This window comes from Chelonoidis abingdonii, chromosome 2 (genome assembly GCF_003597395.2).
Source record: "Chelonoidis abingdonii isolate Lonesome George chromosome 2, CheloAbing_2.0, whole genome shotgun sequence".
NCBI classification, from domain to species: Eukaryota; Metazoa; Chordata; order Testudines; family Testudinidae; genus Chelonoidis; species Chelonoidis abingdonii.
Genome location: NC_133770.1, coordinates 115,998,963 through 116,279,549, shown reverse-complemented (window position 1 = coordinate 116,279,549; position 280,587 = coordinate 115,998,963). Strand labels below are relative to the sequence as shown.

The following is a 280,587-nucleotide window of genomic DNA, read 5'->3' as shown; positions in this document are numbered from 1 at the left end:
AGGGGGTTGGACGAGATGACCTCCTGAGGTCCCTTCCAACCCTGATATTCTATGATTCTGTGAAAGAGAGAAGAAGTGGGAGCAAGTGTTCTTGTGTGGGCTATGCGTAAAGGGTCCTAGATGCCATTTGACCCTCTTGTCCCTAGCATTTAAAGACAGAGTTGATTAGACCAATTGACAGTGCTTGTTTCTGTTCTGTGAATATTAGAGCTGACTCACTGATGAAGAGGTTCAGGGACTATACTGGATGGTGGGTGGGGGGACAGTGTTGCAGTGAAAGATCAATGCAGAGGTTGCACTAGTAGTGAGGTTCCCTGCTATCTAATGAAACCATTAAGACCTGACCTAAGCAGTAGAAACTCAGATTGTAGCATTGCAAAAGTGGCAGTGAGCAGCAAGCAGCAGCAGTGGTGATGCGTCAGAGGTGGCAGGTCGTGGCAGGGATAGCAGCAGAGAAAATAGTGGCAGCAGTGGCATACTAGCAGCAGCAGTGAGCCAGCTGCAGAGGTGCACTGTAGACATATTGCTCCAGGGGTGGGAGGTGAACCCATGTGGCTGCACCTCTGTACTCTGGGTCTTTGCTGACCAAGGACAACCAGCTGTGAGTAGGGTGCAGTGGAGGTAGAGGGGAGTGATGTGCTAAAGCAACATTCATTCATTATATTTTTGCACCGTAAGGTGAGAAACTGAGGCAAAGGACATTGTCCAACATACTCTAGGATGGGTGTTTGCTCGTGGTCCTATGCTTTCGAATTGTGGTTGTGTTTTTTTCCCAGATTAATGCAGGGATCCCTTTCCCTGTTAATAAAAATTTTCTTTAGTTATACAGACTCTGTGCTTGCGAGAGGGGAAATATTGCCTCTTAGAAACACCCAGGGCTAGTGTTTAGCTTTCCCAGATTACTGGGTGGGTACTTAAACTGGTTCACTTTTGTACTGTTAAGAGGAACCCCTAGATCAGGGGTCGGCAACCTTTCAGAAATGGTGTGCTGAGTCTGCATTTCACTCTATTTTAAGGTTTTGCACGCCAGTAATACATTTTAATGTTTTTAGAAGGTCTCTTTCTATAAGTCTATAATATATAATTAAACTATTGTTGTATGTAAAGTAAATGAGGTTTTAAAAATGTTTAAGAAGCTTTATTTAAAATTAAATTAAAATGCAGAGCACCCCAGACCGGCTAAGACCCCGGCAGTGTGAGTGCCACTGAAAATCAGCTCGTGTGCCGCCTTCGGCACATGTGCCATAGGTTGCCTACTCCTGCCCTAGATATTGAATGCAGCCCTTGTTGCCGCCAACTCCACCTGGCAGAAGGATTATATATAGAGAGAAATTTCGTTTTTGTTTAAATAAAATCCCTGTTCCATAACTGTCCTTGCAAATTGGCATGTTTCAGTCTGAGTCAAGTTTTTACCATATCAGAAACCGAGACCTATGGCCTAAAGGCAATGCTGTCTACCTCTGAAACAACTCTCATGGGCTATTAGTGAGTATTGATTGCCTGAAAAGTCAAAATATAGAAAACTTTGGCCTTTTTCATAAGAAGAAGAATCAAGCTAAAAAGTCAGTTGTCATAGTCTAGGCTGACCTCTGTTAGACCAGAACTTTAAGGCCTTGATTTAGCATAGCACTTAAGAAGGTGCTTATGGGCCATCGACATAAATTCAGCAAATGCTTAAAGTTAAGCACCTGCTTAAGTGCTTGGCTGAATCATAGGGTAATACTGTTGCCACTTAAACAAAATGGTTAGACTATCCTTTCTAACTTGGTTCTCTCCCAGACACTAAAGTAACATAGAAATGGATTTTTACCTAGGAATTAATCTTGCTTCCCATAATCGTCTCTTCTCCCCAGAAAGTTACTGATGGCTAAGACTTTTTTAGACTGCTTTAATCTTTCTTTGTACCAGAAGCTATAATTAAACATTAGTGAGGTTGGGAAGTAGCCTATCTATATCTTCAGTTGAAATGTTAGTAGAACAGTTTATCTTAAGTTAAAATTTGAACAGTGGAATGAATGAAATTACTGAAACCAAAGATAACTTTTAATGAAATACAATAATTCCCTGCAAGAAATACTTTTAGTATTCTTTTTTTAAAACAATTTTTCAAAACGAAAAACAAATTACATCCAGTATCATTATCTCTTTTTAACGTGGTTGCATAGGAAGAGGTTTCTAATTTAGACAAAGATCTTTATGTTAATGTTCCTGATTAAAGGAGTTTTTCATTAATGTTGCCTCCTAGTTATATTCCAATATATCATTTTGTGGAAAACAACATCCTTCATGTGGAATTTAAATTCTCATTCACTGAACTTTGACTCTCAGTCCAGATACTTGTATAAGTCCTTCCTTTCCAGCAGAGAGAGTAGCACAACAAAATATTTCAGTGAAATTATTCCAAACTATATTGGGAGCTTGCCAACTCACCTAATTCACTTGAACCTTCCGAAGCAGCAGTGGTAATACTTCCTATACATGATAGCTAAGGAATAACTTGTTCCAGGATATATTTGGAAGTATTAAATCTGTGGTATTAAAGTATTAAATCCAAAGCCCTCAAATATCAGTTGGACTCCACAGCATATCTTCTTGAGAGAGAGGATAGTTTTGTGGTTAAGTCATTAAATTAGGATTCCATAGATCTGGACTAAATTCCTGCCTCTGACATGGAATTGCCTATTTGGCCTGGGGTAAGTCAATTAATGTCTCTGCCATTTTCCCCCATCTGTAAAATGGGCATGATATACTTTCTGTCTTGTCTCTTCTGATTGTAAGTTCTTCAGAACAGGGTTTGTGTCTCACCAGGTATATATATACAGCACTTAGCACAATGGGGCCCTGATTTCAGTTGGGGGCTTGTGGTGACTATTATAATACAAATAATTATTAATAACAGCAATAATGAGTCTTGAATTCTGGAATGCTGAACATTCAGAATTTTAATTATGTACTTGACAGGATAATCTACAAGAGAAGGAGATGAGACTATCATACAAAACCTTGAGGAAAGAATTATCAGGTAGGAAATTTTTCCAGATAAGATTTTTTTTATTGCTATGTGCACTGATTCCAGAGAGAGCCCATGACAGAAGTACCCACCCTGGCTGAACATCTATGAATATCACCAAAATATATGAACCTGGAGGTAATCCAGCCCACCTGCTACAATCACAGAGGTATACACTAATCAGAAGAAACTATCCAAAAGGTAATACCTACAGTATCTTATAGTCTCTAATTGACCGTTAGCATTACTGCCAGGTGTGTGTGTATATATGAATATATACCCACACACATATACACACACACACAAAGGAAAGAAAGAAAAATAGAAACCTAAGATTGAGAAGGTGAAGTAAAAGTCGTGAGGAATCAGTGCAGTCCTAAGTGTGCTGTGGACACTCTCTCTCTCTCTCTCTCTCTCTCTCTCTCTTCTCATTTATCTGCACTGTACTTCAAGCATCTGACAATGTGGCAAGTTATGCGGATGGTTCAGTTGCAGCACATACAGTTATGTAAATATGGAACACAGGTGTCTGCTGGCTAAATAGAAAATATAGAGAGACAGATTTGAGGGGGCTGACTCACCCATCATTTCAGACAGAGATGAACTTAGTCAGTTCTGCCCTCTGTGGTCAGTTTCATCCTCTAATGTGTAAATTCAACCAGGTGGATATGAAATTCCAAAAGTTTAAAGATCGGTATAGTAAACAGGAGCTGGCATGAGCAAATGGAAACTTTTATTTAATAAAACATACTGGACACAGATTTGTTTTCTTTGCTGAATATCATTGTCTCACCTGCCTTGAAATGAGAATTGCAAGCACTTTGAGATACGGATCAAAACATTTTCTAATTTCACTGTATCTTACCTAAGTAAAATATCTTTTCTTAATTGTTAACTGCTTGATTTATTTCCTATCACTAGAAAGTTGCGCACTTTGTTGCTTCTGGAGGCTAAGCTATATTCCCAGTGACAGAAAGCAGTATAGCAGGTCACTGTCTATGATATATGTAGCAGGGGGCATCAGAGATTCAGAATGAAACTATAAAGTCATGATGATTTGTTTTGACTTTTTTCCCTTTGAAAATTTCATCAACGTGGACATGTTTTCACCAAGTCTTTCAATTTTTGAGGAAACTGCATTTCTGGTGGAAAACGGTTTTGTTGGTTGTTTTTTTTTTTTTTTTTAACTAGCTCTATTTCTGAGTGTTCCACTTGACACTTTTTATTGTTTAATTAGATTTTGAAATGGTTCATGAAAAGAAGTATTGAAAAAGTTGTTCCACTTCTTACAGAATGCAGCCATGCAACCTTAACTCTGCCCAGTGGGGAGGATAACAGTGCTGCGAATATGACAGCACTTTACCTCCTCACTCACAATGAAACCTGCCATTTTCTCTATGCCCACCAGAACTCCAGATCAACAGTCCTAATCTTACAGTCTAACAGATCTTTCTTTGTGCTCTGTGCAGCAACATTCATCTGGGGAGTGCTGACTGCTGGCACACTTCACCAATATGCCGAGGAAGGTGTAAAGTACTATACTTTCTCTGAGGGATTCCTTAGAACAGAATTCAAAGATGACAGTGTTAAGGTTGTGTGGCTGCATTGTGTAAGAAATGTTGCCTTAACTCTGCATCTCCTGATTCCATCCCCCTACCCACCTCGCCCCCATGTTTTATGTAATGAGGCACCATTAACTCTGCATTTCTATGTTTTGTGAGTTTGGGGGTGTCCTTTCTGGCATAATTTTCACTTATGATTGGGCGCCTTAAAGCTTCACATATTGGAATGTCATGGGGAACAGAAGGCCCTGTTCAGTGTTAGCAACCTTTGTCCCTTAAAGTCTGGTGTAAGTAAATGTCAACCTGGTGATGTCTGGGCCATTTTTCCAATTGCCCTATCTAGGGTAACCAGACAGCAAGTGTGAAAAATTGGGACAGGGGGTGGGGGTAACAAGAGTCTATCTAAGAAAAAGACCCAAAAATCGGGACTGTCTGTATAAAATCGGGAGATCTAGTCACCCTAGCCCTATCTGAAAGTTGATTAAAAACATGTTCTCATCAGGCTGGAAAGAGCACTCTGCTAGCTTAGATTGGCATAGCAACTGTCTCAGAACAGAACACACAGGCCTCAAGTTAACATATCAAACATAGCTTCAAAGTTGCTAATTTTCTTTCATTTCTCTGGAATGTAAAGGGCAGGATTATAGCCCAGCACATACCATAGGCAGCTGCAAGTCCCTGTGCCATACAGAATGTTTACTCTCAAAGTCATTTTAGTTTGCGAAAGTATTGATGGACAAGAAGATCTTTAAAGGCACAAATACCAGTTAGGCACCTAACTCCTTCTGAATTACTTAGTGCTTCAGTGGTATTTATACCTTGGAAAATCTCCTCTGGAGTCTGTTTCTTACACATGAGTAACAAAAATAGTAAAAACAGAACAAGTCCTGCCTTTAACACAACACAGTATGTAACCAGAATAGCTTGAAATGAATGCAAGAATCTTGGTTACCATGGTTCTCTAGTGCTTTGGAAACCACCCTTTTACTACAACACTTTCTGTACTTTGGTTTCGTTTTAAGCATTGAATGTTATTTGAATCCACTGATTTTTCTATTATTTGTTTGTAGATATCTTGCTGAGTCTCAGATAGCTAGAAACCTCCTTCTCTAAATGGCTGACCATGCTTTGTGCTACTCTGAGTTTGTGTTATGATGAGCTGGGTGAAAACTTCTTATGGGCTGAGTTAAAACTGCCTTGAGATTGGTAGGCATGAACTCACCCTTCTATTTACAGAATAGTAAGCATAAGCCCCACTTAGGCTGCAAGGTGTGTGTGAAGCTGCCTAGGAGCTTTTGGCAGAGTATTGTTTTAGGGGGCGGGAGGAGAAGAGATTTCAAGGAAACTGAGGTCAGCAAGAACAGAGGGAGTGAGAGAGAGAGCCTGAAGGAGCAGCTGAAAATGTGTGGCTAATCCTGCAAGAAACTGGGGGTGGGGGAAGTTTTTGAGTCAGGGGTTCAGGCTGAAAGGAGTGCTTTTGGTGATGTTGAGCAAAAGAAGTTGTTACCTGCTATCTGATTCCTTCTGTGTTCATATGCAGGACTTTGAACATTCTTTGTAACTAAATGAAATTGCATCAAAGAAATACATAACTACCACCTATTTCTATCCCTACTAGCAGGGCCGTCCTTAGGATTTATGGTGCCCTAGGCAGGATTATTAAACTGGTGCCCCTGTGCCTGTGTTGCTCTTAACAACACAAACATAAGCTGACGCTATTGGAAAACTTGTCACATGCATGTTATTAAAACCAGTTTAACGTAGTTAAGCACACTGTAATGCTGATGGACTAGCACTAAAGAAGTAGCACTGTAGAAAAAATTCTGATTTGACAGAATGATGCAAATAATATAATTTTTTTAATTTGTCAATATAGTATTGGAAATTTCTCTGAAGAGCTATTGAAACAAGGATTAGCTTTTAATTAAAAGCAATCTTTCTGGCTTTTTTGGCCAGTAAGAATGTCATCATATGACAAAGACAAAGTGATGTCTTGTTTGATTGCAAGAATAGCAAGACCAGTCAAGTGTTCCTGACTCCTTGTAGAGCGAAGATAGTTTTAATGAGCTTTAGTTTTGAGAAACTCCATTCTCCTGATGCTACTGTTACAGGAATTGTCAGTAGAATACGAGGGGTAATGTACACATTAGGATATACGTCAACAAGTTTGCTGGTATGAGTAAACTGTACAATGTCCATCATCGATTTTTCATGTGGCAACATTGATGACAGTGTACTCAATTCTTCGTACAGTTCAAGTTCATTTAAATCAAAACGATCGCCGTGCTTCAGGAGGCTCTCTAGGTCAGGGGTCCCCAACGCGGTGCCTGCGGGTGCCATGGCACCCACAGGGGCCTCTCAGTGCATCTGCGTACTGGCCCACCAGACGAAAAAGGTTGGGATCACTGCTCTAGGTTCTTGCACTTTGTCATTAGTTGCTCTTGTTTTCCTATTTCGTTGAATTTAGTCCCGATCAGCCCACTACCAGCTGAGTGAATGGAACCCCAGGCTGACAGCAGGTTGAGTGGCTCAGCCAGGGTATCAGCTGCCGACCTGCTCAGCACACTGCCAGCCTGGGGTTCCTTGGGGGTCTACAGGCCAGCAGTGGGTGCTAAGTGGGGCAGGCAGCCAGGACCCTAGGTAGCAATGGGGCAGCAGCCGGAACCCCAGAGAAGCAGCGAGCTGAGCCGCTCAGCCCGCCGCTGTGTGCCATCAAAAATCAGCTCGCGTGCCACCTTTGGCACATGTGCCATAGGTTGCCAACCCCTCCTCTATACACTAGTAAGAAGATGAGCATATTATAGTTGTTGGAGGACTCTATTTAGCAGTAACAGGGCTATAGGAAAGTCATTCAACATTTTTTGTTTCTCTGATGAAAACTGGCTCACTCCCTTCCCCATACCAAACTTGTGACAAATAATTGTCAACAACTTAATTTTCTGTTTTTGGCTAAGATATTGATTTTTTTTTTAAAAAAAATATTGAAATTGAATTCAGGATTGTTAGCAAGCATTTTTGGCGAACAAATTTGTTAAATGACAATCTAAATGGCAATACAGTACTGCTTTCATGCTTGGGTCACCCCTTAGCCTGTTGGGCCAACAGCTGCAGTAGAGAAGGAGATGAGTGGAAAGCTGCAGGACCCCAAAATCCACCTCTTGGGGTGCAGAGTGGCAACAGCAGCAGCAAACCCTCAGGTCCAATCATACGCCAGTGGGCACTGCTGCCAGCCCAGTGGACCATGGTGAAGTTAGCACAGCATCTGATCTCAGGAACCGGGTACACATGGAGCCACAGCAGCTCATCCTGCCCTGTTCAGCTCCATCCGGGGGAGAGACGCGCTCCCCAGCTAGGGTGACCAGATCCAGATGTCCTGATTTTATAAGGCCAGTCCCGATATTTGGGGCTTTGTCTTACATGGGCACCAATTACCCCCACCTAGGGTGACCAGACAGCAAGTGTGAAAAATCAGGACTGGGGCTGAGGGGGGGAATAGGAGCCTATATAAGAAAAAGACCCCAAAATTGGGACTGTCCCTATAAAAGTGGGACATCTGCTCACCCTACCCCAACCCCCTGTCCTGATTTTTCACACATGCTATCTGGTTATCCCCAGCCCAGACTTGTGTGACCATTCCAATCCTGGTTGCCTATCAGGAGCGGCTCCAGGCCCCAGCACGACAAGCGCGTGCTAGGGGCGGCAAGCCAGTGGGGGCGCTCTGCCGGTCGCCCCAAGGGTGGCAGGGAGGTTGCCTTCGGCAGCTTGCCTGTGGAGCGTCCGCTGCTTCCACAGCTTCGGTGGACCTCCTGCAGGCATGCCTGCGGAGGGCCCACTGATCCCGTGGCATCGAATCTCCAGCAGGCACGCCGCCGAAGGCAACCTGCCTCCCGTGGTTGGGGCGGCAAAATCCCTAGAGCTGCCCCTGTTGCCCATGGAGGAAGTGAGTTACTTTCACTTTCATTCCTCAGCAGGCAGCCAGCCTCCCCTCTTCCCCTAGCACCTCACCCAAACCAGCTCTGACAGAGGAGGGGAGGGAGAAAGGGGTGCTCCGTGGGGGGAAGGGATGAGGGGGAGTGCTCCGTGGGGCAGCGGGGAGAAGAATAGATGTTATGGGGGACAACAAAGGATACTGCCAGAGCCACCAAGCCTGCCTCACCTCAGGCCGGGGGAAAGAGTTACACTAACAGTGAGTTCCTTCTCCCACCCCTTCCCAGAGACCCCAGCAGCCAATCCCCTCCCTCAGACTGTGCTGCATTCGGCTCTCTAGGACTCAGCAGCCCTGCTCTTACATTCTCCACTGCTTCCCGCCTGTTCGGGCTCCCGGCAGAGTGGTGTCCCCAGACCTAGTGGTGCCCTAGGTGGCTGCCTGTTCTGCCTATGGCTAAGGATGGCCCTGCCTACTAGATCACAGACAGGGTCCCAAATTGCCTAGTTACTTAGGTCAAAAGGAGGCAACAGTAGGCAACTTTGCTCGAAGTAAGAATATTTCATGTAGGGACAAATCCTATAATCTTTGGTCAGTTAAAATTCCCATTGAATTCCTGCGGGATTTAGCCTTTAGGTTAAAAGCGGATTCAGTAACATTATTTTACCTGGACAGAGCTAGTCCCAGCTTCTCTTGTGCAAAAGCTGTTAAATATAGAATGAGTACAATTCCTGTTTGCTTAGTTCTGAGAACATGTATTTAATTCACACTGTATATTTTGGTTGCGTGCCGCCTCTCAGTGGCCTACCACTGTTACTACCACAGTTCAAGGTCTTTTCCTGGAATTGCTTAAACTTTGTTAACCATTAACAATTGTGCACGAAACGTTCCCAATAAAGGCCTGGATCACTGCCTCTTGCAGAAATTCTCACATGTGAAGTTTTGAGTGTGGGAAGAAGAGGAAGCCCAGCGGATCCCCTGACTAGTGCTGGATTTTTTTCAGTTTGCTGAAAAATGTTTTTGTTTCAGATCAATCCAAAATGTTTTCTCAGTGAAACAAAATACTGGAAGAAACCCACCCTATATCTTCAGATTGAACAAAATGTTTCATTTTGATTGTAGGCATTAACTGCTTTTTTTTTTTCTTTTTGTTAAAAGCAAACACATTTTGGAAATGCCATTCACAAAACTCCCATTCTCCACCCACCTTAAAACCTATAGCTGGATAGTGGCTAGAACACTCATCTGGTACGTGGGAGGCACTGGTTCAAATCTCCACTCTGTCTGACTCAGAGTAGGGACTTGTACTTGGCTTGCCCACGTTGCAGATGAGTTCTCTAACAACTAGGCTGTAGCGTACTCAGAGGTGGGGGGGTTTCAATCTCTCCTGCTAAAGCTGTTCCCATTTTGCAAAATAACTTTAATATGCATTGTGTCAGATTCAGACACTTTATAGCCTAGCGATTAGCAGACCTGCCAAGGACACCTGGGTTCCCATCCAGCTCCAATGAATTAGTCTGGACTCCAGTCCTGCTCCAGTGACTGAGTTATTCATAAAGCTATGTTTTAGTCACAGGTATTTTTAGTAAAAGTCATGGACAGGTCACAGTAGGTAAACAAAAATTCACGGCCCATGACATGTCCATGATTTTTACTATATACCCCTAACTAAAACTTGGGCCAGAGGGGCACGGGAGATCTGGGGGAGAGCAGTCCAGGGGTGCTGGGGGGGTGGCTCAGGAGCTCCACTGGTGCAAGGGGAGAGGCGGGTAGTGGTGCATGACCTGCGACCACCACTGGCACCTGTGGGGTGGGGGCAGCGGTGCATGGCCCAGGACCCATGCTGGGGTGGGGAGCCAGATGGCAGTGTGCGACCCAGGACCCCTACTGGTGATGGGGTGGAGGGGCGGATGGCAGCGCACAGCCCAGGGCCCCTGCTGGTTGGGCAGGAACCACAGCCAATGCAAACTGCAGGGGCAGTACCTGCGGCCAAGGGCAGCATTCAGGGTCCCCTGGCCCTTTCACCTAGGAGCTGCAGGGACATGCTGGTGGGAGCCAGGGTACCTCCCCTGCCCCAAGGTAAGCACCACCCTACATCCCAATCCACAGCCCTGAGCCCCCTCCCACATACCCACACTGCTGCTGCAGCCCCTGAGCCAGCACCAGCCACTGCAGAAGTCACAGAGGTCATGGAAAGTCACAGAATCTGTGACCTCTGTGACAGACACGCAGCCTTAGTGATTCACCCATGATGTTCCTGACAGTGCCACACTATCAAAGCTTTCATTGGCCACCGCTGCCCCAGCATCCCCTTTGAGGTCAGTTTCCCAAGTACTGTGGGAACCATGAAAATGTTAATGCAGCCCTAGGCTAACCCTGGCCCGATGAGCTGGCCCCGAGTTACTGTCTAATCTCCTTTTTTGTTTCATGAAAAAGACACAGTTGCCGCACACTAAAAGTAATTCACATGTGTAATACTCTGTTTCAAACATCCATCACACAGCAATGTAGTAAAACATATCTTTTAAAATGTTCGGCTAATTTATTATCACTTACACTGTTGTTAAATACACAGAACCACAGTACGTCCCCTCTGACTCACATAAAGGGGTCTTCTAGACATGGATCATCTCTGGTTCCCGCAGTCTCCAGTGCCTCCACAGCATTAGCCCTGCTTTTTCTTGCAGAGCCTTTCCCCATGGGCCTATATCTGTGCAGGAGTGAAAGAGGGTCACCAAGAGGAAGTATGGGCAGGCCAGAGACTTCACATAAACTACATCCCCCAATGCCCCCAGGGCAGTAATCCCGGGGGCACCACATAGGGAGAACAGAGGGGCACCTGCCTCCCCCCTGCCCCAAGTTTCATACCACACAATTTTACAAACAGGAGTGAGACTGGGGGTGTCTTGCAGGGGCTATAGCCATCTCCAAATTTGCCTTTGTCCCCCTGTAGCCACCCCTTTGAGGGGTGGGCACTGGGCCAGCAACCTCCACTCTCTAGCCATCCAGCTCCCTCCGCCTTCATGGCAGTCTCCTCTTCTTCAGGAAGCTGACCCATGGCTGGCAGGATGCTGAGGGAGGTCACCCAATGCTAGATATGACCATGCCCAAGTGGGTCTCCACTGAGCTGGGGTAGGAGGACAGGGAGCCTGTCTGTGCTGGTGCCTCTGCTACTATACTGAACAAGCATTCAGGCTGCTGAGTGCTTGGCTTAAAGTTACAGTGTGCAGACGAACTCGGAACACACACACTGTCCCCCCAACACACCCTCTCTCTTTCATGCACACACGTGTATTGTTGTTGTTATTACTTCTTGGTACTTCCTATTGAAATTTGCAATGCACATATATTGTCTGTAATTTTATCTTACAAAGTTCGTTAAGGATTAGAGTCAGGGGCGGCTCTAGGCATTTTGCCACCCCAAGCACGGCAGGCAGGCTGCCTTCAGAGGCTTGTCCGCTGGTCCCATGGCTTCGGCGAACCTCCCGCAGGTCCTCCGAAGCCATGGGACCAGTGGACTCTCCGCAGGCACACCTGCGGGAGGTCCACCAAAGCCGCGGGACCAGTGGACCCTCCGCAGGCAAGCTGCTGAAAGCACCCTGCTTGCCGCCTTCATGGCGCCAGCAGAGTGCCCCCCGCAGTTTGCCACCCAAAGCATGCGCTTGGCATGCTGGGCCCTGGAGCCGCCCCTGATTAAAGTGCTGTTATTTTAGGTTTTTTGACTGGTCTGTGCATTTCATAATTTTATTTCTCTCTTATCCTTAGGACTTGGCTACACTGGCGCTTTACAGTGCTTCAACTTTCTCTCTCAGAGGTGTGAAAAAACACCCCCCTGAGCGCAGCAAGTTACATCGCTGTAAAGCACCAGTGTGAACAGTGCCCCAGCACTGGGAGCGCGGCTCCCAGTGCTGTAAGCTAATCCCCACGGGGAGGTGGAGTACCTGCAGCACTGGCGCCGCGACCACACTCGCACTTCAAAGTGCTGCCGCAGGAGTGCTCCCGCGGCAGTGCTTTGGAGTTTCGAGTGTAGCCAAGCCCTTAGATTTAATTCTTTGAGTAGTGCATACTAAAATGCCTAACCTGTCCTGGCTGGAGTAATTCTCATTATTATTTTTATTACCATATTGTGCTTTTGTCATTCATTATTTAAAGTTGTATAGTATCCTTCTAGAATGTAAATTTAGCTTGTACTCACCTTAGCAGTGCCAGTTTAAAAAAAATAAACACACAACATTAGAAGCTGTGCAGATGAAGGGTTCTTATTTTCAAATTGTATTTTAGTTATATGTAAAAATAACTTAACTATGGAATTAAATGTGGCTCCAAGTCTGATACCAATAGTAACGATGGAGTCAAATATTAGTGAGTCACGTACATTATTGTGATGGGTAAAGATAAATAATTAGAAAAATAAATTCACATTCTTCATAAAAGAGAAGAAAAAACCTTAATCATGTATGTTAACATTAAGAACTACATTTTTAGTGAAGTGAAAAACAATTAACTAAAATAGAGTAGATAATGGCAGTAATACAAAGAATGTCTGTTAGAGAAAGTAAGCAGATTTTATTTATCTTTACTTTTCTCTATTAAAGATAGTTTACAAAGTATCAAACTTGTGTTTCTAATACTGTGTTAAGGCTCCAGAACTGGTACCTCAAGTCTTGGGACTGGGAATATCTTGCTGTATTATCTCCTTATTGTTCTAAATTTACATATAAACTTAAAATATGGCTTTAATTGGAGTTTGTATATATTTTTTCTTTATATAGGAATTAGATACAGTGCTTATATCTGCTAATTTCTAAATTATCTGCAAAAAACCTAGAGTTTCCAGGTGCCTAAGTAGCCCCTGGAATCACAGATAAAGAGTCCCACCCCCCAAATCTGAAATCACACCCCTGGTTAAACACCAAATTGTATATAGACACAGCCTGAATTAATTTGTAGTTTGGCTCCACATGGCTAAGGACACCCTAGCAGTGTAGAACCGTTGGAATTCTGTTGGTGTGGAGCCAGCAGGGCGCTGAAGGCTATGTCTGACCCAAAGGTTCAGAGTTTCTGTTTAGATAGCCCTGGTCTCCCATGGATCCCCGGTGTGACAGGGTGGGTCACAGAAACCCCCTTGAGACTGCCACCTAATGTGCTGAGACTACCTGAACTTGTTTTCCCTGGCAGCTTGGGACTTCAGAACCCTGCCTTGTTAAGCCAGACACACTAGTCTGCTCCAACACAGACCTGGGGTCTGAACCACATCCCCAAAAGCTGCAGACTTAACTGAAAACAGCTTAGAAAGTGCTCCTGTCTCTAGCACCTAGGTACCCAGTTCCCAATGGGATCCAAACCCCAAATAAATCCATTTTACTCTGTATAAAGCTTATACAGGGTAAACTCACAAATTGTCTGCCCTTTACAACACTGATAGCGAGATATGCACAGCTGTTTGCTCCCTCAGGAATTAATTACTTACCCTGGGTCAATTAATAAGTAAAAGTTATGTTATGAAATATAAAAAGTAGGATTTAAGTGGTTCCAAGTAATAACAGAACGAAGTAAGTTACCAAGCAAAATATAACAAAAATGTATGAGTCTAAGCTTAATACAGTAGGAAACTGAATACAGATACAATCTCATCCTCAGAGATGTTCCAATAAGCTTCTTTCACAGACTGGACTCCTTCCTAGTCTGGGCCCAATCACAGAATATCAGGGCTGGAAGGGACCTCAGGAGATCATCTAGTCCAACCCCCAGGCAGATTTTTGCCCCAGATCCCTACATGACTCCCTTAAGGATTGAATTCACAACCTGCAGTTTTGTAGGCTGATGCTCAAACCACTCAGCTATCCCTGCCCTTCTCCCCAGTATGCTTCTTGTTAGCTCAGGTGATTGTTAGGGGATTTATGATGACTGCCACCCCCTTTGTTCTGTTCCATCCCCTTTTATAGCTTTGGTACAAGGGGGAATCTTTTGTCTCTCTGGGTCCCAACCCTCCTTCGAAATGGAAAAGTACCAGGTGACATGTCACATGTCCTATGAGACCTCAGGCCTTCATTCTTCCCAGCCTGACTCACAGGTAGGCTTTGAAGTAAACAGAGCCATCTACAGTCAATTCTCCTGGTTAATGGGAGCCATCAAGATTCCAAACCACCATTAATGGCTTACATTTTGCATAATTACAATAGGACCTCAGAGTTATATTTCATATTTTTAGTTTCAGATACAAGAATGTTACATTTATACAAATAGGATGACCACACGCAGTAGATTGTAATGGTACCTTACAAGAGACCTTTTGCATGAAGCATATTCCAGTTATATTATAGTCACACTCATTAGCATATTTTCATAAAATCATATGGAGTGCAACATCATACCCAGGATGTGGGAATAGCTTTTCTGTGGGAGGCAAACCTCACCCTTCTGATGAGACATGTTGGAGTAATCTCAGTGAGGAATCCCTTGCTGAGATTTCCAAGTAAAATGTTCCCTCCTATAGCTTTTAACCTAGAAACGGACAATCTGATCCAGTGTTCCTGCCAGGTTTGGGGCAGTACATTGGCTAGGATGTGCACAAAATAATTTTACTGCAGAGAAGTGCAAGTTAGGTGGAATTTATTTTTTGTAAGAGCATCAACCCTTTGTCTCTCTCTTCCCCTCTTCCTGCCTCCCCACCCCTTTTTTAATTGCCGCCTTGTTTTAGTCTCACTTAGACCTGGTGTTTTTAATGAAAGCCTCTCACCTTATATGTGAAATTGTGGAAGCGCCATCGTTATTCTTTTTTAGAGAAAAATTCTTTTAAAAATAGTATTTACAAGGTATCAAATGATATTGTCACACATGGAATTAATTGAATTCCGCCAGCTTCATTTAAATTCTCTAAACTATTCCTACATCAATCAGCTCTTTACTAATAAAGGCTGAATTTTCAGATCTCCTAGCCATTCTTGCACAGTAATTACACATTTTAATACTCTCTGTTATGGATTCTGATAAAAGGTTCTTATGTTTTGGCTTCTTATTAGAATAACACTATCTAAATAGCCTCTTTGTGACAAGGACGTTGTAAAAATGCAAAATGCTTGGCTTTGAAATGTATTAGTGAGCATTGAACTACCATCTGGAAGATCTGACTTTAGGGGTAGAGTCAGACCTTCCAGCATTTCATTTCATGCTGAGGTGGCTGAAAAACACATGGCTGGCCATGGTTAGCTTACTCAGGCATGCAGAGCTCAGACTCAGGGGCTGAAAAAATATTCAAGCTCAGGCTAGAGCCCAAACTCTTGGACCCTGAAAGGATGGAGGGTCCTACAGCATTTCCTCCAGCCCAAGCCTGAATGTCTACACAGCAATTTTTAGCCCGGCAGCCCAAGTCAGGTGACCTGGCCCAGCTGCAGCTGTGCTGCAAGTCTTTTAGCCCTGTGGTCATTGTACCCATACAAGTAAAAGTGCAATCCTTGAAGAACAGAAACAAGTTGCCTGATGCAGGATGGCATGAAAAAACTGCACAGTTTTAATGCAGTTAGGGCAGATTCTATAGTGCTTACATGAACAAAACTCCCACTGATTTCAATGACTGAGTAAAGACTACCAGTTTAAGTCTTTAGAATACTGTGTGTATATACACCACTTTATTTTAGATTTCTTTAAGTTGTACTAACTTTTCCTATAGGGGGTTAATATTAATAGGCAGAGTCCTACTCTACACAATGTTAGACACATGGGTAACAGTGGAGAGGAGAGATGTTACTCCTTACAAAAATTAACAAAGGATTGCCTGTTTTTACTAAAGTTCATATTTGCATAACTTACACTGGAGCATGAGTGGATTTTTCCTTTTCAATGCTTTAGTAAAAGGCCCAAAATACAGACATATACAACAAACTCCTTAAAGCTCTTGAGAGAGACAAGGAAGATGAGGTAATATCTTTTATTAGACCAATTTCTATTGCTGGAAGGAACAAGCTTTCAAGCTACACTGAGCTCTTCTTCAGGTCTGAGGAAGGTAAACTGTTTTGAGTTAAATCCAAGTTGGGACTGATTGTTAAGTGTAAGAGGTTCACACATGTGATAGGTGACCATTTAAAATGAAGTAGGGAATTAAGGGTTAGCAGGCAGTGGGTTGGTTGTATTAGTGTCTCACAGCACTATGAATTAAAGCTCCCAGGCTTGCCTTTTGAAGGTATTGTGCAGAGGTTTATTTTGAGCACAAGGTCAAAGATGGAGTAATGGCTTTGTGAAAAGTATTTGCCCACAGGTGATATGGTGGTTTTTGTCTTTTGTTTTTTGTGTGAGTTCATTTGAGATCATAAGGATTGTCTGGTTTCACCCACATAGTAGTTGTTGGATGAGGTACATGACATGTTGTGATAGGAATGTGTAGGACCCATGGATCTTGACAGGTGTGTTTTTGGGGTATTGATCAGTGTAGCAATGGAGATATGCCTGCAGGTTTTGCATCTGTTCTGGCAGGGTCTGATGTGTCCTGGTCCATGGGGAGCTTGCTTCTGATGATAAGCTTGTCCATGGCCACTGGCAGGGGTTTTTTGCCGCCCCAAGCATGGCAGTCAGGCGGCCTTTGGTGGCTTGCCTGCTGGCGGTCTGCTGGTCATGCAGATTTGGCTGCATTTCTGTGGCTGATCTGCCAGTCCTGCACCTTTGGCATACCCGCTGCTGAATTGCTGCCAAAGCCGCGGGACCGACAGACCTCCCCCAGGCATGCCGCCCTGACAGCGACCAGCAGGCCACCACCTGTGCCTTGCTGCCCCAGGCACACTGTTGCTGCGCTGGTGCCTGGAGCTGCCCCTGTCCACTGGGGTCTCCAATAAGGCCTCATCCAGCTGTTGAGAACATTTCAGAAAAACACCAGTAAGCACCCATTTGAGATCTGTGCAGCCACCATCAATGCCTACACACACACACACATACACACACTCACTCCCCTCCCCCTCCAGCTTCCTCGATATTTTATACTCTCTCTCTCTGACTCTGCTCTATGGCTCAAATTGTTCCAGGGGAGACTCTCCAGCCTCAGGGTGAGAAAACAGGCAGGTATCACACTCCTCGGGAAGCATTGTGACTGCTCACATCTCCCGGTCGGGTTCTGGAGTCTCCAGCAGTGGCTGAGCCAGGAGGCTTCCTTCAACCTTCCCCTCCTCAGAACTGTCATTGAGGTACCACTTTCTCTGCAGGTACTCATGCACTGTTGGAGCTAAAATAAATGCCATCATTCTCACAGGGATGGTGAAGGAGTCTATGTTTGCTCTCTGGATTTCCACACTTTCTGATAATGGGCTCTTTAAACAGGTGTCCTCTTTCATACTTTGAGGGCTTAAGGGTTTCTGGGGCTGTGCTACCAAACAGCTAATGGCTAAGGGCTAGAGGCCAGATTTCTGGCCTTGATACCCTCTCCGGTTGGCCTGGTGCTCGGAGGTTCCACTGCCCGCAAGGACCCACTGATTGGCTCACATATCCACTGGGGCCTACAAGGAGGCTGCAGCAGGGCCCCCTTTGTCTCCTGCCTCTCCTAAGTCCACAAAGTCACTCTGAGACCCAAGGGTTAGTACCCATTGGTGCAGTTTATTCACAGACTTGTTCCCACCATCATGTCACCATATACAGTTGGCCCTTCACCATCTGCAAGCCACATGTCTTCACACCATTCACAGCCCCCTGGGTGTTCCCCTGTTTTCTCCCCCTTCCTTTCTGTCAGGGGCTTGTGGTTGGTCCCAGCCCTCTCCTGGACACTCAGGGCTCCCTGGTCCCCAAGCTCACTCAATGGGGCCTGGGTCTCTTCCTCTGCTGGGCCTTGCTCTCCAGTCGAGGGCCCTGCAGTGGACATCTCACCCATCACTTCCCTCTCCCTTCTCAGGCTCTGTTGTCTAGGGATTTTATGCTCAGGGTGTCTATCTCATCCTCCAGGAACCTCCCCTTTTTCTTATCTTGGGTTTTCTCCCTCTGCCTACCTTCCCGCCTGAGAAGAGGTCCCACTCCATACCCACTACCACTGGATAAGGCAGGCCCTTTACTACCCTGACCCGTAGCCACTTAAACCTGCCCCAAACCTTGAGCACCACCTGGGCCACAGGGTATTGCCTGTGATGCCATGGATGCATTCTTGTGATCCGGTTGTCCGCACTTCCAGTAGACAACCGGCCTGGACCCTGTGGGAGTCCCTTGGGTGTCCTCCCATTTGTTCTCTAGGCCCTTCCCAGGTGGAGGTTTTCAGGGACTTATCCTGGTCTCCACTTCCTTGCATGGGTGTCCCTCCTTCCTGGGGAAGTCCACCTCCAAGTACTCATCTGTAAGCTTTACAGATGCCTTGACTGTATTCAGTTGGTGCCTCCTCGCCTACACCTTTATGTTCTCGGGGATGCCCTGTAAAAACTGGTCTAAGACGAGCGCATCCATGATCTCCCTCACTGTAGGTATCTGGTCTCAGCCAGTGGGTGACCCATTCCATTAACTTTTGGGCACCTTGCTGACTGGAACTTCTGGTGGTATTTCTTTGAGAGCAGCCCCACCTGATCCAGGATGGCTGCCTTTCCCCTTCATAATTCCTGGCCTGCTCTTCACTTAGGGCCATGTAGCTGCTTGGGCTTCGCCAGCCAGGTAGGGAGCCATTTGCAAGGCAAGGTTGCCCAATCTCATCCAGCTCCTGTAGCTGCCCACTCAAATGTGCCTAGGAAGGCCTCGGGGTCATCTGCCAGCCCATTTTACACAGTCCTATCCTTGGCATCCAAACACCATCCCCTCTCATGGGAATCATCACTTTCTGCAGGAGCTGCTGTTGATTGCCAGCCTGCTTCTAAATGAAGTCCTACAGGCTCTTCTGCTGTTCTGCCTGCCAGGTGAGCAAGGCCTGTATCTCCAGCTGGTGGGCTTGCTTAAAACTCTGCATTGCCTTCTGCACCTCCTCCTGCTACTTGACCAGCCTTGGCAGGGTCTCTTCCATCTCCAGGCTCTCAAACACTTGCTCTGGCATGGGATCCCAGACAGGCCCCTATATGTAGCAGGGCATGGCAGGGCCCCCTTTGGTTCCTGACTCTGCTAAGTCCACAAAGTCACTCTGAGACCCTGGGATTAGTATCCACTGGTGCAGTTTATTCACAGACATGTTCCCACCACCATTTCACCATATACAGTTGGTCCTTAACCGTCTGCAGGGAGGAGCTCACTTGCTCACTCACTTTCAGTGCTGACCGGTCAAGAGGAGGGGAGCTGCTACTACTAGAATTCCCAGCTGTGTCCCACAGTTCATGCTCAGGGGGCAGGATCTATGCCACACCCCTTAGTGCTGATTTGCCAGGAGGCAGCACTACGAGGGTTATAACCAGTGGTTTGCCAGGTGAAGGGGCTTGGGGGGATATTTTGGGGGAATGGGGCTCCAAGTGGCCCATCCCTAAATGTTTGTTTAAATCACTTGGTGGTGGCAGCAATACTGTCCAAGGACAAGGGAAGTAATTTGTGCCTTGGGGAAGTTTTTAACCTAAGCTGGTGGAATATAAGCTTAGGGAGGGTGTCTCATGCAGGTCCCCACATCTGTAACCCAGAGTTCAGAGTGGGGAGGGAACTCTGACACTCCTAAAAAAAAAAAAAAAAAAAAAGTTTGCCCTGGAGCTGGCACTAGCCAATGGTGATTGTTGGGATACACTCCAGGAGCACTGAAGGTATTAGGTGAGCCTATGCCAAATATGAGAGGCAGTAGTTGGGCTTGCTTGGAGAAGGTGTGTTTGTGATATGAGGACTTGTCAATTGCTTTGAGGTTTGTGACACAGCTGTGATTATGATATGAAGAGAGCTATGCTTTGCACCCTCCGATGTTTGTGAGGAATTGGAAGAGCTGCATGTGTACTTTCAGGATTTGGGATTCATCATTTCAGCGCAGAGTTGTGTACGTTATATAATTAGCAAGACCCAGGAGTTTTATTACAAAGAGTATTGTCAGTAGCAAGCTGGGAGATGAGACAGTCTAAGCATTTATTATCTGCAAACATGCCAGTGTCAGGTGTAGCTATACTGAATGGTGGAGGCAGTAGTTACCTCTGCTGGGTAGAGATTGTTTATGCGATCTGTGGATTACTTTGAGGTATGAGAGAGAGCTGTATTTGATGAGATCTGTTTTCCACTCACTCACATGTGTAAAGAAAGGGAAGAGGTGCACGTGTACCTTCAGGATGTCATATGCATCACTTCTATGCAGAATAGCATAGGTTATGTCTGTAGCAGGGCATAGGGTCCTTTTTTTTTTATAAAGGATATTGTCAGCAGTGAAGTGGAATATGAGAGGATTCTAATGCTTTAATGGTGGCTAAATGAAAATGAGATGTTATCCTGTGAGTAAGCGTACGGGAATTGTAAAAGGCTGTCAAATGGTTCTTAAATTGCACATGTATGCTAATCTTTCTAAGGAGTTGGCTAAGGCCTACTCTACACTACAAAGTTAGGTTGATGTATGTCGCCTTGCATCGACCTAGCCTTGCTTGTGTCTACACACAAACTTGTGTCTCGCTGATGTAAGTGCCTTGTTACAGTGGCGCAATAACACCATCACCCCCAAGTGGCACCGTGCCATGGCAGATGTACTGTGGTCGACACAGGGTGAATATAAACACCGCGTAACTCAAGTTGACCCTAACAGTTCTCCAGCAGCTGTCCAACAGTGCCCGACAGTGACCAGTCTGGTCACACTTGTGAACTCCATTGCCCAGAAGTAACAGAGTCCGGAAGCCACACACCCATCCTTCCCTCCACCCCCATTAAAATCCCTATGTATGTTTTTGAAATACCTTTTCCTCATTGCCCAGCTTGGTGGGCACACATAGCAGCTCTCCTTTGTTGTGTGCAACTGCCCAAATGACCATGCTGGTAAAATAACACTTCCTTATTTACTTTCTCTATACCAGTCATGATTTTATAGACTTCAATCATATCTCCCCTTATCTGTCTCTTTTCCAAGCTGAAAAGTCCCAGGCTTATTAACCTCTCCTCATACCAAAGCCGTTTCATACCCCTCATCATTTTTGTTGCCCTTTTTTGAACCTTTTCCAATTACAATATATCTTTTTTGAGATGGGGCGACCACATCTGCATACAGTATTCAAGATGTGGGCATACCATGGATTTATATAGAGGCAATATGATATTTTCTGTCCTATTATCTATCCCTTTCTTAATTATTCCGAGCATTCTGTTCGCTTTTTTGACTGCCGGTGCACATTGAGTGGATGTTTTCAGAGAATTATCCACAATGACTCCAAGATTTCTTTCTTGAGTAATAAGACATAATTTAGACCCCATCATTTTATATATATAGTTGGGATTATGTTTTCCAATGTGCATTACTTTGCATTTATCAACATTAAATTTCATCTGCCATTTTGTTGCCCAGTCACCCAGTTTTGAGAGATCCTTTTGTAGCTCTTCACAGTCTGCCTGGGTCTTAACTATCTTTAGTAATTTTGTATCATCTGCAAATGTTGCCACCTCACTGTTTACCCCCTTTTCCAGATCATTTATGAATATGTTGAATAGGACTGGTCCCAGTACATACCCCTGGGGGGCACTACTATTTACCCCTCTCCAGTCTGAAAACTGACCATTTATACCTACTCTTTGTTTCCTATATTTTAATCAGTTACCAATCCATGAGAGCACCTTCCCTATGAAACTACTTATGCTAAGTAATCTGTTCCACATTGTATTTAGCTATGACACTCTGATTAATGACTTTTCTACACTTACAGCGCTGCAGCAGTGAAGCTGCACTTATGTTGCACCACTGCAGTACTTAGTGAAGCTGCTTCCTGTGCCGACAGAAGAACTTCTCCCATTGGCACAGATACTGAACATTCCAGTGGGGCGATACCTGTGTTGATGGGAGAAGCCCTCCCGTCGACATAGTGCTGTCTACACCAGGAGTTAGGATGGTGTCACTACTTCGCTCAGGGAGAGATGTAGTTATACCAATGCAAGTTGGTAGTGTAGACCAAGCCTAAGTTTCCCAGACCTGAAGAAGAGCTTTCTCTAAACTTGAAAGCTTGTTCTCTCAGCAGCAGAAGTTGATCCAATAAAAGATATTCTCACCTACCTTGTCACTCTAACATCCTGGGACCAAGCCGGCTACAACAACATTGCATACACTGACTGTGTCCTGGTCTACACTACAGAATTAGGTCAAAGCAAGGCAGCTTACATTGATCTAACTACATAAGCGTCTACACTAAAATTTCACCCCCAACAATATAACTGTCCTGCTACACCGACTTAATAACTCCACCTCCACAAGAAGTGTAGAGTCTATGTACTTAGGTCGACACAATGTCAGTGTAGACGCTGTGTTGCTTATATTGACCATTACTGGCTTTCAGAAGTTGCCCCACAATGCCTCATACAATCAGTACAACCACTCCTGATGAGGACACACACTGCTGACACAAGCAGCAAAGTGTAGACATGCACAAGTGATGTGATTACTGTGACGGCTTATGGTAATGTAAATTAGGTTGACTTAATTTTATAATGTAGACATGCCGTATAGAACTTTCTATTTTGATTGTAAACTCATTATAGGCTTGTCGGAGGGGGTGTTTAAACCAGATTAAGTTGAGTTAATCCGTTTTGCAAATGCGTGTGTACACACAACATGATTAATTGTAGCACACTAACTCTGCATTTATCATGAACTCTGGAGGCCTCTTTCAAAGTGAACTTAAAGTTTGATGCAAATTGAGTTAGTTTGGTTTATTGTTCATGTGCACAAAAAGGTGCTGTGCACTACTTCAGCAGTCCTCCAACTGCTATCTGAGACTGCTTTGGAGATGGCTGTTACTGACCTGTCTGTTTACCTGTGTGCACTCCATTGTTCTAGTGACAAGTTGACCAGATGTCCCCTCCCCCATTTAAAAACTAGCCTGGGGACGGAATTTGCCTATTTGGTCCTGGATTTGAGTATCTATGTTGCTGCAGAAGCCCTACAACACTCCTCAAGCAGCTGTTTGGAGCCATGTTGAGATCTCATTGGCATCTGGGAAGAAACATCAGTGCAGGAAGCTCTTGTGGCCAGCCACCATAATAAAGATTTTTTCATGGACATTGCTAAGGAGATGTCAGCGATGCTGGCACAAGAAGGATGCCGACAGTGCAAGATAAAGAGCAAGTAACTCAGGAGAATGTACATTAAAACAAAGGATGCCAGGCAAAGGTCGAGCAATGGAAATGTGACCTATCCATTTTTTTGAGGAACTGGACAGGATTTTGATGAGTTACACCATTACTGAACCCAAGAAGGTTGTGGACCCTGTTGTCTGCTATGTTGTGCGTCCCTCCCTCCAAGGACAAGCATCAAAAGTCATCAGAAGATGAACATAAGGAGGCCAGTGAAGAGCTGTTTTCAGAAAGCCAGGACTCAGCACCCTGATGATAGCCAGTAGAAGCCAGCCAGCCTGATTCCTGTAGTGCAGGAAGAAGCCCAGTTCCCAGACCCCAGTACTGAGGAGACATATTGTTATTGTGCTATACGGCCATGCTAGCTTTGGTTCTGGGTGGTACACAGCTGCAGGCATTTTTGGAGGATATGAGCTAGGAGCTTTTCTGAGTCACCATCCCCCACCTTCCTCTTTGCCTACTGTGGTCCCTGCTGTCCTTTCGATTCCCTTCCTGTCCCTCCATACTAGGATTACCACCTGTCTTGGATTTACCAGTTGTCAGTAAAATAATTTAATCTGCTTAGGGGGGATGGGGGAAGTGCATGGGTCTAAAGATTTACATTATTACCACAATGCACTGGCGTAGCTTAATATTAAAAGTCTGTGTCCTGCTAAAGATGCTGCGATGTTCCTACTTCTGCAGTTTTAAGCGATAACAGATCAAAAATGTTGAAAATACAGCAGCCGTCTGCCCACCAACACACAAGCACACCATGCGTGCGTGTGTGTGTGTGAGAAGGTCTGAGTCACGCAACAGTGAGGAGACATGCAATGTTATCAATCATACATAAAATATGTGTTATAGTATCTAGAGAGATAAGTAACTGTTGAAGGGGATGAGTTGCCTTGTGGTTGGGGGTTTCAGTTGCAGTGGGTGAGGGAGTTGCCTTTTTTTTTTTTTTTTTTTTTTTTGCATTTTAAAGGTGGTAACCCTACCCCATATACATTTCAAAATGTTGGCTGCTCTGTCCAGACAACCAACCTCTGCTTCATGCTAAACACATAAGAACATACTGGGTCAGACTACTGGTCTATCTAGCCTAGTACCCTGTCTTCTGACAGTGGCCAGTACCAGATACTTCAGAGGAAATGAACAGAACAGGGCAATCATTGAGTAATCCATCCCCTATTGTCCAATCCCAGCATCTGGAAATCAGAGGCTTAGGGACATCCATAGCATGGGATTGCATCCCTGACCATCTTGGCTAATAGCCATTGATGGATATGTCCTCCATGAACTTATATCATTCTTTTTTGAATCCACTTACATTTTTGGCTTTCACAATATCCCCTGGCAATGAGTTCCACAGGTTGACTGTGAATTGTAGAAAGAAGTACCTCCTTATTTTTGTTTTAAACCTACAGCCTATTAATTTCATTTGGTGACACCTTGTTCTTGTGTTATGTGAAGGGGTAAATAACACTTCCTTAGTCACTTTCTCCATACCATTCATGATTTTATAGACCTCTGTCATAGCCGCCCTGTGATGTTGTCTCATTAAACTATAACCATGCAAATCATTGTTGCTACCACTGCTAAATAATTGCAGCAAGTCTTATACAAAGTGTAACACATGGCTAGAAAGGGTTAAACAGCTTGCAAGCTAACTAACCCAAAGTGACCTTTAAAGACATGTTAGAAAGATATGTGAGTGGTAATTAGGGCCAATCGAGCTAAGTAAACTAGAACTTTGAAATGCAAACATATATTGTTAGAAGTTACAAGTGATACTAATTGTGTGTACCTTTAATGCTAGCATGTAAACAGACAGTTCCTGTCTGTCACTATAACTATTAATTCAGAGATCAAAAGAGAATATTAACATTTAGATGTATCTTGGGTAAAATAATGTCATTGTCTATATGTGTCTTTGAAGTTTGTGACAGACTGCCTAACGGATAAATTGCTTTATTTTAATTTGTGTAGCTAATTACTGGTGGTGTTTAGAAAGCAAAAAGTTACATTAAAAGCCTATTGTTTAACCAGGACTGTGTGGTCAAATGAATGCTAGAACACTGTATAAAAGACTCTTGGATCCTGATTCTATCATCTCAGATCTGCTTGAGGCTTCATACAGGGGAAGCTTAAGCATAAAAACTGAGCTCCCAGTCCTAAGCTGGAACGCCCTGAAATGATATTGAACATTGGACCATAACCTATGAACTAAATTCTAAAGGAACTCTTTGCAGTTATGAAGCTCACCATCTCTGCAGTGAGTCTGAACCTCAAGAATTAAACTCATGTCTGTATGCATATTGATCTTTTAACCATACTCTCTCTTCTGTTTTTTTTTAATTTAGTTTAGTTGTTAAGAATTGGCTGTAGCGTGTATTTGGGTAAGATCTGGAATATTCAATAACCTGGCAGGTACTGTGTCCAATCCTCTGGGATTGGTAGAACCTTTGCTTTTATATGATGAAATGAGATTTTCGGAAATCATCATATTTGACGAAGATACCTGGATGGAGGCCTGAGGCTGGATCACTCTAAGGGGACTGTGTTGTTGGGACTTCTGAGTAACCAGTAAGGTAATAAAGAAGCTGTTTTATGCTGGCTTGGTAAAGTACTGGAATATCCATCATCTTTATGGGGATTGTCTGCTCCATTCTTTGCAGCTCACCCTAATTGACTGACCACAGCTGGCCCCCACTGGGACCCGGGTCACACTCCCTTAGTCATCTCTTTTCCAAGCTGAACAGTCCCAGTCTTTTCAATTTCTCCTCCTATGGAATCCGTTCCATATCCCTAATCATTTTAGTTGCTCTTCTCTGTACCTTTTTCAATTCTAGCATAACTTTTTTGAGATGGGTAGACTCAAACTGCATGCGTTTTTTTCAATGTGTGGGCCTACCATAGATTTATAGGGTAGCATTGTGATATTTACTGTTTTATTGTTTATCCCTTTCCTAATGGTTCCTACCACTTTGTTGGCTTTTTGACTGCTGCTACATATTAAACAGATAGTTTCAGAAAACTATCCACGATGACTCCAAGATCTCTTTCTTGAGTGGTAATAACTGATGTAGACCCCATCATTTTATATGTATAGTTGGGCTAATGTTTTCCAACATGCACTTCTTTGCATTTCTCAGCATTCAATTTTATCTGCCATTTTGTTGTGCAGTCACTCAGTCTTGTAATATCCCTTTTTGTAACTCTTTGCAGTCTGCTTTGGATTTACCTATCTTGAGTAATTTTGTATCATCTGCAAACTTTGCCATCTCACTGTTTACCCCCTTTTCTATTGACTGTTTTTGAAATTCATGCCACAGAGGGCACATGTCCATCTCCCCACCTGGTGAATGCCTTAACCTGCTATCCAGGAATACAACACATGTGTAAGATACTAGTATATAGCCAATATTCATAACTTCAGATACAAAGAGGATACATGCAGATAAACAGAATAATCAGACTTAGCAAATCATAACTCTTCCATTGACACCTTACATGATATACCTTGTACAAGATTTGTTGCAATTGTATAACAGTGATAATATCAATGATATAAATGGTCATATTCAGTAAAAAACACCATTGAATGAGTCACTGTCTAACCTGATATTAGAACCCAAGGCTCCTAATTCCACATGCTCTAACCACGCAATCACATTGCATCTCATATGCAGCCCTTTTTGTGGCATTGGCAACCAAGCAGTATACGAAACTATTGGGCAAAGAATATCAGGGAAAGCCTTTACTACTAGGAAAGATGGCAGGTAGGGTGACCAGATGTCCCAATTTTATAGGGACATTCACGATTTTTGGGTCTTTTTCTTATATGGGCTCCTATTACCCCCCCTAGCCCCGTCCCGATTTTTCACATTTGCCATATGGTCACCCTAATGGCAGGGCATGTTTAATGCCTGCACAGGAGGGAGGAACTCAGACTGGATCCTCAGCTACTGTAAATCAGCATAACTCCACTGAAGTTAAGGACAGTGTATTGACTCTAGGTGTCATCGTGGATTCCATATCAATACCTGTAATAAATAATAAAGATCCTAAAATGTCTATAACTGTACAGCATAATCCAGTATTTACTGTGCAGCATCCTCCCCGTCAAAGTGCTTTAAGGCCTTTTTGTATGCAGGGAAACAGATTATACAGCTCACAGCTGTTCCATTGCTAAGTAAATGCTTCAACAGCAGTTGATGAGCTATATTTAAGGGGGAAATCTTCATCAGACTTAATTTTTTTGTCAAAAAAGAATAAGATGTAGTATTTGTTACCTTCCTGTTATCCTGCTCTACTAGTTTCTCTCTAGCAATACCAAGTTTGGTAGCAACAAGTGGCTCACTCAATATTTGATGTTTTAGCCTGATGTTGCTCCCCTATAGCTTTCTGTAGGTTACTGGGAGTGTGGTGCATTTATATCAGGCCTGAAATACTGTTGCACTTTTTTCTTTACTTTTTTTCTAAAAATTTCTAGCTTCTCCGCTCAGCTAAGATATTGCCATGTACTGACTTCTGCTTCTGTGCACCACTGTCCTCTACTGGATACTCAAAGGTTTATTCTGAACTCCATAGTTAAGGAGCATAGATTATGTGGTAACTAAAGCAGAGGATAAATAACTGGAAGCAAGAGTGGCCCACAGAAAAGCATTTTAAAAATCAATATTAATAGACAAAAAATTTAAAGGTTTTTACTTTTAAATCAGTCTATGTACTGATATGGGCCTCTATAGTATCTAGGGCCTGGTTTACTTAGTTTCTTTTAAAACTATTTTTAGCATCAGATAATGTAAATAAGCATGGCAATATTAAAATTTTAAAATTAATGAAGACACTAGAAACGCATATAAAGGAGGCAAAAGGCTCAGGCCCTGCAATTAACATTAGCGTATAGGAATCACAATTCAGGAAGCTCTAAAACGCATGCTTAACTTTAAGAAGGTACTTAAGTCCCACAGTGGATCAGTTGGTGAATACCACCAAAGGGCTATACCATTGCCTGGAAGTATACTCAATACTTTTGTTGCATGGGAGCGAAGTCATTAGTCAGAACGTCTGTGGTGCCTTATTTATTCATGTGGGGGGGAGCTTATAAATGTGGGTTAATTTACATCACCATCCTCTGCCGATCCGTTTACTGGGTTTTCCCTCAGTGCTCAGTAAGAATCTGCTTGTTTCAGTTTATTTGCCTTGGGAAATTATCTCTACCCCATTCTCTCACACCAGGGCAAAGTGATGATGACATCTGTGGACAAGCCAAGCCATAGGGTCCTACGCATTTTCAGTGGAGCTCACTTTTCAGCGGAGGGTCCCCCTCGTTTGCCTCTTTCCCCCAGCACCACGTGAGTCATTTCAGTGCACCACTGAGTAACCGCGGTGATTTATTTGGGAGTAGGAAGCGGATTAGAGGGAAATGTCTCCTTCTCATCCTAAACAGTTCCCTTCACTCTAAACCTTTCATTACTTCGGAGCAGAGGCCGTTTGCCCTGCCTCCGGTCTGCATTCTCACATGTGAACGGAGAGCCCATCCTGCCCCCTGGGAAGCCGGTGGGGTCGGTCCCCTCGTCTCAGATTTTCGGATTGGGTCCTACACTGGGGGGCGCTTCAGCTCAGCCCCTCCTTTCTCATCAACCACTCGCTGCCATGGGGGCTCTGTGCACGGGTCACTGGGAGAGGGAGGCCTGGGAGCCCTCCCATTCCAGCTCGGGGGCGCACAGCCCCTAGGAGCCCGCTGCCCCTCCCCTCGCAGGTCGCCGCGAGCAGCCGGAGGCGGAGGGGGGCGCTGCTGCCAGCCTAGTTCTGCACCTCTCCCGGCTGCGGAGCCGCCATGTCTCCGCTGCGCTGGGGCGCTTGGCTGCTGCTGCTCGCCGGCCCCACAGCCTCCACCGCCAGCCCGGCAGACGAGAGCGGCGGGGCGCGGGGCGGGGGCCGCGGGGACGGGGAACGTGGGGCCAGGGACGAGCCGCAGCGGCAGCACCACGACTCCTCGTACGGTACCTTCGCCAGCGAGTTCTACGACCTGCGCTACCTCTCCGAGGAGGGTGAGGAGAGCGCGGGGTGGGGAGCCTCCTGCTGGGGCAGGAGGAGGAAGCTGCAACCCCCGGCCCCGTGAGATGCTCCGGGGCCCGGGATGGGCGGGGGATGAAGCATGCAGCGAGGGGAGGGAGAGGAGCTTGATGCACTGGGGTGTGTGTGTGAAACATACAGGAGTGAAGGGGAGAGTGGAGCTGAAATGCCCGGGGGAGAGGGAGAGCATGCACCAAAGGGAGCGGGAGAATGGAGCTGGATGCACGAGGAGAAGGAGGGGTGAAGCATATACAGGAGGGAGGGGAATAATGAAGTTAAATGCACTGGGACATGGGCGTGGGGATGGAGCATGCACCCGAGGGGAAGGAGAGAAGGAGCTGGATGCACGGGGGAGAATGAAACATGCAGGAATGAGGGGGAGAGTGGAGCTGAAATGCACTGAGACGGTGGGGGTGGGAAGGGAGAATGGAGCTGGATGCATTAGGACACTGGTGTGTGGGGGGGAATGGAGGGAGCTGGATGCATCGGGAGCGGGAAGCTGCACCAAGGCCGGTGGAGGGTCCATGGTGGGGAGATGGGCTGCTCCCTTCTCGCCCCGCTCCTGTCCGGGTCTGCGCCCCCGTCTCCCCGCTGTGTCTGTGCGATGCGGTTCCACGGCACAGACCGCGTCATTTCAGCACGTTGGCTAGTAACTCGGCGGTGCTGGTTCCCTGCTATGGCCAGGCGGGGGCCTCCGACCTGCTGCTGTGGGGTGGCACTTTCTGGGGCACGTTTGGAGCCAGCCCCACGCCCGGCGGCTCTAGTTCTGCAGGGCCCTGTGGCTCCCACCGCAGGCTCAGTCGGGGTGGAGTGTGGGAGGCCTGGTGCAAGGGTTGCAGTAGATTGAGGCTCCTGGGAAAGGAAGAGGGTGAGAGAGATCTGCCCTGCTGTTGGTCGAAGCTGTGTTTTGGGTGTCAGACATGTTTTCTATTGACAATCAAATGGTCTTCATCATGGGAAAGAGGACGGGCAAAATGAGCATATTTCCCCCTCCTTGCCCTGGCTCGGGCATCCCTCCTAGCTGCCCTTCCTTTTGGCTGGGGTGCTGAGAGGTCTGCCTTGTGTCTCTGTTTACAGAAACCATTACTGGTGTCCCCCGGCTTTGGAGCAAGAACTTGGAATCAGGCACTGCGACAGTGCTGGGGTCACAGGGATGCCTAATGCTGCACTCTGCTCTTTTGCAGGGAATACAACCTTGTCTCTCCTAGAGCACGCTCAAGTGTTATCCTCTTGGCACATTTAGCCTGAAAGGCTGTGTATCCAAGTCTCTGTTACCACCACTTGCAGTTTGAAATCAGGGCTCACACGTACTTCCGTTGGGCAGGAGACCTGCTACACTGGATCTCATGCAGAGATTGGAAGACCCAGTTAGGTTTCACATTTCTCTTAGCAGAATATCTGCCCATTTTATCCATGGTTCAGAGGTGCAGTCCACCTTCCGTCCTCAACCATCTGTGCTATGGCAGCCAAGCATTCTCTTTTCACAGGTTACCTTGGTATAAAGATGACCTGTGACAGATGAAGCATATAGGATAGAGACTAATGTTCTTGACAAAAATCACACAGTCACATTGATTGCAATATTGTTTTAAATGATGATGGTGAAGACAGATTTTTTCCCTATCTGTGAAATCCATTTGTCAGAGCATCTTCAAGAGTTTGATGGGTTGATCATGCCTGGTTGCCTCCACTCAGATACAAGAGTCAGTTCTTTCTCACCATGAGAAGTTTTCTAGTTGCTGTGCTGACAAGATTGGTGTGATTTAGATTAAAAAATGGCTGCTGTTGTGGTTGTGGTTATCTTCTCTGACACAGTCCTGGACAGTTTCAGTCACAGAATTTCTAGCTACAGCCTTTGAGTTGGAGCCTTTACTTAATTTAACTAGCCAAGAAAGGTATTACAGCCATTATCTGTTGATACTGCTAGTGACTCCTTAAAGGAAGGTTGCTTGCCAGCATCCCTTACATAAACAGTTGTTAGGGTTTTGTTTAAGAAGCCATCATCTTACCATAGCAATCTTACCAGTAATTGCCCTGTTCCTAATCTTACCTTTGGGGGAAAGATTATTGATAGAAATTGTGGCAAGACAATTTGGAATCCGCAGACACTTCTCATTTCTCTCATCCCATTCTTTCAGTCTGGCATTAGGCCTGGATTTGGTATGAAAGCTGTACTAGTCACACTGATCTTTTAGCAATGGAAAGTATTCTCACTGATTATTAGATCAGTCAGAAGCCCTCCATTCATTTGTGACAAGATTTTCGCTGACCTTTTTGCAGACTATAGCTATTTTAGACAGTGTTGCACTTGAGTAGTTCTTTTTTCCCTCTCTGAGAAATCCCAATAGGTGATTTGAGGCAATTGCCTGTTTTGCCCGGAGGGCTTCCTCTTCCAGGATTCCACAGGTTCCATATATTAGTTGAGATCAGCCAATGAGGTGGAGCTATTGACAATCCCTAAGATTTAAACCCATGGAGGTTGGGGAAGGACATTCTATTGAAGGACTATCAGTTTAGGAATTCACCCTTTGCTGGTTGGGTAGAATATGAGTAGCTGATCTTTGGTCCACAGTGAAAGGCCCATCTTGTTTTCTCAGGCTTTTGCCTGAGTGGCTGTGCTGGTGTATAATTTCATAAGGGGTGAAGAAGTCTCTGATTATTTTTTAACTTTTAAAAAGCATGTGTTCTGTCAAATATATATGTGCCTAGATATGTATTGAGTATATTTTATACATTTTAAAATAAATGGGGCTGAACTTCAAAGTTTCAAACTTAATGTGTGGCTGAACGTCGTATAGCTGCTTGAAAATGTAGAGGAAGGGAAGGAGTTAAATAACTAGGTTTTAGGCAGTGAAAACTTTCCTTTGCTTGCGTAAAGTTAAAGCTTTTAGTTACATTGCTGCCTGAAGCACTATTGAGTGGTGCAATAGAGCACAGCCCCAATAGTATTATAGTGATGGTTGTGTTTCTGTTGAGTGGTGCAGCTTAAAACTCCTGAGGAAGTGAAAATGCAGCTGCAAAACTTCTTAGTACCACAGCTAGTTCTTTCTTTTTATGTCAGTTGAAGAAAAGAATATCAAATTCAAATACCAACAAAAAGGTTGAAAACCTGAATCCAGAAAGATCAGGAAATTCAAAATGTAAGGTTTCAAAAACAATGTTCACTCCGCCTCATTCCACAAAGTGTACTGGTACCAAGTGGACAAGTGAACATTGGTTTTGGAGCCCTGACTTTTTCATTATCTGGTTGTTTTGTGTTCAGATTTATGTAGTGTATTTTATCTTTAAACCGTATTTTACCTTTTGATTTAATATAAAATTCATTTTAATTCTTAATGCAGAATTAATCAAAAAGGCCCTGTACATATCTGAGTTGGTGAACTGAAACTATATTGGTTTAACAGCGCTAGACTTTTAACATTCATATATGGACAGAGACTCAGGAAACCTGGGCTCACTGCGTAGTTCTGCCACAGACTGCCTAAGATCACACAGGAAATCACTTATTCTCTCTTAGTGGGATTTTGAAAAGTGCCTAAGAGAGTTAGGCGATCAATGCCCATTGAAAGCTCATAGTTTTGAAAATCCAGTCCTCTGTGACCAGGGTCCCTGGGGCAGGGGGCCACACTGAGATTGCTTAAATCAGGGCAAACTGCAAAGAATGGGGCAGACAATCCTCAAAGCTGGTGGATATTACAATATTTAGATTCTTCATCTTCTAGAATGACCTTACTGGTTACACGGAAGCCAAAACATAGCAATTCAGCCTTTGAGTTCCCCCCCCAGATAGCCAAGTCAAATATGAAAGTTCTACCAATCCCAAATGATTGGACACATTACCTCCCAAGCTAATGAATATTGCAGATCTTATCCAAATATAGGCTTACAGCCAATTCTTATGAGTACAGTTCGGAGATCATTTCATAGTAGAGATGGTGAGCTTTCTAGTTGCAAAGAATTCTTAGAATTAGTCCATAATTTCAGTCCAATGTTTCATACCCCGGGTGATCCAGATGTGACTGGAAATCTCAGTCTTATGACTCAAACTTCCCTCAAAATAAAGCTCAAGCAGATCTGAGATGAAAGGATCAGACCCCAAGAATACTTTATACAATTCCTGGGCAACACATTGTTCTTGAATGAACAATAGGCATTTGATATAACCTTTTGTTTCCCAAACATTACTGGTGATTAACTATACAGATTAACATAAGGTAACTTATCCATTAAGCAGTTCATCACAGACTTTAAAGAGACACATAGACAATAATATTATCACACTCACATTTCATCTAAATGAGGGTTCTCAAATTTCTGGCCCGTGGGCCATCTGCGGCCTGAGAACTTCCCCAGTGTGGCCCACAGGGCTTCAGCAATTTTGGGGCCAGGTCTCTCGCTTGGCCTCGCCGGCCCCCCCCCCCGGGTGCTTGACCTCACGTGTCCTCTGGGCAATTTGCAGTGGCCCAGGGCCACCACTGGCAGAGCAGTGGAGCTGCGCAGCTTCTGCCTGCTCGCTCCAAGTGTCTGCCGGCCCCTCCCTACAGCCCCAGGGCGGGGCCTTCACATGCTGACCCCTGCGGCCAATGGGAAGCTGTGGAGGTGGTGCCTGGGGGCAGCAGCATGTGGAGGACCCCCGGCCCACCCCACCTTGGAGCCCCAGGTAAGCACTGCACCCTCTGACCCCCCTCCCAGAGCCTGCACCTCCTCCCCTCCCACTCCCAGCCCCCAAACTTGGTCCCAGAGCCTGTGCCCCTTCCCCTTCCCACACATGCCTTCCTGCCCCCCAAGTCCCTCCCAGAGCCTGCGCCCCATCCCCACCAGCCCCCAAACTCCCTCCCAGAGCCTGCACCCCCTCCCCATACACCTCCTCCCAGAGCCTGCATCCCAGACCCCCTCCCCACCCAAACTCCCTCCCAGAGCCCAACCTCTCACCCCTTCTGCACTCAAAGTCCCTCTCAGAGCCTGCACCCCAGTTCCCTACCCAGACCTCCTCCCCAATCCAGGCTCCCTCCCAGAGTCTTAGGCAGATGTGGGGCGGAGTTTGGGGGGGGGCGTGTTCTGCGCAGCATGAGTGACATTATTAGCCTTCTTGGAAGATTTGAGGACTGGCACTGGCCCTAAGCTAAGTTGAGTTTGAGACCCCTGATCTAAATGTTAATAGTCCCTTTTGATTTCTGAATCAATGTCAATAGTAATAGACAGGAACTGTCTGTTTACATGGTTAACATCTAACAAGATATAAGTAAACACATACAATTATTATTACTTCTAATTCTCTAACAATACAGGTGTACATTTCAAAGTTCTTGCCTATGTAACATGGAATTGCCCAAATTACCATGTACACATTTTTCTAACATGTCTTTTAAGCAGGGGTGGCCAACCTGAGCCTGAGAAGGAGCCTGAATTTACCAATGTACATTGCCAAAGAGCCACAGTAATATGTCCGCAGCCCCCCATCAGCTTCCTCACCCTGCTCCCAGTGCATCCCATCCACTGGCAGCCCTGCCAATCATCACTTCCCCATCCCTCCCTGCAGCTCCTGATCACCTGTTTCATGGCGTGCAGGAGGCTCCAGGGGGGAGGGGGAAGAGGAGAGTATGGCAGGCTCAGGGGAGGGGGTGGGAAAGGGTGGAGTGGGAGCAGGGCCTGTGACAGAGCGAGGGGTTGAGCAGTGAGCACCCCCTGGCACATTGGAAAGTTGGCACCTGTAGTTCCAGCCCTGGAGTCGGTGCCTATACAAGGAGCCACATATTAACTTCTGAAGAGCCGCATGTGGCTCTGGAGCCACAGGTTGGCCACCCCTGCTCTAAAGGTTGAATCTGTGTCATTTAGCCTGCGAGCTGCTTAAGCCTTTCTGGCCATGTGTCACAGCCTCAGTGCCCCATCTTTAAAATGGAAGTAATGGACTCAGTCCTCCACTGGATACAAAGCTCAAGGGCAGTGGAGGAGGGACTAGGAAGGAGCTGATTGCAGATCCCTGATTCCTAACTGACTTGTGGAAAGACCTTCTGCCAGCAGAGAATAAGGTGTAGTGGCCTCTGGCTCCACTACACCCCCATCCCTCAAAATGCATTTAGCAAACAAGATAATCCAGCCCAATAATACTTTCTCTTATCTACTCTTTGCATGTTTTGTCTAGTTAAACTGGAGCTCGTCAGGGCAGGGACTCTCTCTCTTACTAAATTTATGTACAGTGCTTAGTACAATGAAGGCCTAATCTTGGTTGGGGCCTCTTAGATACTAGTCTAATATAGATAAATAATAACAATGGCAATATTTGGATGTATTTCTCTGCATTCATTATTTAATGGCGGTTTATTCTGACTTTACAGGTTACCCTTTCCCTACTGCTCCTCCTGTGGATCCATTTGCAAAAATTAAAGTGGATGATTGTGGAAAAACCAAGGGATGCTTTAGGTTGGTGTAGAATAAAAATGTAGACATCTTTCAGTTTATAAACGTTACTTGACTTCACTAGGGACACTAGTAAATGTCCTACATTCATTTTACTAAATGTTTATTGTCTGCAGATATTCAACATGATCAGCGATTACGTTGTTCAACACTTGATGAGCATTTACGTAAATAGTCCCAATGAGATCAATGGATCGCATCTCTGAATAAGTGTTCACCATAATGAGCCAACATTACCCTGGCTTACCATAAAGCAATAATTATTGTTAACACTGTAATTTATAATATTGTCTATAAAATACAATATAGTATAGAAATGATATGTTCTACCAATATCTGAAAATTTTATTTATGCAATCACCACCATTAACAACAAATCATGCTGTCTTTAAGTTTTTGATGTAGAAACACAGTTAAGCTATAACAAAAAAAGCTGTTCATATTCTGAATGGTAGAAAAAGGTACATGTTCTGTTTTCCTATTTCATTCAGGTATGGTAAACCTGGATGTAATGCTGAGACTTGTGACTACTTTCTCAGTTATCGTAGAATAGGAGCTGATGTCGAGTTCGAGTTGAGTGCTGACACTGATGGCTGGGTGGCAGTAGGATTTTCTTCAGACAAGAAAATGGTAAGATCAACAACATTTAATGTTTCATGTTAACAAGTATACAAGCTTTTATGTATTAGAATAGGCACAGTTTATATGGGATTTGAAAAATATGTAGATGTAGAGAAAGATACACTTTAATGCTTGCATAGTGCTTTTCATCTCTAGTTCACAAGGCTCTTTACAAAGGAGGGGTGAGTATTATTTACCCCAGTTTTACAGATTGGGAAGCAGAGCTGTAAAGAGAGGAAATGAAAATCAGACAGCAGCTGAGGAAATAGAACCCAGGCCTGCTGATGCCTGGTCAAGTTCCCTAGCCACTGGACTGTCCCGCCTCCCTTCAGAATGAAAGACTACAGTGACCTTTGGCTTCTGCTGTTGAATGCAAGACTGTTAATGATAACTGTTAGATAAATGTCTATCAGGGATGGTCTAGACAGTATTTGGTCCTGCCATGAGGGCAGGGGACTGGACTCGATGACCTCTCGAGGTCCCTTCCAGTCCTAGAATCAATAATCTATGAATAATGACTTTGCACCATTTAATTCTAAAAAAACATTCAAGAATAATAGGTTTGTTTTCTATATCTTCTGTACCAGTGTTTAATGGAGCAAAGTATACATCAGAAATTAGCGAAGGGTAAAGTTTTCTTAAATAAGTCAATTATTTTCCCATTGTATAAATCTTGGACTTAACCATTAAACTCTCAAGGAGATGCCCACTGCCTCTTTCCTCCACCAATACCACACATTTCCAGAAAAGCCAGGTGAATTTAGAGAGAAAACTATTATTGCCAATTTAAATATATATGCTATCTAAAGCAAGCTTATTTCAATTTGTTCTTTTGCTTTTTTAAAAAGTTTTTAAACAGAGTTGCCTCATATTATACTTGTTTCTGTGATTTTTATATTTCAGAGGATTGTTTTTATTGGGGTTTTATGAGAAAGACAAGAATTGAGGAATATAATTCTGTTCTACAAATAGTGATTCTCGTTAACGTATTTAAGCTTAGATCACAGTTTATATTGCTATCTATAATTGATTGCATATTGAAACATACCCCCCATCTGCCACTAAAAATAGTGTTTATGTAATACATCCCAAGTCCGAGGGCAAGTGTAATTATAAAGTTGCATGTGGATTCTGTACACTGGAAAATGAGAGAGTGTTTAATGGTCCTTAATCAGAGCCCACTGAAGCAGTAGAAAGACTCCCACTGATATCAGCCACTGACTTTGGACCAGGCCCAAAATGAGGAGCACAAAAAAAATGTGAGGGGAGATGCATTACCATCCTTCCCATGTATACGGTATTATGTTGGAAATAAAAGATATTAATCAGTCTGCCTCCAGTATGCGTCATGGATTCTTAAGAAGTAGTTGTAGGGACACATTTTAAAAGGTATTTAAGAGCCTCAAGATCCAGATAGGCACTTAGTGGGATTTTCAAAAGTACATAGGCACTTAACTCTCCCAGGCAGGACCTTTAAAAATCTGTCCCTAGTCTGTATCAGGTTAACAGTGGTTACATGCAGCCTTATCATATATCCAGTAGATGGCACCCCCGCACAATCATAATTTTAAAGTGAATGCTTTGGTTTTCAAACCTGCTATGTATGAGATGCTGTATATCACTTAATCAGGCTACAATGCCATTTGTCATTTCAGTCTTTATTACTTATTGTATCTGTTAATTTCATCTATTTTTCCCAGTAATTTCCTGGCCAAACGAGTGTCCTAGAATATGTAGGGTTTGTTGTAAATGACTTTGAGCTTTGTGGCAACAGGGCTGCAGCACTCATTCCTCATCAACAAAATTCTGCCTTAGTGGAATCAAGTCCCTGTTTCTGGCCTGAGCAGCCAGACAGAGTTCAGGGAAGAAAACAATCTTGATTCTTTGATGGATTATTTCTTCATTGCCCCATGCAGCTCTTTCTTTGTCTTGAATAGCATAAAGCTCATTCCACTTTTGTACTCTCTCTTGTTAAGATTTTGTACTCCTTTTCTATTAACTTAGGTTCAGATTTTATTATTTTTATTTGTTGACTCAGAACCATATTCTGATACACTTGCTCATGCTGAATAGTACATTACTCCACTATTTGTCCAGTTGAAGTGGATAGGACTACTCATGGAATGTGTTGCCACCCTTTGTGAGCAAATGTGTCAGAGTCTGGCCCTTATTTATTCAGTCCCAACAATGTGCTTGTCACTGTAGTATGCTTAGAAATAAGGACAATCCATGTCTTGAAGCACTTACAGTCTAAAAGACATAGAAGTTGGACCCAGAGAGAACTCCAGAGGTAGGAGTAATTAGTAGGGCTTTGTTTGTTTGTTTCACTCATAACTATTATGAATTAACTTTTTGTGGGCATAATGCAAGAAATCAGTACTTAGGAGGGATTTCAATGAGGAGAAAGTAGTTGTTCATGGTGAACTGAGGTTGAGAGGTCATTCCATACAAAGGAGGCACTGTAGAAAAAATGTACAGAGATGGGTGGAGAAGAAGGAACTGAATAGGGCATCATGTTTGGCATCACTGGCAGAGTTATGGGGTGGGGGAACCTGATAGGAAAAAAAACCCTAAGATATGGGGCAGGGTGAAGTTCTGCAGAACCTTACCAGGAAAGATCTAGCAAGCATGTAAAGGAGAACCAGTAGAAAGATTCCAAATGAGGATGATATGGCAAGAACAACTAGGCAAGGAAAATAATTAAATATCCATGGTTTTTTTTAAATTGATTGGGTTGATGTGTTAGGGAGCTGCACTGCAATTTTGACTACAGCATAGTTCAAAACAACATTTTAACTTGGTTTTGTGTTTGTTTTTTTTAATGTGGAAGGTGCTATTTTTTAAAAAAGACTCTCCTTGTCCTTAGAGGTGAAGAATTTTTGCTCGAACTTATAAAAAAAAATATATATATATATATCAAACCTTGAAAGTTTTTGAAAACTGTGACTGAAACAAGTTAGAATGGAAGCCCTTATATAACCTCAACTGTAGCAGTCACCACCTCTCCCACAATAATACCGAGCACCTGGAGCTTTTCAAGTTCATGTCTTACCTAGTTCTTCCATTTTTCAGCAGTTTTATAAGAATCTACACACACTGCAGTTAAATTAATGTGCCACCCCTTACTTTGTCCATATCCATTTTGTTCCCCCAAATCAGTTTGTGCTACCAGGATTAGGTGAGCAAAGACAATTATGAATCTTTTGCAACATGCATAAAAGAACAGACTTACTTAAGGATAAAGTCAGCAGACATTATTGCCTCCTTCCCTGTGACACACTGATGACATTAGTACTATGGCTGTGGGGTATGTTGTTAGCCAGTACTAACATCTACAACACTGGCAATAACCCAATCTTTACTTGCCAACAACCTACAAAACTTTTAAGATTTATTCCTGATACTAATGCTTCTGGAGGGCTATACTTTTGGAAGTAATATTGTGCCCTGAATGGTTCAGTGTCTTTTCTGCGTCAACAGTGGTTTTTGAATAATTATTTTAGGAATACAGTACTTCCGTGAAAAGCCTGCACGGGTAATTGTCATAACACTTTTTTTTTTCATCCACTTGTTTGTTTCTTAGATTGTGTTTCTTGTCACTGCCTACAATATATGCAGAAGTAAATTTGCCATTTAACTGAATTCCTACTTTGCACTTAGGTGATGCATAATAAGGGAAGGAATTACGAAAAAACTATTGAATTAAAGTGGATTCTTTGCAGTTATGCAATTATCCCTTCAGATATTTTAGATTTGTTTCCTGCTGTTGATTAGATTATATAACATTTAATGTAATGGAACTTTGCACCCCAAAAGTTCTGTTCTTCCTCTGTTTTTGTTGTGGTACAATATCTGGGAAGTTTGTCTAATATGAACAATAAAAAAAGTTACTTTTTCTTTCTTGTTACTTAAATTATGTCAGAGAGTTGCCATCCTACTAGGATTTAGTATACGTCTTGGGGAAAATCAAAAAGTGGCTTGCATACCCATAAACAGATAGAAAAAGTAAATATTACCATTGACTTTTTGCTGCACAATCTGCAGGAGGAAGTATCCAGGGGTTTGTACAAAGAGAGGGGGAACTAGAGCCTTTATTATGGTCAGCTTTCATAGTGAAAATTAAGTAATGTGAATATTTTTATGGATATGAAAAAAATTATTGCATGTTGTTGAGTTTTCTTTCTAAAAGAATTCTGAGTCGTTTCTTTCTTACCATGTAGGGTGGAGATGACGTCATGGCTTGTGTTCATGATGATAATGGAAGGGTCCGAATACAGCACTTTTATAATGTTGGTCAGTGGGCTAAAGAGATCCAGCGAAATCCAGCTAGAGATGAAGAAGGGATTTTTGAAAACAACCGTGTGACTTGTCGATTTAAACGTCCTGTGTATGTTCCCAGAGATGAAACTATTGTAGATCTTCACTTGAGCTGGTACTATTTGTTTGCTTGGGGTCCAGCAATTCAGGGTAAGTTGATGGTATGCAGCCACAACTGCGTTCTTCAATCTATTCCATCATTGTAAAAGGAATTAAAATAGTTTGCAAAAGATGTTCAGATTCCTGTTTACAACAGCAGTGTGTGTATATATGTAAATTCAGGGGGCAGTGTCAAGTCATATTATAATTCCTTACCTACTTTTTTTGATTATCTCTACTCCCAAAAGCTAAAATTGATTGCTTCAAAAATTACCAGTCCATAATTCTTCTGAAGGATATAGTTCATAGTCCAGGTTTCGTATGATTTATTCAGAGTTTTACCTTCTGACACTATGTTAACTGTTGATGTAATGCTGTGTTTTTGTGAAGATTTCCTGTTTGGCTAGAAACACCATTTTAAACTTATGAAAATTCTTCTTTTTGTATAGTAACGAGCAATAAGAGGAGGTGAGGTTATCTAGCAGAAAAGAACTAGAAATCAGAAGTAGTTTAATTCACATGTTATGCTCATCTCTTTTTCTATCCTTTGTCTATTAAAGGTTCTATAACTCGGCATGACATAGACTCACCGCCTGTATCAGAGCGTGTTGTCAGTATTTACAAGTATGAAGACATTTTTATGCCATCAGCTGCCTATCAAACCTTTTCTTCTCCATTCTGCTTGCTTCTTATTGTTGCACTGACCTTTTATTTATTGATGGGAACCCCATGATCACAGCTGGATATGTATGGAAGATTGTGAGAATTTGTTAGTGAGAGTTCCTCAGGATGAATGCATTTTCTCTTGGAATTCATATCACATCGTCTAGCTGCTTTGTTGACAATTTCATCTTCTCAGCAAGGAAATAACCCCTCCTTTGAGCAGTAAAGGTGTGCCAAATAATTAATAATAATCAAGGAGCAAGTAACAAACCATTTCCAGTGTAATTACTAGTTGTTTAATGAAAAATACTTTTGTAAAATGTGTGTGTGTATGTTGGGGGGAATTTAGTAATGGACATGTAGAATCAAATTATTTAATACACAATTTTCTTCAAGAAATAAAAGTTGGGGAAATATTGTCTGTTAAATACTTGTGGTGCAGATAGCACACCTGTTTCTGAACTCAAAGTCAGGGTAATGTCACTGCACTGATGTTTAATAAGGATTGCATTGTGATAATGGGCTTTCATCTCCCAACATACTCTGAATTTGACAAAAGCAACTCACAGTCCTAAATGGTTCTGGTGCTTTCCAAAATCAGAAAATGCTTCACATTCCCAGTACAAACAAAATTAAACTTTCCATTGCAGAATTCTAAGAATTGTCTGTACTGTGAAAATAATTCTTAGACACAGCCATACTTAAGAAGCTTTTTATTAATGAGAGATGATGGTAAATAAACAAGGAAAAAGAAAATTAATGCTGGTATAAATTCTTCATGATACAGAAAAATTCCTAAACGTATAGAAGCCACCGCAAGCTGTAAGACATCTTCTAATAGGCAAAGTTATGTTTCTTTTTTTATGAAAAAATGTTACTTAGATGTAAATGTCTTTTAAACAGCTGTTTGGCAGTAACCCTAAGGTGTCTGTTCTCGCCTTGCTATGTGCCCTAAATCCCGTTCATGTTAAAGATGAGAAGCAGCAGCAGCTCATTGTTCCCAGAGCAATGTAAACATGATCTATGGTCCTAATACGGGAATAAATAAAAAGAGGCTTAATTTCAGTTCCATCAGAACCATAGGTAAAGTCATATTTATCCAGTGAGGAAAAAGACAATTCAAGCATGACAATAGATTTGAATTTTTTATCCTTAAAAGAAGTATTAAAAAATGGAAAGAAAATAGTTAAGTGTTATTGGAAATGGGAGTTGCAGAAATGTATCAAATGATAAATAGATCACAACTCATTCTAAAATGTTTTGGGTTATTGCTGTACATTTTCACTGTCTACATGATAGGGAATTTAAGATTACCTTAAACTGGGAAGCAGCTGTCTCTTTATAAATACCTGATCTTGCAGATAACACGCACAAATCTTCCATCCACTCAAGTGGGACTTCTGCATGCTTAAGGGGTTGCAGGTTCAGTCCCTAATTTATACTACGGTATTAGGCTGTTTTACCAAGAGTACACAGGGCTTAGCATGTTTGAGAACTCTTTAGCTCTGTGTTCTTGTAGAGCAAGGGTTCTTAAACTGGGGATCACAAGGTTATTACATGGGGGGTCGTGAGCTGTCAACCTCCATTCCAAACCCTGCTTTGCCTCCAGCATTTAGGATGGTGTTAAATATCTAAAAAGTGTTTTTTATTTATAAGGGATGTCGCACTCAGAGGTTTGCTATGTGAAAGGGGTCACCAGTAAAAAAGTTTGAGAGCCACTCTTGTAGAGCGTCTTAGAGATGATGTTTTCCTCTTAGTTACTGCATGGTGAGGCAATAAGAAAAAAAATAATTGGCGTTTTGTAATTTTATGCATCATTACTCAATGTAAAATTTAAAGTTTGATTTTTTTAAGACTTCGCATTCCTCAAAACTATGTGCTTAAAGTATGTACATTTTTGGTTTAAATGATTATTTGCCTCCCTAGCAAGCTTTTCTTTTATATTTAAAATTGCAACATTTGTTTAAAAAAAGGAGTATTAGAAAAGAAGTTTAAAGTGTAAAGTGCTTCATAAATAGTGACTTTATCTTAGTGCATTTCAGTAAGTGATCCTTTTATACCTGATTAACCAACTAATTAAATACGTGATAAAGTATAGTTGTAGTGGTTCAGATCCTTGTCCCTGATAAGGTCTGCTTTGTGGAACTCTGGGAGCAAATCATAGCCTTAATGTGTCCTAAGCAGACAGCTTAGATTCCTCTGGTATAGCAGAATCCTTTGATGGCATAGATCTGGGTAGCTGGCTATATGCCATAGTCCAGGAGTAGGCAACCTATGGCACGTGTGCCAAAGGTGGCATGCAAACTGATTTTCAGTGGCACTCACACTGCCTGGGTCCTGGCCACTAGTCTGGGAGGCTTTTGCATTTTAATTTAATTTTAAATGAAGCTTCTTAAAACATTTTAAAAAAACCTTATTTACTTTACATACAACAATAGTTTAGTTTATATATTATAGACTTATAGAAAGAGACCTTCTAAAAAACATTAAAATTATCACTGGCACGCGAAACCTTAAATTAGAGCAAATAAATGAAGACTCGGCACACCACTTCTGAAAGGTTGCCGACCCCTGCCATAGTCTCTAACACTGGAGAGAAGAATGTGGTCAGAGCTTGCTGTGTGTCCCATGTGCTGCTTAAATTATAGCAAGGAGCCTGTTCAGCTCCCAGTCCAGGGCCAGTTTTACTACCAGCATAAGTTAAAGCAGTCTCAGGCCTGCTCTAATTTAAAGGCACTTGCAGTAACCCGCAAGGGGCTGTTCCAGCAGCTGTAGATTACTGGAGCATAACACAAACGTACCTTTCGCTCTCCTGCCTCCACTTGACTCCAGGCAGGCCCTCAAAATTGAGGTCAGTATATACAAAGACAGTAAAAATAACACTAAAGTACAAAGAGGGATTTAATCAACCTTACAAAAGTAAACAGATTCAGAGCTGAGGCTAAACCTTAGCACTTATTGTATTCCTTTGTGTCATGCTAGCAGAGAATATACACTATTTCAGATTACAGAGCTTTCAGGGCTGCTGGCTGAGACTATGCTGTACATTAAGGCAGAAGTTTGCCTTCACTTTTGGATTCTGTTTTTGTGAGTTAAATGTTTACCCTTTACCTGACATTAATGCATTTTTTTTCTGTTGTACTGTCCTTTTGTCCAGATATTAGTAGCAGATTGCACTTTTATAGTACCTTCCATCCAAGGATCTCAAAGTGATTAGCTGGCCCTATTTAGCCTTCCTTAATAATAGAGGTAAATACAGCAAGTCTACAAAAAAAAAAGTGAGAGAGAGAGAAACGATACTATTTTTTAGCTTTTCAATTGATGTTTGAGTTTGTAATTATTAATTATTCTAGTATACCATAATTTTACATACTTTACTGACATTAAAAAGGCATAATCCCTGCCCCAAAGAATTTAAAATTAAAGGGGAAATGGAAGAGGGTTTAAGGAGAGTAGAAGGCAGCAAACAGCCATTGAGGATTAGAGATTTCAGAGTGGATAATAGTGGAAAAGTAGAACTGCTTGACCAAGAACAGAGCAGAAGGAAGAAAGAACAAGCTTACAGGGAAGAAAGTTGGCAAGATCATGGGATTTCTTCCACGAGCATCTCTACACAGCAGGAACAGAGATAATAAAGGTGAGGAGAGAAAGAAGGCTAGGAACTTAATATTTATTCTGTACTGGAAAGATATTATCTACAGTGAAGTACCCTTTTCACTACAGCATTACTGCAATCTTGCTTCCTAAACAAATTAGACATTTTATATTGTTTAGAAGGTGTCTCCTACTACCTAGAACAAGGATCAGCAACCTTTGGCACGCAGCTCCCCAGGGTAAGCACCCTGGCGGGCCGGGCCAGTTTGTTTACCAGCCACGTCCACAAGTTCAGCCGATCATGGCTCCCACTGGCCACGGTTCGTCGCTCCAGGCCAATGGGTGTTGCGTGAAACGGTGCAGGCCAAGGGATGTGCTGGCCACCACTTCCTGACGCCCCATTGGCGAACTGCTGCCAGTGGGAGCTGCGATTGGCCGAACCTGCGGATGCGGCAGGTAAACAAACTGGCCTGGCCCGCCAGGGTGCTTACCCTGGTGAGCCGTGTGCCAAAGGTTGCCGATCCCTGACTTCAAATAACAGCGTCTTCTGGCAATACCTATCACCCCTTCTCCCCCAAGTGGAAATTGGGTAAGTGGTAGTTGGTAGCACTAGGTTGGAAATGAGACATCAGAAGCAACTCAGTTTCAGAATTTTCACCAAGGAAGGTAAAGTTGCTTGGGCTGCTAATATTTGGAGAGGACAGGAAGAGGGTGAAACTGCAGCAACTCTATAATTCGGTTTGGAAGGATTAGATTTTTGTCAGTAAATGTAAATAAACATTGATTTCAACACACACCCAAACCAACAAAAAATATTTTCACTGATGATAAGTGAAATTTACAGATAGGCAAAATTCAGCTCGAACACGTACTAGAGTTTGATTTAAGGATATGTACTTTGTATATTTTGTAGTGGTGATATTGACAATTTGTGTTAATGGTTCTAAAGCTTTAACACTTTGAATTTCCAATTCTTCTGCCATTAAATAATTGTCTGCTCCCTATAATTTCCCCAAACTGTGAAAATTTATATCAAATAAAAATGGGAAAAATGCTTTTTCTATAATTTTGCACAACTGAAAATTGAAATAGACAAATTGAAGAAAATACTTCAAAATAAACACTGATATTATCGGTCAGTTATAATAAAAAATTTAATTCTGTCAAGCCTAACTATAACAGCGAGGAAGGGTCTGGACTTTAGTGAAATTTGACTCTTGAAATAATACCTTTTTAGTAGTAACCAAGCATGGCCCATATTATATGTTGTTTTTTTAAATACTAAAAAGGAGTATTTAGTCCCCGATATGATGAAGGACTGTAAACTTGCTTTATATTTTTTATTGCTTGTGGAGGGTGCCCTGGAAACTAAAGCCCTCTTTACCCACAGAGGCTGTATGCAGCAATGCATGCTTCTTCATACCTCCCTAACTAATATGTATCAACCCTGACTGGAAGAGGGTAGTTCAGTCTCCATACCAAATCATTTCTTAGCCTACTTACTGAGATTACTAATGAATTGGCTATTAAAGAACAGTTTCAAAAGGCTTCAATTTTGTGTACAATGTGAATTAATTGTACATAGATACCTGGCACACATGTACAAATGCAGGCACAGGAATGTGCATGGAAATTTTACATGTACACAATCAGGAGGCCTTTGGAAATATAGCCCCGATTGGTCTTTTCCAACATTATCTGTATAACCAACAAAAGGCATTAGTTACCACCAGGAGCCATGTATCTGTAAAAAAGTAAAAATAGCTGTGAGTTCTGCTTATTATGTTAATCATAGTGTTATCTTGTGCTCCCTTTGTCTGTCTTCACTGGTTGCCTCTCATTTTGTACATAGATTGTAAGCTCCTTGGAGCAAGAATTGCTCCAAGGGAGGGATTGCAACTGCTTTGGAGGACAGGGTCAAAATTCAAAATGATCTGGACAAACTGGTCTGAGGTAAACCGGATGAAGTTCAATAAAGACAAACGCAAAGTGCTCCACTTAGGAAGGAACAATCAGTTTCACACATACAGACTGGGAAGAGACTGTCTAGGAAGGAGTATGGCAGAAAGAGATCTAGGGGTCATAGTGGACCACAAGCTAAATATGAGTCAACAGTGTGATACTGTTGCAAAAAAAGCAAACGTGATTCTGGGATGCATTAACAGGTGTGTTGTAAACAAGACACGAGAAGTCATTCTTCCGCTCTACTCTGCGCTGGTTAGGCCTCAACTGGAGTATTGTGTCCAGTTCTGGGCACCGCATTTCAAGAAAGATGTGGAGAAATTGGAGAGGGTCCAGAGAAGAGCAACAAGAATGATTAAAGGTCTTGAGAACATGACCTATGAAGGAAGGCTGAAAGAATTGGGTTTATTTAGTTTGGAAAAGAGAAGACTGAGAGGGGACATGATAGCAGTTTTCAGGTATCTAAAAGGGTGTCATCAGGAGGAGGGAGAAAACTTGTTCACCTTAGCCTCTAATGATAGAACAAGAAGCAATGGGCTTAAACTGCAGCAAGGGAGATTTAGGTTGGACATTAGGAAAAAGTTCTTAAGTGTCAGGGTAGTTAAACACTGGAATAAATTGCCTAGGGAGGTTGTGGAATCTTCATCTCTGGAGATATTTAAGAGTAGGTTAGATAAATGTCTATCAGGGATGGGCTAGACAGTATTTGGCCCTGCCATGAGGGCAGGGGACTGGACTCGACCTTTCGAGGTCCCTTCCAGTCCTAGAGTCTCTGAATCTATGAATAAGAATCAGATTTTTGTTATATGTGAACAGTGCCTGGTGCAATGGGACCCTGATCCTCCACTGGAGCCTCTAAATGCTACCACGAGACAAATAATAAATATAATAATAATTTGGCCTGTTTTTCCCACAAAGAAAGAATGAGATAGGAAAGAGAGAGAGAAAAAGAAGTTGGAAGGGAAATACAGCTGAAGACTCCCTTTACTTTCATAAAGACAAATAACATGCAGTTTGTTTATAGTAGAAAAGCTCATAAAACCTAAATGACAACATTTCATGCTAAACAGTATAACTGATTTTATGAAGTATTTAAATAAAGGGTAATTCAGTTACCCCCCATTTTCATACTCGAAAGAAACTGTTGGGGAAAACTCTCTGCCCCCGCCCCATACTTGCTTTGCTGCACTCCAGTGGTATAAAGGGAGAAAAGACATTTTTAACTCCCTGGCTGTGGTTATCCCTATCTTTAGGGTGTCCCCAACTGATGTAAATGTAGCAGAGCTGTCTCTTATGTCATGTCATCCTCTGCACAGTCATCACCATTAGTGGGGGGTGGGAGGGAGGGGAGTGGATGGAGCAGGATGTGCTAGCACCTAATCTCTTTTAGATCATTGCAAACTGATACAGGTTAAAGCAGCACCCAGACTACTCTAACCTGGGGCTGAGACTGAGCAAAGAATCAGGATCTGCAACCACATTTCTACAGCACCCAGAATAATTTGGATGCAGCAGATAATATAGCTGTTATGTGATAAATCCAATGCAAATTTAACACAGACTTAGCTGCTTAATAAAATTACAATGCATTTGTTTATGTAAAAGGAGATTGTTGTACCACATCAGACCAATGGTCCCTCTAGGTCAGTATCCTGTCTTTCATCATGGCCATCATCAGATGCTTCCAAGAAAGAAATGCCCAACATGAACAATTATGGCATTAACATATCCATTAGGGAATCTTTTGCTTCATCCTAGGTGTTTAGTGGTTGCCTTGTGTATTGAAGAATGAAGGTTTTTGTATCCCTTAGATATTTTCACCCTCTTTTGCATAACTGTGGATGATAGCTGTATTATTCATATAAATGTCTAGTCTTTTTTCAAAACCTGCTGTGTTTTTTGTTGATATCTTGTTGCAGTGTATTCCACGGCTTCCTTTTATGTTGGCTAAAGGCAAGGTTGTCAGAAGCCCTGACATGACTGTGAAGGAGATGGGGGTGGAGTGGGTGGGTAGCAAAGACCATGTATCTCTCTGCATGGTCACGTTAAGGCTACCCAGATCATGGTTTGAAGTCCTTGCTGGATTCAGCCTTGTGCTTCTTATGCTGCTCCCAGTCATTGTAGGGAAGTGAGTGGAGAGACTGTGGGGAAGTGGGGCAAGCCAAATGTGCCTCCTCTCCCCATTTCCCTCTTTCCTAGCAATGTACCAGACAGCAGAGTTGGCGAGTGCAAGGTAGAATGTAAGCTGGGTCCTTTTCAGAGCTCTCTCATCTCCTCAGATCCCTTCCAGTGATGGTGCAGGTATGCCTCCCTGTATTCAGGACAGAGCTAAAAGATTATAATAAAGCTCTACTTTTTAAAAAATTATGTTGTCTTTTAACCTCATTAGATACCCCCTTATTTTGCCACTATGAAATGGGGTAAACAGGAGTTCCTGCCTGACCATACCATTCATTATTTTATCTCTCTCTCTCATATCCTCTCTTATTTGTCACATCCAGATAATTTGCCAAAATAGAACAAACCTGGTTGTGCCCACAACTGTGTCAGAAGGAACCATGTGCTTTTTCCTTCCCTAGAAGGGCGTTGCAAATAGCATTGTACAATTACAGAAATGCACCATTCATTTTTTTCACAGAGATCCATTGTGGGAGTCCTAATATTATTGAAATGGTTGTGTAATTAGTCTAGAACAGGGGTCCCCAACGCGGTGCATGCAGGGGCATCTAAATGCGCCCACATCCTGGACGGCGGTGGAGCATCCGCTGAAATGCCGCTGAATTTCTGCAGCATTTCAGTGGTGACGCCTCTCGATACCGCTTGCTGCTGACAAGCGGCGTCATCGAGAGGCGTCACCCCGAATTTCTGCGGCATTTCAGCGGCGACACCTCTCAAAGCCGCTTGCTGCTGACAAGCGGAGTCATCAAGAAGCGTCACCCCCGAATTTCTGCGGCATTTTGGCGGCAATGCCTCTTGATGACACTGCTTGCCGCTGACAAGTGACATCATCGAGAGGCGTTGCCGCCAAAATGCCACAGAAATTCGGCGACATTTCAGCGGGTGCTCCACTGCCGTCACGGTTGCCAGATGAAAAGGTTAGGGACCACTGGTCTAGAACCTGGAACAGCTGGAGTAAACAAAGTTAACTAAATAAAACCTAAATATTATAAACTTATACATTCTGCATGGATACAATCAACAACATTCATTTACACCCTTATTTTATAATGTATAGACAAGCAGTCTACTCAAATGCTACATGTTGCGGAATGCAAGCATCAGTAAGTATTTTTAGAATAAAATGGGTAAACTGATTTATTTAGTATGGTGGTGCTCAAACTTTTGCATTAGTGACCCCTTTCACACAGCAAACCTCTGAGTATGACCCCTTATAAATTAAAAAACATTTTTTTTTATGTTTAACACTTATAAATCCTGGAGGCAAAGCATGATTTAGGGGTGGAAGCCACATAATCTCGTGACCCCTGAGGGATCACAACCCCCAGTTTGAGAATAATGATTATACTAAATCAGGCAGATATTGTTTAAACAATGAGGAGGAGGTTAATTATTTCTTATGCTTACTGCTTTCTCTTAAGTGTTTGAGGTGTTTACTTAAGACTGGATTGTGTCACCCTTACTCACATTAATTAAACTACTCAATATGTATGAGGGGCAGAATCTGACCCTAAAGAAAATTCAGCTTTTATGTAGATTCTATCCAGGCTGATGCAGACTAAAAACCACATTCTTCACTAAAATACATATTCACATAAATCCAGAATTTGATCCTAAAGGCTTGAATCTGCTCTTTGAAACATGGAAACACATCACTGGTACAGGATCCTGACAAATCAGCTACTGGCCATGAGAAGCATACTGGTCACTTCACAGGGAACACAGCTCTATGTGCTTGAGTATCAGGATGGAACTCAGCTCTGTATCTGTGCTCAAGAGCTTTCATTGTAGATCATGTATTTACCCTAATTTAATCTCATTGTGTTAGTGGCATTTCTGCTGTGTTGTATCAGAGTTGCATTAGGATCTGATACAATACTAAAATATGCCCAGCTTCTGTGTGGATACTTCTGAATAGTCCTGGAAGCTTTAAAATACTGTCAGATTTCCAGTGTAGAAGGCAGTCAAGGGAAATAAAGATTATATATTTGTGTATTATGTGCCAGATTTTTAAAACCTGCCCTCTTGTTTCTGCATTCACAGTTATTTGTGTAATTTAAGATGTCGTAAGTATCTGATTTTGCACACAGATATGATATAGATAACCCTAATTCTTCTGAACCGATTTTCTCTAGATCTCTGTGTTATTGGTAATATATCTAAACACACATTAAATAAATCAAAAGCAAAAATTTAGTTTTTACATAGATTAGTTTTTGGATATCTTCTAAGACCTTTGTAAAATCAGCTATAATTGTACTTGTGTCTAATGGATCTAAACTGAGCCACTGCTAAAGTGCCAGTCACATAACAGACCAGAGTACCAATGTAAGATGAGTGGATCATAGATGTGAAGAAGCTGTATGAAAATGTAGTAACACTACTTTCTTTTGAAGTCCAAAATGAGTTACAAATATCAACCAAATCAGCACAATAAAGAGTATGAAATGTTTTTATTTTGGGTTCATGTTACGTTCCTTCAGAAATATAGTTCCTTCCCTTATTTTACTAGAGTAAGGGAACAGGAGTATTCTTCTAATTTGGTGTTCAGTATGTATTCAACATGACCTTACAACGGCTTTAAAAGTGGCACTGCTGGGTTTTTAAGGATAAATTTGGTTTAGCTTAAAACTTCTACTAGCTGGCTAGGAATGTCTTTGATTTTAGGATTCTAAATCTATTTACCTGATGTTGAGACTATTTTAAGAATGATCTACAGCAGCAGTTAGCTATTAACAGTAGCCAATTTTTTAAAATTTGACATCTAAAATTACCCCCCAAATCCATATTTACACTCCTAAATTAGTGAGATTTTTCAAAAGCACTGAGAAGCTGCAACTCCCATTTGACTTCAGTGGCTACTCAGAATAAAAACTATGCACAGTAATCACTGTGTGTAGGGGTGAATCCTAAGGCAGTTTCATAGACTCTTTACTCTTTAGATCATTCAGGTTCAATAATGCAAGTTATTTCAGATTCTGAAAATGGAAACATTAAATGAATAGATAAAGAAGTCTTTGATTCTGTGGGAAGGAATACAACTATTCTTGCATCTTTTCATTGTAATGCTCTTCTATCCAAAAGTTAGAAAAATAAAAAATGAAAGCAACTTCCCTATCAAAATGAATATTTAAATAAAGTAATTTTGCTTTAGGCTTTTTGGTTTTGCAGAAATCAGAGAATCCAGTAAGATGGTTTTAGAATGAAAAGTAACTGGGAGCATGCTCTGGAGAGTACAGTAAAACAAAAGACTTTGCAGCACAGGTTCTTTATCTTTTTTATCTTATTTTCAAAGGTTTTTTTCCCCCATTGTGAAGGAAAAAATCAGTTTGGGGATAAGAGAATATTGATGTGTATAAAAGTAGTAGAACTGGAGGTGAAATGTAGATGCCACATTAAAATCTAGGAATATCAAAGTTTATATTATCAGCAATGAATTTCTTTAAGCAACTATATCGGCAACTACACCCTGGCAATACTAGAGTGAGTGGTATTATGTACAGCAGTGATTCTTTTTTTCTGATTTCACCTCTGATGATAAAGTAGTAATAAAAAATACAGCTACCATTGATTTTTTTTCAAAGCTGAAAATAGTACCATGTTTACTGAAAGAAAATGAAGGGCAAAATTCATATTGATTTCAGTAGGGCCAGGATTACACCCTAAAGATGTTTCCAGCCTTGACTAAAGATGGAAATTTTTGTTCCCGTATATTAAGTATCATCAGTTCTGTTTAGATTAGGACAAATGTCTGGTTGTACTCAGTATTTCTGGTTAGTGCATTCTGAGGTCTGGTTAGCTTCAACCTTTTTGTGTGATTAAGACTGTAAAAAGTATGCTAGCCCTTGCCAGTTTGTTCAGTATTATATGAACAGTAAAGAATGTATCTTATGTCAGCATTACGTTTTAATTTTGTACAATGTTTGTGGTAAAAATGATATTTTAGTCTAAATAATTGATATTCACATGAAACATGTAACTACAGTATTTAATATTAAGCATGCTCTTCATTCTCTATCTTGAGCCCAGTCCTCCACTCCTTTCCAGCTCCCGTTTGAAGTCACTGAGTACTTTGTTTGGTGAGAGTGGAGGAATAGGCTCATTGACGTTTGGTTGTCAAATACATGGACAGAAGTTCTTAAAAATAAACTTTTATGTTAATGCATTGGAATTTGCAGAAAGATAAAACTGAACAAATAATGAAATTATTTTCACCAACAGGACTCTTTTATAATCCGTGCATGCCCTAAAACATTGCTTTGTAATATTTGTTTTATACTAATTGCATTGTTGATGTTCTAGTGGACTTGGTTAATTGTCTGATAATAATATATGCAAATATTTATAAACCTGTTATAATAAATGCCTTTTTACTGTAAGAAATTATGTGGTATGGCATTTATAAAAAAAATCATAGACTTTACAGCTAAAATGATAGTAGCTTTCCTTATCACGTGACATCTTTATATTAAGTTAGCACTTTCATTCTAAGGCGGAAGTCCTGCAAACACTTAGTCATGTACTTAACTTTTACTACCATAAGTAGTCATTGAAGTGAAGTGTTAGATTGTACGACTAGATAAGTAATGTGTGAGAATCCCAGATGTCAAAGCCATGATGCTTCTGCTCATATTCCCTGACTCTAGGTGAGACTGCCTTTCTGCTGAAGGGAATAGGTAATTCCTATTCCCGTGCTTCTCCTTCCTGTGTAAGAACAGAGGGAGGTGGGGCTAAGAGAGGATACCCAGCTGTGGCCATTTTGGAAGGAATACAGCTCTAAAGAGGTGAGCTAATTTGATGTGACTTGCAGCTGAGTTGCTCAACATTCTCCACCACCATCTTCGATCACCAGGTGCTAGACAGAGTCTCCTGCGTAACCTGTTCCTGGAGTACCCATGTTGTAGTACTGCTGAACATCAAAGGCCCTGGAAAAGAGGGTAAGTCAGAGCTGGCCACCCAAACAGTGAGGCAGCCAAATATCACACTCATCACCTTGGGCCTTTCAGAAGTGCCCAGAGATGAGTGTGAATGATACTCATTTTTAAGGAGGTGCCATACAAAGCAGTGAGCCTTACTTCAGAGCCAGGCACATCAGATAAAATTATACTTAAGACTAGAATTACAAAATATCTACATGAATTTGTGCTGGGTTGTCCCCCTCACATAGGCTACATAACATCTGGAAAGTGAGGCATACAACAAGATGACAAAATTTATATTCAAAAACACTTTAGACTAGTCAAGACTCTAGAAGACTGAGGAATTACAGAGAAATTTAATAAAGCTAAGTAGCAGATGAAATTCAATATTAAAAATGCAATTAATGCACCTGGGGACAATAATGTAAACTATGCAAAATTTGCTGGGTGTACATCAACTATATTAATAAAGGAAGAAGATCTGGCTGTCAATGTGGAAAACTTAATGAAAGCCTCTATTCAGTGTACAGAAACTATAAAAGTTAGGTTGTATAAAGGTTGGGATAGAAAAGAATACCAAAAATGCAATTATATAAATCAATGATACACCTTTATGTGGTCAAACCTGATCACCTTAGTTGGCCAAACAATATGTTCCTCGGTAAAATGTTCAGAACCGCCAAAGAGACTTACGCACTTAAGTCTCATAGATTTGTATTATTTCAGGGTATACTCTTCCCCTGCCCACCTCCCTTGCTCTCCCTACTGCATGTAACCCCCTAATCCCCTGCCCCCTCTGTGTAGGAGATGGAGAGAAAGGCTGGAGCAGCACAGGGATGGCTGGGGGAAAGGCTATTGCTTTTACAGTTTCTCTTCCACAGGCACCATCTCAGGGATTCTGCTGCTGGTTGTGCTGCTTAGTCACTTCGAGTTTTTGGTTTCCCCATCTCTAATATGGGACCTCTAATATTGACCTTCTCTCCTTTTAGGAAAATGCTTTGACAATACTAATCATTATAATAAGTGCTACATAAATGTATCTTTACCATGTGATTAACAGTATCTGTTCATTTACTTCTCACTGTTCTGATGGCAAGAATTCTGAAGGAACTCAAATGTGAAATTGCAGAACTACTAACTGTGGTATGTAAGCTATCAATTAAATCAGCTTCTGTACCAGGTGACTGGAGGATAGCTAAAGTGACACCAATTTTTAAAAAAGGATCCAGAGACAATCGCAGTAATTACAGGCCAGTAAACCTGACTTCAGTACCAGGCAAATTGGTTGAAACTATCGTAAAGACCAGAATTATCAGACACATAGATAGACACAATTTGTTGGGGAAGTGTCAATATGTTTTTTGTAAAGGGATATCATACCTCACCAATCTACTAGAATTCTTTGAGGGGGTCAACAAACATGTGGACAAGGGTAATTCAGTGGATACAGTACACTCAGATTTTCAGAAAGTCTTTGACAAGGTCCACCACCAAGGCTCTTAAACAAAGTAAGCTGTCGTGGCATAAGAGGGAGGGTCCTCTCATGGATCAGTAACTGGTTAAAATATAAGAAACAAAGGGGTAGGAATAAATGGTCAGTTTTCAGAATGGAGAGAGGTAAATAGTGGTATCCCCCTCAAGGGTCTATACTGGGGCAAATACTATTCAACATATTCATAAATGAGCTGAAAAAAGGTAAAAAGTGAGGTGGCAAATTTGCAGATGATCCAAAACTACTCCAGATAGTTAAATCCAAAGCAGACTGCAAAGAGTTACAAGGGATCTCATAAAACTGAGTGATGGGGCAACAAAATGGCAGATGAAATTCAATGTTGAGAAATGCAAAGTAATGCACATTGGAAAATATTATCCCAATTATACATAACAAATGTTGGGGTCTAAATTAGCTGTCACCATTCAAGAAAGAGATCTTGGAGTCTTTGCGGATAGTTCTTTGAAAACATCCACTCAATGTGCAGCAGCAGACAATTTAACAGAATGTTGGGAATCACTGGGAAAAGGATAGATAACACAGAAAATATATTGCCTCTGTATAAAAACATATCTTGAATACTGCGTGCAGATCTGTTCATCCCATCTCAAAGAAAGATCTATTGGAATTGGAGAGGTACAGAAAAGGGCAACAAAAATGATTAGGGGTATGGAAGAGCTTCCATATGAGGAGAGATGAATAAGAATGGGACTTTTCAGCTTGGAAAAAGGATGACTAAGGGGGGATATGATAGAGGTCTATAAAATCATGACTGGTGTGGAGAAAATAAATAAGGAAGTGTTATTTACTCCTTCTCATAACACAAGAACTAATGGTCACCAAATGAAATTAACAGGCAGCAGGTTTAAAACAAAAGGTAGTATATCTTTGCACAACACACTGTCTACCTGTGGAACTCTTTGCCAGAGGATGTTGTGAAGGCCAAGACTATAATGTGGTTCAACAAAGAACTAGATAAGTTCATGGAGCATAGGTCCATCAGTAGCTGTTAGCCAAGATGGGCAGGGAGACAAAACCACGCTCTGAAGTGTCCCTAGCCTCTGTTTGCCAGAAGCTGGGAATGGGCGGTGGGATGAATCACTTGATGATGATCTGTTCTGTTCATTCCCTCTGGGGCACCTGCATTGGGAACTGTCGGAAGACAGGACACTGGGCTAGATGGACCCAGTATGGTCGTTCTTAGGTTCTGTGTTCTTATGATAGCAAATTAAAAATCATAGTGTTGGAGATTTCTGTTTCAAGGGTAATCAAGGTAAGGATTTGTGCTCTTAGAAGAGCATGAGACAAAGTTTTCCAGTGTATTACATTGCCCTATGGAAGAACCAGTTTCAGAAATGAAGTGGGGATTCTTGTTCCTTAGGGCACGTAGCACAGCTGCAATAATGGCTTCAACAGAGGGCTCTTGCAGGTAGAGATCAGTTGCATGTAATATTGGATAAAAGTAATCTTATTTCCATAGGATCCTTAACATTTATGTTCTCGAACCCCAGAATTATTCTTTCTGGTTTGTAAACCACAATAAAAATGGAATCTATTCAGCTTTTCTGAAGGGTCTTAGTGAAGTAAATAAAAAAAATTGAAGTCTGCTTGTGCTAGTTTCCCTTCTCTTTGTGTTTGAGGCCCAAGATGGGTCCTTTTAAGGGAGGAGCTTATATTGTGATGCAAAAGAACAAAATCATCTAAGACTGGAGAATGTCTGTCTTATTCATTTATTTAAACAAAAAAGTAGCAAGGAACAAATCTGAACAATATTAGCTCAGGGAGAAATACCTATATATATGCACAGACTTCCTCCACTGAACCTCAGACTTTTTATTCACGCATTCACCCTGCTCCTCAGATGTCTGAATCTTCTTTGTCTTCTTCCTATAACTCTCTGCAGCTTTGGATCATGTTCTGACTGGTGCAGCACAATACATAGGAGCTCTCCTAAACCACTGGACCTTTCTTTGTTTAAATCTTGCTTTCAGTCCATGGTCACTTCAGCAGATGACTCGTTCTCTCAAAATGTGTTGCCGTATTGCTTATGACACACTACCCTTTTACCACATTTAATAAAGTACAAAAATATATAAATAAGTCAGCTGCTGCTACTGGTATCTTAGATCTAATAAAACATAGGAACAATACTTGTTTATGCACCAAATATAAGAACCTTGTGACAGAGTGCTAGGCAAAAAAGGGAGTCAGCACTCGTTCACAGCAGCCCCAATCAAGCAAAGCAGAATGAAGCTAATTTGTGGGCAGGGCAGGGCAGGGCAGAAAGGCTAATAAAGCCATTAGCCAGAGTCCACAAATAGGCACAGGAAGGAAGTGGAAAGGGGAAAGCAGGCAGCAGGCAGCTTGTTATACGAGCTGTATAGATGATGAAGGTGGTGGGAATTCATTTGTAAATAAACTGCACAAGGTGTTGGACCAGTACAAGGGTCTCTCAGTAGTTTATAGACCAGCACAGAGGCAGGAGCCAGGAGGCCCTGTTACAGACCTGATGAGTTTTGACTGCATATGCAGAGACCACATATTACAGAGGAAAGATATATGACTGCACCAGTAATACCTCATTTGATAAGTTACAGTAAGAGCAAGAAGATAGCAGTTTTGCTACCTGTAGAAAGGAATGCTGAACCTGACAAGGAGTGGTTGGGGACAGCACATTGTTTTCTCCTGGAGCTGCAGCTAGAGGGCACTTCTGCCTCATGCTGTTTCTCTGTGTTCTTTTCTCTCTCATTCTCTATCAGCCCTCATTTCGCTGTCTGATTTCATCAAGGTCCTTCATTTCAATGTCCATCTTCTCATTCTCTAATCTCTCATTCTTCCCTCTCTCAAATCTGTTGCTCTCTCAAAAGTTGATGTGCCACAAAAATCTATTTTTAGCAATTACAAGATACTGCTAACATTTGTGACATGAAATGTGGTATTGTAAATGGTTTGATAATCTATAGCAAGTCACAGCTAATTATGCCCTTGACACCTCTTGGATGTCTCATCATCAGTTTTCATTAATAGATTCAAATATTTTAAGGCCAGAAGGGACTATTATGATGATCTAGTCTGAACTTCTGCATAATACAGACCACAGAATTTCACCAAATGATTCCTGCTGACAATTTCTGCTTGATCCAGAAAATGTCTTTAAATCAAAATTGGAGGTCTTTATAAAGTGATGGAAACTCCACTCTATCTCTATGTAAACTGTTCCGATGGTTAATTGCTCTCTCTATTAAAATAACCGGTGCCCTAGTTCCACTCTGAATTTGTCCAGTTTCAGCATCCAGCTATTGGATCTTTTAATATGGCCAAAATGGAACTTCTAATCTTTCCTCCACAACCCATTCCATTTCCACTAGTTAGAAGGAGGCAGGAGTCATTTGTTGACGAGGCAGTGTGGGGGATCCAAGTGGCATTTAACTCTTCTGAATAAAATGCACAACATGAATCTCCAGTGACACACTTTTTAACATTTAGCAACTATAAATTCAGTCTTGCAACCACATTTTGTCACTGAGACACCACAACCTCACCCACCTCTGACCCTCTAAAAATGAGGGAGTGGGTCTCAGATCCTTGGCTCCAGCCTGAGCCCCTATGGCTATGCTGCTATTTTAAGTCTCACAGCCTGAGGCCCGTGAACCCGAATAAATCGACCTAGGCTCTGAGACTTGGTGCCGTAGGTTTTTTATTTCAGTATAGATGTACCCTAAGCTGCTAAGGCCAACATTTTCAAGTGTCACTGATTTTGACCAATGCCAGGCCAAGGATGTTATGCGCCTGGTCTGAAGACTCAAATTTGGGCTCTCTCACCCCTATAGCCCTCCACCCTGGCTGCAAAAACAAACAAACAAACAAAACCCACACTCACCAACTAAGTAGTTTTACAAAGGGACCTGTCCTAGTCTTCGCTGAAGCAACCTTATGAATTAGCTCTTCCAGTCTATCCACCTAGCTTCCTAGGTCTCCAGAAATAACTGCTGGAGCATGTAACCTTTCCTGCCCCATGGACATTATTAGGTAGGTCTTGGTTAATCCTAGCATGCTGAAACCCCTTTCATTAGCTTTCATGTTTATAGGAAGATGGCAAAAAATTCATAGTGCTGTTTCTGTGTGTGGGAAACTACCATCTAAAGACCTTTCGTGAATGCAGCTAACAAGATAAATGGGTGTCTGTTTCCAAGTAATCCCTAAAGATTTCTTGCAAAACCTGGCAAAGAGCTCAGTTTCATTCTCTAAACTCTTAGGGTTTAAGTCCTTGAGACGTTTTAAGCATGCATCTTTAGGTCTTTGCTGCCGAGACTTTTCAGTTTCTCACGTATCAAAAAAGCAAAACTTTTTCCGGCCCCATCGTACTTAGACATCCTATTGTCTAACTGTGTTAATATTGTATCTAAGATGGTGCTGAAAACCTTCCACTTAAAAAATTTTTTGGGATCAGATGACCTTTCATCCTTTGCATTTCTTTCCTCTTTCAATATCAGTTCTCTTTGAACTGTGTAGATTTTCCTAATGTTTCAGCCTGTGAAGCAGCAGCTTCTTTACATGCTGTGAACCCAGAAGACTGTAATTCTGATAAAGCATCTAGAAGGCTACCAAGTAAACTGTGAACTGTCTGAATGTCAAGATCTGGACTCTGCAATTTTTTCTCTCAATGTTAAATTTTGATAAGATAGTATACCATATCTTGGCCAAAACAAGAAACAAAAACTCTGAATGTTCATTTGCAATCTATAGCTTCCGACTTACATTCTGACATAAGATCATGTGAAGACTTGATCTCATCTAATGTGTCAAAAACACCCTTGTCATAAACAGATAGTTAAGGGTTAATGCCTCTTTTACCTGTAAAGGGTTAAGAAGTTCACCTAGCCTAGCTGACACCTGACCAGAGGAACCAATGGGAAGTACAGTAAGAGCAAGAGATAGCAGTTTTGCTACCTGTAAGAAGGAATGTCTGCACATCGACAGAGAGTTGCGTGGGGCAGCACATTGTTTCTCTTCTGAGCTTCAGCTAGACGGGACTTCTGCCCTCATGCTGTTTTCTCTGTGCTTTTCTTCTCATTCTTCTATCACGCCTCATTCTGCTTTTATTCTCGAAGTCCTTCCATTTCAATGTCCATCCTTCATTCTCTAAATCTCTCATTCTTCCCGTCTCTGGCAAGTACTGTTTGCTCTCTCAAAGTGTGATTGTGCCACAAAATCTATTTTTAGCAATTACAAGATACTGCTAACATTTGTGACATGAAATGTGAGTATGTGTAAATGTGTGATAATCTATAGCAAGTACAGCTAATATGCCCTGACACCTCTGGATGTCTCAAACCATAGTTTTCATTAATAATTCAAATATTTTAAGGCCAGAAGGCTATTATGATGATCTACGTCTGAGACTTCTGCAAATTACAGTACGCACAGAATTTCTACAAATGATTCCTGCTTGACATTTCTGCTGATCCAGATAAATGTCTTAAGTCAAATTGGAGGTCTGGTATAAAGTGATGGCAAGACTCCACTCTAATCTCTATGTAACTGTTCCGAGGTTAATTGCTCGCTTCTTATTAATACCGGTCGCTAGTTCCACTCTGAAATTGTCCAGTTTCAGCATCCAGCTATTGGATCTTTTAATAAGGCCAAAATGACTTCTAATCTTTCTCCACGAAACCCATTCCATTTCCATAGTTATGAAGAGGCGAGGAGTGCATTTGTTGACGAAGCATGAATGTGGGCGAGCTCCAATGCATTTAACTCTGTCTGATAAAAGTCACAAGGAATCCCTGACCATCGTTGTTAACATTTAGCAACTATATAATTCAGTCTTGCAACTCACAATTTTGTCACTGCAGACATCCCACAACCCACCCACTCTGACCCTCTAAAAATGAGGGCCGTGGTCTCAATCCTTGGCTCCAGCCCTGAGCCCATAGCTAGCTGGCTATTTTAAGTCTCAAGCCTGAGCTCCGTGAACCCGAAAAATCACTTAGGCTCTGAGACTTGTGCCGTAGGTTTTATATTCCAATATAGTATGTACCTAGCTGCTAGAGGCCAACATTTCAGGTCACTGATTTTGACCTAATGCCAGCCAAGGATGTTATGCGACCTGGTCTTGAGAGACTCAATTGAGGCTCTCTTCACCCTATTAGCCCTCCACCCCTGGCTGCAAAACAAACAAACAACACCCACACCACCAACTAAGTAGTTTACAAAGGACCTAGTCCTAGTCTTCGCTTGAAAAGGCAACCTATGAATTAGCTCTTCAGTTCTATCCACCTAGCTTCCTAGGTCTCCAAAATAACTGCTGGAGCATGTAACTTTTCACTGCCATGGAATTATAGGTAGTCTGTATCTAGATGCCTGCAACCTTTCATTAGCTTTCATCGTTTATAGAAGATTGGCAAAAAATTTCATAGTGCGTTTCTGGTTGTGGGAATACGATCTAAACCTTTCGTGAATGCGCTAACAAGACGAAATGGGTTTGTCTGTTCCAAGTAATCCCTAAAGATTTCTTGCAAAACCTGCAAAGACTAGTTCATTCTCTAAACTCTTAGGGTTTTAAGTCCTGTGGACGTTTAGCATGCATCTTTAGTCGTTTTAGCGCCGAGATTTTCAGTTTCACGTATCAAAAAAAGCAATAACTTTTTCCGGCCCCATCGACTTCAGAGCATCCTATGTCTAACTGTGTTAATATTGGTATTCTAAATGGTCTAAAACTTCCATTAAAAATTTTGGACAGATACCTTTCTCTCTTTGCCATTTCTTTCTCTTTCATATATCAGTCGTTCTCTGACTGTGTAGATTTTCCTAAGTTTCAGCTCTGTGAACAGCAGCTTTCTTAACATGGCTGTGAACCAGAAGACTGTATTCTGAATAACATCTGAAGTGCTACCAAGTAAACTGTGAACTGTTCGAATGTCAAGATCTGGACTCGCCATTTTTTCTCTCACTGTTAATTTGATAAAGATATTATACCATAATCTTGCAAAACAGAAAAAACTCGTGAATGGTTCATATGCAACTATACTCCGACCTTACATTTGACCTAGATCATTGTGAAGACTGTCTCATCTAATTGTCAAACACCTTGTCAAAAACGATAGTTAAAGGGTTAATGGCTCTTTTTACTTTAAAGGGTAAGAAGTTCACCTAGCCTAGCTGACACTGACAGAGGAACCCAATGGAGAAAAAGATTTTTCAAAAAGGAGGAGGGAAGTTCTCCTTTGTTGAGAAGTTTCAGTTTCAGCTCGAGTGAAAGATCAAGGAACCAGCCTCTTATCAGAGTGAGTAATTTTAGAAAGGGATAATAGGTTTTAGTTAATTTTCTTTGCAACTTGTCTTGGTACCATTAAGGATTTATCAAATTTGGGTTTTCTTGTGCGTGGTTAAGATTTTGCCAGGGGAATTCTCTGTGTTTTGAATCTGTTGTCTGTGAGAGTAGCTGGTATGCTAATCTCCCGAGGGCTTTCTTTACCTTTCTTTTCTTAATTAAAACCTTCCTTTTTTAAAAAGCTGATTGATTTTTCCTTGTTTTAGATCCAAGGGGTTGGACTGGAGTCCACCAGCAGTTGGTGAGAGAAAGGAGGGGGGATGGTAATCTCCTGTTGTTAAGATCCAAGTGTTTGGATCGTTGTTCACCAGGAAATTTGGTGAATCTCTTCTAGACTACCACGGGAAGAAAGTATGATTGGGGGTGGTGGCAGCGATACAGATCTTAAGCTGGTAATTAAGCTTGAAGTGTCCATGCAGGTCCACATCTGTATCTAAAGTTCAGAGTGGAAGGAACTTGACAACCTCAACCTGATTTCATAGTGGATGGATTTCTCTCCCTTGCTGCGCATCTTTTTGTGCTTTGGCATTTTAATGTAATGCCGAATTTGCTCTTTCAGTGCATTCCAACAACTAGTAGAAGCAGAAAACAGGCATAAAATCTTGACAATGAAAAAAAAATAGATCACTTGGGGAGCAATTGTTGCAAGCAGTTTCTCCAACAAGATTCAGTGAGTGAGCTGCACATGGACAAAGATGTGTATGATTGACTGTGTTACTTCATTTGAACACCTCTGTATGCTGCAGCTGTGATTAGTTTCATATCTTAGCGTTGTCCCTTGCAAACTGTCTATCCTTTTTAGTCTGTATCAGTAAAAACAATGAGAAGACCCTTGTGGCACTTAGGAACAGGGTCTCAACACTTGGGAGTATTTTCCTGTGGCCTACCGAGCCAAGCTCCCCTCATCCCCTCACTTCCCTTCCCCCCACCTAGCATGCCAATGTCCAGCTCCTCCAATACCTCCAGCGCTTTCCGCAACAAACGAGTGTTGGCAAGCACTTAGGACTTTCAGAGGAGGGTGAGGATGTGCCTCCTCAGGGGAGAAGCAGAAAAGAGTGGGGTCAGGCGGGATTTGGGGAAAGGGTTGGAATAGGGTGAGGAGGGCCGGAGTTGAGGCAGGGACTTTGGGAGGAGGCGGGAAACGGGCGGTGCCTTATGGACTAGGACAGAGTCTGAGAGGTATGAAGTTCAGCATGTATGATTCTTTGTGTGAGTAGTTGGAAGAATGTTTGTTAAAAGTGGCAATGTATTTTGTATGAAATTACATTTTAAAAAAGTTCCTGCATTACAGCTTGTTGATAGACTGTTAGTGTAGACATGATCAGTGTTACTGACCTCATAAGGAATAAGTACAAGTGTTTATAATTTATTAAATCCCTCTTCGCATTACAGTTTTAAAAGTTAATACATTGACTTTTAACGCATACTATATGTACTCTTCATTTTTTCATTTTTACTATACTTTTGTATCGTATGAAAGTTTCAGATGTGGCCTCGAGCAACGTACTAGTGCCTATGTGGCCCTCATGGTGATTTGAGTGTGAGATCCCTGCCTTAGACACTAGCAATTTATTTGGGCATAAGCTTCCTGGGATGAAGTGGTTTATATCCATGATGCCTATGCCCAATAAATTTGTTAGTCTCTAAGATGCCACAAGGATTCGTGTTTGTTTTATCTTTTTTCAGCTTCCCTAAAATAACTCCAGATTACTTCCCTGTTGTGGTGTGGATTCAATGAAATTACAAGCTCTCTATAACTTACTCTGTATTCAAAAGCTGAATATACTTACATCTGAGACACTTTGTTCCATCAGAAGCAGATCTGGAGTGCAAATCAACATAACAGAAAGTATTTAGCTTTCCTAACCATGTTGTAAACAGTCGCATACTTTCTTGCAATGCTACGGAAAATTCATTTGAATTTGATTTGATAAATATGTCACTTTGCAGTGCCAATCTTACTAGCTTCCACATGATCCACAACACTTCAGTACTTTGCAGGCAATTCAAGTAACCCAAAAAACCATCAAGGACTGTCTAATTTCTCATCTGAACCTCTCAAAGGTGAACACCTCTCACCTAAGTACAGCAAAATATCCAAGAGGAGCACGTCTGTACTGATACAGGTTTCATATCTTGGAACAATTGTGTGACGTTCCAATCATTCTGCCGTTACATCCAGTGAGCATCGCCTCCAGGCATTCCTTTGAATATTTGTGTTTGGCATACTCATACGCTGAAGTGGAAAAAGTTGTGAACCAGTTTTACAGTTATTAAAGGACGATGAAGGATTGGTTTGGAAAGCAAACCAGTGAAACAGAACAAAGGGCAGAGTCATATGGTACGTCAACCAGGATGCTGCATAACTCCCGCATTTGACAAAGACAAAGACCACAATTTTAATGCTTGCCTTCCTTTATTTTGCAAGCAAAAAAGTCTTGTTCTAAATTAACAATGGGCCACTTTTCTTACCAAAAACCAGTGCACAGAATCGTCACTTGTGGCCAAGTAACTGAATCTCTCTGGTCAAGGTCAAAGTAAATTCTGCCCCAGGCTTTCAATAATCAAACTGCTTTCAGTGTCCGCATCCATAACAATTGTACACAATCAACAGGAATTTCTTACTGGAATCAGACTCAGGACCCAATAAGCCCAACACCAAATCAACCTCCTCGTGAGCTAGGAAGGCGCTCGATAACAGAAGCATCTGCAGATTGTTCACCGGATATGGCAAACTTTGCAGACGTTTCAGAAACTTATGTGGCCACTGACACAATTTTTGATCGTTTTCAAGAAGCATCTGTAGCTTCACTTTTGAGCACCACTCATTTAGTTATTATGGCAGAAATCACGGTTTGACTGTTAAAATTCTACCAACAGGCCTTCAGAATTAATAGTTGCTACTTTGGATAACTGTGGTAGTGAGTGAAAGACGTAATATCTTGATACTCTGAGAGAAATCAGGTAAAAATATTATGTAGCTCAGAGGTATATCCTGTGCTTAGTGGGGGCGGGTAGAGTGTGGGAAGTGGAGGCTTCACCTGACCGGAGACCAATCAAGGGACAGGAACTCATCCTACGGAGGAAGTTTCTGTGTTGCTGTTAGTTTTGGTTGTTGTTCCTTGGGGGCTAGAGGGCCCAGACAGACCAGGTTTTCTCCAATCCCGATACAGGCTCTTAAGGTCAAAATAGTTGTAGTACTATAGATAAAGTTGAGTAGGCTTATGTTTGTTTCTTTATTTGCAAATTGCTTTGGCTGGAGAGTTCAATTTGTTATTTTGCTGAAAGGATTTTATATTGTATTTGAATACTTAGGCTGGGAGGTTTCACCAGTGCCTTAGCTTAAAAACCCTGTACCCTATTCCATTTTAAATGTATCATAAGATAATTTTACTGTTTTCTCTTTATTTAATTAAAAAGTTCTCTGTTTATAACTGATTGTTGTTTTTTATTCGTGAGACCCAGGGGACTGGTCTGATTCCCAGGAATTGGTGGGAGAAAGGAGGGGGGGGGAGAGAGATAATTTCTCGTGCAGGATTACTTTCTGTTCCGGGGAAGTCTGGGGAGGGGAAAGAGAAGAGGGAAGGTGAATTTTCTCCTGTTAAGATTCAGAGAGTGTTGAATCACACCTGATCTTCCAGGGTAACCGGGAGGGAGCCTGGGAGAGGCAACAAGTGGGAAGGTTTCTTTCTTGTGTTGAATCCGAGGTCTGGCGTCTTAGGGGTCCCCGGCAAGGTTTGGGGGGACAGAGTGTCAGCACTGGAGACGTGGGTGGCAGCGCTACAGGTCGTAGCGGTGTGAGTTAAGCTGAGAGAAGGTCATTGGGTACCCATCTGTGAGCGCTAAGGACAGAGTGAGGGAAGTAAACCATGACAAGACCGTTCCCAATGGTAGGCAATCGTCCTGTTGCGTAAAACAGCTATCCAGATACTCACGCACAATCACGTCAAGGAAGTGCCCCAAGTAGTCCGTTGTCGATGCACGGCAGCCAAACCAGGGCCATCACGTAAGGAGCGTAGCTACGTGCGTTAGTGAACTTCGGCTGAGTATCGAGCCCAGGTGGCTTCCTAGCCACTGGAGATCACCACACGGTAGTTAAGCCAGGCAGCCGGGAGGAGGGGTAAGCGTGCTGGAGTCACCAGGGTGTGAAACCACGATAATGGCACAAAATGGAAAGGCACACACACAAGCAACTTCTCAGGAAAACGTAGGCATCTACGTGCGGAGGGGAGGGAGGTGTCCCGGTTCCAGTGCACAGTAATCCTAGTACCCCCGCTGCCAAAGACGGTAGATGCAACACAGCACCAGGGCAGCGGCGACAGCGGATGGGGCGACGGGGCGGTGACGGGAGAAAGCAGGAAAGGGCAGGGACGGGACCGAGGGGAAAGGAGCAGGGGGGGGCAGGACACGACATGGGCAGGGCAACAAAACGGGTCAAAGGGAGCGAGACCCAGGAGGCAAGCGCGCGCGGGGCGCGCCGCGGGGGGGGGGGAGAGAGAGGGACGTCAGGAGGGAAGGCGAGGAGAAGGGGAGAGGGGGGGAAACGGGGCAGCAGGGAGGGCGCCAGGAACCGCAGCCGAGAGGGCACAGAGGCGCAGGACGGCAGGGAAGAGAGAGGAGACAGCGAGACGGGCAGCACACAGCAGAGGGGCAGCTGAACTGGGAGGGGTGGCAGCACCGAAGCGGGGCAAGCAGGAAGGAGGGAAGAGAGGTAGGGCACAGGAAGGGAGAACAAGCCGCGGAATACACAGCAGGAGAGGCGAAAGGGGCCGGGGAGGAAGGGAGGGGGGTGGGAGGGCAGTGGGGCAGGGAGGGACAACGGGAGCACAGGCAAGGGACACGAAGGCAACGAGCGGGCCGGGAGCTGAACCGACGTGGGGAGCGCAAGTGGCGGGAGGCACAGGGGGAGACGAGCACGAGGGAAAGAGTAGCGGCAGAAGACAAAGCGGAGGGACCGAGGGGGCCGCAGGGCAGAGAACAGGAGAGGGGGGACGGCAGGGGGGGGGAGAGGAAGGACGCGGGTGAGCGGGACACAGGAGAGGGGCACGGAAGGGAGGAGGAGAAGGGGCAGGGAGAGAAGGCCCCACGCGGGACCGGAGCGGCCAAAGAGGGAGAAGATCCGCGGAAGTCCGCGACGCGGCAGCACAGAAAAACGGAACGAACCACACAAAGTTATTTTTTGTTTTTTTTTTATTTTTTCAATTTTTTTTTCTTTTTTTTTTATAAAAATAAAAAAATTATAAAAATAAAAAAAAAAAAATTAAAAAATATGATATATCAAAAAATAAAAAAAAAAAAAAAAAAAAGAAAATAAAAAAAAATACAAAATAAATTTTATAAAAAATTACTAATATTAAAAATTTTAAAAAAAAAATTTTTACCTATTTTGGTTGCTTTTAGCGTGCCACATCAGGATCCAGTGCTGGTACAAACGCTTGGTCCCCAAACCTTGCCCGGGGACCCAGACCCAGACCCGTCGTGGATCATCAACACAAGGAAAGAAACCTTTTCCCCCATTGTTGCCTCTCCCAGGCTCCCCTCCCTGGGTTAGCCCTGAAGCAATCAGGGTGTATTCAAACTCCTTGAATGGCTTAAACAGAGAGAAAATTCCTTCCTCCCTCCTTCTCTTTACCCTCCCAGACTCTCCCTGAGACAGAAGAATCCTGGCACAAGAAGAAATTAGTCTCTCTCTCCCCCCTCCGTGCCTTTCCCCACCGATTCCCTGTGAATCCAGACCCAGTCCCTGGGAGTCACCAGAATAAAAAAAACAAACAAATCAGGTTCTTAAACAGAAATTTTAATTAAGAGAGAAAAACAGTAAAAATTAATCTTGTAAATTTAAAATGGAATAGGTACAGGGTTTTTAGCTATAGGCAACTGCGGAATACCCCCCAGCCTAAGTATTCAAATACAAATTAAAATCTTCAGCAAAATACAAATTTGAACTCCTTCCGCCAAATTGCACTTTGCAAATAAAGAAAAAGCAAACAGTAGCCGTAACTTCACTTTATCTATTATACTCCTATTTTGAACATATAAAGCCAATGTATCCAGGGAGATTGGAGAGAAACCTGGTGTGCATGTCTGGCCCTCTGAGCCCCCAGAGTGCAACAACAACAAACTAACGCACACACAGAAACTTCCTCCGTTCGGATTTTGAAAAGTATCCTGTCTCCTGATTGCGTTCTCCGTCCAGGTGACAAGCCCTCTCACTTCCACACTCTGCCCACACTAAAGCACAGGCATATACCTCTCTAGCTCTAAATCTGATTTTTTACCTATTTCTTCAGAGTATCGAGTATTAGCTCTTTCCACTCACTACCACAGTTATTCCAAAGTAGCAAATTAATTCTGAAAGCCTGTTGGTGAGTAATTTTACAGTCAACCGTGAATTTCGGCCATTGAAATAATCTAAATGAGTGGTGCTTCAAAAGTGCAAGCTACAGATGGCTCTTGAAACGATACAGAAAAAATTGTGAGTGGACTACACGTTTCTTGAAACGCTGGCAAAGTTTGACATATCCTTGGGAACAATATGCAGATGGTCTGTTACTCGTACGTCTAGCCTTCCTTAGCTAGCAGGAGGATTTGAATTGGGTTATATTGGGCTTAGTGGGTCCTTGGTCTGATTCCAGGTAAAGTTTCCTTGTTTGATGCTGTACAATTGTTAATGGATGCGGACACGAAAGGGGGAAAGCAGTTGATTAGTGTGAAAGAGACCTGGCGGCGGCAGAAAACAATTATTGACTATTGACTTGGACCGCCAGAATGAGCAAATTACAGTTATTGGATTACACACAAGTGACAGATTATATGTTCACGGTATTTTGGTAGAAAAACCTAGATCCCATTGTTAAAGATTTAGAACAGACTTTATTTAGCCTTGAAATATAAAAGGAAGGCAAGCATTAAAGTTGTGGGGTCTTTGTCATATTTCAATGGGGGAGTTATCCAGCAATCCTGGCTTGACAGATACACTATGACTCTTGCCCCTTTGTTCTGTTTCACTCTGTTGGCTTCAACCAAATTCCTCCTCTTCTTTATGAACTGTAAAACTGGGTGCACTAACTTTTCCACTCAGCGGGATGAGTAGCCAACACCAAATATTCAAAGGAATGCCTGGAGCGATTGCTCACTGTCCACATGGTCAACGTAGGACAAGAATAGATATTGGCACGTGTTCACCCATATCTTGTCAAATCATCCATGAAGAACCTTACATCACATCAAGCGTAAAGGTCTGATCGTCCCAATACGTTCGATCTGAATGATATTTGGTGCCCTGGATTAGAGGTAGAGAAGTGATTTACGCCTTTGAGAGGTCAGATGAGAAATTAAGAACAGTCCTTGCTAAATGAGTAATTTTTTGAAGGTACTAATTGCAACTTGCCGATTCAAGTACGATAGTGATGTTGTTAAAACCGTATCAGTGGAAGCTAGTTTAAGATTAATTCGGCACTACAAAGGTACATGACTTATAATATCAATAATGCCAAATTTCCCAAAATGAATTTCTTCCGTAGCACTTAGCAAGGAAAAGGGGGGAGTGGGACAGACATGTCTTTCAACAATGTTAGGAAAGCTAAAAATACTTTCTGTTATGTTTGATTGCACTCCAGATCTCTTCTGATGGAACAAATGTCAATAGATGTAAGGTTATTCAGGTTTCGAACTCATGGATTGCGAGGTTATTAGAGCCTTTGTATATTCACTGATAAGCATTCACACCACAACAAGTGATTGGGGGTGGTGGCAGCGATACCAGATCTAAGCTGGTAATTAAGCTTAGAAGTGTCCATGCAGGTCCCCACATCTGTATCCTAAAGTTCAGAGTGGGGAAGGAACTTGACAACCCTCAACCTGATTTCATAGTGGATGGATTTCCTCTACCCTTGCTGACCATCTTGTTGTGCTTTGGCATTTTAATGTAATGCCAATTTGCTCTTTCAGTGCATTCCAACAACTAGTAGAAGCAGAAAACAGGGCATAAAATCTTTGAACAATGAAAAAAAAAATAGATCAACTTGGGGAGCAATTGTTGCAGCAGTTTCTCCAACAAGATTCAGTGAGTGAGCTGCACATGGGACAAAAGATGTGTATTGATTGACCTGCTGAATTCAATTTTGAACACCTCTGTATGCTGCAGCTGTGTTAGTTTCATTATCTTAGCGTTGTCCCTTGCAAACTGTCTATCCTTTTTAGTCTGTATCAGTAAAAACAATGAGAAGCCCTTGTGGCACCTTAGAACAGAGGTCTCAAACACTTGGGGAGTTATTTCCTGTGGCCACTACCGGCAGCCAAGCTCCCCTCATCCCCTCAACCTCCCCCTTCCCCCCCCTAGCATGCCATGTCCCAGCTCCTCCAACTACCTCCCAGCGCTTTCCGCCAACAAACAGGTGTTTGGCAGCACTTAGGACTTTCCAAGAGGGAGGAGTGAGGATGTGGCCTCCTCAGGGGAGAAGGCAGAAAAGATGGTGGGGTCAGGGCGGGGATTTGGGGAAAGGGTTGGAATAGGGTGAGGGAGGGGCCGGAGTTGAGGCAGGGACTTTGGGGAAGGAGGCGGGAAAGGGGCGGTGCCTTATGGACTAGACAAGCAGTCTGAGGTATGAAGTTCAGCATGTATGATTCTTTGCTGTGAGTAGTTGGGAAGAATGTTTGTTAAAAGTGGCAATGTATTTTGTATGAATAATTACTTTAAAAAGTTCCTGCCATTACAGCTATGTTGATAGACTGTTAGTGTAGAACATGATCAGTGTTACTGACCTCATAAGGAATAATTACAAGTGTTTATATTTATTTAAAATCCCTCTTCGCATTACAGTTTTTAAAAAGTTAATACATTGACTTTTAACAGCATACTATATTACTCTTCATTTTTTTCATTTTTAACTATACTTTTGTATCGTATGAAAAAGTTTCAGTGATGTGGGCCTCGAGCCAACGTACTAGTCCTCATGTGGCCCTCATGGTGATTTGAGTGTGAGATCCCTGCCTTAGACACTAGCAAATTTATTTGGGCATAAGCTTTCCTGGGATGAAGTGGTTTATATCCCATGAAAGCCTATGCCCAAATAAATTTGTTAGTCTCTAAGATGCCACAAGGATTCGTTGTTGTTTTATCTTTTTTCAGCTTCCCTAAAATAACCTCCAGAATACCTTCCCCTGTTGTGGTGTGGATATCAATGAAATATACAAAGCTCTCAATAACCTTCACTCCATAGTTCAAAACCTGAATATACCTTACATCTGAGACATTTGTTCCATCAGAAGAGATCTGGAGTGCAATCAAACATAACAGAAAAGTATTTAGCTTTCCTAACCATGTTGAAAACAGTCTGCCATACTCTTCTTGCAATGCTACGGAAAAATTCATTTTGAATTTGATTTGATAAATATGTCACCTTTGCAGTGCCAATCTTACTAGCTTCCACATGATCACACAACACACTATCGTACTTTGCAGGCAATTCAAGTAGACCCAAAAAATTACCATTACAAGGACTGTCTAATTTCTCATCTGAACCTCTCAAAGGTAAACACCTCTCACCTAAGTACAGCAAAATATCCAAGAGAGAGCACGTCTGTACCTGATACCAGGTTTCCATATCTTTGACAATTGTGTGACCCTGTTCCAATCATTCTGCACGTTACATCCAGTGAGCAATCGCCTCCAGGCATTCCTTTGAATATTTGTGTTGGCATACTCATACGCTGAAGTGGAAAAAGTTAGTGAACCCAGTTTTACAGTTCATAAAGGAAGATGAGGAATTTGGTTGGAAAAGCAAACAAGTGAAACAGAACAAAGGGGCAAGAGTCATAGTGTACGTCAACCAGGATTGCTGGCATAACTCCCCATTGACAAAGACAAAGACCCACAATTTTAATGCTTGCCTTCCTTTATATTTGCAAGGCAAAAAGTCTTGTTCTAAATTAACAATGGGACCATTTTTCTACCAAAAACCAGTGAACAGAATCTGTCACTTGTGGCCAAGTAACTGAATCTCTCTGGTCAAGGTCAAAGTCAAAATTCTGCCCCAGGCTTTCAATAATCAAACTGCTTTCAGTGTCCGCATCCATAACAATTGTACCAGCAATCAACAGGAAACTTTCTTACCTGGAATCAGACTCCAGGACCCAATAAGCCCAATAAACCCAAATCAACCTCCCTGCTAGCTAAGGAAGGCTGAGACGTACGAGTAACAGAACCATCTGCAGATTGTTCACCAGGAATATGGTCAAACTTTGCACGTTTCAAGAAACTTTGTAGGCCACTCACAATTTTCTGATCGTTTTCAAGAGCCATCTGTAGCTTGCACTTTTGAGCACCACTCATTTAGTTATTCATGGCAGAAATCACGGTTGACTGTAAAAATTCACCCAACAGGCTCTTCAGAATTAATTGCTAGCTTTGGAATAACTGTGGTAGTGAGTGAAAGAGCTAATATCTCTGATACTCTGAGAGAAATCAGGTAAAAAATCATATTAGAGCTCAGAGGTATATCCTGTGCTTAGTGGGGGGCAGAGGTGTGGGAAGTGAGAGGGCTATGCTCTCTCACTTTTTAACAAAAGAAAGCACCATGGGGTGGGCGAGGCCAGGGAGGGCTGGGCTTGCTCTGCTCCACAGAGGTGTCATGCCATCAGCAGTGCCAGCCCCTGCTCACATGGGGTCGCCCCATTTTCTACCTGTATCTTGTGGGCAGGCTCCATGTGTGGCTGCAGTTCCCAGCCTGGTTCTGCAGGCAACAGGTAAGTCCAGTTCCCGGCAGAGGGAGCTTGGCTGGAGGTGGGTGGGGCAATCTGCTGCAGTATTGGGAGAAGGGAAGGGGAGTCCACGGGCACAGTTTGAGGGGCAGTAGGGGGCAACAGAGGCAAGGCATGGTGTGTGTGGGGTGCATGCAGAGTCACTGCCACTAACCCACCCCCCTATTGATGTGAGCTGCTCTGCCTGTGCAGGGGGCTTCTGTTCTGTGCCTCTTCTCCCACCTCCACAGGTTTCTGCCTTGCTCAGTCCCTCACCTGGCATCCAGGTTGCTGCCTCTTGCAGGAGTGGAGGGGAAGAGGCAGTGGAGAAGAGGGAAGGGATAGGGTGTGGTGGAGGGAAAAGAAGAGGATGAGGGAATGGGATGGGAGATGAAGGGAGCTGTGTGTGTGTGTGAAAGGATTGAAGCAGGGAGCAACTCAAAACTATCAGGGGAAACCTTCCTGGCAGTGCGATCTCTGCCTTAGGCTGTGGAATAGTCTTCCAAGAGAAGGGCTAGAAGAAACCTCAAGTCTTGGGATTTTTAAAAGGAGACTGGACAAAACATGCTGTAAGGATCAGCCCTGCATTGGCAGGGAGATAAACTTAGCTGGGATGATCACAGAAGGCTTTTCTCTTTTAACTTCTATCATTCTATCTTACTATTCTGGGAGTACAAATTCTGGAATTAAGGCCTGGTGCCTAGATCCCATTGCACTGGGATTGTGAATTAATGCCCTGATGTGCTACCCCTAGTGGGCCAATAGTGCAGATCCCACTGTTAATACAGCTGTTTGCAAGTGTCCTGGTGTTTAGCTGAACCCTGACACTAAGGATTGAGTGCATCCCCTCTATAGTAAGAGTGTGCATTCTGACACTGCTATCCTACTGTGTGGATCCCAGTGTGCTTGCACTGTGAATTTTTGGCATGCACATGCGGCTATATCTATTTCATTGTGCTGGCAGTGCTAGTTCTCTTGTGTAATGATGACATTATGCTAGGAATATGAATCCTGAAAATAGTGCCATGGTGTGATGGTCACTCTGGGCTGTCAATGTGAACCCTCCGCTTTTGTATGCAGTGGTGTTGTAGCCCTGTTGGTCCCAGGATATTAGAGAGAGAAGACGGGTGAGGTAATATCTTTTATTGGACTAACTTCTGTTGGTGAGAGAGACTTTCGAGCCACACAAGAGTTCTTCTTAACTTCTGTTGGTGAGAGAGAGAAGCTTCTGAGCTTACGGAGATCTCTTCTTCAGGTCTGTAAGTCTGAATGCTTGTCTCTCTCACCAACAGAAGCTGTTCCAATAAAAAATATTACATCACCCATCTTGTTTTTCTAATGTGAATCCTGTCATTATGTCCCTGTTGGGTGCCATATACTGAGAGCATGAAGCTTGCCACTAGAGGACGAGTGTAAATCTTAATGGTAATAGCCTGCTGTTTAGATCTTACTCTACTCTGAGCCTGGGAGTTTTAATTTTAGCATGTGTATCCTCATGCCAATCCATGAAGGCAGTGGAGTTTGGAAATAAGGTGACCACAGGGCCAGCCTTACAGGTGGATGCCATGGTCAGGTGGGCACTGTGGTCAAGAGGCAAGGAGTGGGATGGGCCTGTGATGTGAGGCCACGGAAGGGAGCTCGGGGCAATAGGTGGGAGTCAGTGGGGCCCAGAGGCAGTGGGGGGATTTCTTTGCCACTTGGGTCTTGGTCTCCCCACTTTTATAAAGGTTCTAGCACCCTTGGTCAGTGGGCTGCTGTTCCAATTGCATGGGCAAGAGGGAGCATACTTTTTTTTACTTCTTGCTCATTTCATCCATCATGGGGCTCTAGCCTTCTCCATTCAGTGCCCCAGACAGTGCATTCAGGACAAAGTTTAGTGACTGAAATGGAATTCAGGATGCCATTTAGTGCTCTCAATGGTGGATTCAGGACCTCGCTTAGTGCCCTGAACAGTGCGTTCAGGGCCCCATTTAATGCTGTGTAAATGTAATTGATACCCACACCAAAACAGGGGAGGTCTTTCTAGGGATGGGAGCGTAGTGAGATTCAGTGGGATGTGGAATCAAATGGATTGGAGGATCTCTCTGGAACTCAGAGTGGAGTAACAGTGGTTATGGGGCAGTGTCTCTGTATCCCTGGGACTTGTACCACAGCTGCTGCCTCTGCCCTCCTGAGTCCATTGCTCCCCATCCCTCCCTGCTGGCCTGACTGGAAGCCTGTCCCTACAAGGTGCTAGGTGGCTGGTGGGGGAGAGTCCATTTATCCTGCAGTTTCTCCCAGCCCCTGCACCTAGTTTTCTCCCACCCGCTCCAGAGCTGCTACCACTGCCTCTCCCCAGGCTGCTGCAGCTCTCATGATGGATGAAATGAGTCGGAAGTAAAAAGTATGCTCCTTCATCCCTCCCAACCCGCCCCCCCAAACAAACAAAAAACAGGGTCTTTAAGGGCTCCTGGTGGGTGCAGGCAGGTTTCCAGAGGAACCGTTTGAATGATGCTTTGCACAATCCTTGGACACCTTGATACTTCTTGGCCTTTCAGAAGTGCTGATCACCACTGATGTCTATGAGAGTTGTGTGGGTACTTGGCATCTCTGAAAACAAGCCCAGGGAGTTTCAAGTTAGAATCCAAATTAATTGGTTCTGCAATCCAACCACAGACAGAAACTGTAACCTGACCTCTAACATTCATTCACTCTACCCGGGGGCTGCGGCAGCAGGGTTCCACCGGTGATTTAAAGGGAATGGGGCTCCCCGCAATGGCTGGAACCTAGAGCTCTTTAAATCACCGCCGGAGCCCTGCCGACCCTACCCCGATATAATGGGGTTTCAGCTATAACGCTGTAGGGATTTTTGGCTCCCCATGACCGTGTTATAGTGAGGTAGAGGTGTATGTACAGTAGAACCCCTATTTTATTAATTGGGGATTGAATAGTTCATAAAATTGAACTTTTCAAAATTACAGTAGGGTAGGATGTATAAATTATGGTATGGTGCATTGCGACACTTTCTGTGTGTCCTTTAAACCACTGCAAAGTGATCTCCAAGGCATTGAATTCACTGGAATGTAAAGGGATGTTGATTTGTTCTTTATAAATATCACTTTCATTATGTGATTTTTTTTTCCATTAAGAAAAATGGTTCCTAGGACCGGTCCTTCATTAGAAAGATATTTGTAAAACTGAGGTTCTAGTGTCTGCGGACCAGATAGTGGAGGAAGATGGATAGTCACACTGTAAGTGCAGGTTATATGCACATTAATAGCAGGCAGGAAACAACTGCCTGAAAGTTGGTTGTGGTTGTGGCAGGAAGGCTTAGTAGCAGAGAGTCTGATAGCTGGGTCTGAGAGATGAGCAGGGAAACAAACTGTTACTGGCAGAGGCCCAGCTGTAGCATGCAAGGAGGTTTGGGGCAAATGCATGTACGCAGCTGGATGATGGTGTAGAGGGGACCGCAACTATACTCTATTATCTTTATGCAGGACTTGGGTAATTGTATCTGTTACACAGAGCACCTAGCAGACATCTGGAGGGCATGGGTATATCACAGCACTCATAGGCTACACTTCTGCTTGTGAGCTAGGAGTGTGATTCCCAGCTTGCGTAGATGTACTTGCACTAGCTTTCATTGATCTAGTCTGCTAAAAATAGTAGCATAGCTGCAATAGCATGGGCAGTGGCAAATGGCAGCATGGGTTAGCTGTGTAGACTATATACCCACAGGATTAAAGTTTGTTTATACTTGGCATGGCTAGCCTGTGCTGCTGCTTGCGGCTGCCTGTGCTAACCTGGCTACACTAGTGAGCTAGCATGATATCTCTATGCGACCTAGGATCACACCTAGGGGATCACACCGTTAGCTCCACATACTCAGACCTTGCAGTGAGGTCAGTCCTGTTATTAACTAATTTAAATGTAAATTCTCACATTTAAGCTTTACTCACACATGCTGTAATTTTGGGGAAGACATATACTTCATTCAAATCAAAGAATATCTCTGTTTTAAATACAAATTTCAACAGTCTTACCTATGGAGCTTTGAAAGTGCTATCACTACTCAACATTGTTGTAGCCGTGTTGGTCACAGGATATTAGAGAGACAGCGTGGGTGAGATAATCTTTTATTGGACCAACTTCTGCTGGTGAAAGAGACAAGGTTTTGAGCTTACACAGAGCTCTTCTTCAGATCTCTGTGCTTGAAAGCTTGTCTTTCTCACCAACAGAGATTGGTCTTGTCAAGGTTCCTTCCCCACGCTGAACTTTAGGATACAGATGTGGGGACCTGCATGGACACTTCTAAGCTTAATTACCAGCTTAGATCTGGTATCGCTGCCACCATCCCCCAAGCACTACTTTTTAGAATTTTCAGTGTCTGGATCGCTCCCTTTCCCCCAGAAAACTTCCCCTCCCTGGGTAGCCTTGAGAGACTCCTTCACCAATTCCCTGGTGAGTCCATATCCAATCCCTTGGATCTTAAAACAAGGACAAATTGACCATCCTCCCTCCTTTCTCCCACCAGTCCCTGGTGAGTCCAGATCCAATCCCCTTGGATCTAAAAACAAGGAAAAAGCAATCAGGTATTAAGAAAAAGCCTTTTAATTAAAGAAGAGAAAGGTAAAAGAAAACCCTCTGGGAGAGATTAGCATACCAGCTACTCTCACAGACAACAGATTCAAAACACAGAGGATGTTCCCCTGGGCACAAATTTAGTTACACAAAAAAATACCCAAATACCCAATTTGATTCTACCTCTAATTGCATAAGACAGGTTACAAAGAAATAAACATAAACCTACTTATTCCTTTCTAAAACTTACTACTCTGATAAGAGGCTGGTTCCTTGATCTTTTTTACTCCAGCTGAAACTGAAACTCTAAACAAAGGAAAAACTTCCCTCTTTCCTTTTGAAACATCTTGTTCCCCCATTGGTTCCTCTGGTCAGCTGTTAGCTAGGCTAGGTGAACTTTTTAACCCTTTACAGCTAAAAGAGGGATTAACCCTGTCTCACCAACAGAGATTGGTCTAATAAAAGATATTACCTCACCCATCTTCTTTAACCAGTATTCAACACATGTAACTTTTATGGCTGTAGTACTTATGGCTTTGGCACCTGATGGGGCTGAAGCACTGTGGGATTTTGCTGGGACAAACTGAATTAGTGCAGGTGCACCACATAGGAATCAAATGGTTTGAATAGAAGTGGTGTGGACAGCAGCCTTATAAGACTCACTCAGCGCTAGTGTTCTTGCAAAGATACTGTACTTGGAACACTTGTGAAACATTACAAGTGGTTTTGTGTATAGACATGGAGGGCTGGGCTACACCAAGGATATTAAACCAGTTACAGTATCTAGACCCTTTGTAGAATACTTTTTGTCCTCACACAATTAACACTCCAAATTGTTTGCAAATGCTATAATAACCAAGTAGAACAAACTGCTTTTTATCAGGCTAAATACACAGCGAATACTTAATTTGTTCACTCCAAACTAGTGTAGTGCCAGAGTGGATGCAGACAAGAAGAAATGCAGGCTAGTCCTCCTTACAGTCTCCCAGTGTTTGAGTGGCTACATGAAATTCCCAAAAAGGGACAGCTTCTGGAAACGTACCCAGGAATTGTGGGAATGCAACCCATATATGTTAGAACTGTGCTACTAGGGTAGATGTGGAACAAAACTTAAATCACATCAGTTACTGTGGATACACTGAACTGTTTCTGCTTCAACCAATGTAATTACAGATGATTCAGGACCTGAAAATTGTAGTTGAGTCTTCCTGAATAAACAGGACCTGTGCCTTTTATATGTGTATACAGAAATAAAAGAATCTTAACGCCTCACTTCACTTTTCCAGCCGCATTTAATAATAAAGGAACAAAAATTTCACCCCTGCGGGCTATGCCGAGTTGCTTACCTTTTAGATCCGTGTGAGAGAACCGATGCGCTGGGCAGTAAATGCACCAGAAACTACATCTCCCGCCATCCCCTGCTTCACCAATCACCGCTATTAAGAAAGCACTACCGTCAGGCTCCCTCGCCCCGCCCCGCCCCGAGCGAGTGCATTACCCGGCATCCTCTGCGCTCCCTCGTCTGACGAACCTACTCTCTCAGCCTCACAATCGCCTGGGGAAGATGGAGGAAGAGAGACTACGTTTCCCAGAATCCTCTTCGATCTAGTATTCCGTTGGGAGGCAAGGCAAGACAGACTACATTTCCCAGCATGCCTGGCGGCTCATGTAGCGTGTCTGTGCCGCTCTTCCCTGGCGACAGCTGCGGTTAACGGCGTGAAGCCGGAGCGATGGCTGACGGCGGAGACTCCGTGGCGAGTCCCCGCGTCCCGTCTCCTCCTGGCTCCCCGCTGCAGGGACGAAGGCGGCCGGGCTCCTGCTCGGCTCCCGGTGCGGGCAGCGGCAGCAGCCAGTCTCCGGAGGCGCATCGCTGCGGTTCCCACCGGGCGGCGGGGGCGCGGCGCCGCGGCTGCTGCTGCTGCCGCCGGCGGCGGTGTCGTCGCTGCCGCGGCTGGAGAAGCCCATCAAGCAGGCCTTCTACAACACCGGGGCGCTGCTCTTCGCCGGGCTGTGCTGCGGCGCCGCTGTGCTGGTCTACTTCATCCTGGAGGCCTTCCTGCGGCCGCTGCTCTGGGCCGTGCTCTGCGGCACCTTCCTGCACCCCTTCAAGAGCTCGCTCACCGCGCTGGGCCGCCGCTGGCTCGGCCGCCTGCACCGCTCCCGCACCCCGGTGCTGCTGGCCGCCCTGCTGCTGCCCATCTGCTTCGCCAACTACGGCGCCGAGGCGCTGGGCGAGCAGGTGCTGCGCAGGCGGCGCCTCCTGCTGCTGCTGGGCGCTGGCGGCCCCCTGCTCTACGGGCTCTATTGCCTCGGCAGCTCCCTGGGAGTCCAGGTGCTCCTGGCCCAGACCGGACTCCTGATCTGCCGGGGGCTCGACTTCTTCAGCAGCCTGTGGGTGAGTCTGGGGGCTGGGCTGGGCTCGGCCTCGCCTCTGTCACCGTGGGGATCGCATAGATGTGTGCGGAGAGGCGCGGTCTGCCCCGAGCATCACTCAGGTGGCTCAACCGCTCTCCGCTGCCCCGCCCCCTCGCCCCCATGGATCGGTTTTAGAGGGCTTGGTGCCAGTCTCCTCCTTAGCATCCCTGTGCAGGGAGAGGCTTAGCCTGGTGCCCTGTAACACAGGGGCTCTCAAACTGGGGGTTGGGGACTCCTCTACTCCAAACCCTGCTTTGCCTCCAGCATTTATAATGGTGTTAAATATACAAAAAAAGTGTTTTTGATTTATAAGGGGGGGGAAGGTTGCACTCAGAGGCTTGTTATGTGGGGTGGGGGTCACCAATACAAAAGTTTGAGAACTGCTGGTGTACCACTTTTCAGCAGACTTGATGAGAAGGCTGGGATTCACAACAGTGAAATCAGTGGGAGTTAGGTATGGAAGTCCCTTGGTAGAATGTCCAGTAGGAGTCTGGTGCCTAAATATATACCATTGATTTTTATCGGGGATTTAGGAGTCTAAACACTTGTGGATTCCCAGCCTTAAAGCTCAACCTCTAATAATTGAAAGAGGACCAGAACCAGCCTCAGTATGAAATCACTGTTGGTATTGCTTGGAAAGACATGGGGAAGGCTAGCATCGCTTTCACTTCACCTGTATCTGCGCTAGAAACTTTTTCTGATCAATATACTCTAGTGGTGTAGTTTTGTGTTTGCAATATCTTTGTACTGGCAAAAATTCTAATCTAGATACATTTATAACAACATAAATGTGCTTTTGCTGGTTTATTCTACCCACTGAATTGGTAGTATAAGCTATAGCGAGGGTCCTACTAAATTCACAGTCCATTTTGGTCAATTTCATCATAGTCATAGGACTTTAAATGTTGTAAATGTCATGATTTCAGCTATTTAAATCTGAAATTTCACGGTGTTGTAATTGTAGGGTTGCTAACACAAAAAGGAGTTGGGGGAAGGTGTCACAAGGTTATTGTAGGAGGGTTGTAGTACTGCTACCCTTCCCTCTGTGTTGCTGCTGACGGCGGTGCTGCCTTCAGAGCTGGACAGCTGGAGAGTGGCGGCTGCTGGCTTGTAGCCCAGCTCTCAAGGCAGAGTCAGCAGCAGCGCAGAAGTAATGATGGCATGGTATGGTATTGTCACTGTAAAGGTTTTTTTTCCCACTTTGAACTTTAGAGTTCAAGTGGGGACCTGCATGATCACTTTTAAGCTTAATTACTAGCTTAAATCTGGTACGCTGCCACCAGCCAGCAGTTAGTGTCTGGCACACTTTCTGTTCCCCCAAAACCTTCCCTGGGGAACCCAGACCCAAACCCCTTGGTCTTAAACAAAGAGGATGAACCATCCCCTACCGTGCCCCCCACCAATAACCTGTGACGTCAAACTCAATCCCTTGGATTTAAAACAGGAAAATCATCAGTCTTAAAGACGAGCTTATCAATCTAATAAAAGTACTACAACGGTAATCCAATTACTGTCTGAAATCTCGACATGGCCAAAGCTGACTTACCGATCGATTCATATAGTGAGGACCCCCCTCCATCCTTAGTCAAAGTTACAGCACAGGTAGAAAATCCTTCCAGCCAAAGAGACACATTACAAATTGAGAAACAACAAATAAGCAATCCGCTGCCCCTGGTTACACTAAGTATACTATTATATACTGATCGATTCAGAAAGATGGAAGCCGGTGATGGTCTTGTCCGTTCGTCCCAGAGCGACGAGAACCAACAAAAGCACAACAAGACTTCCCTCACAGATTGAAGATATCGTTGTCCCCCGTGTTGGTCTCTGTCAGGTGCAGCCAGGAGCTAAACATCGTCAACGCCTGATAGCGGGTAGAGAGTAGACAGTTAAAACCGGCGAGCGCGTGAGAGAATCCCCAGCCAGACGTAGACAAAGCGGGGGTGTGGACCAGGAGAGGGGTATGTGGGCTCCTAGAACTTCAGAACACAATGCCAGAATTCCATCAACGGACATGGTACATAACAAATTGGCAAGTACTGACACACAACACTTTACACCGACTGATGGAAGGGGATTGAGAGCTTGACGGGGAAACTATAGGGGAGAGAGGCACCCACACGTTGGTCAAGACAGCTCCTGGAATGTGAAAATCAAAATCAAAAATCTTGGAGAGGCTAAACCCACGAAGCAGGTGGTTGCTTTGTACCTTGCAGTAGAAGCCACTTAAGCGCAGCAATGGCGGTGCGTAGCAGAAAACGTCCCCAAAACGTAGGGCGTACTTCAGGCAACACAATGGGTGTAGCATTCTTTTTCACTGATTGACCAGTGGCTTTCCCTCTTAGACAGTTTCTTGCTGAGAAACACGACAGGATGGAAGTTTTGATCTGGTCCTTCCTGCATTAAAACTGCTCCCACACCATGCTCAGATGCATCTGTGGTTACTAGGAATAGTTTGTCTGGGTCCCTTAGCACAGGGTCAGACATGAGTGTCGCCTTAAGTTGGGTTAAGGCCTTCTGACACTCATTAGTCCACTTAACTGCATTCGACTGGGTCTTTTTGGTCAGGTCTGTTAGTAGGGCAGCGATTTGGCTGTAGTGTGGTACAAATCGCCTGTAATACCCGGCCAAGCCTAAGAAGGATTGGACCTGTTTCTTTGGAAAGGCCACTTTTGGATAGCATCCACCTCGACCTGTAGGGGGTTTATTGTTCCTTGACCCACCTGGTGTCCAAGGTAAGTTACTCTGTTTTGGCCTATTTGACACTTTTTAGCCTTAACAGTTAGTCCTGCCTGCCTGATGCGCGGAAAGACTTTTTCCAGGTGTTCTAGGTGTTTTGCCTTTACTTCTGGACTGCTCCTGGCAGGGTACTGCCTTCAGAGCTGGGTGCCCAGCCAACAACTACCTCTCTCTGGCCACCCAGCTCTGAAGGTAGAGCAGAAGTAAGGATGGCAATACTGCCACCCCCTAAAATAACTGTGTGACCTCCCTACATTTCCCTTTTGCATCAGGACCCCCAATTTGAGAAATCCTTGTCTCCCCCATGAAATCTGTATAGTATAGGGTAAAAGCACACAAGACAAGATTTCACAATCCGTGACACATTTTTCATGGCCGTGAATTTGGTATGGCCCTAGCTAAGTGGCATCTACATTGGGATGGTTTGTTGATGGAGACTAACCTTAAGCATCCCAGGAATACCATATTGTGCAGTCACTGCTAACCACACTTCTAGCTACCTGGATGCTAGATAGGAATTGTGGTAAGGAGTAGTGGGATGCTCAAGGGACAGCGTGGTGCTTTTATTAAAAATCATATTGCCCTAGAAAAAATATTCTTTATTGACAGAAATCTTTAATTTATGTGATGGTTTTCATGTTAGAGAATCTGCAAGCCTTTCCCAAAAGATCTTCCCAATATGTGTGCACAGCATTTATTCTAGGATGTTGCAGAGTATGCTTTTCAACACTGGCAGGAAAAGAAAATTTTAGGGACACTGAAGTAAACTTTACTGCTACACAGAATGCTATGGAAGTTCTTGTGCTCACCTAGAGCGGACGTGACTTTGAAAGTCTCATTCAGAGCTAATACATTACATGTCTTTAAATGTTTGACTTGAGGTTCAGGAGTGTGATATTTAACAGTTTATATAAGATTGAATCTCAGCATTTGTTGCATAGGTGCTGGAACTGGGCGTGTGGGCTTGAAGTGGCTTCCATCATATACAGCGTTTACAGTTTGGTTCAATGGCTCTCAGTATCCCCACTGTACAAATTGTCCAGCACCCCTGATTTGTTGCAATAGCACATGTGCTATATCCCAGTATTTTAGCCATATACCAATTTCAATTATTACTTTCTGCTTAGTTATTCTTCCAATTCTAAACTGTTGCACAAAGATGCTCTGTAATCTTAAATAGCTGCTCTGTTCTACCCCAGTCTATTTTTACCACTGAGACAAACTGGGTGAGGTAATATCTTTTAATGGTGAAAGAGACAAAACGGTTTTGCTCTACAGAGAGCCCTCATTTTCAAGTTTGGTATTTTTACCAGACTTGATTGGGAGAGGTGATCCTTCCGTCTCTGTTTTTTGTAATTTATATCAAAGATGCATAGAATGTTAATAGGCACCCTTTTTACTATTTTAAATATAAATTCATATAGATGTCTCAATCCTGCAAACACTTAAGCATGTATGTAACTTTACTCACATGAATGAAGTTACATGCGTCCTTATGATCTGTCAGTCTGTAAAGTGCTTTAGGATGAAAGGCACTGTAAATATAAAGTGGTATTAGTTATTAGAGACTATTTTGTACTGTCAATTCAGAGAGTTAGGAAGTAGGCCATTTCTTTTGTGCATTCACATTTTGAGGGAAATCTAGACCCTTGTCCTGTGATGGCATCTGTGTGCGTGTTGCCCGTTACAGTCAATGGAGTTCTGAGAAGGCATCATTACAAACCAGGCCCATACAGCTGAATTTTGTTTTAGGGAGTTGAGTGTATGAATACCTTCATTTCCGCCCCCTCCCCCTTTTTGTGGGGAATGTTGTAGATACAGAAAAAATATAGAGTAATGATCTCTTCTCTTGCCTTTAAGGAACTTTTTTGTTAGTGAATATAATCCATGAGTTTGTTACAAATATATAGGCCTCTGTAATAGGAACCTAGAATTTGCCATACTAAGAAAAACCAGTGATTCATCAGTCCAGTATTCTGCATCTTTCACAGGCTAAAACACGAAGCTTCAGAGGAATATGACACCCATAGATCTCTTCTCTTCCACCTGCCTTTCTCCATTCCCACCTACCCAAATATTTATTGTTTCATATAGATAGATAGATATTCTTCCTAACCTCAGTCTGATCAGGGCATAAACTTAAGTAGCACTTGTAACCATGTTTGCGAAAATGTTTTAACAAGTATTAGTGGGAGTGGGAAGATCAGAAATCTTAAGATGCTTTTCCCTGAAATTTTCTAGGTTTGGCCTCTGGTCATGGGTGAATTATTGTTTTTTAACAAAAACAGTTAGTTATTGAATGAAAGGAGTTCAAATACTTTTTGCTGTAATTAAAGTCTTGTTTTAAACAGCTGAAGCATCTTAGAAATGTGAAGTAGAAAGCTGAAATTTGGGACAGTGTCTCTAAGTTCAGTATTTTACGGTCAGAGTCCTAGTGAAAATAGGTTGTGATTTCGCTAAATTACAGTTAGAGTACTCGTGTATAATTACATTATACAACCATGGAAATTACTATGCACTTCAGAAACTAATCTTTCATTTTAAAGCTGAAGTTTGGATGAAAAATGCTTCACGCTGTCAGCAAGTTTGAATGAAATTATTTTACCTATATACACTTTAGGCACTTTTTTGAGCTTTCATGCACATTAACTTCTGTGTTTTAAATGTAAAATAAGCATTTGCAGTAAACCAAGGGAAAGACCCTACTTAATTCAGTGAGGAATCTCAAGGTGCATGCAAGCCCCATTTCATTTTTGATCAACTTAAGTTACTCAGAATAAGAACACTGAGGTTGTAAATATGGTGCTGTGAAAACTCAGGAAAAAGCAAAGTTACGTTGGTAAACTTCTTAACTTGCCAACATTTCTTTTTAGCCAATCTTCTTTTTTCCCTTTTATCTCAGTTCCTTGAGCTGGGGTATCTGTTTATAATGTCTTGATTTCCTTTCCCTTCAGTTTGGTCTCCATCCTCTTCATTCCATTGAAATTTCTCTTGTAAAGTCTGAATATTAATCATGATATTAAGTCTTTTTTTTTCAGTCTGCTGTCTGGACAGCATACTGTCCATATCTTGAGACCAAGGTTTAAACTTCTATCATGTTTTACTTTGTACTTCCATTTTGCAGCCCTTCTCCCATTCAGTTCTGGCTCAGTGCTGTTACCCCGCTAGCTCCTGAGCCTGCAACCCAGTCTGTTTCCCCCCACTAGCACTTCTGAACTCCAGCCTTTGACCCCTCTCTCCTCCCAAGCAGCCCTGTGTGCCCCACTTTGTCTGTCTTAATCTAGCTCTGCAGGCACAGTGCTGTGATGAACATAGCTGGCTGCTGACTGTCCTGATGCTAGAGTGGCCTTTGGTGGGTGACAAGCAGAATTGCAGCGCTTGTCAGGCAAAATGTATTTTCTGGAGGGGGGGAAATAATTCTGCGCTGGACATGAATTCTGCATATGCGCAGTGGTGGTAAAATTCCCCCAGGAGTAAATATAAAAACAACTGAAAGCAAAAATTTGAAGTCACAGCTTTTTGCTGACATTGCCTTCAGTCAGCAATTTGCAGAGATCATTAAGCACCTTGTGCTGAATACGCTTCCTCTGTCAAATTTAAACTTTGTTTCACTACTAGATGGTGCAGCTAGCAGAATTTGCACTGACATAAATGCAAAACACTTTAATTACTCATCTCATGTTTCACCAATTATCAGTGGAAGGTGGGGGGAAATGGATTTTTCTATTTCTTCCAAGAAAAATACAGCACATTGTGATCAAGTTGCTGAAAGTGTTGTCGAAGAATGCAGAGAGAAGTATGGAAAAAGAGGTCTTTGTCATTTGTTCAGACAATGAAGATAAATGGGGTGTCATGGGTTGGGCCCCCCTTTTGGGGTGCCACTGGATGTGCTAGGGTCCCACTGAGCCTGCTGTCATACCAGCCTGGGTTTCACTTACTATTCCGTGCTGCTGTGACAGGCTCTCAAGCCTCTTTCCAGCACACACATAGGCAGGGACACACCCAGCTGCAGAATCTCAGAGTCTATGATTAGCTCTCTGTGGGATGGCTCAGCTAGGGGAATGCCCAGCTCTTCTTTGCACACACCCTCTGGAGTGTAAACCCGAAATAAGATTGTCTTGCACTGTATAGAGATCTAGATAGTGTAAGCCCCCACCCTCTATGTGGAGGGAGATATGCATGGCCCCCGCCCCCACTTACGAATTGCACAAACTGGGTTTTGGTATAAACAAGAAGTAAGTTTAACTACAAAAGGTAAATTTTAAGTGATTTATAAGGGATAACAGAGAGAGCAAAGCAGATTACTGAGCAAAACACACAAACTAAGCTTACTATACTAAAGAAACAGATTACCAATAGTAATTTCTCATGCTGAATGTTGTTTTAGGCAGGCTGCAGAGTTTCTGAAGCTCAGAGTTCCAGTTATCCCTTTATAGGCTCGACCCCTGTCTCAGCCTGGACTCAGCCCTTGCTTTTCCCTAGTTTAGTTCCTTTTCCTCTTCAAGTGCTTTCAGCAGTCTTCCTTCTTGGGTAGGAAGGCCATGGAGAAGAGCCCTGATTGACTCACTTCCCAGCCTTAAATAAGATTTACGTAAGGTGGGAATCCTTTGTTTCCAGTGGAAAAATACCAGCAGTGTCCAAGGTGGTACTCCATACTAGGTGACATCATATGACCTTGCAGTGTTAAAGCCTCCATGAGACAAGGCTTATTTGTAATGTCCACAGGAAGTCTAGGAAGATGAGAGATCAGCTTCTTCAAAGACCTATTCTATTGTTTATCTTAATGACCCATTCAGACTGATTGCCTACTCTCTGGTGAACATTCCCCAGGTACATACACAATTGTAATTGTTACAATGTCAATATTCCTAACTTCAAATACAGAATTGACACATGCATACAAATTTGATAATCCCATTCAGCAAATCATAATCTTTCCAGTGATACCTCACATGTCCCATCTCCCATAAAACATCTTAGTTATGCCATATTCATATTACAGCTATATTTTTATGAAGAATATGGGGTGCAGTGTCACATGGAGGAAGAAAGAAAACTTGTCTGTTGGAATCATCCTAAAATTCTGACAGAGAAGCATTCAGCTCACTATTTAAACCTCACTGAGAGAGAAGTAACACATGACATCCTAAAGGAGGATGGAAGTTTAGTCATCTGCAGTTACCATCAAGTTGGTTGATAGCAAAAAAGAGGCTTGAGGATTCATCTTCCCAATGAATGAAACCGAGTGGAAAAACTTGAGAAAATTGTCTCTGTTACATGCAACTACCACAGTAATTTATAGTGAGTATGAGTAGATCAAAATATAGCATGGGTTTCACACACAAGATTCTACATAAGACACCAACCTTTTTTTTTTTTTTTAAATGAAATAGGATTTCAGAGGGACTGCTGCTGCAGTCTAAATGAAAACTGGTTTGATATAATTAACAAAGGAAATGCCAAAGAACCAAACCAAAAACAATTTAGAGAATCTATTGATCTTATCCTTTATTTAACCACGTGACTGATTCCAGATACGAAGGTAATAAATGGAGCCCAGGAGTAAAATATTTAAAAAGGCTTTAGTCCAATTTGCAGAAGAGATGTAGGCACTTGGGAACCTGAAGTCTCATTGAAGGGATTTGGGCTTCAAAGTCATTTAGATGCTTTTTAATTCCAGAGACTGAAACTTGGCTGCTGGTATGTAATTGTGACTGATGCTTCTTGTCCAGTATTTAAAACTATAGATACAGATTTCTTCTCAAAATCTGTCTGAAGCAAATTGTCAGAGGGGGTTGCATCAAAATGGTAGAGAGATAATTATGGAAGACGGGGCAGTTTAAATTTTACAAACTGACGGTTCCTAGGACTTGCCCTCCTGTCCAGTCAACACAGCATCAGTTGTCTGCTACTTTAACAGACTGAGACTTGCTTGGCCAAAATTTCCTTGAGTAAGTACTCAAGTTTATTAAAGGAAAAAAAGCAAGCTCAAGTTATAAGCAAATTGGTGTCAATGGTGACAGAGTGTAGTAGACTTTGCTAGCTGGTAGACTGGGGCTTTGATTATTGTATTTTTATCTTTTCTTTATTTACAGAATTGAAAACTTTTCATTTTGAACAATAAATATACTTGATTATGTCTGAACAATAAATGTGCTCATGAAGTGAGGCCCCTGGCATGTATTCCATTTAATAAAACCTGTTTTAAGGGCATGTTAGGGATGAGAACTTTATTCTCCTTTCTTTGCCCAAGGAAATACTTTAGCTGTTTTCCCTCAACCTGGTACAGTCTTGTTAATTAGTGTATGCATGTGTGCCCCAGGATCTGAAATGTACACGTATATAGATTGACCCAGTTATATCTACACACCTTTGTCAATCAGGCCCATGATATTAATAGACATTAAAATCTAGGCTAATTTGTTTAAAGTGGGTTTCAGAAGTCCACTTGAGGGATGTGAATAGTGTGGAATTTGTGTCTATGTTAGGATTGGAATAGTAATCGTCGTTGGAACTGGAATTTTCACAAAAGCAGATATTGATTATCTTCCTCTTCCAAGTATGTCCCTTATTGCCCTCCCACCAAACTATAGTTTCCAAACCGTTCAGTGGAGATGCACACCAGTAATCTGTATGATCAATAACTAATGTGCAGCAGTCACTAACATTCTCACTGAAATCCATGGAAAGCCATTCAATAATATAGTGTGTATATTTTATAAATGTAGGAAATTATTTTCAAGTTATGATTTGATTCTTATCATCCAGAACCAGTCCATATTAAGTTTCAAGTAATTTGTTTAGTCAGCAGAATTTTCAGCAATATTAACAACTTCTAAAGTGGGTCACTCAAATTTAAAAAAAAATGTTCTGCATCATATTTTAAACGTTGCAAATGTACTGCTCATTAGCAAACACCAATACCTAAATTAGCATAGAGTCAGTTAATCCATAATTTCACTTGAATTGAATCCCTCACACCTCTGGAGTCAACTGACTGCTGGTTTCCATGGCCTTGTGGAATGGTATGTTTTTATTTGGTTTCTGAAAGAAGATTGCTGGCACCTGTTAAAACAGGAATTTCAATCTGATTGGATAGCACACAAATATGAAATGCATTCATTTTAATGAACAATTTATTATAACCAATTATAACAGTTAAACTTTTGGAAATGAGGATTGAACTATGCTAAATATTTAGATAAATATCATTTTTGTTTTGTTTGAAATTATTTGAAAACTTGAAGTGTTATGATTTGCGAGCAGTATGTACTACTTGAACAGTGGAGCATATTTTATTTTAATATCTCTGATATCCAAGTCTATGCCTAAGGCTATGTTTTAGTCACAGTGGGTATTTTTAGTAAAAGTCATGGACAGATCATGGGCCATAAACAAAAATTCACGGGCCATGATCTGTCCATGACTTTTACTAAAAATACCCACCATGACTAAAACTTGGGTGGGTGGCATGGGTTCTCGCGGGCAGGGGGCGGGTACGGGGGTGCTGCAGGTGCTGGAGCAGGTAACCTGGGACCCTTACTGGGAGAGGGAGGGTTGGTGGGGCTCCCTACTTGGATCTATGTCTCGGCAGCTCCTACGCAACGGGGGCATGGGCCAGGGCAGGGGCTGCTCCTGCCACAAGTGCCAGCTGCTGCAGCTCCCATTGGCTGTACTTCCTGGCCATTGGGAGCTGTGGGGGCAGGGCCTGCAGGTGTGGGCAACGCACAGTGCGGAGATCCCCTCCGCTGCCTAGGAGCTGCGGGGGGGGCCCTGCTTCAGGTAAGCACCCGCCCCAAGCCTCTTCTCCTAGCTGTGAGCCCCCTCCCACACACTGAACTGCTGCAGCTGGCCCAGGGGCTGCCCAGCTCAGGCAGCCCTGGGCCAGCACCAGTTGCTGCAGAAGTCATGCAAGCTGTGACCTCTGTGACAGACTTGCAGCCTTACTTATGCCTGCTAACAATTTGCTGCTGACAAAACAAGGGCAAGAAATATTTTAATGAGAAGTTAGACCTGTATTTGAAACACTCTGCTCTTATTAACAAAGTGGAATTTTTTTGTAAATGAACACAAAAAATCTAAAGATCTCATCAGTTTTACAAGCTGAAGAGCAAAATTGACTAGATACTGTACTAATCAGCATCTGATACGTGGTTAAAGTCAAGGGCTAGATTGATGCCTTTACTCATGGTGAGCAGCACCTTACTTCACAAACCACTCCACTGAACTTCATTGGGGCTGCCTGTAGTGTTAGGTAATATTTAACATTAATAAAGATAATCAGTTTGGCCCTACAGATGTTACACTGTCAGGTAGTTTATCTCCAAATTTTAAGGGTGTGCGTGTGTTTGTGGGGTGTGTTCTGTTTAAACATAGGAAACTTAATGTTAACAGAAATTTCTATGATTATTTTCTCATTTAAAAATGGGTCTTGGACTTAAACATTCATTAATGCATGAGAATGAAAAAGCGAAGCTGATTACAAAGAAATTGTTGTCAAATCTGAGTAAAATACAAAAAGCAAAAATAGTGAAAAGCCAAGTAGTTTTTTAGTTTTAATAATCTGATACGTATTAACATTGATAAAGAAAATTTTTAAATCCTGGTCTGTCCGAAGTTAATGGGAATTTTTCGATTGAAATCCTAGCTCTACTGAAGTCAACCATAGTATTTAAACAGGTTTCAGGGTAGCAGCTGTGTTAGTCTATATCTGCAAAAAGAACAGGAGTACTTGTGGCACCTTAGAGACTAACAAATTTATTTGAGCATAAGCTTTTGTGGGCTACAGCTCACTTCATTGGATGCACAGAATGGAAGATATAGTGAGGAGATGTATATACACATAAAGAGAACATGAAAAAGTGGGAGGAATTAGCTTCTTAGAGTTGGTAGGGGAACTCCCACCTTTCCATGTTCTCTGAATGTGTCTATATATCTCCTCACTTTATCTTCCATTCTGTGCATCCAATGAAGTGGGCTGTAGCCCACGAAAGCTTATGCTCAAATAGATTTGTTAGTCTCTAAGGTGCCACAAGTATTCCTGTTCATTTTGTGTATTTAAACACTTTGTTTCCCCAGGACCCTGCTTTGTTCAGGGTTAGATCAGTAGCTCCCATACTTTTTAGAAGGATGACCAACTATGGTTTCTCTTTCTGTGCAACCCACTGACCACCTGAAGCAGCACCATCCACCCAGCACCACAATCCTAATCCCACTCAGTTGGGGGCGGGGAGGGAGGGGAAAGGGGTTGTTAGAGAATGAGCCCACCCACCCTGACCCTGTAGCCATATCTCCTGTCCCGTGATGCTGTGTCTGGCTCCCCATTCAAGGCACTGTGGTCTTGCTAAACTTGAGTGGTGCTGTGATCTTGTGCACCAGGCCACAACACCTGGAGCAGGAAGCTGGCCCTGGCTTCATGGGTCAGGATCCAAAGCTGTGGGGTGAATGCAAGGCAGGCTTGGTCTCCGTCACCCTCAGGCCTCCGCTCCAGGCCAGGCCTGCAACCCATTTGGGAAACGCTGTATTAGATAATGGTAATGAATAGACAGCTAAGCTTTTATTATTATTCTCTCCTCAGTGACTTGACCCCTGCCTTGCTCACAACATGCTGTCCATCTTGTCCTTTGAGACCCTGATTAAATATGAAGCTTTTAAGCAAATGCTTTAATCCGAATGTTTTCAGTGGAATTTAAAAACACAATTAAAGTTAAGAACATGTTTAAGTGCTTTCATAAATAGGGATGCTTTCTGGAATCTGGGCCTGAGATCAAATCTGCTCTTAACATATACATTTGAAGAGGTTTTTTTGTTGTTTTTGTATTTTTCTTTTTTCTATTTCTTCCCTTCCTCTCCTGTGACTTTTTTCCTTCTCAGATTTCTTCCTTTTCTGATCCAGGTGGCTTTTAATCTCCCTTTCTTGCTCCTGCTCATATCTTCTTCTTTCCTTCTGTCCAGTGGTTCAGTTAAAGCAGTAGAGCTTAAGTTTGTTGGTTATTTTCTGTTTCAGTTATCCAAGAAGTAGAGCTGCAAGAGACAAAATTAAGCAGACAAAAAGAATCCTGTGTGATAGTTCTGGCCTACTACAACCTGTTAGTGCAATAGAATTGAAAGAGCTTGCAAAAAAGGCTCATATTTGCTCAGTGCATTCCTGTTGCATTTTAAATGGGTAACGAAGTGGTACATTGACTCATAGACTTTAAGGTCAGAATGGACCATTATGATCGTCTAGTCTGACCTCTTGCACAATGCAGGCCACAGAATCTCACCCACCCACGCTTGTAACAAACCCCTGACCTATGTCTGAGCTATTGAAGTCCTCAGATCATGGCTTAAAGACTTCAAGCTGTAGAGAATCCTCCAGCAAGTGACCCGTGACCCATGCTACACAGGAAGGCGAAAACCCCCATTGCCTCTGCCAATCTGTCCTGGAGGAAGATTCCTTCCCGACCTCAAATATGGCTATCAACTAAACCCTGAGCACGTGGGCGAGACTCACCAGCCAGACACCCAGGAAAGAATTCTCTGTAGTAACTCAGATCCCGCCCCATCTAACATCCCATCACAGGCATTGGACATATTTACTGCTAATAGTCAAATACATGAACCATTCTCTTTTAAAGGCTTACATTTAAGTTTTAATTGGATGATAAAACTTAACTTTTTACTTTCCCTGTCAATTTTGACCATCTCCATTTTGGGAAGAAACTTCATAGTGTGCATAAAGCAGAAATGGATGGGACTACTAACTCTTTAACTGTGCATCAACATTAAAGCTGATTTTTACCAGGAAAATATGCAAATCTTAGTTAACAGAAGATCACAGTTTTGTCTTGTTACACAAGTGGTAGGTAGTTCTGATTATTTTGACAAAGGGAGTGGAGAATATGAATAATGATGGTGTAGACTGATTGGTGGGGAGCCAGACCACCTTGCTGCATTGGTCAAGTGTGTTGGGGAATTAGCATGGTCCTGCAGCAAACAGTCAATATTAGCAGGCTCAGGTCTTGGGTCAGGGCGGGGCAACAAATGGTCACTAGTAGGCCCAAGCATCCAAAGGCCTGGGAGAGGGGGAGACTGCCACCCATAAGTTGGGTGGCAGGAGGGACGCAGGCCCACCCGCTCCACTGCGTCCCAGCCCAGGGCCCTTGCAGTGGCAGAAGACCCGCTGCTGCATCAGTGAGAATCCTGGCTGCAACACACTGACATGGGCTCTGGCAGTGCTGCAGCCAGACTAGAGTCGGTTGCCCCTGGGCTACTTCCTTCCTTCCCTCCCCCTCTAGAGGTTCCTGAGTCACAGTGGTGTCCTCCAGGGGGGTCTAGCATCATGGGCTCCTCAGGATAGCTGGTGAGTGGTAGGCTTGGCAGCTACCCTGGGTTTGGGCTAGCTTCTGGTGGTGTCTGGTCTGTGCAGTCCCCAGGTCGGCTGCCGATCACTGTGGTCTCTCCACCAGGAGCTATGCCGCAAACATCTGGTCGCTCCAGTGACTGAGAGCCAAGTGAGCTCTGGGGGCAGGCTTTTATACTTCCTGTCCTGCACCCTGACCACTGAGGGGCGGGTGCATGATTTGCTGGCTCCTCCCACTTTGGTGTCCAGAGAGGCTCATCCCTCTCTGGGGTGGCGGGGAGCCACACCGCCTCACTACAGATGTGAATAGTTATTTAGAACTAGAGAGCTTCCCCTTCAAAATAAAACAAATTTAAACCATATCAGAGTTTAGACCTAAAATTTAGAAAAACTTGAAATAGGTATATAGTGGGCAACCTAATATTTATTGGTATAGAAAGAAGAAATTTTAATAGTTGCAAATATTCTGATTTAAAGTTTGATCCAGTTTTTTCCCAAGTGCGGCTTAATACGGTAAACCAGTGGTTCTCAAACTTTTTTTTCCATGGACCACTTGAAAATTGCTGAGGCTCTCAGAGGACCACTTAATGATCTTTCCAAATGTTGTTTGTACTGTTAGCTAACTATTGTAAATTGGTTTGGTTAAAAGTGCTTTATTAAAAAAATCTTAATAATAAACTTCTTCTGTTCTACAAATAAAAGCACACAACTCATTTTAAGATCAGTAGTCTTACCTTTCTAATGGGATGGATGTGCCCTCTCTCCCCTGCCACGGCAGCCCCCAAGTTGGGGCTGTGAAGAAGGGGGAGTCTCTCCCTCTCTTCTCCACCGCAGCAGCCCCCAAGCTGGGGCTGGAAAGGGGTGGTGTCTCTCCCCCGCCACAGCAGCCACAGAGTTGAGGCTGGGAGGGAGGGTCTCCCTGGCGGCCGCAGCCCTGGAGCTTGGGAAAGTCACCTCTTTCTCTGGCCACTGCAGCCCTGCACATCCAACCCCCCCCCCCCCGCCCCTTCTCACTGCCCAGTCCCCTCCCACCTATCCTCTATTTCCCCCCAAGGCCACCACCTCACCTTACATGTGCATCTTCTCCTGAGTCCAGGCACCTAATTAATGGAGCCATGCCTGCGTAGCTCCACTAATTAGGTGGATGGCCCTTCATTCTCTTGTGTGTAGCCGCTCAGGCATGCAACTTAGAGGGAACTATCCACAGACCACCTGAATGGAGCTCGCGGACCATTGGTGGTCCATGGACCACAGTTTGAGAAACTGCGATAGACAACTCTCAAAGGTGCAGGAATTCATATAAAAAACCCTAGCTGTTGATTAATATGGATCTGTATATATTGATGTATGTGTAGTACATATGTATGCCCATAAGTTTCTTCTTCTTTTAAAGATATGGACCTTAGTTGTTGGTTATCTGTTGACTGTTTCATTCAAGTGGAATGCAAGCACTGAACGTTATTTAAGAGCAATCTCCATTCCTGTCTGGATAATACTGCTCTTCCACTTAGGTGGGTAACACATCATTGTGTTTATGTATAAAATGTAATTCGGAAGCCTAACAAAGAACAACCTTGGGCTAAATTGTCAACAGAGATCCAGCCCCTTTGCCTTCCTCAGGTGGCGCAAAAGATCCAGGTTCTTACTGCAAATAGCCAGCAGAGAATTTCTCTTTGTGCAGAAGAACTCGTCGCTGGTGTAAAGTTTGCACGAAGTAGCTTTTGTGCTGCCATCCCCCTGGAGTAGTCAACAGGGAGGGGATATGGAGGAACTCTGTGGCACTGCCTGCCTTTTTTTCACTGGTGTAAGTTAGAGCGGCTGCTCTAAATGCTGATGGGGACCAGGTGTGATTGGCTCTTAGAATCAAGGATCAGAACCAGTTCCTTGACACCACTTTTTTTTTCCTGCAGAGCTTAGCCACAGGAGAGAATTTGGCCTCATCTGTAACTTTTTACTACTTTTTTTTTTTTAAGAGAGAATCTCAGTAACAAAGATTAAAGACAAATGGCAGAATTAACATGAAAATAAACTCTTCCTCCTACAGTCAGTCTGAGCATATTGATAACAAGGATGTTTAATTTTTTTTTGTTTTTACTAAGATTGTGTTCTATTTCTGCCTTTCTAATAGCATAACTGTATGGAGTCACTATCCATTATAGTAGTTAATTAATACAATTAACAATAAGCTAATATTCTTGAAAGAGCTCATAGCTCACTCCTTCATGTCTTACTGAGGTAGCAGCTCTTCTGCACTGTTGCACAAATGTGCTCATACGTACGCTGTTTTGTGGTTTAAGATCTCTTGTAGTGGCTTTGTGGGTTAGTTTTCAGCCAGACAAATACTGGTCTTCAAATCCTGAAGCATTGGACCGCCCCCCCCCCCACCAAAAAAAAGCAAGCAAGAAAACTCGTCTCATTCTATACAGAAGTTCTACTAAAAAGAAGTTGTTTCTTTAGTTATTCTGATATGTAAGTTATTTAAAAAAAAATTAAATTATATATCCAATATAATGTAATACTACTTGAATAAAGAGAGTGCTGACCAATAGGTATTAGAATGAGTATTGAGAAATGTAAATGTCCCATAAGAATGGAAAGAAATGCATATAATGTCTAAATATTTTGTAGATGTAGAAAAATTTCTCACACTTCTGTGACATTAGGCACTGATATCTATCTATAATTGCTAGGTTCCAGTTGTGGCTGCTCTCTTCAGAATGGCTGCGTTACACTAACATTTTTTGATTAAATTCTGAAAAACTTAGCTGAAAAATCTTCTTTTTTTTTTTTTTTTTCCCTTCCAGCTTCTGTGGCTGGATCCTGGAGGATTCCAGTATTTCTGGTTATAGTTTTTCTGATGACAGTGGGCATGATGCATGAGCAATGGAGCGGAAAGGAGTCTTCTGGTAAGAAATAAGTCACTTTTCTTCTGCTGTCAACCAAGGTAAACTTATGGAAAATGGAGGACTTGAAATCATAAAACTGCTTGGGTTACTCATGAGTTTATTTTAATATCATATGACTTGTGTATGTGTACTATCTATTACAGAGAAAGTAGGAGTTTTTGCTAATTAAAAATATGGATTATGCTTCCTAAAACTGAAGTCTGATTGGTTCTATCTAATAAAACGTTTTGCAGTATACTAATGTTAGGTTTCTGTAGGGATTCTATAGAATCCAGATTGTTATTCTAAACTGCAGTTCCTGTTCCACTTCTAACTTCTCATTAGTGTGACCAATATGCCTGCAGACTGAGTTGCTTATACAAAGACATTAGGAGAATACTTTCTCAGAACCAGGGCCATACAGGTTTAAAGATGCTTGTTTCTTACTAATTCAAATACTACAGTTTAATGTTTTCTCAGCACAAATGTTCATTTTCGGAGCTCCAGTCATGGGATAAAGGTGTTTTGTCAGTGTGTAGATTTAAATCCTAGGAGATTGTCTAGGGAAGTATTATTGAGGAGTCTTAGGTCTGGCCTAGACTAGGTGGTGGTGGGGAAATCTATCTAAGTTACGCAACTTCAGCTATGTGAATAATGTAGCTGAAGTCAGCGTACTTAGATCTACTTACAACTGCGGTAGGTTGACTGCTGATACTCCCCCGTCGACTCCACCTATGCTTCTTGCTCTGGTGGAGTACCGGAGTCGACGGAACAGTGTTTGGTGATCGGTTTATCGCGTCTTCACTAGCTGCGATAAATAGACCCCCGCTCGATTGATCGCTCCGGAGGTAAGTGTAGACATGCCCTTATACTTACACTGAGGCCAGAGAGTGTGGGATGGGATCAGGCTGAACAGACCAGTTTCATTACACTAGGCAGTGTCATACATGTTAGTGCCTGTGCTCTGATTCCAGACGACTAAAAATCTTCCAGGATCAAAGATAAAGGAAGGGCACTGAAGATGAGAACTTAAGCTTACAGAGGAAAGGTGGAAAGGAGAGAAGAATTCCCTGAGTTGTGAAGTGGAGGAGAACCTGAAGGAAAGAGAATCTTGATAAATAAAGAAAACGCTTCCCTTTTCCACTCATCTTAATGCACTCTGACCCCCATGGAGGAAATTGCAGAAAAGAATCCGTGCCCTTAAATTGGTTGTTCCTGGGAAGTATGTATTATGTCCCAGACAGTAAAGAACTCATTCTGCACTCCCATCATGTCCTGTTGCTCTTCAGCAGGGTGCTCTAGGGCAGGGGTTCTCAACCTTCTTCTTTCTGAGGCCTACCCCAACATGCTATAAGAACTCCATGGTCCATCTGTGGCACAACAACTGGTTTTCTGCATAGAAAAGCCAGGTTCTGTGTTAGGGGATAGCAAGCAGGGCAATTGCCTGGGGCCCAATGCCACAGGGGCCCCTATGAAGCTAAATTGCTCAGCCTTGGGTGATGGGGCTCAAGGCCTCTGGCTTCAGCTTTCTGACTGGGCCCCAGCAAGTCTAAAGCTAGCCCTGCTTGGCAGACCCCCTGAAAGCTACTATTTGAGAACCACTGCTGTAGGGAATAAAGAAAATCATAGCAGGGTGTTCATAATTCAAATAATTTTAAGAACCTAAGAAAATTCCAAAATTTTATTAAACTGAAGTTGAGCTACATATTGGTAAATTAAGATTAAAACATTTCAGTACTTGTGTAGTTAGTCTGAGGTATGCAAGAAGCATTGGAAACCCAGGAAATTCACAGTTAAGATTAAATTTAAAAGAAACACACTTAAAGGTATGGAATACACGGTTAAAGTATGTCAACAATTTTAACTGCACATGTAATCATGTTGGAGGTGGGCAGTGGGGAGACTAGGGCTTCTCTGCTGAGGGTTTGAATCTACAGCACACCAGGTTACTGTAATGTTATGTGCCGTCTGGATGAAGCTACAGCACAGTGGAAGTCCCTGTGTGGCTTTAAGTAGTAGCATGCCAAGCTGCACTCCAGAACTTCTTATACTGTGCCGTAGCAGTGCCCGCATAGGATGTTGCTGTGTGGCAAACTGCTGTACTATAGAGTCATGCTCTGTGTTAGAATCATAGACTATTAGGGTTGGGAGAGACCTCAGGAGGTCATCTCATCCAATCCCCTGCTCAAAGCAGGACCAACACCAACTAAATCATCCCAGCCAGGGCTTTGTCAAGCCAGGCCTTAGAAACCTCTAAGGATGGAGATTCCACCACCTCCCTAGGTAACCCATTCCAGTGCTACACTACCCGCGTAGTGAAATAAGTGTTGCTGTGCAGTAACTTACTGAGACTATTTTACCAATCCTTAAGTTTCTCATTAGTAACCACAAATGCTTAGAATTCTTCCACTCAACATTTTCCATTAGTGTAGATGTCAGTTGAGATTAAACTGTTTTCTTCTAGTTTTCTAGGAACTGAGAGCTCCTCATGTTGGCTTCAATGATTAATCATTGAGGATACAGTACATGGTCCAATTTACATTTGGCTGGTGGTCAGTATCAAGCAATCCTAAAAACACTTAGAATATGGATTTATTGTACACTCTGACTCAGTTTTCCCTGAAACTGTTCTTCTTGGTCACTAAACTTTATTACTAACCATAGAGGTTTCAGGTTAATCAGATTGCCTGCCACTTGGAACAGTTTTAGTGAGCCGGAATTCACAGATGATATGGCTGACAAGAAGAGAGATCTCTTCCTAGGTAGTCTTGGGAAGACTATATCAAAAAACTAAATTCTGCACACAATATTATAAAATTCTGCATATTTTATTTGTTAAAATAGTGCAGTATAATCAACAGTTTCAATTATTTTGGTAATTTATTTCAGAATACCTGTCAGCAAGTATGTCTGTAAGAATACAGATGACAAAAAAGATTCATAAAATGTTTTTTAGCAAACAGATTTACAAGTAACTTAAACTATTGTACAGAAGCGTATTTCCTGCACCCCTCAGAAGCAGTGCAAAGGGGGGGAAGGTGCGAATCAGCGATAATGGGGGAGCTGAAGGAGAGGGAAGTAATTGCTGGGAAGGAGGCAGGGAGTGAACCTGGAGGGTTTTTAGATGTGGATGGGAGAAGTATGGTACAGGTTTTTTAGGGGGAGGGGGATGGAGGGATTGTTGGAACTCCTCCCCCATGCAGACTCCAGCTGACCCCTATCCTCTGTCTGGCACATCTGTCCCTGTCTCCATGTGTCCCTGCACCCCTCTCCCTTGTCCACATTTGGCCCTTCACCCTCATTCAGCCACCCTGGTACCCCCACTTCCATTCAGCCCTTACCCCAGTCTGTCCCCCACACTAGCCCTTCTGAACCCTAGTCTGTGATCTCCCCAGCAGCCCTATGTGCCCCATGCTGTCTGTCTGTCTCTCTCTCTCTTTCCCCCCTCTTCCCCCTCCCCCCCAATATTCTGTGCCTCCTTATCTGGACATATGGGCAGGGCACTTGTAGGAATGCAGTGTCTTCTGCTCCCTCTCCACTTGCTGTGGCTGTCTGCTCCAAAGTGGGAGCAGTTGCCCTCTGTTCTGGTGCCACAGAAGCCCTTAGTGGGTGAAAGGTGTAATTCTAGCACCTTTCAAGCAGACTATTTTATGTGGAGGGGAAAAAAAATCTGCAGGGAACATGAATTTTTCAGTGGCACAGAATTCCCCCATGAGAATCCTAGACCACAGCCATGGCATAAAATGCATAAGTTTTCTTGAGACACTAAATTTTGAAAAGTTCTCAGTGATAGATGTGTGACGGATTGGACCCCTTAAGGTGCCACCTGATGTGTTAGGATATCGCTGAGCCTCCCTGTTCTGCCAACCAGGGCACCCTTTTTACCTGTCTTGCTGAGCCAAGCTATCAAGTCTCCACCAGCGCACGCACACACAGGCAGGGCCCCACCCAACTGCAGAATGACACAGATACTGAGATCAGCTTTGGGAAACCTCAGGTTAAGGGACTTGCCCCAGGATTCAGATGTCCACCTCTCTTGGAGTGCAGATTCAAAGATATTTTATGAAAGCCACGTTCTCCTTCAATGTGGAGGAAGGTTTGCACAGCCTCTTAAACCCCACCCATTATGAAATGCACAAATGGGCATATATTATAAACAAGAAATAAACTTATTAAGTACAAAAGGTGAATTATAAGTGGTTAAAGAGCTAGTAATCTGCTTTGTTCTGTTTGCTAAGCAAATAAAACAAAACAAACATACTAAACTTGTTTCACTAAAGACATTGGTTACAAATAGTAATTTCTCACCCTAAATATTGTCACAGGTAGATTACAGAAATTCTTGAAATGCAGCTTCACTGGTCTCCACCTTGAGACCTCAGGTGGTATTACTCACAAGCTAGATGCCCTTCCAGCTTGGGCTCAACCCTTCTCCCCCCAGTTCAGTTCTTGTTTCCAGGTGTTTTTCAGTGTCTCTTTGGATGAGGAGGCAGAGAAGAACTACAATGATGTCATTCCCCTGCCTTGTATAGCTCTTGTGTGTGGCAAGAACCTTTTGTCTCCCAGTGGAAGAACACTGGCATTCCAAGGGGCGAGTCCAGGACCAGGTGACTCAGACCCATGTCTTTGCAGGCCTGTGGCAGCCATTACTCGTAAGCTGTCTGGAGCGTCCACAGGAAGACTGAGCTCTTTCACAGTCCATTGTCTTTGCTAATGGGCCATTAGCCCTGTATTGCTTTTCCATTGTTGTATCTGAAGGTCTAGTTGGGGGTGACACTCAAAATAACCCTTATGAAATACAGATACAGAAATGAAACAAAGAATATTAACTATGTATCTGAAGTTGGCATACAAATTGAATAATCACATTTAGTAAATCATATCATTGGAAGGGTTATCTTACATGAGCCATCTTGCTTAAAGTATAGCTCAGTTATGTCATATTCCTATCAAAAGCGTATTTTCATAAAGAGTATGGAGTGAAACATCACAAGATGATCATACTGGGTCTACATAATATATGTAACTATTAAAGTTAATATCCACTTCAGTTTCACTGAAGTACAATTTCAGTGGATGTTGAGCAACAAAAATAAATAGTATTGTGATAAGAGTTGTGAAGAGGTTGATTCTTTACTTACTTCTGTATTTATTTTTATAGGGACAGAACTTCCTGGTCAAATGATTTCCATTGCTGCTTCTACAATTGCCATGGCAATATCTGTCACAGGATATGATTCAAGTAATGAGCAACATTCACCCCAACCCTCAGGTGACTACAGCAGTATTAACATGTAAATGACTATTTTAAATATAATTTTTATGACCTAGTCATTTAAACTGTTACCTGCAGATGCAGAAGTAGTGGTTGGGAGAAGTTTTCTTTCATAATTAATGTTCTGTGAAAAGAGCTTTTTCTAAGTGTATTTCCTGCTGTACTTATTTCTTTCCCTTGATATCTTCATGGTAGCAAGAAAAAGTTAGGCTTCATGCATGAGTGGAGGCAGCCTTGAACATGCTTTGTAACACAAAACTTTGTGGACAGTACTGTGGAGGCAAAAAGCTTCCTTTTGATCTGCTCAACCATGGCACAAGACTAAACATTTTTTCTTGCAGTTAGTTTAATTCAGCATGCTGTTTCAAAGACATCTAGCTTCTGTTGCAGGTAATCTGTAAACAGCAATTTGCGAAGATGAAGGTTCAATACGTATATTTGAGGTGGAAAGCCTCTTTGGTCATGGGCAAAAGATCACTATAAAGACTAAATAGGCCTTTGATGGAATGTTTTGCTGACAAAATAATAGTCCTCCAGAACTCTCTGGAAACTAAAATATTCCATCAACATCTGAGGATGAACTGTCAAAACAGGCCCAGTGACCTGACAGGACTAGAGTGCCTCAGTCTCAAACTTGAAGTTGAACATCCTAAATAAAAATAAAATTCAAGCTACTGCAAAAATAAGTGAATTTAAAAGACATGATCTTGGTTTCAACACACAAATAGTGCTCCATGTGATGGGACATAAAGATCAGTGTAAGGTTATTTCAAGCACATGGCATTAATAAAATTTCTTTTAGCTAAAAATTGGCTTCATTGAAGTTAAAAAGCTACTTCCACTGCCAGGTAGTAACTGATGTGCAGTAGTCTAACTATATCTTACTCTGGGACAGATGGATGCGCAAGTATATTCACATACACGTTTACTAATTTAAGTGTTCCAATGCAAATAGTACTCAAACAAAATTTAGGTTTGAAACATTTAGCAACACACTCATTTTTAAAATAAAGGCAGTCTTTCTGCTCTCATAGTGTTTCATGCTATTCCAAGTGAAACTAACCTCTTCACTCAGACTAGCATGCTAAAATTTCAAAGATAAGCACTTCTTCACAGGAATAAATTGAAAAAAATGTCGAAAGAGTTTTCTTGAAATTTCAGGTTGGAGCAGTTGTTTCCCTCAAGTGTGGGGTGGGGTGTCTTTTGCTTTGCTCATCCCTTTGTGGTTCTCCCCCCAGCACCAAAATAAAAAAAGAAAAGAAAAGAAAAAAGAGATGTATGAAGCCTGGAAGTATGAGAGAAGTGATTTAGCTAGACTTTGGGTGGCTTGCTGGTCGTGTGACAGACAATTGCCAATAAATGCAGTACATTCTTCCATTCCAATCTGATATTTCTTCTTGGAAGCTGGATTGAAAATATGTTTTCTTTAAGGCAGATTGTTTTTATTCTCAAAGCTTTAGCTATGCCTCTCACTGGAGATTATATATCTGTGAATAATATACATGCACGTGCTGCAGGTATACATTCTATAAATGTGCTTTGAGTAACTTTTTTGGGACTATAACCCCATTTTTCAGTGTCGATTTTGTAGTCAATTTTCCTTTATAGTCAGAAAGCAAAGAAAATTGGACTCCCTGTCTTCTTTTGATAGAAGCAATTTTCCAGACTGATCTAGCAGTCTCCTTTGGGAACACTGATCAACTGAATGTTTTCAGATTTCCACTTGGTTTTGATCCACCATGTTCATGGTTGTTGAGGCTCAGACTTCTGGAACTTCAGATCTTAAACATTTCTTAACTTTATTTTGTTGCTCCAGAGTGACTTGGTGTTTTCATCCTACTTTGGAACTCTGTTTTTCATGAGAGGTTTAAGATTCTACAGAAGTTCTCAGTCATTTTTCAAGCTTAACCACCATGTATACATCAGTTTTCAGAATGAAGACTCTTGTGTGCCTACTCTGCAAATAAATTACTGATGCTAAGTAATGTTCATTAGTTGCAGAAAAATTGATTATTTCTGAATTTTGATACTGTTTTTTTTATTAGCTGGTCAAAGAACAATGCTTCAAGCTTTCTGCTAGTGTTTGTACTTACCCACAATGTTAATTTAAAAAAAAATTGTTACAATACTATAAGGCACTTTGATTATAGAGACCTTTATTTGTGCTTCCCTTGTTTTGTGGTTGACTATTGTGGAAATTCTATTCCATCAACGATAGTATTGGGTCCTTCCCAATGGTATGAAGTGTTTCTAAAATTTCTGATAAGTGATAACTACCAATTAGAGAAAGCAAATGCTGCCATATTGTTTGGGCCAAATATGGATAGGCTGAGTAGCCATGTGGCAGGATTTATAGGAGCTATCATGTCAAGTCTCTTGCCTTTGTTTTCCCATTTGCTTTAGCACTTTCTTCCCACTGACACATGTTTGGAATTTTGCCCACTGCTATAAAATTGCTTAGATTTACCATATTGTGTTTGGGAATGAAAGTAAGAGGAAAAGGAGTTATGTACATGCAGTAATCTATAAAATAATATAGTTCCTATAACTTTTTTGGATGCTAAACTCCTGATGGTGGTAAATATGACCTAACAGAATATCCAGCAGAGGAGTTACATTCTTTGCCTGAGTGATGCATTATGTAACAAATTCGGAAACTGTCTTTTACTATTCAACATGGTACGGCTTTTCAGATGAACTAGGGCGGGGTAGGCAACCTATGGCACACATGCCGAAGGCAGCATGTGAGCTGATTTTCAGTGGCGCATGCTGCCCGGGTCCTGACCACCGGTCTGGGGGTTTCTGCATTTTAATTTAATTTTAAATGAAGCTTCTTAAACATTTTAAAAACCTTCTTTACTTTACATACAACAATAGTTTAGTTATATGTTATAAACTTATAGAAAGAGACCTTCTAAAAATGTTAAAATGTATTACCGGTACGCAAAACCTTAAATTAGAGTGAATAAATGAAGACTCGGCACACCACTTCTGAAAGGTTACCGACCCCTGAACTAGAGCCTGGTCTTCCTGTATGATCGTTAAGTGTTCAAGTAATATGTGCAAAATCAGGTTTGAAGATAACCAAGAACCCTACTGGTATTTTTTTTTTCATCAACTAAAACCAGGCACCTCATGCTAGTAAAGCTTAATAAAATTGGTTCCCAGTACCTCTGAGGCTAGGTTCTGCTGAACACTGAGTTAGGGGTTGAAAACAGAACCATGTAATGGGTAGATTAGTGTAGGATGCAGTTTTGTTACCTGACTCTTATGCAGATGTCTACAACTAGAAAAGCCACCTGCAAATTTCACTGACAGTAGTGTCTGTCTATATAAAGTAGCGATACAGATTTGTCATAGCATTTTTATCAAAAATCACAGAGCATTTTTATTTACCTTAGTAAAAGTCACAGATTTTATGGGGGTTTTTTATTTTAAAAAAATAAACACTGACACAAAGGAGGAGGAGGAAGACTGCTGGAGAGCAAGCCCACCCCATGCTCTTCCTGAGGCTTGGCCCAGCTCCCCATCCTGGCCTTTGCAACCTGGTGCAGGGGGTTGCAGTGCCCAGCCACCATTTCATTGATAGCACTGAGACCTCCTGCACCAGGTCTCAACAACCAGAGTTGGGAGGTGGGCCCAGCCTTGTGGGACAGAAACCGCTACTGTGGAGTGAGTTTAATAAAATTATGGACACACAGACAAATGGGAAAATCACAGTATCCATGACCTTTTTCCAACTATGACAAACCTGCAGTCCTAATACCAAGATTCCAGATTTGTCCCTCTGAAGATTAGAATGTCTTTTGTGTCCTTATGAAGTGGTGGATACTGTTGCTGTTATGGTTGAGAGCTTTTTTTTGTTCAGAATATTACCAGGTTCAATCAACACTGGGATTCACTGTCTGTTACCATCTGACTTTTAAGTTCTCAGCCATTTTGGGTTTACAGCTCACACCTGTGCAAAAGCTGTTAGTTTATCTCTAAAAGTCAAAGAACAAAAACAAGCCACACAAATGCTTTTGTAGAATATTAGTACATCTCTTTACAGTAAGCCTCTTTGGGGTGGGGGAATGGAATGCATTATAATTTTCTGTAAACTGGAATTTTGATTAGAACAAAATATTATACACTGGTTAAGTAGTCAGCACTTAAATTTAATTTTTAATGTGTTCATCTTTAACTTTTAAACTAGTGAAGATGAAGCTTAATTAAACATTTAGTGTCATCTTAGTCATACGACATATTAGTTATCTACTAATTTTTAAAGTTGTTTTTTTGTTTTTTCTTTATGGTATTGTTTCCAAGGATGTTAAAGTATGACATGGAAGGTAATATCATTGAGATCACAGCATAAATATTGTATAATTATAGTGGGATCATAACTGAAAAGAACACTATACGTTATACTTAAATGATTTGTAAGATGGAAGTGTTCACTTAAAAGTATAGCGTGTGTGCTTTGAAGTGTAGGGTTTTGATTTAAAAATAGCCTGGAGCATGCATTTGGATTTTATTGAACTCATAGACAAAATACATTACGTTATTCATCTTTGCCATAAGGATAATACAATAAATTCTTCTTCTCATTTTATGGCTAACAGTATAGTATACATCTTAGATTTTGTTTTCCTCTGGAAAACTTAACACATTCTCTATATTTTTGTTGGGTTATTTGGTGAAGTAGGATTGCACTTGCTATGCATTTAGCTGTTAAGGCCCTAGGGTAAATGTTAGTGATCTACTAGGTAACCTCTTTCAGTTCAGCAGTAGAAATTCATGCGAGAACTACTTCTTCTTTTTTCTAGAAACAGCAGAAAGTGGACAACCCTCTCAAGACTCGTCCTCTTCTTTTTCCTCCTCTTCATCCACTACCGGTGGCAGACACAGGCCTGAGATTGGAGCTTTTCTTAGAAAGAAGAAAACCAGTGATATCTACTTTGTTACACTTGTATGGGCCATTGTTGTAGTCCAAATCTGGCTGAATCTCTGGATTGTGCAGTTATTGCCAGTTCCTGTTGCAGGTCATTGTCTAGTTCTTAGTAATGCCAGTTAAAATATTACAACACTGTTGGATTTTTAGAATTTCTTACTTATCTTGCACTTAAATGTGGATGCTTCATTTGCCTGTCTTCAGACTATTGTGAAAATACTATGTGTGGTTGTAGCACAGATTCACTTAATTTATAATTAGAAGCAGTTACAGAATGTCTGTAGTAGTAGCTGGCTGACTTGATAAATCTTAAAATGAAAGTAATAATTAGAAGAGAGAACATGCTTCTCTGCTGCCTTCATCTCTTAATCAGACAATTCAATTAAGAATTCAGTCAGTTGGCAAAGTATGAGCAAAGAGGTGCCTGTTCCAACTCTTTCTTAAAATGGTAGGTTTGTGTTTTCAGCATATTTTTGTGGATAGCCACTTTCAGAAACGTGGCCTTCCACCAAGAATGATCTTCCTTCAGCACTAAAATGTTTCACCCATGATTGGAGAAGAAAAGTGGCTTATAGTTTCCTGTCTGAGAAATATCCAAAACCAGATATCTTCCAGAGCATTAAGAAACTCCTTAGTGAACAGTTATGGAATAACTTGCCCATGAAGGAATTTTTTTCCTAACCCTTGTAAGTTAAGGCTAGCTTTTGAAGTATGAACGTTATTCCTTTTAGAAATGGGTAGATCACATCCAGTGTAATTGTAAATGTTCTTATTTTTGACCCTATGCTATTTAAGATTTTTAACAAAAATGAAAACAAAATAAAGATCAGGGGAATGATAAGTAATGACCGATAGGTCACTGATACAGGGTATTGTTCTTGTTTTATAACATTCGTATTTCCAATCAGTATAAAGTTATTCTATTTATTTTTTTAAAACCCCTTCTTTGACAGCCCAGTGGTTCTAGTTTACCCTATACAACTTAATGATTCCCTGTTCAAGATTTTGTGCAGTTTATAATTACGCCGTCCCTTTATGACTTAGTTGATAAATCTAATAGATAAGGCTAGAAGGGACCATTGTGAGAGGAAAAAAATGTTCTTGCATTATAGGAAAAGATATTTGTATAGAGAGGGCTTGATCTTTCCCAAAATAGAGAGGGCTGTGACTGAATGCTACTCCATGTTTCCAAAATGTCTTGGTACTGTAAACACTTCCCATTCAGTTCACTTACGCTTCAAAAGAATGATGTTCTCTTAGATTTACTTTGTTCAGGGTGGTGGGAATTTTTTCCATAAAACATAGAGGGGCAAGAAGAATTTTAGTTTAAAATTTAAACAGAAGACCAGTCGCGAAACATCTGAAACTTTTATTAAGTGCAGCATGTGTGTGAAAATAGGCTGACTCCTCTATTAATTTGTTCTCTTGTTCTTTTTTTTTCCATTTCTATTCTATCCCATTTGCAGCTCATGTTCACGTCCTTTATACTATTTTAACTTCCTTGCTATACCTTGTGGGTAGCTATTTTTTCCTCTTTTCCTAATTAGGATTCTTGTGCTTACACGGGATTTACTTCTCTTTTCTATGTTAACAAGATATGACTTCTTGGTAGTCCATCGATCCGATGATGACACATCTGAGCAAATCATCTATTGTTGGTCTCATGGTGTGCCCTCTGATGGCTACACAAGCCAATTCTAGAGGTGCACGTTTTGCTGTAGATGGTGCATGGGAAGTTCGCAGTCAGTGGGTTGTGCACTGCTGGTGCTCTATGATGTTGTTCGTGTGCCTCTTGTAGATGCCGACAGCGGTCTTCCTCAAAGGCGATGCAGGTCTTTCTGACTGTTGCACGCCACTGTGTTCTGTTGCTGGCGGCATCCTCAAGGTCCCTGGGTTTGATACTGCTATACTGCAGATTGTCTTTAATGGTGTCCTTGTAACATTTTCGTGGATGACCTATATGCTGGATGCCCTGGGAGAGCTCACCATAGAGAAGCTGGCGGGGGATTCTGTTGGTATCCATGCGGCTAACATGACTGGTCCAACGTAGCTGTGACTTCATGATCATCATTTCGATGCTTGTCATCTGGGCTCTCTCGAGGACCTCAAGATTGGGCACTTTGTCTTGCCAGCGGATCTTCATGATGTTGCGAAGGCAACGCATGTGGAATGCTTCGAGCTGCTTGATGTGACGCCTATATAGTGTCCATCTTTCACACCCGTACAAAAGAGATGAATGAACAGCAGCTTTGTACACAAGCAGTTTTGTTGACATCCGGATGTTGTTGTGGTTTAAAACTTTTATACGCAGATAGCCAAGTGCCTGGCTTGCTTTGGATATTTGTGCATTGATCTCATTATCCAGTGATCCATCACTGGATATGACACTACCCAGGCATTTAAAGTTCTCCACTACTTTAAGCTGAGTGCCATCAATGGAGATACTTGGGACAGAAGCATTTGATCAAGGTACAGGTTGATGGAGAACTTCTGTCTTTCCAAGGCTGATAGTTAGCCCGAAGAGTTGCGAGGTCTCGGCAAACTTGTTGACAATGTGCTGAAGATCATTTTCAGTTAGAGCCATGAGGGCACAGTCGTCGGCAAAGACTGCCTCAAGAAGGAGTTTCTGCACTGTCTTAGACTTTGCATTCAGGCGACGGCTGTCAAAAAGTGAACCATCGTGCCGGTATTTCAAATATATACTTCAATCCAGATCTTTCATTGCATGGTTAAGGACGCATGCAAAGAACAGGTTAAAGAAGACAAGAGCGAGAACACATCCTTGTTTCACGCCATTGGTGAAGTTGAAGAGGGCAGATGTAGCTCCATCAGACAATACTTCGCCTGTCATGTTGTCATGAGAAAGGCGTATAATCTGGACACATTTTCTTGGGCAACTAAGTCGTGTTAGAATAGTCCAAAGGGCTTCCCTGTTGATGGTATCAAATGCCTTTGTCAGATCTATGAAGACAGCATACAGGTGCATGTTCTGTTCAATGCACTTCTCTTGTATTTGTCTGACAGCAAACACCATGTTGACTGTGCTCCGGCCAGGTCGAAAACCACATTGACTTTCAGGTAGATTTGCCTCGGAAATACTGGCTATTAGGCGGTTGAAGATGATGCAGGCGATGATTTTCCCTCCAACAGAGAGGAGGGATATGCCTCTATAATTTCCACATTGTGCTTTGCAGGTGGTGACTGACACAGCAGTAACATCTCTTGGACCAAAGAAAAGAACACATCAGGATTGGTTTGATGAGAACCAAGAAGAAATATGCTCAGCTCTGGAAGTAAAGGAAAAGCCTTCATCGAATGGCAGAATGATCCCTCCTCAGTCTCCAAACGGGACCATTTCAAGTACCTTCAGAGCAAAACACAGAAGGACCTCCGTCAGATACAAGACAACTGGTGTGAGAGCAAAGCCAAAGAAATTGAGTACTATGCTGAGACCCACAACTCAAAGATGTTCTTCAGTGCTATTAAGAATCTCTGTGGATCTTCTAAACTAAGGACCACCCCACTGCTCTCATCAGACAACACAATGCTGATTAAAGATAAAGAAGGCATCAACGAAAGATGGTGAGAACACTTTAGCAACCTTCTCAATAGACCATCAACCGTGAATAATAACATCCTCACTGAAATTCCACAACAACCTGCTCTGACAGATCTTGACTCTCCTCCCACTATAGATGAGATTAAGAAAGCTGTTAGCCAGATGAGTTCAGGAAAAGCTCCTAGAAAAGATGGGATACCAGCAGAGAGATACAAAGCAGCAGGTCCAGCAGCACTAGCAGGATTCCACAGTGTTATCAGCATCTGGGAGGATGAAAACATACCACAGGACCTCTGCTACGCTACTATTGTGTCTCTCTTCAAGATATGACTACTATACCACACATATGCATGGAGCCTCCTGAGATGATTTTGTCTGTTGTTTTAGGAACTAATGCTTGAGAATTTTTGGTAAAATTTAGCATTTTGGAACGTGTGGAGTATAGTCTTTAGTTTTGGACATTTATTGGTACTTAAGTCTAGCAAGATACTTAATTGTTAATGCAGTACACAAGTTTGCCACATGGTGGAGCCAATAGTAAGTAAAAGCAAAGCTTGGAAAAATTGTAAAAGTAAATTACTCTATTTGTGAGCAAGAGCATAAGCTTTCAGCAAAGGTTTACGGATAGATCTTTTGTTGAACTTTGATAAACTCCCTGTAGACATTAAAATTGGACCTTTAGTGTATCTAGATATTTCCAAAAGAAGATGTTGAAGGTTTTATTTTTTTGTAGTGTTTGTCAATAGATACTGCATCTAATTTGGAGGAGTTTTTGAATGAACATTATAAGAGTTTTATTAAATATTAACATGATTTGTTAGACTATTAACAAATTTCTATACTGTTGCAGTGAATACGTTTTTAATGTTGTTGCATAGGGGCCTGTGTTGCTTTAGGATACTGATTTCAACACAACCATTGTTTACCTCAGAAAGGATTTCGGTTTGATGCATTAAGTGAACAAATTTAAATAAATCTTAGCATTCACTTTTAATTGATCCATTTATGACATTCAGCTTTGCTGAATCTACAATAAGAAATAGTCCACAGGTGATGGTTCTGTTCATGATTTGATTTAAAAAACAAAAAAAAATTGTACTTCAATTTTTTTTAAATTAATGTTTCCTGAATATCAGTCTCAGCAATGAGTTGGGTTTTTAAATGGAGTGTGTTAAACGCAAAAAACTGTTTAATGCAATGTTGAGGCTGCAAAGTAAATTAATCAGGAAATGCAAAAGTTTTAAGATTCACATATCAATGTTAACTCACATAGTATAATTTTTAAAAGTATTTAATATAAGCAGAGACTAAGTTCAAATCACTTTATCTACAATGTGAATTAACATTCTGTGGGAATGTGAATTTGATTTGCATTATTTTAAATTGCTAAATTAAAATTGTACTTGCATGAATTTTTGATTCTTCTTCGAGTCATATACTTATATGTGCTCCACTGTAGGTGCTGCCTAGGATTGGAAATTATCATCAGTGCCTGTCAGACTGCACGTGTACCTCCCCAATCTCACACCATGAGCTGTGTGTATGTAGATAGATATATAAAATATAAAAAACATAGTACTGTCGTCCCCAGTTCCTTCTCTACTGCCCTTGGTCTGGGACGGAATCCACAACAGAGCTCACTTCTCCTTTTGCCCAGTTAGGTAGTGCCTTACCTTTTACTTTTTAGTGTAGTTTAGTAGTTATTTTCTCCCTTTTCATCCTTTCCTTTTTTTTAAATTGCTTTTGTGCCTTCCTACCCTCTCTGTTTGTAGCTTAGCTTTTTGGTTCCCACTTCCTGACAAGAAAGTTTTTTCCCTTCACTCTTATGCCTGTATCCCCCGGGTTTAAGAGGTGCGTTTCCTGCTGGTTTGCCTTCCTGGTAATGGATGGTCATCCATAGGGCATTTGCTGCCTGAGAGAGGGATGTGTCCTGCAAAAGCATGCTCACTGCCTGTAGCGAGGCAGTGGGATACCCCACAGCCCTGCTGAGGGACGAACCTCCCCTAACACCAACATAGGCGGAGCCACTGGGTCCTGCGCCCGCCCCTCAGAGGTCACGGTGCAGACCCAGAAGTATAAAAGCTCACCTGCAGAGCTCAGTGGAGAACCAGCCGCCGCAGAGACCAGACATTCGCGACCGAGCTCCCTCTTAGGAGACAGCAGCCGGCCTGAGCTCACACCTGGCCAGCCGAGCCTGCCCCGTGCCAGCTACCCTGAGGAGGACTGGCCGAGCCTGCCCCGTGCCAGCTACCCCGAGGAACCGATGCTGTTTGAGACAGCCAAGGACGCTAGCAAGACCCAGGTACCCTACGAAGGGAAGTGTGGAAGTAGCCCGGGGGGAGCCGACCCCAGTCCGGTTGCAGCACTGCCTGAACCTATGTCAGTGTGTTGCGGCCAGGATCCCCACTGACAGCGGTGAGTCTTTGCCGCTGCTAGGGCCCCGGGCTGGGACACAGTGGAGTGGGAGGGCCTGCGTCCCCCCTGCCACCCACTCCTTGGGTGGCAGACTCCCCCTTCTCCCTGGCCTGGAGAGTCTAGGACTTCCTGCTATTGAGCTATTGACTCAGCCCCTGCTTAAGGGCCTGAATCCCTGACGGTGTGATTGCTGCCTCACCCTGACCTAGGGCCTGGGCTGCGCTTTGCCTGCTGACTCAGTCCCTGCTTAAAGGCCTGAGTCTTTGACTGTTTGCTGGCTACCCCATCCTGACATAGGGCCTGGGCTGCCATTTGGCTATTGAGTCAGCTCCCGCTTGAAGGGCCTGAGCCCCTAACCGAGTGTGTGTTATTCCCCATGGCCGCAGAGTCGATGGCCAGTGAACTAGAGTGAGGTGGTGGGATACTACACAGCCCCGCTGAGGCACGAACTGTGGCAAAGCCGCACTACACGGCCACAACCTCACTGTCAGGATCAGAAAAGACTGGGACATTCAGTTGCAACTTCTCATGGAGAAATCTTGGCTTCCTGCGTCTAACGCTGACCTGGACACTTTCCCTGCATGGCTCTCACACTCCACTAGATTGTCCATCGATCCTCATTTGCCATGCCTTTCTAAAAGAAAATCTTATCTCTTTTGCTCTGAAGAGAAATAAATGAGCTCCCTCATCACCCTCTGAGACATTGCCTGCCAGAACACCATTTCCTGCAAGGTCAGTTGCCTTAACACCTTTGGAGAGGGGACATAGCTCCAGGGCCCATCCAAGTACCTCAGGTACCGGAGCTAAGCAAAGGTCTAAAGACCCTAACTGGGCAGACGTGCAGCCCTTGGCACTGTCTCTCGGTGCTGGGGACAGAGACACAAGATGTTCAAGAAAAGTGCCAACCATCCCGACCAAACCAACTGTGAGTATTGCGGCATCAACAGCCCTACTGCCACAATGTCCATTTCAGCACCGAGCAAGTCCTATTCACCAAGCAAGCCTTCCACACTATCTACTGACTGCTCAGGAGAATGCACCTCTCCCTCAGCACTGATTACATGCTGGTACCAACGATGCTCCTTCCTCCTCCGCAAGAGTTCAGATATGCCAAGGACCTACCTATCTCTGGTGTGCCTGAGTCACCACTGCTCAGGCACGATCTTCCTCCACTTCAGTCCCTCTCTCTGGACTCTCAGCATTCTTCCCTTTCTCCTCCGAGGACTGCACCCCCCCTTTCCGAGTAATGCAAAAGAGGATGAGGAGTATTCCATCCCACGCTCATACTTGAGATAGGCACAAAAGACTTCCTCTACACATCCTCACTATTGACAAGCAGACCAGGGCTCTAGTATTGTCCATTGTGGATGCAACCCCATGTGCTGCTCCCTCAACACTGGCCATACTGGAATCCTTGGGGCATGTACAGAGCATAGTTTGGGAAACCTCCTGTGGAGCAAAGCTGGAGGCCTACATCTTTGCCTTCTCTGTCGGTCCCTCGACCACCAGAGGTTGACCCTCTCTCTGTAGCAGCTAAGGAGGAAGTACAGGAGGAGGAAATTCCACCACCATTCCACTACTTCTTTCCCCAATGAGGCTATCGTCTCCATCTCCTACTGCTGCTGACTTCAAACATTTCCAAGAGTTGTTTTATAGGATTGCAGAATCCCTCCATATTCCTTTGGAGCAGGTGAAAGATCAAAACACAAGCTGCTTGGCATCCTGCACACATCTTCCTCCTCTTAAATAGCCCTCCCTGTCAATGAGGCCCTCCTCAATCCTGCCAAAGTGCTCTGGCAGACCCCAGCATCCATCCCACCAACATGCAAGTGGGTGGACAAAAATATTATGTTCCCACAAAAGTCTTGGAATTTTTTTTCTCAGCTCACCCAAAATTCCTAATTTGTCAATACCATACAAGAAAAAGGACACCAATACCAACCTCAACTCACCTGTCATGGCAGAGACTGGAAGTGGCCTTCTTTGTGGCTTTTTATGTGGCCTTCAGTTCTGAATATCCAATTACGAGGCTCTCATGGCTAAGTACAATTACCTCAAATACTCTAAATTACAGGAACTCTGCCAAGACCTTCCTGATAATAAAAAAAAAAACAACAACTCCAGGCTCTCGTATCCGAAGGACACGTCTTGGCCCATACAGCTGTACAAGTGTCTTTGGATTCTGCGCACATTGCTGCCTGTTCCATTGTAACTTCTGTAGTCATGAGATTGGCATTATGGCTGCACCTCTCCGACCTTCCTGAAGGAGTACAAACCACTGTCAAAGACCTAGGCTTTGAGGGCCCCAAATTACTTGTGGAGCATACAGATGAATCCCTACACTCCCTTAAGGACTTGTGGTGGGTACGATTGCAGGGGAAGTTGATGTTTCCCTGGATGTCTCTTCGGCACTAGAGTGTAAATGCCGAGAGAGCGATAGGTTGCTCACAATACACTCCCGATTGGCACTACAATACTCAGTGCTGTCACCAGAAGTCCTCTACCAAGCACAGACATAAGACTCCTCAAGGGACTACATCTCGCACATCTTCAACCAAACAATTTTGAAGGTGATCCCAAGGCCCTGAGAAGCCTCCCCCTGTTCTGGTGACATCAACCATCTCCAACATCCCACCAGTTTGGCGATCACTTAAACCCTTTCTTTCCATCATGGGGGCTAATTACCTTGGATAAGTAGATTTCTAGAGATCAAGGAAGGATATTCCATCCCTCTTCAGTGACCCTTCTCATGAACCCATTCTTAAAACGCTTGGGATTATGCATGAGCTCCATTTGTGTCTGTTTGTCAGCCATCATGACCTTCACTACCAGATAGACAGACACTCCTCCTTCACCCACCTGCTCGTGAAACATTTCCTAAAGGACTTGCAAAATCTTTACCCTCACATATAGGATCTAATCCCGGCTTGGGACCCTGGCCTCATCCTATACTCTATAGACCTCCATTTTGAACCAATGGCAACATGCTCCTATGTTCATTTATCTATGTAAACAGCATTTCTTGTTGCTAGCACCTCAGCTTGATGGGTTGGAGAAATTGGAGCTCTTATGGTATACCCCCTGTTCACAGTTTTTCATAAAGACATGGTTACGCAACATCCTCATCCCAAATTTTTACTCAAGGTACCATCCTCTTTCCATCTAAATTTCTTTCCAAAGCCGTACAGCTACCAAGCGGAGGCAACGTTGCTTCTTCATCATCATCGGTGATCTCTTGATTCAAGGATGATCTCTGCCACAAATTTACATATGGGTCCTGAGATGACTCAAGAGTCCGATCCTGGAACCACAGGTCTGCCTGCAGTATGTACAAACATTTCCTAGGGAGTCAGCTGCTTGCTGGGGGAGAGTTTTGTTGTTTTTTTTTTTTTCCCCCCCTTCCTTTTTCTTCTCTCTTTTTTCAACGAACCATTGCCTGATGGAGGATATGGCGCCATTAAGGTTGGTTGGTAATTTGCTCGTCCCAGCTTGTGATGTACACGTCAGCTTTCTTGAGATGCACTTTGTGTCTCCGTAGTGTTTCCTCTGACTATCGCAGGATCTCTGACCATGGGTGAGCTGAGAGTAGAGCACTTGTTTTGGAGGTGAGAGTCTGGCATCCTCACCCAGTGTCCAGCCCAGCAGAGTTGGTGTATGAGGATCATTGCTTCAATGTTGGTGACATTGGTTTCAGTGAGAATGCTGGTGTTAGTGCAGTGATCTTACCACTTGATGCAAAAGATCTTCTGGAGGAATCGTTGGTGGTACCTTTCCAGACTCTTGAGGTTCTGTTAAGTCACCCAGGTTTAGCATCCATAAGAGTGTAGGAATAACAATTGTCTTATAGACTTGGATCTTGGTGTCCTGCGCTAGTCACAGTTCGTGAAAACACGTCGGAGCAATTTCCTAAAGGAAGCACTTGCACACTGGATCCTGTGCTGGAGTTCACTGTTTTTTGCATTTTTGAAGAAGTTAGCTACAAAGGTAGAAGTAGTACTCTATTGTTTCCAGTCTGTCCCTTAATAGTGATGTGTGGTGGGTCACGTGCAAGGCCTGAAGCAGGCTCATGGAAAACATCAGTCCTCTCAGTATTGAGAGAGAGTCCTAGGCTTCAGTAAGCTTGTGCAAAATTATCCAGTGTGGACTGAAGGTTATTTTCAGTGTATGCAAGGGTAACACAGTCATCAGCATACTGAAGGTCAGTAACGGATGCCCTGAGGACTTCAGACTTCAAGCAGAGACATCGAAGATTTAAAAATCCACCCATCCATTCCGTATTGAATGTCAACTCCATTGGGAAGGAGGTCTTTAACGAGGACCAAAATGACTGCTAAATTGATGGAGAGCAGGGTTGGGGCAATAACGCATCCTTGCTTAATCTCAGTTTTGATGACGAAATTGTCTGTCTCTAGGCCATTACAGAGAATGGTGACAGTCATCTGATCATGAAGAAGCCTTACCGCCTTAATAAATTTTGGAGGTCAGCCAAATCTGGCCAGCACCTTCCAGAAGGCTTTGAAATTGAATGAGTCAAAGGCCTTTGTCAAATCGACGAAGGCCACGTATGGGTTTTGATTTTACTCCTGAGACTTTTTCCTGGATTTGGTAGGAAACAAAGATTGTCATTTTGTCCCATGGGATGGTCTAAAATTGCAGGGTTTCTGGCAATATTTCCTCAGCAAAGCAAAGTCATCGGTTTAAGGATACGGGCGAGAATTTTCCCTGTTGTAGATAGCAAGGCAAGTCAGAATTTGGAAATTGATGCATTATCATCTTTCTTAAAGATTGAGCGTGTTGGTATTTCTCAAGTCTTCTGGAATCTTCTCATTATACCAGATATGAAGAAGTTGTTTCTGGAGCTTCCTCACCAGTTCTTCACCTACAAACTTGTAGACTTCAAGTGTTATCCCATTTGGCACTGCTGCTTTGTTTTTCTTGGTTTCATAATGGCTTGTGTTACTTTTTTGAGGGCAGCTGGGTCAGCAAGAGATTCTTTTATGTTGTTGAGGTATAGATTCAGTAGTGGCATCAGAGACAGTTGACTCATGGCTCAGGAGTGACTCAAAATGCTCCTTCTACTTGGCTTTGATTGCTTCGCTGTCCTTAAAATAAGTCAACCCATCTTTGACTCAGAGTGGTGTGGGATCGTGGGAGCTTTGACCATAAATGGCTGTTATTGCCTAAAAATAGATCCTCCTGTCATGGTTTTTATCAGCTGAAGCTCCTTGGTCTTTTCTTACCACTGCTTGTTTTTGATGTTGCAGGTTTTCCTTTGGGCTTTAGCCTTGGTTGCTTGTATGACTCTTTCTTCTCCAGGCGTAATATGTCTTTTTGCCATGTGAGATGAGCTTTTCTTTTCCTGTTAAGCAAGCCTTGAATCTTAGCATCATTCTCATCAAACCAGTCTTGGTGATCGCAGGTGACATAGCTGATGGTCTCAGCACATGCTGAGAGAATGGCAGCCTTTAATCCCTTCCAGAAATTTTCATTATAGTCATCAGCTGTTGAAATAGTGGCAAACCTCTCTTGGAGTCACTGCTGAAGATTTTTGTCCTGACTCACTATGTCCTGAAGGGACTTGACATTGAATTTCTTTCATACTGATTTTGCTTGTTTAAGATGCCTTGAAGCAATCTGGAAATTCATGATAGATCTAACAAGGCCATGGTCTGTCCAACAGTCATTGGTTCCATGCATCTCCCTTGTGATGCAGACACCCTCCCGATCTTGAGCTCTGACAATAACATAATCAAGAAGGTTCCAATGTCTGGACCGAGAGTGTCTCCAAGTGGTCTTATACTTCTCACTTTCTCTAAAGATGGTGTTTGTGATGACCAGGCGATGTTCTATGCATTTGCTCAGGAGGATTTGCTCTTGGATTTGCCTTTCCTACTCCTCCTTTTCTGATAGTGCCATTCCAGAGATCTGACTCATACCCGACTCTAGCATTAAAATCAAGGAGAATGATCTTGTTCTCCTTAGGAATGTTGGTCAAGATCCGTATAGAATTGTTCCTTGATATACTTGTCAGTATTGAGTGTTGAAGCTTACCTGCTGATGACAACAGACTCATTGTTGCTGAGCTTAAGATGAAGATTCATAAGAGGTTCGTTGAGTCCTACAGGAAGTTCTGTAAGCTGACTGACAAACTTATTCTTAATTGCAGAACCGACCCCATGAGTGCCCCTGTCCTCTGGAGATTTCTCTTTCCAGAAAAAGGTGTAGCCTTCACCTCCTTCTCTCAGTTGATCTTCATACATGCACCTTGTCTCACTCAGGGCAGTGACATCAGTGTTATAGCTCACAAGTTCCCTGGTGACAGTAGCAGGTCTTCTTTCTGGTCATATATTATCTTTATCTATCAGTGTGCAAACATTACATGTAGTGAAAGTCACTGTCTTTTTATAGTTCTGGCGGCAGGCAGAGTGATCCCACTGGATGTGGTGAGACAGCCTAGGTTTAGGGCTCCCTTTCTAGTCCTCTCCCCAAAGTGGATCCTAAAGAGGACTGCTCAGTCGCGATAACCACTGCCAAATTACAGATGTCTCAGTCCAGGTGGCAGACGACCATCCAGCTACCACCACCTACATAAAGATTAGTGGTGAGGGACTGCCCAATTCACTATTACAGTCCCCCTCACCACTAGTCTATCACTGCAGAGTGTGGAAGGTTGGAAAGATATTTTTCTTGTGATGCATGTGATTTCTTTTAATGTTGGGAAGCTGGTGCACCTACAGCGACCACACAGTCACAACAAGCTGGAGGTCTGGGGCCTAGTGGCAGGGAAAGTCTGAGTTGACTAGAGATCACCAACTTCAGTCTTCATCTGCTTTCACAACCATTGAGATCCAAAGACCCTCTTCCACCTGATCCACTGCTGAGGACTTGGTGGACTGGAGAGTGCTTTGTCTGGGACCTCACTTCAGACCTGCTCGCCTTTGGAGACCCTACCAGGAACATGGTGCCTCTGACCAACGTAGCTCTGAGGATTATTGGAACACTCAAGCCTCTTCACCACAACAAGGTGGCGGTCCCTGAACAGGCAACATTGCACACCCTGAATGTCAGACGAGCACTAGCTTTCTGTAAAGAACAAAATCTTTCCATAAATCACCATGCTTATTCTTCTCAACAGCTGAAAGATAAAGGTGTGACCATCTCTAAGCAACCCCTTTCCAAGTTGATCTCGCAGTATATACACCTGTCCTACCAACTACACAATCGACAACCTCCTCCTGGAACTAGAGCATATTCCATCCACTCACTCGTCACCTTGATTGCCTTTCTCAGTAAGGTTGACATTTGCAAAGTGGCCACATGGGCATCAGTGGATGCTTTTAGCTATCACCATGTCATTACTCAGGACATTGCAGCAGATACTCTACTAGGACACACTGTCCTATCATCTGCAGTATATGCCACTCTGAAGCTCCAGCGTTACAATCGGAGGTCTTGCTTTCTAATCATCTACAATGGAGCCCCTTTAGGGACATCACTTGAAGAAGAGGAAGCTTATTCACCCTGTGCAGTAACTGAGGTTCTTCAAGATATGTGTGCTCCACTACCCGTTTTCCTCCCCTCTGCTTTGGAGCCGAAACATAAGCTCTGCAGCAGAGAAGGAACTAGGCGGGTGGTCGGACGCACAGTGAGGTGTGTGCATGTGTGTGTGTCCTGCTCATGGCATAAGATGCAGGAGGTATGCATGTGCGGTCCAACAAGCACTGCTGGTGAAGATCTCCGATCTGAGGTGCAGGGGATTTGCCACACTTATGGTGAAGCACCCATAGGGGGACACATCTTGAAAAACTGCAGTTACTGCACAAGGTGAGTAACTTTTTCTTTTTCAATCTTCTTATTTTAGAAGAGAAACACAGGGTGTTGCAGATAATACACGATGTAATTGAGTAAAAGAAATATTGAAGATTTGCTTAGTTATAAACTCTTTTTGGAGTTGTCAAATTCTATGTGTGTTTTTCTTTTTCACCTGCCACTCTTAGTTTTAAAATGAATTTTGTTAAAAACAAAAACAAAAACAAAAAAAATGGCACCATGGAGTTCCAGAACTCTGTAGTACAAGTCATAATTAATTAAAATCCTAACCAAAATCTTTTTATTGCATCTGAACTGATCATTTTTTTGCTGAACTGTAACTTTACATTTTTTTTCTAATTCACCTAGCAGTCTTGAGACATATTTGATGTTTCAAATCAGCTGTGTGCAGGACTGGTGCCAGGGTTTCTCGCGCCCTAGGCGCATGGCCATTTCGCCGCCCCCTGTGCTGATCCCGCGGCTCTGGTGGAGCTGCCGCAGGCATTCCTGCGGAGGGTCCGTGGCTCCGGTGGAGCTGCTGCAGGCGTGCCTGCGGGAGATCCATTGGAGCCGCGGGAGCAGCCAACCGTCCGCAGGCATGACTGTGGCAGCTCCACCGGAGCCGCGGACCAACGGACCCTCCGCAGGCATGCCTGCAGCAGGTCAACCGGAGCTGCCTGCCGCCCCCCAGCAAAATGCCACCCCCTCAATAATCCTGGCGCCGTAGGCGATTGCCTAGGCTGCCTAAATGGTAGCACCGGCCCTAGCTGTGTGCACAGTATGTTCTTACTGATTTAGTATTTTTCCATAAACAAAGTATTCCTTGTATTTGCCTAATTCAAGCTGTGTATGGATTTTACTGAAAGTTCCCATAATCATCTTAGAGTTGAGATGCAGTTTCAGTTCCAAAGGAGAACTTCTTTTTTAAAAGTTTAAGAGCAAATGAAATCAGGATCATTATAATGAGTTTGGTTGCAAGCTTACATATAGCTGTTCCTATTGTGAACATTATATTTATAAATAGATGTACACTGTTATTTTGCCTAAGAAGAAAGAGATGTAATATTATGGAAGGCTTAAAGTTTTAGGAATTCTAAGGGAGAAAAGTTTGCGTCTTGTCTAAGACTTTATTCTATTTGTCAATGTTATGTGTAGCTACACAATTTCGTGCCATACATACAGTCTGTGGAATTGCACCTATTTACATCAGGCCTTGATATGAACTGTAACCTCCATAATGGTGCTATATGGAGGTGCTGTCCATCTGCACTTAAAACTTCAGATGGCTGAACATGTTTTTTTGCAAGTAAATGGCCACCTGGTTTTTAAAAAGATGGTGTTTAGTACTGTTTGTGGTGAGAAGTTTAATTAAAACAATATGATTTTTCTAATAATGTCTCACAGTGGAGTGAAAAATCCTAACATGGTGCACTTCTTAAATCCCTAATCCTTTTTCCCTCTTTTTTTTTTTTTTAATTACAGTTTGGGTTGTTAAAAAACTTGTGGTCCACTTTGGAGTTGTAAACTTCATGGCGAAACGTTGTAATAGTTGGTGGCATGTTCTGGAAAACTTTGTGAAGGAGCGGCAGGAGGCTCTCGCTCCATGGCCAATCAGAGGGCTTGGAAGGGTCATGCTAAAACTTGACAGTAAGGTATTTCAATTTATTTTCTTAAGCCATAATTCTGAATAAAATTTTCTTTGTTCTTTTGTAAACTGTGCTCTAGAAAGCTATAACTCTAAAATAAGTGTCTGCCACTCATAAGCACATTGTTTTTTATGTAAAAGTGTATCTTAGGCCTTGACTATGCTTGCTCTCTTGAAGGCTATAGCACATTTTTAAACAGTGTTATAACAACGTTTAGCTCCCTTGACACTAAGATGATGTCTACATACTAAAAAAAAGTAGCTCTTTAAAGTTGTTAGCTTAACATGATTGTCTACTTGGATGTTAATGGGGATTTCCTATTTTACAATTCTTTTAACTGATAGTAAAGATGATAAACTGAAGGTACATAGGTGTTTTGGGAGGGGAATCCTGATCACGTTAAGCTAACTGTTTTTTAAAAAGTAATTTTTTTCATTGTGTAGATAGGACCTAAGCTACTTCAGCTACATTTGTCGTTAAATTCTGCAAAAGCACGGTGGTTAAAAACAACTGTTTGATAGTGTAGAACAGACCAATGTATTCACTGGGAAACAAAACTGTAGGGTGAGGGTGGGTATTCTTGGGAAGCTACTGAATACAGCACTACCTATTTTCTTTTGGTTTTCTAAATCAGTGGGGGCCACATTTCAGGAATGATGTGCATAAATTGGAGAAACTCCAGAGGAGGGCAACAAAATGATTAAAGGTCAAGAAAAGATTTGAAAAAGTTGGTTTGTTTAGTCTTGAGAAGACTGAGGAGGGACATAACAGTTTTCAAGTACATAAAAAGCTTGTTACAAGAAGGAGGGAGAATAATGTTTCTCCTTAAGCTCTGAGGTTAGAAGAAGAAAGAATAGGCTTAAAATGGCAGTTTAGTTTGGACATTAGGAAAAACTTCCTAACTGTCAGGGTGGTTAAGCATTGGAATAAATTGTTTAGAGAGGTTGTGGAATCTGTCACTGGAGATTTTTTTTAAGAGCAGGTTAGACAAACACCTGTCAGGTATGGTCTAGATAATATTTACGCCTGCTAAGAATGCAGGGGATTAGACTAGATGACCTCTCAACATGTCCTCCAGTCTCATGATTCTGTTGAAACAGTTGATTCTATGGTGGTAGATAGGAATAAATGTTGCAAAAAATGAAAGCATGTGATGCAAGTTAGTCTATTTCTAACACTTTTGATAGTGTGGTACTGTAATAAGACCAAAGAATAGCAAACTCTCATTTTCTTTAAAAGTAAAAGCAAGGTGATTAACCATTTTAAATCTGTTAGCAGTATGTTTAATTTTAATCTTAGAGTTTGAAGGCCTGCTTTTCCTGAAAGCCATACTCACTACTATCTGTTAGCAAGAAGAGGGGGCTGAGCTTCAGCACCAAGAAGCAGCAGAGACTCTTATGTGAAGAAAACAGGCAGCTGCGGCTGTTTTTTTAATATAAACAGCTGTCTAAAATGTATAGTGGTGATGCTTGCTTCTGACAGTCTGGCTCGTAGTGGGGCCAAGAAGTCATCCCACTACGAAGAGCAAGAGATGCATCAAGCAGAAAGGTGTCCCATTCCACCCAAGAGAATCTGTAAGGCTAGGCAGGGGTCTTGGAAAGAATGTTTTATTTCCCTTCGTAAGTTAAACTAATAATAAACTGAGAGAGGGTGCAGGAGAGGGCTGCTAGTGAGCTCAGAATGTCTTCAGCATTCCTTTGATCTAACAAGGGGGAGCTGTGAGAAAGTAGTCTGTTCAGCTTTCCCCCTACTTCAGGCCCTCTTTTTCTCCTACAAGGAAGAGGGGGCATACCCCAGCCTGAGAGAAGTCCTACATTGCTGCTTATTCTCTGTGCCTAGCACAAGAAGTCTTGATCCATTACTTAGGCTCCTAGGCACTATGATAATACAAATAATAAACCAGGGAGAACTGGGAGGCTCCAGAGGCAGCAATGAAACCTACTTGTGCGTTTCATATAGGTCCTAATTTGATTAGGAAAATGAGATGTTTTTAGCAAAGTTGGCTTTACTGTCCCCTAGTTCTGCTCCTTCTGGCACTGTCCCTGCTGCTGCTAGCATCTCAGAAGAAGTTGGGTACTTCTGGGGGGAAAGAGGATCCCAAGTGTTCTCCTCTCCCTGCCCCTACAGTATTTATAGAAATGTGTATATTTTACTCTCACATTTGTAATTAGTCCAGAATCAGTGGTTTGCTTCACCCTAACACACACTTTAACTGAAACCAATGAATTTTTTTTAATGTTTAAAATGGTGATTGTATAGTTTTGTGTTTTTTGTTGGGGTTAATAAGGATAGCTCTTTAATGGCGCCAGATGGTGGTGTTTCCTGTCCACTGAATGATTCCACACATCATTCCAGGCATCTATAAATCAGGATTGTACTGATGTTTCCCTTTCCTAGTGAGTATTTTTATTAACTGCAGCCAAGATTGTTTTTATTGTATTCAAATACACATAGTCATTTAACTATTCTTGACAGAGTGTAGGAGAACTTAATGTGAATGATACAAACAAGCTGGACAGCCCTTTTACCATACAGAGTCAAGTGTTAGTGTACATCAGGCAACATACTAGTCTTACAGTTCAAACACATCTTAGCAGAAACATCTACCAGATTATATTCATGCTGACATGGCTATATGTATTTCCATAAAGAGCTTCCTAAAAAAGTAGTGAGAAAGTAAATGCAGTTTTATTAAATTTTACTTCCTCAAATATTTGGGTTAAACCAAAAAGGGCCATATTTTTTTAAAACTAACTTGATCACAGGAGTAGAGGCAACAACATTTCGGGGTACGTTTGTCACTATTACAATGGGGAATACGGCATGTGGTATATAATGTCCTCTACTCTGAGTTTTAGTGTAGGACATATACTTAATGCTATTGACATTTTCCTCCCTATCAGTGCTGAAAACTGGAAGTCCCGTTTCCAGGCTCTTCTATCTATCATTTGTTGTTTTACTTTTAGAATGGAGAAGAGAAAAAAGAGAGAATCTGAATGAGGAAGGTTATGCTAGTATCATGTTCATTTCCCAGGCTATAACTAGGACAATAATTTTCCCTTTGTCATATTATTATAACCATTTGGGGGGGAAAGTAGCTGATCAGAATATCCTATTTACACTGCTTGCTACTTAGTGATGCAGGGATTCTTATACTCATATGGGAATTTTCTACCCAGTTTCTAGGCAAGTAAGATAAGGCAAGATTTTTTTGTTAAATCTGTAAAACCCCTTACCTTATTTTTCACTTATACAATATCCCATTTCCTGGGAAGAATGAGTGGAAACAATCAGAAGCTGAAGGCTGAGGCTTTTGAAGCTCTTTTGTACCTTCCCATTTCCATGCCTTGTTTCCATAGGAACAGGTGTACCTAAGCCATACAAGTATATGGGATAACTGCATACCTTCTGTTGTCTATTGTTTGTTTGCAATCTTTGAATGTCTATGTTAAATTGTAAACCTGTTGCTTGCTTAATCATGCTTTAATTTACGTTCTGAAATTTTGGTTTTATTTGAAACATTATCTCTTAGTTCTTGTTTACATGAGGAATTTGTCCCAATTTCATTTATGGGTGGCCACCCACTGGTGCAAACCCCAGCTGTAGACAAGAAAAAACACAATTTGTTCTGATGGGTTGTTGGAATTATTAATATGGGAATCACTATTCCTTTATTAAATCCAAAGGCCAAATGGTATTTATACAGTTGCTGTAAACATGCCTCAAAACCCTGACCAATAAGTAGTATACTACATCCAAACAGTAACAAAACATTAATAAGCATTTGATCAAGATATTTATAAATGGATTAAACCCAGCGTTGCTTAGACTCCTATTGGTAGGCTCCAGCTTGGTCAGGCAGTTATTAGCAATGGACCCTTTAAGAGTTTACTTTTATAAACAAGTGATATCATTGCAAATTACTAGCTTCAGTTAAAAACCAAGTTGAGACAATTCACTCTTATTTCCAGTCTTAATCCAGTTAAGAGTTACAACCACCTTTCTTCCAGAGGCATTTCCTCCCCTCCTTCCTGCTGTCCAACAGTTTTCCCATTGCACCTGGGTTCATGTAGGTTTTAACACTGGTTGTGGGTTGGGGAAAGGCTGTGCTGGCTCATTTTAAGACAGATATCCTCTCTACTTTATTCCTTCTGGCTGAATGGCTTATTATTTTCAAGGCCTTCCTTCTAAAGAGTCAGGACCTTTCTTTACAACACACATATTTTCTTAACCAAATTTAAGCTAATTTTAATTCTTTAATTTTATACTTATCCTACATGGAGCTTATCCTGGTTTCAAGCTTCACTGGTACAAGCTGCCGCTTTTATCATCCACTCTTGGGGTTTGCATTGGTGTATTTGCGACTTCTCACCAATGGCTGGAATTGAAGAACAATCTTATTGAAGAGTAGGCCTTAGAATGAGTCTCTCTCTCTGAGTAGTTTGGGTGAGAATTAGAGAGTAATATTTCTCTAAGTACAAAAGTAGATGGTTGCTTGTCAGAGAAGGGCTTACCACCTGAACTTATTATATGATCTGACTGCAGACAAGCACGTGTAAATAAGTGTTGGTTCCATGACCCCTTGGTCTGTACATCATGCATATAAATATATGCATGTATTTTATATTCCTTTTCATACTGATTCTCATTGGATATGAATGCAGTAATACTAATAAGATAATAAAATTCATGTGTATCACAATAGCTAACATAAAATATACTTTGCATATATTTGAAACTATATCTTTGGCCAAAGTTGGAACCTCATTGCAATAAACTAGTGGATGAGATGCTGATTCTTGATATCACAATAATATCATACTGTTCTGAGAAAAGAACTTTCACAAGTGTTGCACTGATTTGTAAAATTTTGACTTGCTACTGTTAATCTGTAATTATTCAGGGCATAGTGATGCTGGCTTATTAGTGTTAAGTTTTAAGTGTTAAGTTTTGCTAGAAAAATATAGTAAAGTTTTATATTCATTCATCGTACTCCTCTTTCTAAATATTACACATATTTAGGCTTAAAAGGATTAGATTATCGGAAAATGTCAGTAAATATTGATTTCACCATATATAAGCCAACAGAAAAATGTTTCCATAGATAATGGTCAAAATTTACTCTTAGGCAAAGTAAGAAAAATGTTGCTTGAACTTATTAGTTTTTGATTTAAGATATTTGCTTTGTATATTGTGACATGTAATGTTGAGTTTGCGTTTTAATGGTTATAAAGCTTTCGCTTTTTGAATCCGTGTCTGCTGTCATTAAATAATTACTGTTTTTACCTCCCCATAGTTTCCCACAACTATGAAATTGTAAAAAGATAAAAATAGGAAAAGATCTTTAAAATACTGATATCTGTTGAAAATTTTATATAGTACATAAAATTGAATTTTGCCACGCCTGTGTATTTTCCTGGTAAATCCTAGATTATTGTATTACAGATTTCACTATTTCCTACTGTAGTTTACCTTTGGGTCTGGAATTATTTACTTTTCATTCTGTGGATGACTGTCTGCCTTCATTTCTATTCATACTATTACTGCATTCTTCAATAATCTTCCACTGTCGTCTTGTCTTTTTTTTTTTTTTTTTTCTCTCCTCTGTCTCCCTTCCCTCTCCTCTCCCACAAGCTGTGGCACTGGCTTAATAAGAAGGTAAATAAAGAGATTGTGATTCCAACTAAAGGATTGTGTCCTTTTTGCAGCATGAATGCTTTTAACATGTCTTGCTCTTTAGTTCTTTCTCCCAATTGTTGTCTTCCCCCTACCCTACCCCATCTAAGCTACTGGAGGTCATATAACACCATCTGATCTATATATATATTTTTTTTAATAAAATGAATGAGTTTAGTTAAATATCTTGTCTTGTACAGCAGGATAGTGCATTAGCCTTTCTCCTTTGTGGACTTGGGTTCAAATAATTTTAAGATTTAAGAAAAATTTGATCTCTTACTAATCCCCATCTCTACGCATCACAAAGCCAATATATAATTTGACTTGGTAGGTCTTTTCTGTTCAGAGGAACTTAAGGGTATTGAAGGTCAGGACTAGGGTAAGTTTACAAAGATGTGAATGGAAAAGTCCATAACTCTTTGATTATGAGTGGCTTTAGCCAGTGCTACTAGGCTTTTGCCTTCAAAAACTTCCCTTTCTTAAGGGAAATATAAAACGCCAAATGACTCCATATTGAATCATTACTAAAGGAGATGAGGAGCATCCAAAGCAGCAACAAGTGGAAGGGAGGAACGTCCAAAACTGCTACTGTAGTTTAAAAGCAAATAATTCCGCTCTATGAAGTTCATAAAAAAAAAAAATAGCCATGTAATCCATGTGACACACAATTTCATCCTTAACTCACCCTGTATTGCTGAGGCACTTCAACTCATTTACTTCAGTTCTAAACAGGATTAAGCTACTAAGCTCCTACAAATTGCAGTGTTCATTGTCTATACTAGGAATTTACATTAGTGCATCCACAGTGGCTGGAATCTGGGAGAATCCCCATTTTAGACAAAGTCTTGCACTCTGTTAGAGCATACCAACTCCACAAGAGCAGTAAGAGATGGAGAAGGCTGACAGGGGAACTTGTATGAAAATCAGGGTGGGAGATCTTGCATCAAAAGTATTAAAATACAAATCTCAAACATAAAATTCCCCAACAGAAAAGCATTAAGATAGACTAAGGGTTGTAAATACATATTGATTTAAATGATTAAATGTTCAAACACAGTGTATGAAGGGCAGTAAGTTAAAAGGTTGTATGTTAAAAAAAAAAAAATAAAACCATAATAACTGGAAATCAGCTAAACTTCTAGCACCAACTTCTATCCTCACTTATCTCCATATTGGTGAGAGAATCCAACTAGCTATCACTGCATAGAAACTCGTGTTTACTGTTGCCTGTACAAAGTGTAGTAATATAGTCTCTTTGATCAGTCACATAACCTACAGCTGCCCTTGTAGACTGTAGTAGGTAGCTGGAATATGATGGCTCTGGCCCGTGGTGGGTGTGTGTGTGTGTGTTTGTGAGAGAGAGAGAGAGAGAGAGTTGTATACCCAATCCAAAGTGGAGCCATAGATGGAGGAGGAGATATAACGGTATTTTTTTAACAATTTGGGTAACAAACAGTAAAATTGAGATTATAGTTGAGGTCGTCTGTGGGAAAATATGTGGAGAATGATGAATGCATGAGATGTGGTCATTTTAGCCTGAAACATGAGAACTATAGAGTTTCATCTCCAGCACCCAATTAGTGGAGGAATTACCTATGCAGAGGTTTCTCTGTGTGTATGTGTTGGGGGGGCGGGGGCAGGGAAGGTTTGTGTGGCTTGTTATTGAAAGATGGATGGGGAAGAGCACTTAGAGTAAAAGGATAATTTGACCATCTTCTGACTTTTTGACATTTAGACTTTTTTAATTTCATCCTCCATTTCCTGATGTTGAAAGTATTGTGTCTGTACTGCAATATGCAAATGTTTTTAAATTATAAATATGTATGTGCAACCATAAATTGTCTTAAAGAAGAATTTTTGTTTGGGAATGATGTTACATCTCTGCAATATACCCACACAATGCACTGAGGTACCAATGGAATTTTGGTCTTAACTGTACATTTTCTTGATTCTGTGGTTTTAGACTCTTAATGTTTGAACATAGATTTATGTGAGTAGGTTTACCCTAATTTTGCCACTAACGTGGCTATTAAACTTTTAAAAGATAACAATAAAATATAATTTTAAAAAAAAGTAGACCCATCATGTGCAGACTATAACTTTTAAAAAATTGAGGTTTTTTTATTTACTTGAAAAAAGTACTTGAAACTACTCACCTTTCATTTTACACCTAAATAGATATTTTGAACATGTATATCAAAATATTTTTATTTTGTGTATGCTGAGCAAATCATACATTTGTATAACTTAAATATAAAATCCAAAACCAGACTAAATTCTGACAGGCTCTTAATTTTATCAAATCTACAATTCATAAAATGCTAAGAAAGGGGGAAGATTGAAGCACAAAAGATTGGACTGCAGTTGTAAAGGCTTCCTTCCTTTTTATAACTTTTACCTTTTTCTTCTTCATCTCAAGGAAAGTACTTAAGAGAATACTAAAATAGGCTTCTTTCTGCGCAGTGTGAAACTAAAAATATGACCCATGGAGGCCCGGCAGGGTTTGAAATGGTTATTGGTAACTCTGGTTATTAGGACGGGAGGATAAGAGCAAAGCTCTTTTACATACGAGCTTTCTGCAAGGGACTGTTTTTAAACTGGGATTTAGTGAGTAAGAATCACACAACTTATTACTTGCTGAGCCCAAGGCACAGAAGAGATTCCAGTGGGTTAGCAAGACTTGCTCTGTATGGTATTATTTGCAGCGTGAATCTTAAAAAAATACCTTTCATTTTTGCTAAAACCAGTATCTCTGCGCCAGTGATAGCAACCTTGGGAACCTACCTAATGTAGACAGCTCCCCAGCTTGTTTGACCCAGCTGCTCATCTGCACTTTTTCACTGTGAACCTGACATATCTGAGTAACTGACTTCACTGGAGCTAAATGATCACTTTTTAAAGTCTTAAAATAATTGAAAATTAAATCTTTACCAGAAAATATATCCGAGTTGATTTATTACTTTATTTTAGGAGGGGGTGGAATTAAAATAGACACTGAAACATCTGTGACTGCATAAAAGTAGTAAGACACTCATACTGGTTGTATTTTACCACAGATAGATAGATATATATTCAGAGATTTGTCAATATATACACTTTGCATGTATATTATATAGTTTAGTATGTAAAAATATACTAGAAAATGAGCACTGAGATACATGTAGGTATTCTTTTAAGATGAGTTGACTTGATTTAAGTGTTTATTTGTGAATAAAGTACAGTGCGGTATAAAATATAGAAGGCATAATCGCTCTCCCAATTCCAGTAAATCTAGATATGTCAGTCTTTTCAAAGCTAGTTCCTAGTACGAACCGTAGATTTAAAAAGCCACTATCAATTAAAATGTTCATCCCAATTACTACTTCCAAATAAATCTCTCCCAGTGAACTCATGAATATATGTATTTTGACCCTGCTTTTAGTTTTGAGGCATAATTTCAATTGTTTGTAATTTGCCTTTTTTTGAAATGTAAAGATAAGTTTATACCCTTTCCTTCAAAACCCTGACATTTTAAGATAGTTTTCATTGACTGCATATCAGAAATCCATATTTAAAAAAATTTTTTAATGCGTGAATGACCTTCTGTAGCTTAGGAGCCTGGTTTCTTTCTACTACTTGGCTGTCTTAGATGTCATGGCAACTTTTGTTTGTAGCTGTTGACTAACAATTAAATTAGAAGCTAAAACTTTAAAATACCGGAATAGCTGCTGACTAGTGTTTAGAAAGTAAGTGTGTGTGTATGTATGTATGTATGTTTTCTGTGCATACATGTATTTTGGGGTAGGGCATAGAAAGGAAAGTCTATCAGAATGACCAAGAGAAATATGGACCAGATTCAGTGGTAAGTTTCAACTGGTGTAATTGATACTTATTTTTTCCTATTGCCTCAGCATGAAAATTGAACCAACAGTGAGACTGAGGTTTTTGTTTTGTTTTTAAATAGGAGATTATAGTCAAGCATGTATAGGAGCTGCTGGGTGCTCAGCCTTTTTGAAAAACAGGCCACTTTTATTAGGTGAATAAATATGTATTTAGCAGCCATGTTTTCCACCCAGGTTTTGAAAGTCTTTACGACTCTCTTAATCTCTCACTTATTTACGGTGATGTAACCAACAGCCCCTTTTTCATTCTTTGAATTTGGCCTACTGGCAATAAACTAGTCTAAGCTAATGTTGAGCAGCCAGATGAAGGGGGTACAGCAAGAGTTAAGAAGAGGCTGTAAGTGAATTTATTAATATGGAGAGTATGCTTTCAATTATACCTTCTGTTCTTCCCTTTTCAGCTTTCCCTGATGGTCTAACTGCAAGTAGCATAATATTAGACTCTTAAAACTTGTCTACAGTAAGGACACTGATGGTACTATCAGTTCAAGGGCTCCAGTGGGAGACCTACCTTCTACTACTCTAGAGGCTTCCAGATCAAACCAACAGTTTACACAGTGGTAAAACAACAAAAGCCTCTAGATTTGTCTATGCTGAGACGCTTGTTACTATCAGTGGTGCTGTTGGATCAGAACTGGCATTGGTGGAAATCTCTCTCATACAGTTCCCTAATGGTAGATATGGCCATGAATTCAGTAGCCAGTGGGTCAAATTCAAAGGTGATTATGTAAGCTTGTGTGTTAAGTGGATGTATATTTTTCACAAACTGAATCTAAGTTAAGCATACTAGTGGAGAATACTTGAAATAAGAGAAATTAATTTTGACTTTCTTAGATTCACTTAGACTTGTCTCTGAATTTGGACCACAGCTTTTTTTAAATTGAGAAAGAAATAGCAAGGAAAGTTACGTAAGATAAAGTGAACATTTAACTTATTTGTAACACAGTATTTTTAAGGTACTGTATCCTTTTTATTCTTCTTAGAGTGCTTCCTCATGTCCATTCCATATTAGGTGTGTGTGCTCACCACATGCACTGGTGCCAGAAGCTTTTCCCTCAGCAGTATCCGTAAGGGACCAGCTCTGGTGCCTTCTGGAGCAGCGTGCACATAACGCGGTATAAGGGGTGCCGCCAGCTCTCCTCACCCTCAGTTCCTTTTTGCCACCAGTGATGGTGCTTGAATGTCTGCTGCTTCAGCTAGTGTTGTCCGAACTCTGTAGAACTTGTAGTATCGCTGTAAATGGCCTATGCCCATCAGCGATCCACATACCAGCTGCCTTAGGTGCTTAGGCGTAGGGCACATAAGTGATAAGTGTTGTATCTGCAAGTCCTTCAATCCTAGGACAAAGAAGGAGCGTGATATCCTTCTAAGAGCTCCTAAAGCCAGCACCAGTCTCCCTCCATGGCTGTGCTCAAGAAGCTGAAAAACACTGAGGGGAAGATCTCCTACCTCTGGGAAGGGAAAGGAGAGGGCTGAGAGCGAGCCAAGACCTGTGCTGGGCAGCTCAGCACCCCTTTGGGAAGTTGGACTCCAGCTCAAGTCGAGCGATGCAACCCATCCCATACTTTGCCTATGACTGCAGATAGTGGTGCAGGCCTTAGCCAGCTTCAGGTGCCATCTTTGAGCGGCTCGAGATCCTGACACTCCCAGTGCTGCCCACACTGGCTCCTGCAGTACCCTGGACTTGAGGAAAACACGCATTGGGACCTATGCATGTATCCCCACCTCAATGGCACCATTCCCCATTGAGAGAGGAGTCCCGCCATCATTTGCCCACCTGAAGCCGTCACACCTTAGGACTAGAGAGGCTGGCTCAGTGGAGCCCTCTTTGGTCCCTGCACCAGGGGCAAAGATCAATGGACTGGAGGCATACCTTGCTGGTAGATTGGCGCAGCCTCTGAGGCATGTGCCACCCCACAAGATCTCTGGGACTGGCCCTGATTGTCTGCAAAGGCCCAGTTCTGATCACGGGACCGATCGGTGATCCAAGACCACCAGGCCCTTATCGCCCATCTCCAAGAAGGAAGTTGCTGTATTCAGGAAGATCCTCCTAGCAACCGGCCAGTAGTAGCAAGCTGTCCCATTCGATGGACCGGTTGAGTAGCGTGAGGCATGGATTGCCATGTGTCCGATAAAGATCCACCGAATGCTGTCGGTCCCTGAGACCCCAGATAAGATGACCCGGCTTGCTCGGACATATCGGCTTCGGGACGCAGCACCTGGCACTGGTCAGACAAGAGCCACTGCTCTGTCCAATCCTGGTTGCCAGGTACTGACCGCTCTGCTTATAGTTCTGGCACGGAGCAAGGTTCCCTGACACTGGGACAAGCCCCGGTACTTGCACATCAGCACTGAAACCTGTCACGTGGCCCTAAGTGCAGTGACTAGTTCCATGGTACCTGTGGGGGTTCTCCCAACCTTCCCAGGCTGCTCAGTCGGTGTCGGAGAGGGCAGCGGCTTCAGTATCCCATCCCCCTCTGGTGCTCGAGGCTTCCGAGGGTAAGACCCCACAGTCCAGGAGGACCCAGGGGAGCAAGATGCTGGACCACCAGTGAACGTGGAGGTTACCACACAGCACCAGCATCGTCCTTGTCATCGCCAGAAGAGGCTATCATGGGGCCCCTCACCCAGTTCCTTAGGGTAACGCCAAAGTGCACCAGGAACTTTTGAGGAGGGTCGCTTCCAGCCTGGGGTTTCAGGCAGAGGAATTGGAAGAGCCCTCGGACTCTGTCTGATGTCCTCTGCTGCTCAGCCCCTGCAAGGTGGCCCTTCCCCTTCATGAAGGGGTTTCCAAAATCACTAATGCCCGGTGGCAGATCACCTCTTCCCTGGCCCCTGTCTCTAAGAGGGTTGAATGCAAGTACTTTGTGCCAAAGGGCATGAGTACTTATACTCCCACCCAGCCCCCAGTTCCCTTGTGGTCAAGGCGGTTAACCACAGGGAGAGGCAAGGACAACCCAGGGCCAACCCCAATAATAAACACTGGAGGAGGCTGTATCTCTTTGGACATAAGGTTTATTTGTCCTTCAGCTGAGAGTGGCCAACCACCAAGACCTCCTTGGCTGATATGACTTAGTATGTGGCAAGCCGTGGCCAAGTTCAAAGCGTTGCTCCCCGAGGCCTCCAAGGAGTTCTGAGCAATCCTCAATGAGAGAATGACTGCGGCCAGGGCGGCCATCCAGACTACATCAGACGTTGCGGATGTAGCTGCCCACATCATGGTTTCTGCTATCTCCATGCTTGGACAGCTATAACTTCTAACTCCTGGGTCCACACAGTGAAGCAGGGTTATACCCTCCAGTTCCTTTCTACCCCCACTTCCCACCCTCCTTCCACATCCCTCTTCAGGGACCCATCTCATGAGTCTCCTTGCAGAGGAGGTAAAGGGGTTACTACAGCTGGGTGTGGTGGAAGAAGTTCCTCTCAAATACAGGAACAAAGGGATTCTGTTCCCGGTACTTTTTAATCCGAAAGGCAGTCTATGGCTCATCCTGGACCTGTGACACCTCAACAAGTACCTGAAGAAGCTAAAGTTCTGCATGGTCTCCTTGGCTTCTATCATCCCCTCCCTGGATCCGGGAGAGTGGTATGCCACCCTCGACTTGAAGGATGCATACTTCCAAAATAGCACTTTTTCAAGGACACAGACACTTCCTCTGGTTTATGGTGAGGCCCCATCACTGCCAGTTTTCAGTCCTCCTGTTTGGCCTCGCGACAGCACTGAGAGTGTTTACCAAGTGCATGTCAGTGGTAGCGGTTTACCTCAGGTGCCGGGGTATCCAGATCTAACCGTACCTCAATGACTGGCTGTTCAAGGGCAGTTCTAGGACTCAAATCCAAAGGTATTTTGCAATACTTCAAGCCACGGAGTGCTCCCTGGGCCTCCTGGTAAATGCAGAGTCAACATTAGTGCCAGTGCAAAGGATAGAGTTAATCAGAGCAGTCCTCGACTCAACCTGCGCAAGAGCGTTCCTGACACTAGAAGGGTTTCGGGCCTTGACAGACCTCATCACTGAGGTATCCCCGTTCCCCCATACTACAGCCAGGGTCTGCCTGTGCCTGCTGGGCCACATGACATCCTGCACATACATTATCCACTATGCCAGGCTCCGGGTGTGGTCCCTGCAGGAATGGCTGATGGCCTACTCCCAGTCAGGGATCACCTGGAAAACATTGTGAGCATCCCCCAAGCAGTACTCACCTCGTTGTGATGGTGGACCAATTGCGAGAAGGTCCTAGAGGGAATTACATTCAACATAACCCACCTCACTCCATCGAGTTGGTGTCGGACGGCTTGGCTGGGGTGCGCACCTCCCAGATCTCCAGACCCAGGATATGTGGTCCCCAGAGGAGGAGATGCTCCACATAAATGTCAAAGAACTCAGTGGTCCAATTAGTGTGTGGCGTCTTCCTACCTCACCTGTCAGGCAACACAGCCTCAATGTTGAACACCAACAGGCAAGAGGGAGTGCGCTTGTCAGCTCTCTGCCAAGAGGCACTCCGTATCTGGAACTTCTGCATTGAGCACGAGATCCACCTAGAAGCTTGTTGCCTTCCTGGCTTCAAGAACACGCTAGCGAATCATCTCAGTAGGGCTTTCTCCTCTCACTAAGAGTGGTTGCTCCACTGGGACATAGCCTACATGGTCTTCCAGAGGTGGGGAACTCCCCAAGTGGAACTGTTTGTTACCAAGCAAAACAGAAAATGTCATCGGTTTTGCTCTCGGCAAGGTCTCCCTCTCCGATGCCTTCTTCCTGTCATGGTCAGAGGGCCTGATGTACACGTTTCCCTTGATCCCGCTCTGCCAAGAGCCTGGCAAAGATAGAGAGAGAGAGAGAGCGAGCGCGGGTTATTGTGATTGCCTCAGATATCCTTGCCAGCACTGGTTCGGTACACTCATGAACCTGTCAGCAGCCCCTCCCTGGCCCCTGCCCAACTGACTGGACGTACTGTCACAGGACCAGGGTTGGCTCTGAATCTCCAACCTCACATCCCTCTACCTCTCAGTGTGGATGCTGTATGGCTGAACCCTGAGGAGCAAACCTGTTTGGAGGAGGTCCAACAGCTCCTTCTGGGTAGTAGGAAGTCCTCAACTAGACTGACTTACCTGGCCAAGTGGACAAGGTTTTCCTGCTGGGCATCCGAGGGTGGCATTTTTCCTCGTGCTCTTCCATACAGGCTGTCCCAGACTGTCTGCTTCATTTGAGGAACCAGGGCCTGACACAGGGCATGACATGATAGTCAGATTCTTGAGGGCTCAAGAGACTCTTCCTGTAGGTACAGACTCCTGTCCCGCAATGGGATCTTAACTTGGTCCTCTCTAGGCTTACAGGCCCCTTTTGAGCTGGTGTGTTCCTGCTTCCTTTCCCACCTGTCATGGAATGTCATGTTCCTGGTGGCAATGATGTTGGTGAGACGAGTCTCTGAAATTAAAGCCTTCACCTCAGAACTGCTGTACATGGTCTTCTACAAGGACAAGCTTCAGCTGCAGGCCCACCTGGCTGTCCACCTTCCATATGAGCCAGGACATCTTCCTCCTGGTGTTCTGTCCCAAACCGCACAAAACCAGTGAAGAGAGGTGTCTTCACATGGTGGACGTCCGAAGAGCTTTGGCTTTTTACTTAGCACATACCAAGCCTTTCCATAAATAAATTCAGCTCTTCATTGCTGCAGTGGTTAGGATGAAGGGCTGCCAGTGTCCTCAGAGAGGATTTCCAAATGGATTATTTCCATGCATAAAGACCTGTTACGACCTGGCAGGTGTTCCGCTGCCGCCAGCTGTTAGAGCCCACTCGACTAGGGCTCAGGTGTCTTTGGCCTTTCTGGCACACAGCCCTGTCCAGCATATCTGTAGAGCTGCAACATGGTCCTCTGTCCACACGTTCACTGCTCATTATGCCATCACTTAGCAGGCTAGAAATGACGCTGGGTTCAGTAGAGCTGTGTTGCAATCTACACATTTTGAACTCCTACCCATCTCCAGGGATACTGCTTTGGAGTCACCTAGTATGGAATGGACCTGAGCAAGCACTTGAAGAAGAAAAGACAGTTAGCTTTTTCATAACTGGTGTTTTTCAAGATGTGTTGCTCATGTCTGTTCCATGACCTGCCCTCCTTCCCCATTGTCAGAGTTTCCTGCAAGAAGGAATTGAGAGTGAGGGAGGAGCTGGCAGTGCCCCTTATACCATGATATGTGCGTGCCTCTTCAGGGGTAACAGAGCCAGTCCCCTGCAGATACTGCTGAGGTAAAAACTTCCGGCATCAGTGCAAGTGTGTGAGTACACACCCCTAATATGGAGTGGATATGAGCAACACATCTCAAAGAAGGTAACTGTTACGGAGAAGGTAACTGTTGGGTTTTTTTCTGTCGCTGTGTCATCAAAATCCCTAAATATATGAGAACATTGAAAGGGCAAAACTGAACAGGATTTTCTGTAGTTTCCTAGATAGTAAATAGTTGGGAGTTCAAGCTAGTTAGAATGTTTCAGATAACTGCCCTGCTGGCAGTTGACTTCACCACTATTACCGATGAGAGAACTTGAATGATTGCTGAAGTGTTTCAGGGTATGGTGGCAAACACTGAAAATTTCCATGTTCTCTCTGAGATTTTTGCTGGGTACTGCAGGTTCTTTGAGATTCCTTTTTGCAGAACATAGTACACCTCTACCCTGATATAACACAAATTATATATACCCTGATATAACGTGGTAAAGCAGTGCTCCGGGGGGGGGGGAGGGCGTGCACTCCTGTGGATCAAAGCAAGTTAGATATAACACAGTTTCACTTATAACGCGGTAAGATTTTTTTGGTTCCCGAGGACAGCGTTATATCGGGGTAAAGGTGTTTAATGCAGGAACTTGCAGAACTCAACAGTTACTTCTCTAAAGTGAGGTCACACTGTATTCTGAATGGTTGCTTTGAAATGCCAACTATCTGCCTTGTGTCTGTGTGTTAAACAAGATATCAATTGTAGCAGAACCTGAGGATAAAATCATTCGTGTATATTAGGTGTTCAGATGCCCCGGTGATGTTCCAGATATAATTAGAGATCTAAAAACATAACATTCAGTAATGGATCAATAAAACAAGTTCATATGCAGGGATAGGTATCAGTAATAGAGAAAGAGCTCCTATTACTTTAACTTTTGACATTACATGACACCGAAGAAAAGAACAGTAACTAAAATTATCAGCACATCCACTGAACATATAGCCATTTCTCATTTGAAAATATTGACCCTTCTGCATATTGCCTTTGAATTCAGTTCTGTTTTAAAGTAAAATTTTACAGCACAGCTAGATTCCCCTGCTAGTTTTTTTTTAACTCGAGTGCTTTTTCTGACTTTTTAGCTACAAAAGCTGGAAAAGATAGATTTGCCCAAAATAAGGTTGAGATATCTTTATTTAATCAGGCCCCTTTAATATTAGATTAAGTGCAGTTTACTCTTTTCTAGAGTGCTCTCCACATAGCCATGTAGTTAACATTTTTCCCTCCTGAATGACACCAACAAAACTTCATGAACCTGAACTGGTGTGATTACTGGTTAGTTGTGGTGTTCAGGCCATCTGCACAGAGTTCAGGTAAGGCTTGAGGTCTGCTTAGCAGCGTTAAAAATATCTAGATATCTCATTAGAGATTTAGGTGATTAACTTCAGCCATCCAAGTTTGCAAATCATGGTTGTATAATCCACTCTGGTAACTTCCCAAATTTTGTGCAGATGATAGTAACCATAGGTTTCTCTGTTGCTTGAAGACAAGAAATTAATCCAGAATGTACATTCAGAATTAAAATGAGTGCTAGCTTCTCTGGGTCTGATAACAAAATTAATGTTAAATTATTGATTGCTTTGCTGAGAGCTTGCTATGTAATTCACAGTAATGTTTAAATTTAATTTGCAAAATCACTTGCATTGTAACATTTTCCTTAATTGTCATGTTAAACATTGCTTGTTAATTGCTCGTATCTAAGCTTGGGCGTAAATAGTACTTGCTTAGGGTCTGATTTTGCAGTCTTTTTGTAAAGAAAACTCCTGTTGAAATCCAGAATTGTTAGACTGGGCCAGTATCACTTGAATAAAAAACTGATTTTTTTTTTTTATGTCATGATTTGTTTTTCTTTTTTCTGCACAGATGATCGTGTGGTTGGAGAAAATGCTTGATAAAATAATTAGCATTTTCATAATATTTTTGCTAGTGATAGGAACCCTTCTGCTAGCCCTGCTCCTTACGGCAAAGGTACAGTGCACCAAGAATTGTAATCAAAGTTGTTCTTTTAATCCCTTTTTTAAATGAAAATGTTACTCATGTCTGTGCTCCACTATAGAGTAGAAATGCTTTTGAAAAATATTTAGTAATCAAATACTCTTCAATCTATCCTGTTAATACTATGTATAGATGAAGAAAAAATGTGTATATGCAAAGTGTGTTACCCTAGTAAACTGTGAAGTAGGAGAATTGTGAGACGTATGATGATTTTACAGTACTAGTACGATAATTATTTTGCAACCTATTATAGCTGCTCGGTTTCAGTGAGTAAAGGAGAACACCTCAGATTCCTTAGCATCAGTGTTACTCTGGTGTAAATTATTGCAGTAGAATATTAATATTGTGAAACTATATTTACCAGTTGTTTTATCAGAAGAATGATATTCAAATGCACTGAAGCTCATTTTCAGCATAAATCTGTGGAAGTAAGGGAAAAGCATACATTTCTTTATAAGAATGTCTGCAACTCAATCTTATAAATATTTGTGAGGTGTGTAGGTATACATGCCTGTATGTAACTCAGTTTTGATCTCATGACACCACATTCTCAAGATCAGATTTTCTCAAACTGATTTTCACTATGCAGCTACTTTTTCTTCCCAATAGAGGTCACTCATTTAATGTGAACTTGTTTTTTTAACTCCTGGGGAATTCTGAGCCACTGCACATGGGCAGAATTCATGTGCCCTGCAGAATTTTTTGCTCCGCAGAAAATATTCTGCCTGCCAGAGAGGCACTGCAGTTACACACTTTGCCCACCAGGAGCTGCTGTGATGCCAGAATTGAGGGCAGCTGCTCTCAGTCAGGAATAGCCAGCCACAAAGAGGGGAGAGGGAGGAGAAGAGGCTGAGTTCCTCACAGTGCCCTGCTCATGGGGCCAGGTGAGGAGGCATGGGATGTGTGGGGGACAGACAGTATGGGGTGCATGGGACTGCTGCTGTGGGGGGTCACAGAGGGGTTCAGAAGGGCTACTGTCCCTGGGGGACAAACTGGTGCGAGGGCTGAATGGGGGTGCAGGGCCACATGGGGATGGAGGAGTAAGGGTGCAGGGAAATGAGGGACAGGGGCTGGCTGATTGGGGGTGCAGCGACACATGGGGATAGGGGAAGATGTGCCTGACTGAATGAGAGAGTCTAGGGATCAGCCAGGGAAGGCTCCCTAACTCTGTAACAATCCCTCCCTTCTTCCCCGCCCCCCAACCCCGTTTCATACTACTCCCACCCGCACCCAACAGCCCTCCAGGTTCACTCCCATGATCCTTCCCAGCAATTACTTTCCTCTCCCTCAGCTTCTCCATTACCCGACTCCCCCCTAGCCTTGGCACTGCTTTTGAGTGGTGCGATAAATGCGTTCTGTATTCATATGTCTAATAAGGAAACTATTTGTCAAACATTTCCTGAATCTTTTTTGTTGTCTATTGTTAGATATACTTGTTGACAAGTATTTTGAAATTACCAAAATAATTGAAACTAGTGTGATTATATTGTGTTACTTTGACAAATTCAAATTCTGCAAAATTCTGCATATCTTATTTTTTGGCACAGAATTCCTCCAGATGTATTTTTTGCTGTTTTGTGTTCATACTAAATACTTACTTGATCATCTTTGCTTATACTCTTGAAAATTATGATTTAAATATCTTGTTCTGTTAATTTAGGGTGGGTGCTAGTTTGTATTACATAACCCTTCATATTCCTTCTTTTGTCTATATTTAACTCAGGTACATCAAGAGAGCGTTCACTTGATTCAAGTCACAAGCAGCTTGATCAATGAGACTGTAGCCAATCACCCAGAGTGGGCAAAGTAAGAATGCTGAAATTAAGAGACTAGAGTAGATAAACAAGTTTCAAGGTGCTCTTATCTACAGTTTTTATATTTTAAAAAAAGACTCCTGTGTGGTAAGAAATGAAGGTGACTATTTCAGGCACATGCATGAATTCTGCTGCTTCCCTTCCCACAAATCTGGTGCTAAGCTGCGTTCCAGGCCATCCCTTGGAGTAGTGATCTCTCCTGGAGCTGAGCCTAGTGGTTTAGTTGTGGACCAGTCATGGCAGAGAGTTGTGTAACTTCCTTCCTGGTAGCTGTTTTGAAGGAGCTTGTCTCCCCAGACTGTAATGTAGGAGGGCAAAGGGGCAGTAGCCACATAGTCTGGACCAGAAAATTAACTGGAAAGCCCCTTTACATGATTGAGGGAATGATGGCAGAGCTTGCCCCTTTAAGGATAAGGTGTTGGCTGGGAAACTCTCTTGAGGGAATAGTAAGATTGAGGAAACTCTTTTGCCATGGATTAGCAAAGAAAGGAATTGGTCTGGAAAACTCCTTTTTGGGGGGAATTACAAGTGAGAATAAGTGGAAGGGGAAGGAGCATGTATCTACATGTAAATGAAAAGTATGCAAGTGTGAGAGAGGTAGTGGGAAGATTGGAAGGAATAGTATGTGTGATGAGAACAAATTGGAAGGGAAATGAAAGGAAAATTAGTGGAGAGAGAGAGAGATGAAAAGGGGTAGTTAAGGGGAAAGGAATTGATCAGTGTGCGAAGGGAGTGCTCACAGTGGATTGTGTGAATAGCGGAGGTAGAAAAGATCAATCTGAGGAGTGGTTTTCAGGTGGTACAGTTACAGAGGTATTTTTCACCTTTGCTTTTTATGCTGATTTAAACAAGTGAATGTTGGTTACACTTTTCTTAATCTCCAATTTGTGTAGACCAGTGATATTCAGAAAATTGTCTCTTTAAATGTGTCTCATGGCTCTTTGCAGCACATAATACTAAAACATCGTAATTTCAATTATTAACCAATCAGAATTGTTTTACTATGTTATTAACCAGTTATAGTTGATGAAATAATACTTAATCATTTTGCTGTGAGAATGTATATAAAACTAAATTTCCCCATCATACTGTTTAAATATGAATATATAGTACTATAGTAAATGAAACTAATGTATTCACAATATTCAAAAGAGCCACAGTAATGTTAATTGCTAATTTGGCTCCTGAACCACTGATCTCTAAGTATCACTGGTGCAGACCCTGCTGTCATGCACCAAAGGTTCCCTAGTGTGCTTTAATGTAGTACTATTTAACGTGGTGTGTTAAAGTGTACCAGCAGGGTCTACATAGACCAATTAATTTTCAACATGTAGCTGTATTTAGAAATCACACCCCGGTATAGCACATTACCCCATTTAGACAAACAAGCCCCTTGTTGGCAGCTATTGTGTGATTCAGCCCTTGCATTTGTAGAGAAGGTAGAAATTAGAGCTTTCATGCGGTTAAAAAAATTAATCATGATTAATCACACGATTAAAAAATAATAGAATACCATTTATTTAAATATTTTTGATGTTGTCTACATTTTCAAATATATTGATTTCAATTACAACACAGAATACAAAGTGTACAGTGCTCACTTTATATTTTTTTATTACAAGTGTTTGCATTATACAAACACAAAAGAAATAGTATTTTTCAGTTCACCTAATACAAGTACTGTAGTGCAATCTCTTTATCATGACAATTGAACTTAAAATGTAGAATTATGTACAAAAAACCTGCATTCAAAAATAAAACAATGTAAAATTTTAGTGCCTGCAAGTCCACTCAGTCCTACTTCTTGTTCAGCCAATCGCTCAGACAAGCAAGGTTGTTTACATTTGCAGGAGATAATGTCACCTGAAAGTGAGAACAGATGTTCTCATGGTGCTGTTGTAGCCAGTGTCGCAAGATATTTACGTGCCAGATATGCTGAAGATTTGTATGTCCTTTCATGCTTCAACTCCCGTTCCAGAGGACATGCGTCCATGCTGATGACAGGTTCTGCTCGATAACAATCCAAAGCAGTGCAGACCGACACATGTTCATTTTCATCATCTGAGTTAGATGCCACCAGCAGAAGGTTGATTTTCTTTTTTGGTAGTTCAGGTTCTATAGTTACCACATCGGAGTGTTGCTCTTTTAAGACTTCTGAAAGCATGCTCCACACCTTGTCCCTCTCAGATTTTTGGAAGGTACTTTACATTCTTAAACCTTGGGTCAAGTGCTGTAGCTATCTGTAGAAATCTCACATTGGTACCTTCTTTGTGTTTTGTCAGATCTGCAGAGAAAGTGTTCTTAAAAGGAACATGCTCTGGGTCATCATCTGAGACTCATATAAGATGAAATATATGGCAGAATGCAGGCAAAACAGAGTACAGGACATACTATTCTCCCCCAAGGAGTTGAGTAAAAATTTAATTAACGCATTATTTTTTTTAACGAGCATCATCAGCATGAAATGCATGAAAGCATTTCCTCTGGAATGGTGGCCAAAGCATGAAGGGGCATACAAATGTTTAGTATATCTGGCAAGTAAATATCTTGCAGTGCCAGCTACAAAAGTGCCATGTGAACGCCTATTCTCACTTTCTGGTGACATTGTAAATAAGAAGAGGGCAGCATTATCTCCCTGCAAATGTAAACAAACTTGTTTCTCTTAGCGATTGGCTGAACAAGAAGTGGGACTGAGTGGACTTAAAAACAAAACAATGTAAAACTTTAGAGCCTATAAGTGCAGTTATGTAACAAGAAAATCTAATATTTTTAAGTTGTACTTTCACTACAAAGATTGCACTGCAGTACTTGTATGAGGTGAATTGAAAAATATTTTTCTTTTATCATTTTTACAGTGCAAATATTTGTAATAAAAATTATATACTCTTTGTATTGTATGCTGTATTTAAATTTATATATATGAAAATGTTGGAAAACATCCAAAGTATTTAATAAATTTCATTTGGCATTCTGTTTAACAGTGTGATTAAAACTGCGTATTAATTTTTGAGTTAATTGTGTGAGTTACTGCCATTAATCAACATCCCTAATAGAAATGTGACAAAAATAAGACTAATAAAAACTGGCAGTTGTTGTGACCAAATAGATTACTCAAGGAGTAAAAATGTTCAAAAAATAGTAGAATTGCTAGATATCAGAGTTTCAGTTGGAGTACTTGTTTATCAGGATTTTTTCTTGAGTAAAAGATCACATTTTACTTGATTTCAAAGTTTAATAGAGATACATTGAAGCCTTGTCAAATTATCCAGCAGGCTCTTACCAAAAGATTTACCCTACTTGCTTTCAGAGCTTGAAGCGTACATACATTTCAAATTGGGCAAGAGAGAGACAGTTAAAATTTCTTGGAAGCTTCAGATATATAGGATTTTTGAGGGGTCAAACTCTGCTTGACAGAAACATCACAGTTAATAGCTCATTGAGATGAATGGAGGCAATTCACACCTCTTTTTGGCCCAAACACTTCTCCTCCCAGCATCTATGCAGAACTGTGTGGTTCTCTTCTGCAAGATTTGCGAAGCTGATTTAGGAGATACATATCCCTGGTACACTGAGGCTTGACTACTGGCCACAGGGTGTATGTCTACACTGGAATAAAAGACCCGCCGCATGGCCATGGCTGGCCCTGGTCAGCTGACTAGGGCTTGCAGGGCAAAAACTTGTGTGTAGATTCTTTGGGCTTTGAAGCCTGGACTCCAGCCTGAGCCTCAATGTCTGCACAGCAATTTGACAGCAGACCGAGGTTAGCTGCGGGTGTTCAATTTCTGTATAGATGCCCATAGAGTGGCTCCATTCCTTCAGAGTGACCTGAGAGTGGGAAAGGGAAGATTCTTCCCCAGTACTGGAAAAAGTCCCCAGCACACATCTTGACTGGGAATAAGATTTGAGCATTGGGTGATTTACATTGCTCTGTATTTCTAGGCTGTCTGTAAGTTCAGGAAAACCACACTGTATTTACAGTCCGTTCATATTTGGAAGGTTTGCAACCTTATGAACTTGAAAGGTAAGGTTTCCAAATTATATTTCTAACAAAGGAGCAGCTAAGAACCCCACAAGTGGCTAAACAATTATATTATAGCATACATACAGATGGACAAGATCTCTAAAGGTAAATTTAGTAAGTTTTAGAGTGAAACATAAATATAGTAATCTGTATCCTACACCAAGTTATGCTTCGTATGTTAAAAAGGTCTTCATCCTGTCATTGAAAAAGGAAGTATTCTAGTTTTAACAGGTGTTAGTTGGTACATATTTAAACTATAGGTGCTGTTAGTTGGTTGGAAACCTTTTTTGTTACTTATAGTGTTTCAGGCACTGTAGTGAAATGGTTCAGAAGTATTGGAGATAATTTTATTTATGCTTTCCTTCCTTAAAAATATCAGCTGGCTCCCTGAAGCTCAGGTCATTCAAAAAGCTCTCAATTCGGCTGCTAACAACGTGTATCAGTATGGCCGAGAATGGATTACACACAAGGTAAGAACACCTTATTTGTTTTAGTTTTAATGTTTTGCTTTTTGTTCCTTTCCAAAATCAGGAAAAGGAACAAAATCTATACACTTTTTCCTTCTTGTATTGTCAAATGGTATCTCTTGGGCTGTTTAGTTACCTTTACATGTTTTGCTGAAGATTTATTCATTCCAGTCTACTGTTTAGCAGAGTAAAGCCTATATTTGGGAATGATTTTAATAGTCTTGCTCTTCGTGGCTGCTGGAAACTGCTTGCTTTAAAGTGCTTGAAAATAGAAGTATCTATCCATCTCCCTTGTGACTATCCATGTGAAGACTCTGTAGAAAATGTAATTTGTTTCAGAAACTGCCCTTAGTTAAGCATTTTTCAGATGGTAGAAATGCATTGTCCTGAAAATGACCATTTTTGGCCAACCTATGATCTTCTGAACTTCCAGCCTCTAAAGTACAGAGTACATTGTAGACTGGGAGTTCAGTGTTCCTTGGGAGGGTGGCAGGATCTTGCATTGTCCTCACATAAGCATTTTGACACCTAGCACACCTCTCAAATGTCTTTGGGTGTATTTACTGTACGCAAGGATCTGACAGATCATTGTGCTTAGTGTTTCACTGGGGAGGAGTCTCATCTTTGTTTCCATTTAATGTGGCAAAATTGCTTGTTTCAGGTAAGATGTTATGTGCTGTCAGCCACAGTTTCTGAAATGTATACTGTATACCTGTAGACACTGTTGACTTTTTTGATATTTTTTTGGACCTGAGCCAAGCTTTCAGTGAAAATTTAGTGTAGATGTTATGCCTTTGAGTTCAGCCATAGCTGCTAGCTTCAAGTTGCTTCACATAATAAACACAATTTCTGTATGTTATAGCTCCATAAGATATTAGGAGACAAAGTGAACAACACTGCTGTGATTGAAAAGCAAGTGCTAGAGCTCTGGGACAGACTTTATCACTCTTGGTTTGTGAAGGTGAGTAACTGATACCTATTATACGTATCACTTTTTATTTTTTACTAATTCCTGTTAAATTTTAAAATAATACTTTCTAAGAGAGAGGTTTTTAAAAGCTGGTAATCTTTAGTGAAAGAAATTAATGAAGTGTCAGTTGAGACTTCAATTGCACAAGTCAGGTCACTCTAGAATTAGGTTTCCAGTTCATCCATATTTCTGCCCCTTTGCATATACGTAGTTACATGCATTTTTATACGTGCTATTTGATGTATGCTTAGTGTGTGTGTGTTTTAGTATGTCAGACCTTTGCACTGAATATTTATTCCTTGGAAGTAACATGAAAGCTATTTGTATATATGTTTGGGCAACTTCAGATTTAAATATTCATTTGAACGTGTGAAAATGCAATTTTAGTTTAGTGTATTTTCACTGTTTCTTTAAACAATTCAGATTCAAAGTATGTGTTAGCATTCATATTATGGGAGGCTCTAGAGAGAGAACAAAATTAAGATCAATTTTATTAAGTTAGTGTAATTTTTAAATGTATGCAATTTAAACATACAAAAAATCATAACATCGTCTAATGGATTTTTCTTTCCTTTCCTTATTTTTTTAAGTGAAAACAGTATTGATTGTACATGAAATTAAGTTCAATCTGTGTTCTATGAGACTCCAGTGTGAAGAACCTTTTATTTATAACAAACACTCTTCAAATGTTTGTAACTTAATAAGAAGCTCTCTCTATTTCTGGTAACAATATTATTTTAGAGTAACTATCAAAATGAAAAAGAAAATCAAGGCTACTTTTCTTGACAAGGTGATGTAGTGAGAGGTAATGTGGCTGTGTAATTAGGGTACCAGCAAGTAAGATACTCTGAACATGAGAGAGGGGAGACTTCAGTAAAATGAGAAGGCTTGTCAAAAATGTCCTAAAATCAAAAGTAAAGGAAGTGAAGTCCTTAGAGGTGGAGACAGGTATGGATGCTTGTGACTGTGGTTGCTGGAAGGGCTATTCTGAGAAGGCTCAGTTGAGGAGATTTGCAAAGAATAGGGCAGGCGATCCCCACAAAACTGGTGGTTTATTCTATAATTAGATACCCCTGGGGGAATTCTGCATCACTACACGTACGCAGAATTCATGTACCCTGCAGATTTCTTTGCTTCCCTGCCAAAAAATGACTTTCTGACAGGGAAGCAAAGGGAAGCTGCAAGAGCAGTCACGCACCACTCCCTAGCAGCTCAGGTACATCATTTCAGGCACCCAGAGCAGCCAGTGGAGAGGTAAATCACCATAGGACTGGGGACACCTAGCCAGTGGTTCCTACCCTGAGCCAGGATCAGCTGCTAGTCCCGGCTGGGCTGGAGGCAGGAGAGGATGGGACTTCCTCTTTCCCTGCTAGGAGTGGCTGGGGCTATGTCAGACCCACCCCTAGAAACCTCCCCCAGCTGCAGGAAGCTCAGCATCCTCCCCTGCTTCCTGCCCCCATCACTCCTCGGCTGTGTGGGGAGGGGTCACTGTATGGGAAGCTGCTCCCCCATCCACCCAACCAGTGTGCATCTGGACCTCCCTGCCAAGCCTCACATGGTACATCCAGAGCCCCCCAGCTCTTCATACCCTAACTCCACCCCACTGAACCTCAACCCCTGCATCTGGAGTCCCCCTGCAGCCAGATCCCATGCCTCTGGACCCCCACACCCAGACCATCCCCCCACTGAACTCCCCTGCATTCAAACCCCATTCTGATGCCCCACCTCCTGCACCACCCTGAGCCTCCACATCCAGACCCCCCATGCCACTGACCCCCTACGTAGCTGCATGCAGACCCTCATTCCCTCAGCACCCAGACTCCACTGCTGAGTCCTATTGCCCCTGCACTTGGACCCCCCCACAACGAGCCTCTGTGCATCCAGATTCTCCCCCCCCCCCAATGAGCTGCCCTGTTACCCAGATATCCCACTAAGATCTCCCACGCACACTTAGCCCTCACTGGACTTCCCTGGATCTTGCTGTGAGCTACTTGCCCCACACTGACACACTTTGGATGCAGAGGGCGCAGTCCAGGGTTTTGGGCAGGTCCAGCCTTGTGCTGTGTCAGTGTAGGTGCAGCGCTGACCGCTGTGTCTGCGTCCGGGGTGCAGGGTGTATAGGGTGATCTCCCCACCTTCCTGCAGCCAGTGGCTGTTGATCACCCACTGCTTGACTGTAACCTCGCATGTATTCGATGACAAACAAGTTGCAGGATTTTATTTATTTTCTTTTTTTCGGGCGACTCACACAGTTAGCAGGCTTACAACTTATATGATGTATAAAGTTCGTTACCCATCCCAGGAGATCAGACCACATACCCACACGTCAGTGCAATATTTTAAAATCTTACCCCATAACACTGTACAGCCAATTCTTATTAACTGAATCTAAGATTTATTAATAAAAAAGAAAAGAAAGATGCTATGGTTAAAGATAATTATACATACAGATATTAATAAAGTTCTTAGGTCAGTTTCATGGCAGAGTTGGTGAGGCTGCTGATATGTAAAATACTTCTGGAATTAATTTAAAAGGTTATAGTCCAGGGGTGGGCTAAGATTTTGGCCTGAGGGCCACATCTGGGTATGGCGGGCCGTGAATGCTCACAATGTTGGGGGGTTGGAGTGCGGGAGAGGGTGAGGGCTCTGGGATGAGGCCAGAAATGAGCAGTTCAGGGTGTGGGAGGGGGCTCTGGGCTGGGGCAGGGGGCTTGGGATGTTGGAGGGGGTGAGGGTTTGAGCTGGAGGTATGGGCTCTTGGGTGGAGCAAGGGATAAGGTGTTTGGGGTGCAGGAGGGGTCTGCAGGTGGAGCAGAGGGGGTCAGAGTGTGGGAGGGGGCTCTGGGCTGAGGCAGAGGGTTGGAGTGTGCGAGGGGTTATAGGCTCTGGGCTGGGGGTACAGGTTCCAGGATCTGGCCACAAATGGGAGTTCAGGTTGTGGGAAGGGGTTCCAAGCTGGGACAGGGGGTTGAGGAGCAGGGGGTGGGGGGCTGAGGGGTTAGGGTGCGCAGGAGAGGACTCTAGGCTGGGGCAGGGAGTTGGGGTGGGGGGGCTGAGGGGTTTCATAGAATGTCAGGGTTGGAAGGGACCTCAGGAGGTCATCTAGTCCAACCCCCTGCTCAAAACAGGACAAATCCCCAGACAATTTTTTTTCTTTTTTTTCTTTACCCCAGTTACCTAAATGGCCCCCTCAAGGACTGAAGTCACAACCCTGGGTTTAGCAGGCCAGTGTTCAAACTACTGAGCTATCCCTCCCCCCTGGGTTTGGGGTGCAGGAGGGTGCTGTGGGCTGGGACTGAGGGGTTTGGAGGGTAGGAGGGAGATCAAGGCTGGGGCAGGGAGTTAGGGCATGGGAGGAGGTCAGGGATGCAGGCTCCGGGCGGCTTCTACCTCAAGCAGCTCCTAGAAGGAGGGGCATGTTCCCCCTCCGGCTCCTACGTGAAAGTGCGGTGCCAGCCAGACGCTCTACATGCTGCCCCATCCACAGGTGCCATCCCTGCAGCTCTCATTGACCATGATTCCCGGCCAATGGGAGCTGCAGAGCCATCGCTTGGGGCAGGGGCAACATACAGCATCCTCTGGCCGCTCCTACAGGTAGGAGCCATGGGGGGGACTTGCCACTGCTTCCAGGAGCTGCGCAGACCCACTGCACATGCGGAGTGAGGCAAGCTGCTGACCCCGCTCCCCAGCAGGAGCTCGAGGGCCAGATTAAAAGGTCTGATGGGTCTGATTTGGCTCGTGGGCCATAGTTTGTCCACCCCCGTTATAGTCCAATAGGCAGTCTGTGCAGAGTTCGTTCAAACTCTTCTATGAGAAATTGCAAGGTTAATTCAGAATAGACCTGGAGACCTCAGTCTTACAGGCTTAGACTTTTCCTGTCAAAGTTTAAGCAGATCTGAGATAGCAAGGATCAGGTCCGAAACTTTATTTAAATTATAGCTTAAATTCAGTGGATAAGCCTCTTTGTAGCAAATGATCACCACAGGCATTTCTTGGATGAAGAATAGGTAACACACCCAGCTGAGTTAGATTAATGATGTCCCAGCCACTCATGAGCCAACAATAAAGAGGCTTCAGCCAGTTCCACCCAGCTCCAGCCATATACTCCAGAACTGTATCGTCTTACACTGCTCAAGGCTCCCTTGGGCAGTGCAAGTTCATTAAGTAGTTTGCTACTCCCTCAGTGTGGAATGGACACACTTAGCCTTTGTAAACCAAGATGAGATTTCTCAAGCACTTCAACCCAAACACACTGTTTTAGGTAAAATATAAAACAGATTAACTAGAGAAATTATAAGTGATAAGTGGTAGGCATAAAGGTCACAGAAAGTTACCTTATGAAAATAAAAAGTAAACGTGTTCTAGATCCTAAACTTTTAGTCTAAGCAAGAGTTGAATCAAACAGTGTTTCTCACTCTTACAGATGGTACTAGCAGGTTACAGTTCCTCAGTACACAGGCTGGCACTTAATTCCAGCCTGAGACCAAACTTCTCCAGTTCAAAGTCTTTGTCTTTCACACGTGTTTCCAGAAGTTGAGAAGAGGGGGAAGAGAAGCTAAATGATGAAACCAATGTCTCTCTTTTTTAATACCTTCTTCCAACTGCTAGAAAGATCCTTGCTGTGACATGGGTGGAGGGGGTGTCAGGCAGTCCACATTGGTTGAGCAGTCTCTATTGTGTACGTTGTCTCCTCCGCCTCTGTGATAGTGGGTTGTGTGTTTGAGCCATTAATGACTGGCTATTGATGGCTACTCCTTTGTTGTAACTGAAAGGCTGGTTGTGGATGTTCCCAACCTCACAACATATTTCACTAACATATATACACCTCATAATTTACATACAATCCAACAGGATATTGATCAACAAATCAAGACTTACAAAATGATACCTCACAAGACGTACTTTGTACAAAACATATCAATTATGTGACAGTGGTGAATATGGGGGTATCAGGGTGCTACTTTGAGGTGCAGTGTCACAGTAGGTAAACACAAACAAATCTAATTAGTATCTATTCTTAATTATCTAACAATACAGGCCTACATGTCCAGAATTCTAGTACTTAACATGGCTTTGATAATTATCTACAAGGAATGGCCCCGTTTACCATTTCAATACTCTTCTGATACACCTCTACCTCGATATAACACTGTCCTCGGGAGCCAAAAAATCTTATCGTGTTATAGCGAACTTGCTTTGATCCACCGGAGTGCACAGCGCTCCCCACCCCGACCCCACTGGAGCACTGCTTTACCGCGTTGTATCCGAATTCGTGTTATATCGGGTCACGTTATATTGATGTAGAGGTGTATGTCCTTAAGGGTTGCTTTCAGGTCAACCAGCCTGCTGGTTGCTTAACCCTCACTGGCTCGGCATCATAATGCTACTTTAAAAAAAAAAATCAGTGAGTGACATTCAGAAGATATGCATACTGCTTACTTAGAAAGGGAACCAGGAAGGCAAGAAATAAACCGATATGGGTAAAAGCAATATTCAAGAGATGATTTGAGCCAAACAGTAATCCAGTGAAGCCAATACACAGGGGCATAAATTACAGCAAGTAATATGTGAGAGGGCAGTAAGGGCCAAAGTGGATTTTGAATACCCAAGAGCTAAAGGAGTAAAAATTAAACAAGATATTCTTTAATCAGATCAGAAATAGAAAGCCTGTGGGAGAATCAGTGGGTTGACTGGATCACCAGAGGTTAAAGGGAGCAGTTAGTTCTTCTTCGAGAGATGTCCCTGTGGGTGCTCCACTTCAGGTGTCGGTGCGCCCCTGCGCCTTCGATCGGAGATTTTTTGCAGCAGTACTCCTACCGGCCACGCGTGCTTAGAACCTGTCACTCATTCTGAGAGTGTTACTAGAGAGCATGCGTGGCCGGTACCCTCAGTTCCTTCTCTACCGCCCCCGGCTTGAGATGGAGCTCAGCAGACTCCCACGACTCCTTCAGTATTTTCTTTCTTATCGTATATTCCTGAGTAGCTAAGTTTTCATGTACTCTGATTAGTATAGTGAGCCTACCTTTTTCTACTAGTTAAAAAAAAAAAAAAAAAAAAAAAAAAAAAAATTCTTCGTTCTGTCAGCGCTTCAAATAGCTGGCTCCACAGGTTTAAAGCCACGCCGCTGCTCTTCTTGTAAGGACGCTATCCCTCTTTCGGATGGGCACTCCAAGTGTATAAAATGCTTGGGGGAGACCCATATTCCTCAAAAATGCCCTCACTGCACTAAGTTAAGCTCCAGGGCTAGGAAGGACAGGGAGTTAAAGTTAAAGCTTATTTTACTTCAAAAATCCCTGCAATCTACTTCAGACCCTGGCACAGACTCTTCCTCCAGACCCAGCTCTAACCCTTCAAAAAAACTAAAGAAGTCAGCCAAAAGAGAGCACTTACAAGCAACAGGAAGCTTCACTGGTAAGCCCTCTCCGATCAGCTCGTCAGTTTCATTACCAGCGTTTCCCCGCCTCAGTACATTTGACGAGCCGGGCTCCTCCGGTACCGCGCTCAACCCGCCGTTGCTGTCGGCGGCAGCGCGAGCCTCTGGTGCTGAGGCGACAGGCTTCCAGTTGCCTGTCTCGATTGTAGCACCTGTCGGCACCGCACTGAATGCGGCACCGACGATTCAGGCACCGGCGGCAGCGGCACCACAGCCTGCTATTCATTGCACGGCACCGCCTGCGGCACCGGCTTTGCTACTGCTCCGTGGCACGGAGCCAAGACAAAAAACTCCGGTACCAGCCCAGGCTTCCTCACAGGAGCTCTACATGCCTTCGCCTATGACTTCTCCACCTTTGCAATACACCCATTCAAGTGACCTCCTAGTGTCACCCATGTTGCAGTCACCATTTCTTGGGGATGGCTTCCCTATATCGAATGACTCAGGTTCTGAACGGCCTTCCTTGAGTGAGGAGGAGTCTGAACCACAGGCTGATGTGCCACTGCAGACTGCATTCTACTCCCAGAGCCCTGTCCTCTGCGGACAAAGGAAAACTGTCCCACACCAATCGCAAGATCCCACCTCTTGGTGTGTGAATCCCTGGATGCCACCACCTATGCCTTTTCCTTCACCATGGCAGTGTTGGGCTCCGTGGACATCTTTCCCTCAGCAGCATGCCCACTCCTCTACTCGCTCTAGTCGCACACGTCCAAATCCTATGACGCACTTGGCGGCACCCTCCCACCCTCATGATCAATTAACTCCAGCTTCTGATCCAATACTACCTGACTTCCCAACCGAGTCAACACATGAGGAGGCGTTACTTCCTTCCCCTCCCCTGTCATCTGATGATTTTGCAAAATTCCAAGATCTCTTCAAACAGGTGGCCAATGAGCTCAGAATTAGTTTGGAGGAGGTACCGGACCAACGACATGAGCTAACTGACATTCTGCAACCATCTTCGTCATCCAGGCTAGCATTGCCCCCATTAAACATCAGCCCTTCTGGAAACTGCTAAATCCATCTGGCAGACTCTCCAGCCACAATCCAGCCGACTTGCAAACCAGGCAGACCGGAATACATTCATTTCCCTACTCAAGGGCTCTGAATTCCTTTTTTCACATCCTGCGCCAAACTCTTGGTAGTGGACGCAGCGAATCAGAGGAACAAACAGCAATACTTCCGCCATATCCCAAACCAGCAAAGATGGCAAACGCTTAAACCCCTGCTGGGGTCGTAAGGTATATGCCTCTTCAACAATGCAATTTCGAATTGCCAATTACACCGCAATTCTGGCAAAGTACGACCATAGAAACTATAATAAGTTTATGGATTTTTATGACACATTCAGCTGACAAGAAACAAACAGTTTACAGCTTTAGTTCCAAGGGGCAGATCATATCCCGGACGGCTCTGCAAGCGGCTCTGGATTCAGCCAATGCTGCAGCAAGGTCCCATGCACTACCGCAAGCACGGTCGTATGCAACGAGGTTCCTGGCTTTCCTCTCTCTCTTTCCTCGCGAGGTTCAGAGCACCATAGAGGATCTCCCTTTTGATGGTGATAAACTCTTTGCTGCCACCACTAATGAGTGCTGCACTCCATGAAGGACTTCCACGAGCAACACTGAGATCCTTAGGTATCCCAGACCCCTACAAGCAGAAGGAGACAGTACAGATACCAACCTTACCACCGTCCGCGCTACCCCTCATATACTCAGCATTTCCCGAGAGCTCAGGATCATCAACAACAACGCCCAAGAGTCCAGATACCAGCGGGCGTCGCACCACTTCTTCCTGGGATGCCCAACCTCCTCAAAAAATAAGCAAATTTGAAACTTTGGTCCCAGGGTCTCATGAACGTCGCCCCTGTTTCAGTGCAGGTACTGCCTACAACTATCTTTGGACACCGTCTACAGCCATTCTTACACCAATGGCCAGAATATTACCACCGACAAGTGGGTCCTAGAGGTCATTACAACGGGGTATTCCATCCCTTCCTCTCCTTACCTCCCTCCCCGTCCCTCTTCAGGGACACATCTCACGAGCCACACCTCCTGCAAGAAGTATTGAACACCTTCTTCATCTGGGTGCTATAGATCTTGTACCTCCGAATGCCACAAGGGAAGGGGTTCTACTCCCCATATTTCTTGACACAGAAAAAAACGGGAGGATGGTGACCGATCCTCGACCTCAGGAGACTCAACAATTTCATCAAGAAACAAAAGTTCAAGATGGTTACTCTCACCACCATAATTCCAGCACTGGAACAGGGCGATTGGTTTTCAGCCCTCGACCTACAAGACGCCTATTTTCACGTCACTATCCACCCAGCCCACAGACGTTTTCTCCGTTTATCCTTGGCTCGACGCCATTACCAATACAGAGTTCTGCCATTTGGCCTGTCCACTGCCCCCCACGTTTTCTCCAAACTCCTAGCTGTAGTCACGGCCTACCTCAGAAAACAAGGGTTATAATATTTCCTTACCTGGACGACTGCCTTCTCAAGGCCTCCTCACACGCCGAAGCTCTCTGCTTCACAAAGATCACAATCGAGTGCTTCCAATCCCTGGGCCTGCAAATAAAACGAGAACAAATCCACATTAAGTCATACCCAACGCCTGGACTTCATAGGTGCACACCTCGACTCCACAACCGGACGGGCATCCTTCCACCCAACCGTTTCCATACTATAAAATCCTGGCTACGAGGCTTCGCAGCAGTCCTCGGGTCGCCGCCCGAGACTGCCTCCAACTACTGGGGCACATGGCCTCGTACACTTTCGTGGTCCAGAATGCACGCCTCCACATGAGGTGCTTCCAAGCCTGGTTGGCCACTGTTTACAACCAAACATCCACTCACTACACAAACCATTGACCATCCTTTACCGGGTCAAGGACTCTTTCATATGGTGGACAGCCCCCGACAACCTCTGTTCTGGAGTCCCCTTTCTCCAGACTCCACCCACGGTGATGATGACAACGATGCATCCTCACCGGATGGGGGCCCCATATCTCCCACCATACAGTCCACGGCCTATGGTCTCCTTCCAGACCTCCCTACACATAAACATTCTAGAACTTCGAGCTATCCGGAATGCTTGCCGTCGTTTCCTCCACTAATCAGGAATCAACATGTACGCATAATGACAGACAACATTGCCTGCATGTTCTACGTCAACAGACAAGGGGGGGCTCGTTCCCACTCCCTTGGTTCAGAGGCCATGAAACTCTGGAATTGGTGCCTTGCGAATCACATCCATATATCAGCTGCGTACATTCCCGCGTCCTGAACACCACTGCCGATGAGCTAAGCAGACGCTTTCCCTCAGAGCACGAATGGGAGATAGATGACAAAATCATTCTCCACATATTCCGCACTTGGGGTCACCCAACCATAGATCTCTTCGCGACCCAGACAATACAAAATGCCTCAATTTCTGCTCCAGGGCAGGACTCGGCAAACACTCCCTAGGGGATGCATTCATGATCCCCTGGCACCGACCCTTGCTTTATGCGTTTCCCCCATACCATTGCTCAACAGGGTCCTCACGAAGATACGAATGGATCGTGCCACGATAATCCCTGATCGCACCATCATGGCCCAGACAACCGTGGTTCCCATTCCTCACCAGAATGTCGATTCAACCTCCGATCTCCCTCCTCTCATCCCCAACCTCCTATCACAGCAGCACGGCCGGATTCTTCACCCCAATCTCTCCATGCTTCACCTCAAAGTTTGTACTTGCATGGTTCTCCCAACAAGTACAGAGGGTACTCCTGCACAGCAGAACGCAATCCACCCGCACCACCTACCTCCGAAAGTGGAAAAAATTTACAAAATGGTGCCTCAACCCAGCAGCTGTCTCCGACCTCTGCACCTCTTCCCTGTATACTAGATTATTTATTGGACATGAAGCAATCTGGCCTGTCATCCAGCTCCATCAGGGTCCACTTAGCTGCCATCACGACCTTTCACAGTACAGTTGACAATACCTTGGTTTTATCGCTCATCCCATCACCAAACATTTTCTGAAGGGTCTCCAAACCTGTATCCAGACGTTCAGCCATGGATCTTCACCTGGTATTGTCCTGTTTTACATGCCACCCTTTGAGCCCTAGCCACCTGCTCCTTTTTGCACCTCTCAATGAAAACAGGCTTTTTGGTAGCCATTACCTCCACCAGACGGGCGGCGAAATAAGCAGCTCTTTTATGGCATATCCACCATATACCCTCTTCTTCAAAGACAAAGTTACTCTACGTTTACACCCTAAATTCCTACCGAAAGTGCATGCTCCCTTTCACCTCAATGAACCGATCCATTTACCAACTTTCTTCCAGAAACCGCACTCAAACTCCTTTGAAGCTGCGATGCACACACTTGACGTTCGAAGGGCTTTATCTTTTTATCTGGACAGAACAAAACCCTTCCGAAACTCTCCTAGACTCTTTGTCTCTATTGCGGACCGCTCCAAAGGGCATGCCTATCTCTCTACTCAAGGGGAAGGAGAGAGCATTCTCCTGACTGCATACATCTCTGTTTAATGAAAAAAGATACGTACACATCCGAAGTGATTCAGACACGATGTCCACTAGATCTGTATACTACTCTCTAGCCTTCCTACGCAAGTACCTTTTCAGACATCTGTAGAGCAGCAATCTGGTCCTCCACCACCATACTATCATAAACTCACTTACTGCTCCTTACTTCAAGGCCCCTCCTCTGACACTCAGTAGGCAGGGCAGTGTTTGTCTACGGCATTCCTGCCAGACCGAAGTCCCCTACCTCCTTGAGATACACTGCTTTGAAGTCACTGAAGTGGAGCACCCACAGGGACATCTCTCGAAGAAGAAGAGGAGGTTACTCACCTTGTGCAGTAACTGACGTTCTTCGAGATGAGTGTCTCTGTGGGTGCTCCACTACCCACCCTCCTCCCCTCTACTTGGGAGTTGGGGTGGCCTCCATTGTAGAGAAGGAACTGAGGGTACCGGCCGTGCATTCTCTCTAGTAACAGTCTCAGAATGAGTGACAGGTTCTAAGCATGCGTGGCCGGTAGGAGTACTGCTGCAAAAAATCTCCGATCAAAGGCGCAGGGGCGCACCGACACCTGAAGTGGAGCACCCACAGGGACACTCATCTCGAAGAACGTCAGTTACTACACAAGGTGAGTAACCTCCTCTTTTTAATCAATGTCCTTCTACTCCTAAGTGATTTCTTCGCATCACTCTTCAATACAGGGGATGTTAGGGATACTTGTTCTGTATCTGCTCATCTGGTAAAAAAGATAAGATATTAGTAACTGAAGTGCCATAAGAAGAGATAAAGGAACAAATTCTTGATTCAAAGGGGAGTAAGTCACCAGGCCCTCATGGTATACATTCAAGTATTCTGAAGGAGCTTAAGTATAAAATGGTATACAAAAATATGCAATCTTCCATTAAAAACAGCTAGTGCTCCAGAGGATTGGAGGGTAACAAATGTACATATATTTCTAAAGAGACTCTAGGGATGATTGAGATTGTTAAAGAACAGTAAGGCTTGCATTTATGCCTGGCAGATTGGTTGGAATGAATTACAGAGTACTAATAGCTGGGATCACAATATTACTCGGGGGCTACCCATTTTGTAATGTAGGTTGACTGAGCTTATTGCTTGCAGCAGGGCTCCTTGCATTCTTCTGTTGCACCCCACAAGCTTTCTGTGTGCCATCCTCCTCTGCTTCAGGGACTCCTTGCCAGTGCCCCCAATCTCCCCGTCAGGTTTCTGTGGCCCTCTGTTCTTCCCTTTTCCCTTACCAGGATCCCTCATTCTCCCCAGTGCTGAGGACTCTGTGTGCACCCTATTCTTATCCCTCTACTAGTTGTTCTTTGTTCACCCTCTCCCTTTGTTCACCTTTGTTCACCATTCTCCCTCTGTGGCAGGGATACTGTGTGTTCCTCTATTCGTGTTCTCAATCTCTCTTTCCTCTCCCTCATTAATAGTACTTCTATATCCCCATTGCAGGGGTTCTGTGTGTATCGCATTCCTCCAGTCTCCCCTATGTCAGGAGTTCTGTGTGTCCTTTTACTCCCTCATTCCGTGCCATAGTCTGTGCATGTCTCCATAACCCCCTTTTCACCTCCATTCCACACCCTCCCCCCATTATTTCTCTTCTGTCTGGAAGATAAGTCATTCAGGGCATCAGCATGTTATTTGCTACTGAGAGAATGGGCAGGGATATTGTTATGCTGGAAGGGGTTAAAGGGTGTCATCAACAGATGACAATGGCTTCATGGTATCTGACTAAGCATGTCCATTTCAGAGGATTTAGAAAACTTGACCTTTAAACAGATATTGTGATGCAACCTTAACTATAATGTTGCTACTGCATCACTACACTTCGTGATCTGGAATAGTGTGTGAGCAGGGAGATAGCAACATTTAATTAGTCATGACCAGAGAGGACTCTCAGGAATTTCAGAGACCTAACCAAATTAGGTGAAGGGCAACAAGATGGCGAACTGATGTTTAATAAAAGTTAAATAATGCACATTATTAAAAAAATTAAACTACTCGTACATCTTTGAGGGCTCTAAATTAACTGTGTCAACTCAAGAAAGAGACCCGTGTGTAACTATGAACAGTTCAAGAAGGACCTCTGCTTGGCGTACATCTACGGTCAAAAAGCAAATAAGGTATTAGGAAGCTGAAGCTACTGGATTGAAAACATAACAGAAAATATTATTATACCATTATATGAATCAGTGCTGACGCTTCACTTGGAATACTTGTGGTCACTACTTTTCAAAAAAGGTTGGAGGAAGTTCAGAGAAGGTCAATATAAATGATTGAAAAGCTTGTATGAAAATAGATTGAGAAGATTGGGATTGTTCACCTTAAAATGGAGATAAATAAGAGGTGACATGTTAAACAATAAGTGGTATAGAGAAGGTAGGGGGAAGAGGCTCCCTGTCTGTCTCAAACAACAAGAAAACATTCAGTGAAAGGTGGTAAATTCAAAACCGGTAAAAGAATACTACTTCACACATGTAATTAGACTGAACTCATTGTCACAGAATGTCGCTGAGGCCAAGATGACACTAAGGGTACGTCTACACTACGGGATTATTCCAATTTTACATAAACCGGTTTTGTAAAACAGATTGTATAAAGTCAAGTGCACGCGGCCACACTAAGCACATTAATTCGGTGGCGTGCGTCCATGGTCCGAGGCTAACGTCGATTTCCGGAGCGTTGCACTGTAGGTAGCTATTCTGTAGCTATCCCATAGTTCCTGCAGTCTCCCCTGCCCCTTGGAATTCTGGGTTGAGATCCCAGTGCCTAATGGGGCAAAAATCATTGTCGTGGGTGGTTCTGGGTAAATGTCAGCGCTCATTCCTTCCTCCGGGAAAACAGCAGCAGACAATCATTTCGCGCCCTTTTTCCCTGGATTGCCCTGGCAGACGCCATAGCACGCGGCAACCATGGAGCCCATTCAGCTTTTTTTTTTTTACTGTTCAACGATGGTGCTCACTAGTAAGATGCCGCTACAGACGGCATTATGTCAGCTGACCCTCAACACAGCAGCATTCATTTGCTTTTGCATGATAGCAGAGACGATTATCAGTCATATCTCTGTACCGTCTGATGCCATTGTAAATTGGCAGTAAGTATGACGGTTATCGTCGTTCTGTACTGCTGCTGCTATCATGGGTCCCCCGGCTGAGGTCGCGGGGGACACAAGGCAAAACTGGGAATAGACTCCCTGAGTCGATCCCTCCTTTATGGTTCTAAAAATACATAGTCAGTCTGCTAGAATATAGGGCAAGTGTACTAATGAGAAAACCAGTGTTATCAGAGAGCACAGCGCTCCGTGTCAGATCCCGCAGAAATGATGAGCTACATGCCTTCACCGGGGGTGCCCTGCAACAACCCCAACTCGTTGCTTCCCTCCTACCCCGACCTTCCTGGGCTACCGTGCAGTGTCCCCCCATTTGTGTCATGAAGTCATAAAGAATGCAGGCAATAAGAAACATGACGTTGTAGTGAGATATACAACAGAAGGGGGAGGTGACAGTCCTCCAGGTGCTATGAACAGTATCAGCAGTACAGAATCTTTTTTTTACCAGGAAAAGAAAGGGTCTGACTGGAGCCTGCACGCCCCCAGTTCTATGAAATGAGAGGATGAGTTACACAGAACGCGTTCTGTAACTCAAAACTACTGGACATGACTAACGGGAATCAGAATAAAAGCATTCCTATTTTTATACCCGGCCCTCACGCCAGCCTCACCTTGAGCCAGCCAGGAGCACTCAACGGGGCTCATAGACAAGGATGGCTTAGCAGTCACTCCACAATGCACATCTGCCCAGCCCCAGCGCCAGGGAGAGGAGCAAGGAGACAACCGGGATACTGCTCTGTCACACTGGCCCGCAGCAATCCGACGATCATATCCAGCACAAGACAATTCAGTAGACGTAGGGTGACATTGAAAGAAGTCAGGAAACGATTTCTTTCCCTTTTCTTTCACGGTGGGCGGAGGAGTCAATGTCAAGCTATACCCTGAACCATGCCGGACAGTGATGTTTGACCCACGCACTGGAGTTCAGCCAAGAATGTAAATATTTTTTGGAGACTGCTGTGGACTGTGGATAGCTGGAGTCTCAGTACGCCTCCCTCATGAGCGTCCATTTGATTCTTTGGCTTATACCGTTATGACTATATAGTCAAGAAATAAGCAAGTCACTGTGTAGCCTGGAGTTATTTCTATTTCTCTAAATACGCATACATATCCGCGCACTTCTCGATCATGTCTGTTAAACGTGATAGCTCTAATGAAACTAGAAACCAGATTTCGTCTCCCCATAGCAAGTTGATCAGATCACGTATTTCCCCCGCTAAAGGTCCACCCAGATAATACCCTGCCGAAGCCTCAAGCCAAAACAAGAACTTTACTCCACCAATTTATTGAGATTATAAAGACCAAACCATAAACCAATCACGATATTTGCATTGCCACCTAACTAAACCTAACTAGTGCAGCCTCACGATTGAAGCTCCAGCGAAACAAAACAACAAAACAAAGCTCCACGACTGGCCAACAGGAAAACAAACCAAAAAAATATTGTTTTTATTAGCAGCCCGACACCCTGCCCCACAAGAAAGCATCATACACTAAACACCAACAACCAAAAAAAAGCAACGAAAACAACTCACGAACAACAACACGAAAACACCACTAATGTTGGCAATTTCCCCAAAAACAAAAAAAATACAAATCGACCTTAGTGCCAATTTCCCTTGTTTTTAAACTCGGACACACTACACCGGGTCAGCTCACCACCCACACTCTCAGACCCCAACGCCCAACTGGCATCAAGACGTGTTAGATGCTGGTCAAAAAACACGTACCAACGCTTGCCCCCCGAAGGATTCATGCTCAGTTGCGTACTGGCTGAGCGATGCAACTTGAATTGTGGATCGGCACTACGCACATCCGGAGTGGCCACAATACCGATCGATTTGCCCCCTCCGCCCACCCTGCTACACGGCCAACCACACACAACCTGCACAACGAACCACAATCACCCCCCCCTAATCCTGACACGAGAACCAACAACTATGTCCCCGCCGGCTTAACTCCACCCCAACCCACACCCGTAATATCACTTGACTACTCCCTTCACCCATCCCGACTCATATCCTCATGCTAGCAACGCCTACCCCCACAACAGCCTCCTCGTTGGCCCTCGGGACGAACCGACAATAAACCGCGGCTCACTCCCAACACCCAACACTCCCCAAACCCCTATTTATCAATATCCCTCTCTACAAACACTACTTGCACGCAATCTATCATACCAATTTTACCAACCGAGCCCAGGGCAACAACCGCCACAAGCGCTCACTAACAAACGAACCAACCCACATCTTACAACCGCCACACAAATCAACAAACCTCTCGCGGTCTCAGTGGTGCACTGTGGGATACCACCCGGAGGCCAATACCGTCGATTTGCGGCCACACTAACCCTAATCCGATAGGGTAATACCGATTTTAGCGCTACTCCTCTCGTTGGGGAGGAGTACAGAAACCGATTTAAAGATCCCTTTATATTGATATAAAGGGCCTTATAGTGTGGACGAGTACAGCGTTAAATCGGTTTAACGCTGCTAAAATCGGTTTAAACGTGTAGTGTAGACCAGGCCTTAGTATAGCAGGCTGATTGTCTTACATCTGCCTTATTCAGGGTGCTTGCATCTTCCTCTGAAAGTGCTGGCCACTGTCAGAGACAAGATACTAGATTAGATAGACTTCAAGTGTGACCCAGTAGGGCAATTCATAGGTTCCTAACATTATGCAGTTCCATAACTGGATTAAAATTTCTGTAAGGAGTTCATTTTAGCTACTGCTTACAGAACTTGTTTCCTTTGGTCTTAATACCATAAATATTATGTGTATCAAACTGTATACTCTGGAATTGCTAAATTTGTGCATATAAGTATACAAATTGTATAAATAGCAGCATTTTCAAATATTCACATTCGATTTGGGTGTGCAAAATGCAGTATGCTCTATTTGCAATGTGTACAGTTAATTTTTGTGAAGTGATGGTAATTGAAGATCCAGTTCAGTACCATCAAAAGTCTATGGGAAGCACTCAACTGATTTCAGCAGTCATTGGATCAGTCCCTATGTGCCCTAGGACAGTGATTTTTTTTCAAACTGTGGGTCGTGACCCAGTAATAGGTTGCGGAACGAAAGGGTCATGGCGGCTGTGGTCAGCACCGCCGACTGGGGCATTAAAAGTCTCATCATCTGTGCTGCCCAACTAAGGCAGGCTAGTCCGTACCTGTTCCAACACCGTGCCGCACCCCGGAAGCGGCCAGCAGCAGGTCTGGCTCCTAGGTGGTGGAAGGGGTCGCAAGGGGCTCCACACGCTACCTGAGTGCCAGTTCCGCATTCTCATTGGCCAGTTCCTGGCCAATGGGAGCTGGGGGAGCAGTGCCTGCGGGCAAGAGCCATTTGCGTGCCTCTGCCTAGGAGATGGACCTGCTGCTGGCCACTTCTGGGGCGTGGCATGGTCTGCGGTGCCAGGACAGGTGGGAAGCCTGCCTCTGGACCCCAGCTGCGCCACTGACTGGAAGCCACTGGAGGTAAGCCCACGTCCCAATCCTCTGAGACCCCCTCAAACCTGGAGTCCCTTTCTGCACCCCAAACCCCTCATCCCTGGCCCCATGCCAGAGACTGCACCCCTAGCCCAGATCCCGACCCTCTGCCCCAGCCCTGAGCCCCCCTCAAACCCAGAGCCCCCTCCCACACCCCCAAACTCCTCATCCTCAGCTCTATTGGGGTGCAGGCATCAACAATTTTCTTCTACTGGGTCACCAGGAAAAAAGTTTGAAAACCATTGCCCTAGAATCTATTGCATAACCAAACTAAAGCATGCAAACTTATTGCATGCCCCAACTAAGGTGGGAAGAATGGTCAATTATTTAAGCTTGCACTTGCATTTTCCACCCATGGTTATATTGGAAAAAACAGTATGCTGCTTGCATGAAATTGTGTAGGTATTCATGTGCAAAATAGCAAGCAAGAAAATAGCTAAAATGAATCATACTTAGGCTTTAACAGATAACGTGGTTGAGATAAGTGAGTGTAGTTCACGCTTCTCAAATTATTTGAGGTTGTCCTCTGGAAGATATTACTCTTTTCAGTCAGTAACTTACTTTCTTAGATGAAAGCTTTAGTTTCTGGAGCACAAGAATTGCACTCCAAGGGAAAGGATGGTCTTGCCAAGCTACTGAGAATCAGTCCAATTAAACCCATTTTTCCTATTGGAGGAACTCTGTTCCTCCTAAACTTATGTAACAGATTATTTTAATTTTCATTATTAAAAAGCATTCTGGGTTAGATTTTCAAAGTACATGTTTAACAGCTAATAAGGGGGAACAAATATATAAAAACTTAAATATTTGTGAAAGTGCAGTTGGAAGTGTCTTGTGCAAATGAAAATAGAGCTAAGCCACATAGTGGACGTACACTCTCTAAATCAAGTCTCGGTAGCTTACTTCTCTATGTAAATTGCTAAGATTTAATTTGTATCTTAAATCTGTTGCTTTATTTTTCAGAATGTAACGCATTCTGGAAGACACAAAGGCCACAAGCTGCAAATAAATCGTCAGAACAGCTGGCTGGGTGACATTCTGGACTGGCAGGATATTGCTTCGTTTGTTCATGAGAACATTGAGACATTTCTTTCAGTATGTATCTTTATCAATTAAACTATTCATTAACACTCTCTTTGTAAACTGATCTGAACATCTAATGTGATTTTCACCCTTCAAGATAACACAGTACTCAAGAATGCATGAAAAGTTATAGAGGCAAAAGGAACTATTCCAGTATTATCCGAGGCTCTGTTGTCACACCAGTTGTGAATCTTCCCCATCAGCAAAGTGGCAAACATAATGGATTATGATCAGTAAATACTCTCCTACTCTCAGTATCCATATTAATACAATCTGTTCCACCTTCAGCCTGTCCCCTCCCAATAGATATCATTGTTGCAAGATTACTGTGTGGTCTGCAGGTTAGATTTTAAATGTTTTAGTTTCTGTAAACCTTAATCTTTTCACTCTTTCTTGGCGATAATTAATATGAATCTCTATTTGGCGAGGTGTGATTTTTTTTTTCGGGTCAAATGTTCATTTCTTTCACCTCCTTTTTCAATAAATTCATACTGCTCCATTTCTATGGCACAGTTCCTTTCTTATCTTTTTTTGATCACTACAGTTTTGTTTGAAGTAAATTTTACCATTTGCCTATCACCGAGCAGAAAGCAAGGATGTTGAATTAAAATGGCCTGTATCTTTGTTTCAAGTTCCTAACAAGGAAATAAATCATGTGCATAGTTACAAAACTAAATATTTCTAGCTTAGCTGAAAAATTCTAATGTGGCAAAAACAGACTTAAAAAGTTTTTGATAAGACTAACAATTTAATGTTTGACCCGAAGCAACTATTTTTCTGTTTAAAAATTCAGTCTATTTAGGTCATAGTTGAAGGAAATATCGATCAAGAGGTTGAGAGGCAGGTTCCTTGGTCTCGTTTTTCCATATTTATTATTCATTGTTTTGAAAGCAGTTTATTCTTTCTTTGTGAAAGTTCTGTGAAGAATGAAATTAATATTTTGCACTATGTGGTTCCCTGAATTAATGCACTGGTCTTCTCACCTCCTTGAAGAAAAAAAAATATAGCATTGAAACCAGTCAATACTGAAGCAATTGACTTACGCTCAAATGGTGCATTAGGTCAGGAATGGTTAACGTACAGAATCGCTACTATAGTGCAGACACTTTTTTTAAAGTTTTTGACTTGATCACTATAAAACAACAACAAAAAAATCTTTACATTATTGTTTATCTCCAAAAATACCTTCTCTGCTAACCTTCAGCGTTTCTTGTGGAGGTAATTTAAACTAACACTTCCCCTGAGGCACCTCTTGCCATGGGTTGGTAGGTATGTATTTGTCCCTTATATCTTGTGCTTCTAAAGATGTTACAGTTTTGACTCCATATTCAGGAGTCAAAGTTACTTCAGGAGTCGAGGCAAAGTTACTTCAGTGAACCTTTTTTTTTCACTTTACAAAAATGATTTGTTTAATCCTTTCCTTAAATTGACTTATGCATGCATGAGGCACGTTTATTTGACCTTGCCCTTCATAAATAAAAATGCATGGCACAATTTTTTTTTAAATCCATGTGCAATTTCCCATCTAGCAAGACAAGTGGAGAAGGAAACACACTTGAAGGTGCTACTCATGTTACTTAATGCATTGCTGGACGGTGCTTGGATACCATGGTGAATGGGGGTAACTTGAATAAAATAGAATGATAATGAATTTAATGGAGAAGAGGATAAATATTTTCAAGGGCTGAAACCTAAAACTACTTTTTTAGAAAACAGCCACACAGTTTCCAGATACATCAATTTTCTTTTCTTTTTAGTTTTGGTTTTGCAGTTGGAAAAAAAACAACCTCACAATTGACTTGCTTTCCTGTTTGTAGCCATGGACTCACAATTTATCCTCAGTTATAGGAAACACCTGTCCCTTCTCTCCACACTCATGTCCTTTATGATGTAAATTAGACTGAGCATAGTGTGATGCTGTAAATTTTAAATGCATCCTTTCTGGGCAGCATTCCCTTGCTGGCTCCTGTGTACATGACCCCTTGCATAAATATTATTCAGTCTGATGTTGCAAATTAAAATAGATGAAAACGTGATTGTGTGCCACGAGAGCATTGATACTTGGACATAATAAACATTTTTGTTTCTTAATGCCAGTATTGCTGAGGTGAGGATGTTGATTTAACCTAGTATGCAGTAGTACTTTTGAGATAATAAAGTTTTTGAGGTAGGTTATGAAAGCCTTTTTTTTTGTTATTGTTAGGGTTGGAAGGGACCTCAGAAGATCATCTAGTCCAACCCCCTGCTCAAAGCAGGACCAATCTCCAAATGGCCCCCTCAAGGATTGAACTCACAATCCTGGGTTTAGCAGACCAATGCTCAAACCACTGAGCTATCCTTCCCCCCCCTCCTCCCCAGTCAGGACTGTTTCTGGCTCTACTACTGTGTGTGGCTATGAGTGACTCGTTGCTTTGCCTCAGTTTCCCCAGCTATATAGCATGACTCAGCTCTTCTGCCCTTCGAGCACTTTGAGACCTGGGGCTTGGCCATCCCAGGGCTGCCTCCCAGCCTGCCAGTGACTGTCCCGCGGAGGCTGCTGGGTCATTGTCCTGCTCGCTGCCACCGGGCACTCCCCCACCACGGGGCACACCTCTCCAGGGCATCCTCCCGGCATCAGCTCCCCTGGGCTCAGTCTGGCGCTGATCAGCACCCCAGGTGCCCTGCCCCAGACCCAGCCAGTCTCATATCTGTGGAGGGGTCTCTGGGCACCCAAAGCCCCCTGCCCTGAGCACTAGCAGACTGACGCCCGGGGCCGCTGTGGCATTTAGCTGGTGATTAATTATTCAGTAGCAGAAGAGTTTTGCTAGGGAAGCTAGGAACTCACTAGCAGACTAAATTAATTGCCAAGGAGCAGCAGCCATAGCTTAAACTTTTTCTTCTTGAGATTGTCTCTGCATTTTCAAACTTTTAGGCTGCAGCCCAGCTTTGAAAACTTACGGTAAGCCAGCACTAACCTGAGACTCTTAAGTGTGCAGTAGAGCACTAATGCTAAAAGTAACAGTAAATTCCTAAACAACAAACCCATAATTCTTGTTATAATTCAAACCATTTTAAGAAAAAAAAAATTTCAATGGGTATGTCTACACTGCAGTTAGACACCCACAGCTGACCAGTTGACGCGAGCTCACGGAGCTGTGGCTGTGGGGCCGTTTAAGTACAGTGTAGATGGACTCTCACAGGATACTAGCGCCCAAGCTCCAGCCCGAGCCCCAGTGTCTTCACCACAATTAATCAGCCCTGAGCCCAAGCCCCATAAGCCCAAGTCAGCTGGCATGGGCCAGCCACAGGTTTTTAATTGCAACGTAGACATACCCTAAAAGGTCCCAAAGCTCTGCAGATAAGACTGGACACATCCTAAAGGTGTGAATGTGCAGATGCTATGTTGTCAAACTCTATTTAGTAGTAAGTAAACTTTCTTTCTCACCCACTGGAGTCTTAATGAGTATTCATCCTCTTTGGTAAGAGAAGAGCCGATAGCCCTAAAAGCAGAAAAGACAGTTATAGGATATGTAAATGATTTAGGAGCATTAGTTGTAGTTCATTCTGTTTCTTGCTGAGAAGACTACCATAATAGTCCCCAGAAGATAAAATTCAGAGGAAGAGAGATACTATAATTGGAAGTTGAGTGTGCTTCTTTATTTTTAATGCACGTTGGTATAACATCAACTTGTTAGCTAAATGGCAGTAAAATACTAAATGTAACTCAAAAGGACTAGTATACTTCTTGAAATTTCATATGCTTGGCTTAAAATTTTGACCTTTATAGACGTTTATTACATTTTAAATATAGAATGCTGTTAAATATTGAACAAAGAAGGTTCTTTTCTTAAAGCGAGAACTTGCTACTTTAATCTATATTACCAAAATGTTTAAGATAAAATTTACAAAATGGCCAAAGTCTCATTTTTCAAAATCAGCTTAAGTGCTTTAGAGCCTGAGTTTCCATTGTGTTTCAACCTCGAGCTGTACCGTGTATTCAGGAGTAGAAAGTAGGAGCACAGACCCATTTTCCAGTGATCCATTTGTTGTAAGGTAAGTAAAAATCGCTGTCTGTAGTCCTACCTCTTCCCACCATTGATATGGACAGGAAGAAGGAAGAGGTTCTGATTCCTGCCTCAGGTTCTGTACCTGATTTCTTTAAGACAGTTTGTCAGACACATGGTCCCTGCTTATGAAATATATAGCCAGATGTTTAAGATTCAGCCTCTGAAAAAGGAAAATTCTTGCTTCTTTTTCTGAATTATTCAGAAGGAAGAGATACTGCTGGTTTGTTTCTTTTATTTTATTTTTTAAAAATTCATGCTGGGATCCTTGAGAGTAAAATGGCCCTTCCTAAACCTGTGAATAAACACTTGCAGCTTTCCAGGTGATGTGTGTGATCTGGCTCATATCTCCTTAGATTCGATCCTGTGGCTGCTTTCACAAAGTCATCTATCATTACACTAGCAGTTAATATTTTTGAAGAAGATACTCTGGTCAGGAAGACAGAGGGTGCTCTCTATTAAAACTTTCAGTAAGCCTCACCTATTATGGTTTCTTTAGCTATGTTTTTTGCCATTCAAGGACCTGAGTGATTTATATGTTCCAACCTGAGGTGTCCTTTGGGCAATCAGAATTGGATTGTAGAGCCCAACTCAAGTTGTTAAATATCCTGGTGTCTGTTGCTAAGGAATTCTCCAGTTTTACAGTTTGTCCATGGTGAAGTGACTTTTCTGTGAGTTAATGTTTATCTCTCTTTACGGGATGTCACCTTTTGAGAGGTAAACTAAATACCAGCCCTTCAGCATAACTTTGAAGTTTGAGAATGAGAAAAATAATCCCTCTCCCAGCATAATTATCAAAGGAACTGATGCTGGAAGATTGTGTGTGCTTTTCTCAAAATTTAAATAGAGTAATTGAGATATGAAAGTAATCCAAGTCTCACGGTCAAAACCCTTGGGTTAGCAGTCCAGACCTTGCAGAATAGGGAAGTCTTAATTCTACTGGTGTCAGCTGGCTTTCCTGAAGGAAGAAGTCTTATTTAGTCCTGCAGAATTGAACTATTATCACCCAAGACAAATGGTCACGATAGTAGCATAGGTTTATTTGGTAGACTTACTGTCCTCAACTTTCTCCAGGGCAGTTTTACATTTTCCTTCTACATTTTTCTTTCATTTACAGCATAATATATCTATACCCAATATTTTTTACGAACTCCAACGCCTGGTTTCTACTATAAGCCTCCTTTTGCCATTATTTCTAAATTTAGAGTATGATGAAAAATAGCTTGGGGGAGAGGGTTGAATTCCCATTAAATAACTCTAATTAAATAACTCACTCCAATTTTGGGAGTTTATTAATTGAGTATGAATATACACAGTGGATTCTGACTTGGTGTACTAGTCCCTGCCTGGGGAAGAAATTATTCATGCATCACAATTCTCTTTAAGTTAATGGCATGCATTGTTTAAACTTCTGTATAGGTTTTTATGCCATGGTCATCACTACAGTATATGACGGCCTTCCAGTAGTGCATAAAATGTGACTAATATCTACCACATGTTTGTACTCTCTCTCTTCCCAGGGAGAGAAGTGTGCAGTGGAGTAATTTGTTTTGGAATTTTTTATAGAATATATTTAGCAACCTGTTGCAGTATGTTAGAGAAGGCAAGATCAAAGAAATGTGCTTTGCAGTTAGAGCAGAAGGTGGTGAGGTTTGTGATGGTTCATGTGGGAGTTAATGCCATGATCTTGGGCTGGCCTTAGAAAGCACTCTGTTCTTCTGCACAGACAAGTTTTATGCTTATTGTAGAAAGTTCCCTTGTGACAGAGGAGTGAAGCTGTCAACCATGGTCTTCATCTTGATACCCTGCGCCCAAGCCATTGAATACCTTGAAGATAAGAACTGAGACTCTGAACTTAATTTGATACTCTCTGGGAAGTCAGTGTAAAAAGCAGAAGACAGGATGTATTCACAATAGCCAGTGTTGGTGAGGTGGCATTCTGCAACAGTCTGTGTAACAAGTTAGCGTGTTCTGAAGGCTTCATGCCCAGGTATATTAAAGTGTTGTAGTCCTGTCAAGAGTTGACGAAGTTGTGAATAACTTCATGTACTGTGTGTAAGTATTGAGATTCAGACCAATTGCATAGCTAAATTTTTCATTTTATGCCTAATCAGTAGACTAGGTGAGTGAAAATTAATGCTGAAACTACTAAACGCATTTTCTATATTTTAGATAATTTTAATCAAAGTAGTGACTTTCTTTTCCTTTCCAGATTCTGGAGTCTTTGTGGATAGTGATGAGTCGTAATGTGAGCCTACTGTTCACCACAGTAACAACATTAGTGACAATCCTCTTCTATAGTGGGACAGCCCTTCTCAATTTTGTGCTCTCACTGGTAAGTAGCATGCACTGGACAGTTAATACTATTCATTTTACTTCCCTCTACGTTGATATAAACAAGGAGCTTTCACCAAGGATTTTAGGGATATCAATTCATCTTCCACAGAATGAAGAATTTAAAGGAACATATTAAATATTAGTGAATTCTTGTTAACAGATAAGACTGGATTTTTTTAAGTGCTTTTGTTTTGAATATGTGCATATGTGGATAGGTATGTGGTATGGTGTGATACAGCATAAAGGTTTTATTAACATGAGTTTTTCAGATAACCATTTTGCCCATTCATAAATAATGCAGGTCATCCTATACTCAGTGATAAATGCCTACATCCTCCACTGCAGCTATAATACACTCAACCTGAGGAAGGATGGAGATAGAGTGGTATAGAGTTGGGCCAGTTAAGTCCTTGGCGCTACCTAAAATAACTTGGAAGCTACTGACAATTACACTGAAGGGGCCATTATAGAAACTGGATAATGCTAGGCTGTAGAGATGTCCTTATCAAACTCTCTCATAGAAGTACCCCCTGCTAGGGAGTCAGAAGGAAAAAGTGTAATTTTACTTGTACAGGGGTGTATCAGGGAGCTGATTAATCCAGCTTTCCAGATGCTTTGTGCCAGCAGAGTGGTGCAACGCAGTTAGAAGATCCAAAATCTTTTATTTCAAATCATTATATATTCTGCATATGCCACGTATATTTAAAATGTTTTAGAGTTTTCAGAGTTTCAGAAACTTTCACTGGAACTATTATTTGTGTCCTGCTGCCTATAAAGCTGTGTATCTTCATTAGCAAGAGTCCAACTACTGTACAGGGTTTATAGCAAAAGGAATATTAAAAGCCCTTTAAGTATGATCTAAAATAGCTTTTAAAATTTAGAAGTCATGGCATTTTTTATGAATCTGTTACTTTGTCCACCCCTGGCCTAGAAGGTCCCAAACGTTTTGGCCTGAGGGCCACATCTGGGTGGGGAAATTGCATGCAGGGCCATGAATGTAGGGCTGGGGCAGGGGGGTGGGGCATAGGAGGAGTGCGGAGTGTATGAGGGGCATCAGGGCAGGGAGTTGGGGTGCAGGAGGGGGTGCAGAGTGCAGCAGGGGCTCGGGGCAAGGGGTTGGGCACAGGAGGGGTGTGGGATATACAAGGGGGCTCAGGGCAGGGGATTTGGGGTGCAGTAGGAGGTCGGGGTGCAGGAGAGGGGCGGGGTGCAGAAGGGGGCTTGGGAGGTGGTTGGGGTGTGGGGTGCAGGAGGGGTTCAGGTGCAGGCTCAGGCCTGGCACCACTTACCTGGAGCAGCTCTGGGGTGGCAGTGGTGCGCAGCAGGGCTAAGACAGGCTCCCTACCTGCCCTGGCCCTGCACCGTGCCGCTCCTGGAAGCAGCTGGCACCATGTCCCTGCGGCCTCTGGGGCGGGGGGAAGCAGAGGGCTCTGCATGCTGCCCTCCCCTGCAGGTACTTCCTCCGAAGCTCCCATTGGCCGTAGTTCCCCGTTCCTGGCCAATGGGAGCTGCAGGGGGTGGTGCCTGGAGGTGAGGGCAGTGCACAGATCCTTCTGCCTCCCATCCCTTAGGGGCCGCAGGTATGTGGTGCCAGCCACTTCCAGCAGCGGCGCGGGGCCCGCAGCGCCACAGGGATGCCAATCCCACAGGCCAGATCCAAAGCCCAAATGGACCGGATCTGGCCCATAGGCTGTAGTTTGCCCACCCCTGTTCTAGACTTAAGAATAAGAACTGTTTCTCTCTTTCTCACCCTCCCCATCCAGTTGGGAAATAGGGGAAACTGCCAATCTCATTTTATAAAGCTCCTATTTCTAGATCTGCAGAATCCTGAAAGATTACACCTTAATCCTATCACTGGTTTATATTTTCATATTGCCTATCCTGAACTTGGAGCCAGAATAGTTTGCGGGTAGAGGAGTGGGAATTCTACCATATGGGGGAAAAGGAGGGAACAATTATCTGACTTTTTTTTCTTTTAATGCTAAGTATAATTTAACATTAATATCAAGATCTATGCAAGGTACTTCCTTAGAAAGGAAAAAATCAAATGCTCAGCTGCAAAATGAGGAATAACTGGCTAGGTGGTACAGGAAATAGCTGGCCTGCTTTACTCAGCTCTGGTGAGGCCTACAGATAAAAGGGTTAGAAAATCCGACCTATGAAGAAAGGTTAACAAAACTGGGTTCAGTCTTTTCTCAAGGAGACTTTATAAGTCTTCAGATAGATTAAGGGCTGTTATCAAGAGCTCTGTGACCAATTGTTCTCCATGTCCACTAAAGATAGGACAAAAAGTAATGCACTTAATTTCTGTAGCAAAGGAGATTTAGGTTTATATAATAGGAGAAACTTTCTAACTTTAAGGGTAGTTATGTAACAAATTAGAATTCCAAGGGAGTTTGTGGAATCCTCATCACTGGAGGTTAAGAAATGGTTAGACAAATACCTGTCATGGATGGTCTAGATCAGTGGTGGTCAACTAGCAGGTGGAGATCGACTGGTGGATCGTGGAGCCTCTGACAATAGATTGCCATCTCAGTCTAGGGTTGCCAACCCTTCTACAGCCATGCCTGCCTGTCCTGGCCCCACGCCCTTCCAAAAGCAGCCAGCATGTTTCTGCAGCCCCTTGGGGGAGGGATCAGGGGGTCTATGTATGCTTCCCTTGCCTGCAGGCACCGCCCCCGCAGCTCCCATTGGTTGGGAATGGGGAATCACAGCCAATGGGAGCCGCAGCGGTGGTGCCTGCAGTGCCTGGCTGGAGTCCAAACCCCTCCTTCACCCCTCCAGCCCAGCACCTCCTCCTGCACCCCAACCCCCTCCCAGAGCCAGCACCCGAACCCCCTCATGTACCCTAACTCCCTTCCATAGCCCACACCCTGAACATTCTCCTGCACCCCAACCCGTTGCCCCAGGCTCAGCCTGGAGCCCCTCCCACACTCTGAACCCGTTGGCCCTAGCCCAGAGCCTGCAAACCCTCCTGCACCCCAACCACCTGTCTGAGCCTGGGTAAGGGTTGGAGAAAGCAGGAGATGGAGTGGGTGGGGCCTTGGAGAAGGGCGGGGCAGGGTGTATTGGTTTGTGAGATTACTGCTGTTTCTACATTTTTTGAGGTAGATCCTGGGTTGTACTTTAAATTCAAAAAGTGATCTTGTGCTTAAAAAGGTTGGAGACCACAAGTTTAAATATACTTGGTCCTGCCTCAGATTCCAGGGGCTAGACTTGGTGACATCTGGAGATCCCTTCCAGCCATACAGTCTGACTCTATTATATTACCTCCACGTATGTGGATAATGTGATGTGAAAAGGTTTTATTGGTATGAGTGTAGGAAGCCCAATTTACTTACTTAAGCATGTTTTATGTAGGTCATTTTTAAATGAGGATCTCTAACAACTTTTATGTGCATAGATTGTAATCTTTCAGAATCCTTTTAATTTGTTGAAAACCTTGGTCTGACTGTGTGTCCACTTATTTTGCTTACAGTGCTTTCTAAAATCTATTATTGTCAGTTTTTCCAAAGTAGATCTCCAAAAAAGGCATTGTTCTAAGTAGGGTAAAGTTATTGTAGGGAATTGTAAGCAAAACTGCTGAATACACAATTCTGTTTTATCTTGCATTCATTAAGGAAGTGTTTTCAATAAGTTAGTTTTATTTACTAAAATGATTTTTTCATTAAATATGCTTTTTAGACTTGTGTATTTATTAACACTAGTGCACATGAAATAATGGTCTGATACATAGTTCTAAAAAGCTCATGTTTTTAGTGAAAGGTATTGCTTTGTTTTGTTTGGGGGGTGGGGGAGCTTAGTTTTTAAAGGTTCTTTTGATTCTAAATTTGATAGCCACAGCTGTGTGGAGTTACTAATGTTAGAGGTGATTTCTTTCTTTCCATTGCAGCTGTGGGTTGACAGCTGCTACTTTTAAATAGCTTAATGGCTGGAACAGAGCCCGAGACTTGTGATCACTTAGATCTCAGATACTGAGTGAGCTTGTGTCAAGGACTCTGGCCTGAGTGGGTTTTTTAAATCTAAACAAACACTGACCTTGGAAGCATGATTGAAATCCTGGTGGTGTTTTTGTTGTGTATTTTTCAAAATATCTGTTTTGAATAATTGGGAGAAAATAGAGGCCTACTGCCAGATTAACTTCAGCAGTTAATGGAGACAGTGGGAAGAGGAGAGCAAGATCTTTTTCCATTTGTTTGGATAACTAAAATTGCATAACTTGAAATCAAATGCTAATTCAGGGCAATTGTGTGGGTTCTCAATCACACTTGGGTAAAAAAAATAAGAGTGGCTATAAGGATTTCTTAGCTGAATTACTACCTTAAGTTCCAGAGAAATGACTTTTACATCTCTTCGTAATTACACTGTTCTGCAGCTGTCCCTTACTTCAACTGGGGGAGAAAAGCATAAAAATATTTTGTGTATATAATTATTTATATTTCTTCCTGGGTCTAATATTTCACCCATGATGAAACAACTGAAAGCAGTTTCTGTGGGCTAGTGAGATTATATTAGAAATAAAAATAGTTAAAGATGAAAAGAGCCTGATGAATAGGTCTTCATAGTTCTTAAAGACGACATCCCCACTGTATCCCTGCATTGCCCCTCTCCACCCCCATCCCCCAGGGAGAGGGAGGTATTTCTGATAATCCTCTACTATCTTTGATGCTTTCATTTGTGTAAATCATTCACAAACATTCTTGCCCAAAAGGGGGAACATAATCTTTTTGGTGTAGTGGATCAAATGTTTAATTTAAACTCAAACTTTAAGTTCTACTAATGGTGAAGTACACAGTAAAAAACATCTTATAACCATAAATAATTTTTAAAAAAGGAAAAAAGTAAGTAAATCTGTCTACTGAACCTGGTATACAGGGATCCAAACAGTCTGTTCACTGGGACAGTTATTAAAATGAACATGTTAGTTGTCATTCTGAGAACTCTGGAGAGCTGGTTTTGTTGGATTTAAATTATCTTTCCTCACAAAACATCAGCTGCACTACTGTCCAGAGGATGATTTTTCTTTCAAAATACCTTATTCCCAGCAAAATTCCATGTTAACTCTTTCTGCTTGTCTCTTCATATGCTCGTTTTCTAATGTAATAGGTCTGACAAGTGCAATCTATTAAGGCATTAGTAAGTGATAACTCTCACGGCATTTGCAGTTTTCAAGTTTAATTCCCTATCATGTACATAAGACAGGATATCAGTAGTCTTCCTCTTCCTTGGGCTTGCATGAGGAGTCCGTACAACTTCTTTCCATGTATACTAGGTCATATGAATATCTTGTTTGTGAATATTAGGTGTGAGGTTTTTCTGTAACTTCTGAGGCTCAGAATCTATATTCTGAAATCTATGGATATGGATATGTTGAACCTTGAGTTGGTTCTCTAAAGTTTCCAATTTTCTCTTCAATAAAACTGTTTTTAGTAAGTAATTTTACAAGTTTGGATGTCTCTTTTGCAGTTTCCTTTATTTCATTAAGCTCAAATTCAGTATGCCCTATTCTCTACTCTTTTTGTGGAAACACTTGAAATTCAAAGATTGACAGCTTCACAGAAACTCTCACTATTTCCTAGAAAGGAAACAGATTTTTTAGAGATTCCATTTTATGTGCAGTGACAAGATAATGTCTTTCCAAAATATTCAGAATACCTTTTCACTTTAGCCAGTGGTTCAGATATGAAAATTTTGTCAAATGCACTGTGCTACTACCCCTGGCTTGAGATGTCTGAACCATCTGCTTTCTACTTATTTCCTCCTATTTTCTGCTTACCCCTACAGTTAGCCATCGGAGGCAGCTATTCCCCTTAATGATGGTGCCAAGGCTGATTCCCCTCTCTGGCACTTCAAGTGCGAAAGGTGGGGGCCCACAAGGATTCTAAAACTTAATACTGGCCACTCCAGGCATGTATTAAACTTCCAAGGTTACAGCTTTTCTCTGACCTTGGATGAGTAGATGCTGCCACCCAAGTGCAAAAACCCCTTTCAAAACCCAGGAAGGCGCACTTGGGAATTCCTTCCTGTGGGGTACCCTCAAGTCCTTTCACACTTAGTACAGCATGGTCAGTCTGCAGGTGGAAATGCCGTCCCCAAATGCATGGGCATAGTTTCTCCAGAGTATACACAATGGTGTAACATTCTTTTTCTGAGACTGACCAGTGGTTTTCCCTCTCAGAAAGTTTTTTTGCTGAGAAATACGACAGGATGGAATTGTTGATTTGGTCATTCCTGCATTAAAGCTGCTCCTACACCATGCTCAGATGCATCTGTCGTTACGACAAACAGTTGGTCAAAGTCCGGGGCGCTTAGTACAAGGTCAGATGTAAGGACAGCCTTAAGCTGGTTAACGGCTTTTTGACACTTTTCAGTCCACTGAAATGCATTTGGCTGTTTGTTTTTTTCTGATTAGGTCTGTTAGAGGGGTGGAAATTTGGCTGTAGTGTGGTACGAATAGTCAGTAATACTAGGCCAAGCCCAAGAAGGATTGGACCTGCTTCTTTGACTTGGGAACAGGCCAATTTTGGATAGTATTTACTTTAACCTGAGATCCCGGTGCCAGGATGGAGGGACGCCCTTAACCCAGGCTGAGTTCTAACTGCAGAAGAAAGGAATTTTCCTAGAGATGAAGCGCTTGGAGGTGGAAGCACAGGAGAAGAGAGAGGTCACTTGGGTGACCAAGTCGTGCTCCAGAAAGTGCTCCAGGCCAATAAGATGGAAGTATTATGGGAGGGGCCATTTAAGGTCCGAGAGTGCCTGGGAGCTGTTAATTACTTCATAGCATTCCTAGACCCTACCGTAAAACCTGAAGTATACCTTGTTAATTCTCTAAATCCCTTTTATTCCTAAGAAATCAAGGTTCTCCAGTTTACAGCCTAGGAAAGAAATGATGCTGAGTGGCCTGAAGGAGTCTGCCATGAAGGAAAAAAATAGTGATGTAGAAGAGGTGAGCCTTTCCATGACCGTTGGGCATAAGCAGCAACAGCAAATCCAGGAACTGTGCACCAGCTTCGCACCAATGTTTTCAGCCACCCCAGGACGGACAGAACAGGAGCACCACTTCATTGAAAGGTGATGCTCTCCCAATTAGAGCCCAACCATACCAGATGGCTCCGCAAACCAAAACGGCAATAGAAAGGGAGATCAAGGACATGTTACAGATGACTGTAATCCACCCCTCTGAGAGTGCTTGGGCATCTCCAGTGGTTCTGGTTCCCAAACCAGATGGGGATCTGCTTTTTCATGGACTACCATAAACTAAATGCTGTAACTCACCCAGAAAACTATCCAGTGTCATGCATGGATGAGCTGTTGGAAAAACTGAGACATGCCCAATTCATCTCCACCTTAGACTTAATTAAGGGGTACTGACAAGTGCTGCTAGATAACTCAGCCAAGGAAAGGTCAGCCTTCCTCACCCATGTAGGGCTGTATGAATTTCATGTGCTCCCTTTCAGACTGCAAAATGCACCTTCCAGAGACCTTCTGGCTGGATTTGGGGAATTTGCAGTCGCTGTCCTTGACTATGTGGCTGTATTCTCAGATTCATGGGAAGAACACTGGAACACGTCCAAGCTGTCTTCCAGCGCATAAGGGAGGCAAGATTAACCATTAAGGCCAAAAAATGTCAAATAGGCCTAAACACGGTAACTTAGCTTCAACACCAGGTGGGTCAAGGATACAGCTTTTCTCTGACCTTGCTGCCACTATCCAAGTGGAAAAACCCTTTTGAAAGCCCAGGAAGGCGCACTTAGGAATTCCTTCCTGTGGGGTACCCTCAAGCCCTTTCAACTCCTCCTCCAGGGAAAAGCAGAGAAAGAAAACAAAGGAAATCAGCTGTTGCCACCAGCTAATTAAACATGTGCACAGACCTCTTGGGGACACAAAAATCCAATCCTGTTCTTAAAGGTAAATTTAATACAAAATAATAATAATAAAAAAAAAGACAATACATCTGGAATTTAGGATTTTTGCTAGGTTTTAAAAAAAATAATTACTAGGATTAAGGATCAAGATAGCTTCTTGAGGTCCACTTTAAAGGTTACAAGCAAAACAAAAGCACGTGGGGTTAACACAGAGGAGTCCACAAACCATAAAGAAATAAAAAGAAATAAACCTCACCTCATCTTTCTAGACATTTTCTGATCTACTTACATATCTGGGGTTTTAAATTAGTAGTTTCTAGGTATGATCTGATGGTTTTCCATATCTGGCCCAAAGCTTCTTACAGCATTGCTGCTCTGTCCCCCTCTTCCAGGGAGAACAATAACAGACAGACAAAAAGGAAGTTTTATTCCAAATTTTAAAAGTTCTAACCTGCCTATTGGCTGCCTGTTGGCTCGCTCCCTTGCTTTTACCTATGGACTTTTTAACCCTTTACAGGTAAAGCAAGTAGAGAACAGCTAATAAGAGAGGTTTTATAGCTCACTGGCTGGCTGGGTGTCCATAAAAGGGAGTGCCCCTCTTTCATTTATCACAGATGGACACTGAAAGTTTATTTCCTCCCTGTGAAGGGCACATCAACCAGAAATTTATTTTGTTTGTTTTCAAAACAGATGTTAAAAGCAAGAGATGTTCGGGTAAAGCTCATTCTCCTAGATAAGTCTAAGGTCTGCCTAAGACCCTTTAAAGCAGGCTCCTTCTGGGTCCAAGCAGTCCTTTGCAAAAAGTGCCTCCACAGTAACTGCCTGTGTCTCAGCTTCTAGGGCTCCTGCTTAATCAAAGCCTTCTACTGATCATTTTGTCATTCCCTCCTCCCATCCACAAAGGGGGAGATTTCAGCACCTCTCATCCAAGGAGCATAGACAGTTCTCCATCTAAACTGAAAGAGACATCTCCACTTTCAACTTGAAAAGAGGACAGCTGAAAGCCTCAACAAGGGTCCCTCTGGTGTCCGCAAAGACACTGAAGTTGGACCTCTGATGCTGACGAAGTCATTCTATCACTGTCTTGAATATAGAGTCTGAAGTATCACCTCATGGGTTTGCTCTCATGCTGATAGGGCTGTCGGTTCTGGTACTGATCGCTTCGGCACAGAAGTTGGTGAGACAGATGAGCCTTCACGGAGCTCTTCTTCACATCTGGGAAACTAACCCAAGTAAATTAGTTCCCAGGAAGTCAGGCTGGTACTCCATTTTGAACTTAAAAACTCTGAACACATTTGTCTATCAGTGCATATTCAGAATGGTGACCCTGGCTAAAATAATCCATATCTTGGATCTTCTAGACTGGTTTGCAGCTCTCAATCTGCAGGATGTATATTTCTATCCTCCTCCCCCACCCCTCCAGCACACAGGACATAATTGCATTTTGTAGTTGGGAAGGCACATTAACAGTCTGCAGATCCAAAAGTCTGGCTGACTTTGCATTTGTTGTTTACAAGAATGGTTGAAGTCCACTCTACCGATCTGAACAGATACCATATAGACATGGCAATACAGATTCCACAAGAAATCCTTTTATCCTTAAACTGGTAGAAAAACCCATATCAAGTGTACAAGGGCATTTCCTTTTTTCTACCTCCTCCAACAAAGACCCTAGTGACAAATGCCTCCATTTTGGCTAGGTGCAGACCCCCACCCCATCCCAATTACAAGTTTAGGATTTATGATTCCAAAAGGAGACTTGCTTTGCATATCAATATTCTAGAACTCAGAGTGGTTTCTTCCTTACATCCACAGCAAGAATCCAAGTAATAACAGACGATACCACAGTAATATTTTACAGTAGAACCTCAGTTACGAACACCAGAGTTATGAACTGTCAACCACACACCTCATTTGGATCTGGAACTACACAATCAGGCACCAGCAGACACCAAAAAAGCAACTACAGAACAGTACTGTGTTAAACATAAACTACTGAAAAAAGGGAAAGAACCAGGTAAGGAAACTGTTTCTGTGGTTGTTTCATTTAAATTAAGGTGGTTAAAAGCATCAGCTTTTTTCTGCATAGTAAAGTTTCAAAGTTGTATTAAGCCAATGTTCAGTTGTAAACTTTTGAAAGAACAACTTTTTCAAGGTGGTGGTAACTCTGAAGTTCTACTGTATATAAACAAATGGGGAGGAGCCAAATCTACTCCCGCTTTGCAAAGAAACCGTCTGGTGGAACTGGAGCATACAACATCAAATTGACAATTTCAGTCCTTCATCTACCAGGGCTACAGAATATGCTAGCAGACCATTTGAGCAAACAGTTTTCACAGAACTACAAATAATCAATAAAAGACCCTGTCATCCAATCAGTATTCAACCAGTAGGGATTTCCAGATAGTGTCTTGTTTGCTACCCAAAAGAATGAAATGCAAAAACTTCTGTTCCACAGGGGGGTGGAGTCAGAGATCTTGAGTGGATGCATTCCACAAGCATCTGTGTCTATGTACCTGTCAATTCTTCTTGTTCCAAGAGCATTGAAGAAAATCGAGCAAGAATCAGCACTGATAATCCTCTTAGGTCCAGCCTGGCCTAGGCAATACTGGTTTCTGGAACTGATAAAGCTTTCCATATGTTCTCCAATAACAATAACACTATCACTGCCTCTTGGGATAAAAGGAAGACTTTGCATCCAGATACAGCATCCCTGCATCACGCTGCCTGGATGCTGTCAGGTTGACTGTCATGAAAAGGACTTGTTCTAGAGATGTGCAGAATATCTTAATACAAAGTTGAAAAGGTTCAACAAGATCTATTTATGCTTAGTGGAAAAGTTTGTCTAGCCATGTCAGGGCATTTTATCTCCAACTCACACTGTTTCTTCATGTGCTCCTGTACTAATTATATTTAAGGATTCAGATCTCTCGATCAGTTAACTCCAGGTTCACGTGGCAGCAATATCTGCATGTCATCCACATATTCAAGACCATAACATTTTTTTCTCATCCAGCACTGGTCAGGTTTCTCAGAGTTCTGACTCATGTATTTTCACCAGCAGGGGAACCACCCACCTCTCCCTGGAATATTGTCCTCAAGGGGTCAATGCAGTGGTGCCATTTTTCCTGTTGCGTCCTCTCTTACCAGTGATGGAATGTGTCCAGGCCTCCTCTTCTCCCCTCCTCCATTAATGTACAATTACCTTAGCAGAGAGGCTGTGACTGGGGCTGGAGGAGGGCTGCAGCTGGGGCTCGTTCCCCATACCCTGTGGGAGCTCGGTCAGGCCCTGTTGCGCCCTCCCCCCCCCCCCGTGTTCCTCTGTGCCTTCCAGGGGGTGGGCACCCCACAGTTTGAGGGCCATTAGGTTAATGGGTCCTCCATTTAAACCCTCACTACCTGTTCTGTTTTGCATCTTTCTATGAAGATGGCTCTCAGTAATAATCATCACTTCAGAAATGAGTTGACCAGAAAACTATATCAGAGGCAACTTATCAATAAATATTTACTCTTACAGATGATGAAAATGATGTGACTCTTGTAACTCACATGTAGCACATCACTTTCAGAAATCCAACAAAGCAGCTCTGCATTAAGGTCTCAGCAAGACTGTAGTTCTTTGTGTCTCAAACACTTAAACTTTTTTTTGTTTTTGCAAGAGAACTCTCTGGAAGTCAGATAACACCTTCATTTTAAAAAAAAAGCCTCAAGTGTTTATGTCCAAATGGGTCAGTTGTTTTCACTTAACTCGATATTCCTCTTGGTGTCTCAGCAATTCAACCTAGCACAAAGAGGAACAGCTCTTCTTTAGTTGTATTCTCTTAAACCTAGAGTTAATCTGGCCCTGTAATCAGTGACACAGGCTTGCTCTGTTTTGTTAGTGTTTTAAGTAGGATTGAATTTACACATTTTCTATAGATGAACAGTGAATAAAGTTCGTTCAGCTCACATTTTTACTGCAGAAGGGAAAGATAAAGATGCGATTTGGCCGAAGGAGATCTGCAGTTCTGTTGGAGAATATGGAAATTTTCAACACATTTTTTAATATGTCAGCAGTAAAGCCTCTGGACAGAAAATAACTCAGTGAACAGCAGGAGTAGACATGTTTCCCAATGTACAGACCTGTCTTGCGCACAATTAAACTACATTAATATATAGTACTAGGCTGTATATTTTAGCACTGAATTTTCTCACCAGTCACTTTCTGTTTAGATGCAGTCCTTTGGTGCCTCAGTTATGACTTAAGATGCATCGAACACTACCCGGATCGGCGGGTAGTGTTCGATGCATCGGGGATCAATTTATTGCGTCTCCTCTGGACGCGATAAATCGATCCGCTGATCGACGCCTGGACTCCACCTCAGCAGGAGGAGTAAGCAGAGTCGACGGGGAAGCCGCGGCAGTTGACTCGCCGCCGCGAGGACGGCCAGGTAAGTTGAACTAAGATACTTCGACTTCAGCTACTCAAATAGTGTAGCTGAAGTTGTGTATCTTAATTCGAACCTCCCCACTAGTGTAGCGCAGGCCTTAGAAGTTTAATTTTTGCATATTTTTAAATTAAGAAATCACTAACTGCCTTGTGAAATGCAAAGAATAGCTTAACAGGTATCTTCAGTGGCCTCCCTCTTCTTTTGTTGACCCACAATTGAAACCTTACATTGCTTCCTCACTAGTGGCTAAGGTGATTCTGAAATTTTCCAAAACAAATACTCAATCTTACTTAAGATCTACTAATGGACAAAGGGGAACACATGTCTTGATGTTGCATGTAATGTTGGAACTATTCTGTTTGTGGGAGGAGGGGGCAAGTCGGTTATACTGAATATAGTATTTGTCTTGTGATTCCGGCATTATTTTGCACAATACATGTTCTCTTTTTTTCAAAATTTAGTTGCACTTTCTTATAAATGGAGTTGTTGGAGTGTGATGCTCTAATGACATGCATTTTCACTTAATATTAATTAAATGAGCTGTATGTCTGTGTATCATTTAGTTCAACTAACTCCCTTCTGTCACTCCTGCTTCTCCAAGGTAGGATAGGGTCCTCAAATGCTGCTGCATTGTTGCTCCTTAGAAAAGGGAAGCTCCTGCTGCCATTCCAAATAGGGGAAGAGGCCATGGTGTGAGTATGGTGCTATGCAGACTGGGCTAGAATTGTCCTGTGTGATAGTGCACCTAGGGCTTCAGACTGTAATCCAGTCCTGCACACTTTGCGTTCCAGGTGGGAAGGAGTTCTGCCGGCAGCTCATCAGTTCAGCTCTGTGCTGCCCTATTATATTCCCGTGGCTCGCTTTCAGAAATAAGCAAGCGCAGTCCTAATCATCCAGGAGAACTCTAGGCCAGCTTTCTGACTCCCCCTTTTGTGAGTAGCAGTGTGGCTTATGTGGAGAAAGCAGCACAGAAAGAGGTGCCCCTCCAGTGTGATGCTCTGGCAAAACAAGGCTAATGCAATCCTTGGATGTATAAATGAAGGAGTAGTAAAGAGAAGTGGGGAATTGATTTTATCTTTGAGTATAGTATTGGTAATATCAATGCTGGAATACTGCACCCAGTTCTGGTGTCCACATTTGAAAAAGGATGTTGAAAAACTGGAGACGGTGGAAAAAAGAGCCACACAAATTATTTGAGATCTGGAAAAAATACCTTATAATTACCGTAAAAATCCCCAAATTTATCCATTCCTTCCACATGTGGTGCTGTCCTCATCTTCTCCATAAACCTTCACCCTTAACTTGTCGTGTTTGCCACCTAATCTTTGGTGTTACCCGCTTTCATTTTCTCTTTATGTTCTAGGATGCTTATCTAAGGTGAGTGTTCTATGTTGATTAGTAAGACTCTTTCCTGCGATCACCTTGCAGTCGTTTATATCTTTTTTTGGTTTTTTTCTAGGAAATGTGAAAAATAGTCAGTCTGGCTCCCACTCTTGTTGGTAATAAGCTGTTCATCTCTTTTTGTAAAGAATGCGTTGCGTTAGATACTATTAGGTCATGAGATTATATCAGGTGCAATATGCTTTCTCTTTTGTCATGTAAAGTTCCATAGCCCTGGCCCTGTGTTGTCTGCTATATCCATGCCTGGTTCTTCCAGCATGTCCATTTAAGTTGGTGCCAGTAATTATTTCCTCATTTTCTGGAACTTGCTGAATAGCATTATCCGACATCTTCCAGAGAGTTGGTTTCTCATCCTCAGCACAGCCAGATTAGGAAGCATTTAGTAATCCACCTTCAAAAGCCAGCTTGACCATCGTTAACCTCTCACGGATTCTATTTATTGTCACCACTCTTTCCTTTATTTTACTATTGAGATACAGCTACTCTGTTTCTTGAGTTGAAGGCCCCACAGTAAATTATTTTGTATTCTTCCCCAATCTCTTTTGCCTTTTCCACTTTCCATTTTATTTCCCAGATACATGCTATCTGTACTTTCTGCCTGATTGCCTTCTATGATGAGATAACGGGCTCTGTGGGTATGGGAAAAGCGGTGGATGTGATATATCTTGACTTTAGCAAAGCTTTTGATACAATCTCCCACAGTATTCTTGCCAGCAAGTTAAAGAAGTATGGCTTGGATGAATGGACTATAAGGTGGATAGAAAGCTGGCTCGATTGTTGGGCTCAACGGGTAGTGATCACGGCTCAATGTCTAGTTGGTATCCGGTATCAAGCGGAGTTCCCCAGGGGTCAGTCCTGGGGCTGGTTTTGTTTAACATCTTCATCAGTGATCTAGATGATGGGATGAATTGCATCCTCAGCAAATGCGCAGATTACACTAAGCTCAGGGGAGAGATAGAGACGGTGGAGGGTAGGAATAGGGTCCAGAGTGTCCTAGACAAATTAGAGGATTGGGTCAAAAGAAATCTGATGAGGTTCAACAAGGACAAGTGCAGAGTCCTGCACTTAGGAAAGAAGAATCCCATGCACCACTACAGGCTGGGATCTGACTGACTAAGCAGCAGTTCTGCAGAAAAGGACCTGGGGATTACAGTGGACAAGAAGCTGGATATGAGTCGGCAGTGTGCCCTTGTTGCCAAAAAGGCCAATGACATATTGGGCTGTATTAATAGGCGCATTGCCAGCGGATCGAGGGAAGTGATTATTCCCCTATATTGGGCATTAGTGAGGCCATACCTGGGGTATTATGTCCAGTTTTGGTCCCCACCCCCCCTCCCCACAGAAGGGATGTGGACAAATTGGAGAGAGTCCATGGGGGGCATCGAAAATTATTAGAGGGCTCGGGCACATGACAACTATGAGAGAGGTTGAGGGAACTGGGGTTATTTAGTCTGCAGAAGAGAAGAGTGAGGTGGGATTTGATAGCAGCCTTCAACTACCTGAATGGGGATTCCAAAAAGGATGGAGTTCGGCTGTTCTCAGTGGTACCAGATGACAGAACAAGGAGCAATGGCCTCAAGTTGCAATGGGGGAGGTCTAGGTTGGATATTAGGAAACACTGTTTTACTAGGAGGGTGATGAAGCACTGGAATGGGTTACCTAGGGAGGTGGTGGAATCTCCATCTTTAGAGGTTTTTAAGGCGCAGCTTGACAGAGCCCTGGCTAGGATGATTTAGTTGGTGTCGGTCCAGCTTTGAGCAGGGGATTGAACTAGATGACCTCCTGAGGTCTCTTCCAGCCCTCATCTTCTATGAGTCTACCATCTTCCTCTTCAGTGTTTCCTAGCCCCATGCTACTGCCAGTTACTGGACCATCATTCCAATGTACCAGTCTGATCTTCGGTTTCTGGACTAACTTCATTAACTGCATGTTTCTGAAGTTACATTATAGCCCTCACATACAATACTTGGCCAGGGGCACCGTGCATCATTTCTAGAGAATACTCTCCCATTGTCTTGATTTATATGAGGACTCATAGTGTCAGTTTATGGGAAATTTTTATGTCCGGCTGCCAACCTGGCGCAAGCCTGCCTCCTTTTTCTTGGTCCTTGCAATGATGACAGATATATTGGAGAGTGCTAAACTAGTTGTGGGTGAATCAAAAGAGAGAGCCTTTATTCAAAAAGCAACTTGGTGTTGGAGTAAATTAGACATGGAGTGATGAGAGAGAAAAAAAATTAAAGTAGTAGGAGCAAACGAGGTGGAGGGATAGTAGTATGCAAAGAAATTGCCCAGGAATGTAGTTACAAAAGCGAAAGCAAATGTTTTGGAGAAATTTAATGTAAGACTTATAACAAAGGCGGGGGGAAAGGGACTGTATAGACAAGTGAAAGGACAAGACAGAAGTACCAAAGATATATAAAGGAAGTGAGGTTCATCAAAGATGAAGCTTGTATGGTATTGATTAATTGTCATATAAAGGATTGATGGAAAAGGCATTTTGAACAGCTTTTAAAAGAATAAAATCCAAGAGAGTAATGCTATTTTATGCTCTACTATACCAAAGTTCATCATTCTATCAGACCAGATGAAGTGGCAAGTGCTCTAAAAGAAATGGAAAATAAGGCTGAGGCCCAAACAGAATCGCTATTGAGGCATGGAAAATCTTGGAATAGAAGATATCCCTCTGCTGGCATTCTTGTTCAGCTCCATCATGTGATGGGAAAAGATACTAAACGTGTGGAGGAAAAGGGTCTTGGTGCCAAGATACAAGGAAAAAGGTGGTTGGTATTGATCTGGAAAAGACCTTTGACAGAGTTCCAAGACAAGTCATCTGGTGGTATACGAGGGAGAAGATGGTACCAGAACTTTGTGTGGATTGGTCAAGCCATATATGTAGGTTGTATGTCAATATTCAGAACTTCTGGTAGTGAAACAGATAAACTCTCGGTAAAGGTAGGAGTGTGTCAGGGATCAACACTGAGTTCTACCTTGTTTATCCTTGTCCTGGATACCCTCTCAAGGAATATACAGAAGCAGGCATCTTGATGCATGCTGTTGCAGATACCATTCTGTACAGTGAGGAGAAAGATAGGTAGTCTAGAAAAGGATTTTGATAACTGGAGAGAGATGTTGGAGAGACATGAGCTCAAAATAAGCAGAGGAAAAATAGAGTATATGGTATGCAGCTTGAATGATGTGAACATTGAAGGCTTATTCTTGAAACTAGATGGGCCAACTGTTAACAGAAAACACAGTTTCAAGTATCTGGGTTCCAGAATCCTGGAAAATGGGGAAACAGAGGACAAAATTAGAACTAGGATAATAAATGTCTCACTCAAATGGACAGAAATAAGTGGTGTAATGTGTGACAGAAAGATGCCAGTAAGATTAAAAGGGAAGGTCAGACTGATTCTCTAGGAACTCTTCCAAACTTCAGTGCAGTAAAGGACTGGTGCCTTTGTACTGGGCGAAAAAGTTAAAAATGATTGCTTTGAACTCTTTCAGGTAACTGTCAAAACGCTTTTTCAAAGGCAAAATTTACTTTCAGATGTGCCATCTATATGACCTGAAGTGCTTTTCTCTAAGTCTGTGTGTCCAATAGCATTTTATGTGTTTCACAATTGTTAAATGATCTGAAACATATTTGCATTCTATTATCTGCATAGTGTTTAATGCAGTGTTTTTTTCTTTCAAATTGTGATTTTGTTTTACAGGTGATTTTCCTGACCACGTTGTTTTATCTATTAAGTTCCAGTGATGAGTATTATAAACCAGTGAAGTGGGTGATTAGCTTGACACCTTTGTCTCAACCAGGCCCATCCTCAAATATTGTTGGCCAGTCTGTGGAAGAGGCCATAAGGTATGTTGTTGCTTTCTCGCTAGCTGTGGAAAACAATTTCTTTGTGAGATTGGTATATTTTTTTTTGTATTGAATAATTTTAGTTTAGTTTAATTTTAGCTGTTTGTGTTAAGGATATGCAGTTGTGGCTGCTCATATTTCAAGGACTTAGAGTATGTTAATAACAGACCAGTGTGTCCCTGTTGGGAAGAGGCAGAGAAGAAAATCTTGATCCAGATTGCTCCACACTAAATGTGCCACCTCTGTCTCTCCCCCTTTCCTTCCTGAACCCTGCCTGCCCCAATTCTTGGAACTTTTGAAAAATACATTTTTTTACTGAGACATTTTATAATACAACTGTTTTTAATTATACAGTTACTGATTTTGTGATAATTAAATAAAGATGTTTCTAGGTATCCTCTTACAGTAGCAGCTTACAGACATTAGTATGATTGACTATATCTGCTTTTCATCCCATGGCATGAGGGAACAGAGCAGCCACAATGGTAGAGACTATCTTCTTTGCTTTTTTGATTTAGTCTGTGTACATGTTATTAGATTACTAAGTAGAGCTGCACTAAGTAAACTCATCCTGTTTGCAATTGTGCTTCTGTGCTTTAGTGCCTGACCAGTTTCTCCCAAGTTGTCTTTCCATGATCCCATACGTTTCTATAGCATCTTTGATTGCACAGTGGCAGAGGCTAGCTTCTTTGTTTTGTTGATTACGGCTATGTGTATACTCCTAGCTTCAAAGTGTCATTCACCAAAGAATTTGTTTCATTTTGTAGACCCACGTCACAGATAATTCAATGGACTGGATCAGTATGTAGGAAAACAATGAACTGGAGGGGATGGGAAACTAAGGGAGGAGAGAAGTAAAGCCAGAGAAGCAAGGTGTAGGGAAGGAGAGAGACAACGGGCATCAGTGGTAGATAAAACAGAGCAAACTATTGGGAGTATAAGGGGATGCTGGTCTGCCTTACTGACAGAGACTTTATTTTGAAGATGCAAGAAGCCAAATTTAGCTTTAAAAGAATGCAGATGTAAAGATATGCTATCGGGTCTCTTTAGTTTACCCTTGTTCCCTAATCCCTGTATGCTTTTCTTTTCCTATCCTCACTCTGTTAACATTCAGGGTAGAATTTAGATTAAGTCGTGCACACATCTACAGAATTTGCCATAACACTGAGCGTATATCTACACTACAGTGGTCCAGTGATGGCACTGCAGCTGTGCCAGTGTCGTGCAACTGCTGCTTATATTGATGGAAGGGGTTTTTCTGTCGATATTATTAATCCACCTGTCCAAAAGGCAGTAGCTAGATTGGCAGAAGAACTCTTCCAATGACTTAGCTGCCTGTACACAGTGGGTTAGGTAGACCTAGCTACGGTGCTCAGGCCATGACATTTTCCAGGGCCCTGAGCAACATAGCTATGTCAATCTAATTTTTAAGTATAGACTTGGTCTGATATGGGATTTTCATGCCAAAACATATGCTTTAGGAACTTTGGGGCAGTTCTATGGGCTGTTATACAGATCAGACTTGATGATCACAATGGTCCCTTCTGGCCTTGGAATCAATAGATGCGTTACATTAGCTGCAGCCTTGAGGGTGGAATAAATACAGTGGGTTATGTAGAGCAGCAGAAAGGAGAATGAAAGGACTTACTCTTTGTGATAATCCGGTTTCCATAAGTCAGTTTTTGCTGAACTTAATGGCCGATTTCTTGAGGACTAGTGGTCAGAATAGACTAATGGTGAGGACTTATCTTGAATTATTACTCTTAGTGTGATTTGATGCATATTGTTATATATAGATATATATCTGATTGTTCATTGTTTGTCAGATCTCATGCCATTTGGAAAATAATTATGATTCTGTCAGTTCATCAGGCTGTCTGCAGGAAAATTGCTTGTTTGTCACAGTGTAGCAAGTATCTTTTCTTTTTAAAAAAAAAAATCCATTCTTCCCAGATTCTGACCTTGAAGGAGAGTAATAAGCTAAAACTGCATGTGCATCTGATATGGTTTATATATTAAATCTATAGATATGATTTTTGTCATGGTAAAACAGTTCGTAATTCATAGCACAGTCTTGGTAAGAAATAGATAATTTCACACTATAATAATGGGAACCTTGTGGACCCTGCTGCTGCATGTTAACAGTTTGTTAGTTGGCTTTGATCTAGTCCTCTTTTGAAAAGTGATTAGATCAGAGCAAACTAGCGAATTGTTAATGCGTGGCAGCTGATCAAAGTAGACTAACAAACTGTTAAAGCAGGGCAGCACATAAATGGCAAAATTCACGGGTTCCATGACACTGGTGACCACCATGACATAATTGTAGCCTTAGTTAAATCACATGCTGATGAATAGTAGTCTGGGATGTACAGTAATAGGATCAAGATACTCTGCTGGTATGAATTATAACATCATAATGGCACTCCTCTAGTTTCTTTTATCTTAGACTCTCATAGCATTTTACAACCGTTAATTCAGCCTCAAAACATCTCTGTGCATCCACCTATGCCAAATGACTTAGTGATATTAGTGTAATGGGAGCTACCAGAGATGAAGTTTATAATCTTCTCTAAAGGCATCATGAGTGCATAATTCTCACTCTTGGTGCTCATGCCTCTAAACCAGTGATTCTCAACCTATTTACCATTGTGGGCCGCATATGCAGCTCTCTATGTAGTATGTGGGCTGCAGCCACAGAATATATATAGTAACTATGGCCCTGAGCATGTTGCATGGGATCACAGCTGTGTGCTGACTGGGCCTCGGGTTGAGAACCACTGCTCTAAACACTACCCGACAGGGCATGTTCCAGACACCTGAGTTGAGGCCACAGAACGTTTCAGTCAGTCCTTTTCTGATAGTGTTCAGTGAAGAAGCTGTCTCATAAATGTTACCCAGTGATTCTCAACTTCAGCTATGGCTCTATTGCTCATAGTTCTTTAAACAAGATTCAGAGTATCCTTTATCCGATTTCCAATCAATAGCAACCATTTTAGTTGGTACGTTGGTGTTTTTTCAACAGGGCATAACTATGCAGCTGGTTTACTATTTATTATTTAAAATGAGTTGGTGCCCAGAAGTGTGAAATACTGCCAAATGCTAGGTAAGATGCACTCATAGGAACAGGGAAAGTACAACCAAAAAAGATTCATGCTTCAAGGGTTCTGCCTCAGTGTTTTGGGTCAGTGAGAGGCTTTAGTAGCTCAATTTGTGTTTTGGCTTTCAGCAGTCATTCATTAAAGGTTCCAGTGGTGGAAGAGGGGCAATAATCTCCCATGAAATAGCATGTTTGACAGACTTACCAAGTGCAGTTTGGTCTCCCATGGACAATCTGTAGTGGTTTTTATTCTTCTGTGTTCCATTGATGCCAGATCTGCAAAGTTGATGACACCTTCTCCCTGAACTGATTGAGCTATGAGCCTTTGTGTGGACAAGCCCATCTTAGGTTGGCCCTCTGCTGTGCGCCATGTGTTCTACTCCTGCTTGTTCCTTTCTCATGTAATCAGATTGTGGAGGTGCACTTGAGCAGGAAGCTAGACCCACAACTGGGCAGTGCAACAGCCCACAGAATACTCTTCTAAGTACTTAGAGCATACATTCACGTGGATCCTGCTTTGAATCATGCCTCTGAGGGTATGCCTTCACTGCAGTGTAAACCCAGGATTAGTAGAATTTGAGTTAGCAGCCTGAAGCTCCAGCATCTAGACTGCAATATGCACACTTGAGTACAATCACCCATATCCCAGACTTCCTAGCACTCTCCCCAAAATTTGGTTGCTCTAGCCCTTCATTTGTGGTGCACTGTGGGAAAACTCGAATGTCCACCAAACTTGACTCTAGAGGATAAAGAGAGTCAGCCTATGGGACTGTGGAATACTGTTGGCAAACTCCCAGAGCCTGAGTCCACTGGGACAGCATCTACACTACAAAGCAATGAGGCTTGAACCCTGGGTCCAAGTTGGGTCAGGCTCGGGCCCTCCACCCCACAAGGTCCTGGGATCCTGAATCTGAGCCCTGGGTTAACGCAGTTTGTGTGTAGATGGAAAGAGGATTAGAGCTGAGCCTTTGTTTGAACCCTGGGCTTACGTTGTAGTGTAAACTGCTCTGAGTCCTAGGGTTGAACTTGGAATGAACTTAAGATATTAGAAAATTCATGTAGTGTTTTTTGTTTTTGTTAATACCAGTTCCCTAGGTAATACTTTAACTTAAAGAATTGTGTTGAAATGACTGATTTTATTTCTCACAGCTATGATCTGGCAGGCCTGCAGTTAGTCAAGTGAAGGTGAAGATTCAGTCTATCCAAAACTGAACAACTTCCTTTGTCAGTCACGGGAATGTTTAAATCATGGCTCTATGCAAAGCAACCTATTAGTTTTGCTCGATACTTTTACACAGTTGGCACACATTCAGTCTCTAAGGAAGAATACTGCTTATATGGTCCCTTTATCTTACAGTACCTGTTTCTGAAATACTTCTTCTATATAAGACCAGCTCCTCCCACCTGTTTGAGTTATTGAGTTTCAAAATGTTCTTTAATGGAAACCAGTGACATTGATGCAAAGTTTTGGTTTTTGTTGACGTGTTCTGAAAGTTGTTTGTTATTGTTTCATGCCTTGTGAGGTATCTTACCACCTTTTATTTAAAATGAATAAATAAATCATACCTATGAATAGTAGCCCTTATTTCATTTGTAATTATACTCTTTAATTAGCGACATCCCTCAAGATTCTGTCTAAGTTTGAGAATCTGGCACAAAGGTGGTATATTTACTTACCTTGTGATTTTCATTCTTTACCAAGATCGCTTGCAAGATTCCTTTAGGGTTGTAAGGCAGCTCTTTTATCTGTTGTCCTTTCATATCTGGTATTATTCCTTCCTTTTATTCTTTTTAAATGTAATTAGAAATTAGGGAAGATCTTATTTTCTACTCTTGAAAAGAGATGACTGGGCATGTTCAGGGGCCTATGATGTGCTTGAGATTGGTGCATGCTAAGCAGGACAAAGCTCTTAAACCGAGTTTAGGGTGTTTTAGATGATAAAAAATGTTAAGGAAGTACACACTGTAGGCTTGAGACCCAAGTGTAAAACCCTGCAAAATAACAAGATAGATAATTATTCCTTACAGGGATTTCCTACTCCCACCCCCAAACTTCCATCATCCCCCCCAGTGGTCAACTCCTTACTGTGTTGCGAATACAGTTGTTTTCCCCAAACTCCATAAATTCCAACAATCTCTCTGACCACCAGGTTTGGTTTATACATGACAGCTTACGTTGACCTAACTCTGTAAGTATCTACACAACAACAGTTTGTGCTGATGTAAGTCACCCACTACACCGACCTAATAACTCCACCGCCGCAAGAGGTGTATTGCTTAGTTAGAACTAAAAATAATCCATTTTAAACTTAGCTTGAATTATTGGGAAAGAACCTACATCAGTCAACTGGATTGTTTGGCAATCCAAGGGTGTAATGAATGATACTTCAGTAGTGAAGTGTGTTTCTTAAAATTCAGCCAGATCCAATGGTGGAAGAGGGGCAATAGGGACTGTTGATGTCCCATGAAATAGTATATTTGGCAGACTTACACACTTCTTCAGGATTCAGTTGCATGCTAGAACAACCATTATTCCTGAAATAACCCATTCAGTGATCTGTATCATTTATTACCAGTTACGGTGACTGAAATTTCCATTTATTAGATAAGAGCAAGGGGACCAGTCTTTAATTGTTTAATGAAATAAACTAAGATTTGTCTTGTCTTGATACTCAAGCTGCATGTGCTTATATTTTACAATTAATTGAAATAATGAGAGTATAATCAGATCAATTCTGCATCTGTAGACTAGTTGTTTTATTTCCTTAATAATTCATTCATATGATGTCCAAGTAAATTAGAATGATTGGGAGTTAGTGTTGGTTTTCAGAGTACCCCCAAGAGAGTTAGAAGTATTATGTATTTAAATTAATAGTATTGTTAAAAATATGTTGGTGAATTTTGTTCATATAAGAAGCTTGTCCTGCCTAGTTTAAAATGATCACCTGTACTGAATTCTGTGCATATGGGATATGATTCAAAATTATAAATAAAATACTGTTTTGGGTTGACCCAGTCATTCATTAGGTAGTTCTTTGCACTACCACTTGAGACTTCTTATTCCCTAGGCCAGGAGGTCTTGGGGATGTTGCAGAGGCAAATGTTCCATGGCTAGGAGAGAACATGCCTTCCATTGTTCCATAAAGAACTTTATATGGCCTAGCTAGCAGCAGTGTTGGTGACTTTCAGAAAAAGAAACATGCAGCTTTAGTTGCCCAAAGAAGGGATTGATGACACACTACCTTGAGTTGATGGAAATATTTGCTGAGGCTTTCACTCAGGCCTAACAAGAAAACTTGTTTCAGATCTGAACTAGCATTATTGGATTTTACAGGACTTTTGTGTCTACTAGCCATTAATACTTCAGTAAGTGAAAATACTCATAATGTAGTTGTTTGAGGGCTGAGGTGTAAATTACCAAATAAGTGCTTTCCCAGGGCACTAGGAGCTGTCAAAGTCCTTTGTATGACGTTAATTCATAATAACCCAACTACTTCACAGTGTCTTTGATTGACTATTACCACCTTGATTCATGTATCCCTAAAAGTAGAGGGATGATGCTTTTGTCTCCTCATTTCTGAATGGATGAAGTGGTAATTCTCAAGTTCCTGGATCTCTTTAGTAGCAGCATGCATACCTTTGCCTGAACCATTTTCCTTTCCCTTAGCAGCATGTCGTTCTCTTCCTGAATGCACCATACCCTTCTTTCCTGAAGTTCTCATTCTGCTTGCTCTGGTGGAGATATTGCACATGACTAAGTTGCATGTTGTCACGGCCTCAGTGCAATTTAGTGTGTGTGATATTTTCACATGAGTGCATGCACACGGGTATGGCTGTGGCTTAAAGTTATTGCAGCTTTGAGTTTTTGGTGGGGGCTGACCAGTGTTACAGAAGTCCATAAGACCAGTTCAGTGTTTTGACTGGATTCTTGAAACATTCTTATTAGCAAAAGCTCAAATTTTGTAACATCAAGAAGATGATTAGTGTTTGTTTTCCATTTGAAAAGTGTTATCATTATTTTCTTCATCCATTTTTAATACATTTCAAAATCTTGAAATTCTTGGTTATAGAAAATTCTCCCAAATGATCAGAGTTTTTCTGGAAAAGTGGCCTCCAGATTTTAAAGAAAAGGTTCTCCCATCAAAGAAAGGGGCCGAAACAAAGTTGGCTAAAAGTGAAAAGGCAATGTTTGATGCAGAGAGCTATAGTGCTTTGATTGTTCAATCAGGTTTCCATTAACGCTTGAGAACCTTTATTTATAGTAAAAGCTGTTTTGTCCGGTAGCTGAGGGAATGAGGGATGCCGGTAAATGAAAACTGCCAGTTAACTAAGAGGGAGGGAGTTTGGGTGAAGGAGGGAGTGCATGATTGGGGCAAGGGCTTTGGGAGGGAGTTTGGGTGTGGGAGGGGGGTGCCGATGTGGGGTGGGGCGCTTACTTCGGTTGGCTCCCACAAGCAGCGACCTGGCACAGCTGCTTCTAGGCAAAGGCACAGCTCTGTGCACTGCCTCCACTCGCAGGCACCACCACTGCAGCTACCATTGGCTACGGTTCCCAGCCAGTGGGAGCTGCGGAGGCAGCACTCGGGGTGGGGTGGAGGCAACGTGCAGAGCGCCTGTCGCACCTTCACCTAGGAGTAACAGGGACAGGTCACCACTTGTGGGAAGCTGCCCAAGGTATGTGGCCCCCGGATCTGGCACCCCACATTCCCTCCCGTGCCCAAACTCTCTCCCAGGGCCCGCACTCCACACCCCATCCCACACCAAAACTCCCTGCCAGCCCAGCACCAACCAGAATTTCAATGAAGATCAGAAATGCCGGTTTATAGAGGCTTCAGGTTAGTGAAGTGCTGGATAAAACAACATTTATTTTAGTAACTTAGAAGATGTAGAGAGCTGTGTTATGCGAAAGCTACATTAATCACCTAAATGTATCCAGGCTACTGCTTTCACGGAATAGTGGAGAAAATGAGATGGTGATACAGTTCCCAGAGAAAACAATTGTCTTCCAGCGTATTAAGGGTAAAAGTGTATAATATGCGTAGGAAAGCTAGAATGTGTGGATTTTTGACTGCAGTGTTAATAGTATACCTTTTTAATTGAGTGAGTTTTTGTTAACATTTGTTTAATAAATTAAGTCTTGAAAGAAGTCTGCCTGCACTGTATGTCCTTTCAGTACCGGAAGTCTCTCTTACAGAGACTTATGGCTCACAGGAATGCAGAAAAGTGTATTACATTTTCACAATTTATAGTTCTTGTCTGTGTGTATATAGTGTTCATTTGCTTTCCGTGAGTATAATATCTGAACAGGGTGGGAGTAAAAGGTTAAAAATGGCATTTCCAAAATTTCCCTTCTTTCCCCTTTTGCCTTTCTGAAATCAGGATAGAATCCACTTTTTGAATCAGATTTGTGTACAGACTCTATGCTTTGGCCTTGGTGGTGAAAACCTTTCAGATTCACATTCCAAATTAATTCAGTCATGTTTCAGGTTGTGTGCAGAATGAGGCAGACCATAGCTCTATGGAAAGGGTGAACTACCTGATGATCACAGTGGGAGTGTTAATTTTGAAATCTAATGTCAAAATTAACTGTTGGTTAATTACTGCTGGTAATTTTAACAGACATAACCAGCTAACTTGCTTATTTTACAACTTAAAATAGCCTCCCATACCTTCCTATATTCCAAAATCCTAAACTATCCCTCGCTTTATTTATTTCAAATCTCCAGTTTTCCCCGAATGGCTGCAACGGCTGGACTAATACCATTCTCTGACTGTGTCCTAGAGGATAGAGCATGGGACTGAGACTCAGTAGACCTGGGTTTTATTCCCAGCTGTGCCACTGACCTGCTGGTTGACCTTAGGCAGGTCACTTCCCCACCCCCTTTCTGTGCCTCAGTTTCTCCATCTGTAAAATGGAGTAATGATATTGATCTCCTTTCTAAAGAACTTTGACATCTACTGATGTAAAGCATTAGATAATAACCAGTTATTGTTGAAAATAAATGTTTCAGCTGAATATAAACTTAATTTTAATATAAAATTAAATAATAAAAGGCACATTTTAGTTTATTCATTCATTTTACTCTGCAAACTCTCCTCTCATTTATTTTTTTAACGTATCCAGAGCTACTACAGAATTTCTAGTCTTCTGCAACACTCCAGTGCAGCGTTTAGGTCAAGCTGCAAAAAACATATGGGACTATAGTAATATACAGTACTACTCTCAGTGCACAAAATCATTTGTCTGAGAAAATATTATCCTCTTCTAGGCTCTCGCTAAACTAGGGAAATGAGATGTATTTAGCTAACATTAGCTGGTTATGTAAGAGCTTCCATATTGTTTTATAACAAACACTGTCAGTATTGTAACCGACATAGGTTGTTCATTCTGTTTTTGTAGTTACCATCTGCCTCATGTGCCTGACCTTCTAGTTATTGCTCAACCAGATATATTGAGTAGCATTATATGGGAGTCAGTAATTTAAAAAGCTAAAATTTCTTTACCCACCAGACAGCAGGTTTCCAGAAAGTGTTGTTTGTATATTTCCATTCTCATCCAGTTCTCGTCTGGATTGTATGTAAATAAACATATATAATATTTATATATCTGTATGGTATATGTGTTTATAAGTGTATATAAACAGAATTACATATAATTAAGGTATGAAATTGTATGAGGACTATTGTATAATTGTGTACAAGATAAAAGATATATTAAAATTCATGAATAAATACAAGTGTCTTTAAATACCATGTAATATAAAGATGCTTAATTATACTTTTTATAAAACTATACCCGGGGGATGGGGTGTATCTGTATAATAAATGTGCAACTTTAACTATGGCATTTCCAGACATTTTGAGAAATTAACTATGTAACTTTAATTTTCTCCTCATTATATTGCCTCTGCAGATCCACGTTAGGAGTAACAAGCACTGTCTTACAAATTGCCACCCCTCTCAATGCAGTAATCTATCAGGGTCATGCATGTGCATGCTCCTTGGATGCAAAATAAAATCTCTACCTGATAGCAATCCCTCATTTCCTTGCTTCACCAGCCTGAGCAGTCACAATCCTAACCTTCTCCCTGCACAGGATTAGTATTACTCTTTTTTAAAATTGTTTGATAATATTGTGGCATACTATTACTTGAATAGGCAGGGAGGATTTTGGTCTGGCTATGACAAGATGCAGTAAATCTCAGGAATGGTGCACCATGAACAAGGTCAATGCTTTCTCATCTAATTCTGGAGGAGCGAAAACCACCTTAAATTGCTGCTATGAGCAGGCCTGAGTGGTCTTCAAAGGAATCAGTGGCTTGATTTTTTGTTTTGTTTTTGTTAAGTGGACTAATCCATATGCAGACTTGCTTGTCACAAACTGGAACACACAATGTTCAGTGCTCTGTGCCAGAGAATGTAGGCACATTGAAATGGCAGGACAGGACCTGAGTGATCTTGTTCACTTCAACGGATGTAGTTCTTGGATATGTTATGCCTCGTCAGAAACCTACATTTTGTTGTTTTTCAAGCCCAAGTCTCTCCTAATAGTGTGGTTGCTGGGCTGTTGAAGCTGGGGTCACTGTGGGTATGTCTATACTGCCATTAAAAACCTGCAGCTGGCCCGTGCCAGCTGACTTGAGCTCAAGGGTTGTTTAATTGCAGTGTAGATGTTTGGGGTGGAGCCCTGGACTCTAGAATGCAGTGAGATGAGAGGGTTCCAGAGCTTGGGCTGTAGCCTGAGCCCAAATGTTTACACCTCAATTAAAAAGCCTCTTAACCTGAGACCTATGGCTGGCCAGTGCCAGCTGACTTGGAGTCTAATTGCAGTGTAAATGTACCCTGCGTTTCTTTAGTCAATCACATCTTTGTTTTGAAATGATGGGAAACATCTTCTAATCTAAGGAGTCATGTTGGACGAAGTCTTTTTTCAAGTTGATATAGAGTCTAAACTTAAGGCTGGTCCAATTCTGTTCCATTGGCTGACTTTATTTTGGAACATTTGATGTCTCATAAAGACAATCCTCTGTTGATTTACAGCTAAAGTGTACATAACTATCTCTTCTTACCTTTTTACTGTGCAGGGGATGGGACCAAGTCTTTTTTCCCCCCTCTTAACCTAGTAAAATGGCTTCTTAAGGATATGGTAGAAGTATATTCCCAGATTTGTAAATGGATGAGTTTGTGGTATTTAAACTTAATTTTCAAAGTCTCCTACAATTTGAAAACTCATCTACCTATTCCTTCACGTTGCACGTTCACAGTTTTTCTTTGTGGCTGTAACATTAGCCAAGAGATTTTTTTCAACAGGCTCTGATGACACACACGCTTGATCCTGTTTACACCTTCTCCTAAGGACCAAAGACCTCCTATCATTTTGTTTAGTAGAGTGATCTCTGAATTTTACTGAATCAGTCAATTACTTTACCATAATTTTTCCTTTCACATCTTCATGGTGGAATTGGATATATAAAGAAATATTAGTTTTTATCTTGATAGGGCAAACTTTTTTAAGAGGGCTAAAAGATGGTTAGATTTTTTTGTGAAAAGCCACAAACGAGTTGTTTCAGTTCTGCTACTTGCAGCTCATTTTTTGTTTGTACAAAACATTATTCTCTCAATACTCAGTCTAGATCAGATGTTCCGTTTTGAAGAGTAGTGCTTCAGTCTTTTAAGTTAGCAGCTTTCCTTCAGGATCTTCACTGCTAACTAATCTCTTCCTACAGCAGGCTTCATGCTCAGGCAGTGTGATAAAGGACAGAAGTTACCTACCTGTAACTTTTTTCTGAATGTGTTGCCTCTCCAGATCTATACTGACCCCCTCTTGTTTGGAGAATTAAGAGATGTATCCAGAGCTGGAAATTGATAGGTATCTAGGGCATGAGAGCATCAGTTTGAATTACTCAGTTCCTGTGCAGTTTCTGTGTCCATGCTCCCCTTTACAATTGCAAATGTGGCTAGTTTTGTGTATTACATAAAGTTTTAAGTAATACATAATGTTTAAACAGTTGCTATCCCTTTTTAGTATTAAGTTGCACAAAGTATATACCAACCCCCAGTAGTTCCATTATTTAAATAAGTGTTCAGGGTATTAATTGTAGTAAGGTTTTCCTCAGTGACTAACAAAAATGTGTAAAGCTTGTTCTTGTTAGCGTGTCTCTCCTAGGTTTGTATGAGGCAGAATATTGGAGTTATCCTGTTTCAAATAATGTCTCTATTCATTCTCTACAGGATAGCTCATGGTAAAAGAAATTTTATTTTAGTTTTTTACTTTCCAGATGTGCTTTTTCTCCTCCTTTCCCTAACTTCATACTTATAATTTATGGTTACTACCAGTTCTCGCAGTGTACTGACTCCCTACCGCAAGTTACCTGCCTGTGGTGGGTTTACTTTGCCTCTCGTCTGGGTCCTGCTGTTGCCAAATGGCACACTCATAAAAGCGACATTTTCAGCTTCGTCATTAGTTTGCAGTCTTGTAGCCAACTCAGTAACTAAGGCAGAGGATTTTCGCTAAAGCAGGTGGCTGGGGGACGACTGAAAAGTTGACTTCTCTTCCTTTTGTGCATCTCCTGAATCTCTCTGAGAGAGAAAAAGCAAACCAAGTATTCTAGGTTGCCTGAGCTCCCTTATCCCTATTACAGTGAGGATAACTGCCCTTTGCTCTGTGGCAGGCCACCAGCTGGCTTCTGACATGCTATTCACGGTACTATATTTTACAAGTTGTTGGAACAGCATATTTTTTTTCCAAGTTTTAATTATAGTCTCATCCAGTGCTCAGAGTGCGTGTACCCTTAGTATAAAAACATGTTTGTAGTTTAGGATAATGTCCAATAAATTGATCCCTCATAGGTCCACTCTACTGCCTTACATGAAAACTCTCCCTCCAGCCCAGCCACTTGCTCCTCTTTCCCCATTGCTCAGGAAAAACTTTAGGAAACAAATAGGCCTTGTAGAGAACCCTGGAAGTACAATAATACTTTCGGCTGAAGCATGAAGTAGATTCCACAGTCCAGAAGCCCTCACTTGTAAATGTCATCCTTCCATCCTTTCTTTGTGTGACTAGCAGCTGTTTGCCTCATGTGATCTCAGAGGTATCTCATGGAGGAAAGATAGTGTGAGATAACCAGGAGCCAACTCATTTAAGGCCTAATTAGAGAAAATCACCGTAAATTTCACTAAGAAATTAAGAGGGAGCTCTAGCCTCACTGCATTAACTCTAATCCGGTACTAACTAGAAAAAGTCAGGAATCACCATATTAGAATCTACAACTCTATGGCTAAGTAGAGATGATAAAAATGTATTTTTGGTCACTGCTGCTATGTAACTATCCAGAAGTACGTGGCGATCCAGCATGATCCCCGCCCCCAGATTTTGAGCTTGAACAGCGCAAGGTGAGCACTCTTACTATTCTTTTGTTTTCTCATGTGTGTGCCTTTTGCAGTTAAGTAAAACCAAGAATATCAAGATATGCCATACACTGTTCTTGAATTTCTGTAATCCCATTTACAGACCATAGCTCTTCCAAGTGATGTCTCATCCACAAGGTGTTCCTAAGTGATGCATTTTGCATTTGGCTTTCTGACTTTGTTGAAACATGTAAAGACTAAGGAACATTCACACCTCCCTATTGGATTACACATCTGAGCAGCTTCAAAAGCTCGCATTAATCCTTCCTGTGTAAGTGAAAATATTAGCTTGCTAAATTGGCTCAAAAAAGTTTGCCTCTTTTTATGGTAATATAGAACTTTATGATTTTTGCACAAAACCACTCAGAGGGTCTGTCATCATGTAGATGGAGGAGATAATGCATAATGTTGATATCAGTTACTAAAATGACTAACTGGGCTCACATTCAGAGATGTGCTTCATGGTTATGATAGCAGAAACTGGATCCAAATGTTGAGAAGTTTTGAGTGTAACAAATTTAAGCCTGTCCAGTCAATTTCCTCATTTTTATTTTTCTAATGGCATATGCATAATGAATCACTGGCTTATCAGTGTAAATGCTATCAGACTTACTTAAAAGCTCTGCCTACTGCATTATCAATAAGAAAAAATAACAAAAATAACTTATCTAAGTAAATACGCAGCTCTAAAGCAATGTAGTGATTTTTTTTATGATCTCGTTAAGATTAGTTCTTAGTGATCTGTGCAGATTATATACTCATTGAAACACTGGCATATTAAGAAAATATACTAGCTATTGCTAATTATAAAAGACATTGTCTGAAATCCCTTTATTTTAAGCTCTGAGTGCAGGGCATAAGTGGATGCAGTTCTTACAGATTTCACTTTGTTATTAAAATGAATTTGATCCTCTATTTCAAGTGCTTTCCTGTGTGCCGAAAGCAGATTTGCAATTGTTTTCTAATACACAAAGTTATATTTAGAAATCCAAAGGGGTTTTTTGGCTCATGGAGTTGTTTCTGTTTACTATTGTATTTATCATAGTAGGACTGTCCTCTTTTCTTTCATAGGCTATGGGGAACTTTGCAGTGACTGAGTACCCAAAAATCTCTTTCAAGTAGCTGTAGACAGAACAGTTTAATTTCAAGTGAGGTTGGTACCTCAGACACCTGCCTCAAGCCAGAGCTCATAAACTGAAAACTAATATCCATCCACTCTCAAAAATCTCTTTGGAGACCATGTATCATGCTAATTTTGGCGAAGTATACAAGCATCTTCTAACAAAGAGTAAGCAGAGAGACACTGTGGGGATACTTTTCAGTGATTTTTTTGGCTACACATATTAACCTTAACTTTATTTGTGTAGCAGCTCATATTCAGTTTCAAAGAACATTATAAACCTGAGGATTTAAAAGTTTCATGTTAAGCCATACTGGAACCTGGGTTCCCACAACCAGTGTTTAAGTATTAAAGCGTAGCAGAATCCTCCTAATTATGATTTTTTCTTATTTTTGAAGGCTCCTGACAAGTTATATAGCAATTTAAAAAAAAATTCACTTCCCCAATTAGGGGCCTCACTTAATGATTGCAGACCCCTCTCCTTGTTGACAAAGAAGAAGGGTTTGCTCCATTATTAGAAGGGAACGCCTTGGGATGGGTTCAAGAGCTAGAAGAGCCTGACGGACGAGGAAACTACTTGGGCAAGGATTAGGCGAAGATGGGAGGGAAGAGACGAATTCTTAGTGTTACGAGGAGGAGAGCCCTCAGTAGGTATAGTTGAAATGTTTTTTTATTACTTCCTTCCAGGCTTGGTGGTACATATGTAGCATTTCCTCTTTGTGAGCAACTCTGAAGGCTTTCGTCTCCAAAACCTAAAGATCTTGGACATGGAAACCCACTACAGACAAAATTGTATACAGGGTTTAAACTGACACTTGCCACGCTAGTTTTGAGAAGCTAGTGAGTAAAAAAGAACAGGAATTTCAGTTAATCAGAACAGAACTTACATTTTTTCTGACACTTCAGATATAATTTATTTTGATAGTATAAGTAATTAAAAACAGAACTAGTGAACAGACTTTCATTACAAGAAAATTAGTCCTGTTTGTAGAGAACTGGCATATTGCGTTCAATGTAATAGAAAAGGTGATTGCAGAAATAATGCTGATTGTTTTATCTAATAGTTGAAATATGTTGAAAAGTTGAAAGCTCTGATGTTTAGCTTGCTTAATGTAATATGTTTTTCTTTGTAAAGATTTGAGCTGTTTCCTTCTAACATAACTTGTAGTATATTATATATTTTGCATTAACCAGGACACGAAGTATTTTATTTCAGACTATGCTTTCCCCATGTGGTACTATGGCAAATGAGATCAGCTATAGTGCTCAGGGTGTTTTCAGTGAAGCGTCAACAACATTGCAAACTACTCCCTCCCCACCCCGCCACCCATATTAATCTGAATTTGTTAACTTTCAGGTCACTGTTCAAAATATTTTTTTTTTCTCTGCCATGTCTTTTCTGGGCAAGTGGCTGAATGTTTTGTGTTTGACAACAAGCTTCTAGTTTAGGTCTCTTTGAGGATTTCACGTTTGAGACATTAGTCCTAATTTTTAAGTTCTGTATATATACCCACAGCTTCACATAGGTGCATTTTAAATTACTAGATATACATAAATTTCTACAAAAACATTTGATACATTATACAGCTCCTAAAATGTGGGAGTAAGGTGGCAACAGGGAGAGGATAGCAGGAGGCAGTTAAAATCATTGGGTTCTTAAGTCCCAGCAGAGGGATGACGTAGATGATGATTAGCCAGGGAAGGCACATAAAGCTAATAAGTAGAGCTGTGTGAATAACTGAATTTTCAGCTCACAGGCAGTTTAGAAAAAAGGGGGGGGGTCATTTTGAGTTTAACGGAATCTGACAATTGTGAAAATTTTGGCAAATCAAAAAAAATCCACTTTGAGTTGAGCGCATCCTTTGGCATAGGGAATAAATGGATAATTTATTCATCATTAGAATTTAACCAAGTAACCTACATCACTAGTAGTATGATGCACTTGGACATGTGTTTTGATATTCCCCCCTTTTGTAATCAGTAGTTTAATTGGGTTTCTTTGATCATTCTAGAGGTGTGTTTGATGCTTCTCTCAAAATGGCTGGGTTCTATGGACTGTACACCTGGCTCACTCACACCATATTTGGAATTAATATTGTCTTCATACCATCAGGTGAGAACCAAAACAAATGTTGTTTATTTTACAGATGGTAGCTGTGTATCCTTTTATTGTGCAGTGGCAGTAGTGATTAAATATTTCTTGTATAAAGACCTTTGTTTGAAATATTAATAATTACACATGCAGACTATGCTAAAAGAACTTTTTAAGATTTCAAATTCAAGCTCTCAGAAGTAAGGAAATGCCAGAACTAAGGTTCGTTGTGTGGTCTTAGGCTCACGAGACATCTTGTCCTAATCTACTCCTTTCCCTCCAACACTCCAGTTTTTGTTCCTTCTGCAATAAGGCTGCTGCCTTTGCCACACTTTGAGAGTGCCATTGGGGGTTGTCATTAAGCGCACAGGAGAAAGGAGGCTTTTTGGTGTCAGCATCAGTGCCTGGCCCCACTCCAGCCTGGAGGAGCCACAATGAGGGAAGCCTGTCTTTTTGCTCCTGTGGCCCTGAGCTAGAGAGACCACATGCTCTCTCTAGCTCCTGTGGCCCTGAGCTAGAGAGAGCATGTGGTCTGTGGGGATGGCATATGCAAAAGCCTGTCTCTCTCTCTCTCTCTCTCTCTCTCTCACACATACAAGCTGCGAGGGGATGAAGCATGCTCACTCACTCTGTTGCGTTGGCACATGCCCCCATCTGAATGACATTAGCAGTTGTTAGAGTCTGGAGCATGATCAGTGAGGAGAGAAGCTTTTTGTTTGTTTGTTTTTAAGCACCTACATTCTCTGAAATCTCTACTTTTCAAAGACTTATAGGTCAGTCAAATTTGGGCATGCGTCCTGGGGACAGCAAAAGCCACATCCCTGACAGATTTCCACTCCCTGCTCTAAAGCATGGGATAGTAGAGCTGTTCAAAAGAATTTTTTTCCTAGCCTCATTTTTGGAAATGCTGAAGCTTTTATTATTGAGGGGGTGGGGAGAGAGAGCCTACCTGAGACAGGCAGATGACATGATGTCAAATTTCAGTGGAAATGGTTAAAGTTTAGCAAAGCTGTAAGGAACTGAAAACAAGGCTTTTAAAAAAGGGAAGTGTTGGGCAACCGTAATAACAGGTAGCTTTACAAGCCCTGTCTAAAAATTTAATTTTTTTTAATAATTTCCATATTGCTGATCACAACTGTATTGGTGTATAACTAGTACTCCTGAGGGCATTGTGTGCCGAAAAGTTAATTTCTGTGCACAATATTTTAAAATTCTGCACAATTCTACCATGTCTATTTGTCAAAATAACACTACATAATCATGCCAATGTCAATTATTTTTGTAATTTATTTCAAAATACCTGTCAATAAGAATGTCTGTAACAATACAGACGCACACAAAGATTCCCCTAGAAGTAGAAAGTTAAAGAAACATCTGTCAACCTAGTTCCTGTTTCTCTACTCCCTTTCCCTGCCCAGAGCCCAGCTGTGCACCCCCACCTCCCAAGCCAATACATCTGAACCCTCTCCCTCCCCCCCAGAGCCCAGCCACAAGGGCCCCCCTTGCCCAGATACCCTTCCCCCCAAGTTCAGGGATCCAGAGGGAGAAACAGTCTGATGCTCAGTCCTAGGCTTGCATGGAGTTTCCTAGGCACTACCTTTTCCGTCCCTCAGTGTGTGCTGGGAACTGTAGCTGTCAGGAACTCTTTAGCTCCATCCCCCTCACCCCAGCAGTATCTTCTGTGTGTGAGCTGGACTCTGCTGGGTCCAGTGGCCCCTAGTGGTAGCCAGCAGCGCTGCAGCCCACTTCTGTGAGGGGAAGGAAATTCTGCGTGCACAATGTTAATTTCTACAAAATTCTGAATTGCGCAGTGGTGCAGAATTTCCCCCAGGAGTGAAATAGAAATTTCTACCTTTGGTGGAAAAGACTGCTTCTCCTGCTTGTTTTTTTTTTTTATTCACATCCATTTTTTTGTCGCAATCAAATGTTTTTGATATGGAAAGAATTTAGGTATCAGAATTTTGGAGAAGGTATAATAACCAAAAAAAAAGGAAGAGCTGTATCCCCCAAGGCCTGATCTGCAAATTTTTTTTTTGTTCTTTATTTCAAGTGGTCCCATTAATTTAAATGGGGCTATTCACACTGTAAAGGTGGCAGAATCTGACCCGAAGTATTTTTTGTAAAATGTTTTCTGATCTCTCCTTCCTAACTTCTGACTTACGGCTTACTCTATTATGTTAGCATTGGCAGCAATCCTTGGAGCTGTTCCATTTCTGGGAACATACTGGGCAGCAATACCCGCAATTCTAGATCTGTGGCTCACCCAAGGAGAAGGATGCAAAGCCATTTTGCTTTTGGTTTTTCACCTGTTGCCAACGTACTTTGTAGACACAGCAATCTACTCAGATATATCAGGGTAAGTGTCTCACTGAAGACCTCTCAAAGCATGGTATTTTTTTGTGTTGGATTACATTCTTGTCTTAATTAACTTCTGTCCAAACTATAGTGGTGGTCTCAGTGTTTTTAGCCCATGAACAAGTTTATTGAGACCATATAATAATAATAATCTAACTTTTCAGAATGTCAGTACTACCACAATACTCTTCTCTCTACCCAACCAGTCAGCAGCAGTCTGCATGTGTAAATCTTACATCATACCCTGAAAGTCAGCCAACTCTGGCTTTGCTTGAGAAAGAATCGAAGCAAATACAGGAGCATAGGAATTGCCATACATACTGTATCAGACCAATGGTCCGTCTAGTCCAGTACCTTCACTCTAGAATGACTAGTACCAGATGCTTCAGAGGAAGGCACAAGAAACCCAATAGTGGGCACCTACGGATTAATCAGTCCATGGTGAATGTTTCTTCCAAACTCCCTTCACGTGGAGGTTGAATTATGTTCTGTGCTGCATACACGTGTGGTCTCATCTCAAAAAAGATATACCGGCATTAGAAAAGGTTCAGAGAAGGGCGACTAAAATGATTAGGGGTTTGGAATGGATCCCATCTGAGGAGAGATTAAAGAAGCTAGAACATTTCAGTTTGGAAAAGAGGAGACTAATGAGGGATATTATAGAGGTATATAAAATCATGACTAATGTGAAGAAAATGAATAAGGAAGATTTATTTACTTGTTCCCATAATATAGTTTCATTTGGTGGCCCCTAGTTCTTAATGGGCAGCAGTTTTAAAACAAATAAAAGGAAGTTCTTCTTCACACCGCGCACAGTCAACCTGTGGAACTCCTTGCCTGAGGAGGTTATGAAGTCTAGGACTGTAACAAGGTTTAAAAGAGAACTAGATAAATTCATGGAGATTAAATCCGTTAATGGCTATTAGCCAGGATAGGTAAGGAATGGTGTCCCTAGCCTGTTTGTCAGAGGTTGGAGATGGATGGCAGGAGAGAGATCACTTGATCATTGCCTGTTGGGTTCACTCCCTCTGGGGCACCTGGCATTGGTCGCTGTCGGTGGACAGGATGCTGGGCTGGATGGACATTTCATCTGACCCAGTATGGCCGTTCTTATGTTCTTAAGTAGGAGTACCAGAGTTTAGGGCTCTCCTTAAGAATGTTCTGACACTAACCACCAGATGTAAAAAATCTAGGCACAACAAGTCATATTTTTGAAGGTATTTAGATTCCTAAAGAGACAGATAGGCACCTAACCCCCGTTGTAGGAGTTCAGAACCTACATGCTGTTGGAAGTTCCACTATGCATCTATGTGCAACTTGAGGCACCTAAATACCTTTAAAAACATGGCCCTAACAGCTTGAGCTTCCCTCTGATTTCAACTGTTTGAGAGAGAAGAGAAACGCCAAACCTATGTAAGGTCAAATCCAAACCCTTCAGTTGCATCCAGAATAATAAGCAGGCAGCTGAAACTTTCAACTTTCCAGTTAGAGCCCATTACAGTGATCTAGTCTGAAGGTGACAAAGAACTCTGGTGGAGGTCCACATCTGCAAGGAATGGTCCCAACCTTGTAGTGATATACAGATATAAAAATATGCTCGTAAGCACTGCTGCTGTCTCTGCCTTTAGGAGTAATTGTACATCTAGTAGAACTCTTACATTATTTTAGCCAGATGCTGGAACTGCTTAATTTTTATTATAATGCACTTAGGGTTGTTCATCAAATCAAAGCTTTAGGTAGACTGTTGATTTCTATTCTGTGGGAAAACAAGATTTGCCATAGTCTTAAAATCTTTTGGTCTCATCCAACTGAGCCACGTGATGATACTGTGCAGAGAGAACCGGTCCTTGAAAATATACATAGTTTTAAGTTTCTTCAGACTATTGCACTGGTTGCTTTTTCTCATGAATTTGTTCCAGTAAGTGAAGTACAAATCACTACTCTTTTCTCCAATGGCAGATTATTTATGCTTGTAGGGACAAGGGTCATTAAAAAGCCAATCACCTCATTCTTCCATTTATTCATTAGAATATTTTCAGCTGCAATGAGATGGCTCTGTTTACTGCCTATAAAATGCTTCTGATAGAGATGAATTTACCAAAGGTCAGATAAGAAACGCTACTGTTCCCATTAAATAAAACACACACTCTGCTGCATTGTAGATTAGATTAAGTGCATTAGAAATAGCTATAATTGGTTTTTTTTAAATGTGTAAACTGATATTAGTTGTATCTCATCAGGCAACTTGTTGGAGCAGCTGCCTATGTAATTTAACAACTGGACCAAAAAAATTAAAGTTGACACAACCATTGAAAAAATTTACAATCAGTCACAAGTCCACTTTTTTTTAGTGAGGGTAACAAAAGATCTGTCTAAATCCCATCCTCTCATAATCAAATTATCTACTCCTTCCCCTGCTGCATATTAGATCTAATTTATGTCACAAGTGAAGCTGAGTTGTGTGTTATGTTTTGAGCTCGCACCCTGTGCAATAGTGACAAAGATCAGAACAGCAGTAGTGCAGGCGGCCTAAGTCAGGACTGTGGTGGGTCTTTGGTGCTTTGTGTAGAAGTTTGACATCAACTACCAGAACTCTGCCTGGCTAGCCAATATTCTCATTCCCTTATATTCAGTTCCAAAACCACCCCTCAAAATGTGTGCTACTTATTTTACTACAAGCTTCTCCACACAATTCCTTATTTATTGTCAGTATGCTGGCTTATGTGCTGTAAGTATACGGAGCTGGCTAGATTTTGGTTTTTGCATAAAATGGTTGGTTTTTAGTTTTGTGCTTTGAAACTGTTCCATTTAATTTGAACTGCTAAAGTATGGGGGGAGGTACAGATAAAATATTCTTATTTTGACCCATTTTTTAATTATCTCTTCAGGACACATAGCTTAGGAGTGGTTTCCAGATGGCTAGATTAATTAGTTGGGGTCTCAGGGGAAGGGTTTTTTTCTTTATTTTTTTTTAAATTAGGAGTGGTATAAAGTTTTGAAATTTTCAAAAAAATTTTCCCTGATGTTTTTAGATATGTTTGAAATTTCCCCTCCTCTTTTTAAACAACTATAGAGCAAAGTTTAATTTCAAATTTCAGCTTAATTTTGAATTTAAAAGGAAACTTTTTGAAAATAATCAGATATTCCTCCTTTTTCCCTAACCCAGATGTACTCATGGATGCCTTTCCGTCGTGCATTTGTGTGGGGGATCATGCCAAGTCTTTAATTATGTTGTTACCTCCCTGCAAGTGGCTTTTTTTCCTATTTTATTTGTAGTGTTGGCTTCTTCTGCTGAACGATTTCCTTAGTGAAGCAGGGCTTTTGTATTGGCAGTATTTAGAATGGCAGCTTTAGTATTCCTGTATAGAACAGTGATGGGATGATAGTCAGGCCTTAACACATAAAGGCATCATCTTTGTCATACTTGCTACAGTCTTTGAGAGCAGTTGTTATTAGACTGCTCTCAAGCCTGTGTTTCCTAGGTGGCTTTATGATGCTTTACAAGACAGCTAAAATTGAACGTCTGTAGATATTTTCATTGGTTTACCCATTACCATTCTGCAAATAAAAACTAATTCCAAAGAGAGAATATGAGATGTTGTGAATCTACAAACTACTCTTGTTAGCGTGTGTACAGTTTAGAGCACACATGACGTCATCATTTAGTAATTAGAGGTTACACGAAGACACGTTGGCAGCCATCTTATAAATTGTAGTTCAAAAATCTTTACAAAGATTGTGTTTTATGATTCGCCTTGAGCATTTCATGTTGAAATCCAAAGCCTACCTAGAATCAACTACTTGTAACAGACACTTCTTCAATATGTGGAAAGTGTCTATTACATTGTGAACATTACCAAGACCAAACACTAATTAATAATACTAGAATGTTTGTACTCGCAACATTTATAGCAATCTCTAGTTCCATCATCTTGATAAGCTAAATAATATTTGCTAATCAATCCATATTTCCATAAATGATATTTGCTGTTATAAAATATTGTTCTATAGTAATTTATTCTCCTTATGCTGTAATTCCAGAGGTGGCCATCCCTACCTAACAGGCCTCGCAGTAGCTGGTGGAGCATATTACCTAGGATTGGAAGGAGCGATCATAGGACCCATACTGCTTTGTATACTGGTGGTTGCCTCTAACATATACAGTGCCATGTTAGTGAGTCCAACAAATTCAGTTCCCACCCCATCACAAACACCATGGCCTCTGCAGATATATCAGTAAGTAATAGATTAGTGTGATGTGGAGTGAATCACAGACTGTGTAAGAACAAACAAACTTCTTATAAATAGGGAACTATTCATTGTGGGTTTAGGGACGGTTTTTAGGAAGAACTTGTTATTCTGTAATACTCTCGAAATAAAAGCTAGGGGGTGGATTGTGGTTTCCAAAGCAGTGTAAAGAATGTGACTGCAACCATTGATATAAATAACATACCGGGGCAAGATTAGCAACTGTGGGCTTGATCCTGCATTTTACTCACATGTATAATACCAGTATCTCCAATGGGGGCCACACACATGAACAAAAAATGAAGATTAGGTCCCATGGCAAATTTCTGTCTAGTTTTGCAGTTATGTTCTAAAGCTTTCCATGTTTATACAGTCTCACAATGTATGGTAATCTTGCATCTATGCATTTTATCATCCTCTGCCCTTCTTTGTTTGCTCTCCCTCAGTAAGTGAATATTTTCTTTCAGGCCATCTAGAGAGAGTCCTGAAGAGATGAAAATAGCCACAGAGTGAGATTTACACCATCTTGCACCTGATCAACATGAAGTTGTCGTCACTCGCTTCTACCTGGATTGAGTTCAGAACAGTCGTGGCCTTCTGTCCCTCTTCCAGCTGTGCCTAGTGACAGCTCATAGTGAAGCACAGTTTAAAACAAACCCTCACATCTGCTGGCCTTACATTATTAAGCACTTTGCCTTTGCAAGAGAGGCTGTCTGCTTCCCATCACTTTGCATATTAACACACAGACTTAAAGATCAGATGCCTTGTGTGTAGATTTTTTTTCTTCATACAAGAACAAGTAGTACCCACTGAATCAAGGATGCCATCTGCTGAAATAACTAACTTGGCTTTTATTTCTTTGGATGTTTGCGTTGTTAGACTTTTAAACAAGTTAAATCCCTAAGTCTTTTGTTGCTGAAATCTTCAATTGATCTAAGGGTGTATTTACTTGTAGAGATGCTAAAACTTTTAAAGGTGTGAAACACCTGCTATGAAAAGAAAATATAGTATAATTATCTGCTGCTTCTCAAAGCGTTTCTTTTGAGAGGTGTGACAGTCACCATTCAATTAATAACACTTGAAGCTTATTTATCTATACACTAATAGTGTTTATGCTGTCAGGGAGTGATGCTTCCACTTGCAGATTGTGTTAAGTGTAGGTTATCCTCACGTGGAATAGGAGTATCTGTAAAAACAATTTAATCCGTGAGTTCACTTTTGCAGTTAAACTTAGTATTCTGTTTTGGTTTATTGGTAGAGCTTAATTTAATGCACTAGGGTCTCAGTAAGATGATGTACACAAAGTCCCAATGGATTCTTGCCAAATTTAACCAAAGGGCTTAAATATTTCCAGGCAGAAGTAATATTGGCTTACCATATCTAATTACAGTATTTGGAAGATGCTGAATGATTGTGTTCACGCCATTTTTTTAATTCTCATTTATTGAGAAGTAATAATCAAGAAGGTGAGAGATGATGGGAGAAGGGGGAAAGCACAAGACAAGCAGAGATCTCAAATTCCTAAAATATGTTCTTGTCCTGGACATCAAATTGAAGTACACTAGAGCATTTTTTTCTCTTTTCCCCCAAACTATAGTTGACCTTAAATTGCAGTTTTAACGGCACTGAAGGCTTTTCATACCTTCGTTATTGATGCAGGTTTGAAATAGTGGGTTATTGGCACCAAAAAGTAATTGCGTTCTTTTTTGTGTAAGTTCTTAAATTCAAAAGACAAATACGTGAGCAAAAATTTTTACCCCAAATACTTGGTCAAAAAATACACTCAGATCATCTGGCACCAGGTACAATACAAATAAGATGCTATGCAGGTGGTGTGGTTTTCTTTTTTTTTCAAATACCAGAGCAAAACCATTCCATTCCTAATTGACTCTGCCTTGAATTTATAGCACGGTTTCTTCTTCTGATTATACAAAATACAGGCATTGTCATGCACTTCGTCTCTCCTTGCATTATAAAATAGCTATAGTACAAATCTGTCCATACTATAGACCCAGGGATCTGGTTCAACCCAGGTGAGAGAGATTGTTATAGATTGCTGCTAGTTTTTTGATGTGACCATGCATGTGTTTATAGATAATATTTCTAAGACTGGATCCTTTGTGCCCTATGTATTGCAGTGTTTTGAGATCAGTTCAGTGTGCTGCAATGCATGGGCACAATATGTGTAGTTCCGGATAGGGCAGTTACTCCAACTTTGAATTTCTTTGCTTCTGTGGAACAAAGTTAGACCCTTTACATTATTCAACATCATTTTGTTTCATGAATGGCAATTTTGCAAACAGTCAGGATCTCACTAAGAGTATCAATTCCTGTAGTATATAGACCAGTATATGAATGATAGACTATAATTGCTCTTGGGAAATTGCTACTTTCTGTTAGATTAGTGTATGCTACCATGCTGAGCAGCATTGTGTATCTGTTTTGGTTAATCAGGTCATTGTGTAGCCAGGCAACTTTTGAAAAGGGTTGTCACATGAGAGAAAAATGCTGAAAATGTATACAACTAACAAGAATCCACAAGCTTTAATATTTTTACACTTTTCTCTTGCTGCTTTTTGCTCACTATTAAACATTGTGTTAAGTGTTTTCTACATAGATAGCATGTTCACATCTAACCTGATCTTTCATAACCCTGTGTTACTGAATTTGTGATGGCAGTCATTTCCATGCTATCAGATAGTGATCTCATAAGTAACGGTTGATTTCATTACTATAATCACAGAGAAGAATCTCTGATATGAGGAGAGTTCTTTTTCAAACACAAGTTATCTTCAATAATAGCAAAAAAATTAGACTGAGAAGACGTTGCTATTTTGAAATGTTCCTTTCCCAATGTGAAAAAAATCCATCAGTGTGATACGATACACATTGTCTATTTGTTTTTATGTATGCATTTTTTTTAAAAGGAATACTTGAGGCTTCCAGTCTCCAACTTCAACTAACATTTGTCATTAATAACACAATAGGAAAGCTAGAAATTCACAGTAAACCTAGATTTAAGATCCCATACTTTATGCCATGTCTGTATCTGAGGAACAAAGACTGTGTCGCATGTCCCTTTGAGGCATGAGGCTCAATGACAATATAGTAATGAGTAAACTCTGCTTTTAAAATTACCATGTCAAAATACTCAATCACCCACATGCTTGCTTAACAAATGTAAGAAATCAGAATCTTTACATATAGATGCCTTATGGAAAAGTATATGTTTTTAACACAATGGCTGTTAGTGTTCAAAAAATAAATTGTCACCAGGAACTAATGACCTGCACATTTTCATTTTTAACATCCATTTTCATTTGTGGAAACATACATCTGAAATGTGTTTGTTTTTTCTTTTAAATCAACTTTCCAGCAACTTAAAAATTACCAAACTAATTTTATCCATGTTGTTCTTTTAAAAGAGAAAAAAAAAGTGGGGGAGGAGACAATTCTGAATATACTTTGTATGAAAAGAAACATCTTTGAGTAATTTTTAACCTAGTTATAGATCCCAGGAAAAATTGTTTATAGACTCTTCTTTGTGCAGTGGCATTTTGAATAGGGCCCTCCTTCTATCCATATTTATAGCCTCTGTCACAATGAGGCTTGATTTAGTCTGAATCTTCTTGGCATTGCTACAATAAAGTGTTTCTAGAATAACAGTCAAATTAAACACTCTGTGTGCAAGTACAAAATCAGTCATTTTGATGAGTTGTTAAAGGAATGCTTATATTTTTATTGGTTGTCATGAGATGGTACTCAGCAGTGAAATAATGATGACAACATAAGGTGTGTCAGCCATGATGCTGTCATGTTTTTCTAGCACATTAGGTGTATCCTAAGTACTAAGTTATCAATAGCTCTATCATACTAATGGTTTTTATCATACATTTCAGTAGATTTATTTCCTCCTTTTTTATTAAATTGGAGTATTTAGGCACATGAATTTTAGTTAATAATTATGATTAGGAAACCAGTAATATCTTACAAAACTGCAAACTGCAATAAAAAAAACTGTAGAAAATTTAATTGCTGTCTCCAGTGTTAGCATTCAGTATGTTTATCTTAATTTCCAAAAAAAAAAAAGTTAATATGGCAGAAATGTTAAATCCTCTGTTAAAAAGACCGAGCCTAAATTCAGCAGTAACACCTTTGTAAAAAATGTAAAAGAAAATTCAGTCCACAGTTAAGGTTAAACTCATCATCTTTTAAAAAAAATAAATAATAAAAAAATAATTGCTGTAGTGCTAATTCCTAGCACTAGGGTCATTAGACTACTTATAAGGCTGCCTCCCCAGTGACCATTATGCAAGTGTCCAAGATGGCACTTCACGTCCCCGAGTGGCAGAATGGCCCACCATCACCTTCATACATATGTGGACTGTTTGTATTGTGTGTGTGATGTGTCTGCTTAGGCGCAGACACTCTCACTCCAGAGCACAATGCTGGACTCATGGGCACTTCTGTGAAAATAGACTATAATTTTTTTAAAGCGTTTGCATTAAAGATGTGTATTTTTTTTAATTAAAGTTAGAAGACTTTATGGTTAATATCAACAACAACATTTAATTTTCTGTAAACAGTTTCGGGGAAGCCTGTAGTCTTAAAAGAGAGAATAATGGTTTCCCCTCTTCTAGTTACGGTTGACATGCCTTAAACCTACAGATGGATCTTCTCCAGAACTCACTTCTCTTATTTGGTTTATTATATGATAGTAAAAACAGTATTTTGTCTTCCTCTTTGGGCACTCCAGTGAATTACAGAATGTAACAATGCAATTCCTCTTTCGTTCCCAAGTTTTCTGTAAACTAAAATGGCCTAAAGTTTTTAAGTCATGTGAATTTAAGCTTTAATCGGACATTGTTTCTTACTGTCAGTTTTAGTTCAAGTCCTTCATGCTTTATGATGAATGTGTACAAGTATTTTATGAAGGTAAAGCAGGTATTTTATGAAGCGTGAAAAATGAGCTAAGTGTTTTTAAAAATCAGAAGTAATGAGCGTATTCAAGGATTCCACATTAGGGTTTTTTTTAAGTGTATACATAGTCTGTTTTTCTTCAAATTATTTTTAACTGACAAACTGTCTTTTGTGATTCCTAGGAATAAAATGTTGTGTTGCCTGTGTATATAGTAGAAATAAACATTTTCTGGAACTGTCTATATATGGTATACAATAAATAGTTTCTCCCCAGTCTCTTTACCTAGCAAATATCTGATCAGGTGACTAAATAAACTGTTCTGATGTAATAGCGGTACAAAACTAGTCAACACCAGTCTTTCTAGTAACAGCTAAAGAACCAGAATGTAGAGCCTATCGGTCCTGAAAGTAGTTGCACTGCTCCACCAGAGCACTTCTAGCCTTAATAGGTCATGAAATATCAGGCTTTCAAATCCCCAAATGTTGTTACTCTTTTTTCCTCCCCCACTTATAGGATGACATTTTAGTATCTGGTATTTAAGAATTACTAGAATTGGAGATTGTTGCTTTAAGCCTTTTGTAAAATAGGTTCCAGGATTCAGAGGGTATGCTGCTACAGCAGTCGGTCTGATTCAGGAAAGCATTTCTCTCTAGGACAACATTTTAAGCAAATCCCATTGAAGTCTGTATTAAAACCATGTGTGTGTTTCAGTGCTGCCCTAAATACTGATGGACTTAAGCGTGTGCTTAAGTGCTTATATTCTAGTACTGAAGATGGCAGCATTTAGAATCATGTTGAAATTAAAGCAGGTGGGGGAGGAAAATAGATCTGACACCTTTCCAGTGGAATACAGCGTTCATTTTATGGCTTGGATCGGTTTTCAGTCTGTTGAATTTAAACTGTTGTTTTACTTGGGCCAATCTTGGTTGTGTGTGTTTGGTTTGTTTTTAGTGTTTTGTTTTGTTTTCGTCACTGGATGAGGGTGAACTATAACAAGTCCGTGACTTCTAGTAAAAGTAATTTTCATTCCCTGCACAAGGCTTTGACATAGTCACAATGTAACAGCATGATACAGAGTTACATCAGAACAAAAGTCTGTTCAGTGAAAAAACAAATTGATATCCAGGCCTTGATGCTGAAATAATAAATAAAACCACCACAGTTGACTCTGCTGCTAGTCTCAGCCCAGAGCACCTCTCTTCTAGAAGTACCTTGTCAAAGCAGTGTCAGTGAAGGTTATTGCTTTCTTACTGCCCATGACTGACTGGCTCTGGGGATGGATGTCTTCAGTCTCCAGTGTTGTCCGTCTGATGTATTTCACATGCATTAAATTCAGTCAAATGTTCACCTTTTTAAAAATGTAATAAAATGTTACTCTACAGCATTCAGTGAAAGTTAAGACTCTTTTTGTTTTTGAACTGAGTAAGAGCGAAGCAATTACCATATGTACTCACCAATATTTGGTGTTTTGGTAGGAGGGCAGCATAGCTTCTTTTCTGTATATGTTAGTTTGTCTAAAACATAAATCCAAAGAAACTGTATAATACTGGATTCTAAGACTAGTTTGGTTAATGTCACCACAGATGTGTTGAATTACAAAGCATCGGTTATTGTGCCTGACTTGAGGTGTGCATTCCAATTTCAAGTTATTTGTGGGGATTTGGAGAAGTAACTTCTTCTGCCCATTGTCATGACAAATTTGTGTGTAAATTAACATGTGATACGTCTTCAGAATAAGAATTGCATTCTAAAGTAATAATACCTGAACTGGTAATTTATAGTAATTGTTACTGCGTGTATAATAGTTTGAAAAGATAATCCCTGTGCCTGTTGTGGTGGAACAACAGAAATATCAGTTGCTATTGGTAAGAACTCTTGAGTAGACTGAATAATTATTTAAAAACATAATTTATTTTTGACTACTCAGAACATTTTGTTTCCTAGCAAATAGGTTTCCTGTAGCAGCTATTAAAAGCTTTTAACACAGTATTGCATGCACGCCATCGTCCTTTGTAAACATAATGTTTAATATGTTTTGAAATAAAAATCTGTGCTGAATGTTTAAAAAAAGTATGGGTCTTTGTTAATGGTTGAATAAAAGCATAGTTGAACTGAATAAGGATTACAGTAAATTTGAGTGAATTCCTGGATGTAATTGTCCAAATAGGTACAGTAACTACTGGATGCCCTGGAGACTAGTAGTTGTTGCTTAGCAGCAGTTCATGCTCTCTCTAATAGTGTTTTCAGTATGATTTCTTATAGGGAACAGAAATTATAGTAATCTGGTATCACAAAGCACAATTTTAGAGCATTTCAAATGACCATAAAACAGAAATGGTCAAATACAGCCTTTGCGGTTGCTCTCGTCTTTAAAACAGATTTGAAGGCTGAAGTTCAAACTTGCAATATTCCAGCTTGGTAAGGCCAGTAGTGTATGGTTATATGTATTTGATACAGACCTTTTTAGCAAATGTAACATCTTCCGATTAAGCTGTCTTCAAAAGGTTCCCAAATTACAGTATGCAGTGAACAGAGTAGTGTGCTCAGTTACTGAGAAGACCTTAAAATGATTTTTCCGGATGACTAAGAAAGTCTACTATTTTCTCCTATGTGTCCATGCGAGGGAAGTGTCCATGATCAGTGCTAACTCATCTCCTTTTAGTTAGGAACCAGTACAAATAAATGTTTGTATTCAGTAATCAAAAACATACTATGCTATTGTGAGACCTCTTTATTTATATAACATTTTGGAACCAGGTTCTATAGGAAGTGGATCACAACCTGTGAACCCAAGGTGTTTTTTTGCAGGTTGGAAGGCAATTTGGTAATATAACCAAAGGAATTTACTGACTCAGTAGTTCACACTATAGTAAATTATACCACAGTTTAATTTGGCCCAATTGATAACCAGCCTTTTGGTGCTAAAGGAGTATGATCAACTCTGGATACGTGTGACCAAAATATTCAAGAGGGAGACCCACTTCCGAGGAATTTGTCAAATGCTGAAAATATTTGGTGCGTCAGAAGATCTCCTTGCACCGTATCTTTTTTCAAAGGCTTATCTTTTGTATTTGCTCTGTATGCTGCAGTTTCTAACTTAAAATAAAAATTGTTCTCAAGGAAAATCTCATCCAAAAGCTAATTGAGCTGACAGCATTAAGCTAAATTATATAATGTCAGAATAAATTTTTAAAGTGGAGCAACTCCTAAGTCTAATGTCTTTAGCGGCAGCTTCTACAAAAACAGAAATTGCAGCTTTCAAAACATGTTTCTCCCTACTTCTTGGTGAAGGTGGACCCTAAAGAAAATTGTAGGGCAGTTTTTGCCCCAAGTTGCACCATTCTCAATCCTTGAAGTTATTGTTGCATCAGGTGTAAATCAGAACAAAATTCCATGAGAACGATCTCATCTGTCACCTTCTCAAAGGATGTCCCCATCTCAGAGATCTGCAGAGTGGCAACACGGGCATCAGTCCATGCCTTTGCAGAACATTATGTGATTACCGGAGACTCTGCCTCTGATGCCATCTTTGGGTCCACAGTATTGTCGTCTGTGACCAACCCAACTCCAAAGTCCCAGCCCTCCAAGGGGGTTACTGCTCAGGAGTCACCTACAGTGGAGCACCTATAGCGACACTACTCCAAGAAGAAGTTAGCTTGTGCAGTAACAATGGTTCTTCGAGATGTATGTCCCTATGTGTGCTCCATTGCCTGCCCTCCTCCCCTCTACTTCAGAGTTCTTGCTATGACTCTGTGGTAGAGCAGGAACTAAGAGGAGATACCCCATGTGCGCTGACTAGCCTCGTGGTGCGACACAAGGAGACAGAGCACATGTGCAGACCCAACAGACACTGCTACAAAAGACCTCTGATCAGCAGCTCAGGGATGCAGAGGAGCACCCACAGGACACACATCTCTCGAAGAACCATCATTGCTGCACAAGGTGAGTAACTTCTTTCCTTTGGACTGCAGATGACACTAAGCTGGGAGGCGTGGTAGATATGCTGGAGGGTAGGGATAGGATACAGAGGGACCTAGACTCATCAGAGGATTGGGCCAAAAGAAACCTGATGAGGTTTCACAAGGACAAGTGCATAGTCCTGCACTTAGGACGGAAGAATCCCATTCACTGTTAGAGACTAGGGACTGAATGGCTAGCCAGCAGTTCTGCAGACAAGGAACTAGAGATTACAGTGGATAAGAAGCTGGATATGAGTCAACAGTGTGCGCTTGTTGCCAAGAAGGCTAACAACATTTTGGGCATTTAGGAACATTGCCAGCAGATTGAGGGACATGATCATTCCCCTCTATTCGGCACTGGTGAGGTCTCATCTGGAGTACTGTGTCCAGTTTTGGGCCCCACGCTACAAGAAGGATGTGGAAAAATTGGAAAGAGTCCAGGAGAGGGCAACAAAAATGATTAGGGGGCTGGAGAACATAACTTATGAGGAGAGGCTGAGGGAACTGGGATTATTTAGTCTGCAGAAGACAAGAGTTTGGGGACGGGGGATTTGATAGCTGCTTTCAACTACCTGAAAGGGGGTTCCAAAGAAGATGTATCTAGACTGTTGTTAGTGGTAGCAGATGACAGAACAAGGAGTAATGGTCTCGAATTGTAGTGTGGGAGGTTTAGGTTAGATATTAGGAAAATCTTTTTCACTAGGGGGGTGGTGAAGCACTGGAATGTGTTACCTAGGGAGGTGGTGGAATCTCCTTCCTTAGAGGTTTTTAAGTTCAGGCTTGATGATGGGGATTGGTCCTGCTTTGAGCAGGGGGTTGGATGAGATGACCTTCTGAGGTCCCTTCCAACCCTGATGTTCTATGATTCTATGTGTATAGTTTAAGAAGCCCTGAAGAAGGGGAAAAGAGAGGAAGGGCACTGCAGAGGCGGCCCTGACTACTAGCGGGTGCTCGGAAAGCAGTTGACCCTATTACACCATAATATGCGTTTTAGAAATAGTGTAATCATGTAATTATGTTACTAAGGAGGAAGAAATAAGTTTGCCCATTGAACCTTAATTTTGTTGTTCCTGACTTCAAGGTTGACTTTATTAATGTAGTCATTTGGACTTCTCGGTTCTATCCAAAATTGCTATTTTGAAGAGTTCAGTTTTCACATTAGTAGTAATAAATCTGTCCTTTTTATTGTGATGTGACTACAGTTTAATGAACACATTAAAATGTAATTTTAATTATTTTGTGGTAGTGTCCAGATGCCCCCATGAGGCTGAGGGCTTGTTGTACTAGAAACTGTACAAACACACAAGTGAACATGGTCCCTGCACCAAAGAAAGTTATTTCCTGGCTTGAGTCACCTGGCCATGGTCAGAGCTGCAAAGATTATAGCCTGTCACATGTTGGGTGGCCACAATTACACTACTTAGCAGCAGCTCTGCTAGAGTTAACATTTAGAGTTGCTTATTTTTAAAACTTTGACTTTTTTAGGTGCTCTAAAATCCACATGCTTATTCAGATTGTTTTGCAATTTGCTGTGCCTGTGGTGGTGGTGAGGGGCGGGGTTCTGTTTCTAGAGGAAAGGGGAGGTTAGATGAGTGTAGGGGAATGTGGGGAGGCAAAGAAGGGGTCAGAGTTGTTCAGTGGAGGATATAAGGAAGGGCTTCAGCTCTGCCCCCAAAACTTCCTACAATCCTATTCCTCCCACTATTGTCCCACAGCACTGAGACCAGGATGAGGAGCTGGGAACTGGCCTGTTTCATGCATGCCATAGCCTTGCAGACACTGAAATCACAGGAGTGGAAAGAAAGCACCCACTGAAATGAATGGAGCAGTTCACACCTCTGAGAGCTATTGTTTTAGGCTATACTCTTTTGCCTGGGGTGATCTTATTCAGCACAGAATGTTATATTTCACTTCTCTGAACCTTAAGTGCTGCAGATGGTTGTATAGAGCCCATTCTCCATATACTAGGCCAAATCTGGCATGAGTCGTCTGTATCTCCATGCACCTACCCCTTCCTACCTTGACCTGGTGTACACACTCCTCAGAGTCCCATGATTTTCCCACTTCTCCATGGCCTTTCCTAGTTTATCATGGGCATGACCTGACAAAGATGAGGGTGGATCTGGTGTGTGTGTTGCATTACTATAACTCTTCGTTCCCTGGTTTTCAGATGTTTGAGTGTAGCTGAATGTAACTTTCAGGAAGGGCAATCAGGGCAGGATCTTGACAAAGGGCAGTCAGGGCCAATGATCAGTGTGACACGGCACCCCAAACTCTTGACAGTGATATGGTATGATTATGACATAATTAGGTATTTTATGCAAGAGGGGTCATGTGAGATCTCATTGACAAGGTTATGATTTGCTGAATATGGTTATCCTAGTTATACGTATGTATCATTTTTGTATCTGAAGTGGTGAATATTGACTATATATTTGTATTTCAAAATGTAGTTACACCTGGGGAATGCCACTATATAAGATGCTTTCATTCTCAATATCTGGGTGGAGAAGGGCCTATTATAGGGAATGGGCCATTAGGAAAATAGGCATTAGAAAAAGCAGCTTATCTCCCACCAGGGGAGCCTTTCTGAGAATGCTACAGACAGCCTCCAAGTAATGCTTGCTATGACTCTGCAAAGACATGTCTCTAGATTCCAACTTGGGATGTCAGTATTTTTCCACAGACCGGTCTGGGAACCAAGCTTTGAAAAAAAGGGTTCCCGCCATATGCAGAAGCTATATAAGGCAGGGAGTGATATCGGTGGTTCTTCACTCCCCACACAAGAAGACTCCTGGAAATACCTGAGGAACAAAGACTGAAGTGGGGAAAGTGCTGGACCAATGCTAAAGGGGGTTTTAGCCTGTGAATGGAACACCTGGGGATTCTAAGCTGTAAGCAAGTGCAGCTTGCCCCTTAAGAACCTGCACCCTGCTTGTATCCTCTCTTAGGGAGTGAAAATTTGCTACTTCTAGCCAATCTGTTTAATATATTAAGCTTAATTTGCATTTTTTGTTGATTTGCTAGATAATCTGCTTTGATCTGTTTGCCACCACTTATAATCTTATCTTTTTGTGGTTAATAAATTTGTTTTTGCTTTATCTAAACCAGTGTGTGAGGATCATAACTCTAGCAGAAAGCTGTTGCATATTCCTCTCCACATTGAGGGAGGGGACACATTTTATGAGTTTATGCTGTTCCTGGTGGAGCGCAAGATGGTGTAATTTTGCGTTTATACTCCAGAGAGGGAGTGTGCCTGGGGAGTTGACTTTGCTGTTGCTTTCCTATGCAGGGGCTGGTCAAAACTCCTGCATATAACTGCAGCTGGGTACCCCTTCCTGTATGTAGGCTGGTGAAAGTGGAGGGTTTTGGAGCTTGTCACAGCAGTACAGTGTAAGCGGCAACCCAGGCTGCAGGGTCGAGGGGCTCAATAGTACCCCAGTTCCAAGTAGCACCCCAGGGGGGAACCCATCACAGTCAGAATAGTGTCAAATCTGAAGCCGAAAGCAGCAATGGAGTTTGTAGTCAAGTTCCAGATGGGTTGATGCCAAGGATCAGAGTCTCAATTGGGTTTCGGGTCTGGGTTAGGAAGCAAGGTTCAAAGCAAGATGAGGTCGAAGCCAGGAGTTCAAGTGCAAGAATGGTCATGGCAACTACAGAAGATCCACATTGTTACCTGGACACTTCCTGGAATGCCCCTTGGGTTTATATAGGGCAGGGAGCCAATCAGGAGCTTAATGCCTGTCAGACCCGTTAAGGTGGGACTTTCCACTGTCTATGTCTGCAGTGGGTAGTGGAGCACAAGAGAAATGTAACCAATTCCATGTCAAGGACTGTATTCCTAAGGCTTTGAACGGGGATTTTGTGTTGCAGTGATAGCAGATTGTAAATTGGTGAGAAAAGTGTTAGAGGCAGAGTTTGAGAAAGTAGGACACGGATTTGAAAGAAAATCTCCTGCTATAAAAACTGTTTTAAACTCTAAAGAGAAGTTTGGATCCCAAGTTTATTAAGGAAAACTTTTTGGATGCATTCCTGACAAAAGTGCTGAAACAATAACTGGGTTTTCTTAAGAGGCTTGAGTATTTAACCTAGTTAAATTTAGAGAGCTTCAATTCCTGTTGAAATGTTTGGGTAAAGGAATTGAACCATGATATAGCTCTGACATCAGATTTGTTTGCTCAGATTTTTTTTTGCCCCTCTTGAGTTACAGCTTTACATAGCTCTGGTTTATTGTTTTAGAGACAAACTCTGACTCTGCTCCATAACTTGGCATGGCTCATTGGCATGAATCAAGTGCTCTGGCCAGAGATTTTCAGGAACTGGAACAACTGTAGGAAGCTTCTGAAGAGTCCAGAGATTAGTAGATTGCCAACATCAAATAACTCCGTGTATGTAGTTCCACATAGGCAAGGACTGGAATTTAATCAATGATTTTTTTCCTTATTAAAAAACGTCAGTTAAAGAGGATAACTGGTGCTAGACTGTAGTTGCTATGCTCTTTTAATAACTACAGTTGTGTTCAGTTGCTACTCATGTAAGATATATTTGTCCACTGACTGTAAACAACAAGAAAAATACAATTTTACATAGAAATTCATTTTAAATTAGGTTTATTTTCTTTGATAAAAAGTCCATAATTATCACTTTGGTTGCCAATTGTCATTAACTGAGGTCAGTAATGATGTCATAATGGTCCTAATTCACAGGAAGTTACATTTTTCCTTTGAGATGGTAATAGTTAATATCAGTTCTTCTTTGAGTGATTGTTCATGTGTCTTCCACAATAGGTGTGTGTACTCGCCATGTATACCGATGCTGGAAGTTTTTCCCCTAGCAGTACCTGTAGGGAAGTGCCCCTAGCAACACCTGGGGTGGCACCTCTATGATGCAGTATAAGGAGCGCTTTGTGCTCCCCACCCCACCCTCAGTTCCTTCTTGCTGCCAGTTGAGATGCATCAGAACTGCTCTGCTCCAGCTTGTCTGCAGCTTTCCTCTAGAACTCTTGTTCGTTCATCGTAGTAGTGCCTGTAGTTGAAGTAGCTAGATTAGTTTAGTTTAGTGCACCTGGGTCGGGGCATGCCCTGTGCCGGGCTTTAAGTCATTCAGTACTTACTTGTAAGTTGCCAATGCCAGTGAGTGAGCTGCACAAGGACTGTTTACACTGTTTGGGGAAAACCCATCTCAGCAATCGCTGCAAGATTTGCAGGTCTTTCAAGCCTTGGACTAAGAGAGAAGGGGACATTCGGCCCTGGGCTATCCTGATGGAGTCAGCATTGACCTCAACTCTGGTGAATTGCTCTGAGTCGGCGACAGGTACCGTGGTGTCAGTGCGCGGTGACCCCTGGGTGCCATCTACCAGTCGGCACCGCTCCCCATCTGCAGGGCACACCAAGAATGCTAAGAAGAGGGCTTTGCCGCTGCTGAACTGGAGCAAGACCAGGGGAGAGGCTAGACCCATGTTGGGCAGTCCTCGGTCCCCATCAGCCTCCAGGCCTCCGACTCAGCCCCCAGATCGAGCAGAGTAGCCAGCCCATTTGGAGCAGGCTTCCCCAGATGTCCGAATGCTCTCCACATTGGAGGTCCTGCAAGTGTCCGGGGACATTATATTCTGCCGGTACCACTGCTGGGGCCTCCACAGTTGCCCCCCACCCCCACTCGGTACCATTTGCAGTTGAGGGAATGATCTTGACACCATTCGCCGACCAGTGACTGCCCTGTGCGTAGTCCATAACAGTCACCATTGACCCCTACCAGGTTGTCTGGCTGGGTTCTGACTGACAGGCTCCAGGCACTGCTCCACCTCAAGGAGTGGGCCCCGTCGAGACCGAGACAGACAGCACCAAAGGTCCTCATCTCCAAGGGGCTACTGTAGCCAATCGCGACATGGACGTTGACGCCATTCCCATTTGTCGTCTCATTCCCTGCCACAGCAGATGCAGTGGCACCGGGCTCCTTGGCCAGCACTGTGGTACAATGGGCTCCGTGGCCACCCAATGCAGCCCCCAGTGGGAGCTTGCTTGGTGGCTAGAGACTTGGAATGGCCGTTGGCCTATCTTTCCCAGCCTCGTAGGAAGGAATCAGTAGGACATGCATATTTGGTTTCATGCCTGGAGGGCGACCAAGTGGTGGGACCCCCAGTACCGGTGGGTACACAGAGTACCGCGCCTACCTTCTCACCCTCCCTTGATGAGGCAATTATGACCCCTCCTCCCCACGTCCCGTAAGAGGGCTCTAAAGCCCACCAGGATCTATTGAAAAGGGTTGCATCAAGCCTCAACCTTCAAGCCAAGGAGGTGGAGGAACCCTCAGAATCCCTCTTCAACATCCTGTCAGCCTTGGTTCTGGGCAGGGTGGCTTCCAATAACACAAAGGTGTGGCAAAAATTTCAAATGCCTTGTGGCAAACCCCGGCTTCCTTGCCCCTCATCTCTAAGAGAGCTGAACGGAAGTACTTTGAACCCACCAGGGGGCATGAATATCTGTACACCCACCCTGCCCCCAACTCCCTGGTGGTCAAGTTAGTCAACCACAGGGAACGGCAGGGCCAACCAGCCCCTACTCCAAAAAATAAAGACTCAAGGAGATTGGATTTATTTGGGAGAGAGGTTTATTCATCCTAGAGTTTCCAATTACGGGTGGCAAACCATCAGGCTCTTCTGGGTCAGTATGAGTTCAATTTGTGGGGCTCTCTATCCAAATTGGAGGACTCCCTGCAGGACTGTGACAGGAAGGAGTTCAAAGCTCTGGTGGAGGAGGGTACAGTGGCTGCCAGGGCAACCCTGCAGGCAGTGTTGGATGCGGCAGATAGAGCTACATGGTCCATGGCCTCCGCCGTGTCTATGAGGAGGCATTGTGGCTCCTGCTGTTTGGGCTGTCCAGTGAGGTGCAGAACTCCTTGCAGGACCTTCTGTTTAATGTCAAGGCCCTGTTTGCGAAACAGAAGTATGTGAAGCTGTGTGGCCTGAAAAATTCCTGCACTACGCTTAAGATACTTGGCCTCTGTGTTCTAGCTCTGGCTAGATCTAAGTTTAAGCCGCAGAAGGCTCCCACCCCGACCACCCGCTCTAAATCTGAGCCCCTTTATAATAAGTCATGGGACTATAAGAAACGCCCACAGAGGCAATCCTGGTCTTCCCCCCCGCAGCCTGTGTCATCCAAGGGTAAACAGGCGAGGAAATGTCAGTTTTGACAGGATGCCTGGGAGTGACCTACCAGTTCACACCAGGGGTCCACCCACAATAAAGCTTCCCTTCTCTAACCGGTTGTGTGCTTTTCTCCCGGAGTGGTCACGGCTGACCTTGGACCAATGGGTTCTCAACACTATCTCCCGGGGCTACACCCTCCAATTTACCTCTTCCTTGCCCCTCCGCCCCCATCCCTCCTGGGGAACCCCCTCACGAGGCCTTGCTTGAGCAGGAGGTGGGGCGGCTCCTTGGCTTTGAAGCGGTGGAGGTGGTGCCAGCGGAGTTCAAACGCAAGGGGTTCTACTTCGCTATTTCCTTATCTCAAAGGCCAAACGGGGGATCAGACCCATCCTGGACCTGCAAGGCCTGAACCAGTACGTGGTAAAGCAAGTTTTGCATGGTCTTTCTGGACTCCATCATCCCCTCCCTGGATCCTGGGGACTGGTACGCTGCCTTCTATCTGCAGCACACATGCTTCCACATTCATATATTTGAGGGGCACAGGCATTTCTTCCATTTCACGGTTGGACAGGAGCATTACCAATTTACGGTTCTCCCATTTGGCCTGTCCACTGCTCCCAGGGTATTCTGACGTTGTGAAGTCCAGATCTTCCCCTATCTGGATGACTAGATGACAAGGGCAGCTCCCAGTCACAGATGCGGGATCATGTGGCGCTCCTCCTGTCCACGTGCGCCACCCTGGGCCTGTTGGTGAACAACACCAAGTCCATGTTAAACTCTATGCGCTGTACCGGGACTATTGGGGCAGTTCTGGATGTGATGTTGGCCAGGGTCTCTCTCCCACCAGACAGATTTGAGATCCTGAAAGGGCTCATCGACACAGTCACAAAGTTTCCTGTGACAACAGCCAGAGCATGTCTCCAGCTCCTGGGTCACGTGTCGGCTTGCACGTATGTGGTTCATCATGTCAGACTCCGGATGAGGCCCTTCCACCTCCGGTTGGCACTGGTGTTCTCCCAGGCCAGAGACAAGAGATCGCCTCCCTACAATGGTGGTCCTCCCTGGGGAACATGCTTCAGACCTGGGGTGGGGAGCCCCTGTGAGGGACGTTCAGACCCAAGGTCTGTGGTCTGCGCAGGAACTTGCCCTGCATATAAATGTCAAGGAATTCAGGGTGGTCTGGCTGGCATGTGTGGCCTTCCACTTGTACCTGGAGGGCAGAGTGGTCAGGGTTCTCACGAACAACACGACCTCGATGTTTTACATCAACGGGCAAGGCAGGGCCCGCTCTTCAGCCCTCTGTCAGGCTGTGGGACTTCTATATAGCCCACGACATTTGTCTACAGGCCTAGCACCTGCAGGGCACCCTGAACTTGCAGGCAGATTGCCTGAGTGGAGACGTCTCCTCTCAGCCCAAGTGGTCTGTACACCCAGAGGTGGTGCACAGACTTTTCCAATAGTGGGGAACTCCCCAGGTGGACCTATTCATGACTTGGCAGAACCACTGGTGTCCCCAGTTCTGCTCCGGGGGCAGGGGGGGGCACGGCTGTGAATGGGCTATATCTGATGCCTTCCTCCTATCCTGGTCAGGCAAGCTTCTCTATGCTTTCCTCCTGATCCCACTGATTGGCAAGGTCCTGGAAAAGATAAAAATGGACACGGCTCGGGTCCTCCTGATTGCCCTGGCATGGCCCAGGCAACATTGGTATGGGACCTTCACGAGTCTGGCGATTGCCCCACCATGGCCATTGCTGTCCCACCTGGACCTGCTCTCCCAGGACCAGGGCCACCTCCTCCACCCCAACCTAGCAGTACTCCACCTCACAGCGTGGCTGCTCAGGGGTTAGGCCGGGAGGAAAGGACATGCTTGGAAGGGGTTCAGCACGTCGTCTTGGAAAGCAGGGAATCCTCCACACATCGAGCCTATTTGGCAAAGTGGTCTCAGTTTTTCAGAGAGGCAAATGAGCGGGGCGTTTCTCCTGTGGCTGCTCCAATCAAGCTCATTTTAAACTATTTCCTGCACCTTAGAGCCCAAGGCCTGGCACCCTCATCCGTCAAGGTGCACTTGGCAGTCATATCGGCCTTCCACCTGCCGGTGCAGGGGCACATGGTATTCTCCCATGCTATGACTGGCCAATTCCTTAAGAGTTTGGATCGTCTTTTCCCATACGTTAGGCCCCTAGTCCCGCAGTGGGACCTGAACTTGGTGCTGGCCCAGTTAATGGGTCCCCACTTTGAGCATTAGCTACATGCTCCTGGTCGCACCTCTCATGGAAGGTGGCCTTCCTGGTCTCGATGACATCTGCTAGATGGGTCTCGGAACTCAGGGCCCTGACCTCCGAGCCCCCGTACACAGTGTTCCATAAGGATAAGGTTCAGCTCCTCTCACATCCTTCATTCCTCCTGAAGGTGGTGTCCACCTACCACATGGTTCAGGACATTTTCCTGCTGGTCCTCTGCCCCAAGCCCCAGGCATCCAGTAAGGAGCACTGCCTCCACATGCTGGATATGAGATGGGCTCTGGTCTTTTACCTGGAGCAGACTAAGCCATTCAGAAAGTCTTCACAACTGTTCATCACCTCGGCTGAACTCATGAGGGGTCGGCTGATCTCCACTCAGCGGCTCTCCAACTGGATCACCACCTGCATCTGTACCAGTTATGACCTGGTGTAAGAATCCCTCTGCCGTCAGTTGTAAGGCACACTCAACTAGGGTGCAAGCCTCGTTGGCTGCCTTTTTAGCCCATGTCCCCATTCAGGGTGTTTGCAGGCTGCCACGTAGTCTTCAGTTCACATGTTCACCTCGCATTATGCGATCGTCTCCCAGACCAGGGAAGACGCCGGGTTCAGCAGGGCTGTACTCCATTCCAAGAGTTTGTGAACTCCTACCTACCTCCAACAGATATAGCTTGGAATCACCTATTGTGGAATACACATGAGCAATCACTCGAAGAAGAAAAGGCAGTTACCTTTCCGTAACTGGTGTTGCTCATCTCTATTCCACATTCTGCCCTCCTTCCTCTCTGTCGGAGTTATCTAGTAAGAAGGAACTGGGGTGAGGGGGAAGCATCCAGCACCCATTATACCGCGCCATAGAGGTCACACTCCAGGGTCACTAGGGGCTCTTCCCTACGGGTACTGCTACTGCTAGGGGAAAAACTTCTGGCACTGTTGCAGGTGGCGAGCACACACACACCTACTGTGGAATAGACATGAGCAACACATCTTGAAGACCACCAGTTACAGAAAGGGTAACTGTCTCTTAATCCACCTTTGCTCATTCAATAAATATAGGTTGATTGAGCCACACAAATCCCACTAATTTTAAGTGGAGGTGAAGGATAAATCCCCTAGCTGACCATGAAAATCTCAAGCATAGGGATGCTGCTGCCTACAGCAAGACTATTGAAATGGCAGAAAATTCCTCCTAGACACTCAGCATCAGCTTCTTGCTTGTCATCCCAAAAAGTCAGTGGTCTAAGTGCTTAGAATATTTTGCCTTTGGATCATATCAAATCTTTTATGAATAAACATACATAATATGGTCATGACACATGTGGCTGTTGAAATGAATGCAACTGGGAGAATAAGGAAGCTTGCCTGTGGTGGAAGGCAAGGAGGTAGGATTGTGTAGTGATGGTTTTTTGTTTTTTCCTTTCCTTAACTTGCAGGTGCTCTGCAAGGAAGAATCCACAAAGGGAGGAAAATGGCATATCACCAATGTCACTGCTAGCTCTTCCTCTGCCTGCACCTGTTTTGCTCCCCCTTCTTCCCTCCGACAGGCACCCTGACCTTGGAGACTTCCACCCAGGCCCTGGTCTTGACTTTTTGGGATTGTGGCCTGCATGTCCCTGCCAACATAAACCAGGCACGGGGAGCCACCTGATGTGAGGTTAAAAAAAAATGCAGGAGGAGGTGATTCATCTGCATAGCATCTGGGAGCCCGAGAATTTCACTGACAGGATGCCTGTGGAAACTTCTTAGATGGAGAATGCTAGCTGACTACAGCAGCACCAGAAAAGGAAGGAGAATTGTCTGCTCTACGGGGAGGAGACTGGCTGCTAGCAACCTTGGGCAGCAGAGAGTGCTTCTTTTTCCCCTCATCCCACCTCTCCCGATTCCTCCCTTCATTGAGGTGAAGAACTAATATGCCGTACTCGTTAACAGAAGATGAGGAGCATATGAAGAAAAACCATCAACAATAGACAGTTAAGTACTGAAATAAGCTTCTAAGGAAGCTTGTGGAATCCCTATCAATGGAGGTTTTTAAGAGCAGAACAGGTTGGAGGGAAACCCTTTCTAGCTGTAGCTGCTCTCAATATCAATAGATCTGTCTCCAATTCCAGTTGCAGTGACACAGTTTGACTATGAATCACAGAAGACTAGGGTTGGAAGAGACCTCAGGAAGTCATCTAGTCCAACCCCCTGCTCAAAGCATAATTGCTGCCTCTGCCAGCCTCTTCCTTGCTTCCCTCCAGGGAGCTGTCTCCAAGATTTCCTCTGCCTGCTGGATCTTCTGGAAGTGAGCTGGAAGTTCCCTGCAGACCTGGATAATTCTATACACTTTTTTTGTGATGATCTGTAGCGTGACTCTTATCTACACAGGATCTCTTGGGTCTGAATCCAGCCTGTTCTACTCTAATCTTTGCATCCACTGCTTCTTTTGTCCTATGTAGTAATATGTTGCAGAGACCATAATCTTTTCATTGCTAAACTGAAATTAAAACTGAGAAAGATCAGCTTTAGCGAGAGAGAACCAGAAAATTACCATTTCAAAACCGAAAACAAGAATACTGTGAGAAATTCCAACTTGAATTAAGGAACAGGTCTGAAGCACTGCCAAAGTACTGACACACAGACTGGATCTGAGGAAAAGTGGGCATTGCTTAGGCCACGTCTACACTATGTGATAATATCGAATTAGCTAAAATCGGTTTCATAAAACTGATATTATAAATTCGACTTCACGCGGCCACACTAGGCACAGTAATTCGGCGTTGTGCGTCCATGGTCCGAGGCTAGCGTCTATTTCTGAAGCGTTGCATTGTGGGTAGCTATTCCGTAGCTATCCTATAGTTCCCGCAGTCTCCCCCGCCCCTTGAAATTCTGAGTTGAATCATTGTCGCGGGTGGTTCTGGGTAAATATCGTTAGTCATTCCTTCCTCTGGGAAAACAGCTGACAATCCTTTCGCGCCATTTTTCCCTGGATTGCCCTGGCAGACGCCATAGCACGGCAACCATGGAGCCCGTTCAGCCTTGCTTTTTTTTTTTTTTTTTTTTCCGGCACCGTATGTGTACTGGATGCCGCGGACAGAGGCGATACTCCAGCGCTAACAGGCCAGCAGCATTCATTTGCTTTTGCATGATAGCAGAGATGGTTACCAGTCGTTCCTGTACCATCTACTTGCCGAGTAAACTGGCAATGAGATGACGGTTATCTCTCCCCTCTGTACTGTCCCACTGCTATCATGAGTGCCCCTGGCTGAGGATCGGCCGGCTTAGGGGGGCAAAAGCAAAATTGGAATGACTCCCGAGTCAATCCTCCTTTATGGTTTCTAAAAATAGAGTCAGTCCTGCCTAGAATAGGGGGCAAGTGTACTAGAGGACCAGTGTATCAGAGCACAGCTGCTCCGTGTCAGTATTCACAGGGGGTGCCCCTGCAACAACCCACCCGTTGCTTCCCTCCTCCCCCAACCTTCCTGGGCTACCGTGGCATTTCTTTCCCCCCCCCCCCATTTGTGTCATGAAGTTATAAAGAATGCAGGAATAAGAAACAGAGACTTGTTAGTGAGGATAAAATGACGGGGGAGGCAGCCTGCCCGGGGCTATGACAGTCCAGGCAGGACAATAAGCGGTGCGGGGAGAGGAGCCCAGCATGCTGCTGCTATGACAGTCCAGGCAGTACAGAATCTTTTTCTTTACACAGGAAAGGGAGGGGCTGATTTTTGAAGCTCAGCCCCAGTTGCTATGATTGAAGACTGGTTATTTAGCCGTTCTGTCCTATCTACTGGGAGTGACCAGGAATCATTCCTGTTTTTTACCCAGGCGCACCCCCTGGCCAGCCCTATTTCCTAAAGCCAGCATTGGAGCACTCAGGCGGTTGGGCATGAGGACAGTTACCAGTCCTATTTGCACCATCTCCACCGGGGAGAGAGGGAGAGGAGCGATACTGCTCTTCACTGCTGCAGCATCGCGTCTACCAGCAGCATTCAGTACACATAGGGTACATTGAAAGAAGTCAAGAAATGATTTCTTTCCCTTTTCTTTCACGTGTGGGGGGGGGGAGAAACTGAGGAGCTATTCCCTGAACCACGCCAGACCAACTGTGTTTGAACCTACAGACATTGGAGCTCAGCCAAGAATGCAAATACTTTTCAGAGACTGCTGTGGACTGTGGGATAGCTGGAGTCCTCAGTACCTGCCCTCCCTCCATGAGCGTCCATTTGCATTCTCTGGCTTTCCGTTACACTTGTCACGCCAGCACTAGTGTAGCCTGGAGATTTTTTTTTTCAAAACGCTTTGGCATTTCGTCTGTTCTGTTACACGGAGCTCTGATAGAACAGATTTGTCCTCCCATTAAAGCGATCAGATCCAGTATCTCCCGTACGTGTCCATGCTGGAGCTCTTTTTGGATTTGGGACTGCATCGGCCACCCGTGCTGATCAGAGCTCCATGCTGGGCAAACAGGAAATAAACAGGAAATGTAATTCAAAAGTTCGCGGGGCTTTTCCTGTTTACCTGCCCGCTGCATCCGAGTTCAGATTGCTGTCCAGAGCGGTCAGTGGTGCACTGTGGGATACCGCCCGGAGGCCAATAACGTCGATTTCTGTCCACACTAACCCTAATCTGATATGTTTATATCGATTTTAGCTCTACTCCTCTCGTCTGGGAGAAGTACAGAAATCGATATAAAGTGCTCTTTATATCAGTATAAAGAGCATTGTAGTGTGGACAGGTACAGCGTTAAATCGATTTAACACTGTTTAAATCGATTTAAACGCGTAGTGTAGACCAGGCCTTAGAGACCATGTGATGTAAGCTGTAGCAATCAGCTGGATGTCAACATAGATGGAGCAAGTAAACTGGGTAAGCAGAGAGATGTGGTGTCTCACTAAAGGAGGAAAAATACTGAAATGAAAACTCCTGAATCAGACCAATGAAATCTGGGAGAAACCAAAGGAGGATTACGTGAAAGCAGAGACAAGGTAGCATATAGCAAAAAGTAACTCAAGGTAAGATAAATGGAGATATGTTGAAGATCTAGTAACTGAAGCTGTTGCTATGGTAGGAAACCACAGAGCTATTCACTGACTGACTAAAATCCTATGGGGAAACTTCAAAACAGGAAATGGGCCCAATATAAATCAAAGATGGAAAAATGCTTACAATTGGGGCAGAACAGAAAAATAGATACACAAAGAAGTCTTCAACAGACCCAGCCCTACCTCAGCACCAGATTTTGATGAAACATTCAAATCTGGTCAAATATGCATCAGAATGAAATAAAACAGTGTGTGACTTCATGTCCTTTAAATCAAAGTTTCTTTAATACTTTGTCTACTGTATACAAACATATAGCAAGTTTACATATTTTCTGGTTTGGTTGATAGAGAATTGTGTTGACATAACATTTAGAAGTCTGTAGATTTTGAATTGGTATCACGTAACGTTTGGATTAAAAAAAATAGCACCGTGCAAAATCAATGCCACACAGTAAATGGATTAAAAATGGGTCAACTGATTGCTCTGAGTACAGAATTGTAAACGTAGAAACCTTATCCCAAGGGAATATTTCTAGTGGGGATCCACAAAACTCTGTTCTTGGCCCAATGCTATTCAAGATCTTTATCAGTGATCCGGAAGAAAATATAAATTCATTACTGGTAAAGTTTGCAGATAGACCACTTTGGTGGAGATAGATAATTGTAAGGACAGGTTAGTTCTAGTGAGCCCTCTGGATTGCTTGGTGAGCTGGTCTTATTTGAACAACGTGCATTTTAGTACAGCCAAATGAAATAATATATATCTATGAACAAATAACATAGGTCGCACTCAGATGATGAGGAACTGTATTTTGTAACGCAGTGACTGAAAGAGTTTTAGGGGTCATGGTGAGTAACCATCTGAACGTGAATTTTCACTGTAAAGTAGTGGCTAAGAAAGCAAATGTGATTGTTGTGTATATAAAGAGAGTAACATCGAGTAGGAGTAGAGAGGTGGCATTACCGCTGCATATGGCATTAGTGAGACCACTACAAGAATAATGTGTCCAGTTCTGGTGTCCTCACATTAAAAAGCACATCGACATAATGTAAAAGATTCAGAAATGAAGTACAAGAACAATTCAAGGTTTAGCAAATTCTACTTACAACGGGGGACTAGAATCGTAGATTTTAAAGTCAGAAGGAACCATTATGATTGTCCAGTCTGACCTCCTGCATAATGCAGGCCACAGAATTTCACCCACTCACTCCAGTATCAAACCTCTAACCTATGTCTGAGTTACTGAAGTCCTCAAATTGTGGTTTGAAGACCTGAAGCTGCAGAGAATCCTCCAGCAAGTGATCCGTGCCCCGCGCTGCAGAGGAAGGCGAAAAACCTCCAGGGCCTCTGCCAATCTGCCCTGGAAGAAAATTCCTTCCCGACCTCAAATATGGCAATCAGTTAAACCCTGAGCATGTGGGCAAGACTCACCAGCCAGACACCCAGGAAAGAATTCTCTGTAGTAATTCAGATCCCAATCATCTAACATCCCATCACAGACCACTGGGCATACTTACCTGCTGATAATTAAAGATCAGTTGCCAAATTAATTGCCAAAATTAGGCTATCCCATCATACCATCCCTCCATAAACTATTCAAGCTTAGCTTAAAGCCACGGATCTATCTTAGTAGCTCTCTGTAACCGTGTTCAGTTTGAATTCATCCTCCTTAAAACATGGGAGACCAGAATGCACACAGTAATTCTAGATGAGGTCTCACCTGTGCCTTGGTATAACGGTACTAACACCTCTTATCTTGCTGGAAAGTTACTCGCCTGATACATCCCAAGCCAACATAAGTTTTTTTCTCAGACATATCACACTGGGTCTCATAGTATTCCTGTGATCAACCCATACTCCGAGGTCTTTCTCCTCCTTTGTTAGTCCAACGATGTTCCCAATTTATAACAAAATTCTATTCCCTAAATGGCATGACTTTGCACTTTCACTATTAAATTCATCCACTATACATTTACTTCAGTTTACTAGGTCATCCAGATCTCTCCGTATGATATCCGTCCTTCTCTGTGTTAGCAATACCTCCCAGCTTTGTGTATCTGCAGCATTGTAATTAGCAGCATTCCCACTTTTTGTGCCAAGGTCAGTAATAAAAAGATTAAATAAGATTGGTCCCAAAACCGATCCCTGAGGAACTCCACTAGTAACCTCCTTCCAGCCTGACAGTTCACCTTTCAGTATGACCCGTTGTCATCTCCCCTTAAGCAGTTCCTTATCCACCTTTCAATTTTCATATTGATCCCCATCTTTTCCAATTTAGTTAATAATTCCCCATGTGGAACTGTATCAAATGCCTTACTGAAATTGAGGTAAAAAAGAAGTTCAATCTATTTAGTTTATCCAAGAAAAAGTTAAGGTGACTTGATCACGGTGTCTCTACCTACGTGAAGAAGAGCTTTCTGGTGGTAGAGAGCCGTTTAACATACCAGGGGAAAAAAAGGCCTAAGAAGATCCAAAAGATGGAAGCTAAAACGAGAAAAATTAAATTAGAACTAGTGGGTAATTAACCATTGGAACTGGTTAATTGAACTGTAAGAGTAATTAACCATTGGAACAATTTATCAAAGGATGTGATAGATTCTGTTACTTGAAGTCTTTAAATAAAGACTGGATATCTTTCCAAAAGGTATACTACATTTCAAACTAGGTAAACACAGTAATGCACAGTAAAGCACAAAGTAAGCAACTATATCTTGACACTCAAGAGGTGAAGCAATTGTATAGTTTCTAATAATCAGGTGGAAGAGACCATGGAAAAATCAAGAGAAGGATACAGCTTATAAAAAAAATGCATTGAACAACTTTCAGAGATTTCTGTGTTGCTGGAAGTTATAACAACACATCCGCATTAAATTGCTGAAGTGCTACATATTGTCAGCTCCTCCCGTATGGATGTGAGAGCTGAACATTTAGGAAAGACATTGAGAGAGAACTCAGGAAGTTCAAGTTTCAGTATCACAGAAGAATGTTAGACATTAGTTGGGTAACCAAAACTATGAACAATGAGATGATGAAAAGGATGAATTTTAAGAGCATAATTTCTTGAGACCCTTGGTAAGAATAACCTCTTCCTGTGGACACATGGCTGATTGCAGAGTGACTCCATTCTTGCGCTCCTGCTATCTGGGCAGGATAACAGGCAAACTGTGAAGAGGAAGAAATGTCAGAAATTGACTGGTATCCAAATGAGGATGAAAGTTTTACAACTCTGTCATGACTGAAAAAGATGGAAGTGGTTGTCAACAACCTCCATATGAAAGATGTCACTGGAAGAACAGAAGTGTATCTCAAACAGAAGTTAAGGGCTTGACGCAAGCATTATTGGGTAAAATTCTATGGCCTATATTATGCAGGAGGTCAGAATAGATCATAATGGTTCCTTTGTCTTTAAAATCTATGATTCTATAATGTATGTCATTTTTTTATGTAGATCTTGATTGTATAAATGTTGTCATGAGGGTGGATCTCTGCACCTGCCAGCTCGGATCCAGTTGCAGCCAGTTTACATTACAACTTCTAACATGCTAGCTCGGCATCTATCACAGTTAAAGTATCCTTTCAGTGTATCTTTATATTGCAACTGAAATGGAGTGGTTGAATGAGGAGCATTTGGCTAGAGATTTTAGGCATAATAGGCACACAAGTCTTGGTGTAACTAGCAGAAACTTCCAACTAAAAATGATTTTGCTTTTACTTACTGGCTGTTGACTTTTTCCTTCCCCAAAGCAGTAGAAGTGATGTTGATTTAAATAGAGTATTTTTTATAAAAGTAATTTAAGCTTATTTTCAAGAAAATATTATTCTATCTCTCAGTTGGTTGTGGATAATGATTCTAATCTTGCTGATTGGTTTAAGCACATGCCATTGTGTATTTTCTTCCCTTGGTCAGTGTCTTCTTCCCTAGAATGATAAAGTGAAAATTAATGAGGTGCATTTGGAGTGTCCACCTATACCCCATGGTATTAATTGCTCTTTAGTGAAGGAAACAGCAAATCTATGATGTACCAGAATGACACTGTAACTTCACAAGTGGATAAAAGCATAGGAGAGTTCCACTGGTACCAATATTTGTAGAATGAAGCTCAGTTTAAAAAAAAAAAAAAAAAAAAAAAAGCAGAGCACACTCTGCTGCAACATCTTCATTACAGATGTGTTACTTTTGTTGAATAAATGAGTCTCTTCATCTGCTGCTTGTATAAATCTGGAAGCAAGACTGGATGTGCTAATATTAATTTTGATTTTAAAAGTAACTTGTCTCTTATACAGTCAATTTATAACCCAAATCTTTTATTAGGTTAACAGAAAGCTTTTTGCTACAGGTGTCTTGCCTGGAAAAAGCTTACAAATTATCACTTAGGCCAGCTGTGTTCTGGACAACATAGTGGCCAAAAATAATTCTCCTTTGTCATCTTCATCTTTCATATAAAGATCTCTGTGTAAGTTGCAAACATTTATTAATGAAACCTCAGTGTATGCATGTGAGACAACTCTCTTATACTCGTGTGTATTTGTATACACATACACACGCCTAATATTTCCATATATAATATAAAAATATGGAAAAAATAGGCACAGAGAAGTTCCAGATGGGATTATTAAAAGCATTCAGTATTGACCCACTTTCACTGTGGTCAATGGGAGTTTGACACTGATGGTAAATGGGAACAGAGTTAGGTCAATCCTAAGAGCTTTTGGAAGTCCCACCTTTGTACCAAATTATTGATGGAACTGAGGATGGGCCAGGAGCTGTACAATGATGTCTACTGAGCTCCCATTAAACAATTTGGACAGAGATATATATATATTTTTGTAAAATATGTAATATTTTACAAAAAATTCTTGTTTCAATGGGTAAGGCTCTTTCAAACTTTCATACACCCTTGAAACTCAATTCAAGTTAGAACTATGTTAGTGCTTCTAAAAGAGAGTGTTGCCTGATTCTCTCATTTCCACATTTAATGTTAACTGTGCTGGCAACATGCCACTGTACTTCCTAGATCTGAAATGAAGATTATCCAGTTTTACGCTTATGGAAGCATGGTGACTTTTTCTGTCTCTGGTGATTTTCTTGAATCAACAACTGTCTGTTGTTCATAGTGCAGACTGAGTGCTTGTCTTCTGTTTTTGGTGCCATAAAGTACTACGTACTACATGGCTTATGAGGTAGACTGAGCACTTTACAATAAGGGGCAATATATTAGAGGACAACTTCGTGGATACTAAATCAAAATATTTTTTGTTCTTTCATGTCACATTTGTCTATGGTTATGAAAACTTAGCCCCATTCGAAGATGCTCCATTGTCTCTAAAGACTGTGTGTGTTTGTGGGAGCAGAAAGCACTATCTAGGAGCAGCTTCTTTTCAAGAGTGAACTTGAAGTGACATCACAAACAGAAGAGTCATAGATTTTTTTTTAAGGCCAGAAGGGACCATTGTGATCAATTACTCTGGCTACTTGTATAATACAGGTCATAAGACTTCCCTGAAATAATTCCTAATAATTGAACTAGAGCATTTCTTTTAGAAAAATGTCTAATCTTGATTTTAAAATCTTCAGTGATGAAGAATTCACCATACCCTCAGTAAACTGATCCATTAGTCAATTACCTACACTATTAAAAATCTGCACCTTCTTTCTAGTGTGAATGTGTCTAGCGTCAAATTGCAGCCATTGGATCTTTGCTATACCTTTGCCTGCTGGATTGAAGAGTTGTCTAGTCTAAAATTTCCATTCTCTGTGACACCTACATGGGACCTGATTGGCTGCCTCTGCAGAAACTCCTTTTCCAGTCCCCACAGTGCACCACCTCAAGTGCAGGCCTTCACCTACATCTTTTTTTTGGCATGGGGCCATGTGGTCCAACCACTCCCCAGCTGGGTCTTCAGATTGCACCAACCGATTGCCAATATTGATCCTTAGCAATCCCAATAGGCTTGACATCTGTGCACGTTTCCCTCTAGTCAATAACAGTATGAAGTGACCCAGAAGCAGCTTCTCCAAAACAAAGTATGACATATTTTGCCAAAAGGTGCACAGCACTTAGAGAAGTAGATTTAAAATAAGAGACCTAAACGTATATTGTTGTACACATGCTTAGTATTCGCCTGGAGCCCCTAGGTAGGACATGACATTTTATCTTGGGAACCAAGTTGTAGCTTGCTTGCTGCAGATCTGGGTTTTCAGTCATTGTGTGTCAGCCGACATCATGCACTCTGTGTATGTCAGCCATAGGATAGGTGACCTCTTCCCCTGCTCCCTGTCTGCCAGAGGCACCTTTTAGCAGAGGAATGTCTTGATCTTTCTTTTCAGCCTTGGCCAAACAGATGTCACCTGAATACTAACTGAGGAGTCCCCCTTCACAGCTATAAACCTGGCTATTTTGTTCGAAGGGAGGCTTCTTCTCTGGGGCATTATTTTACCTGTCCTGCATAGTTTATTTAGCACATTTTTGAGATAACTATCCCTTCAGGCAGGGTAATATCATACAGATACACTGAGGGGCATATGTTGTTTATGAAAAAAATACAAATATTTCCCAATTCTCCACAGTACGTACTATGAGACTAATTGTCACCCCTCAATCTTCTCGTTGTTAAGCTAAATAAATTGAGTTCCTTGAGTCTACCACTATAAGCCCGTTTTCCAATCCTGTAATCCTTCTTGTCGTGGCTCTTCTCTGAACTCTCCAGTTTATCAACATCCTCGAATTGTTGGCACCAGAACACAGTATTCCAGCAGGTGTTGCGCCATGTCAAATACAAAGGCAAAGTAACGTCTCTGCTCCTACTCAAGATTCTCTTGTTTATTCATCCAAGAATCCCATTAGTCCTTTTGGTCACACAGTCACACTGGGGAGCTCTGATTATCCACCACAACCCCCAAATCCTTTTCAGTCACTGCTTTCCAGCATAGAGCCCCCCGTCCTCCTAGGGAAGACCTAAATTCTTTATTCTCAGATGTATGACTTTGCATTTGGCTGTGTTGAAACATCTATTGTTTGTAATAGATTGTAATTTGTAATCTGATTAAAAAAAGATATCAAGTTAGTTTGACTAGATCTATTTTCCATAAACCCATGTTGATTGGAATTAATTGTATTACCTTCCTTTAATTCTTTATTAAGCATCTCATATCAGCGGCTCCATTATTTTGCTTGGGATCTATGTCAGACTGACAGGCCGATAATTGCTATGGATATGGTGTTTACCCTTTTAAAATATTTGCACAATATTAGCTTTCTTCCCGTCCTCTGCATGGCTTATTTAAAATCACCCTTAACAGTCCAGAGAGCTCCATGGCAAGCTCATTTTAAAACTCTTGGATGCAAGTTATCTGGATTTGATGATTTAAAAATGTCTGGCTTTAGTAGCTGCTGTTTAACATCCTCCTTAGTTACTGTTGGAATAGAAAGTATTTCATCATCATCATGATATGACTGTCATCTAGTTTTTTCCCCAAGTACAAAACAGAAATAATTACAGAAGGCTTCTGCCTTTTTTGAATTATAGATGATTCTATTGTTTCCATCTAGTAATGGACCCATACAGTTGTGTGGGTTCCTTTTGTTCCTGACATGCTTAAAAAGCTTCTTATTGTTCTTAACCCTGCTAGCCATAGATTTCTCCTTACTCTATTGCTACCCTTGTTAATTTTCTTCAGTTCCTAGATTCTGTTTTATATTAATTGCTATCGTTTCCCCCTTCCTTCCATTTGTTCTCTATGAAACGTGGTTTCATGTTTTGTTTTGTTAGTTGCTCCTTTCATTTCCCCTCTAAACTAGGTTGTGGCCTTTTTCTCCTCAGTTGTGGGATTGTGCCTCTCTGGGTATCTAATAAAATATTCTTAAACAGTTCCCAGTTAGCATTTGCATTTTGCTGTTTCAATTCTTTCTCCCAACTGATTTGGCTCATAATTGTTTTCGGCTTTGTGAAATTACCCTTTCTAATGCACCAAGATGGCTTAGTTCACAGTCATCTGAAAATACAAATACCATGGTAATATATGTGATCCTGTTGTCTAAAGTTTCATTTGCAGATAATAATTTTTTTATCCTGCAGAGAGTTTGTTTACTTAATTATTTTATTTGCATTTGCTGCCTTCTTTTCCCCATCAAAAGACGGAAAACTAATCAAGGATTTGTTGAAGACTATCAGTGCTGTTGCATCTGAGACTGTACTAAGAATATCTACCTAATGCACCAGCCTTCATGCTGTGCTGCTTCTCTTCCTGTGCATCCGATAAATCAAACTTAATCCCTAGTTTATAGTAGTTTCCAGTTTCTTTAGGTCATCTTATAATAGTCAAAATAATATTTACTTTCTGCCATTATCAAATGGTTCTCTCAATCTCTTATTCTCTGTAGCTGATACAACTGTTTGGCTTGTTTCCTTGGGGGTGTATATATCATTGTATTCACTCTTTACATTGCAGTATTTCAGACCTCTCTTCTATTCAACCTAACAGCTGAGAAAGAACTCTAAAAAAAATAATTCAGTGTTTGTACAAAAAGTATCTAGCCAGAAAATTCAGAGGTGAGTTTTCTTCAGCCTTGTTTCATGTTGTTGTGCCTACTTACATATGTACTTATAATACTGTATATGAAGCAAATGCACTGTCAAACCATAACAGGACATGGCTGTTTGAATTCGGGGTAATTGTTGAAGCTCTGACTTTGCATTTCTTGGCACCTATTTCTTTTTACTTCAGATGAATTTCAACAGAATCTTGTGCTTCATTTCCCTCTCCCCCTCCCCCACCCTTATTTGGTTACATATGAGAAGTGGATGAAATTATTCCTGATCACTGGCTACAAAATCATATTTTCAAATTCATTACTGCTGAATCTGCAGATAATTGATGTGAGAGACACAAGACTCTGTTTTATATAAATATAATGTCGGGGCTGTTTTTATAGAAATAAATGGATTGGGTGTCAAGGTACCAAAAAGGCAGACTGGATTGTCTTAGAGATGTGAATCATGAACAGATGTCTAATTAGCCCTTGAATATTTCCCAGTCTTTGGGCTAAATTCAGTCCTGTTGAAAGCATGTTCAGTCTATCTAAGATTCCTATATAACCTCCATTAGCACAATGTCTGAGCACCTCCCATTCAAATGTATTCTCACAACAGCCCTGTACTATCATCCTCATTGCACAGATGGGGAATTGAATTTGAGGCACAGAGTCTAAGTAACTTACCCAAGGTCACACAGGAAGTCTGTGGCAGAGAAGGTTATTGAACTCTGGTTTCAAGGTCCTAGGCTAATGCTCCAATGCTGGACCATCCTTTTCCATTATCTTTAATGAACTTACAATAGCTTATGCCAGGGCTGAATTTAGCTCTGCCCTGTGCTTTCAGGCTCTTTGTTCTTCAGGTTCCTTCGTTAACTTTGATGCAGGCAGACATGCAGGAGATTTGCTGCTGAGATAAAACTGGTGAAAACTCAAAGCAAGCTAAAAGCAGAGTGAATCAAAATATTTTGCTGTGACAAATAAAAGGGAGAAAATGCTATTGCAAAGAAGTACTCTGTGAACGGAGTCACTATGCTGCCAAGAATGAGTGGTCTGTTATGTCCTGAGTGAGAAGAGAATCCCGTTTCTTAGATGTATGGGAAAGCAGAGACTGGTGGCTTGTCCACATTTAAAACATTAGAGGCATAGCTGTAGCACTTCAGTGTAGGCGCTACCTATACCAAGGAAGGGTTCTCCCACCAGCGTAGGTAATCCACCTCCCTGAGAGGCGTAGCGAGGTCAATGGAAGAATTCTGTCAATTTAGAACTGTCTACATGGGGAGTTAGCATAGTTAAGCCAACCTGCTGAGAGATGTGGATTTTTCATGCCCCATACTTGGATATTTTGGCAAATCCAAGTCCAAGATGCATGAGGTAGGCTCAGGGTATTGCCAGTTAGGCAGTGTTGGGAATCATGCACTCGCTAGGAACTACAGCTGTTTGGAAAAATTGAATTCTTAATTGAAAGGAAACTTTGCCATTTCAAAATTAGTTTTGTTTTGAATCAGAAACTTGGAATCTTGAAAAATTTCACAGAAGGAATATTGTAAAAAGTTTTCCATCAGAAATGTCAAAATGATTTAAAAAAAATTTTCAATCAAAGTGAAATTAAAATTCTTTTCAAATAACATTAACATCAAATGTCCTTTTAGTGTTTCAGGCTGGGAAGCCAAAATGAAACAATTTTATTTTTCATTTTGACATTCCCTTGACAGAAAATCTTTTTGGGGTTGGAATCAACATTTTCAGATGAAAAATTTCAGTTTCAGCAAAATTGTAGTTTTTGGCAGGAAAACTTTCTATGCAAAAAATCAGCAGAGAATCCTGTGGCACCTTGTAGACGAACAGACGTTTTGGAGCATGAGCTTTCGTGGGTGAATACCCACTTCGTCAGATGCATGTCATGCTGCTTTTACAGATTCAGACTAACACGGCTACCCCCTGATACTATGCAAAAAATGTTTTGACTAACTCTCCTAGAAACAAAGGGTTGGTGAAATCTCAGTTCAGGAGATAATCCATCATAACCTAGTTACATTGGCAAACAAAAAATATTTTTCCCATTGCCAGACCTTTGTAAAGCATTCAAGACAAATTTTGAGTCAGACTTGATCTACAATAGGAAATTAGACCAGTATAACTGTTGCTTAGGGGTGTGAAAAATCCACACCCTTGAGTGACTCAGTTACACTGTTCTAACCCCTGCTGTAGACAGCAGTAGGTCAATGGGTGAATTCTTCTGTTGACCTAGCTAATGCCTCTCAGGGAGGTGAAATACCTAGCTACCACCTCTCAGTAGCATTTTAAGTGTAGACAAGCCCTCGGTACCAATAAGACTGTGCTTATTGGAAAATGGGATTCTTTTCTCACTCAGGACAAACATCCAAAAATGTGTATATTAAAAGACTTGACACTTTCTGAAGCAAGGTAATCAAATACTTAAAGCATGGTCCTACTCTGACAAGTTATTCTCTAATAAGGAAGAGTTTACTAGAGCTGGTAAACAGATGCTGTTTCTGTAGGTCTTGCACATGCTTATCTGCATGTCCCTATATCAGCTCGGTATCAGCAATTTTGTCATAAGCTCCAGGGAATGACATCATTATTAGCCTTAGGGATTTGGTAGCAGCTGCTGCCCACCTCAGAAAGTAGTGTCTCTATTTCATATTTAGATGACTGTCCAATGAAAGTAACAGAAGAAGCAGAAAGGGAATTTCAAAAGTGTCTCTCTACATTTGCTATACTGTTTTTGCCAATAGTTTATCATAGGCCTCACACTGGAGGCAGGTCTGAATACAGAAAAAGGTAAAGCCTTTCCTTCAAAAGAGAGGGCACGGAAGTTTTGGCTGATATAAGTTAATCTTAATTTATACCATACCCGGTAAGTAGTAAATAGCTTGTGAACAATCCATAGGCTGAAATATGTTCAAATAAAGTGTTAGTAGAACATTGCTACAAGTCAGCCTTTTTGTAGATAACTTGCAAACAGAAAAAAGGGTTAAGTTTGGATAAAATATGTGCTCCTAGTAGATGAACTATCTATAGATGGTTTCAGAGTAACAGCCATGTTAGGCTGTATCTGCAAAAAAGAACAAGAGTACTTGTGGCACCTAAGAGACTAGTTACACGACCCCCGAGCATGCTCAAATAAATTTGTTAGTCTCTAAGGTGCCACAAGTACTCCTGTTTTTATCTATAAATGGGACTCTCTGGCCAAGCTGTTTTCACTCTAGTCCCCTGATCCAAAAGCTATTGTAAAAGGTGGGTATAGAAAGGGCCTCACAATTGATAATTCTGGTTTTTGTGACCCAGGATAGCTCCTGAAAAAGTGCACTGACTTGAGATTAGACTTTTATATGGTCAGGCAATGCATTATGTGACTATCGTCTCAATTTAAAACGCTGCCGCTGCACTGTAGTACTTCAGTGAAGATGCTGACATAAGCGGTCTGTTAGCATAGGAAATCCACCTGCCCAACGCAGTAGCTAGGTGTGTGGCTTTTTCACACCACTGAGTGATATAGTTATACTGACCTAATTTCCTTGTGTTAGATGAGGCTTTATACCCCTTGGGTAGAGGTCTTGTGTTTTGCATATTTTACAGCACTTATACCATTGATGTTCCATAAATAACTATAATACTATCATCATTTCCAATGTCAGCAGATATAGTCATTCAGGGACCATTTGCGTGCACAGACACATACCAAGTGGAATTATTGGCTTAGCTCTTAAGCAGACAGTACTGAAGAAGGGATAGGAGTACTTGTGGCACCTTAGAGACTAACAAATTTATTTCAGCATAAGCTTTCGTGGGCTACAGCTCACTTCTTTGGATGAAGAAAGGATGTTTGTTCCAAAGGGGTAGGTCTAGTATTCATTGCACAATATGGGCAACAGTCTTACCCTGACATAAAGTCAAGCTGTTATCACTGAAAAATACCTTGTGGCTCAGCAGTGTTCAAAGTTTCACCAACTGGACTGTCTAATGGGTGAAATACAGAATTAAAACTTACAATGTAAACCTCACTGGTATCCATGGCTTTTCCTAGGCAATGCTATCAGCCGCTTGAATCCCATTCTTTCTTTTTTGAATTTTTATCTTGAAAGATGGTATTATTTTAGGATCAACTATCACTCATGTGTAATTAATGGAGGTACAGCTCTTCAGTCTACTCTTCATGATTTTTAATAAGAATAAAGCTATTCTCTTGATACCTGTACATTCCAATTGCTGAGCGGTTCACTGGGTTTTCACTTGTTATCCTGATGATGATTTTGCTTTGTTTAAAGGGAGAGAATAGGCTAGTACTAATCTAACAAAATGGATCACCTTTTGTGTCAGAAAAAACATACACAACAGTTGGAGGGAACAGGCCATAGAACATCATAGCCAGCTCATAACTTTGTCTGTATTGCAAGGAGAGGGAACCCAGACTACTTCCGCAGCAGCCAAAAAATATCAAGCTACAACTGTATCCAACCATTTTATCAAGAATTTTAAATAAAATGGTTCAGGCTTAAGAGATGCTGCCTTTAGCCACTGGATGCTGTAGTAGGAAGAGAGCCTCAGACATAAGTCCTTGTATTAGAGGCCTGGTATGAGGCTGAACCTGCTCACAGAATCTGGCAAGAACTTGGCTGATATTGCAAAAAGACACATTCCTAGGAAGTGCTGAGCAGAGTACTTATGTAACTGTATTTTGATATCAAGTGGTACCAGAACATCCCGATATTAAGCATGGTATAAAAACATTGACCAAGAATAATAGGAATACACTGACTCCCTCCTAAGAGAGCAGGTCAGGATAACAGTACTTAATAAAAATGTTCTGATTGAACCAACACAGTGGTTCCCAAACTTAAACAACCTGTGAATCCGTTTCACTAAAATGTCATCTCATGAACCGCCTCCTAAAAATGAATATTTCCAGGGATTTTCTCCTTTCCCTGAGTATAAATTATAAAAGCAGTGATCATGGAAATATAAAATTAGTTTTTAATGACACGCTGTGACACCCTAATGGCCCCCTCCCTCAGGAAGCTCCTGGGGAAGGCAGATCAGCATTGTATGTAGCTAATGCTGTTGCAAACATCGCAAAGCATTTGGGGAGGGTAAAAAGTGTATGAGTGGAGAGTGGAAGTTTCCTTTGCAGAGTTCAAGAGGCCAAGGAGGGGGGGAGAAAGGGCTAGCTCATGGGGAGGAGGGATAGTTCAGTGGTTTGAGCATTGGTCTGCTAAGCCCAGGGTTGCAAGTTCAATCCTTGAGGGGGCCACTTAGGGAATCTGTGGCAAAATCAGTACTTGGTTCTGCTAGTGAAGGCAGAGGGCTGGACTCAACAACCTTTCAAGGTCTCTTTCAGTTCTAAGAGATAGGTATAGCTCCAATTATTATTATTTAATAGATTAACTCAACACTGCAGCCAGCAAGCTCAGTCCAAAGATAAGACGCTGGCCCCAGTCCAAGGTCACTGTGTGAAACGAGAAATCAGCAGCTGCGTTTAACTCTCTCAGTTTTCAGCCAGCCACGAGAAAAGAAAAGAAAAGATAGCAGCGAAAACAAAGTGAATGAGGCGGCAACGGTGAAGGCCAACAGAACTGAAAACAAATTCTCCGGAGCTAGTGTGTTTTGGGCAGCCGAGAAGGCCACAGCAAGCCGATTGGAACTGGTACAAAGAGCACCAGGCACAGAGGGCCCTGGACCACAACACCCCCAAAGGAACCCAGGACCTAAAACCCTCCCGAGAGCTGGAGCAATTCGGAGATTACAGCTGATTCCCCGGATGACCTGGGCCCAGGACAAGAACTCCCGTCCACCTCTTTCCCTCTTCTTACGTTACACGCAGGCCTGGCCAGCTTTGGATAGTGCACATGAGTATGAAAGTAGGTTAGGACTTGGGGCTCTAATGTTTTCTTTCTTCCCCTTAGTGACGTGGGAGTGTTCTCAGCATTCTCTGCTGTATTTTATTAATAAAACTTTAAAATTTAAACACTTGGTGTATTATGTCATTTCCTCCCCAAACGCTCCTGCGGCATCAGCCTAATCACCTGATGCACCAGGCAGATTGGTAACAAAAATCTGTCACAGTGCTTATTGTGAACTATTTATTAATTATCATTTATCATTACAGTATTTTTATTACATTATGAAAATGGCAACACTCTTTCAAGATCTCACTTTCATAGCTTGTATCACTTTGAATAAGCCTGTTATAAGACAAGGTTCCTGTGTTTCATCAAGGAGTATCAGATGTGAAACAGCATGAAAATATTTAAGAATACCAAGCCAACTCGAGTCATGCCTCCTACACAAGCATTCAGGTCTTTAGCAATTCAGGCAAACAACGCATGTTACAACAAAGCTTAAACTTGTTCTTCATAATAATTTTAAAAACAATATTAGGTGCCTATTTAATTTTAAAAACAGCAACAAATATCCATCTTCCTTTCCATTTCTTAGTCTTGAAGTTTAAATCTCTTCAGTGTGATAGATATGCTTGCTTTGATCTGCTTAGCTCTCGGCAGTCCAGGGGCACCGAGCTCCTGGCCCCATGCTGTCTGGGATCCCTAGGGACAGCTCCATCAGCCATTAGGGATTTTTTTTTCCCCAAGAACCCTCTGTAACATTTTATGAACCCCAGTTTGGGAACAACTGAACCAACACTTACAAGCTAATAACTAGCCTTATCAGGGGGCAGTAACTAGCTATGTCAGAGGCAGTACGTAACTTGTTTGTATCAGGGTATAAAGATGTATCTCAGAGGGAGTATCTTTGTCTATCCAAGGTGGGGCTGGAAAGTCCCGCCATTCACTGAGCTGCAGCCATTGTCACGGGCATACATGTAGAGTCTGCCAGATGGTATACTGTGCTATGTCAACAATAAACTTGGCGCTGCACCTTCGTACCTTAATGGATCTTGTGGTCATTGGGAGGTTCGCTTGAGGTCTGCTGTGCTGGCTGTGTGTACAAAGCTGGGGCAGCATACAGGAAAAATACACGTGCACACACACATACTGCCAAACATCTAACCACAGATGCGTGCAGTCTTCTCTGTCAATATGAAGATCCTTGGAATCTCAGAATCCCAGCACTGTCCACTACAGTGGCCTTCAGATTTGATCCTACTCTACAGTAGGTTGTACTGGTGCACAAAATGTCTGAATTTCCCTTCTCTTCTCCATGGGAGAAAAGCTTTGAGGATTTCTTCAAAACTTCTCTTCTGCTTTGGGAACTCTACTTTCCCTGTAAGGAGTGAACTCAATCCTCAGAAGCCTACACATCACTTTCTTTGTCTCACCCTGCTGCCAGATGGTAAATAGCATAGCTCATGTTTTATCAAAAACTATTTCTGAGGTGTGGCAGTGCAGCAGAGCATTTAAAACAATGAGATGTTTCTGCCTTTCTAACTTTAAATTGTTCAAACTGAATTTAATTAATGAAACTTGTTTTGGAGTTACGCTTTCCAACCTTTAGCCTGGAGCAAAACTTTATGGCTGAGTTATAAATATATGAGAAATGTTTTTTGTAATGGAACTGGTTAGAGAAAAATAGTAAGAATTATTGAAGTGTTTCTAGTATTGCTGTAGTTCATGATCTCTCTTGTGAAGTTTATTGTAACTTCTTTATTGTGCCACAAATTGTAGTCATTTCTATTAAATGCAGGCACATACTCACCTTCCTCTTAGATTTCTTTCCTCCTACCCAGGTAGCTGATCTCCATTACTATGAAATCTTACTTCCAAAGCTGCATGTTACACACTAAATATTAGCTATTTTCACTATAATTTGCTAATATTGCATTAAAAAAAAATTCCCTACTCAGCAACTTTCCTTCCACAATGAGATTCAGTTGTCTTAATTGTTTTCTGGTCATGACTGCAGTTAGTGGGTTCTTAGCCAATTGCTATAATCAGTTTTCAGTATGGCCACATCTATACTACCTGCCGGATGGGTGGATGGTAATCAATCTATCGGGGATCAATTTATTGCCTGTCATCTAGACATGATAAATCAATCCCTGAATCAACACCCCTATTCCACCTTGGCAGGAGGAGTGAGCAGAGTTGACGGGGGAGCTGCAGCGGTTGACTTGCCGCCGTGAGGATGTCCAGGTAAGTCGAACTAAGATACTTTGACTTCAAAGTTGCATATCGTTGATCGATTCTCCCCCCCAGCCAATGTAGACCAGTCCTAAGTAATAGTAAAACTAGTTAGGAACTCTGTCATGGGATATAATAAGCTCATTCCACAACAACAATATTCAATATGGAAGAAGTTGTTGTAAAATAAGAATTCTATGTGAAAATTTGGAATACAAGAATTTTTGTGAAGCTCAAACTCACTAAGCACTTCATCTCTCATTAAGAATAATTTAAGAAGTTTTGAAAGTTGAGAAACAAGCAATCTTCCACCTTAATCAAACTTCAAAATACACATTATTTGGTCTCAAATAACGCACAAGTTAGTTGTAAAATATTGCTCTTAGTACACCAACTGCCCAGGACAAACCTGCAGAAAGACACCTCACAGAATATTTTCTATAAAACAAAGTCAGTGATGCCAACACTTTCAATTTTATCAGGCATCTCATGATAGTTGGGGTTTCTCTTACAGCCTGAGCTTCTGGAGTCATGGGATTCCATGAGAATGTCCGCTTTCCTTTTAAAACACAATTGTTAGCCCTTGTGGCTGCAGAGAAAAGCTTAACAATGTGACCTCTAAAGACTTAAAAACAGAAGGCCCCCAAATGTATTTTTTTTTAAAAAATCTCACAATTTCTAAATTAATCTCTTGATTCTGGGGGCTGGACACATGATTTTTGAACACTTCACATTAACAGTACTGCAAAGGCCACAATTTATAAATATTACAACCAACTACATGGAAAAAGAATGGGAGAAAAGCATAGCCCTCACGCCTACAGGATAATTACTGTGCCCAGGCAGAGACCCTCTAAAGGCTTCAGCGGGCCTATGTATCAGTTCAGCAGTCTTCCTCCATCCTCTTCCCCCCGCCCTTGTTGAATTTCAGGGTTCAGTCTGCCTCAAGGAGTGGCTGAAGTTTCTCTCTCTGGTCATGAGTCACTCAGAACCAATTCAACAGACCACTAGGTCCATGTATGGCCACCCAGCCAATTTTAAACTATACATTTTCCCCCTACATATTTCTTGTTGTACAACAGCATGAAAAGGGAAGTTAAAGATAAAGTCCTTGGCATGTTCTGCGAAAAATCAAATTTTTCGCTAAGAAATTCTTCAAACAAGACCAATAACCTTTTGGGTTTTATCACATTCTGTGACTAATTTTAAACCTAAGTCAAGGAGGCAGAAAGCTGTGGCTTTACCCTCTTTGCCTTGAATAAGCTATTATTCATTTAAAGAGTATATCAAACTAGCATTCTAAAGAATGCCTCATAAATATTGCGTCATTACCAAATCATAATTTTTATCTAGTCATTAAAGAATTCTAACCTCTAAAACTCACTCTGAAACAAATGACTCAAGCTACAAGTTTTTGTGGACAAGATTTGGTTTTGATTAGTTTTTTTCCATTGATGTTTTTCTTTGAGAAGATTAAACAGATCTGATGGCTATCAAAAATGTATGCATTAAGGCCTTGATCCTGCCATGTGTATAAATTTATTCACATGAATAATCCCATTGACCTCAGTGGGCCTACTCCCATAATTTAGACACATGCGTTCTCAGGATCAAGGCCCGACTAGTGCTTCTAAGGAACAGCCAACTCATGGAACTTTTTGCTAAAGGATGTTGTGAAGACCAAAACTATAACAGGGTTCAAAAAAGAACTAGATAAGTTCATGGAGGATTGGTCCATCAATGGCTATTAGCCAGGATGGGCAGGAATGGTGTCCCTAGCCTCTGTTTGCCGGAAGGGGGGAATGCGCAACAGGGGATGGATCACTTGATGATTATCTGTTCTGTTCACTCCCTCTGGGGCACCTGGCATTGGTCAATGTCGGTAAACAGGATACTGGGCTAGATGAACCTTTGGTCTGACCCAGTATGGCCCGTCTAATGTTCTTACATTCTTAATTACACATTCTTAGTACAGCAGTAACTTTTTCCTCATACTATTTAAAAAACCTTTTTGAGAAAATGCTGACAAATGCCCTGCCCTGACAACAGCCAGGAGCCATGAAGGACATCCATAAAGAAAAGCATTCCTGTAACATCATCGCCAAAAGGGGCTCAATGGGTAAAGAGGACTGGGAAGAGCCATGTAATAACCTCCCTTCTAACCATTTTCTTCCTCATCCCCTCTCCATCGCCATGCTCTCTTATAGACTTCTCCCTCATACTCAGCTATCTTGGTAAAATCTCACTATTTTTATCTTCCTCAGCCCACCTGTTATGTGATGCACATCAACTACAGTGCCATGCCATTTCTGTATTGTACTGTGCTCACCTGGGCCTCTCACAGAAGAAAGCCATCTGGAGCAGGAAACCTGCTATTTGGTATAACATTATGCATGGTTATGTACAAATACAAGTCATGCGCTCTGTGCAAATTAGTCAAGACCCTTTTTCTGCCATGGAACTAACCTTGCTGTGCTCTTGAAACAAACAGAAATTGTTCAAGAAGCTTTACAAGGATTCTCCATCTCTTCTGTCCCTCTGGAACTGTGAACGTATGCCTCAGGGCTACAGCAGTAAATATATTAGTTATTAAAGAGGCTTCTTACTCAGAGAGGTAGAATAGCCTGAAATTGTGTGTGTGTGAATATCCTGTCTATGATTCCTCGCTGTACACTGGGTCATTTTATTATATAACTGTCAAAAATACCCACTCTCGCAGAAGGCTTTATATACTCCTGCTAGGTCCTGTGCATCCCATTGGCAGCAGTGAGAGCTAATAGTTCTCAGCATCTTGAAAGCTCATTCGCTTTATTCAGATGTTGACTGTTGTGTAATAGAATATGGATGTTTGTAAGAGCTAGGTGTTTCATTTTATTATTGATTCTTGCTTTAACATATTATTTCTCTGATAATTTATTAGTATTAGCAACAGATGCGCTAAAACTGCTTATAGCTTTCCATCCATTCATATGTTCTAAGCAAAATGCAGTGAGACTTGCCAAATTTAATAACTATGAACAGGAGCCTTTCATAAAAACCTGGAAGCAGATATACAGTTTCATAAGTCTGTGATAAGTGTTTTTTTTCTTTATCTGGGATGGCAAGGGGGGAAATGACATTTTAATAAAACCTAAGTCCCCTTGCGATTTTCCCCTTAACTTGTTTCTCAAGTTCGAATAAGTTCAGGTTGATGTAATGAGCAGTTGTGGTTTACGTCTTGTGCCAAACTCTCAAAAGCAGAGAGCAGTTTAGGGCTAAGGATAGAGGTTGGAAGGAGACTATTAAGAAAACAAACACTAATTACTAACTAAATAAAGCAATTTTCTATCCCATAGGGCTGCAGTCCAATGAAGCTTGCTAGGTAGCTGATGGTATTATGGAATAAACCTTGCAGAAAAATAAATTCATCTAGGTGCTTTGTTATCCAGCATGTTGGGGAAATGCAGGGTGCTGGTTAGTTAAAAATTCCAATTATCTAAGAGTTATACTTACCAATGAAGGGAGGGAGTTTGAGTGTGGGAGGGGGCTCGGGGCAGGGGGTTGGGTTTTTCGTTGGAGTCTATTTTGAATGTGTTTTTAATTGAAGAATTGTGACTTTTAGGTCTGTAATTGAGTGTCCAGGGGGGTTGAAGTGTTCTCCTACAGGTTTTTGTATATTGCCAGTCCTAATATCTGATTTGTGTCCATTTATTCTTTTGCATAGAGACTGTCCTGTCCTAAAAGTTGCAATTCTTCAACTTCAAAAACAGATTCCAATGATAAACTGCAGAATTGGAATTAATTCGCAAACTGGACACCATTAAATTAGGCTTGAATAAAGACTGGGAGTAGATGGGTCATTACACAAACTAAAAACTATTTCTCCATGTTAATTTTTCCCCTACTGTTACTCAAACCTTCTTGTCAACTGTTTGAAATGGGCCATCTTGATTATCATTACAAAAGTTTTTTTTTCACCCGCTGATAATAGCCCACCTTAATTGATTAGTCTTGTTAGAGTTGGGATGGCTTTTACTGTATCAGTCTAAGCTGTGTGCACAAACCTTTGCAACCAACCAATGAAAACGTCCAACAGAATAGCAATCTTATCTAATATTAATAGTAGACATCCAGGCCTGTTACATTAAGTCCACTTCAATGAATATTGATTTACGTAATAAAGAAATCTTTCCTTAGGGGAACACTTGATAAAAGAGCTAAAGTGAGGAAGAGAAGGGAGGAACGGGGAGGAGTTCACACTGGAGGTAACTCGAATAAAGAGAATATTAAACAAAAAGCTATTGACATGATCAGTCATTTTCTTCATTCCCTTTGCTACAGTTTATGTATTTGAGTTAAGAGCTAGTACCCTCCCAGCCCAGCTTCTTCTGTGTTTGTTCACTGAGCATGTTCCCAAATTTGCCATCCTGACTTCTTCACAAGTGCAAGTAGATGAAAGGTGCTGGAGATGAGTTAACCCTTGTACAAACACATGGCTTTTCTAAAGAGCTCCACTCCCATTTAGACACCTGAGTGACTAGAGTTCCAAAAAGAATGAAAAGGACAGCTGGCAACTAATCTCTTTTGAAAGTACTGTCCTTAATGTCGAGACAAGAAAATGGAGCTGAATCTACAGTCTGGCAAAAAGTAGGCCTCTTTGTGGCAGATTAGCAAGAATTAAAGGAGGATAATATAATTAATGCCAATCAACATGGGCTTATGGAAAATATATCCTGTCAAACTAACTTGATATCTTTTTATTTTATTGAGATTACAGGTTTGGTTGTTAAAGGTAATAATATTGAGGTAGTATACTTAGACTCCTGTAATGCATTTGACTTGGTACTGCACAACATTTTGATTCAAAAACTAGAATGATATAAAATTAACATGACACACATTAAATAGATTAAAAGTGGCTAACTATTGGTCTCAAAATGTAATTGTAAACAGTGAATCATCATTGAGAGGGTGTGCGCCTTTTGGGGTTCCACAGGAATTGGTTCTTGGCCTATTTTTATCAATGACCTGGAAGTTAACTCAGAAACAGGTTTGCTGGGTTGGAAAATGAAAATGGAGCTCAGCTGGTGCTCGGTGAAGGAGAGAGGGCAAGGAAAAAGAGACGAGCAGCTAGTCCTGCAGAAGGAGGGGAGGAGTCAATGGAGGTGACACCAAGTTTGAGCCCTAGGAGGATTGCAAGGGCGAATACGAATCGAGAGGACTTGCGCCATGAGTGCGGGGATAGACCGGAGAATCACACTGTCACAGGAAAAGGCAAGTCTACGTGATTGGAGACTCTTACTGAAAAGAATAGACAGGCCTGTAACTAGACCTGATCGGGAGCACAGAAGGGTGTGCTGTCTGCCAGGTGCTAAGATACAGGGTGTGGACCTGAGCTGAAAGGATCCTAGCGGGAGCGGGAAAGAATCCGTTGATTGTCCTTCATGTGGGAACGAATGATACGGCTAGTTACTCGCTGGACTGTATCAAGGAGGACATGCCAGACTGGGGAAGACGCTCAAGGAAATCGAGGCTCAGGTGATCTTCAGTGGGATTCTGCCGGTTCCTAGAGCGGGGCGACAAAGGAGCAACAAAGATTATGACGATTAACAGATGGCTCAGGCAGTGGTGCTATAAGGAGGGCTTTGGGATGTATGGTCATTGGGAAGCATTTACGGACAGACAACTGTTCTCTCGGGATGGACTTCATCTAAGTAAGGAGGGAAATAGACTCCTAGGATGGAGGCTCGCCGACCTCATTAGAGAGCTTTAAACTAGGAAGTTGGGGGAGATGGTTGGGAGATGTTCAGGAGATCTCCACGCCGGAATTAACCTGGAAGGGAAGTAAACGAAGTGAGAGGGATAAGCTTGTGGACGAAGAATTGACCCAAGGAGAAAGCGGAGTAGAAAACTAGACTAACGGGTGATGCTGGGGTAGAAGGTCTGTGCACAACAGGGTAAAGATGTCACTGACGCCAAACGTCAAAAATTAAAATGTCTGTACACTAATGCGAGGAGCCTAGGTAACAAGATGGAGGAACTGGAGCTACTGGTGCAGGAAGTGAAACTGGATATTATTGGGATAACAGAAACCTGGTGGAATAGTACTCATGACTGGAGTACAGGTATTGAAGGCTATGTGCTGTTAGAAAGACAGGAAGAAAGGCAAAGGGTGGGTAGCATTGTACATCAATGATGAGGTTAACTGTAATGAAATAAGAAGTGATGGAATGGATAAGACAGAGTCGTCTGGGCAAAAATCACGCGGTAAAAAAGCTACTAGAGCTTCCCCTGAGATAGTGCTTGGTGTGTGCTACAGACCGCCGGGATCTGATTTGGATATGGATAGAGACCTCTTTAATGTCTTTAATGAGTAAACACTAAGGGGAAATGTGTGATCATGGAGACTTCAACTTCCAGATATAGACTGGAGGACAAGTGCTTGCAAGAATAATAGGGTCAGATTTTTCTGGATGTGATAGCAGATGGATTTCTTCATCAAGTAGTTGAAGTACCGACGAGAGGGATGCCATTTTAGATTTGGTTTTGGTGAGCAGTGAGGACCTCGTAGAAGAATGGTGGTAGGGGACAACCTTGGTTCGAGTGATCATGAGCTGATTCAGTTCAAACTAGATGGAAGGATAAACAAAGGTAGATCTGGGATTAGGGTTTTTGAACTTCTCAAGGCTAATTTTAAAGAGTTAAGGAAATTAGTTTAGGAAGTGGATTGGACGGAGGAACTTGTGGATTAAATGCGGAGGAGCGCTGAATTACTTTAAGTGCAGCTGCGAAACTGTCGGAAGCCTGCATCCCAAGAAAGGGGGAAAAAACCATGGGCGGAGTTGTAGGCCAAGCTGGATGAGCAAGCATCTCAGAGAGGGATTAGGAAAAAGCAGAAAGCTTACAGGGAGTGGAAGAAAGCCGGATTAGCAAGGGAAGCTACCTTAGTGAGGTCAGAACATGTAGGGATAAAGTGAGGAAGGCTAAAAGCCGCGTAGAACTGGACCTTGCAAAGGGAATTAAAACCATAGTAAAAGGTCTCACCACATAAATAAGAAGAAAACAAAGAAAGAAGAATGGGGCGCTATACACTGAGGATGGAATGGAGGTTAAGGATAACCTAGGCAGGCCCAATATCTAAATAAGTACTTTGCCTCGGTCTTTAATAAGACTAGTGAGGAGTTTAGGATGATGAAGGGATGATTAAACGGGATGAGGATATGGAGGTGGATATTACCACATCTGAGGTAGAGGCCAAACTTGAATAGCTTAATGGGACAAAATCGGAGGGTCCGGACAATCTCCATCCGAGGTATTAAAGGAACTGGCGCATGAAATTGCGAGACCCGTTATCGAGAATTTTAATCAATCGGTAAACTCGGGGTTGTACCGTACGACTGGAGAATTGCTACGTAGTTCCTATTTTAAGAAAGGGAAAAAAAGTGATCCGAGTAACTATAGGCCTGTTAGCTTGACGTCTGTAGTATGTAAGGTCTTGGAAAAAATTTTAAAGGAGGAAGTAGTTAAGGACATTGAGGTCAATGGTAATTGGGACGAATTGCAACATGGATTTACTAAGGTAGATCGTGCCAAACAACCTGATCTCCTTCTTTGAGAAGGTGACGGATTACTTAGACAAAGGAAATGCGGTAGATCTAATTTACTCAATTTCAGTAAGGCGTTTGACACGGTTCCGCATGGGGAACTGTTAGTGAAATTGGAAAGATGGGGGTGAATATGAAGTTGTAAGGTGGATAAGGAATGGTTAAAGGGGAGACTCCAGCGGTCGTACTGAAGGGTGAACTGTCAGGCTAGAAGGAGGTTACTAGTGGAGTCCTCAAGGATCGGTTTTGGGACCGATCTTATTTACTTTTTATTACTGACTTGGCACAAAGAGCGGGAATGTGCTATAAAGTTTGTAGATGACACAAAGCTGGGGGTATTGCTAACACGGAGAAGGACTGGCATACTAACAGGAAGATCTGGACCACCTTGTAAACTGGAGTAATAGTAATAGGTTGAAATATAATAGTGAAAAGTGCAAGGTCATGCACTTAGGGATTAATATAAGAATTTTAGATATACATTGGGGATGCATCAGTTGGAAGCAACAGAGAGGAAAAGGACCTTGGGGTATTGGTTGATAGCAGGATGACTATGAGCCGCCAATGCGATATGGCCGTTAAAAAAGCAAATGCGGTTTTAGGATGCATCAGGCGAGGTATTTCCAGCAAGGATAAGGAGGTGTTAGTACCGTTATATAAGGCGCTGGTGAGACCCCACCTGGAATATTGTGTGCAGTTCTGGTGTCCCATGTTTAAGAAGGATGAATTCAAACTGGAACAGGTTCAGAGACGGGCTACTAGGATGATCCGAGGAATGGAAAACCTGCCTTATGAAAGAGAGACTCAAAGAGCTTGGCTGTTTAGCCTGGCCAAAGAAGGCTCCGGGGGGATTGCTTGCTCTATATAAATATATCAGGGGATTAACGTTAGGGGGAGAGGAATATCTAAGTTTAGTACTAATGTAGGCACAAGGACAAATGGGTACAAACTGGATATTAGGAATTTAGACTTGAAATTAGACGAAGTTTCTAACCATTAGGGGAGTGAAGTTTGGAACAGCCTTCCGAGGGAAGTAGTGGGGCAAAAGACTTATCTGGCTTTAAGACTAAGCTTGATAAGTATATGGAGGGGATGATATGATGGATAGTTTAATTTGGGCAATTGATCTTGGATTATCAGCAGATAAGTCTGTTCAATGGTCTGTGAGGGATGTTGGATGGATGGGAACTGAGTTACTGCAGAGAATTCTTTCTTGGGTGCTGGCTGGTGAGTCTTGCCCACATGCTTAGGGTTTAGCTGATTGCCATATTTGGGATCGGGAAGGAATTTTCCTCCAGGCGGATGGCAGAGGCCCTGGAGGTTTTTCACCTTCCCTGCAGTGTGGGGCTGGGTCGCTTGCTGGTGGATTCTCTGCAGCTTGTGGTCTTCAAACCACAATTTTGAGGACTTCAATAACTCAATCATGGGTTAGGGGTTGTTATAAAAGTGGGGGAGGGTTGGTGGCCTGCCTTGTCGGAGGTCAGACTAGATGATCATATTGGTCCCTTCTGACCTATGAGTCTGAGTAACATAAAATCACTACTGATCAGTCAAGATTGGATTTTTTTTTTTAAAAGGTATGCTCTAGTTCAAATAGGAATTAATTCAAGGAAGTCCTATAGTCTGTGTTATACTGAATATCAGACTAGATGATGATAATGGTCCCTCTTGGCGTTGGAATCTGTGAATCTGAAACCTGCTGTGAACTTTAAGGTAGGATTTTCAGATGCAGTCAGTGTTAGTCTAACTTTGTTTCCATTAAAGCCAATGGAGTTTTCCCATTGGCTTTGGGAGCAGACTTTAATCAATGCTGAGCACTTTTGGAAATAGCATTGCTTGTGCTGAGTTCCTGCCAAGATATTAAGATGATGGGCCTGGTTGAAATACCTGATTAGGGGATGGAGAGCGGGAGATTAGCAAATGGATAAAGAAACAAATGATTAGTAAAAGTTTGTTTAAATTTAACCCCCTTATTAAAGTCTTTATTTGGACTTCTGTAGCAGATTTCCTTGCAAAATTGAAATTATGACTGAAAAAAACTACATATTTTTGAAGACAATATTGTAATTAATTTACACAGTGCCACAGGTGTTCATGGAACTTTTCCTGTCTAAGATAAGGATCTTCCCCTGAGGCCCTTACAGTCTAATTTATGCAGCTAGTGCAAGTGAAAATAATGGTCTATTGGGGCAGAGCAAGGAGGATAGAGGAGGTAAGGTCTTGAGGGATCATTCTTTTAATACATGATGTCTTTGTATTGCTCAATTGCACTGCTGTGTTAACTTCCTGGTCTCTTGCTTTTGTTTTATTTTATAAACCTATCATGAGCATGACAGATGTGGTAAAAGGAAAGGGTCAAACAGAAATTACTGGTGAAAGTCAGTGCACGTACGGATCTGAAGGAAGGAGGCACAAGGCATGGCAAGAGACAAGGCATAAGTGCGAGGAGGAAGTAGAGAATGAATACAGGTGGGGTATAGGAGGAGTTCTAGAAGATTTATTTTGATGTAGCCAGAGCACCACTGTGGAGAGTCTTGAAGACGATGATGAAAGGTTTGAATGTAGTGCAGAAGAAGAAAGAGCAACTGAAGCGTTTCAAGGGGCAGAGTGACATAGCCATTGGGCAGAAGAGTACAACAATTTTCAAATCAACATTTCAGACAGATTGGACAGGGGGAGGAGACATGAGGAAGAGAGATGAGGTCGAGGATGATGATGATGCAGCAGTCAACATAGTAGTCACGAGCACCTTTATGATTTCTCCCATGCTCCCCCTCACACTTAGGAGGAATGCTCCAGAAACTTCCCACAAACTACCTCATTATCCATGTTCAAACCCTCCTCAAAACTCTCCTTTGTTGTGATGCCTTACAAAAAACGTGACAATGATTGAGCTGCAGGTATGCTGAGGCTGCTGCCTGCCATGCTGACACCATACCATTGGTCTGTACCCACCTGTTGCCTCTTGTTTTATACTTAGATTGTAAACTCCTTGGGCAGGGACCATCTTTTTGTTCTGTTTGTTTGTACAGCACCTAGCACAATGGGGTACTGGTCCATGGCTGGAGCTCTTAGGTGCTATGATAATAGAAATGGTAAAAAGGTGAGAGGGAGGTAAGACATGGACAACAGTTTAGAGATGGGAATGGAGAGGAAAGGAAAAGGATTTATTTTGCAATGCCAAACATGTATAGACTGTTACACCAATGATTTGAGAAACATGGAAGATGAGATGTGATGTTTGTTGGGGCGTATATTAACTCCTTCAGAATAAAATGTTTAATTTCTTTGAGGTATTTTGTTTATATGCCAGGTAGAAATATTTTGAGGAGGTCACAGTCTAGGCTTAATAAATTATCAGATAGGTGTCTTTCTGAACTTTGTGATTCCTGCTGTTTAGGTGAGGAGGCTTGTTAAGAGATGGGGTTGAAATAGGCCAACTTGTTTTGCCTACTTTCAAAATTGCTTATGCGTTTTAGGTTCAAAAGTTTTGTTTGCTCTTTCTCATGACAAGGATCATGTTCTGGATAGGAGAAGTGATTTTTTAAAAAATGACTACAGGGCAAAATCCAATAAATACACAGTGAAAACTGGAACTGAGCATGAAAACCAAATGAAGGCTGAAAAAAGGAATACAGAGAGATTCTACTAAATTACAGTTTGTACATTTATGCACCATGTATAGGGTACCCACTGTGCCAGCCTAATTTGGGGAGTATGTGTCTTGAATCTCTAATAAATAACCTAGGCTCCCATTAAAATATATAGCTTTAAATGATGAGGGAACATAAAATGGCCCCATTATACATTGGAAAAGATGGGCTTTCCACAAGTGTTCAGGATTAGCCAAACTCTGCTCCATTGAAGTCCATGGGAATTTCACCCTTGACTTCAACAGGAATTGAGCTAGGTCAGTTCTGAGCACGGTTGATAAATCCCACTCAGCATTAATGCTAATAATAATAATACCTAGCTCTTAGATACCGCTTTTCATCAGTAGATGCAGGTTAATATAATTAGCCTTTTACAGATGGGTAAACTGAGGTGCAGAATGTTGGTGTGATGGAGGGGTCATGTGGCCACACCTGAATGGTTCTGTGATTCTCATGCACCATGTTTCTCAGCTACTCACTTAATTTTGGCTTCGCCTCTCCCCCCACCCATCATGATGGAGTGACTGGGGGAGTCAAACCTGAGTGTCAGCCAGTGCTGTTGCTCCTCAACTCTGCTGTGGGGCTGGATCCTGCAACAGGACTCCACTCCATCCACCCCTACCCAGGGGCAGCTCCAGGCACCAACAAGCCAAGCATGTGCCTGGAGCGGCAAGCCACTGGGTGCGCTCTGCTGGTCACTGCAAGGGTGGCAGGCAGGTTACCTTCGGCAGCATGCCTGTGGAGGGTCCTCTGGTCCCGTGGCTTTGGCAGACCTCCCGCAGGCGTGCCACCGAATCCATGGGACCGGGGACCTCCCGCAGGCAAGTCGCCGAAGGCAGCCTGCCTACTGTGCTTGAAGCAGCAAAATGCCTAGAGCCGCCCCTGCCTCTACCCAGGCATCTGCCTAGTATCACTCCACTTCCTGCAGCTATGTCGCCTCTCAGGGATGGGGAGTGACACTGTGCCTGGGCCAGCCAGGCTGGAAGGTGGGAGCTGAGCATGGCACAGACCTGGCAGTGCCCCTAGAGCCTAGGTCTCCTGAATCCCAGTCTAGTGCTTGCCATCTTGCTCTCAAGCCATCAAAATTATGTGACTGTCTGGCTTAAAAATCATGAGTTTAGGTTTTTTTAGTAATAAATTTTAGGTTGTTTTCCCTTGGCTGGTTTCTGAGCCATTAGGATGCCCTGAGATAGCATTTTCAGGCTTTTTTCCATATCCCGGAGGTAGGGTTACCAAATAGCAAGTGTGAAAAATCAGGATGGGAGTCGAGGGCAATAGGCATCTGTATAAGAAAAAGCCCCAAATATTGGGACTGTCTCTATAAAATTTGGACATCTGGTCACCCTACCCTGATGGCTAGAAACCTTTTTTTAATGAAAGCTAGAGAGTTAAGAAAAACACCAAATACAGCAAATGTGCAGTCAAATTACAAGAGATGGCAACCCAGCCCCCATTAATATTAGAATGTGATTCTTTTGGCAGTCTTGAAATGGCTGGATCTTTCCTTATAGAATTTTTACTTTCAAATGTTGTCTTTTTGCAGTTCTATCTTTTACATTTATATTTCAGTAAATTGTATTTTAGAGCTTTCGGATGTACCTGTGTGTGGGTGGGTGGGGGGTGTTGGATGTATGTTTTATTATTAAAAGGTTAGAAACTCAATCTGATTCTGTGAACCCAAAATAAGTTCTAAAACCCTCAAAGCCCATTAGGTTCAAACTTTTGTTGCCTTTGAATAGATGTATTAAATTTCATTGTGTAATATTCCTTGATTCACCCTTATTCTCCTGCTATGGGAAAGCAGGACAGCGAGCTACACGTTACTTTTGACTATAGACATCATCACATTGGTTTCTGTCCCACCTTAAATTAATATAAGCATCTTATTTGCCACCACATGCTTGCAAGAAATTTTCATTTAGGACCTAATCCTGCATGTGGCTCAGCATCTGTAACTCCATTTGAACAGGGAACTCCATATCAGGCATGTTAAGTATCACACTAACTCCAAGTCTCTTGTTTCAGGTGATTCTGAAAATCCCAAGCTTATCAGCATGTATGAGACGTTTGACTGTTTCTGCTCACGTGTGTTACTGTAATTGTATCCAAGCTGAATTTCATCTATCATCCTGCTCCCCAATCCCTTAACATATCTTGCTGAATTTTGTCATAGTTCCACATACTTTTTATTAAGTGAAAAAACTTGGTATCATCAGAAAGTTTCATTAATTTGCTGACTACTCCTCCAATTCATTAATAAATATATGAAATAGCCCTTGTCTGAACACTAACCCCTCGGGCACCTAGTTTTTAACCTCTCTGTCCTCTGAAGAGTTAGGTATTCACCTGCTACTCTGTTTCCTGTCACTTTATCATTTTTAATCCATGACCATGAGGTAAATGGAAGTGTCCCGACTTGTTTATTTTCCCTGATGGTCTTTTATAAGAGACCTTATCAAAAGCTTTTCTAAGGTCCAAGTAAATGAGGTCACCTTCACAAAGTTTCTTTTGTTTGGAGTTGTTGGTTTTGTTCTTTTGTTTGTATTTTTGCTACATGATGAGAACCCAGAGATGCGGTACACTGCTTCAATGGTTTCTTTGTACTGTATGTGGTTCACTGGAACAGGGAAGCATCATTCTTTGCTTTTGCTATGCTCAAAGTCTCTCTGCCCCCCACCCCCCCGTTAAAGCTCTTTGTACATCATCTATTATTTTTGCTGGATTTTTTTAACTGCTCACCAAAGAAATAAACATTTTTTTGATGAACCTAAATTGTCTTGGAAGTAATGCTCTGTGACATTTCTGTCCTCTTCTCAAGGGCGGAAGGAGACAACACGGATTGCAGGCCTACATTTTTAAATAGATGTGCAGAAGCATTTGTTTCTGAGACTCGGCAAATTTGACAGTCGTAGGCATAAGTTTTCCTAAATGCTTTTTATAGATATTTTGTACAATTTCTGAAGGTATTTTTATGGTACTGTTTTATGTAAAAGACTGACTTTGAAGAGATCAAGGTTATATGTGTTAAAAGACACACGCAGAGGTGATGAGGTCCATAATGAAGGAAATATATTTTTATGTTGCATGACCATTATAAAAGTGCCTTTCATTAAAATACGTCTAGGGTTTACAGCCTTGCATTCCCAACCTACCACGCTGTCTGTACCTGAAGAAATGTGTTTCAAGGCTAATTACATGAAATTGATTCAATCAAAAAGGTTCAAGACTTGTTTCTCTCTGTCCTTGATGGAAAGAACTTGTTGAATTAAAATCAATATTGTTTACTTTTTCAATTATCCTGTGTAAATTTGAGTTAATTCTGAGTTTTTGCAATTTAACTACCTCAAAGTTTAGTAAACCAAATGCCCCACACCATAAAATAGAGATTTTCTATTTTTTATTACATGTATTTTTAAGAGTCAAACTGGGAGGGTGAACTTCATGCTATTCCTGAATTTTGACTATTTGAAACCATGTTTATAATATCTTTTGTGTAGCTAGATCCTTCAGCAATGTGTACCTCTGAGGAATGTACATGCCAATGTAACTTCTAGTCTGCTTTCACAGAGGTTTACCAGCTTAAAAAAATAAACACAAAACAACTACCATAGATCCCAGGAGGCTTTGTATTTCAACCTGAATAAAGATCACAGGTGGCGTGGCAGGTAGCCTAACTTATAATTAGGGACCATAGAAAGCAGAAAGAAACTTGGCAGATGCTTAAAATCTTCTTCACAATTGTACATTTTTTTTTTCTAATTGCCACTGCTTTTTTGAGAGAGATGAAGGGGAGTAGTTTGGGCAAGCATGCAGTGCTGCCACCTGTGCCTTCTCTGTCCTATGGAAATAGAGGGCTTTAGTCTCTAAGGCTGTTAGTCAAGCCCATGTTATCAGTACTTTACTCATTTAAAGAATCCAGTTGCATTGGTTTTGCAGGTAAGATGTGTGAAGCTGCCCCAACAAAGCTCACCTTTACTGTACATTGTATCTTCGATTCACTTGGTTCCCTCCTGATCTCGTTGTTTTGGTTGTAGTTTTCTGGCTAATCTGTCAGCCATAGACCTCTTGAAATCCTCTACATTGTTGCCTGTTGACCTCAGGACTAGTCTGCACTACACAGGCTATGCTGGTACAGTTACAGTGGCACAACTATACCAGCAGAGCCCCTTGGTGTTGACACAGTATATGCTGACAAAAGGAGTTTTTCTGCTGGTGTAGTAACGCCACCTTCCTGAACGACTTTAACTATGTTGATGGATACCCTCTTCTGTCCACACAGTTGCATCTATGCTGAGGGTTTTACCAGCATAGCTATGTTTGATGGGGTGGGTGTGTGTGTGTGTTTCTCACCCTGGACAGACATAGCTCGGCTGACAAAGCTTTGGGTGTAGACCTGGCATTAGAGAGGCCTCCACAATTCTTAAGGAAAATTGCTGACCAGCCTCAGGCCTCCGAAATAATGCTAAGACCTTGAGTTTCATGAAGCTCCATGTGTGACATTATATACAAATATTTAATTAGCTAATTTGCATATAGTCATAAACATCAGCTTTAAAAATGTTGATTTAATACTGAAGAAAGACAGCTCCAGTGGAAGAAGTTTTGTTTATGACAGGACAAGCTTCCCGCCTACACTGCGCTGCAGGCACACCTCAACCCTGATCTGATGAGGAGTGCGGGGGGGACTTCTTCTAAAAGTAACAAGTAGTTAGTCTCCATGGCCCAATCAGTTCTTGGCCTGTCTGTTCAGTCTGCCTATTATTGCAAAGTGTGACGATGAGTGTGTGATGTAGGAGCTATATTAAAAAAACCTATGTTAAAAAGCATTAAGACTCTAAAGTCTACCACTTGAAATCTAGAAAATACTTCAATAAAGTTTGCCTCTGAGACCCCAAGTTAGCCCCCTTGTATATATGTGCATCATAACAGCCTGTAATTATATGATTGCTTACTATTCCCACCTGCCCACAGCAGACTTTCAGATCCACAGCACAGATCTCTACCTCTTGAGTTAAAGCAATAACTAGCAGCTGCAGTAGGTTGTCCTCTATGGAGAGTAGCCTGTAGCAGGGAACGTGACACACATTTTGCTCCAAGAGCTAGGAATGCTGACAACCAACATTCCATTGTGGTGTCCTAAACATTTCCTTAAGTCACTGGCAAGTGTGGTCTCGTGGCTGGAAAAATTGATTACAGACCGTGTCTGCAAGCACATTGATTCTGAAAAGGAGTATAGCAAAATGGATGACATTTGGGTCTGTCATATTAAAGGTCTGGTTTCAATTCCGAGCTCTGTTTAAGTGACTGTGCATAACTCTTCAGCTAACTGATTTGTAAGTGGGTGAATGACACTTGTCTGCCTTCTAGGGTTGGGGGAAAGAAGTCTTGGTCAGTGTAGGGGTATGTCTACGCTACAAGATTATTCTGATTTTACAGAAACCAGTATTTGGAAACAGATTATATAAAGTCGAGTGCACGCGGCCACACTAAGCACATTAATTCAGCGGTGTGCATCCATGTACCAAGGCTAGCGTCGATTTCCAGAACATTGCACTGTGGGTAGCTATTTCATAGTTCCCACAGTCTCCCCCACTCATTGGAATTTTGGTTAAGATCTCAATGCATGATGGGGCAAAAACAGTGTTGCAGTGATTCTGGGTAAATGTCATCACTCAGTCCTTCCTCCATGAAAGCAACAGCAGACAATCATTTTGTGCCCTTTTTCCTGGGATTTCCCTGGCAGACACCATAGTATGGCAACCATGGAGCCCATTTAGCCTTTTGTCACGGTCACTGTATGTGTACTGGATGCTGCTGACAGACACAGTACTGCAGTGCTACACAGTAGCATTTATTTGCCTTTGCAAGGTAGCAGAGATGGTTACCAGCCCTATTGCACCATCTGCTGCTTTGGAAATTGGCGATAATGGTTACCAGCCCTATTGCATCATCTGCTGCTTTGGAAATTGGTAATGGGGCAAGCCTACTAAAGAACCAGAGAGGACAGCCTCTCCAGGTCAGAACCCCAAATATCCTGCAGAAATGATGAGCTGCAAGCCATTCTAGGGGGTGCCCCTGCAACAACCCTGCCCGTTGCTTCCCTCTTCTCCCATCCCTCCTGGGCTACCATGGCAGTTATCCCCCCATTTGTGTGATGAAGTAATAAAGAATGCATAAATAAGAAACACTGACTTTTTATTGAGATAAAATGAGGGGGAGGCAGCCTCCAGCTGCTGTGATAGTCCAGGCAGGACAGAATCTCCATTAGTCATTAAAGGGTGAGAGGGAGAGGAGCACAGCCTCCAGCTGCTATGATATTCCAGGCAGGACTGAATCTCATAGACTCATAGACTCTAGGACTGGAAGGGACCTCGAGAGGTCATCAAGTCCAGTCCCCTGCCCTCATGGCAGGACCAAATACTGGCTAGACCATCCCTGATAGACATTTATCTAACCTACTCTTAAATATCTCCAGAGATTCCACAACCTCCCTAGGCAATTTATTCCAGTTGATTTATCTTACTTCCCCTGACGCTTAAAGGAACTCCCTTTTCCCTAATGTCAACACTAAGTCTCCCTTGCTGCAGTTTAAGCCACTGCTTCTTGTTCTATCATTGAGGGCTAAGGTGACAAGTTTATCCCCTCCTCCTGATGACACCTTTAGATAGCTGATAAACTGCTATCATGTCCCACTCTGTCTTCTCTTTTCCAAACTAAACACCCAATTCTTTCAGCATCCTTTATATAGGTCAAGTTCTCTCAAGACCTTTAATCATTGCTTGTTCTCTTTCTGGACCTCTCCAATTTCCCACATCTTTCTTGAATACGGTGCCCAGAACTGAACACCATACTCCAGGTTGAGGCCTAACCAGCGCAGAGTAGAGTGGAAGAATGACTTCTCGTGTCCTGTTTACAACACACCTATTAATGCATTCCAGTCTACGTTGGCTTTTTTTGCAACAGTATCACCTGTTGCTCATATTTAGCTTGTGGTCCCATGACCCCTAGATCTCTTTCTGCCATACTCCTTCCTAGACAGTCTCTCCCATTTGTATGTGTGAACTGATTGTTTCTTCCTAAGTGGAGCACTTGCATTTGTCTTTATTGAACTTCATCCTGTTTACCTCAGACAATTTCTCCAATTTGTCCAGATCATTTGAATTTTGACCCTGTCCTCCAAAGCGTTGCAATCCTTCCCAGTTTGGTATCATCCACAACTCATAAGCGGTACTTTCTATGCAACATCTAAGTTGTTGATGACAGATATTGAACAGGGCACGTCCTAAAACAGACCCTGCGGACCCACTTGTGTATACCTTCAGCAATTGGGAGCCATTAATAACCACTCTCTGAGTATGGTTATCCAGCCAGTTATGCACCCACTTATAGTGGCCCCATCTAAATGTATTGCCTAGTTTATCGATAAGATATACATGCGAGGGACCGTAATCAAATGCCTTACTAAAGTCTAGGTATACACATCCACCACTTCTCCCTTATCACAAGAACTCATTATCTATCAAAAAAAGCTATCAGATTTGTTGACCGATTTGTCTCTTTACAAATCCATGCTGGCTATTCCCTATCACCTACCACCTTCCAAGTGTTTGCAGATGATTTCTTAATTACTTGCTCATTATCTTCCCTAGCACAGAAGTTAAACTAACTGGTCTGTAGTTTCTCGGGTTGTTTTATTTCCCTTTTTATAGACGGCACTATATTGCCCTTTTCCAGCCTTTTGGAATCTCTCCGTCCCCATGACTTTCCAAAGATAATAGCTAGAGCTCAGATACCTCCTCTATTAACTCCTTGAGTATCTGAGATGCATTTCATCAGGCCCTCGGTGACTTGCAGGCATCTAACTTTCTAAGTGATTTTTAACTTGCTCTTTTTTTATTTTATCTTCTAAACCTACCCCCTTCCTCCATAAGCATTCACTATGTTGACATTCCTTCAGACTTCTCATTGAACCGAAACAAAGAAGTCATTAAGCATCTCTGCCATCCTTCCAAGTTTCCTGTTACTGTTCTCCCTCCTCACTGAGCAGTGGGCCTACCCTGTCCTGGTTCTTCCTTTTGCTTCTAATGTATTGATAAAAGTCTTCTTGTTTCCCTTTATCCCATAAGCTAGTTTGACTCTATTTTGTGCCTTTGCTTTCTAATCTTGCCCTGCATCCCATGTTATTTGGCCTATATCTATCCTTTGTAATCTGACCTAGTTCCATTTTTTATGACTCCTTTTTATTTTATAGGTCATGAGATCTTGTTTATGCCAGAATGTGGCTTCTGCCACATTTTCTATCTTTCCTCCCCATCGGGGAATAGCTTGCTTGGGCCCTTAATAGTTGTCCCTGAAAAACTGCCAACTCTCCTAGTTGTTTTTCCCCTCAGTCTTGATTCCCTGGGACCTTGCCTATCAGCTCTCTGGCTTACAAATCCACCTTCCTGAATCCATTGTCTTCTATTTTGCTGTACTCTCTTCTACCTTTCCTTAGCATTTGCAACTTATGATTTAGACATTTAAGAGGGTGGGAGAGGAGGCACGAGCTTCCAGCTGCTATGATATTCCAGGCAGGACTGAATCTCCAGGAGACAAAGCTTAAAGAAGGGAATGACCGGGAATCAATCTTTCCATTTTTATCGCCAGGCACCCCCGGCCAACCTCACCGAGGCCAGCCAAAGCAGTTCTACTGCCACATCTGCCATCAGGAGAGGAGGGGAGGGATGCTGCTGTTTAGCGCTGCAGCACCCCGTCTTACCCGCAGCATCCAGGTAGACATACGGTGACATTGGAAAAAGGCGAGAGAGATTTTTTTCCTTTTTTCCTTTCACAGGTGGGGGAAATTGATGACATATACCCGGAACCACCCGCGACAATGTTTTTGACCCTTCAGGCATTGGGAGCTGAGCCAAGAATGCAAATGCTTTTTGGAGACTGCGGGAACTGTGGGATAGCTCGAGTCCTCAGTTCCCCCTCCCTCCCTCCATCAATGTCCATTTGATTCTTTGGCTTTCCGTTATGCTTGTCACGCAGCACTGTGTTGAGTCCCTGCTGTGGCCTCTGTCCATCATGGCCTTGGAGATTTTTTCAAATGCTTTGGCATTTCGTCTTTTGGAACGGAGTTCTGATAGAACAGATTTGTCTCCCCATACAGAGATCAGATCCAGTATCTTCCGTACGGTGCATGCTGGAGCTCTTTTTGGATTCTGGGACAGCATGGTCACCCGTGCTGATTGACGTTCCACGCTGGGCAAACAGGAAATGAAATTCAAAAGTTCTCGAGGCTTTTCTTGTCTACCTGGCCAGTCCATCTGAGTTCAGATTGTTGTCCAGAGTGGTCACAATGGTGCACTGTGGGATACCGCCCAGAGGCCAATACCGTTGAATTGTGGCCACACTAACCCTAATCCAAAATGGCAATACTGATTACAGCGCTACTCCCCTCATCGGGGAGGCTTAGATATATCGCTATTAAGAGCCCTTTATATCGATATAAAGGGCTTTGTTGTGTGGATGGGTGCAGGGTTCATTTGGTTTAATGCTGCTAAATTCGGTATAAACGAAGAGCGTAGACCAGGCCTAAGTGTCGTGAACTGCACAGAAATGTTTACACAAGTCAGTAGAATAGCTGAGAAGAATCCATGGCCTTCAGCCAAGTGACTCTAGATCGAAAATGGAGGGTCTTAAGCATACTTTGTAGATTTGCTGTTTTTTGCTTGTTTTTGTAAAGGAGCTTTTTAATCAAGTACTGTACCTTTTAAATGAATTAAGGGCAAAAAGATCCAAGTGTTTTAATGAAAATTTAACTACATGTGTATTATCCTAGTATTGGCTTGTGGATATGAACAAGGTCAAGCATTATAGAAATGTTAGTAATTTCTGAATCAATCTTCTGTTGATAGGTAAAGGCTAAATTCTCTGGCGCAGTTATTAAAGACAAGGTAGGTGAGGTAATATCTTTTTATTGGACCGGCTTCTGTTGACAGAAGGTACAAGTTTTTGAGCTTACACTGGAGCTCCTTTTCAGTCCTGGGGAAAGAATCAGAGTATCTGCGCTAAATACAAATTGGGTCAGATTGTTAAGCAGAAGATGTAATACACATTCGAGGTGGTCACTTGAAATAAAATGAGCATTTGTAGGGGATTAGACTGTTGTGCATAAAGTGTTTGAAGTGGGTAATTAAGAGTAGCAGGCAATGTACTGTCTTATAAGTTGCTGTAATGAGCCATAAAAACAGTGTCCCTGTTAAGTCCATGGCTTTTCGTGTCTAGCAGAGGCTATGAGTTTAGGGGATTGTCTACACTTACAGGGCTGCAGCGGAACTGTTGTAGTGCTTACTGAAGGTGCTTCCTATGGCAATGGCCCAGCTTCTCCTGTCAGTGTAGGTACTTCTCCTCCTCCAGAGGCAGTAGCTGTGTTGATAAGCAAAGCCCTCTCATTGACGTAGTGCTGTCTACACCACTATTTGTATAACAACACCTCTCAGGGATGTGGATTGTCCACACCCCTAAATAATATAGTTACCCCAACATATGTTGGCAGTGTAGATCAAGCCCAAGTTCCCAGAGATATCATTGGAAGGTGTTATGGAGATTTCCCTTGAGGGCAAGTATTGAAAGATCAGATATGGAGTGATTGCTTTATGAACAGTATTCACCCACAGTCAATATAATGTTGGTCTTTTATCATTTTTCTGTGTCAGTTCATTCAAGAGAGTAGTGATTGTCTGGCTTCACCCATGTAGTTGTTGTGGGGGTATTTGGATGATGTACACCACATAAATATGCATGTTGTGATAAGCATGTGTAGGACACATGAATCTGGAAAGGTGTGTTGCGGCAGTGTTGATCATTGTAGCAGTGGAGATATGTCTGTAGGTTTTGCATCTGTCGTGGCAGGGACTGGTGCCACTTTGAGTAGGTGTCTCCTAGTCTGTGAGGAGCTTGGCAAGGTTGGGAGGTTGTTTGAGGGCTAAAGGAGGGGTTTGGGGAAAGATTTCTTTCAGGATGTGGTCCCCATCAAATATGGGTTGTAATTGTTTGATTCTTTGTAGGGGTTCCAATGTGAGGTGGTGGGTGACAACTATGAGTGTGAAGTCAGTGGGGCTTTTCTAGTTCGGATAGGCATTCTTTATGCATTATTTTGTTCTCTAAACTCAAATAAAAGAATGGATTCATGTGTACTTCTGGGTTGAAGCTTGAATTCCCCTGGTCTCTTGTGTCATACACAGGCTTGTCATCAGCCCTGGAGAACTGTACCTGTCCCTGGGTTTTAGCACCTTACTCTCAAGATTTTTAGTAGTGACCTTATGACTTCCACAGTGTGGGGCAGATGATAACTTTCTGAATGTTTCTCTTAAAACATTGTGCCGTTCTGCAAAAGGCCATTTTATGTTCTTTTCTTTCTAAATGGAGGGATTCAACCATGCTTGGAATCTGTGAGGAGGAAGGGGAGCGTGCGTCTAGGAAAACAACGACCTACTGTAGAATTTGCACAGCAATTACCATAAAAGTGAACATGGAATCTGACAGAATGAACTGAAAGAAAACTAAATATAAAACATCTATAGAGTTGGATGGTTGTCAGGCAGAAGGAGCAATTGCTGGAACACAGCCACAATCACCAACATAAACTCTGAATGCCCACAGTTGAAAAGGAATAAGTAACTGGAGGTTATGTAAATCCTTATTCCTGCAGTCATGGAAAGAAAAGTTGGCCAAGGTTAAAAAATTTAGAATTAGAGCTATTCAGCTTGAAGAATAAATACATTATAATTGGTGTGCAAGGACCTGAATGCAACCCTTCTCAAGTTCAGTGTGAGCATTTTTTTTTTAGGAAAATGGGAATTTGAAGGGGAACAGTAATACAGTGTATGTTATCAAGGGTAGCATGCACTAGAAGGTGCTGCTACATACAATCACTAGATGAACACGAGGGAAAAAACATAGAGAAGAGTGTGGCTCTTTCTTTCAGAACACTGTCACAATGCCCTGCATTCCCCTGGAAGTTGGAAGTACAATGAGAGTAGTAGTTGCATATGTGTTGAGAGAGTCAGAACAATGGCAGGCTATATTCTCTCAGTATGTGTAGCATACAGGGACTGAGCAGTATCCCTTTAAATAGTTATGGGCTTCCCTCTGTTCTATAGCAGAAGCCCCTGACAAAGTAGCAGTATATTGATGTTACATAGCTAAGCCTTGTATGTTTGTATATAGTTAATAAACATGGTTATTTGGAACCTAACTCTATCCGTATAGTTTCTTCATATCCTTAACACTGTGAAGACAGCAAAGACGTAACTCTGTTGTCCCACTGACACTGCTGCTGTGGCTGCTTACCCCTGCTTACCACTGCTGCTGTGGCTGCTTACCCCCCTGGAAAAAGTAGAAAGGCTGAGATTTTTATCTTGGCTGGTTTCCCCCTCCTTCTGGATTTTTCTCTATCTGAATTTTTAAATCAAATTTAGTTTTTAAATTAGGGAAAAACCTATAATCTACTGTGTATGAATTCAAGTAACAGTGGGACTTGGACCATCACCATTAAGACAATCTGTTCTCATGATATTTTAAGATGCCTTCAGATCAAATGTAGATCAGGTCCATCAAGTCACCTTGGAGACATCTGAAGGAGGATGATAAGCCACTGGCCTCCCTGCCACTACGAGCTGTTATATATCACATTTATTACTGTGTTCAGTTCTGGTGTCCACCCTTGAAAAAGGATGTTGGAAAAAATGGAGAGAGTGCAGAGAAGAGTCACAAAAATGATTTAAAGGGTCGGCAACTGTGTCTCAATCTAATTAATTTATCAAAAAGATGATGGAAACATGACTTGACTACAGTGTAGAAGTACATTCCAACAGGAGAAAAAATAAGGAATACTCAATGGCTCTTTAATTTAGCAGAGAAAGGCATAACAAGAACCAATGGCTACATGCTGAAGCCAGATGTATTCAAATTAGAAAAAAGACACAATTTTTTAGCCATGAGAGTGATTATACAATTAGAACAAACTACCAAGAGAAGAGGTGGAGTCTCCACTTCTTGAAGTTTTCAGATTCAGACTCAGTGCCCAGTGGTGTCTGAACTTTTCCTCACGTCTCCCCCTTACCATTAATGGAATGTATCCATGCTCTCCCTTCCATCACTGCACAGTTGGCTCAGCAGGGGAGCTTTGGCTGAAGGATAGAACTAGGGAAGGAGGAGGAGTTGGGGCTAGAGGCGGAGCTGGCCTAGGATGAAGAGGGAATGAGGGCAGAACTGGGCTGGAGGCAAGAGCAGGGGGCAGAGCAGAGTAGTGCGCCCTACAGTTTTGGGACCACTGCTTTAGCTAGCCACTAGTTATTGACTCAATACTGGAGTAACTGGATGAAACTCTTTAGCATCTATTACACAAGAGGTCAGGCTAGATGATATAATGGTCCCTCTTGCCTTAAACTCAATGTGTTGGCTTATATATAATTTTTGGGGGGGGGGGTAAATTGTGACTACTAACTAACCCATGACAGTAAAGGACACTGCTACCCCAATTTATATTTTTTTAAAGTTACCCAAAGGCCTGATTCCGAAGCAGGGCTAGTATACGAAACTCCATTGACTTCATTTATACTGGCAGTATAAGCAGTTTTTATTGGGTATATACTTCTCAGAATGGGAACTGCAACAGGTGTTGTAGACGCTTAATACCTCCCAAAACCAGCTAGTAAGTTTTCACCACATTTAGGAGCTTGCAATTATATTTTTCCCTGAGCTTTGTGTTTTGAGGCATTTTTGTATCTTACACAGCCTCAAGAACACTGTTCGCACTGACAAGTAATGTTTTTTGTAAAGCTTGGACAGTAGAGATCCTTTCCAAAAAGAACCTCAGGAAAATTATTTTTAAAAATAGTGAGGTGGCCACATGAAATGCCATATTTTTGGAATTGTATTAATGTACAAATATACTAGCTTTTGGTAAGCATAGTTTGGATTCAATGTCAAATTTGAGTTGAGTGTAACAAACAGAACATGACAGGCTATGAAGCCCCTTAGTTGTTTACTTTCTATTTGAGAAGCTCTGTCTAAGGCCTGGTCTACACTACGCATTTAAACCGAATTTAGCAGCGTTAAACCAATTTAACCCTGCACTCGTCCACACAACGAGACCCTTAATATCGATATAAAGAGCTCTTTAAATTGGTTTCTGTACTCCTCCCCGATGAGAGAAGTAGCCTTGAAATCAGTATTGCCATTTTGGATTAGGGTTAGTGTGGCCGCAAATTGATGGTATTGGCCTCCAGGCGGTATCCCACAGTGCACCATTGTGACCGCTCTGGAAAGCAATCTGAACTCGGATGCACTGGCCAGGTAGACAGGAGAAGCCCCGCGAACTTTTGAATTTCATTTCCTGTTTGCCCAGCTTGGAGCTCTGATCAGCACGGGTGGCGATGCAGTCCCAAATCCAGAAAAGCTCCAGCATGGACTGTACGGGAGATACTGGATCTGATCGCTGTATGGGGAGACAAATTTGTTCTATCAGAGCTCCGTTACAGAAGACAAAATGCCCAAACATTTGAAAAAAATCTCCAGGCTATGATAGAGTCCACAGCACAGTGCTGTGTGAAAAGCGTAACGGAAAGCCAAAGAATCAAATAGACGCTCGTGGAGGGAGGGAGGGGGTGTCATAAACAGATAGCTAAGGGTTAATGTCTATTTCACCTGCAAAGGGGTAACCAAACACCTGACCAGAGGACCAATCAGGAAACAAGATTTTTCAAATCTCAAGGGAGGGAACTTCTGGGTGTGGGT

At 42.3% G+C, this 280,587-nt stretch overlaps 2 protein-coding genes across 2 annotated transcripts; both read left to right on the top strand.

Moving 5' to 3' along the window:
* Nucleotides 1–29,169: 29,169 nt before the first annotated feature.
* FRRS1L (ferric chelate reductase 1 like) lies at nt 29,170–43,919 on the top strand. Its single transcript, XM_032775311.2, is given in 6 exon segments — nt 29,170–29,344; nt 29,346–29,697; nt 36,058–36,142; nt 36,631–36,769; nt 40,981–41,227; nt 41,737–43,919. Coding segments are annotated over 6 exon segments (1,041 nt in total). The 5' UTR covers nt 29,170–29,299; the 3' UTR covers nt 41,910–43,919.
* A 36,417-nt stretch (nt 43,920–80,336) lies between these two features.
* On the top strand, nt 80,337–221,639 carry TMEM245 (transmembrane protein 245). The gene is given in 19 exon segments (XM_032775312.2): nt 80,337–80,494; nt 80,497–81,012; nt 96,509–96,626; nt 97,920–98,021; nt 103,162–103,272; nt 108,084–108,299; nt 123,474–123,643; nt 129,272–129,295; nt 141,326–141,430; nt 143,181–143,263; nt 147,672–147,762; nt 148,622–148,720; nt 167,272–167,403; nt 173,647–173,769; nt 191,184–191,329; nt 207,966–208,066; nt 210,227–210,401; nt 214,442–214,636; nt 215,116–221,639. Coding segments are annotated over 19 exon segments (2,700 nt in total). The 5' UTR covers nt 80,337–80,347; the 3' UTR covers nt 215,162–221,639.
* Nucleotides 221,640–280,587: the final 58,948 nt, after the last annotated feature.